The 288,358-nt window shown below is 43.1% G+C and overlaps 2 protein-coding genes and 1 long non-coding RNA gene across 9 annotated transcripts; 1 reads left to right on the top strand and 2 right to left on the bottom strand.

The window, feature by feature from the left end:
- Positions 1-60,821: 60,821 nt before the first annotated feature.
- Positions 60,822-215,184, top strand: raly (RALY heterogeneous nuclear ribonucleoprotein). Of its 3 annotated transcripts, XM_055908357.1 has the most exons (10): positions 60,822-60,926; positions 63,922-64,005; positions 154,454-154,732; positions 176,521-176,568; positions 176,666-176,738; positions 177,170-177,217; positions 182,332-182,489; positions 183,295-183,411; positions 211,938-212,086; positions 212,438-215,184. In XM_055908357.1, exons 3-10 carry the CDS (start codon positions 154,462-154,464, stop codon positions 212,477-212,479), a joined length of 906 nt encoding a protein of 301 aa, XP_055764332.1. In that variant the 5' UTR covers positions 60,822-60,926; positions 63,922-64,005; positions 154,454-154,461; the 3' UTR covers positions 212,480-215,184. The 3 variants fall into 3 exon arrangements, with proteins under 3 accessions (XP_055764332.1, XP_055764344.1, XP_055764336.1); XM_055908369.1 differs by lacking the exon at positions 176,521-176,568; XM_055908361.1 differs by lacking the exon at positions 63,922-64,005.
- A 19,785-nt stretch (positions 215,185-234,969) lies between these two features.
- LOC129840472 (uncharacterized) lies at positions 234,970-251,272 on the bottom strand. 5 transcript variants are annotated; one of them, XR_008757207.1, is made up of 6 exons: positions 250,715-251,240; positions 244,403-244,535; positions 239,346-239,393; positions 238,583-238,642; positions 237,571-237,728; positions 234,976-237,425 (listed from the first exon to the last, which is right to left on the bottom strand). It is a non-coding gene; the product is annotated as an uncharacterized LOC129840472 (long non-coding RNA). The 5 variants fall into 5 exon arrangements; XR_008757206.1 differs by having other exon boundaries at positions 234,971-237,425; positions 238,583-239,393; positions 250,715-251,272; XR_008757205.1 differs by having other exon boundaries at positions 234,974-237,425; positions 237,571-238,642; positions 250,715-251,258.
- Positions 251,273-257,467: 6,195 nt separating this feature from the next.
- On the bottom strand, positions 257,468-263,038 carry LOC129840486 (eukaryotic translation initiation factor 2 subunit 2-like). The gene is made up of 9 exons (XM_055908406.1): positions 262,881-263,038; positions 260,093-260,273; positions 259,868-259,968; positions 259,433-259,565; positions 259,225-259,328; positions 258,810-258,958; positions 258,278-258,334; positions 258,075-258,160; positions 257,468-257,742 (listed from the first exon to the last, which is right to left on the bottom strand). The coding sequence occupies exons 1-9, from the start codon at positions 262,896-262,898 to the stop codon at positions 257,567-257,569; spliced, it is 1,005 nt and encodes a 334-aa protein (XP_055764381.1). The 5' UTR covers positions 262,899-263,038; the 3' UTR covers positions 257,468-257,566.
- Between the last annotated feature and the right edge of the window lie 25,320 nt (positions 263,039-288,358).

The raw sequence follows: 288,358 nt of genomic DNA on the forward strand, positions 1-288,358 counted from the left end.
CCTAAACACACGGGCGCATGAAAAACGAGTCCAAAAATACCGGACTAAACTGTCCAGAGAAAATAATAAAATCCACATAACAATCCAACACCAAATAACAGATAAACAAGCCCGCACAAAAGCCAGCGAGCTACCTGCCCTTAAATAGCCTACTCCCCAAACTAAACTCAAAACAGGTGCATCCAATCAGCCCAAACTAACAGAAACAAAATAAAAAGAATCGATGGCAGCTAGTAGGCCGGTGACGACGACTGCCGAGCGCCGCCCGAACAGGAAGAGGCACCATCTTCGGCGGGATTCGTGACAGTACCCCCCCTCTGACGCGCAGCTCCCGCAGCGCGCCGACCCCGGCCTCGAGGACGACCCGGAGGGCGAGGCGCAGGACAATCCGGGTGGCGACGGTGGATATCAACCAAGAGGGAAGGATCTAAAATTTCTCTCCCCGGTACCCAGCACCTCTCCTCCGGACCGTACCCCTCCCAGTCAACGAGGTACTGCAGGCCCCTCACCCGGCGTCTCGAGTCCAGAATAGCTCCGACTGTGTACGCCGGGGACCCCTCGATATCCAGAGGGGGCGGAGGGACCTCCGGTACCTCACCTTCCTGAAGGGGACCAGCTACCACCGGCCTGAGGAGAGACACATGAAACGAGGGGTTAATGCGATAGTAAGAAGGGAGTTGCAATCTATAACACACCTTGTTTATCCTCCTCAGGACTTTAAATGGCCCCACACACTGCGGCCCCAGCTTCCGGCAGGGCAGGCGGAGGGGAAGGTTTCGGGTCGAGAGCCAGACCCTGTCCCCTGGTGCGAACACAGGGGCCTCACTGCGGTGGCGGTCAGCGCTCCTCTTCTGCCGTTCACTGGCCTGCCTGAGAGAGTCCTGGACTGCCCGCCAGGTCTCCCTAGAGCACTGTACCCACTCCTCCACCGCAGGAGCTTCAGTCTGGCTCTGATGCCACGGAGCCAGGACCGGCTGGTACCCCAATACGCATTCAAATGGCGACATGTTAGTTGAGGAGTGGCGGAGTGAGTTCTGGGCCAACTCCGCCCACGGGACGTACCTCGCCCATTCTCCTGGCCGGTCCTGGCAATACGACTTCAGAAACCTACCCACTTCCTGGTTCACTCTTTCCACCTGCCCATTACTTTCGGGGTGATACCCAGAGGTAAGGCTGACCGAGACCCCCAGATGCTCCATAAACGCCCTCCACACCCGGGACGTGAACTGGGGACCTCGATCAGATACGATGTCCTCCGGCACCCTGTACTGTCGGAAGACGTGGGTAAATAGAGCCTACGCAGTCTGTAGGGCCGCAGGGAGACCAGGCAATGGAAGGAGACGACAGGACTTAGAAAACCGATCCACAACGACCAGAACGGTAGTGTTCCCCTGAGACGGGGGGAAAAATCAGTCAGGAAATCTATCGATAGATGAGACCATGGCCGTTGTGGAACCGGGAGGGGTTGTAACTTCCCTCTCGGCAGGTGCCTAGGAGCCTTACTCTGCGCATACCGAGCAGGAGGAGACATAGAGTCTCACGTCCTTAGCCAAGGTGGGCCACCAGTATTTCCCCCTAAGACCCCGCACTGTCCTCTCAATCCCCGGATGACCCGAAGCAGGTAGTGTATGAGCCCACTGAATCAATCGACCACGAACACCAAGCGGTACGTACCTAAGGCCAGTCGGACAGTGGGACGGCACAGGTTCTACCCTCAACGCCCGCTCGATGTCCGCGTCCACCTCCCATACCACCGAGGCCACCAGACAAGAGGCTGGAAGGATGGGAGTCGGATCGATGGGCCGGTCATCCGTGTCATAGAGACGAGACAGCGCATCGGCCTTAGTGTTGAGGGAACCTGGTCGGTAAGAGATCGTAAATCTAAAACGAGTAAAGAACATGGCCCACCTAGCTTGACGCGGATTCAGTCTCTTCGCCTCTCGGATATACTCCAGATTGCGGTGGTCAGTCCAGATGAGAAAAGGGTATTTAGCCCCCTCAAGCCAGTGTCTCCACACCTTCAGGGCTTTTACCATAGCTAGTAACTCCCAGTCCCCCACATCATAGTTCCGCTCCGCCGGCTCCAGCTTCTTAGAAAAGAAAGCACAGGGACGGAGCCTCGGTGGCGTGCCCGAGCGCTGTGATAGCACGGCTCCAACTCCAGCCTCGGACGCATCCACCTCCACTATGAACACTAATGAAGGGTCCGGATGCGCCAACACGAGAGCCTCAGTAAACCTTGCCTTCAACTGGTTGAAGGCTCCATCTGCCTCGGCCGACCACCGTAGACGCACCGGCCCCCCCTTCAGCAGTGAGGTAATGGGTGCCGCCACTTGGCCAAAACCCCAGATAAACCTAAAAACCGCTGCACCTCCTTTACCGTGGTCGGAGTCGGCCAATTACGCACGGCATTAACACGTCACACTCCATCACCACCCCCGAGGTGGAAATGCGATAACCCAGGAAGGAAACGGCTGGTTTGGAGAACACACATTTCTCAGCCTTGACGTATAGGTCATGCTCCAGCAGTTGCCTAAGCACCCTGCGCACCAGGGAGACATGCGCGGCGCGTGTGGCAGAATAGATCAAGATGTCATCAATATATACTACCACACCCTGCCCCTGCAAGTCCCTGAGAATCTCATCTACAAAGGATTGGAAGACGGCTGGAGCATTCTTCAACCCATACGGCATGACGAGGTACTCATAGTGGCCTGATGTGGTACTAAACGCTGTTTTCCACTAGTCTCCTCCCCGAATACGCACCAGATTATACTGAGGTCCAGTTTTGTGAAAAAACGCGCTCCGTGGAATGATTCCATCGCCGTAGCGATGAGAGGTAGTGGATAACTAAATCCCACTGTGATTGAATTTAGACCTCGATAATCAATGCACGGACGCAGTCCTCCCTCCTTTTTTCTCACAAAAAAGAAACTCGAGGAGGCGGGTGACATGGAGGGCCGAATGAACCCTTGTCCCAGAGCTTCCGTGACATATGTTTCCATAGCCAACGTCTCCTCCTGTGACAATGGGTACACATGACTCCTGGGAAGTGCAGCGTTCTCCTGGAGGTTTATCACGCAATCCCACCGTCGACGAGGTGGTAATTTGGTCGCTTCTTTCTTACTAAAAGCGATAGCCAAATTGGCATATTCTGGGGGAATGCGCACAGTGGAAACCTGGTCTGGACTCTCCACCGACGTGGCACCGATGGAAACTCCCACACACCTACCTGAACACTCATCTGACCACCCCTGAAGAGCTCCCTGTCTCCAGGAAATGAGGGGATTGTGAATGGCTAGCCAGGGAACCCCCAACACCACTGGAAACCCAGGTGAATCAATAAGGTAAAAACTGATCTGCCCCCTATGATCCCCCTGGGTTACCATGTCCAGCGGAATCGTGGCCTCCCTGACCAGCCCTGACCCTAACGGTCGGCTATCTAGGGAGTGCACGGGAAAAGGTGGGTCTATCTGCACCAGCGGAATACCCAACTTACGGGCGAGTCCGCGATCCATAAAACTCCCAGCTGCGCCTGAGTCGACTAGCGCCTTATGCTGAAGAGAGGGGAAAAACGCAGGGGAAAAAATAACCAAAAACATGTGACCAACAGGGACCTCTGGGTGAGTCTTGTGCCTACTCACCTGGGGTGGCCGAGGAGTATTCCGCCTGCCATCCCGACTCCCAGATGGACTCCTCCAGCACCGGTCCGAAGTGTGTCCTCTCCGGCCACAGTAGGTGCAAGAGGAGCCACATCCTCCGGTCCCCCTAGATGCAGCTCCTGGGAGGTGGAATGGACAGGACCCCCTCTGAACGCCCGCGGGCAGCTAGCAGGTTATCTAGTCGGATCGACATGTCTATCAGTTCATCGAGGGAGAGTGTGGTGTCCCGACAAGCTAGCTCCCGGCGGACGTCCTCCCGGAGGCTGCAACGGTAATGGTCTATTAAGGCCCTGTCATTCCACCCCGCACCAGCATCCAAGGTCCGGAACTCTAAAGCGAAATCCTGGGCGCTCCTCGTCTCCTGTCTGAGGTGGAACAGACGCTCACCCGCCGCTCGGCCCTCTGGTGGGTGGTCGAACACCGCTCGGAACCGGCGGGTGAACTCAGAGTAGTGGTCCCGAGCCGAGTCTGGGCTGTTCCAGACTGCGTTGGCCCAGTCCAGGGTCCTACCCGACAAACAGGAGACAAGGAGGCTTACACTCTCCTCACCCGAGGGAGTCGGACGCACGGTAGCCAGGTAGAGCTCAAGCTGGAGCAAAAATCCCTGGCAACCAGCCGCTGCTCCATCGTACTCCCTCGCGGGGGTGAGACGCAATGTGCTGGTCCCAGCCGATGACACTGTAGGAGTGGGTTGTGTCGTCTGCAGGGGAGCTGAAGAGGGCGTCGGGAGACCACTCCTCTCCCATCGTTCCATCCTCTCCATCATCTGGTCCATCGCTGACTCGATACGATGAAGGACAGCTGTATGATGATGTACACGCTCCTCCATAGTTGGGAGAGGGGTGGTCGCTGCTTCTGCTGACTCCATATTTAGGTGCGGGCTTCTGTCAGAGCTGCTAGGAGTACTGGGTGGAGGAGTCAAGCGCAGAGAGCAGGGTTTCAAGAAAGTGGATTTATTCTCCAGTTGACAGGGAAAACGATCATGCCCTAAACACACGGGCGCATGAAAAACGAGTCCAAAAACACCGGACTAAACTGTAAAGAGAAAATAATAAAATCCACATAACAATCCAACACCAAATAACAGATAAACAAGCCCGCACAAAAGCCAGCGGGCTACCTGCCCTTAAATAGCCAACCCCCCAAACTAAACTCAAAACAGGTGCATCCAATCAGCTCAAACTAACAGAAACAAAAGAAAGAGAATCGATGGCAGCTAGTAGGCCGGTGACGACGACCGCCGAGCGCCGCCCGAACAGGAAGAGGCACCATCTTCGGCGGGATTCGTGACAGAACAGGTGAAACCAATTATACAAAAACAAACGAAAAGGGATCGGTGGCAGCTATTAGACCGGCGACGACGACCACCGAGCGTCACCCGAACAGGAAGGGGAGCCACCTTCGGTAATATTCGTGACAATTTGCATTCAATTTGGGCTTTAAACATGTTCCAATGCCCCCAATACGAATCACTGTATATGGAATACATGTTGGCTTAGAGCAAGAACTCTTCTGGGGTTGTGCAGTAAAAGTATTGTAGGGAATACTCAGTAGGGTCTATGGTGTCATTTCATGGGGCTCTGAATAATATGGAGTGTTGCTGGCCTTTTACTCCACCCAGTCCATTGGCGGTCACAATGCGAATCACTGTATATGGAATACATGATCACATGTGCACTTACTGCACTACAGAAACCAAACCAAACATTGCAGTGCATGCTCACAGAATTAAAGGGCAACTACACTCATAAATAAAAGTTCCTTCGATTTTTTCCAGACCTCAAGTCATCCCCTAATGTGATTTAAGCATTGTTGTGAGCACAGAAAAATATTTTTTGGTTTTTCTACAATAAAAAAAATGATTTTCTATGTTCACAAACTGGGAAAACCAGGCAAAAATTGGGGGAATCCAAAACCTGGAAAAACAAAACTGAGAAATGGAATTTGGCAAAATATGTAACTGATTTTAAAAGGCTCTACCAACATTTTTTGCTTGCATGACTGCACTTTAGAGTCATCTTGCAGCACAGTATTTTGGGGAAGGTTGATGTCAGATATTGACTATGCACCCAATAGGGAAAGAGGTTGGGCCGTCCTATAGCTGTTTTAGAGTAATATATACAATTTAGCAGATGCTTTTATCCAAAGCCATTTAGTCATGCGTGAATCCATTTTTTGAATGGGTGGTCCCGGGAATCAAACCCACTGTCCTGGCATTGCAATGCTCTACAAAGATGCATGACAGGGTTATAAATGCTTTGTGAAACCTCAATTTAATATGATTTAAGGCCTTTATTAAAACTTCTTCAAGGATCGGTGGGTCCCCTGCGGGACATTGAGCTAACATAGGCAAATGCGATTAGCATGAGGTTGTAAGTAACAATAACATTTCCCAGGACAAACATATCTGATATTGGCAGAAAGCTTAAATCTTTTAATCTAACTGCGCTGTCCAAATTTACAGTAGCTATTACAGTGAAAGAATACCATGCTATTGTTGGAGGAGAGTGCACAGTTTTGAACATAAAGTTATTAATATGAATGTTGTCCTACTCTTCAATGGCTGTGTGAAGTTGCTGGATCCGGAGCATCCCAAACATGCTCTGGTGAGTATTCAGGCCTGGAAGAACTGGGACATTTTCAGCTTCAAGATATTGTGTACAGATCCGTGCGACATGAGACCGTGCATTAGCATGCTGAAACATGAGTTGACGGCGGCTGATGAATTACACGACAGTGGGCCTCAGGATCTCATCATGGTATCTCTGTGCATTCAAATTGACATAGCTGAAATGCAATTGTGTTTGTTGTCCTTAGCTTATGCCTGCCCATACCATTAACCCAACGCCACCGTGGTGCCACATCAACAAACCGCTCACCCACACGATGCCATACAACGCTGTCTTCCATCTGCCCGGTACTGTTGAAACCAGGATTCATCAGTGAAGAGCACACTTCTCCAGCGTGCCAGTGGCCATCGAAGGTGAGCATTTGCCCACTGAAGTTGGTTATGACATTGAACTGCAGTCCGGTCAAGACCCTGGTGAGGACGTGCAAGCAGATGAGCTTCCGAGACGGTTTCTGACTGTTTGAATAACTTCTTTGGTTGTGCAAACCCAGTTTCATCAGCTGTCCGGGTGGCTGTATGTGGAGGTTCTGGGCTGGCATGGTTATACGTGGTCTTCGGTTGTAAGGCTGGTTGGACATACTGCCAAATTCTCAAATGGTTTATGTGACCAACAGATGCATATCGGTTTTCCCAGTCATGTGAAATCCATAGATTAGGTCCTAATGAATTAATTTAAATGTACTGATTTCTTTATGAACTGTAACTCAGTAATATCTTTGAAATTGTTGCATGTTGCTTTTATATTTTTGTTCAGTATAAAGAGTAAAGTACAGACCCTAAAGATTTTTTTACTGAAGTATTTTACACCACTGGGTACAGCTCACACTCATCAGTAAAGTTTCATGCGCATTCTTCCCTAATGTGACTGTAGGTGTTTGATCAACCCTGAAAGCAGCGCAAAGAGCACGGCACACAGTTGCCTGTGAGGTCCACGGACAGGTTGCGTTTATCAGGAGGGACCCACTTCATAATTGTTACAGAGCCACTTTAACTTCAAACATCCTATGCATCCCCGCTGCCTCTCAGCTGTTAAGGGGGCTTAAAATAGAACTCAAGGTCCCCAAACTATTCAACGCTGAAACTTGAACTGCTATTAAATGTAGTTACACTCCTTTGTTACTGACTTGTGGAGTCACTCCAAGGTGACAGGAACGGGTGTTGATTGTCTGCCCTTTTCTGGGGACATTTCTTCCTGGTGTGGCCTTTTCCAGGGGACAAGGACTTCGCTCAAGAAGTTCTATAATTATCACTGACACACTTCACTCAGACTAGACTTCATACGTATTATGAAGTCTTTCTGAAAAATACTGTATATGGACTACTGTACGTTGCAGAAGTACGTCTGATTTGTATTTTCTTAAATTCAATAGATGATCAATCAAACCAGATCATTGCTGATTGGCATGACAATTCCATAAGGAGTTGGCAAGACCGCAAGAAGACTGGCACTAGGCTAGATTATTGCTAGAGTTGTCCTAGAATTTGGATAATACCGTAGTATGCTCATAATTATCTAGGCCATGGACAGGGGAAGACAGAAGCAATGGGACACTAGGACTAACGCAATGTGCTTGCTTTTGCAGCCTTGCTGTGCTGGAAATGCCATTGTGGCTCATTACATAGGAATGAGCCACTTAGTGTGTATTTCTATGCAAGAGCCCACATTAATCCCCCCAACTCCAGGGAATTTTAAATTAGACCTGGAAGGCTTAGATACAGTCGCTAGTATGCTGATTAATGAAGAGGGTGGTTTGAATTGCCGACCAAATTAATCATGGTTCGAAACGGATGAAACAGCAGTCAGTATTCAGAGTTTACGTCATTGCTAAATGCTACAGAGAGGGACGAGAGAGGAGGAAACTAGAGAAACGGTTTGATGGGGGCGAAACCTGTTGGTGTAAATACTGCATTGGGGAAATAGCAGTCCCATCCATCTCCACTTTCACTAACTATTTGGGGCTCACTCTGGTTCTAATCATGCCTTTGCATTTGGTGACAGCCTGAGGGTAATAGGAATTCACCTTTGACCTTCATTTTAGTCTGACATTCACCTAATGTTTTGACTGATGTCTTGTGTCATGTTTTGCACCACCAGATAAGGTTTTGAAATCTAATGGAGAAAGGTACAGTATAGATTGGTATAGGCAGGCACTTCTATACAGTAGACTGGAGGAGCAATTTTCCATAAAATAATCCAGAAAAGCCAACCAAAGCAAACTGAACACAGATGGACAAGGTTTTCGTGAAACATTCCTGAAAACGAAGCATTGCCATTTCTACTGCGAATAAAACTGCTGTTGTGATTGGTTTGAATTGAACTACTGCAAGACTCTCCTAACAAGTGGCAACCAAATTGCTGATCATGTGTTGTACAGTACATTCAACACACTGAATGGCCCATCTTAATATTTGGTGGGTTCACAGTTTAGAGAACGCGACACTCCAGTTTATGTAAACCTCTCCTTCGATAAAGGATCTTTCTAGGGAGTGTTTAGCACAAGTGCCACCCAAGCTGCTGCTGCTTGCTATTCAGAGATCAAAGAACAGGCTAATTAAAAAGATTCATCTCCCTTTAGGCCATTGGACAACTTCAATCATAACTGTTCCAAAGCGACAAAACCGAGATCCCCAGTGGTTAGTAAAGTACAACAACTATATCAGCAACAATTGCAAAAGTTGCTGATTTTGTCATTCATACAATCCCAGTAAGCATCATTAGGCGTTTGCTCACACATACGGACCTGCATGCACACACACACAGAGACATACAAACAGTATATGTATTGTTATATAGTAGGTAGATATGTGTAACTGAATGAAAGGTTTGGGTAAGGCTTATGGTGATGCCCATCTACTGTGGGACTCCGATTAGAGAGCAGGCGGAGTCAGATGCAGATCAGTTTAAGAGTTTATATATTTTATATATATTATATATTTTTCAGGTAATGGAGATGATACAGATACAGATGGCATGGAATGATTGATACAGTTGACAGCGTAGCCTAGTGGTTAGAGCGTTGAGCGTTGGACTAGTAACCGGAAGGTTGCAAGTTCAAATCCCCAAGCTGACAAGGTACAAATCTGTCGTTCTGCCCCTGAACAGGCAGTTAACCCACTGTTCCTAGGCCGTCATTGAAAATAAGAATTTGTTCTTAACTGACTTGCCTAGTTAAATAAAGGTAAAAAATAAATAATAATAATAATAATAATAAAAAAATAATAAAAAAAATACAGTTGACATGAACATTTCTTGAATCGGATGGACCAGCCGGTGGCTCTGTAGAGTATGTTTGTATGAAGCATGGTTTTTCTACAGAGGAGACCCAAACCAAGCAATAAAAGCAAACATGCATACATAATTGGCTGTTAATTAGTATTACAGATGAGTACCAATCGCAATATCAGTGTGTAAATGCTATAAACATATTAATGGGTATAGCAGCAGTTAACTATTGGCGTGCAGCACGGTAGGCCAAAGCTAGAGCAGACTACATGAACAGTAGCATGGCATGTGGCAACAAACAACATACAGCTAACAGGGTCACAAGCATAACCATAAAGCAGGCAGAATTAACTTCTTCTGGGTAGGGGGCAGCATTTTCAATTTTGGATAAATAGCATGCCCAAATTCAACTGCCTGCTACTCATCCCCAGAATATAAGATATGCTCATTATTGGTAGATTGGATAGAAAACACTCTGAAGTTTCTAAAACTGTTTGAATCATGTCTGTGAGTATAACAGAACTTATGTAGCATGCAAAACCACGAGGACAAACCATTCAGAATTTTTATTTTTTTGAGGTCACTGTCTTTTCAATGAGGTTTCATTGGGACACCAGTTCTCTAAGGGACTTGTTTGCAGTACCTACCGCTTCCACTGGATGTCACCAGTCTTTGGAAATTGGTTGAGGTTATTCCTTTGTGTAATGAAGAAGTGCGGCCATCTTAAATGAGGGTCACTTGAAGTAAATTGTTTGAGAGAGGCACATTACCAAAAAAGTTGCGTCAGTTTGTTTTCTTTTTGTATTGAACACAAGATCATCCCGTCTTCAATTTGATTGATTATTAATTCTTGTCAATAGGGGGGCGCCATTTCGACTTTGTAAAAATTTGTTCCCCAATTAAACTGCCTCGTACTCAATTCTTGCTCGTACAATATGCATATTATTATTAATATTGGATAGAAAACACTCTAGTTTCTAAAACCGTTTGAATTATTTCTCTGAGTGAAACAGAACTCATTCTGCAGCACACTTCCTGTCAAGGAGTGAGATTTCTGAAATCGAGGTCTCTGTTCTGGAGTCAGTTTATAAATTCCCATGTTTACATTTACATTTAAGTCATTTAGCAGACGCTCTTATCCAGAGCGACTTACAAATTGGTGCATTCACCTTATGACATCCAGTGGAACAGCCACTTTACAATAGTGCATCTAGATCTTTTAAGGGGGGGGGGGGGCAGAAGGATTGCTTTATCCTATCCTAGGTATTCCTTGAAGAGGTGGGGTTTCAGGTGTCTCCGGAAGGTGGTGATTGACTCCGCTGTCCTGGCGTCGTGAGGGAGTTTGTTCCACCATTGGGGTGCCAGAGCAGCGAACAGTTTTGACTGGGCTGAGCGGGAACTGTACTTCCTCAGTGGTAGGGAGGCGAGCAGGCCAGAGGTGGATGAACGCAGTGCCCTTGTTTGGGTGTAGGGCCTGATCAGAGCCTGAAGGTACTGAGGTGCCGTTCCCCTCACAGCTCCGTAGGCAAGCACCATGGTCTTGTAGCGGATGCGAGCTTCAACTGGAAGCCAGTGGAGAGAGCGGAGGAGCGGGGTGACGTGAGAGAACTTGGGAAGGTTGAACACCAGACGGGCTGCGGCGTTCTGGATGAGTTGTAGGGGTTTAATGGCACAGGCAGGGGGCCCAGCCAACAGCGAGTTGCAGTAATCCAGACGGGAGATGACAAGTGCCTGGATTAGGACCTGCGCCGCTTCCTGTGTGAGGCAGGGTCGTACTCTGCGGATGTTGTAGAGCATGAACCTACAGGAACGGGCCACCGCCTTGATGTTGGTGGAGAACGACAGGGTGTTGTCCAGGATCACGCCAAGGTTCTTAGCGCTCTGGGAGGAGGACACAATGGAGTTGTCAACCGTGATGTAAAACCATGTAAGCTATGGGGCTACATGCACTGCATACGCCTTTCTCTAGATGTCAGTAAGGGGTGAGAATTTGAATGGAGTGGATTGCACCATCTGGGGCACTATAAAAGCCAGTGGAACGGAAGGTCCGTTCTTTTCAACGGGGCGCCTGGCGCAGGAGGGACATCACAATGGCGTCCTGAAAAGCTGTCGTTTTAGCAGTTCTATATCTCCGGCTCTGATTTAATTTGATTTTTGTCTTAAAAACTTCATAAGGTAGTTAATTTAAACCGACTTATAGCAGTTTATATCAGTTTATTTCTTTGTCACGCGCTATCACGAGTTGGACACCTCTCCGGCACATAGCTAGTGTTAGCTGCTAATTCTACAGGAGAAGAGGACATCTTTCAACCAAAAGACAATTGTTCTGGAGAAAGGACACCTTGCCCAAGATTCTGATGGAAGCTCATCAAATAGTAAGAAGTCTTTATGCTGTTAATTCGTATTTATGTTGACAAATGTTAAACAATAATTCCGCCATGAATTTCGGTGCGGTCTCGCTTTAGCGCACGCTGTATGTGCAGTAACGTTAATTTTAAAAATCTAACACAGCGGTTGCATTAAGAACTAATGTATCTTTTATTTGCTGTCCAACCTGTATTTTTTTAGTCAAGTTTATGAATAGTTATCGATTAGATTAGGTGCCTCTCCAAGATGGCGCCGGACAGATTGCTTGAAGTTTGGCCACTACTCACATTGTTTAACCACGATTTGTGCCTCTACATATGCACATTTTCGAACAAACCCTATATGCATTGTGTAATATGATGTTACAGGACTGTCATCTGAAGAAGTTTATGAAGGTTAGTCAAAAATTATATATCTTTTGCTTGCTTGTTACGATCGCTAACCTTTGCTGCTGGTAAATGGTGTTGTGTTTCTGGCTATTGTGGTAAGCTAATATAATGCTATATTGTTTTTTCGCTGTAAAACACTTAAAAAATCTGAAATGTTGGCTGGATTCACAAGATGTTTGTCTTTCATTTGCTGTACGCTGTGTATTTTTCAAAAATGTTTTATGATGAGTATTTAGGTAATTCACGTTGCTCTCTGTAGTTATTCTAGTCGCTTTGGTGAGAGTTGTGATGGTGGCTGCAATGGTAAACTAGGATTTATACCTGAAATATGCACATTTTTCTAACAAAACATATGCTATACAATAAATATGTTATCATATGTGATCAGCTATACAATAAATATGTTATGACTGTCATCTGATGAAGTTGTTTCTTGGTTAGTGGCAATTTATATCTTTATTTGGTCGAATTTGTGATAGCTACTGATGCAGTAAAAAAATGGTGGAGTAAAAAAATTGGTGTCTTTTGCTAACGTGGTTAGCTAATAGATTTACATATTGTGTCTTCCCTGTAAAACATTTTAGAAATCAGAAATGATGGCTGGATTCACAAGATGTGTATCTTTCATCTGGTGTCTTGGACTTGTGATTTAATGATATTTAGATGCTGGTATTTACTTGTAACGCTATGCTAGGCTATGCTAGTCAGCTTTTTTACTGATGGGGGTGCTCCCGGATCCGGGATTGGGAGGAATCCGGGATTGGGAGGTTAACGTTTAAAAATACCTAACGTTGTATTACAAAAGTAGTTTGAAATGTTTTGGTAAAGTTTACATATAACTTTTGATATATCTTGTAGTGACGTTGCACAAGTTGGAAGCTGTATTTTTCTGGATGAAACGCGCCAAATAAATTGACATTTTGGATATATATCGACGGAATTAATCGAACAAAAGTACCATTTCTGATGTTTATGGGACATATTGGAGTATCAACAAAAGAAGTTCGTCAAAGGTAAGGCATGAATTATATTTTTATTTCTGCGTTTCGTGTCGTGCCTGCAATGTTGAAATATGCTACTCTTTGTTTACTGTTGTGCTATCATCAGATAATAGCATCTTATGCTTTCGCCGAAAAGCCTTTTTGAAATCTGACATGTTGGCTGGATTCACAACGAGTGTAGCTTTAATTTGGTATCTTACATGTTTGATTTTTATATCATTTTATTTGAATATGGCTCTCTGTATTTTCCCTGGCTATTGGCCAGGTGGGAAGAATGCGTCCCACCTACCCCAGAGAGGTTAACATCATAATGCAACTGCATAAAAGGTGTAAACGACAATAAACAAGTCAGTTACCAACTACATGTAACAAAAAACAGATGACTAAATGGCTGCTTGGCCATTAACATCCGAAATCCCACACAAACAAAACAGAAGGGAGGAAGTCGTCTTCTATGCAATAAAATATGTGATCCGTTTCTGGAAACTAGGCGTATGTCGCGGGTCAATACTTCACAGGTGAGCCGTTGTACGTAATTTTTATTTTAAAATCAAAATGTTTTTTTTTCCAAATGCCTTCTCGAACATCTGAACTTTCAAGTGCCTTAAACTTGTGTGCCATCTGTAAGTACAAATACAATTGTTAAATTACGAGCCTAGTTGGTTAAGCCACAGAAAAAGTCAGCAACCTTCCCACTAGCCATGATTGGCTGAGATAATGAGTGGGTTGGACATGCCAAGAGATGAGTTTGGATTGGTCTGCCAAATAGCACGCTCTGTTATTTGAGCTGGTCAGTATGTGTATGTAATCCTGTCTAACGTCGCTTTTTAAAATGTATTGCATAGTAAAACTTAACAAAATAATCCACTATGCAAGTATCCATTTCAATAGAATATCACTGCAACAACTGTTTCAGAGCACTCTCGTCTGAGTGTGCCAGAGCGCAGAATAACTGATGAATTTATGAACGCTCAACAACCGTTGAATATGGCCGGTGTCAGTAAACGTCAGCAAAAAAGCGTAATTAAATTTTTGCCGGGAGCAAAGTCACCATCGCTCTGGATAATATGAAAACAACCTAACCAGATCTGCTAGATTGAGGTAAAATGGTCAGAGTTCGGGTGGGGAGACGACACTGGACGTCTTAATTAATGAAAGGGGTTGCAGTCTGCCGTGAAGTGTTCATCCACGTAAACGGGTAAGAGTCCAGCTACAGTTTAAGAAATTTTATGTTTCTAATTTTGTCAGAAAGGTGTTTTCATTGCAAGTTAAATCTTACTGTTAGCTAGCTGGCTCGCTAGCTAACATTACATTACTACACACAGATCAATAATGTATTTTTTTTGTATTTTTTCTTACATTGTTACCCCAGGAAATCTTAAGTTTTATTACATACAGCCGGGAGGCACTATTAGATATAAGAGCAACGTCAGCTTAGCAACATTACGACCAGGAATACGACTTTCCCGAAGCGGATCCTCTGTTTGGTCCACCACCCAGGACAATGGATCGGATCCCAGCCGGCGACCCAAAACAACGGCGCCGCAGGAGAGGCAGAAGAAGCGGTCTTCTGGTCAGGCTCCGTAGACGGGCACATCGCGCACCGCTCCCGAGTTTACTACTCGCCAATGTCCAGTCTCTTGACAAGAAGGTAGATGAAATCCGAGCAAGTGTTGCCTTCCAGAGAGACATCAGAGATTGTAACGTTCTTTGTTTCACGGAAACATGGCTCACTCGGGATACGTCATCAGAGTCGGTACAGCCACCCAGCTTCTTCACGCATCGCGCCGACAGAAACAAACATCTCTTTGGTAAGTAGGGCGGGGGTGTATGCCTTATGATTAATGAGACGTGGTGTGATCATAACAATATACAGGAACTCAAGTCCTTTTGATCACCTGACCTAGAATTCCTTACAACCAAATGCCGACCAAGAGAATTCTCTCCGATCATAATCACAGTCATGTATATCCCCCCCAGACACATCGACGGCCCTAAAATAACTTCATTTGACTCTATGTAAACTGGGAAACACATATCCTGAGGCTGCATATATTGTAGCTGGGGATTTTACCAAGGCTAATCTGAAAACAAGGCTCCCTAAATTTTATCAGCATATCGAATGCGTGACCCGGGCTGGCGAAACCCTGGATCATTATTATTCTAACTTCCGCGACGCATATAAAGCCCTCCTCCGCCCTCCTTTCAGGAAAATCTGACCACGACTCCATTTTGTTGCTCCCAGCCTATAGACAGAAACTTAAACAGGAAGTGCCTGTGCTCAGGTCTGTTCAGTGCTGGTCCGAACAATCGGATTCCACGTTTCAAGATTGCTTCGATCACGTGGACTGGGATATGATCCACATAGTCGGACAATAATATTGATGAATACGCTGATTAGGTGAGCGAGTTTATTAGGAAGTGGATTTGTGATGTTGTACCCACGGCGTCTATTAAAACATTCCCCAACCAGAAACTGTGGATTGATGGCAGCATTCGCGCAAAACTGAAAGCGTGAACCACTGCTTTTAATCAGGGCAAGGTGACCGAAAACATGACCGAATACAAACAGTGTAGCTATTCCCTTCGCAAGGCAATCAAACAAGCTTAGCGTCAGTATAGAGACAAAGTAGCGTCGCAATTCAACGGCTCAGATACGACAGGTATGTGGCAGGGTCTACAGTCAATCACGGACTACAAAAGGAAAACCAGCCCTGCGGCGGACCACGGTGTCTTGCTCCCAGACAAACTAAACAACTTCTTTGCTCGCTTTGAGGACAACACAGTGCCACTGACACGGCCCGCTACCAAATCCTACAGGCTCTCCTTCACTGCAGCCAACGTGAGTAAAACATTTAAATGTGTTAAGGCTGCCGGCCCAGACGGCATCCCCAGCCGCGTCCTCAGAGCATGCGCAGACCAGCTGGCTGGTGTGTTTACGGACATATTCAATCAATCCTTATCCCAGTCTGCTGTTCCCACATATTTCCAGAGGGCCACCATTGTTCCTGTTCCCAAGAAAGCGAAGGAAACTGAGCTAAATGACTATTGCCCCGTAGCACTCACTTCCGTCATCATGAAGTGCTTTGAGAGACGAGTCAAGGACCATATCACCTCCACCCTAGACCCAATCCAATTTGCTTACCGCCGCGATAGGTCCACAGACGACGCAATCGCAATCACACTGCACACTTCCCTAACCCATCTGGATAAGAGGAATACCTATGTAAGACTGGTGTTGATCGACTACAGCTCAGCATTTAACACCGTAGTACCCTCCAAACTCGTCATTAAGAGTCCCTGTGTCTCAACCCCGCCCTGTGCAACGGGGTCCTGTACTTCCTGATGGGCCGCACCCAGGTGGTGAGGGTAGGTAACATCTCCACCCCTTGTGGGGACCCACAAGGGTGCACTCTCAGCCCTCTCCTGTACTCCCTGTTCACCCATGACTGCATGGCCATGCACGCCTCCAACTCAATCATCAAGTTTGCTGACGACCCTACAGTGGTAGGCTTGATTACCAACAACAACTAGACGGCCTACAGGGAGTAGGCCCTCAGAGTGTGGTGTCAGGAAAATAACCTCACACTCAATGTCAACAAAACAAAGGACATGATCGTGGACTTCAGGAAACAGCAGAGGGAGCAGACTCCTTTCCACATCGATGGCACAGTAGTGGAGAAGGTGGAAAGTTTTAAGTTCCTCAGCGTACACATCACGGACAAACTGAAATGGTCCACGCACACAGACAGCGTGGTGAAGAAGGCTGAAGAAATTCGGCTTGTCACCAAAAACACTCAAACTTTTACAGATGCACAATCGAGAGCATCCTGTCGGGCTGTATCACTGCCTGGTACGGCAACTGCTCCACCAACAACCGCAAGGCTCTCCAGAGAGTAGTGAAGTCTGACAACGCATCATGGGGGCAAACTACCTGCCCTCCAGACGAGGCCGACGAGGCGTGGGAGCCCGACGAGGCGTGGGAGCCCGACGAGGCCGGCTGAGGCGTGGGAGGGATGGGAGGCCGGCTGAGGCGTGGGAGGCCGACGAGGTGTGGCAGGCCAACGGGGCCGACGAGGTGTGGGAGTCCGACGAGGTGTACGAGGCCGGCTGAGGCGTGGGAGGCCGACAAGGCGTGGGAGGCCGGCTGAGGCGTGGGAGGCCGGCTGAGGCGTGGGAGGCCGGCTGAGGCGTGGGAGGCCGGCTGAGGCGTGGGAGGCCAACGAGGTCGGCTGAGGCATGGGAGGCCGACGAGGCGTGGGAGACCGGCCGAGGCGTGGGAGGCCGACGAGGCTGGCTGGGGCGTGGGAGGCCGACGAGGCGTGGGAGGCCGACGAGGTCGGCTGAGGCATGGGAGGCCGATGAGGCGTGGGAGGCCGACGAGGCCGGCTGGGGCGTGGGAGGCGGACGAGGCCGGCTGGGGCGTGGGAGGCGGACGAGGCCGGCTGAGGCGTAGGAGGCCGACGAGGCCGGCTGAGGCGTGGGAGGCCGACGAGGCCGGCTGAGGCGTGGGAGGCCGATGAGGTGTGGGCGGCCGACGAGGCGTGGGAGGCCGGCTGAGGCGTGGGAGGCCGACGAGGCCGGCTGAGGCGTGGGAGCCCGACGAGACCGGCTGAGGCGTGGGAGGCAGGCTGAAGCGTGGGAGGCCGACGAGGCGTGGGAGGCCGGCTGAGGCGTGGGAGGCCGGCTGATGCGTGGGAGGCCGACTAGGCCGGCTGAGGCGTGTGAGGCCGACGAGGCGTGGGAGGCCGACGAGGCGTGTGTGGCCGACAAGGCCGGCTGAGGCGTGTGAGGCCGGCTGAGGCGTGTGAGGCCGGCTGAGGCGTGGGAGGCCGACGAGGCCGGCTGAGGTGTGGGAGGCCGGCTAGGCCGGCTGACGAGGCGTGGGAGGCCGACGAGGCGTGTGTGGCCGACAAGGCCGGCTGAGGCGTGGGAGGCTGGCTGAGGCGAGGGAGGCCGACGAGGCGTGGGAGGCCGACGAGGCGTGCAAGGCCGACGAGGCGTGGGAGGCCAGCTGAGGCGTGGGAGTCCGGCTGAGGCGTGGGAGGCCGGCTGAGGCGTGGGAGGCCGGCTGAGGAGTGGGAGGCCGGCTAGGCCGGCTGACGAGGCGTGGGAGGCCGACGAGGCGTGTGTGGCCGACAAGGCCGGCTGAGGCGTGGGAGGCTGGCTGTGGCGTGGGAGGCCGACGAGGCATGGGAGGCCGACGGGAACGGCTGAGGCGTGGGAGGCCGACGAGGCGTGCAAGGCCGACGAGGCGTGGGAGGCCAGCTGAGGCGTGGGAGGCCGGCTGAGGCGTGGGAGGCCGGCTAGGCCGGCTGACGAGGCGTGGGAGGCCGACGAGGCGTGTGTGGCCGACAAGGCCGGCTGAGGCGTGGGAGGCTGGCTGTGGCGTGGGAGGCCGACGAGGCATGGGAGGCCGACGAGAACGGCTGAGGCGTGGGAGGCCGACGAGGCGTGCAAGGCCGACGAGGCGTGGGAGGCCAGCTGAGGCGTGGGAGGCCGGCTGAGGCGTGGGAGGCCGGCTGAGGCGTGGGAGGCCGACAAGGTGTGGGAGGCCGACTGAGGCGTGGGAGGCCGACGAGCCGTGAGAGCCCGACGAGCCGGCTGAGGCGTGGAATCCCGACGAGCCAGGCTGAGGCATGACGTGGGATGGGAGCCTGCCGAGCCAGCTAAGGCGTGGAAGCCTGACGAGCCAGCGGACCCGGACCCGACGTCAGCAACAAAATCAAAAAACAAATACTCCCTGAAGCTTCAAATTGTGGTGTCAGAATTGTGTAAGCACTGATGGAAGGCTATAAAGACAGTTGTCCATATAGAAGTGCTGCTCCAGAAATAGCAAGACGTCACTCAGACCTTTAAGGACAGACGCTTGGAGATGAGAAGCAAGTACAGGGAGTGAACATCTAATTAATAAACAGACATGAAACAGGACAGGACAACATCTGGACATGAAAAACATAACGACATTAATGCTGACACAGGGATGAAACAGACAGATATAGGGAAGGCAATCAAACCGTGAAGGAGTACAGGTCCATTGAAGCGCTGATGCGCGTAACAAAGGTGACAGGTGTGCTTAATGATGGGCAGCCTGGCGCCCTCGAGTGCCAGGGAGGGGGAGCGGGAGCAGGCATGACACCTTTGGCTGCTCCTCTATCCTCATGTTCCTCCAGATGAACTTCAGTACTGGCTGGTCCTCTGGAAGTAACATGTCTCGGATGTCCCCACAGATGGCAATAGCATGTCGGGAAAAACCGGAGGAATACCCAGGTCTGTGGTGGCTATTAGGCTGGTGTAGTCTGCTCCAATGACAATGGGTGTGCCTTGTCAAAGGCAGGAAGTGGGATGCCTCTTAGATGGCGATAGCACTTTGCAGGGCTTCCACTGGATAGGACTTTTAGGCAAGGGCCAGTTGGTTGGCTGTGAAAGCTCCCTTTATGGTGTACCTCTCTTCCAGCCTGTCCGACGGTGATACCTGAACGTTGACTGATGACCCAGTAAGATGAGCAACGTCATGGCGGCTTGTCCTCCAGGCTAATGACTCCTCTGCGCCTTCGAAGTGTCTAACAGATGCGGGGAGAATGATTGTCTGTTCTGCTCAGTCATCTAAAATGGCATATGTACTCAGGGACTTCTAACCACTCCTGAGCATGACGACCACTAGCTTCAAGGATACTTGTCTGGTCTGAATGGATCAGGCAATGTAGACCGTCTAGATGGTTCACAAGCAGGACACTGGGCTCGACTTGGCTACACAACGAAGGACTTTGAGGTGTACTTCATTACATTCTCCACAGGGCTTCATAAGGATGCATACATCGTGCCCATGGTTAGTGCGGCCACACTTCCTGCAATGCTTGTCGTCCTTGATACTCTTCTTAATCTGCTCTGGCGACTGCTTTGCTATCTTCGGGCATTGAGAAATGTAGTGCTCGACACTGTGGCAGAAGAGGCACAGACGTTTGACGTTGTTTTGTGAGACGGTGGATGTCTGGACTTTCTGACCTGACCGTCTCTGAATCTGGACTTGTCAGGCATGGTACATGCATGGTACATGGTACATGGTGGTGACAGGTTGACATTTTGGCCTTGGAGATGGTGGTTGTTCCCTTAGAGGGCTTTGTGGTCTTTCAGCCTGATGGCGTTGTGCCATCTTGCAGGAGAGCCACTGTGCTTCGGCCTTGGTCTGGTGTCAGTCAGAGAGGTCAATCAGGTTGTACGGGTTGATCCTGTTCGTCTGCAACCTACCCTGTGCCTGTAGGTACTCCACAAAGCTGCCCCTGTAGTGTCTTGGAAGTTTACTCAGCAGGCAGTCTACGTCTCCTGTGCATAACGGCTCCATGCCTTGGGGACCATCAAGGGAATTCCGCATATTAACGAGGAGTTCTACTCCGAGGGCAAAGCTCTGGAAAACCTTTGAATCCCCACCGCTGACATCAGGGGCATTAAGGATTGCAGCGATCTCACTGTGCGAGCTGGTGTAATTGCCTATATTGCATCTGCAAGGCCTGTATAGCTGCAGTGTAGGGCTGCTGGTAGTGTCTACATGCTTGTGCTACAGTGGTTGCTCCACTAAAAGTATTGTGGTTATGCTGCGGGACTTAATGGTCATTTTATGGTTTAGTATGTTACCCTGCGTCACCACTTCATTGCTCCAGACCAGCGCAAGGGGGAGATAAAGCACTGATTATGTTTTTGGGTCCTACTGTGTCTCTAACTGACAATGAATGGGCGACATAAACCTAAATAGAAACTGATAATTGTGCACGACTTCAGTATTACTTACTAAAATTGTTGTTACACGAAGGTTTTTATTTTATTAGGATTATTTTGGTCTTCCTGTAGTACTGTAGGCCACTCCCGACCGATCACATTATACAGTGCCTGAGTGGCGCAATGGTCTGAGACACTGCATAGTTGTGCAAGCTGTGTTGCTACAGATGCTGGTTCAATAACTGTGGTGCCCTTGACTGGGAGGCCCATGAGATGATTGTAGGTTTTTGGTTTCTCTCACTCTAAAAACAGAAATAATTAACAATGTCTCATCCCATGTTACATTCAGAAACGATTATTATTAATGGCCTTTTTCTCACTCATTTTATGTTATTTGAAAAAAAAATAATCTCCAAAATATTGTTATTTTTTAAACAAAGCGATTATTATTAATCGCACAGAAGACTGACATGGCCATAGAGAGCCTTTTTATTCTCTATTTTGGTTAGGTCGGGGTGTAACTAGGTTGGGTAATCTAGGTTGTTTATTTCTATGTTGGCCTGGTATGGTTCCCAATCAGAGGCAGCTGTTTTTCGTTGTCTCTGATTGGGGATCATATTTAGGCAGCCATCCCCCACTGTGTTTTGTGGGATCTTGTTTATGTGTAGTTGCCTGTGAGCACCTTACTTTCACGTTTCGTTCTTTATTGTTTTTTGTACGTTTCATTGATTAAACATGTGGAATCCATATCACGCTGCGCTTTGGTCCGAATGTTATTACGACGATCGTGACAGATCCAGACTGGAGGAGTCTGAACGTAGACACCTTCTGATAGTGTCTGAAGGTCACAACATTCAAAAACACATTTTAACACACACACAGAGGTCTCCTGAAGAGGAGACCTTACATGGTTAATAAATTATGTTATAATAAACTGTATAAGGCCTTGGTTTAACCTTCTTCATTTCCCCCCTTTGAGGCCGCTAGGCCTCAACAAAAGCAAAGCAACTCAAGCGTAGTAATTAAAAGAATCATCCATAAAAGGTGTATTAGATTGCAAGCAATCCTCAGGAGATTGAGGATAAAAATAAGGGTCTGGGGGATGAGGAACATGGCCTTCTGAAGTACACATTTACCAGCTGCACAGAATGCACAAATGCAAATCAGCAGAACAAGCGCAGGGGCCAATAATGGGACTAAAATGGAAAACAACTTAAATCCCAAATTTCCTAGTTTATCTTTCAACCCCCCAAACAGGAACCAGGAGTCTTCTCCTGTTGGGTGTGTAGGTGTCAGCCAACTGTGTTAATTATTTCAAAATCATATTGTCTTATTATCAGAGGAGTCAGGGATAAGCATAACACATTCAGTGGGGGAAATTGAATTTAGGGCCCTGCAATATCCACCCTCCTTAGCCAGGATGTAGTTTAATGCTTTAAGATTCTGAACATCAGTAGAAAGAAGGGCAAGACCAGCAATAGTCAAATTCATATGGGCTTACATGGAGTAAGCGATGTTGTTAATCCAATCACCTACGACAATTGATCCAAACATCTCACTCTGACTCTAAGGGTTTTTCAGAATGACTACTTACGAACCACTAGGTGTGGCTCGTCTACTCAGATTTTGGACCATGTTTACCCATTGATTACTGCTTTTCAATTGGTTCCCCTGGATCTCTATTCTTCCCGAGCAGAGATTGCTGGTGCAGAATAAGACGCACCAAAAACATGTACCTTAAAGGTTTACCCCAAGTTTTGTTTTTAACAATGTGACCATAGTGGTCATGTGTAACACCATCTGGGTCTGGGTGTGCACTCTTATCTGTTATGCTGGTTGGGACGTCTTCTGGCAGTGTGATAGGTGGTGCCACACCTGGCGCTCCTGGACCTTCACTGGTATGGGCCCATCCATCTGGGGTGGTTCCATTTTCGTTTGTGGACCTTCAGCTGGATCCATTCTCCAAGGTCAACAGGCAGGCTGTCTGGGTCATTCTGCTCTGGAACTTCCTGGGCCTTCCTGTATTGGGAATACAAAGACCTAACAGCATGGGTTAGTTCCTTCATATATTTACTCAAGTCATCATCCAGTGCAGTCAGGTCAGTCAATTTTGGAGTCATTGGTCTGTGTAAAGGAATGTTCATTGGACAGCCAGTTAAGAGCTCATGCGGGCTAAGCCCTGTTCCACGGTTTATACTATTGTGCATTTTCATCAAGACTAAGGGAAGACACTCTACCCATGACATCCCTGTGGAGTGGCATTCTATGGCAAGCCTCCCTTTTATGGTTTAATTAGCCTCAGTAATCCTGTTATTTTGTGGGTGGTAGATACAAACAAACTTCTAATCTATCCCCAATTGGGCAGCCGCCATTGTCTGCAGAGAGAACTTCCTCTATACCAAATCTAGGAATAATTTCTCTTACAAAAAGTTTTACTACTGTTTTAGCATCACACTGCATAGTTGGAAATGCTTCAACCCACCCGGTAAAGCGGTCAATTAGCGCTTCAGCCATGTCTATGAAATCCATAGCTAACTGGGTGAACGGGCTGGCCAGCGCTGGAAATTTCCCTGGTTTCAGGGGGGTACCCTTACCAATGTTGTATTGTATGCATGTAGTACATTTATACACATGTGTTTTGCAAATTTCAATCAGATTTGGACAAAACCAGGTGTCAGATATTAGTCTTACCACCATTGATTATTCTACGGTGAGAACCACTCCTGGTTTGTCACAGAAGACTGTTGGGGCCATCCATATTGTCAACCATTCATTGGTTGAGTCTGAGAAAAAACAGGTTGAGGCTGTGTCACGAGAATTTTCAATCCCAATGATGATAACAATCACTATAGCTTTTACCAATTCCCCCTAGGTTGTAAAGCTAGGGTTAATAAGAATTAGGCAAAGACACAGATGTCCTTCCAAGGGAGAAAATATTACTTCAAAACTATTTACTTTTAAAATAACATGGGTCAGTAACACACGGGTAGGTCTATTTCCAGTACAGCAAGGGTGTAAGGTTTATACCCCCACAGGCAACTCTTTGAGCATCAGATCCGAATGTCCACTCAGTTAAATCAAATACACAGGCAGTATACTGTTTATAACTAACTCCTGATTTAATGTCCCACCATCCAGTCTTACCACACAGAATACATGATACATAGAACAATTACAGAACACCTTATCAGAATAATCTCAACAATTGGCGTTCATACTTGGAATTTCGCCCTAAATCTTATCACCAAGTCTCATCACAATAACAACAATCAGCGTTTATACTTGGAATTTCACCCTAAACCTATCACCAAGGTCTCACAATAATAAAAATTGAACCCAGGAATTTCATTTCAACCTAGGTGGTCTGTGCTTCCTACCATGGGTTGTGTAACCAAAATTTCACACTTACATTGAAATAAAGTACATACGGTGTAAGAAAGAACAGATAGGCAAAGTCTCATCTGGGCTAAGTGAATGTAACCTACCTCCATGGATATCACATCCACATGGTGCTGTGGTGAATATACTCAAGTGAAAGTCACCCAGTAAAATCCTACTTGAGTAAAAGTCAAAGTATTTGGTTTTAAATATACTTAAGTATCAAAAATAAATGTAATTGTAAAAGCATGAATCATTTAAAATTCCTTATATTAAGCAAACCAGACAGCACCATTTTCTTGTCTTTTTAAACAAACTAAGCATGTATTTAGTAAGTCCACCAGATCAGAGGCAGTAAGGGTAACCAGGGATGTTCTCTTGAAAAGTGTGAATTACACAATTTTCCTATCCTGCTAAGCATTCAAACGTAAAAGTTGTCAAAAATATAAAAAGTAAAGTAACGTACAGATACCCAAAAAAACTACTTAAGTAGTACTTTCAAGTATTTTTTACTTAAGTACTTTACACCACTGGTAATTTATTGCTAGAAACTAACCATTAACCAACCTCAAATATATAGTAGCTTATATTAAATCTATGGTAAAAATGTAGGAAATTTCTGGGCATAATTAATATATCATTAATCTACTTAACCTTTTGACATGTACGAACACATGGGAGTGATCATTCTACAGTGCAGCGTATACTCAAACCGGTGTGATTAGAAAACGTATTTAGAAAGTCCAGTTACGATTGACGCAGCAGTCAGCGTTTGAGCTGGCCACACAGTTTTTTCACAGAAACATTTTGTACAAACAGTCTATACAATGTTATGTCCTCAATGTGAGCAGTTTATATTTGGATGCAATGTTCTGATATTCACAGAAGTAGTGACAGCTCCCGAGTGGCGCAAGGCACTGCATCTAAGTTCAAGAGGCAACACTGTAACCCCTGGTTCAAATCCAGGGTGCATCACATCATTGGGAGTCCCATAGGGCAGCGTCGTCCAGGTTTGGCCGGGGGTAGGTTGTCATTGTAAATAATACTTTTTTCTTAACTGACTTGTCCAGTTAAGTAAAGGTTAAATAACACAATTCTCATCCAAACTGGAAAATGTAGGCTACATTAGTTTTAGCGAGGAAAGAGTGACCTAACACAAGCGGTCATATTTAGCTAACTCTCGACTGACAGAAACCATGATATAAATTAACTAATACAATTACCATTTACAATTCATCACCAAAATCAAAAGTAATCTGACAATGGGGAGCGTGTGCATGCCACCATGTTTAAAAAAAATTGTCAACCAAAGATAAGAGGTTGAAGATGAGTTGGGTCTGTTTGTAGTATGCGTGTTGAAGGGGGTGTGTTGTCTACCATCATTCACTTCTGGAAGTTTACTCGAAAGACTAGTGAACCATCCTTTCACCTAATTTTGTTATAACATCTTTGGTCTGACAGACGTTTACATGACAACCAGAATGCATTGCATGATGCCAACAAACATGGTGCCACACATAGCCGGTAATTAGCTTAGCTCATCATAATCAGTAAAACCTTCAAAAAAGTATTTTACCCACATCATATGTGTCCATTACAATCTATGCAAGAATCGGAATGCATGATTTGACTTCAGACTTGAAAACATGAATATAACAGTCAATACATTATGCTCCATACAAACGGTGTGCTATTGTAGAAACAACAACACAATTTACAGAAACTATAATGATAACATAATAAGACACTTACTTTGACGCATGCATGTTCAAAGTTATTATTAGTAGTGAAGGCAATGCGTGTGCCAACCGGAAAATGTGCCAGGGAGGAAAGCATTTCGGAGGGCCTGTTGTCCGGACCTCTGGCAGTCTCTATGGGGGTGCCACAGGGTTCAATCCTCGGGCCGACTCTCTTCTCTGTATACATCAATGATGTTGCTCTTGCTGCTGGGGATTCTCTGATACACCTCTACGCAGACGACACCATTCTGTATACTTCTGGCCCCTCTTTGGACACAGTGTTAACCTGTCTAGGAACGGGGTTCCGCTAGCAGAATGAAATTGTAGGGCACCAAATTCAATCAACAGAAATCTCATAATTGAAATTTCTCAAACATACAAGTATTAGACACCATTTTAAAAAAAACGTTCTCGTTAATCCAACCACAATGTCCGATTTCAAAAAGGCTTTTCGGCGAAAGCAGAACATATCCTTATGTTAGGTCAGCAACTAGTCACAAAAAGCATACAGCGATTTTCCAACCAAAGAGAGGAGTCACAAAAAGCTGAAATATTGATCAAATTAATCACTAACCTTTGATATTCTTCATCAGATGACACTCCCGGGACAACATGTTACACAATATGTTTTGTTCGATCAAGTTCATATTTATATCCAAAAACCTGGCTTTGCCTCCAAAATATCCCGTGAATTTGCACAGAGCCACATCAATTTACGGAAATACTCATAATAAACATTGATAAAAGATACAAGTGTCATTCACAGAATTAAAGATATACTTCTCCTTAATTCAACCGCTGTGTCAGATTTTTTTAAAACAGAAAAAGCAAACCATGCAATTGTCACGCCCTGACCATTGTTTGAGTTGTATGTTTCTATGTTTTGTTTGGTCAGGGTGTGATATGAGTGGGCATTCTATGTTGTATGTCTAGTTTGTCTGTTTCTATGTGTTTGGCCTGATATGGTTCTCAATCAGAGGCAGGTGTTTCTCGTTGTCTCTGATTGGGAAGCATATTTAGGTAGCCTTTTTGTATTGTGGGTTGTGGGTGATTGTTCCTCTGTTTTTGTATTTTCACCGTTCAGGACTGTTTCGTTCTCGTGTTTTGTTGTTTTTGTTAGATTATTCGTGTTCATTCAAATGGATAATCATCACACTGCATTTTGGTCCTCCTCTCTTTCTCCTAACGACGAACGTTACAGCAATAATCTGAGTACGGCACTCAGAGACCAACACAACCCAAAAAGATATCCGCCATTTTGGAGTCAACAGAAGTCAGAAATAGCATTATAAATATTAATTTACCTTTGATAATCTTCATCAGAATGCACTCCCAGGAATCCCAGTTCCACAATAAATGTTTGATTTGTTCGATAAAGTTAATCATTTATGTCCAAATACCTCCTTTTTGTTAGCGCGTTTAGCCCAGTATTTCAAATTCATGACGCGCGATCACTAGGATCAGATGAAAAATTCCGTTACAGTCCGTAGAAACATGTCAAACGAAGTATAGAGCCAATCTTTAGGATGTTTTTAACATAAATCTTCAATGATGATCCAACCGGAGAATTCCTTTGTCTTCAGAAATGCAATGGAACTCAAGCTAACTCTCACGTGAATGCGCATGGTCAGCTCGTGGCTCTCTGGGAGAGACCTTACTCAATCCCCTCTCATTCGCCCCCACTTCACAGTAAAAGCATCAAACAAGGTTCTAAAGACTGTTGACATCTAGTGGAAGCCTTAGGAAGTGCAATATGACCCCATAGACACTGTGTATTCGATAGGCCAAGAGTTGAAAAACTACAAACCTCAGATTTCCCACTTCCTGGTTGGATTTTTCTCAGGTTTTCGCCTGCCTTATGAGTTCTGTTATACTCACAGACATCATTCAAACAGTTTTAGAAACTTCAGAGTGTCTATCCAAATCTACTAATAATATGCATATATTAGCAACTGGGACTGAGTAGCAGGCAGTTTACTCTGCGCACGCTTTTCATCCAAACGTGAAAATGCTGCCCCCTAGCCCAAACAGGTTAACTAACCTCCAGACAAGCTTCAATGCCATACAACTCTCCTTCCGTGGCCTCCAACTGCTCTTAAACGCAAGTAAAACTAAATGCATGCTATTCAATCGATCACTGCCTGCACCTGCTCGCCCATCCAGCATCACTACTCTGGACGGCTCTGACTTAGAATACGTGGATAACTACAAATACCTTGGTGTCTGGTTAGACTGTAAACTCTCCTTCCAGACTCACATTAAGCATCTCCAATGAAAATGAAATCTAGAATTGGCTTCCTATATCACAACAAAGCATCCTTCACTCATGCTGCCAAACATACCCTCGTAAAACTGACCATCCTACCGATCCTCGACTTCGGCGATGTCATCTATAAAATAGCCTCCAACACTCTACTCAACAAACTGGATGCAGTCTATCACAGTGCCATCCGTTTTGTCACCAAAGCCGCATACACTACCCACCATTGCGACCTGTATGCTCTCGTTGGTGTGCCCTCGCTTCATACTCGTCGCCAAACCCACTGGCTACAGGTTATCTACAAGTCTCTGCTAGGTAAAGCCCCACCTTATTTCAGCTCACTGGTCAACATAGCAGCATCCACTCATGGCACGCGCTCCAGCAGGTATATCTCACTGGTCACCCCCAAAGCCAATTCCTCCTTTGGTCGTCTTTCCTTCCAGTTTTCTGCTGCCAATGACTGGAACGAACTGCAAAAATCTCTGAAGCTGGAAACACTTATCTCCCTCACTAGCTTTAAGCACCAGCTGTCAGAGCAGCTCACAGATTACTGCACCTGTACATAGCCCATCTATAATTTAACCTAAAAAATGACCTCTTCCCCTACTGTATTTATTTATTTTGCTCCTTTGCACCCCATTATTTCTACTTTGCACATTCTTCCACTGCAAATCTACCATTCCAGGGTTTTACTTGCTATATTGTATTTACCTCGCCACCATGGCCTTTTTTGCCTTTACCTCCCTTATCTCACCTAATTTGCTCACATTGTATATAGACTTATTTTTCTACTGTATTATTGACTGCATGTTTTGTATATTCCATGTGTAATTCTGTGTTGTTGTATGTGTCAAATTGCTATGCTTTATCTTGGCCAGGTCGCAGTTGCAAATGAGAACTTGTTCTCAACTAGCCTACCTGGTTAAATAAAGGTGAAATAAATAAAATAAATAAAATTTTTGCTTAGGCTCTCATCGAAAAGAGAAGTTTATCAAGCTCAGTAATGCCTCAAAAGTAAATTGTCCACAACAGTGAAATGGGCTACTTCTATGTGAATTAATGAGGAGGCAGAACTCCCCTCAATTCAAACTGTTAGAAAATAAAACTTGTTAGAAAATTATTTGAAATTGACAAATTGAAGCCTATAGATAATTAACCTTGTTTGTCCTGTTGCGTAAAAAAATCACATTTTGGAACAGTGAGTGTATTCTGACATCATACGCATAAAAAAACTAATGTTGGGGTGACCATTAGAGATATTTGGAACTCACATGTGAAAAGGTTAAACAGTAAATTATTAGATGTTGGCCTGATGTTGACACGTTTTGTGTCATCAGCAATGATTGTGTGGTTGTACTGTGTTTTTAAATTGGCAAATAAATTCAATCAAATTGAAATCACAACAAATGTAAGGTATTTATAGAAACAACAAAAACAGCCTCTGTCTCAAATATATAGTAGCTTGGAAGGTGGCAGGCCGAATTTGAGATTAGAGAAATTCCTTGCTTTTGTCTTCAAAATTAACTCGTGGCTAAATGGCTTGCCTAAGGCTTATAGCTGTCCTCCGAGCAGATGCTAAACGCCAGAGATGCAAAAGTGGTCTGCTGTGGGCTTGCAACAGATGCAAATCATGTCTAGAATGGCAAACTCTACTCGCCTGCTGGCGGTACAAATGTATAGACTTGGACGCCAGCAGAAAATAGCACATGGGGGACATTTTTGGCTATCTATAGGACCATGCTTGAAAATATGAAGAGGGGTACTCAGTGATGTGTTGTGTTAGATTGCCCCAAACATAACACTTTGTATTCAGGACATAAAGTTAATTTCTTTGCCACATTTTTTTTCAGTTTTACTGTAGTGCAGGATGCATTGTTTAATAATATTTTTATTCTGTACAGGCTTCCTTCTTTACACTCTGTCATTTAAGTTAGTATTGTTGAGTAACTACAATTTTGTTGATCCATCCTTAGTTTTCTCTTATCACTGCCATTAAAGGTAGTCATTCAGAAATCATGTTAAACACTATTATTGCACACAGAGTGAGTCCATGCAACTTGTAACTTGATAAGCAAATGTTTACTCTTGAACTGATTTAGGCTTGCCATAACAAAGGGGTTGAATAATTATTGACTCAAGACATTTAAGTTTTTCATTTCAAATTAATTTAAAAAATGACTATAAACATAATTCCATTTGTACATTATGGGGCATTGTGGGTAGGCCAGTGACACAAAATCTCAATTTAATCAATTTTAAATTCAGGCTGTAACACAATAAAATGTGGAAAAAGTCAAGGGGTGTGTCACATTGTATAAAAGATTGGAGACAGGCGCAGGAATACGTTATGGGAAGTTTTACTACTCTACCAATAAATACAACATGCCATGAAGCCCAAAACAAACACGTATACAAAAAAACAGGGATGTAACCCAAACAAAAGAGCGGGGTTAAACCTCTAATAAATATGCAGGACGAGACCCATAATAACAATACCATGGTACGAGACCCATAAAAACAAGTACACAACAATACACAGGACGAGATCTGTAATATTGAGTACACAAAACACGCAGCACGTCAGCCGAAACCACAAAGCACAGGTACTCACAAGACCAACGGACATGGGAACAATAACCGACCAAACAATGGTGAACAGAGGGCACATACACAGTATGTACAGTCACTGTTGGGATGACGTCATCGATGCACTTATTGATGAAGCCAGTGACTGATGTGGTGTACTCCTCAATGCCGTTGGAAGAATCCCGGAACATATTCCAGTCTGTGCTAGCAAAACAGCCCTGTGGCTTAGCATCTGCTTCATCTGACTACTTTTTTATTAGCCTCCTCACTGGTGCTTCCTGCTTTAGTTTGTGCTTGTAAGCAGGAATCAGGAGGATAGAATTGTGGTCAGATTTGCCAAATGGAGGGTGAGGTAGAGCTTTGTACACGTCTCTGTGTGTGGAGTAAAGGAGATCTTGAGTTTTTTTTCCTCTGGTTGCACATTTAACATGCTGGTAGAAATGAGGTCAAACGGATTTAAGTTTCCTTGCATTCAAGTCCCGGCTACTAGGAGCTGGATTAAATAAAATAAAATAAAAATCTGCAATCTACACACAATACCCCGTAATGACAAAGCGAAAACAGAAATACCTTATCAAATCAAGTTTATTCTATATAGCCCTTCGTACATCAGCTAATATCTTGAAGTGATGTACAGAAACCCAGCCTAAAACCCCAAACAGCAAGCAATGCAGGTGTAGAAGCACGGTGGCTAGGAAAAACTCCCTAGAAAGGCCAAAACCTAGGAAGAAACCTAGAGAGGAACCAGCCTATGAGGGGTGGCCAGTCCTCTTCTGGCTGTGACGGGTGGAGATTATAACAGAACATGGCCAAGATGTTCAAAATGTTCATAAGTGACAAGCATGGTCAAATAATAATCAGGAATAAATGTCAGTTGGCTTTTCATAGCCGATCATTAAAAGTTGAAAACAGCAGGTCTGGGACAGGTAAGGGTTCCATAACCGCAGGCAGAACAGTTGAAACTGGAATAGCAGCAAGGCCAGGTGGACTGGGGACAGCAAGGAGTCATCATGCCCGGTAGTCCTGATGTATGGTCCTAGGGCTCAGGTCCTCCAAGAGAGAGAAAGAAAGAGAGAAGGAGAGATTTAGAGAGAGCCAAGATTTTCAAAATGTTCATAAATGACAAGCATGGTCAAATAATAATCAGGAATAAATGTCAGTAGGCTTTTCATAGCCGATCATTAAGAGTTGAAAACAGCAGGTCTGGGACAGGTAGGGGTTCCATAACCGCAGGCAGAACAGTTGAAACTGGAATAGCAGCAAGGCCAGGTGGACTGGGGACAGCAAGGAGTCATCATGCCCGGTAGTCCTGACATATGGTCCTAGGGCTCAGGTCCTCTGAGAGAGAGAAAGAAAGAGAGAAGGAGAGAATTAGAGAGAGCCAAGATTTTCAAAATGTTCATAAATGACAAGCATGGTCAAATAATAATCAGGACTAAATGTCAGTTGGCTTTTCATAGCCGATCATTAAGAGTTGAAAGCAGCAGGTCTGGGACATGTAGGGGTTATATAACCGCAGGCAGAACAGTTGAAACTGGAACAGCAGCAAGGCCAGGTGGACTGGGGACAGCAAGGAGTCATCATGCCCGGTAGTCCTGACGTATGGTCCTAGGGCTCAGGTTCTCCGTGAGAGAGAAAGAAAGAGAGAAGGAGAGAATTAATTGTCTTATTTACATAAGTATTCAGTCCCTTTGCTATGAGACTCAAAATTGAGCTCAGGTGCATCCTGTTTCCATTGATCATCCTTGAGACATTTCTCAAGTGGTAAATTCCACCAGTGGTAAATTCAATTGATTAGACAAGATTTGAAAATGCACACACCTTTCTATATAAGGTCCCACAGTTGACAGTGCATGTCAGAGCAAAAACCAAGCCATGATGTCGAAGGAATTGTCCGTAGAGCTCCGAGACAGGATTGGGTCGATGCACAGATCTGGGCAAGGGTACCAAAAACTCCATCGTTCTTAAATGGAAGAAGTTTAGAACCACCAAGACTCTTCCTAGAGCTGTCCGCCCGGCCAAACTGACCAATCGGGGGAGAACGGCCTTGGTCAGGGAAGTGACCAAAAACCCAATGGTCACTCTGACAGAGCTCTAAGAGTTCCTCTGTGGAGATGGGAGAACCTTTGCAGAAGGACAACCATCTCTGCCTTTATGGTAGTGGGGCCAGACAGAAGCCACTCCTCTGTAAAAAGCACATGCCAACCCTCTTGGAGTTTGTCAAAAGGCACCTAAAGACTCTAACACCATGAGAAACAAGATGATCTGGTTTGATGAAACCAAGGTTAAACTCTTCGGCTTGAATGCCAAGCATCACGCCTGGAGGAAACCCGGCACCATCCATGCGGTGAAGCACGATAGTGGCAGCATTATGTTGTGGGGATGTTTATCCGCCAGCAGGGGCAGGGCTGCTCTTTGACACCTCCACAAACCAGTCATATATTTTATGCAGCAGAGGACTCTCTGGCTTTCTAGCATTGAAATCGAAATTGCTTTGTCGCCAGAAGACTTGCCAGCCCAAAACTCTAACGTCTAAAAAGTGAAATTTGGAACAACATTTCTAAAATTAGAATGTGGGAAATTGTCAATGAGTTGAGGTAGAAAACTAATGTCATATTGCTTTTCATTTTGATATGTAGCTTAGGAAGGATACCCCTGTTATCTGTCAAGTTTCCATCCAATAGATTGACTATGTGATATGAAAATGGATTAAAACCTTTTGTCAATAGGGGGTGCTGTTAGCACTTTTTTTTTCTTGACGTTGCCAAATTAAACTGCCTAGTACTCAATTCTTGCTCGTACAATATGCATATTATTATTATTATTGGATAGAACACACTCTCTAGTTTCTAAAACCGTTGGAATTATGTCTCTGAGTGAAACAGAACTCATTCTACAGCACTTTTCCTGCCAGGGAGTGAGATTTCAGAAATCTTGGCCCCTGCTCCCAGGTCAGTTTATAAGTCCCTGTGAATGCTGTGGGGCTACAAACACTGCCTACGCCTTCCTCTAGATGTCAGTAAGTGGTGACAATTTGAATGGGGTCGATTGCGCAATCTGGGACTTTATAAAAGACCAAGATACGGAAGTACCTTTCTTTTCAGCCGTGCGCTCGACGCAGAGTGGTCGTCGGACTGGCCTCCTTCCAAGCTTTGGTTTAGCCACTTCTATACCCCCGGTCATATTTTTATTCGTTATTAGGTGTTAAAAACTTCATAAGGTAGTTAATTTAAACCGTTTTATAGCAATTTATATCCGTTTAGTGCGATTTTCTGGCATTTCTTTGTGACGCACTTCCAATAGTTGGACACTTTTCCAGTACATGCCGAACGTTAGTGGCCATTTCGACAGGACAAGAGGACATCTTTCGACCAAAAGACGATTAGACCGGAGAAAGGATACATTGCCCAAGATTCTGATGGAAGTTCAATCACCAATTCGGCTAAACTAAGATATTTATAGCCCCTAACCAAGAAAAAAACTCATCAGATGACAGTCTGATAACATATTTATGGTATAGGATAGGTTGTTAGAAAAATGTGCATATTTCAGGTAGATGGCATAGTTTACAATTGCACCCACCGTCACAAATGAACTAGAATAATTACAATGAGCAACGTGTTTACCTAACTACTAATCATCAAACATTTCGTAAAAATACACAGCATACACTAATCGATAGACACAGATCCTGTGAATACAGACAATATTTCAGATTTTCTAAGTGTCTTACAGCGAAAACACAATAAATCGTTATATTAGCATAGCACATGTGCAAACATTACCCCAGCATTGATTCTAGCCAAAGAGAGCGATAACGTAAACATCGCCAAAATATATTATTTTTTTCACTAACCTTCTCAGAATTCTTCAGATGACACCCCTGTAACATCACATTACAACATACATATACAGTTTGTTCGAAAATGTGCATATTTAGCCACCAAAATCATGGTTAGACAATGGGAAAAGTTGCCCAGCTGGTGAGAAAATGTTGGTGCGCCATATTAGACAGTGATCTACTCGTATACATAAATACTCATAAACGTGACTAAAAAATATAGGGTGGACAGCGATTGATAGACAATTTAATTCTTAATACAATCGAGGAATTACATTTTTTAAATTATCCTTACTTTTCAATACAGTTTGCGCCAAGCGAAGCTACGTCAAAAAAGATGGCGTCCTAAGCCACTAACATTTTTCGACAGAAACACGATTGTTCCTACTTTGAGCTGTTCTTCCATCAGTATCTTGGGCAAAGGATCCTTTCTTGGGTCTAATCGTCTTTTCGTCTAATGGTCTAATCGTCTTTTGGTGGAAAGCTGTCCTCTTGCCATGTGGAAATGCCAACTGCGTTCGGCATGAACTGGAAGCGTGCCCAGAGATTCACAGCGTCTCAGAAATAAATGTCCCAAAATCGCACTAAACGGATATAAATTGCTATAAAACGCTTTAAATTAACTACCTTATGATGTTTTTAACTCCTATAACGAGTAGAAACATGACCAGAGTAATATTACTCCCTACACTAATGCTTGGAACAAGTGCGGGTCGGTGGCCGCCGCGCGCATGACGCAGCAAGAAAAGAGTTCCTAGCTACAGGGTTTTTTTATTTATAGTGCCTGTGATTGCGCAATCGACCCCATTCAAATCGTCATCACGTAAAGGCATCTAGGGGAAGACGTAAGCAGTGTCCGTATACTCATAGGAATAACATTGGCCTTAAAATTGACTCCAGAACAGGGGCCAACATTTCTGAAATCTGACTCCATGTCAGGGAAATTGCTGTAGAATGAGTTCTGTTCCACTTAGAGACAAAATTTCAACTCCTATAGAAACTATAGACTGTTTTCTATCCAATAATAATAATAATATGCATATTGTACGATCAGGAATTTTGTAGGAAGCCGTTTCAAAAATTACACGATTACCATAAATAGTGACAACAGCACCCCCTAGCCTTAAGAAGTTAAACTATTTTTGTTAAGATAGAAATATGATTTTATTAGTAATAAGTGATAACTTCTAATCATATATTTTGCACATTAAGTTGCCATGCACCGAGTAAGGTCAGAAGAGCGTGTCAGATGGACCCTTTGGCCAGAGTCCTTAAAAGGACTGGCTAAAACAGCCCACTGGAGACTGGACAACTACTTCCGGCGCTGACAGAGATGGCCGCCTCGCTTCGCGTTCCTAGGAAACTATGCAGTATTTCGTTTTTTTAAGTGTTATTTCTTACATTGGTACCCCAGGTAATCTTAGGTTTCATTACATACAGTCGGGAGGAACTACTGAATATAAGAGCAAAGTCAACTCACTATCATTACAACCAGGAATATGACTCTCCCGAAGCAGATCCTGTGTTTTGCCTTCCACCCAGTACAATGGATCGGATCCCAGCCGGCGACCCTAAACAACGACGTCGTAAAAGGGGCAAACGAAGTGGTCTTCTGGTCAGGCTTCGGAGACGGGCACATCGCGCTCCACTCCCTAGCATACTACTCGCCAATGTCCAGTCTCTTGACAACAAGGTTGATGAAATCCGAGCAAGAGTAGCATTCCAGAGGGACATCAGAGACTGTAACGTTCTTTGCTTCACGGAAACATGGCTCACTCGAGAGACGCTAACGGAGTCGGTGCAGCCAGCTGGTTTCTTCACGCATCGCGCCGACAGAAACAAACATATTTCTGGTAAGAAGAGGGGTGGGGGAGTATGCCTTATGATTAACGAGACATGGTGTGATCATAACAACATACAGGAACTCAAGTCATTCTGTTCACCTGACTTAGAATTCCTCACAATCAAATGTCGACCGCATTATCTACGAAGGGAATTCTCTTAGATTATAATCAGAGCCGTATATATTCCCCGAAGGCAGACACATCAATGGCCCTGAACAAACTTTATCTGACTCTATGTAAACTGGACACCACACACCCTGAGGCTGCATTCATTGTAGCTGGGGATTTTAACAAGGCTAATCTGAAAATAAAACTCCCTAAATTCTATCAGCATATCGATTGTGCTACCAGGGCTGGTAAAACCCTGGATCATTGTTATTCTAACTTCCGCGACGCATATAAGGCCCTCCCCGCCCTCCTTTCGGAAAAGCTGACCACGACTCCATTTTGTTGCTTTCAGCCTACAAACAGAATCTAAAACAAGAAGCTCCCGCGCTCAGGTCTGTTCAACGCTGGTCCGACCAATCTGATTCCACGCTTCAAGACTGCTTCGATCACGTGGATTGGGATATGTTCCGCATTACGTCCAACAACAACATTGACGAATACGCTGATTCGGTGAGCGAGTTCATTAGAAAGTGCATCGGCGACGTAATACCCACAGCAACGATTAAAACATTCCCAAACCAGAAACCGTGGATTGATGGCAGCGTTCGCGTGAAACTGAAAGCGCGAACCACTGCTTTTAACCAGGGCAAGGTGACCGGAAACATGACCGAATACAAACAGTGTAGCTATTCCCTCTGCAAGGCAATCAAACAAGCTAAGTGCCAGTATAGAGACAAAGTAGAGTCGCAATTCAACAGCTCAGACACAAGAGGTATGTGGCAGGGTCTACAGTCAATCACGGATTACAAAAAGAAAACCATTCCCGTCGCAGACCAGGATGTTTTGCTCCCAGACAGACTAAATAACTTTTTTGCTCGCTTTGAGGACAATACAGTGCCACTGACACCGCCCGCTACCAAAACCTGCGGGCTCTCCTTCACTGCAGCCGAGGTGAGTAAAACATTTAAACGTGTTAACCCTCGCAAGACTGCAGGCCCAGACGGCATTCCCACCGCGTCCTCAGAGCATGCGCAGACCAGCTGGCTAGTGTGTTTACGGACATATTCAATCAATCCTTATCCCAGTCTGCTGTTCCCACATGCTTCAAGATGGCCACCATTGTTCCTGTTCCCAAGAAAGCTAAGGTAACTGAGCTAAACGACTACCGCCCTGTAGCACTTACTTCCGTCATCATGAAGTGCTTTGAGAGACTAGTCAAGGACCATATCACCTCCACCCTACCTGACACCCTAGACCCACTCCATTTTGCTTACCGACCCAATAGGTCCACAGACGACGCAATCGCAACCACACTGCACACTGCCCTAACCCATCTGGACAAGAGGAATACCTATGTGAGGATGCTGTTCATCGACTACAGCTCAGCATTTAACACCATAGTACCCTCCAAACTCGTCATCAAGCTCGAGACCCTGGGTCTCGACCCCGCCCTGTGCAACTGGGTACTGGGCCGTCCCCAGGTGGTGAGGGTAGATAACAACATCTCCACCCCGCTGATCCTCAACACTGGGGCCCCACAAGGGTGCGTTCTGAGCCCTCTCCTGTACTCCCTGTTCACCCATGACTGCGTGCGTGGCCATGCACGCCTCCAACTCAATCATCAAGTTTGCGGACAACACTACAGTGGTAGGCTTGATTACAAACAACGACGAGACGGCCTAAAGAGGAGGTGAGGGCCCTCGGAGTGTGGTGTCAGGAAAATAACCTCACACTCAACGTCAACAAAACAAAGGAGATGATTGTGGACTTCAGAAAAAAGCAGAGGGAGCACCCCCCTACCCACATCGACGGGACAGTAGTGGAGAGTGTAGTAAGTTTTAAGTTCCTCGGCGTACACATCACGGACAAACTGAATTGGTCCACCCACACAGACAGCGTTGTGAAGAAGGCGCAGCAGCGCCTCTTCAACCTCAGGAGGCTGAAGAAATTTGGCTTGTCACCAAAAGCACTCACAAACTTATACAGATGCATAATCGAGAGCATCCTGTCGGGCTGTATCACCGCCTGGTACGGCAACTGCTCCGCCCACAAACGTAAGGCTCTCAAGAGGGCAGTGAGGTCTGCACAACGCATCACCGGGGGCAAACTACCTGCCCTCCAGGACACCTACACCACCCGATGTCACAGGAAGGCCATAAAGATCATCAAGGACAACAACCACCCGAGCCACTGCCTGTTCACCCCGCTATCATCCAGAAGGCGAGGTCAGTACAGGTGCATCAAAGCAGGGACCGAGAGATTGAAAAACAGCTTCTATCTCAAGGCCATCAGACTGGTCTGACTCAGGCGTTCCGTCAGCGGAACTCCTCCCACATTCCACTGAAAAGGCAGCGTGCAAAATTCAAAATATATTTTTTAGAAGTATTTAACTTTCACACATTAACAAGTCCAATACAATGAAAGGTACACATCTTGTGAATCCAGCCATCATGTCCGATTTTGAAAATGTTTTACAGCGAAAACAGCACGTATATTTATGTTAGCTCACCACCAAATACAAAGAAGGACAGACATTTTTCACAGCACAGGTAGCATGCACAAAGCCAACCTAACTAACCAAGAACCAACCAAACTAACCAAGAAACAACTTCATCAGATGATAGTCTTATAACATGTTATACAATAAATCTATGTTTTGTTCGAAAAATGTTCATATTTGAGGTATAAATCAGTTTTACATTGCAGCTACCATCACAGCTACCGTCAAAAATAGCACCGAAGTAGCCAGAGTAATTATAGAGACCAACGTGGAATACCTAAATACTCATTATAAAACATTTCTGAAAAATGCATCGTGTACAGAAAATGTAAGACAAGCATCTTGTGAATCCAGACAATATTTCTGATTTTTTTAAGTGTTTTACAGCGAAAACACAAAATAGCATTATATTAGCTTACTACAATAGCCAAACACACAACCGCATTCATTCATCAAGGCACGTTAGCGATAGCAATAGGCTCGTTAGCGTTAGCGAATAAACCAGCAAAAGATATTAATTTTCACTAACCTTCATAAACCTTCCTCAGATGACAGTCCTATAACATCAGGTTATACATACACTTATGTTTTGTTCGAAAATGTGCATATTTAGAGCAGAAATCAGTGGTTATCCATTATGCTAATGTAGCTTATTTTTCCCAGAATGTGCGGATATTTCTATTAGACTCTCACCTATTCTGACCAAATAGCTATTCATAAACATTACAAAAAAATACATGTTGTATAGGAAATGATAGATCCATTAGTTCTTAATGCAATCGCCGTGTTAGAATTCTAAAAATAACTTCATTACCACATAAGGCTTACGTTATGTCGACCGAGTGCCCAAAACCTGGGCGCAAAACTACTAGTACACAGTTTGACAGATATATGAAATAGCATCATAAAATGTTTCCTACTTTTGGTGATCTTCCATCAGAATGTTGGACAAGGAGTCCTTTGTCCAGAACAGTCGTTGTTTGGATTTAGAACGTCGTTTTTCCCTCTTGAATTAGCAAGCACACTGGCCAAGTGGCCCGAAGCTCTGCTTTCTGAACAAAGGCACACAACGCAACACGCCTAACGTCCCGAATTAATTTCAAAAATCGAATAAAACTATACTGAAAAAACATACTTTACGATGATATGGTCACATGTATCAAATAAAATCAAAGCCGGAGATAGTAGTCGCCTATAGCGACAGCTTTTCAAACGGCAATCCCACTGTCCTCCTCGCGCCTTCCTGAAAACCAGAAATCGGTGACACGTCATTCCAAGAGGACGTATTCCATCTCAGACTAAGATAAACACTCAATTTCTTCTCTCACTGCATCTTGACATCCAGGGAAAGGTGTATGACGTGCATGTATACTAATAGATATCATGCCCATTTATAGGCAGGACCCAGAAGAGAGCATCGATTTCAGATTTTCCACTTCCTGGTCAGGAAGTTTGTGCCAAATGAGTTCTGTTTCACTCACAGATATAATTCAAACAGTTTTAGAAACTAGAGAGTGTTTTCTATCCAATAGTAAGAATAATATGCATATTGTACGAGCAAGAATTGAGTACGAGGCCGTTTAAATTGGGCACGTTTTTCCCCCAAAGTGACAACAGCGCCCCCTGTCCTCATCAGGTTACAGCCACCACTAATATTTAGTGGCCGCTGCCAACATACTGTCTCAACTCCAGCCACTTTAATAATGGGAATTGATGGAAATGTATGTAAAAATGTATCACTAGCCACTTTAAACAATGCCACTCAATATAATGTTTACATACCTTACATTACTCATCTCATATGTATATGTATATACTGTACTCTATATCATCTACTGCATCTTGCCATCTTTATGTAATACATGTATCACTAGCCACTTTAAACTATGCCACTTTATGTTTATATACCCGACTTTACTCATCTCATATGTATATACTGTACTCTATACCATCTACTGCATCTTGCCTATGCCGTTCTGTACCATCACTCATTCATATATCTTTATGTACATATTCTTTTTCCCTTTACACTTGTGTGTATAAGGTCATAGTTGTGGAATTGTTAGGTTAGATTACTCGTTGGTTATTACTGCATTGTCTGCTAACCATGTGTATGTGACAAATACAATTTGATTTGATTTGAACTAAGAAGAAGGACATTGTGACTTCTGGTGGTCAATCAGAGCATGTACAAGTGGCCCACAGGAAAGGCCAACAAATCCCCCTTTCAAGAAGGTTTGGTTTCAACAGAGATATATGACGAACGACGGCATTCAAACACGTAAATACATTCATTTCTTACTCCCAACGGGCGGTGGTTCTTCTGCAAAGTAAATGGTTACTGTGAGCGTAGTTTCCAAATGTATGATAAGTGTCTCTTTCTTTTTTGTCTCTCTCTCTCTCCCCTCTAAAGTTATGTTGTAACAAGCCGTCATACCTCGTCAGTCCACTAGGGACTTTTGTCTCATGTAAGTGTGTATGTGTATTCTGTGTTATTATTTAGTTAGTAATTAAATGTTTAAACCAATTTGTGTAGATCTGAATAATCAGCAAGGCTGGGGTTCTTGCAGATCCAAGAAGGTTACTACCTTTCAGAATGAGACTGATATGAGGTAATGATTAATAAGTGACTGTTTTCGATATATAACTTATATCTTCTAGAGTTTAATTAACTCATTAACTTCTTATGGGGCAGTATTGAGTAGCTTGGATGAATAAGGTGCCCAGAGTAAACTGCCTGCTACTCAGGCCCAGTTGCTAATATATGCACATTATTAGTATATTTGGATAGAAAACACTCTGAAGTTTCTAAAACTGTTTGAATGATGTCTGTGAGTATAATAGAACTCATATGGCAGGGAAAATTCAGAGAAAAATCCAACCAGGAAGTGGGAAATCTGAGGTTTGTAGTTTTTCAACTCATCGCCTATCGAATATACAGTGGGATATTGGTCATATTGCTCTTCCTAAGGCTTCCACTAGATGTCAACAGTCTGTATGACCATGTTTGATGCTTCTACAGTAAAGGAGGGGGGAATGAGGGCTCTTTTAGTCAGGGTCTGGCAGAGTGCCATGAGCTGACCACGCGCGTTCACGTGAGAGTTAGACCTGCGATCCATCGCATTTCTACAGACAAAGGAATTCTCCGGTTGGAACATTATTGAAGATTTATGTTAAAAACATCCTAAAGATCGATTCTATACTTCGTTTTGACATGTTTCTAAGAAATGTAATATGACTTTTCGTCTGAACTTTCGCATGGACTTGCCCGCACATCGTGAGTTTGGATTGTGTACTTAACATTTTGTCAATAGGGGTCGCTATTTTCACTTTGTAAAAAATCGTTCCCAAATTAAATGGCCTTGTACTCTGTTCTAGATCATACGATATGCATATTATTATTACTATTGGATAGAAAACACTCTGAAGTTTCTAAAACTGTTTGAATTATATCTGTGAGTAAAACAGAACTCATTTGGCAGCAAACTTCCAAACAAGAAGTGAAAATTCTGAAAATGGGGCTCTGTGTAAGGCCTTGCCTATTAAATTGCCTTTTATTTATGGATCTGTATGCACTTCATACGACTTCCACTAGATGTCAACAGGTAGTAGAATGTTGAATGGGGTGTCTAGCTTGATGTGAGACCGAATGAGAGCTTTTGGAGTGACAGGTCCGCCCTATTGGCAGTATTCAACTGCGCACCAGGGAACACGACATTGTTTTCTGCAATGCGTTAGGTATACACAATGAAATGCTCCGTCTTCGACGTTATTGGATACATATGAGAAAAACATCATAAAGATGGATTTTCAACTGAGTTTGACCAGTTTATTCGACGTTTATTGTGGCTTTTGGAATTTTTCGTTCCATGCGCCAAGAGTTGATGGACACGTGAGCTCCATTATGCTAGCCAAAGTTGCTAATTCGACGGAAGAAATGGACATTCTAAAACAAAACAACGATTTATTGTGGAACTAGGACTCCTTGCACTACATTCTGATGGAAGATCATCAAAGGTAAGAGAATATTTATGATGTTATTTCGTATTTTTGTGGAATATGTTGGCTCCAACATGGCGGAGAATGGCTGGGCGCTGTCTCAGAATATTGCATGCTGTACTTTGTACTAAAGTTATTTTTTTTAAATCTAACACAGCGGTTGCATTAAGAACCAGTGTATCTTTCATTTGCTGTACAACATGTATTTTTTAGCAAAGTTTATAATGAGTTTTTTGGTTAGATTACGTGACTGTCCAAAATATCTCCGGACAATTTGGTGCATTATGGCGCCGTATTCACAATGTAAAACCACGATTTGTAGCTATAAATATGCACATTTTCGAACAAAACATAAATGTATTGTATAACATGATGTTATAAGACTGTCATCTGATGAAGTTGTTCAAGGTTAGTGATTCATTTTATCTCTATTTGTGGGTTTTGTGAAAGCTATGTTAGCGGTGAAAAAATGGCATTGTGTGTTTGGCTATTGTCGTGAGCTAACATAAATATATATTGTGTTTTCGCTGTAAAACACTTAAAAAATCGGAAATATTGGCTGGATTCACAAGATGTTTATCTTTCATTTGCTGTACAACATGTATTTTTCATAAATGGTGTATGATGAGTATTTATGTATTTCACGTTGCTCTCTGTAATTATTCTGGCTGTTTTGGTGCTATTTGTGACGGTGGCTGCAATGTAAAACTACGATTTATACCTATAAATATGCACATTTTCGAACAAAACATAACTGTATTGTACAACATGATGTTATAAGACTGTCATCTGATGAAGTTGTTCAAAGGTTAGAGATTAATTTTATCTCTATTTGTGGGTTTTGTGAAAGCTGTGTTTGCTGTGAAAACATGGCGTTGTTTGTTTGGCTATTGTGGTGAGCTAACATAAATATATATTGTGTTTTCGCTGTAAAACATTTAAAAAATCGGACATGTTGGTTGGATTCACAAGATGTTTATCTTTCATTTGCTGTATTGGACTTGTTAATGTGTGGAAGTTAAATATTTCAAAAAAATATTTTTGAATTTCGCGGAATGTTGTGGGTGTTCCGCTAGCGGAACCCCGGGGCGAGAAAGGTTAATGCAACCGCTGTGTCAGATTTCAAAAAGCTTTACGGAAAAAGCACACCATGCTATAATCTGAGTACAGCGCTCAGAGCCCAAACAAGCCATAAAGATATCCGCCATGTTGTGGAGTCAACAGATGTCAGAATAGTATTATAAATATTCACTTACCTTTGATCTTCATCAGAATGCACCCCCAGGAATCCCAGTTCCACAATAAATGTTTGATTTGTTCCCTAAAGTCCATCATTTATGTTCAAATACGTCCTTTTTGTTTGCGTGTTAACAAATATTTGTCAGTTCATTTCATATAATGAAACAGTATTGTCTATACTGTCTATTGGGAGGACATATAGCACAGCTGCCAAAGCAATGTCTGATTCATCTTAGCTGTGCTCAATAAAGACACTTAGTGATCCAATGCACCTGCAGATCGAGCCACTCTGAAAGTGTAAAAAGCAATCAAAAACAATTTCAATGGCTTTCAACATTGGATAATAGCATAGCTTTCTACTTACCTCACATTTGAATCGGTTGCCTGCATTCTCTGTCCTTGGTGCTTATGTTCATAATGGCTGTAGTGTGGTTGTCATGGAGGAGGTAATATTGGAACACAACAAAACATTATTGTGTCATAAGTTATATTCTCACTCTTCACAGGAACTGCCACGAGATTGTGTGTTCAGTCATTGAGACCCATAGCTGAGTCCAAAATGACACACTATTCCCTATATAGTACACTACTTTTGACTGGGCCCTGATCAAAAGTAGTACACTATGTAGGGTATAGTGTGTCATTTGGGACATGTGACATAGGGTGCTATTTGGGACATATCCATAGAGAGGCGTATCGCCTGATTTTGAGGCCTGCGTCTGTTGCTTCTCCTAGAGAGGGACACCTCATTTGGAGTCGTCGACTGTGATCAATGTCTCGTATTACTATTCAACACCCGTTGTTGTTCAGCGGGAGGGACAAAGTCCTGTTTATGACTCAGCCCAAGAAATGGTGGGCGACCAGCAAACAGATTTTTACAAGCAAAGGGGACATTCTTGGTAAAATGATCCATTGCTTCAGCATGGTGCAGGTAACAAAAAGCCCTTGAGTGAGTTCCTGGAAAAGAGGCCACTGAGAATCCTCTTAATCAAAAACAACCTTTTTTGGAAGACATCCCTATTATTCTGTTGTTGTAGGAGTAGTATGAAAAAGGATACAGGGTCTCTGCCTCATCTGTGGACTGACAATTATCTCTTCTATCTACAGGAGAAGTTATTATGAACCCTCTGCACTGGTCAATTTCTAGGAATAATAAGAACTATTTTCAACAAAATAAAAAAACGATGATTTTCTTTTAACCGGCAGTACAGTTCTTTCTGAGTCATTAAGTATCTCAGAGAGTTGAATTTAACCCCGTGTCACCTTATGATCAAAGCACAACGTTTTTTAAAGACATCCAGGAGAGCACTCCAATCAAACACCCAAACAGAGCTGCTACACTACGGAGTGTCACGGTCGCATTATTAAAACTCATTGTGGGTATTTAGCTGCTACACTAGCTGCTCTGTTTTCTTCATTTTTTATTTTTTATTTCACATTTGAGAGACTACAGGAAGGTTGAATGAGGCAAACAAAGCCACTAGAATGAACATAGCTTGTCAAAGAACAGATTGGCCATACAAAGTAAAGGGTTACATTAAAATGTCCCTACACATGGGACCTTGCCTGGGTCACAGCTGTCATTGGCTGCCGTGAAGAAGGAGCACATCATTTGACATAACAAGTAGACAGCAGTCAGTGGCATTTGAACAAATACCACCATTTGAGCCTCAAAGTTCAGGAGTGAGTGGCACTTCTCCCTTTGGGGAATGGGAAAACATTTGTCGGATCAAAGGTCCTGCCATGCAGTCACTTGTGGTTAACCTCCAGACCTCCCCAAAGGTATTGACCACTCAGACAGCTATGCTTCAGACAGAGTTATGTTTGAAAAGTGGGCTCAGTTTTGAACTTAGTGTCAGTGTCATTCTCTCTCAGCCGTTAAAATCCATGCCTCGCTGTCTTTTCAATCGAATGACAAGTTTTAGTGTTTGCAAACTTGCCATGTTCTTAGACATGCTCTAAAAATTAAAAGGCAAATAGAAGCTTTGTTAACTCTGGTATATTTCATAAGTGCATTTGCATATACATTATCTGCATATTTTCATGACATTATTATGCAGTTATCTAGGTGTTTTACCCTGAGCCAATATATGGTTGCACAGGTTAAATGCAAAAAAGGACCAATGATTTTCACCATCATGTCAGTAAAATAACAGTTGTTCCGGAAGTTCTCTATTTCATTTTTCAACCAAAGCTAAAATCATTATGTACATTCTTAGAAAAAAAAGGTGCTATCTAGAACCTAAAAGGAAAAAACGTTTTTGGTTACATGTACAGAATCCTTTCACAGATGCTTCTACATGGAAGCCAAAAGGGGTTCTACCTGGAACTAAAAAGGGTTCTCCTATGGGGACAGCCAAAGAACCCTTTTGGAACCTTTTTTTCTTAGACTGTACATAGGGGAAATCCTTGAGGTAGGGATTGACTTGAAGCTAATCATGGGTAAGTATGAAATTATAGTTGACGTCTGGCTTTCTCAATCCAGGTAGGTTTGTAAGGATGGTGTCGGTGAAGGGTGAGTGACAGACTTTCATCCGAGCGAGACAACTCCTTTTGCGTTCCTTCTTTGTGCTCCTCAGCTGCTACATACTCTGTCCATGGTCAAGGACATCATTTTATCTGAAGGTTTGCACATGAAATAGCTCATTGATTGAAAATGGTACCTTGGGATCCTAGATTCTCAGCCTATGGAATGGCATCTGCTGCCAGTCGCACCATATTAGTCTTTAGAGTGTTGTGTCAACTGATGCGTGACGTCCATGGACGATGATTATTGGTTAAAATTTGGTAGGCCCGACCTCTGCTGCCATTCATACCATATTAGTCTTTAGAGTTGTGCCAAATGTTGTAGGCCCGACTTGGTCTTGATTTGACCTAAAAATAGTTCATTAAGACGTCTTTTCCACATTTCATCCATAAAGAAGTCTCTTTGATGTTCATAAAAGATGTTGATTAAACTTTCACCCTGCAACAAATACAGACGTCCTTTGGACGTCAGGCAAAATCGTCTTTTCTACATTCCACACAATTTTGCTGTTGAGAACAAAATATCCCTAGTAAGGTGTAGCCACCCAGCGTAAATCTTTCATGGTCCTTCAATACGCTTTTTTTCACCAAGCTCATGTCCACACTTTGCAGTCTATCCTGCAGTAGTCATATGAAGACATTCTTCAAAATTCAATGAAGGAAATTTAATTTCCAAGATCATGAGGGGACAGACGTTTTTGGGGACAGGTAGCTGGAGGCCGTCTGTCACCAAGCTCACTTAACCCGTCATAAAGTATACTATTGACTGTATCAGAGGTCTTTGAAAAATTAATATATCAGTCATTATGACTGATTATGAAGTCAGTTCTCAAGACTGTGTACGATATAGATAGACATAGAGCTATCTATTATATGATAGAATTTCATATACCAGATGTTATATTGAACATTATACATATTGAGCTCATCAACTTGTAGTTCTAAACCCGTAGTTCTAAATGAGTTACCTCTGGTTCGTTCCGCCATTCCTATTGGGAAAATGAATGCGGAAAGAATAGGGTTTGGGATAAATGCCGAAAATAAGGTTTGAGGTTAACGCAGGCTTAGGAGATCTTATACTATATGTTTTGTTCAATGAGATAATATCAGTCAGTTAACATGACCTTTATTAATTATGAAGCTGTAACGGCAATCTAGCTCTTCCTCCTCCTCGGACGAGGAGAGGAGGGAAGGATCGGAGGACCAATGTGCAGCGTGGTAATTTTCCATGAATTTAATTAACACAAAGACAAGATACTGACAAACTAATACAAAACAACAAACGTGAAGCTACAAACGAAAGTGCAATACACAAGCTACTAATGTTAGACATAGACACTATACAAAATAACAAACTAACCGTCACAGTCCTGTGTGGCACAAACACTGACACAGGAAACAACCACCCACAATCCCCAACACAAAACAAGCCACCTATATATGATTCTCAATCAGAGACAACGATTGACAGCTGTCTCTGATTGAGAAGCATATTAGGCTGAACACAGAAACAGACGAACTAGACACACAACATAGAATTCCCACCCAGCTCACGTCCTGACCAACACTAAACAAGCAAAACACATAAGAACTCTGGTCAGGACGTTACAGAAACCTTTATGTGCCTTGTGCCTATTTACATTTGTTTTACATAAATGCTTTAAAATTCTCAAAAAGTGATGTTAGCTGATGAAGATTAGCTCATAGAACAAAACTTATAAAATCTCCTAAGCCTGTGTTTACCACAGACTTTATTTACGGTGTTTATCCGAAAACCATTAACCTTTCCCACAGGCTTTATCCAACAAACCATGGCGGAGTTAGTGCCTACAAAAACATGCCATTACTATTGCTCTCTATTCTATGGAACTAAAACAATGATTTGTTGCATAGGTTGTCGTTTCAATGAGATGAATGCTTTGAATTGAGGTCTGGGTACCGGCATTGAGACAGCTCAGTATCCAGGCCATTACACACCCACACACACTGAGAGGACCTTGCTGATAAAATAGGGAGATGTCAAATACAAGCTAAAGACTCCATATTTACAGATGTACACACACCATTAATGTACAACATTTGCTTACATTTGCCTCAACAATACGAAGGACAAATGTGTCCCGACTGTGTGGTTGCAAAACCAAATTGTTACTTCCACTCCCTTGTTAGAGTTAATGTTATCATTTACAGTTTAGCGGAGTAGGGAATAAAGGGCATAAAGGATCCTAAGTGGTAAAGATTGGATATCCAGAATTCATCAGCCATCTCCTTTTCTAGAGGGTCACGGTAGAAATGAGTTGGAAATGTTTTGGGTAGTGACACCCAAGTGATTCTATCATTAATACACATATACCAAGTAATTGCCAGCAGCATACCACCCTGCGTACCACTGCTGGCTTGCTTCTGAAGCTAAGCAGGGTTGGTCCTGGTCAGTCCCTGGATGGGAGACCAGATGCTGCTGGAAGTGGTGTTGGAGGGCCAGTAGGAGGCACTCTTTCCTCTGGTCTAAAAAATATCCCAATGCCCCAGGGCAGTGATTGGGGACACTGTCCTGTATAGGGTGCCGTCTTTCGGATGGGACGTTAAACGGGTGTCCTGACTCTCTGAGGTCATTAAAGATCCCATGGCACTTATTGTAAGAGTAGGGGTGTTAACCCCGGTGTCCTGGCTAAATTCCCAATCTGGCCCTCAAACCATCATGGTCACCTAATAATCCCCAGTTTACAATTGGCTCATTCATCCCTCTCCCCTGTAACTATTCCCCAGGTCGTTGCTGCAAATGAGAATGTGTTCTCAGTCAACTTACCTGGTAAAATAAAAAATAATAAATAAATAAAATAAAATAGTGAGTTGAGGAAGACAGTATTTTTATACCACTGCTACAGTACAGTCTCTTTCATGCAGACTCAGGGGAACTTAGCAGCGACATCCCAAGAAGCCCCCTATTTCCTATACACTGCGTGCACAATTATTAGGCAAGTGAGTACTCTGATCTTATCATTATTTCTATGCACATTTTCCAACTTCAAACCACATAGACTTGAATGCTTATTGAATGTAATCATTTTCAGGTGATATGTATTTGTGTAATAAGGGAGGGTGTGGCAAAAGTGATGAACACCTTATATCAAGGTGTGCATAATTATTAGGCAGCTTCATTACCTCAGATAAAATGGGCCAAAAAAAGAGATTTAAAATGAACTGACACGGAAACGTCAAAAATTGTAAAATGCCTTTCAGACGGATGCAACATTCTTGAAATAGCTGAACTATTGAAGTGTGACCACCGGACAATCAAACATTTTGTTGCGAATAGTCAAGTGGGGCGCACATTTTTAAAAATGTTATTAACTTTTTTTTATTTAACCTCTATTTAACTAGGCAAGTCAGTTAATTAAGAACTTCTTAGGGCTAGGCCCCTTTTTTCTCAGTTTCCGCGCTGACTGACGTGCCCAAAGTAAACTGCTTGTTGCTCAGGCCCTGAATACAGGATATGCATATAATTCCTACCATTGGAAAGAAAACACGTAGTTTGTAGAAATATTAAAATAATGTAGGAGAATATAACACAATAGATATGGTAGGAGAAAATCCAAAGAAAAACCAACCTCAATCTTTTTTTTGAGAGCCCATGCTCTTACAATGGAAAGTATAGGGGCATACTGAATTCTAGCTCCCAGGATGCAATTCCTATGGCTTCCACAGTCTATGTTCAAGGTTTCAGGCTTGTAACTTCCAAAACGAATAACAAATAACAGTTTTAGTAGAGGGACAGTCTTGGAAATTCGTGTATGCGTGCGCGATGAAGGCAGAACGCACCTGCTAAAATCGGTTTCCTATTGAACATACTTCTTCCCGTAAAAAAATATTATAATTTGATTACATTTTAGGGTATTTGAGGAGTAAATAGAAACTTATTTTGACTTGTTGAAACAAAGTTTAGGAGTAGAATTTCAAATTCCTTTCTCTGCATGTTAAACGAGTGGATTACTCAAATCGATGGCGCCAACTTAACAGACTGCTATTTGTGAATTTATGCCGGTGGAAAAATATTTTGATGTGGGGCGCCATCCTCAAACAATCGCATGGCATGCTTTCGCTGTAATGGCTACTGTAAATCGGACAGTGCAGTTAGATTAACAAGAATTTAAGCATTCAAACTGATATAAAACACTTGTATGCGACCTAAATGTTTAATATTCATAATTTGTATGATTATTTATTTGAATTGCGCGCCCTCCAGTTTCACCGGAAGTTGTCCCATTAGCGGGACGCCTAGCCCTAAGAAGTTTGAAATTAAGAACACATTCCTATTTACAATGACGGCCTAGGAACAGTGGGTAAACTGCCTTGTTCAGGGGCAGAATGACATATTTTTACCTTGTCAGCTCAGGGATTCGATCTAGCAACCTTTCGGTTACTGGCCCAACACTCTAATCACTAGGCGCAAATTAACTGTAAAAGACTTGAGAAGAATTCAACTTCAAGCTACCAGGAACCCATTATCCTCCAGTGCCACCATATTCCAGAACTGCAACCTACCTGGAGTGTCCAGAAGTACAAGGTGTCAAGTGCTCAAAGACATGGCCAAGGTCAAGAAGGCTGAAACACAACCACCACTGAATAAGATTCACAAGTTGAAGCGTCAAGATTTGGCAAAGAAATACCCGAAGACAGATTTTTCAAAGGTTTTATGGACAGATGAAATGAGAGTGACTCTTGATGGACCAGATGGATGGGCCCGTGGCTGGATCAGTAATTGACACAGGGCAGCACTTCGAGTCAGGCGCCAGCAAGGTGGAAGAGGGGTACTGGTATGGGCTGCTATCATTAAGGATGAGGTAGTTGGACCTTTTCAGATTTAAGATGGACTGAAACTCAACTCTCAAACCTACTGCCAGTTTCTGGAAGATACTTTCTTCAAGCAGTGGTACAGGAAGAAGTCCTCAGCATTAAAGAAGGCCATGATCTTTATGCAGGACAATGCTCCATCACATGTATCCAAGTACTCCACTGCTTGGCTAGCCAGCAAGGGCTTCAAAGATGCCCGAATAATGACCTGGCCCCCTTCCTCACCTGACTTAAATCCTATTGAGAACTTGTGAGCCCTTCTCAAATGTGAGATTTACAGTGAGGGAAGACAATACACCTCTTTGAACAGAATTTGTGAGGCTGTGGTTGCTGCTTCGGATAAAGTTGATCGTAAACAGATCAAGAAACTGACAGACTCCATGGATGGAAGGCTCATGGCAGTTATTGAAAAGAAGGGTGGCTATATTGGTCACTGAATAATTCTGATGTTTTTTTAATTGTCATTTTGTGTTACTTATTTGTTATACTTACTCTAAAAATAAGTGAGTTGGTAGAAATTAATTTTGTAATTTTGTTGCCTAATAATTCTGCACACTAATAGTTGCCTAATAATTCTGCACACTTATATGTTCCCCTGAGAAAGGCAAAACTCACTTTTCCTTTGTTAAACATTCAGGTTTGAGGTTCAATAGCATTTTGGATTGACTGAGAGAATTGTGTTTGTTCAACAAGAAAATTAATCCTGAGGAATACAATTTGCCTAATAATTGTGCACACAGGGTATATTACACTACTTTTGACCAGAGCCCTATGGGCCTTAGTCAAAAGTATTGCACTAAATAAGGAATGAGGTGCCATGTGAGATGCAGCCGGAATGAATCTGTTATTCAATGTGTTTATATGGGATAATAGCCGAATAAGGCCAAATTCAATGTTATATCAATAAAAAATGTTGGATACCTTGGGAGTGTTTATTAATTAAATTAACCCAAACATGTTCTTGCACAAAGGAAAAGGGTTATTTTACTTTAGCTGGGATGTCCTGATACAGATTAAGATTGAATACTGCCCAGCTTGAAGGCCATTATGTAAATCAGACTACGAAAATAAAGCTCACTGAACATTTTGATCACATAGTGTTCCATTATTTATCAAAGGGCAGCGGATACAGTCACTCATCTGATGGAGAGTAAGTGTCTTCTATTGCCAAATTGAATTTTGTAAATAATTGCACCCTGGTATGTTCAGAACAAATTTTCCTAGACAGAAATTTGCCCATGACAAATATACTTAGCTTACCCTTCCGTGAAATGGTCACAAAATAATAGGGTGCATGCTCCCCTCTCTTTCGGTAATAACGGGTCCATGAGCGTTCCGTTGTGAATGGCAGAGGATAATGATTATGACGACACATGGTTCCTTGAGACTGCAATGCATATTTGCCAAGTCCATTATGATACGGCCTGGCACACGGCAAAATGGATAAATGCATAGTTCCTAAGCTGTCTTTTTTTTGTTCCCCTGAGACCATTAAGAACAATTGTGACTGCAGGAACAGCAAGGAACCATACTGGCGAGTGCACTTAATAATGTTGATCCGGGAAACATAAAAGACATGCCATTTAGGTTTATAAAAAGACAGTTACAAAATCCCTGGGGTAGGGAGATGGCATAGTCTCGATGTTCGAATTGGCAGGCTTTTTTTGTGATTGTCAGGTAACTTTGCCTTTCTCTCTGAAATATGTTTGTCCATAGTTTCCATTGTGATAATGGTGTGCACTTATTTTTCTACCATATGGACGGAGGAGTTGTAGAGTTATACTGCTGCAACATACACTGAGTGTACAAAACATTAGGAACATAACAGACTGACCAGGTGAATCCAGGTGATAGCTATGATCCCTTATTGATGTCACTTGCTAAATCCACTTCAATCAGTGTAGCTGAAGGGGAGGAGACATGTTAAAGAAGAATTTTTAAGCCTTGAGACAACTGAGACATTGATTGTGTATGTGTGCCATTCCGAGTGTGGAAGGGCAAGACAACAGATTTGGGTGCCTTTGAACGGGGTGTGGTAGTAGGTGCCAGGCGCACCGGTTTGTGTGTGTCAAGGACTGGAACACTGCTGGGTTTTTCATGCTCAACAGTTTCCTGTGTGTATAAAGAATGGTCTACCACCCAAAGGATATCCAGCCAATTTGACACAAATGTGGGAAGCATTGGAGTCGCAGGAGGTTGGTGGCACCTTAATTGGGGAGAACGGGCTCGTGTTAATGACTGGAGCGGAATTAGTGGAATGGTAAATAAAACACATGGTTTCCAGGTGTTTGACATTCCATTTGCGCCGTTCTGGGGGGGGGGGGGGGGGGGGGAGACGTCTGCAAGGAAAGATATAGATCCTCGTTTAAATATCAATGCGACAGACTGATTTATTACATATCTTTGCTTGAACATGAAACTCATTTTCAATTGTAGTGGGGAAAAAATATTGAAATGCAGATAAAAGGCATAGATTGATAAAGATCAACCACAAATGCATGTCAGTGTCTTTCTCCACCTTTTGCCCTTTTAGGATTCATTTCAGATATGCTCTGTTGTTGGATTGGTGACTAGGCTTCATCTCAATTTCAGGAAGTCAAATGTCCTGTCAAACAGTTGCGCTCGCTTTATGAATTATTTGCCTAATGGAAGGTGAGTAAAGTAAATACAGTAAATCAGTGCATGGAATAAGTACCTCGGGACTTGAAAAATCCCAGTACGGATGTTATCTCTTCGTAAAGGTTAGGCTTTAAGTAGTGGGTGACAATGGGGAAAGGATGAAATAACTATTTATTTGAATACATCAAAATACATATTTTCTAACTTAATGTGATAACTCTGTTGTTGCAGAGAATGTTCCTGCATCGCAGGAAATGCAAACTGTAGTGTATTCAGGGTTTACAGAGGCTCTAAAGTTTGTAATTTCCAATTTAAAATGTCATACTTGACTTGCCCTAACGAAAAAATGTATCAACCCCTACCAAAATGTCAATTTATTATAATTCAAATTTCCTGTTGCTCCAGGATTATTTTCCTGCTGTGAGAATCGGGGTCAAATTAAGATGGCGAATCTGTACCATTGACTATACTGAATAATAAATGGCACCGTTTAGGCCATCGACAAAAGTAGTATAATAAATGAGGAATATTGGGTACTATTTGGACTGCAGCCGGAGAGCGAGGGGGGGGAGAGCTGCTTCACCCTCATGGAGGAGTTGTGGTTGAGGACATGGTTGAGGACTAATTAAAGCCTATCATATTCAACTCAAATAGCAAATGGTTGTAATGTGAAAGGAGTGTAATGTGAGAGAGGAGAGAAAGCTGTAGGGAAGCCAGAGATGGCTTTTATTTTCCGATTTTGCATGAAACGGAAAGCTGTTTTTTTGCTGCTGTATTAATGATGCACAATATTTGATACAGATTTATTCACTGCCCTGAAAAGGAGAGTATCTCGCCAGCTTTTATAATGTGCAGTGGCATAGTCTATGACCAGACAAATGGCTAATACTTGCTTGTTTAATAATTCAATGTATTCTAAAAAATGTCTTTAGACGAAACAGTATTTATGATGGTGGCCTTCAAGTAGACTGGTATCATACAAATGGTTGAGTCCTTGTGTAGCCTATCTATAGCAACTCTCTGATGATGAATTATGGCTTTGAGATACAAACAGGCAAAATTACAATGATGGAATGGATAAGCAGGTTAAAGCTAGAGGGGATACACCCGATGTTTGTAAAAGCCTTTATAGAAATGACTAGTCAATGTTACCCAAGGTTAAGTGTTAGGCATTTCCTCCTACTTCACATTTATGTGTTGTAAGCACATCCCTATGCTAAAGCTTGATGTAATTGTGTTTTACAATAAGGAATTAATTTGGGAATACACAATCTTTGTTTTCACTGAAGTAAACCAATGATCACATTATTTCCCCAACCCACAGTAGCTGCATGCCTTTAAAACCAACACAATGCATGTCCCTTAAAAGGGAAAAAGCTTGAGTCCTGAGCTATTGTTGGTTGTAATTGACTTCTGAACTGTTTGTAGCCCTCAGCTCTCTAAAGTATAATGTACAGTAATCCTGGACCCTTAATTTACCATAGTTGTGCACTGCATGACAATTTCTACAACATAATCCTTTCTTTTTTCCCAATCATTTTTAATAGGATCTCTTCTGTAAAGGTACTCCAAACCTAACAGGATTCAATGAAAAGAAATCAAATCAAATGTAATTTGTCACATGTGTTGAATACAACAGGTGTAGATCTTCCAGTGAAATGCTTACTTACAAGCCCTTAACCAGCCTATAAAAAAATGGTCAGATGAAGCAGATGCTAAAGTACAGGACTGTTTTGCTAGCACAGACTGGAATATGTTCCGGGATTCTTCCAATAGCATTGAAGAGTACATCACATCAGTCACTGGCTTTATCAATAAGTGCATTGAGGACGTCGTCCCAACAGTGACTGTATGTACATACCCCAACCAGAAGCCATGGATTACACATCCACACTGAGCCAAAGGGTAGAGCTGCCGCTTTCAAGCAGCAGGACTCTAACCCGGACGCTTATAAGAAATCCCGCAAAGCCCTGCGACGAACCATCAAACAGGCAAAGCATCAATACAGGACTAAGATTCAATTGTACTACACCGGCTCCGACGCTCGTCGAATGTGGCAGGGCTTGCAAAATATTCCAGACTACAAAGGGAAGCACAGACGCAAGCTGCCCAGTGACACGATCCTAGCATATGAGCTAAATTACTTCTATGCTCACTTCAAGGCAAGCAACACTGAAGTATGCATGAGAGCATCAGCTGTTCTGGACGACTGTGTGATCACGCTCTCCGTAGCCGATGTGAGTAAGACCTTTAAACAGGTCAACATTCACAAGGCCACAGGGCCAGACGGATTACCAGGACTTACATGTACTCCGAGCATGCGCTGACCAACTGGCAAGTGTCTTCACTGACATTTTTCACCTGTCCCTGTCCGAGTCTGTAATACCAACATGTTTCAAGTAGACCACCATAGTCCCTGTGCCAAAGAACACTAAAGTACCCTGCCTAAATGACTACTGGCTGATAGCACTCACGTCTGTAGCCATGAAGTGCTTTGAATGGCTGTCATGGGTCACATCAACACCACTGTCCCAGAAACCCTAGACCCACTCCAATTTGCATACCGCCCCAACAGATCCACAGATGATGCAATCTCTATTGCACTCCACATTGCTCTTTCGCACCTGGACAAAAGGAACACCTACGTGAGAATGCTATTCATTGACTACAGCTCAGCGTTCAATACCATAGTACCCTCAAAGCTAATCAATAAGCTAAGGACCTTGGGACTAAACACCTCCCTCTGCAACTGGATACTGGACTTCCAGACGGGCCGCCCCTAGGTTTTAAGGGTAGGTAACAACACATCTGCCACGCTGATCCTCAACACGGGGGCCGCTCAGGAGTGCGTGCTCAGTCCCCTCCTGTACTCCCTGTTCACTCATGACTGCACTCATGACACCATCATTAAGTTTGTAGACGACACAACAGTGGTAGGCCTGCTCATCGACAACAATGAGACAGCCTATAGGGAAGAGGTCAGAGACCTGGCCGTGTGGTGCAAGGATAACAACCTCTCCCTCAACGTGATCAAGACAAAGGAGATGACTATGGACTACAGGAAAAAGAGGACTGAGCATGCTCCCATTCTTATCCACAGGCTGTAGTGGAGCAGGTTGAGAGCTTCAAGTTCCTTGGTGTCCACATCACCAACAAACTAACATGGTCCAAACATACCCAAGACAGTCATGAAGAGGGCACGACAAAGCGTATTTCCCGCCAGGAGACAGAAAAGATTTGGCATGGGTCCTCAGATCCTCAAAAAGTTCTACAGCTGCACCATCGAGAGCATCCTGACTGGTTGTATCACTGCCTGGTATTGCAACTGCTCGGCCTCCGACCACAAGACACTACAGAGGGTAGTGAGTACCGCCCAGTACATCACTGGGGTCGAGCTTCCTGCCATCCAGGACCTCTATACCGAGGCCCTAAAAATTGTCAAAGACTCTAACCACCCTAGTCATAGACTGCTCTCTCTCCTACTGCACGGCAAGCGGTAGTGGGTACAAGTGGTACGGTCACTCTGGGGATTACATAATCGATGTACTTATTGATGAAGCCAGTGACTGATGTGGTGTACTCCTCAATTCCATCAGAAGAATCCCGGAACATATTCCAGTCTGTGCAAGCAAAACAGTCCCGTAGCTTAGCATCTGCGTCATCTGACCACTTATTTATTGTCCAAGTCACTGGTGCTTCCTGCTTTAGTTTTTGCTTGTACGCAGGAATCAGAAGGATAGAATTATGGTCAGATTTGCCAAATGGAGGGCAAGTGAGAGCTTTGTACTTGTCTCTGTGTGTGGAGTAAAGGTGGTCTAGAGTTTTTTTCCCTCTGGTTGTACATTTAACATTTCCCTGTATTAAAGTCCCCGTCCACTAGGAGCGCCACACCTGGATGAGCGTTTTCCTGTTTGCTTATGGCCATATACAGGTAATATGGTGCGGACTTACTGCCAGCATCGGTTTGTGGTGGTAAATTGAAAGCAATGAAAAATATAGATGAAAACTCTTGGTAAATAGTGTGGTCTACGGCTTATTATGACATACTTTACCTCAGGCGAGCAAAATCTTGAGACTTCCTTAATATTAGATTTTGTGCACCAGCTGTTGTTTATAAATATACACAGACCGCCACCCCTTGTCTTACCAGAGGTAGCTGTTCTATCTTGTATTTTATCCATGTTGTCGTTCAGCCACGACTCGGTGAAACATAAGATTTTACCGTTTTTAATGTCCAGTTGGTAAGATATTCGTGATCGTGCTCGTCTATTTTGTTATTCAATGATTGTACGTTGGCTAATAAGACTGATGTTAGAGGCAGATGACCCATTCGCTGTTGGATCCTGACAAGGCACCCCGACCTACATCCTCGATATCTCCATTTCTTTCTCCCGCGAATGACAGGGATGAGGGCCTTGTCGGGTGTCTGAAGTAAATCCTTTGCGTCCGACTCTTTAAAGAAAAAATCTTTGTCCAGTACGAGGGGAGTAATATTTTGTCCTGATATCCAAAAGCTCTTTTCGGTCATAAGAGACGGTGGCATTGTCCTATGGCACACTATAGTGTCATAGGACAATTTGTGATTGATATAGACTCAGTGGAATCCTTTCGACTTAGTGGAATCCTTTCGACAAACTGCTCCTATATCACTGTGGAAAGTTGTGTGAATGTGTACATCCACCATGCCATACGTCTTATCTTTTCATGTTAGGCCACATTAAGGCATATTTTTTGTTTCAGTCCTAAGACCAGAGGCTTGGCTAACACTGTCACAGTGTACATTTCAACACAAACACCAAGACAAGTAAAGTTAAACAGTTGAGTAAGCCTGTGAGATTTTACATCCACACATGGATAACATGCCCTTAATTCTGGCTGTGCATTTCTCTGACTGGCATGGCCCTTTGCTGACCCTCCCATTCCTGGTATGGGCGGTGCGTGCGTGGCTGATCACACACCCGTGTGCACGTGTGGGTCGATGCGAGAGACGAAGAGGGCACTGTAGAGCTAGACACTGCTGTGAGATGAGAGCATCTTTTGAGGTCTGGAACATTGAGAAAATAAACCCTGGCTAGCCAAACTGCTAACTATAGCCACAGAAAGTAGGAGTGCTGCAGCACACCCTGAAAAAAAATCTACACCCCCCCCCACCCCCAAAATACTTTCCGTGGCTATGCTGCTAACACTACTGTTTTGGGTTAGTGTTAGACACTCCATCAGCAGTGTGCTGCAAAGCCAAGGAGCACTGGCCCTCAGTTCACTCTGCACAAAACCTTAGCAGCATGGAGGACCATGCCAATGGATTTATACTGCACTGAACTCAATTCAAATATCTTGTAATCTCTGTGCAGAGCTGTAGTTGAGTGGTAACACTCCTAGTACAAGTCACATGCAATTATTCCCACTGGTGACCAAGGTTCAATCCCCTGGCTGTTCACCCTTCCCACTGTTTCTCCCACCTAACTGTATCCTCTTCTGATTTTCATACTATCTCAATAAAATGTCAAAAAACATTTAAAAAAAAAATAATTCTCCAATCGATTATAGCCCATAAAATGGACACTTGAGTTGGTGTATTTCAGTTACTGCACCATTTGATTAAAAGTGCCCGAAAACAGCCCACCCAGTACATGATCCTTTACTTAGATTTGTGTGTATTAGGTATTTGTTGTGAAATTGTTAGATATTGCTGCACTGTCGAACTAGAAGCACAAGCATTTCGCTACATCCACAATAACATTGGCTAAACACGTGTATGTGACCAATACAATTTGATTTGATCCTAATGAAAATTGCATATTAGAATAGACTGCAGTCATTCAGTGATGGTCGACCAAGATCAGGATTATAGCTGTATAAAGTTAGGTCCCTCTTAAGTATTCACATGGTAATGGCAGGTACAGTGCAATTACAGTGTATAATTGTTACATTACCTGTTTGTAACAATACAAACTAAATATAAGCATTACATTTGTAAACAAAGTCAAATCAATTCCGTTGAAAAATGAGATTATGCAAGCCACTAACAGATATGATAACAGTGCTAAGCCCAAACAAATTACGACATTACATTGCACCTGACAATATTATTCAGCAGTCAACTGCAGTCACTCGAATTGTGATTTGTGTTACACAATTTCAAATTGGGAAAAAAGTTTAAAATGTTATTTCATATAAATGATTATCAACATTTCACATGGTTTTCATGGGGGTGAATAGCCTTTGCCTTAATCATGCGGTGGGAATGGAACTTCCAGTGCACTGTGCAGAGACAGATCCCTTGTCTCCACCCCTATGGTAAAGAAATGGTTTGCTCCATGCAGATAGTGGCTCTGCTGAATTTCACTACAGTCGGTGCTTGCCTTGCTGCCGTGACAGTACTGTACCTTTTTCTGCGTCTGTTTGATCTCTTATTGCTCTTTTGAACAATTGTACTCTTGAAATTTTCCTCGGTGAGTAATTTCTTCTCCTCTTCCCTTTTATTTTTTCTTTCTTTTTCTCTATTTTTGTTCCTCTCTCTTTTGTTATATTTTTTGCATTTCAGTGCCTCAATTCTCACAGATTTTTTTATTTTTTAAATGCATTTTGACTTTTGGATAGCTCGCTATTGACTTAAAATTACAGTGTCCGAGAAAAGAATGTATGTGCCTTTACTCTCTTACAAAAATGTGTATTACGAATAGGACATATAGCCTATCTATATGTTGGGAGGAATCTATATTTCCAATAATCAGCCATCTGTTTTCATGTTCTCTATTTTACTCCCGAATGACTGTCATTGACTTTGGTGTGCAGGTTTTTCTAAGCCTACAAAAAGTAACCCAATGACACACTGACCAGGTACAACATAGTTTTTGTTGTTATTCTGCTGGCGTATCTCCGTTTGAGGTTATTAACTAATTTTGAAGGTTAATAACCTTTTTGAAATTCCCCACATCTTCAAAAGAAGATGTGGGGAATTTGCAGATTGGAATAATTTTGTGCAACAATATTGAGAATACATTAGTGACTGTTCAGCATGCCCATGCCTACACCATTATCTAAATGTTATGAAATACCTTTTCCCGTTACCAGTTAGAATAATAAAGACTTTTTCAAATTATATATATATATATAATATTTTTTGCGCTATTTTCATTAAAGTAGTTCATGCAGCCAGATATGCGTGTGGCTCAATGTGAAAGTTCAAATGCAAAATTAACATATTATAAGGCATTAACGCCTTCTTATTTAGAACGTTCCATTGTACTTTGACTGATAGCACAGTGAAAAACCAAAAAACTAACCAAGAAACAATTTTCTCAAAACATGATGGCTAGAATTTCATATAGGGTTTCTCTCATAGAACACATTTCACCAACAGTCCAAATAGCTCATGTCAATACAATACTAAGGATCCGACACTGCAGATAGGATATTCATGCAGTTGACTGATGACACAGGGCAATGAGAAAGCTTAGCCCGAAGACAGCCATGGTCTTTGCAGATCTGTCATCATCATTATTTAGTGTTTTACCCTAGTGCATCTATTATTTGTGGATGCTGTGCTGTCAAATGTTTTGTGCTCCACCTCTGTCCTGGTAGAATGGCTTTCCCTTCAACTGACGGCAACCCCATGCTTCTATAGGGTTATCCATCCGCAATACATAATTACAATGTAATGTATGAAGCTATAGGGCAGAGGCGGTCCTATTGAGTTATAGCAGAAGCATTCACTTGTGGAGGTGAGGGAAGGGCAAACATTCTAGGGTCATTTTTACAGAAAATGTATCATTATTTAGCTACCTCTGCATTATCAGTATCTGTCACTATACTGTATTTACAAAGGTGTTGCAACTGCTTAACCCCATCCTGCCCAATTTAGCACAAGTATGAAAAGAACTGACCTGGGTCCAAAAAGTATTTATTTTCTTTCAAATACTTTACCTGCGTTTAATCATGCTTTAGTTGCGTTTTAGTTGTTGAATGGAATAGTCCCAAAAGTGCAAACCCTGTCCATCTGGCACTTCTGGCAGGTTCAATCAAATGCTCAAAGTGCTTGAAAGAAAACAAATACTTTTTGGACCCAGGTCTGAAAAACATGAAACTGTTGAATGACTGTTTCTGAGAGTGGGAGGCCTTCTTGAAGTCCATCTGAGCTAAACTTGTTTAAATATAAATCAAGGTATTTTAATGTAGGGCTTCACTTTGGGCCAGGGAATGCTTCAGCCTATGCATGGCATGCTTTAAAATGACTCAGTGTGTGCGGTACAGACATACTCCCGTAGATATGCATCACGTAGCTTATCATCCCAAGTCTTGTCCTCTTAAGTCTGTTAATTGCTACGGCTCTCGTTGACTGAGGAAGATTCCCATTAAGAGTGAGTAAAGTGCATGCATCCCAAGTCCAATTTTAATCAAAGAAATATAGTCTTACTGAATATGGTATGAACAACCAAAATGGTTCTGAGAAGATAAACCAAACTCTTGAGTTAATTGGCTAGATACATTTAAGCACTCCATGAGATATACATGTGTTTTTCATATAAAACTGAATGACAGATTCCTATAGGTCAGTTTTTGTCTTTTTGACCGTCCTTTTTCCAGCAGTAATGTTCACTGTCACCGGGGGACAGAAGTGTTAAAATCTCTGTGAAAGCATAACAGAAATATAGCTACCGTGTGAAGTGTAAGGGAATTTTAAATGGAAAGCTCAGGTGTATTGCCTTAGGCAAGAGCAGGCTGCCACTTCTTTGCAGGGGTCTTTGCTGAAAATGACAGGGGTTTAATCCTTTGATCTTCGCCAGGTTCTTCCAGGAGCTAACTCCAATTCACGTTGTAGAGAAAGTATGTCTTCTATCGTGTGCAAAATCCAGTGGGTAGTAACTTTTTTTCTTAAGCGCGATGATCGAATATTTTCAACATAGAGCATGTGTTATGATACGGCCATGTCTTGAGGAGCATGGTTGGGTTCTGGACAGACCAGACCTTTGACCTTTGACCTTTGATCAACAGTACTCCTAAGGGTTACCTTCGAGCTTTGGAAAACACGAGTCCCCAGATCACTTGTTTCTAACCAACATACATTGCAGTAGCACTGTACGTTACAAATAAATATGTGTAGCCTATTAGTAAGAAACTACCGTTATGTCTCACAGTGAACTGATTTTTCACCAAAAGATGTTGCCTAACTATCTTTTCCCTGTTGAAAGCCATCAACACATGCAACATATCCTCTTTAAATAGGACAGAATATTGACACATACAGGGGGATCATTCAATATTTGCAATGTAAAGCTCTGTAGGGAATAATATTTTATCATCCAGATGCTGCAGCAGTAATCCTGGACTCCCTAATTGAATCCACAGGGTGTTTTTGGTGATAAGGTCTCAGGTGAGCCTCTGCTGCGACAGGTTAGGTCTCTGTAGTGAAATCACTCTGCTTATCATGCTTCTTTTAAATTGCAGGATTCCATTGTACAGTCCCGGGCTGAGAGCATTGGGACCAAGCATCTAGTATCAGACCTCCTCGTACCTGGTCAGAGTAGACAGGTATGTGCAGTGGCTTTAATAACCAATACAGTATTAGGAAACGAACAATAGTCAGAGCAGTGATATGTTGAACATTTAGGAGAGATGTCATATGTTGGTTGTTATCTGGTCAGGTAAGCAGATTACAACCAGTTGAAGTATTTTTCGGGTTGCTCAAATTGTTTTTACAAAATAGTATACAACTAGTATACAACTGGACCATGTTGCCATACTGACGTCCCGTTTTGGCCGCTAAGATGCTGTCACCAAATGTTCTATGACAATAACACTCACATTTTCATTGTAACTGGAATGAAATTGTCCAACATGGCAGCAATGGAGGAAGTGCATGAAGATGGCTGCCTCCATGCACTTACCACAAATGCCTCGTTTGCCATATTGCTCTACGTTACTCTTTCTTTGTATCGGCATTAGCATGATGCCTATTCTAGCTCCAAGACGGCAGCAATTTAAAAAAGTATATTGTGCTAATTTATTGGTGCATTGAACGATGTCGCGCCTCATAGTTTAAAGACTCAGTGGTAAAACAATGACATCATACAGTATCTGTGCTCTGCCATCTTTATACATGTTCGCTATTGAAATATAACATTTGTTACAATGTAAGGTTATACCAGGTTATACCAAGGTTATACCAATGTAAGGTTATACCAGCTATAAGGGAAAAAGGACTAGCCTTTTGAAGATAATTTGAATGTTCTATATGGTCCTGTCGTATGACTGGTGGCAATACTTACAGACTGCTTATCAAGGGCACCCCCATTTTATGTTAAAACTACACTGGTCATGGTGTTGATATTTTTGGCGTTAAAACAAAACTAAATGGAGTAAATATCCAACCCTCAGAGTTGCTTAAATTTAACTCCAATTGCCATTTTAAACTTTTTTGTTGTGAATTAACAATCAAATACAGCAGAGAACATTTCTCTTTCAGTTTAGTTACTTTGAATTCTAAGGATTTTTCCGGATTCATTTTAATATTTCACGTTAAGGTGATTTGAAATTTCTGGAAATCAACTTGCAGGAAGATATCCAGCTCTTTTATATACACTGCTCAAAAAAATAAAGGGAACACTTAAACAACACAATGTAACTCCAAGTCAATCACACTTCTGTGAAATCAAACTGTCCACTTAGGAAGCAACACTGATTGACAATAAATTTCACATGCTGTTGTGCAAATGGAATAGGCAAAGGTGGAAATTATAGGCAATTAGCAAGACACCCCCAATAAAGGAGTGATTCTGCAGGTGGTGACCACAGACCACTTCTCAGTTCCTATGCTTCCTGGCTGATGTTTTGGTCACTTTTGAATACTGGCGGTGCTCTCACTCTAATGTTAGCATGAGACGGAGTCTACAACCCATACAAGTGGCTCAGGTAGTGCAGCTCATCCAGGATGGCACATCAATGCGAGCTGTGGCAAGAAGGTTTGCTGTGTCTGTCAGCGTAGTGTCCAGAGCATGGAGGTGCTACCAGGAGACAGGCCAGTACATCAGGAGACGTGGAGGAGGCCGTAGGAGGGCAACAACCCAGCAGCAGGACCGCTACCTCCGCCTTTGAGCAGGAGGAGCACTGCTAGAGCCCTGCAAAATGACCTCCAGCAGGCCACAAATGTGCATGTGTCAGCATATGGTCTCACAAGGGGTCTGAGGATCTCATCTCGGTACCTAATGGCAGTCAAGCTACCTCTGGAGAGCACATGGAGGGCTGTGCGGCCCCACAAAGAAATGCCACCCCACACCATGACTGACCCACCGCCAAACCGGTCATGCTGGAGGATGTTGCAGGCAGCAGAACGTTCTCCACGGCTTCTCCAGACTCTGTCACGTCTGTCACATGTGCTCATGTGCTCAGTGTGAACCTGCTTTCATCTGTGAAGAGCACAGGGCGCCAGTGGCGAATTTGCCAATCTTGGTGTTCTCTGGCAAATGCCAAACGTCCTGCACGGTGTTGGGCTGTAAGCACAACCCCCACCTGTGGACGTCGGGCCCTCATACCACCCTCATGGAGTCTGTTTCTGACCGTTTGAGCAGACACATGCACATTTGTGGCCTGCTGGAGGTCATTTTGCAGGGCTCTGGCAGTGCTCCTCCTGCTCAAAGGCGGAGGTAGCGGTCCTGCTGCTGGGTTGTTGCCCTCCTACGGCCTCCTCCACGTCTCCTGATGTACTGGCCTGTCTCCTGGTAGCACCTCCATGCTCTGGACACTACGCTGACAGACACAGCAAACCTTCTTGCCACAGCTCGCATTGATGTGCCATCCTGGATGAGCTGCACTACCTGAGCCACTTGTGTGGGTTGTAGACTCCGTCTCATTCTACCACTAGAGTGAGAGCACCGCCAGCATTCAAAAGTGACCAAAACATAGGCCAGGAAGCATAGGAATGAGAAGTGGTCTGTGGTCACCACCTGCAGAATCACTCCTTTATTGGGGGTGTCTTGCTAATTGCCTATAATTTCCACCTTTTGTCTATTCCATTTGCACAACAGCATGTGAAATTTATTGTCAATCAGTGTTGCTTCCTAAGTGGACAGTTTGATTTCACAGAAGTGTGATTGACTTGGAGTTACATTGTGTTGTTTAAGTGTTCCCTTTATTTTTTTGAGCAGTGTATTTTACAACTTGCAATCAGAATGCCTGTAAAGGAAGGATGAAATGGTGTATATGAAGACTACCTACAGCATGTAAACTGTAACAACAATCTTACTAACGGTTGCTATAAATACAACCACTTACAGATTGGATTAGTTTAGAAAAATGCATGTTTCTTATCTGTGTGTAGCATAAGATCAAAAACAATCAATGTACATGCGAAAACACAGATAATGTAACAAACAATTAAACAAATCAACAGGGCATGCTGGGAAATATGACAATGAGGCCCCTCCCACATTTGTGGATAACTCCATAGATTTAACTCCCTTGCCCAATCCCAAATCAATCCTAGATTCTACACCTTATGCAATTGTGGAGATCTGAGACGATTTGACAGGTGAAACTTTCACCTAGCCTATCAGAGGACAAGGTTATCACTAACACTTGTCAAATCCTCACAGATCTCCACAAGTGCATATGGTGTATGGTCTAGGGGTCGATTTGGGATTGGGCTCCTGTCTCTGGTTACTCTTAATGGAGTAAAAAGTACTCCTTCCAGTTATCAACACTAACTCCAGGGAGCGTATCACTCTCCTGAAGATAATTCCCAATAGAGTCAATTTAACCCACATTTTTTATCACTGTGATTTGTACTATCCTTGATGTACTGTGCATATTGATTGCTCTCGACCAAATAAAACAAGGAATATATTAAATAAATTCTTCTAGCTCAGACACATCCACTCACATTTCTGTAATACTGAATACAGGATTATTTGGTCATTTTGGTTACACATTAAATAAAGTATAATTGTATCATATCGCTGTAATTGTTACATTGACAATATTGTTGTTTCAATTTATTTAAGTAATTGCAATGTGACAACATGTACTATGTGACAACATAATACAATGTTGTTAGTGTAATTACAGAGTTACTACAAAGGCATAAGAGTAATTCATGTAACTGGACACAATAGTTAAGAACGCCATTTAATTTCTTCCTATGGGTCGTTTCCTGTATCAAAGTTTGCCACGTGCAACATACCTCAGGTTGATCATTTGATCCACCTGTCCTATCCAATTACATAATTGAAGAACAAAACATATATAGTGGGGCAAAAAAGTATTTAGTCAGCCACCAATTGTGCAAGTTCTCCCACTTAAAAAGATGAGAGAGGCCTGTAATTTTCATCATAGGTACACTTCAACTATGACAGACAAAATGAGAAAAAAAATCCAGAAAATCACATTGTAGGATTTTTAATCAATTTATTTGCCCCTTATCCCGGCCAGCACCGGGATAAGGGGCAGCACCGGGATAAGGGGCAGCACCGGGATAAGGGGCGGCAGGTCCTGGCTGAGGGACTCTGGCAGGTCCTGGCTGAGGGACTCTGGCAGGTCCTGGCTGAGGGACTCTGGCAGGTCCTGGCTGAGGGACTCTGGCAGGTCCTGGCTGAGGGACTCTGGCAGGTCCTGGCTGAGGGACTCTGGCAGGTCCTGGCTGAGGGACTCTGGCAGGTCCGGGCTGAGGGACTCTGGCAGGTCCGGGCTGAGGGACTCTGGCAGGTCCGGGCTGAGGGACTCTGGCAGGTCCGGGCTGAGGGACTCTGGCAGGTCCGGGCTGAGGGACTCTGGCAGGTCCGGGCTGAGGGACAGCTCATGACTGTGGGGCAGCTCATGACTGTAGGGCAGCTCATGACTGTAGGGCAGCTCATGACTGTAGGGCAGCTCATGACTGTAGGGCAGCTCATGACTGTAGGGCAGCTCATGACTGTAGGGCAGCTCATGACTGTAGGGCAGCTCCTGACTGTAGGGCAGCTCCTGACTGGCTGGCAGCTCCTGACTGGCTGGCGGCTCTGGCAGCTCCTGACTGGCTGGCGGCTCTGGCAGCTCCTGACTGGCTGGCGGCTCTGGCAGCTCCTGACTGGCTGGCGGCTCTGGCAGCTCCTGACTGACGGACGGCTCTAGCGGCTCCTGACTGACGGACGGCTCTAATGGCTCGGGACAGACGGGCGGCTCTAATGGCTCGTGGCAGACGGATGGCTCAGAAGGCGCTGTGCAGACGGATGGCTCAGAAGGCGCTGGGCAGACGGATGGCTCAGAAGGCGCTGGGCAGACGGATGGCTCAGACGGCGCTGGGCAGACGGATGGCTCAGACGGCGCTGGGCAGACAGATGGCTCAGACGGCGCTGGGCAGACAGATGGCTCAGACGGCGCTGGGCAGACAGATGGCTCAGACGGCGCTGGACAGACAGATGGCTCAGACGGCGCTGGACAGACAGATGGCTCAGACGGCGCTGGGCAGACAGGCAGTGCAGAAGGCGTTGGGCAGACGACCGACTCTGCATTGCTGAGGCGCACAGTAGGCCTGGTGCGTGGTGCCGGAACTGGAGGTACCGGGATGACGGCACGCACTTCAAGGCTAGTGCGGGGAGCAGGAACAGGGCACACTGACCTCTCGAAGCACACTATAGGCCTGGTGCGTGGTACCGGAACTGGAGGTACCGGGCTGAGGGCACGCACCTCAGGGCGAGTGCGGGGAGAAGGAACAGTGCGTACAGGGCTCTGGAGACGCACAGATGGCTTAGTGCGTGGTGCCGGAACTGGAGGCACTGGGCTGGAGACACGCACCATAGGGAGAGTGCGTGGAGGAGGAACAGGGCTCTTAAAACGCACTGGAAGCCTGGTGCGTGGTGTAGGCACTGGTGGTACTGGGCTGGGGCGAGGAGGTAGCGCCGGAAATACCGGACCGTGCAGGCGTATTGGCTCCCTTGAGCACTGAGCCTGCCCAACCTTACCTGGTTGCATGCTCCCCGTAGCCCGTCCAGTGCGGGGAGGTGGAATAACCCGCACTGGGCTGTGTTGGCGAACCGGGGACACCATGCGTAAGGCTGGTGCCATGTAAGCCGGCCCAAGGAGACGTACTGGTGGCCAGATATGTAGGGCCGGCCTCATGACATTTGGCTCAATGCCCAATCTAGCCCTACCAGTGCGGGGAGGTGGAATAACCCGCACTGGGCTATGCACCCGTACAGGAGACACCGTGCGCTCTACTGCGTAACACGGCGTCTGCCCGTACTCCCGCTCTCCACGGTTAGCCTGGGAAGTGGGCGCAGGTCTCCTACCTGCCCTCGGCCCACTACCTCTTAGCCCCCCCCCCCCAAGAAATTTTAGGGTAGTACTTGCGGGCTTCCAGCCTTGCTTCCGTGCTGCCTCCTCATAACGTCGCCTCTGCGCTTTCGATGCCTCCAGCTCCGCTTTGGGGCGGCGACACTCCACTGGCTCTGCCCAGGGTCCTTTACCGTCCAGGATCTCTTCCCATGTCCAATCCTCCTTTTCCCACTGCTGCTGTCGTTGCTGTCCGTTAACCCGCTGCTTGATCTGGGTTTGGTGGGTGATTCTGTAACGGCTCTCTTTCGGTGAGTGAGTTGACCAAGGCGCAGCGGGTGATGAATACATAATGTTTTAATGACAAGACGGAAAAACACGAAACGAAATACATTTGAATGATTTACAAAATAACAAAACGAACTAGACAGACCTAAACTATGAACTTACATGAAACGAGGAACACAATAAACAGGAACGACCGAACGAACGAGACGAGACAGTACCGTGTGGTGCAAAATACACAGACACAGCGACAATCACCCACAAACAAACAGTGAGAACCTCCTACCTTAATATGACTCTCAATTAGAGGAAAACGCAAAACACCTGCCTCTAATTAAGAGCCATACCAGGCAACCCAAAACCAACATAGAAACGGAAAACATAGACTGCCCACCCAAAACTCACGCCCTGACCATCACACACATACAAAACAACAGAAAACAGGTCAGGAACGTGACACATTCCTCCATGCAGATCTCCTCTAGAGCAGTGATGTTTTGGGGCTGTTGCCCGGGCGGTGTGTTTGGGATCATTGTCATGCTGAAAGACCCAGCCACGTTTCATCTTCAATGCCCTTGCTGATGGAAGGAGGTTTTCACTCAAAATCTCACGATACATGGCCCCATTCATTCTTTCCTTTACACGGATCAGTCGTCCTGGTCCCTTTGCAGAAAAACAGCCCCAAAGCATGATGTTTCCACCATCATGCTTCACAGTAGGTATGGGGTTCTTTGGATGCAACTCAGCATTCTTTGTCCTCCAAACACAACGAGTTGAGTTTTTACCAAAAAGTTCTATGTTGGTTTCAATTGACCATATGACATTCTCCCAATCTTCTTCTGGATCATCCAAATGCTCTCTAGCAAACTTCAGACGGGCCTGGACATGTACTGGCTTAAGCAGGGGGACACGACTGGCACTGCAGGATTTGAGTCCCTGGCGGCGTAGTGTGTTACTGATGGTAGGCTTTGTAACTTTGGTCCCAGCTCTCTGCAGGTCATTCACTAGGTCCCCCCGTGTGGTTCTGGAATTTTTGCTCAGCGTTCTTGTGATCATTTTGACCCCACCGGGTGAGATCTTGCATGGAGCCCCAGATCGAGGGAGATTATCAGTGGTCTTGTATGGCTTCCATTTCCTAATAATTGCTCCTACAGTTGAGTTCTTCAAACCAAGCTGCTTACCTATTGCAGATTCAGTCTTCCCAGCCTGGTGGAGGTCTACAATTTTGTTTCTGGTGTCCTTTGACAGCTCTTTGGTCTTGGCCATAGTGGAGTTTGGAGTGTGACTGTTTGAGGTTGTGGACAGGTGTCTTTTATACTGATATCAAGTTCAAACAGGTGCCATTAATACAGGTAACGAGTGGAGGACAGAGGAGCCTCTTAAAGAAGCCAGAAATCTTGCTTGTTTGTAGGTGACCAAATACTTATTTTCCACCATAATTTGCAAATAAATTCATTAAAAATCCTACAATGTGATTTTCTGGATTTTCTTCCCTCATTTTGTCTGTCATAGTTGAAGTGTACCTATGATGAAAATTACAGGCCTCTCTCATCTTTTTAAGTGGGAGAACTTGCACAATTGGTGGCTGACTAAATACTTTTTGCCCCACTGTATATACAGTACCAGTCAAAAGTTTTGACACACCTACTCATTGTAGGGTTTTCTTTTAATTTGACTATTTTCTACATTGTAGAATAATAATGAAGACATCAAGACTATGAAATAACACATACTGTATGGAATCAGATAGTAACCAAAAATCTGTTAATCAAATCAAAATGTATTTTATATTTGAGATTCTTCAAAAGAGCCACCCTTTGCCTTGATGACAGCTTTGCACACTCTTGGCATTCTCTCAACCAGCTTCATGGGGTAGTCACCTGGAACCCATTTCAATTAACAGGTGCGCCTTGATAACAGCTAATTTGTGCAGTCGAAAAAAACAGCAAGCGCTACTACCGGAGAGCCATTCTTTGTCTACACCCATTCAGCATCATTCACACCCTCTTAAGCTTTAGCCCCTCCCATCACTTTAAGGGTTGATCTGAGCGGTCTGTAGTAACAACAGCAGTTAAGCACCCCTGTAAAGACTTTTATTATACACATATTCAAAATCGCTACAGTTGAAGTCGGAAGTTTACATGCACCATAGCCAAATACATTTACACTCAGTTTTTCACAATTCCTGACATTCAATCGTAGTAAAAATTCCCTGTCTTAGGTCAGTTAGGATCACCACTTTATTTTAAGAATGTGAAATGTCAGAATAATAGTAGAGGGAATGATTTATTTCATCACATTCCCAGTGGGTCAGAAGTTTACTTGCACTCAATTAGTATTTGGTAGAATTGCCTTTAAATTGTTTATCTTGGGTCAAATATTTCGGGTAGCCTTCCACATTCCTACAATAAGTTGGGTGAATTTTGGCCCATTCCTCCTGACAGAGCTGGTGTAACTGAGTCAGGTTTGTAGGCCTTAGGCTCGCACATGCTTTTTCAGTTCTGCCCACAAATTGTCCATAGGATTGAGGTCAGGGCTTTGTGATGGCCACTCCAATACCTTTGACTTTGTTGTCCTTAAGCCATTTTGCCACAACTTTGGAAGTATGCTTGGGGGTCATTGTCCATTTGGAAGACCCATTTGTGACCAAGCTTTAACTTCCTGACTGATGTCTTGAGATGTTGCTTCAATATATCCACATAATTTTCCTGCCTCATCATGCCATCTATTTTGTAAAATGCACCAGTCCCTCCTGCAGCAAAGCACCCCCACAACATGATGCTGCCACCCCGTGCTTCACGGTTAGGATGGTGTTCTTCAGCTTGCAACTCTCCGCCTTTTTCCTCCAAACATAACGATGGTCATTATGACCAAACAGCTCTATTTTGTTTCATCAGACCAGAGGACATTCCTCCAAAAAGTACAGTCTTTGTCCCCATGTGTAGTTGCAAACCGCAACCTGCGTTAGAAAGGATTACCAACACATACTGACCAGCTCAAATAGACAGAAGCGTGCTAAACTCAGCAAAAAAAGAAACGTCCCTTTTCAGGACCCTATCGTTCAAAGATCATTCGTAAAAATCCAAATAACTTTAAAGATCTTCATTGTAAAGAGTTTGAACACTGTTTCCCATGCTTGTTCAATGAACCATAAACAATTCATGAACATGCACCTGTGGAACGGCCGTTAAGACACTAACAGCTTACAGATGGTAGGCAATTAAGGTCACAGTTATGAAAACTTAGGACACTAAAGAGGCCTTTCTACTGACTCTGAAAAACACCAAATTAAGATGCCCAAGGTCCCTGCTGATCTGCGTGAACATGCTTTAGGCATGCTGCAAGGAGGCATGAGAACTGCAGATGTGGCCAGGGCAATAAATTGCAATGTCCGTACTGTGAGACGCCTAAGACAGCGCTACAGGGAGACAGGACGGACAGCTGATTGTCCTCGCAGTGGCAGACCATGTGTAACAACACCTGCACAGGATCAGTACATCCAAACATCATACCTGCGGGACAGGTACAGGATGGCAACAACAACTGCCCGAGTTACACCAGGAATGCACAATCCCTCCATCAGTGCTCAGACTGTCCACAATAGGCTGAGAGAGGCTGGACTGAGGGCTTGTAGGCCTGTTGTAAGGCAGGTCCTCACCAGACATCACCGGCAACAACTTCGCCTATGGGCACAAGCCCACTGTCACTGGACCTGACATGAATGGCAAAAACTTCTCTTCACTGAAGAGTCACAGTTTTGTCTCACCAGGGAAGATGGTCGGATTCGCGTTTGGACTGAGCTTGTTGTAATTGCAGGTAATTTCAACGCTGTGCGTTACAGGGTGGTAACCTGTGTGGTAACCTTCCTGCAGGCTCATCCTGACATGACCCTCCAGCATGACAATACCACCAGCCATACTGCTCGTTCTGTGCGTGATTTCCTGCAAGACAGGAATGTCAGTGGTCTGCCATGGCCAGCGAAGAGCCCGGATCTCAATCCCATTGAGCACGTCTGTTGGATCTGTTGGATGATCCTCCTCCCACAGGTGCTATTACTACCTCTGAGGGTTTAGAGCTTGATGTAGTCACCTCATACAAGTACTTGGGAGTATGGCTAGACAGTGCACTGTCCTTCTCTCAGCACATATCAAAGCTGCAGGCTAAAGTTAAATCTAGACTTGGTTTCCTCTATCGCAATCAATCTTCTTTCACCCCAGCTGTCAAACTAACCATGATTCAGATGACCATATGTCTTATTTCATAGTTTTGATGTCTTCACTATTATTCTACAATGTAGAAAATAGTAAAAATAAGAAAAACACTTGAATAAGTAGGTGTGTCCAAACTTTTGACTGGTACTGTGTATGTACAGTATATATAATTGATTCTGATGTTGAGAGATGACGGTTGAAATGCATTGTCATGGTTAATTGCATATCGCGTTTCGAATGGCCTACTGGTTTAGAAAATATTGAGCAGCAAAGCTTGGAGGAATACCATGTTCTCTCCCTAAGCAATTGAGATGGCAACGCCTAAGGCATGAGTTATAATTTAAGTTCAGGTCTATCTTCTACATTTCCATGCAGTTATTTTTACTAAGAACACGCTCACCAATCATAGATTTAATTATTCAACCTTGTGGGGGATGGGTTTTCATTTTTGATTGTAGCAGTAGTTTACCATTAAATATAAGATACTCTTAGGCTGCGTTTGGACAGGTAGTCCAATTCGGATCTTGTTTTCATCAAGTCAGCTCTGAAAAAGATCTGATGCGATTGGTCAAAAGACCAATTAGTGGAAACAATATCAGAATTGGGCTGCCAGTGTAAATGCAGCGTTAGATAAGCTACGGAGTGCATTTACATACATTTGCATGTTGATATTGATCCCTTCCTGTCTCTCTCTTCATGATTTTCCCCTCTCTCATTGGAGTCAAGTCACTCATAAGACATCCCCACAACTGTGTGTTTTGCCTACCGCGTTTTCTAAGATAAAGAATAAAGCAGAAAAACAATAAATCCAGAATGAGTAGCATATATACGTTGTATACTTATAATCAACTTCCTGAATAATAGGGATATGTAGACTGTGTCCAAAATGGCACCCTATTGCCTTTCTAGTGGACTATAAAGGGAATCGGGTGCCATATTGGACATTGACATACTGTCTCTGTTGTCTATGAGTTCAATGGACAGGTGTAAAGTGTACTGTGACGTCAACATTGAGTAAACAATTTTAATAAGCTAAGTACATGCTGTGATAGGTGGTACACTAGTGTGTTTGAGCCTTTTCCTTACTTCCCTTTAGTGTTTTACCACTGCATTAGATGACATGCTCCCTTTGGGGACAGCAGTTATGTGTGACTGTAACCCATCTCTGAAAACCTCAAAGGCTTTTTATTCGGCATCTTACCCCAAGTGAACCTTATATTCAAGGTCTTTGTCTGTCGGGCTGGTATCATGTCAGATAACGATAACGCACTACTGTACTGTTGACTGGTGAGCCATACAGGTCAGTAGTACCCAGTACATCCGTGTGATAGTGTATCCTATCCTATATACACAGTGTGTGTGTGTGTGTGTGTGTGTGTGTGTGTGTGTGTGTGTGTGTGTGTGTGTGTGTGTGTGTGTGTGTGTGTGTGTGTGTGTGTGTGTGTGTGTGTGTGTGTGTGTGTGTGTGTGTGTGTGTGTGTGTGTGTATTTAAAGGGCTGGTATAGTGTGCTTGCACATGTGTGATAGTACCTGAGAGAACCCATATCAGCTGTATGTAATCATCACGTCTCCCTTCACTGCCACTTTACTTTATTGCATTTTTTAAAAGGACCTGAAAATGAATGGCATCACATGGGCTCACTCCCAGTTCATAACGAGTATCCTCTGTCTTGTCTCTCTAAGGGCTGGATTCAATCTGCAGCGCTGAAGTTCGGGGTTACAGCATGATTGAAATTTAATGGCAATGTTCCCATGTTAGCAGAGACCGCATTCACGGTAAACGCTGCATATGTCAGCTCAATCAGATATTACCTTGACATTTTGATCGCGCAATCTGCAATACTTCAGCGATACAGATTGAATTAAGCCCTTAGTGTTGCTCTTGCTCGTCCCAGGGCACTTCCCTCATGTCTCTTCCCGCCACTGTCAGCTTGTCCAAAGCGATTTGGAAAAGGAGTGTTACATGCTTTTTGGAGATCAAATGAAAGCCTATTATTTGTGTCCTTGCAATCTCTGTTTTACAGTGTATAATAGTTGACATGCTCTCAGTGTCCCCTGTGGGCGATGTTATTGGCCTAATAAACACAGCTTGGTAAAATGACACGCCACTGAAAACTAAGTCATTACCCAACACTGCTCTTTTTCTGCCACTGCTCGAGTGTTACAAACTCCTGTCCTTTATTAGCACTTCTTTAAAAAAATGAAACACCACTTAATAAAATCAGATCAAACGTATTTGTCTCGTGACGAATACAACAAGTGTAGACTTCACTGTAAAAATCTTACGAGCCCTTTCCCAACAATGCATAGCTGAAAAGTACAAAAAACATTTGCAAAAAAATACATTAAAATAGTTACACACTAAAATGACAATAATGAGGCTATATACAAGGAGTACCGGTACCAAGTCAAGGTGCAGGGGTAAGAGGCAATTGAGGTTATTTAGGTAATATTTACATGTAGGTAGGGGTATAAGTGACAAGGCAATCAGGATAGACAATAAATAGAGTATCAATATGCATGTGTTGGTGTGTTTTGTGTGTGTTGGAGTGTCAGTGTAGTATGTGTGTGGGTCTGGGTAGAGTCCGGTGAGTGTGCATAGAGCCAGTGCAAGATAGTAAGTGCAAAAAAGGGGGTCAATGCAAATACTGTCACGTTCCTGACCTATTTATGTTAGTTTTTGTGTGTTAGTTGGTCAGGACGTGAGGTTGGGTGGGCATTCTATGTTATCTGTTTCTATGTTGGTTTTGGTTTGCCTGGTATGGCTCTTGATTAGAGGCAGGTGGTTTGCGTTTGCCTCTGATTAAGAGTCATATTTAGGTAGGGCATTCTCACTGTTTGTTTGTGGGTGGTTGTCTCCTGTGTCCGTGTCAATGTTTGCACCATACGGGACTGTATACGGTTTGTTCATTTCATGTAGTCTGTTCCTGTTCATTTCGTTCTTCACGTTGTATGTAAGTTCGTCGTTCAGGACTGTCTACTTTCGTTTTGTTATTTTGTTAGTTTATAGTGAAGTTCGTGTTTTCGTCTTGTCTTTAATAAATCAATATGTCTTCACAATCCGCTGCGCCTTGGTTCAATCCCTGCTCCTCCTCTTCTGATGAAGAGGAGGAGGATTATCGTAACAGAACCACCCACCAAATGTCCAGAACCAAGCAGTGTGACTACGAGCAGCGACCAAATAATCAGGACTCGTGGACTTGGGACGATGTTCTGGATGGAAAGGGTGTCTACACATGGGAGGAGATCCTAGCTGGTAGAGATCGCCTCCCATGGGAACAGCTGGAGGCACTGAGGAGAGCGGAGGCTACCGGAGAGAGGAACCGGAGCTATGAGGGAACGCGTCTGGCACGGAAGCCGAAAAAGCCCGTGAGTAACTCCCAAAAATTTCTTGGGGGGGGGCTAAAGGGTAGTGGGCCAAGGGCAGGTAGGAGACCTGCGCCCACTTCCCAGGCTCACCGTGGAGAGCGGGAGTACGGGCAGGCGCCGTGTTACGCAGTAGAGCGCACGGTGTCTCCTGTACGAGTGCATAGCCCGGTGCGGGTTATTCCACCTCCCCGCACTGGGAGGGCTAGATTGGGTATTGAGCCAGGTGTCATGAGGCCGGCTCAACGCATCTGGTCACCAGTGCGTCTCCTCGGGCCGGCATACATGGCACCGGCCTTACGCATGGTTTCTCCGGTTCGCCTACATAGGCCGGTGCGGGTTATTCCACCTCCCCGCACTGGTCGGGCGACCGGGAGCATTCAACCAGGTAAGGTTGGGCAGGCTCAATGCTCAAGAGAGCCAGTACGCCTCCACGGTCCGGTATTTCCGGCACCACCTCCCCGCCCCAGCCTAGTACCTACAGTGTATACACTACGCACTAGGCTACCAGTGCGTATCCTGAGCCCTGTTCCTCCTCCACGCACTCTCCCTGTAGTGCGTGTATCTAGCCCGGTGCCTCCAGTTCCGGTCCCACGCACTAAGCTACCAGTGCGTCTCCAGAGCCCTGAACCCACTGTATCTTCTCCCCCTACTAATCCTGATGTGCTTGTCCTCAGCCCGGTGTCACCAGTGCCGGTACCACGCATCAGGGATAGAGTAGGCTTTGAGAATACAGTGTGCCCTGTCCCTGCTCCCCGCACTAGTAGGAAGGTGCTTATCATTAGCACGGTGCCTCCAGTTCCGGCACCACGCACCAGGTCTACAGTGCGCCATATCCGGCCAGAGCCATCCGTCTCCCCAGCGCCATCTGAGCCATCCGTCTCCCCAGCGCCATCTGAGCCATCTGTCTCCTCAGCGCCATCTGAGCCATCCGTCTCCCCAGCGCCATCTGAGCCATCCGTCTGCCAGGAGCCTGCAAAGCCGCCCGTCTGCCATGAGCCTGCAAAGCCGCCCGTCTGCCATGAGCCTACAGAGCCGTCAGCCAGACAGGAGCCGCTAGAGCCATCAGCCAGACAGGAGCCGCTAGAGCCGTCAGCCAGACAGGATCTGCCAGAGCCGCCAACCAGACAGGATCTGCCAGAGCCGCCAACCAGACAGGATCTGCCAGAGCCGCCAACCAGACAGGATCTGCCAGAGCCGCCAACCAGACAGGATCTGCCAGAGCCGCCAGCGAGCCATGAGCAGCCAGAGCCGTCAGAGCGCCATGAGCAGCCAGAGCCGTCAAAGAGCCATGAGCAGCCAGAGCCGTCAGTGAGCCATGAGCAGCCAGAGCCGTCAGAGAGCCATGAGCAGCCAGAGCCGTCAGAGCGCCATGAGCGTCGTGAGCCGTCAGAGCGCCATGAGCGTCGTGAGCCGTCAGCCTGCCATGAGCGTCGAGAGCCGTCAGCCTGCCATGAGCGTCGAGAGCCGTCAGCCTGCCATGAGCGTCGAGAGCCGTCAGCCTGCCATGAGCGTCGAGAGCCGTCAGCCTGCCATGAGCGTCGAGAGCCGTCAGCCTGCCATGAGCGTCGAGAGCCGTCAGCCTGCCATGAGCGTCGAGAGCCGTCAGCCAGCCATGAGCATCGAGAGTCGTCAGTCAGCCATGAGCTGCCCTTCAGCCTGAAAAGGCTGGATACCCAGAACTGCCCATCAGTCCAGAGCTGTCTCTCTGTCCGGAGCTGCCTTTCAGTCCGGAGTTGCCCCTCTATCCTAATCTCCCTCTCTATCTTCATCTATCTCTATAGTCTTATCTATCCCTCTATCTTGATTTATCTCTCTGTCCTGGTGTTATCCTTATTTAATATATTATTAAGAGAATTGTGTGGGGGAAGAAAGAGGGTGGACATTCTTTGTGGGAGGAAGTTAGGATGGATTATGGTGGGGTGGGAACCGCGCCCGGAGCCTGAGCCACCACCGTGGTTAGATGCCCACCCAGACCCTCCCCTAGACTTTGTGCTGGTGCGTCCGGAGTTCGCACCTTGTGGGGGGGGTACTGTCACGTTCCTGACCTATTTATGTTAGTTTTTGTGTGTTAGTTGGTCAGGACGTGAGGTTGGGTGGGCATTCTATGTTATCTGTTTCTATGTTGGTTTTGGTTTGCCTGGTATGGCTCTTGATTAGAGGCAGGTGGTTTGCGTTTGCCTCTGATTAAGAGTCATATTTAGGTAGGGCATTCTCACTGTTTGTTTGTGGGTGGTTGTCTCCTGTGTCCGTGTCAATGTTTGCACCATATGGGACTGTATACGGTTTGTTCATTTCATGTAGTCTGTTCCTGTTCATTTCGTTCTTCACGTTGTATGTAAGTTCGTCGTTCAGGACTGTCTACTTTCGTTTTGTTATTTTGTTAGTTTATAGTGAAGTTCGTGTTTTCGTCTTGTCTTTAATAAATCATTATGTCTTCACAATCCGCTGCGCCTTGGTTCAATCCCTGCTCCTCCTCTTCTGATGAAGAGGAGGAGGATTATCGTAACAAATACACTATATACCAGTGTTATGGTACTCGAGACCGGTCTATATATACACTCCTGTCTTGAAACATTAATATTACAAGTCTTTATATCTATTATAAACATGTTTGCACAGTGGCGAACCTATAGGCCTTCAATGTGTGACATGTTTGTGATTCTGAAAGGACAGCAACAATAATACCAGTGCACTCATGTAGGAGAGTGCACTTTTTGTATACTCAAAGTGCCAGTGGTGTATTGGAGGGTATATGCAGGTATAAGCTGTATACCCACTTTTTTTCCAGCGGACATTGCTTATACTCACTTCTTAATCCCCACTGATGCTTATATATCAAAGTAGTGTAGTGGAGGTATACAATTGATCAATTATGTAGTACAATAGAGAAATCATGCACAAAGTAGCCTACACAATCGCAAAGCAGGTGAAATACAGTATATTCACATGCGTGAATATAGCTTAGTTTCAGCGGAATATCATCTGCAGGCAGCAAGAGTATGCAGCTCTCAACTGGTTTTTGCGTGGAACAGCTCACAGAAGAATGACATTGGTAACCGGTGGGGAAGGAAAGATGTTTATGATATCTACCAGTAAATGATAACTAAGGCAACAATAGGTATTAAAACCAGGTATTTTAGTTCAAAATGTTGGTTAGTAGGCTATATGTGATACGCAATTGTCATTATGTGCTGTTTGCATCAGGGGCGTAGACATGGATGGGTCTGGGTGGACAGAGGCCCACCCACTGGGGAGGCAGGCCCTAACAGGCCCACCCAATCAGATTGATGTGGTTTAAGCATTATTGTAAACTTAGACCATCAAATGTTTGTATTTTTTCTATTACAAAAGTGTCTGAAAAATCTATAGAAAAAATCATTAAAAAAAACCTAGGAAAACATTGTTTTTTTCACACAGGGTGTCTTTCCTTCGCTGGGCGGGCCATTTGGGAACTTTTAGGCAAAAACAATGTTATTGCAAAAAAACATTTCACGTTTAGCACACAAAGAAACCGGTGACACTAAAGTTTAAAGTGGAGCTGACAGCGTTTTAACTACTTTGCGGATATGAAACAAATAGACAATCATAATATCAGTCGAAAATGTACAACTCCCAGTTTATGCTACAAAAGCAACTTAATAAAAGGTTTTAAAAATATGTTATATTTGACTCAACGTTCCATGACGTACACTAAGGAATTGTTGGCAGAATAGATGGATGCAGTTCAATGCATGATTAATATAATTCACCAATATATATCTTGGTAATCCTCAAAATATTGCTATCAGTTTGTAAATCACAGCTGGCCTGGTATATTGTTTGCTGCCTCCATTTGGGATGCACTGTTTTAGTTTCAATGACTCAAGATTCTGGACAAAACAGACTAATGTAACTAAGGCTGGGAATGTCAATACAATCAAACTAGCAAGGGCAATGATCACAAGTCAGTCATAACGTGGCTAATAAGCTAGTGTATCTACTTATGTAGCAAGCTAAAAACATGGAGCCTAACATTAGCCAGCTAGCTGCAAGGAGGGTGTCATGTCATTGGAGGAGTGGGTGAGTGACAGACTTTTTCCCCTCATTGTTTTTCAGTGGCTATACACAGCTAGAGATGCAGGTGTCATTTGATTAGCTAGCAAGAACTTAAATGACTGCTATATAGTTAGCATATCTCTTGCGTTCGCAAATTCACTCTGGTTATCTACTCCGATTTCAGAGCACTCTTGTCTGAGTGTGCCAGAACAACTGATGAATTTACGAACGCGCAAAACCTGTTGAATATGACTGGTGTCAGTAAATGTAGGCAAAAAAGTAATAGTTAGTCAATGCTCTAGATGTCATTAAACAGCCTAATCAGCTCTGCTACGACGAGTAGAATGGTCAGAGTGAGGTGTTCTCTATCTCTTGTGTCTGGTAGTAGCTAACTAGCATGCTAGCCAACTTTAGGTGGTTAGCTTGGGTGCTTGGTCAGGACAAGCATGCATTGACAACGAGGCTACAATTCCCCATCATTTATCAGTGCAATTTTGACGGCCAACTAGTTGAGAAAGTTTGAGAGGGTTTATCAAATGTTCCTTCATTAGATTTTAGCTTATCTTTATCTCCCTCAGTTATGAGGGAGAAGAGAGCCTACCTTTTCATGGTTGTTTGATCAATAGAACTCTAAAGTTCCCAAAATGTAAGAGGACTCCCATGGTGTTTACATATTTGCAGAAATCCAATCAGACCCCATGGGCCTCCCGGTCGCGGCCGGCTGCGACAGAGCCTGGACTCGAACCCAGAATCTCTAGTGGCACAGCTAGCACAGCTGCGATGCAGTGCCTTAGACCACTGCATCACTTTGGAGGCCCAATTGCATTTTATTGCTGGCAATTTGAGTGCACAGAGATACCGTGATGAGATCCTGAGGCCCATTATCATGCCATTCATCCGCCGCCATCACCTCGTGTTTCAGCATGATAATTCACGGCCCCATCTCACAAGGATCTGTACACAATTCCTGGAAGCTGAGAATGCCTGAGTTCTTCCATGGCCTCCATACTCACCAGACATGTCACCCATTGAGCGCGTTTGGGATGCTCTGGATCAACATGTAAGACAGCGTGTTCCAGTTCCCGCCAATATCCAGCAACTTTGCACAGCCATTGAAGAGGAGTGAGATAAACATTCCACAGGCCACAATCAACAGCCTGATCAACTCTATGCAAAGGAGATGTGTCGCGCTGCATGAGGCAAAGGGTGGTCAACCAGATACTGACTGGTTTTCTGTTTCAAGCCCCTACATTTTTAAGGTGTCTGTGGCCAACAGATGCATATCGGTATTCCCAGTCATGTGAAATCCATAGATTAGGGCCTAATTTATTTATTTAAATTGACAGATTTTCTCATATTAACTGTAACTCTGTAAAATGTTATAAATTGTTGCATGTTGTGTTTATATTTTTGTTCAGTATATAAAGGTCTACTGTTGCTCTGATTGGCTATATCGCATCAGTCTGTGTAGACTGGTCCTGGACAAGACAGATGCTTTTATTCATTGCAGTGTCTATTAATTGTCCAAATGCACGGCAGCTTTCCCACGCTATATTGATATAGAATTTTCACAAATATCTTAGTATGTGTAATTCCAAAACATTATAAGAATTTATGAAAATTTGAAAATTACCATATCTAAATGGTTGCTTGTCAGAAATGTTTTAAGTGGGGGTGTATATGAACACATTTTAATAAGATTTTGTGTTGCTAAAATGTTGTCAGTTCTACTTAAAAATGCAACAATGTTTCACACACAAGTTATTTCCAAAGAGATGGCTAACAACAGCAAGCGTGCTGCAATAAAAAACTGAGTTCCACTCACCAGATGATGATCATTTGAAACGTAACTTCTTGTTGAAAGTTATTCTTGAAAAGGGAGAAGCTAAAAAATTAGAAGCTAACAAAAACTGCACCACTCATTAAGTCAAAATGTGATTGGTTGATTCCACTGTCACTCCAAAATGTTGCCCTAATACAGTTGACAGATGCCTTTATCTAGCCTCTGATGGCCTAGCCAATGGCTGATTTATCTCCCCAGAGACCAGCAAAGACAAATCCTGAAAACTGAAGATATTATATCAGAACATCATTAAAAAATATTATAATGATCTTTATTATTTTATAAACTCTTAGCCCTTCTCTGAAGGCGTAGAAGGACCCATTGTTCCCCACTGTGTTTGGGTTAATAATAAATTATAGAGTAGCTCTATTTTCCCCCTGCATGTATTTTTTCAATATTCTGAATGTCTAAATAATCCATATGTTGTTCTGACATTATCACAGAAATACTGGACATTTTGAACTCTTATCATGGTGTTAATTTGACAAAATAATTCTGGTCTCGGTCTTGACTCAGTCTAGGACACTTTGTTCCCCTCCCGGTCTTGGTCTTGACTTGGACTCGATTTGCTCCGGTCTTGGTCTCGAACACAACACTGTTGGACACCCCTTCAAATGAGTTGATTCGACTCTTTCAACCACAGCCGTTTCTGACAGGTGTATAAAATCGAGTACACAGCCATGCAATCTCCATTGACAGACATTGGCAGTAAGAATGGCCTTACTGAAGAGCTCAGTGACTTTCAACGTGGCACCATCATAGGATGCCAACTTTCCAACAAGTCAGTTCGTCAAATTTCTGCCCTGCTAGAGCTGCCCCAGTCAACTGTAAGTGATGTTATTGTGAAGTGTACATGTCTAAGAGCAATAACAGCTCAAGAGTGAAGTGGTAGGCCACACAAGCTCAAAGAACGGGACCGCTGAGTTCTGAAATGCGAGGCGCGTAAAAATCATCCGTCCTCAGTTGCATCACTCACTACCGTGTTCCAAACTACCTCTGGAAGCAACGTCCTGTTCGTAGGGAGCTTCATGAAATAGGTTTCCATGGCCGAGCAGCCGCACACATGCCTAAGATCACCAATGCCAAGCTTTGGCTGGAGTGGTGTAAAGCTCGCCGCCATTGGAATCTGGAGCAGTGAAAACGCGTTCTCTGAAGTGATGAATCATGCTTCACCATCTGGCAGTCCGACGGATGAATCTGGGTTTGTCGGATGCCAGTAGAACACTACCTGCCCGAATGCATAGTGCCAAATGTAAAGTTTGGTGGAGGAGGAATAATGATCTGGGGCTGTTTTTCATGGTTCGGTCGTAATTCTAGTGAAGGGAAATCTTAACCCGATAGCATACAATGACATTCTAGACAATTCTGTGATTCCCACTTTGTAGCTACAGTTTGGGGAAGGCCCTTTCTTGTTTCAGCATGACAACACCCCCATGCACAAAGTGAGTTCAATAAAGAAATGGTTTGTTGAGATCGGTGTAGAAAACCTTGACTGGCCTGCACAGAACCCTGACCTCCATCGAACACCTTCAGGATGAATTGGAATGCAGACTGCGAGCCAGGCCTAATCATCTGTGCCCAACCTCACTAATGCTCTTGTGGCTGAATGGAAGCAAGTCCCCGCAGCAATGTTCCAACATCTAGTGGAAAGTCTTCCCAGAAGAGTGGAGGCTGTTATAGCAGCAATGGGGGCACCAACTCCATATTAATGCCCATGATTTTGGAATGAGATGTTCGATGAGCACGTGTCCACATACATCCATTTGGTCATGTAGAGTAGTCCGGGTAGCCATTTGATTTACTGTTCAGCAGTCTAATGGCTTGGGTATAGAAGCTGTTCAGGAGCCTCTTGGTCACAGACTTGGAGTTCCGGTAGCACTTGTCATGCGGTAGCAGAGAGAACAGTCTATGACTTAGGTGGCTGGAGCTTTTGACAATTTGTATGGCCTTCCTCTGACACTGCTTGGTATAGAGGTCCTGGATGGCAGGGGTCTCTGCCTCAGTGATGTACTGTGCCGTACGGTTGGATGCCAAGCTGTTGCTATACCAAGCGGTGATGCAGCCAGTCAAGATGCGCTCAATGGTGCAGCTGTGGAACTGTGAGGATCTGAGGGCCCTGCCCAATCTTTTCAGCCTCCTGAGGGGGAAAAGTCGCGCCCTCTTCATGACTGTGTTGGTGTGTTTGGACCATGATAGGTCCTTAGTGATGTGAAAGCTCTTGACCCGTTCCACGTGAATCGGCCCTCCGTTTCCACACTGAAAGTTCTCTGACTTCCTCACTGTAGGCTGTCTCATCGTCATCAGTGATCAGACTTACCACTGTTGTCATCGGCAAACTTAAATCTATATTGTTAACAATAACATACTACTTAGAGCAGGGGTGTTAAATTCATTCTTCACTGGGGGCAGCATAAATAATGTGGTGTTATTTCTTCGCTGTCAAAATTGGAAAAAAATAATCCTCTATCCATTGTTTTAGGAATTGTCAATGCTCCCTGACTGTCTAGCTTAGCTGATTATTAGCGAGCTGGAAACAGTTAAGAAACTGTTGGAATGTAGGTCCATTATAATTTCTACACAGTTCAGATTTGATTTCAGTAAATAAGGTAAATAAATGCTAAAAATGATGCCTATTTTTTTACCCGTGGGCCATATTAGACCCCGCGGACCATATGCTTGACACCCCTGTGTCAGAGTTGTGTGTATAGGTGGCAGGGAAGTCAGGCGCAGGAGAGTCAAACGGAGTGTAAAACGGAGTCTTTTAATGAAAGTCCAAATGCATGCTCCATAACACTAAATAAGAAATGAACAAAAACAAATATGGGTACGAAGACCCGTCGCGCACCTATACACATAAAAACAATACTAACAATAAACAATCTCTGACAAAGACATGAGGGGAAACAGAGGGTTAAACACACAAGAGAATAATGGATGGGATTGAAAACAGGTGTGTGGGAAGACAAGACAAAACCAATGGAAAATGAAAAATGGATCGATGATGGCTAGAAGACCGGTGACGTCGACCGCCGAACACCGCCCGAACAAGGAGAGGCAACGACTTCGGGAGAAGTCGTGACAGTACCCCCCCCCCCCCCCTCCCCCCTGACGCGCGGCTCCAGCAGCGCGTCGACACCGGCCTCGGGGACAACCCGGAGGGCGAGGTGCAGGGCGATCCGGATGGAGGCGGTGGAATTCTTTTAACATGGAAGGATCTAAAACGTCCTCCACCGGAACCCAGCATCTCTCCTCCGGCCCGTACGCCTCCCAGTCCACGAGGTACTGAAGGCCCCTCGCCCGACGTCTCGAATCCAAAATGGATCGAATAGAGTACGCCTGGACCCCCTCGATGTCAAGAGGAGGTGGAGGAACTTCACTCACTTCAGCCTCCTGGAGCGGGCCAGCCACCACCGGCCAGAGGAGAGACACATGGAACGAGGGGTTAATACGGTAATTAGTGGGCAGTTGTAACCTATAACATACCTCGTTCACTCTCCTCAGGACTTTAAATGGCCCCACAAACCGCGGACCCAGCTTCCGGCAGAGCAGGCGGAGTGGCAGGTTTCGGTTCGAGAGCCAGACCCTGTCCCCTGGTGCGAACACCGGGGCCTCACTGCGGCGACGGTCTGCGCCAATTTTCTGGCGCCTTATGGTGCGCTGAAGGTGGACGTGGGCTGCCTCCCAGGTTTCCTCAGCGCGCCGAAACCAATTGTCCACCGCGGGAGCCTCGGTCTTGCTCTGATGCCAAGGAGCCAGAACCGGCTGATACCCTAATACACATTGAAAAGGAGTGAGGTTAGTGGAGGAGTGACGTAGCGAGTTCTGGGCCATCTCTGCCCAGGGCACGAACTTCACCCACTCCCCCGGCCGGTCCTGGCAATAGGACCACAAAAACCTGCCCACATCCTGGTTAACTCTCTCCACCTGCCCATTACTCTCGGTGTGAAAACCTGCGGTAAGACTAACCGAGATCCCCAGACGTTCCATGAACGCCTTCCAGACCCTTGATGTGAACTGGGGACCCCGATCAGACACTATATCCTCAGGCACCCCATAGTGCCGGAAAACGTGTGTAAACAGGGCCTCTGCAGTTTGTAAGGCCGTAGGGAGACCGGGCAAAGGGAGGAGACGACAGGACTTCGAAAACCGATCCACAACGACCAGGATCGGGGTGTGACCCTGTGAAGGTGGAAGATCAGTCAAAAAATCCACCGACAGGTGCAACCACGGCCGTTAAGGAACGGGTAAAGGTTGAAGCTTACCTCTGGGCAGGTGTCTAGGAGCCTTGCACTGGGCGCACACCGAGCAGGAGGAAACATAAATCCTCACGTCCTTGGCTAAAGTGGGCCACCAGTACCTCCCATCAAGACAGCGCATCGTCCGACCTATCCCTGGATGACCAGAGGAGGGTGACGTGTGAGCCCAATAGATCAATCGGTCGCGGACAGCAGACGGAACATACAGACGACCAGCTGGACACTCAGGAGGAGAGGGCTCTGCACGTGACGCCCGCTCAATGTCCGCGTCCAACTCCCACACTACTGGCGCCACCAAACACGAAGCTGGGAGTATGGGAGTCGGATCCATGGACCGCTCCTCTGTGTCATACAGCCGAGACAATGAGTCTGCCTTGACGTTCTGGGAGCCTGGTCTGTAGGATAGGGTGAAAACAAAACGAGTGAAAAACATGGCCCACCTTGCCTGGCGAGGATTCATTCTCTTCGCCTGCCGGATGTACTCCAGATTGCGGTGGTCAGTCCAGATGAGAAAAGGGTGTTTAGCCCCCTCAAGCCAATGCCTCCACGCCTTCAAGGCCTGTACGACAGCTAACAGCTCCCGGTTCCCCACATCATAGTTTCGCTCCGCCGAGCTGAGCTTCTTCGAAAAGAAAGCACAGGGGCGAAGCTTCAGTGGCACACCCGAACGCTGAGAGAGCACTGCTCCTATCCCAGCTTCGGATGCGTCCACCTCCACTATGAATGGCAAAGAGGGATCCGGATGAGACAACACAGGCGCTGAGGTAAACAGAGTCTTCAGGTGTCCAAAAGCCCTGTTCGCCTCAGCCGACCACTGCAAGCGCACCGGGCCCCCCTTTAGCAGTGAGGTAATGGGAGCAGCCACCTCCGGTAGTAATTGGCAAATCCTAAAAAACGCTGCACCTCCTTTACCGTGGTTGGAGTCGGCCAATTACGCACGGCAGTAATGCGGTCGCTCTCCATTTCCACTCCTGAAGTGGAAATCCGATGCCCTAGGAAGGAGATGGATTGTTGGAAGAACAAGCATTTCTCAGCCTTGACATATAGATCATGCTCCAACAGGCGACCAAGCACCCTGCGCACCAGGGACACATGCTCGGCGCGTGTAGCGGAGTATATCAGAATATCATCGATACACACCACTACACCCTGCCCATGCAGGTCCCTGAAGATCTCATCTACAAATGATTGGAAGACTGATGGAGCATTCATCAACCCATATGGCATGACAAGGTACTCATAATGACCTGAGGTGGTGCTAAATGCCGTCTTCCACTCATCACCCTTCCGAATACGCACCAGATTGTACGCACTCCTGAGATCCAATTTTGTGAAGAAGCGTGCCCCGTTCATTGACTCAATAACTGTATTTATCAGAGGTAACGGGTAACTATATTTCACCGTGATTTTATTGAGACATCGATAATCAATGCACGGGCGTAAACCGCCATCCTTCTTCTTCACAAAAAAGAAACTCGAAGAGGCTGGTGAAATGGATGGCTGAATGAACCCCTGACGCAGGGATTCAGAGATAGGGGATACACGTGACTCCTGGGATATGCAGCGTCTACCAGGAGATCTATCGCACAATCCCCCCGTCGATGGGGTGGTAATTGAGTCGCCTTCTTTTTACAGAAGGCGAGAGCCAAATCGGCATATTCGGGGGGAATGCGCACGGTGGAGACCTGGTCTGGACTTTCCACCGTAGTAGCACCAACGGAAACCCCTAAACACCTACCTGAGCACTCTCGCGACCACCCTGTGAGAGCCCTCTGTGGCCAAGAAACAGCGGGGTTATGACAAGTTAACCAGGGTAGGCCTAGCACCACAGAATACGCAGGAGAATCAATAAGGAAAAGACTAATCATCTCCTTGTGACCCTCCTGCGTTATCATACACAAAGGTGCGGTGACCTCCCTGATAAACCCTGAACCTAATGGTCGACTATCTAAGGCATGAATATGAAAAGGCATATCCACAGAAACAATAGGGATCCCTAAACTATGAGCTAGATCTTTATTAATGAAATTCCCAGCTGCGCCTGAATCTACTAGCGCCTTATACTGGGAATGCAGGGAAAAGTCCGGAAAAGTGACAGAGACAAACATAAGTGCGACAGAGGGCTCTGGATGAGAATGGTGCCTACTCACCTGGGGTGATGCCAGAGTGCCCTGCCTGGCCTTCTCTATTCCCAGAGGAACCAACCCGGCACCGACCAGCATTGTGATCTCTGCGACCATAGATGGTGCTCGAGCAGGAACCCCCTCCGGTCTCCCTGCGCACCATCCCTCCCAATTCCATAGGTTCGGGAGAGAGGGTGCGGGAGGATGGAACAACCAGACCCCGATCTAGACGTCCACGAGTAGCCAGCATGTTGTCCAGCTTGATGGACATGTCCACCAGCTGGTCGAAGTTGAGGGTGGTGTCTCTACAGGCCAGCTCCCGACGGACGTCCTCGCGTAGACTACAGCGGTACTGGTCGATCAGGGCCCTGTCGCTCCATCCAGCGCCGGCAGCCAAGGTTCTAAACTCCAAAGCAAACTCCTGTGCACTCCTCGTCTCCTGCCTCAGATGATAGAGACGCTCACCCGCCGCTTTGCCTTCGGATGGGTGGTCAAATACTATCCGGAAATGGCGGATGAACTCCTCAAAATTGTCCAACGCCGCATTCTCCTCTCTACACACAGCGCTGGCCCACTCTCGGGCTTTCCCGGTGAGGCATGAGACGAGGGCCCAACTCTTCTCACGGTCTGATGGTACTGGGGAGACCGTGGCCAGATACAACTTAAGTTTAAGGAGGAAACCCTGGCAGCCGGCAGTATCTCCGTTGTATCCAATGGGTAGGGGTAAATGGATTTTGTTCGGTTCAGGAGGGGGAAAAGTGTTCAAGGAATACCGTGGTTGTGGGAGTGGAGGCGCTCCCTGTCTCTCCCAGCGGTCCATATTCTGGACAATGCGATCCATGACTGCGCTCAAACAATCAATCTCCTCTGTTTGTTCCCGGACGCGTTCCTCCATGAGCGTAGTGTCCTCTCCTGCTGACTTCATATTTGGTCAGAGATTCTGTCAGAGTTGTGTGTATAGGTGGCAGGGAAGTCAGGTGCAGGAGAGTCAAACGGAGTGTAAAATGGAGTCTTTTAATGAAAGTCCAAATGCATGCTCCATAACACTAAATAAGAAACGAACAAAAACAAATATGGGTACGAAGACCCGTCGCGCACCTATACACATAAAAACAATACTAACAATAAACAATCTCTGACAAAGACATGAGGGGAAACAGAGGGTTAAATACACAAGAGCATAATGGATGGGATTGAAAACAGGTGTGTGGGAAGACAAGACAAAACCAATGGAAAATGAAAAATGGATCGATGATGGCTAGAAGACCGGTGACGTCGACCGCCGAACACCGCCCGAACAAGGAGAGGCAACGACTTCGGCAGAAGTCGTGACACCCTGACTTAGAGGATGCTCAAATCAAATCATAACTTGATATTAAAAATGAAATCTGTTGTCTTAATCTCTTTTTTTTGTTGTAACTAAAGGAATCATTAATTGGTCTAGTGAATTGAAACAGTTCTATAAAATCAACTGTTCCTTTATCTGGGTCTAAGGATTTAATGGTTTTAGTCACAGAGTGAAGATTAGACTCTGTCTATCAAGTTAGCTTCTCACACATCTCAGTTGGGGCCCATAAGAAAATGTAACCACAGGCACTAAATGGAGAGATAATTACTCAATTAGCTTTCTAGTAGGAAATGGAGATTATTTTTATGGCTTTAATGGTTATTTCTGAGGTTTCTCTGCTGCCCTCAATGGGCTTTGTCTATACAGTATGCATTCTTATTGAATATAGGGGGATACTTCTCTTTATTTCATTTCGGACTAATGTGCAGTTAGCCTACACATTTATGTAACCTCCCCTTTACAATGCACATTGCTTTTTTTTCAAACCTTAGAGCCAGATAACTCTCGTGAACTTAGTATTAGAACCAGACATGGGCCACTATGTTTTTGTAATGAGGAAGATGCTGTGTTAGTCCTCCTGCCTGCATGCATGATGGGCCTGTCTTACCCAGCATCCACATCAGGGGTGACCAAGGAGAGAGGTTTCTCACCCGGATGCCTGGGAAAATGAGGACAGTTGCATATTATAGAGCACCGTGGCTTCAAAATACGCATTAAGAAAGTTAAGGGACGAGTTATTCGCACGCCATCTATACCTCCATGAAATAGATTTTTCACAGCATTCAATACAGCTTTCGATCCTTATTGATAAAGTATGTTCATTTGACCTATAATGGTAATAATTAAGGATTTGTCGTTGGGTGGAATAAGGACTTTGACCATCCTTTGCCCGTACAGAAAGGTACAGTAAGTAAGAAAATGTGTCTATCAATACTAAGCTGTAATAGTAAACACCCTCAGAGCAGCTTTGGGGGCGACAAACTGCCTGCCTGACTTAGCATGTCTCCACACTCAGCCCAGCCTCCAATATGTTCATGTGGAAAGATCCTGACAGTTCTGATACTGAAATCAATGGGCACAGATACCCTGTGCAGAAAATTATATCCAGGGAGCTAAGCAGCAGCACGCCTCAAACAGCAGTTGTCCTCCAATCTGTCTCAGCCTTCCACAATGTCTGCTGCTTCTTTCAAAATATCCCAACTAGTCGAATGGGAATGAGAAATGGCATTGTTTGCAGCTGTAACTGCTCTTGAGTTTGCTATGACATCCACCACCCTTCCCCTGAACTCGTTAAATGACAGCTTGAGCAGTCAATAATCACTTCTGTATAAATAGCCTCTCAACCTAAAGGGGTAACCTCGGCGAGTGAGTATGATCATTATTATTATTATTTTTGCAGCAGACCAATTTGTGTTATTTTTTCCCCCTCAGTGTTTGACACTGTGACTGTCAAACAGGCCCACCACACAGCTGCATGGCTGTGTGGTGGTGGTGGAGGGAGGGACTGTTCTCTGTTGATTAGGAATATTCAACAACAATTAGGATCAGAGTTGTTGCAGAAGGAGCCGGCCGCCGAGCCTCAGTGCCAAGAACAACAGCACAAATGTCACTAGAACTACAGTCACAACTGGTGCTTACTGGCGAGGATTTTTTTTAGATCAGCAAGATACACTGGGGCCTTCCAGGCTAGCGTTTCCACAGAGATTAAGGGAAAAAGCTCTCGGTTTTGACTGTGAAGATGGTGCAGGTCATTTTCGATTGGAATGTAGAGGCATTGTTAGGGAAGCTACTCTAAAAATATAGTTTACCCAAGCTACCAATTACTTCACACTGGAATAAGTTAAGCTACACTAAAGCTACCCTTAAGAAAAATATAGTTTACAAATTGCAATAACAGATCACTCTGGAGTCCAATGTTAACTGTGTAATTTAGCTTATTAAACACAAAAACTGTTTCAAGTGAAAATTAGGTAAGTTTGATGCCGAAAAGAAAGGACATTCTTGCCTAATACACCCATATTTTATTTTGGCTCAAAAAAAATTGTTCCAGTAGTTGGCTACACGGCAAAAAGGTAGTTAACTACTGAAAACACTACCAAGATTTTAATTTACTAGTTAAACTACCACCAAACTGCTCCACAACGGAGTTAAATTACTAGTTGAACTACATGTAGTTCACTACTTACTTAAACTTATTTAAACAGGTGTGTCTATGTTCTTATTCATGTATTCGTGTGTGTAACGGAATCACTTGGCCCCATTCTTAATCTCTCTTCCCCTTAAGCCATGAAGAGCCATAGTCACAATTGCTTCTCTCAACGCTTGGATAAACACAGTTCGAACACAGTTAAGTATGCAGGCTGTCAAGTCGCTAGTTTATAGGAATTCTGACCACAAACCACTTTTGCAACAGCAGTCAAATATGAATTGCCAAAATGGGCAATTCTTTCCAGTGTAAACACAGATGGAAAAATAACAGCAAAAACAATGTGAACGCTATATGTAGGCACCTCGTTCACAAACTGCGCTGTATGTAGTAGGCCTCTGTGTCGCTGATGTCAACGACGGCTGCAAACATAAAAACTCTACTGAAATGGCTGCATCACAGCTCAACACAACAGGAGTGTCATGCTGAGTCCAAAATGATCCACTTTCTTTTTTTAACTGCTACATTTTAACATAATAGGAGAAAAGACCAACAGAGTTGCATTCAAGAACAACAATAAGAGGATGATATTGGGAGGTCTGTCATATTGGCAGTTATGTTATTGTGTGCCATCCTTCTGTATGAAATACACAACAAAGCAAAGGCTTTTGTCCAGATTTGTTTGTGTCCCTCCTGCTTTTCCTGTCTATTCACCGGCACCCAATGAATCAAAGTGAGTTTGTGCCATTAGACGAGTGTGTGTTCCCTGAATCATTATCTGTGTGCCTAATAATTTTCAGATGTGGGAGGAAGCAAGATGAATAGACTTTGCTGATGCGAGGTGTGTGCCATTTCATGTGTGGGCACCTGGCAAACAGATAAATAACACCAAGTCTTGTTTATGGTACAACAGATTGTAGAGACTGCGGACCAAATGACCAAGATCCATCACATCGTTACGATTAGGGCCTGAATAGTAAAAACAAGATATCTAATGTATGTTTTAACAAGAGGCTCCCTTTATTGTATTGCTCTGTAAATTACACATGGGTGTGAAAGTGACACATTAAACAATTATATTATTTTTGAGTGTGCTGTATGGGTTGTGGGAGGGGTGGGGCCAGGAAAACATTTATTTTCATTAGGCTATTACAAATTGTACGGGTCTTGTTTGAGCTAAGCAGTGTGTGTGGGTGCCTGCGTATGGTGTGCGTGCGTGTGCTTTCTCGTGTCCATGCATTTAATTGCTTTATTAAACCATCTATTCAGAGACCTACTTATGGCAAGCGTGCCACAAGTGATCCTATTTGAACAAGGGACTGTTTGCCCACTAAAATGGCTTTGCCAGGGCTCTGTGTATTTACTAAATTACTCAGAAGCTCAATTACGTCCCCTCCCAAAAATGTGCTCTGCTATCCAAGTGATCTTAATGAAGGCCATTCTGATAAGCCGTGCGTTGCGTCTCTGGAAAGGAAAAGGGCATGGGCAGCAGTGTCGAAGGAAGTGTGCCAATTGGAGAACTGATGGGCTCAGCAGAAGTGTGTGAGACCGAGCGGGGATGAGAGAGATGAGGGGAGTGGGTAAAAGGGGAGAGGGACGTGGGATTCCTTGGCCCAGGCACGTAATGGAGGTATGCGGTGCATGTGTGTGGGCTGTCACTCTGGCAAGCTTAACAGATTGCCCGTCCGTTGAGTGGTGACCTTTGCTGACAGCAGTGCACTGTACAGCCCTGTTGCAGCCTCTAATCGGCTCCCTCTCTCTGGCTTTGGTCAAGTTGAATACAAACTAGGCTAAACCAAGCACACCATGCGGTACCACTAACCTAGCCCTTTGAGGAGAAACGGAGGGCCAGGGGGGATTTGGGGGGAGAGGGGGCGGGTGGGGTGGGGCAGATGTGTGGAAGGGAGGAGTAAGAGGAAGATGGGACATTTTACATTCAGAATTTGGCAGTAAAGATCTAAAGAGAGGCATGCTATTTAGCATTTTATGCAAAATGTTATGTTTGTATTAGGTACAAATATTTAAAAAATACATTCTCGACTAACACAGAAAGCCAGAGATGGAGAGATGGAAAGAAAAATGCTAGGCTGTCCTCTCCATTCAAATGGAAGGTAGTCAATAATTGAAGGCTGTTAAATAGCTTCTACTTCTCAGTTTATTGAGAAGTTATTGAAAAGAAATGCCCTTTTTTCAATGATTGAACTGTAATGTGTTTACTTCCTGAATTGACTGCCTTCATTTCTAATTGAGCCTAAGGGAATGTGGAATGTTTCCCTGAGGGAATGTGTACTGCCTTGGTAGAAGCCTAGCAGTTACTGTTGCAAGCTTACAGTATGGGTTTGATTCAATGGAACCAAAAATGTTTCTGCTGTGTTTCTCTGAGTAAGGAAGTTGCAACCCATGGGTGTCCACCTGTTTTTTTTACAGTACCAACAACAATCCTGATTGTATCCAACTACAGTGGAAAACTACAGTTAACAATTTCACTTAATTAAATTCAGGAAGTGAACAGAAATTCCAATTCCAGTGTCAGTCCTGAATTGAATGAATTGAAATTAAATTGAACCCAACCCTAGTGTTAAGGTTTAACTACCGTGTGTGTTGGAATAAAAACAAGCCTCTGGATGGCTGTATTTCACTCAAACGTGACCACTTTAATGACTAAAGAGGCATAGTTGAGAGACTTATTTTTCTTGGTGGCAGAACTGAACTGTTTTAGCTTTGATTAAGGACACAAAACTTGATAACTGCCTCTGCTCGATAACCATTGCTTCTGCTACATTGGAGAGAAATATTAAGCATTTGATTCGCCAAGAGTTCCCAGGCATGTTAAGCCATTGATTTCTTCACACCCTACTTGATCTAAGGGGCTCCGAGTGTACATTGCAAATAGCAGTGACAACAGCGTGAGCAACATCAAACGTCATTGATGTTGCGCAGACAAACGAAGAGCCAGAGAGAAAAAAATAATGTTTTTCTTTGGTATCAGAAACGCACGTTTTGCTGGATTTAGATAGAGGTTTAGATGGAGGTAAATCTTTTGGTGTTTCACTCAAAATCCGAAGGCCTATGGAAATGAAATAACGAAGGAGCCTTCAATAGGGATGTACTGTCGTAGGACAAAAGGCAATACAGTGGCCTTATAGCCTTCGTGCTGCCTGTAACACGAATCAAACCCACTTGACTTGATACTCTATTGAATGTGTCATGTGTGCTATTCCTTCTCTACCCCGTCACAAAGCACAAAGTTCTCTTGAAAAACCTTGGATGCTTTGATGACTTTGTGTGTGCGCCGACCTAGCGTGCGATTAGGCTAGGACTGGGCTGTCTGCAGCTTCTATTGTCAAAGAACATTCCCATGCTCCACTAGTTTCACATCACTGAAAGGCTACATACTCTGCTCTTCTCTCTCCATTCAGGTGACACACTGTTGGAGGTACACTACATGACCAAAAGTATGTGGACACCTGCATGTCGAACATCTCGTTTCAAAATCATGGGCATTAATATGGAGTTGGTCCCCCCTTTGCTGCCCTAACAGCCTCCACACTTCTGGGAAGTCTTTCCACTAGATGTTGAAACATTGCTGCGGGGACTTGCTTCCATTCAACCACAAGAGCATTAGTGAAATCAGGCACTGATGTTGGGCGATTGGGCCTGGCTCGCACCCAAAGGTGTTCGATGGATTTGAGATCAGGACTCTGTGCAGGCCAGTCAAGTTCTTCCACACCGATCTCGACAAACCATTTCTGTATGGACCTCTCTTTGTGCACGGGGGGATTGTCATGCGGAAAATGGCCTTCCCCCAAACTTTTGCCACAAATTTGGAAGCACAGTATCGTCTAGAATGTCATTGTATGCTGTAGAGTTAAGATTTCCCTTCACTGTAACTAAGGGCCCTAGCCTGAACCATGAAAAACAGCCCCAGACCATTTTTGCTCCTCCACCAAACTTTACAGTTGGCAATATGCATTCGGCCACGTAGCATCCTCCTGGCATCCGCCGAACGCATTTTTTCTGTCGGACTGCCAGATGGTGAAGTGTGTTTCAACACTGCAGAGAACACGTTTCCACTGCTCCAGAGTCCAATGGCGGCGAGCTTTACACCACTCCAACTGATGCTTAGCATTGTACATGGTGATCTTAGGTTTGTGTGCGGCTGATCGGCCATGGAAATACATTTCATGAAACTCCCGACAAACAGTTATTGTGCTGACGTTGCTTCCAGAGGCAGTTTGGAACTCAGCAGTGAGTGTTGCAACCGAGAAAAGACGATTTTTACACGTTGCGAGCTTCAGCACTCGGCGGTCCCATTCTGTGAGCTTGTGTGGCCTACCACTTTGCGGCTCAGCCGTTGTTGCTCCTAGACGTTTCAGTTGACTGTTGACTGTGCTTAATTTTATACACCTGTCAGCAATGGGTGTGGCTGAAATAGCAGAATGCACTAATTTGAATGGGTGTCCACATACTTTTGTATATATAGTGTATGTCTCTTGTACCATCTCTCACCCCACAGCTGTTTTGAGTTGTAATTACAAAAATAAGTCTGTTCAAAAAGGGAATTTAGTAAAGGGAATTTAGTAACTGGAGGAATTTATTATAGAGGGATATGAGTTTAAGAAAGGAGCAACAATCTTGTTATATATTCATGAGAATATTATACACCGGTGTCAACATACTTTTGTATTTAAAGGGTATACAGTGCATTCGGAAAGTAATCAGACCTCTTCACTTTTTCCACATTTTGTTACGTTACAGCTTTTTTCTCAAATGTATTAAATTGTTATTTTTCCTCATCAATCTACACACAATACCCCATAATGACAATGCAAACACAGGTTTTTAGAAAAATCCTAAACTGAAATATCACATTTAGATAAGTATTTAGACCCTCTACTCAGTACTTTGTTGAAGCCCCTTTGGCAGTGATTACATCCTTGAGTCTTCTTGGGTATGACGCTACAAGCTTGGCATACAGGTTGGATGGGGAGCATCGCTGGACAGTTATTTTCAGGTATTTCCACAGATGTTCGATCGGGTTCAAGTCCGGGCTCTGGCTGGGCCACTCAAGGACATTGCGACATGTCCCAAAGCCACTCCTGCATTGTTTGGGCTGTGTACTTAGGGTCGTTGTCCCGTTGGAAGGTGAACCTTCCCCCCAGTTTGAGGTCCTGAGCGCTCTGGAGCAGTTTTTCATCAAGGATCTCTCTGTACTTTGCTCCATTCATCTTCCCCTCGATCCTGACTAGTCTCCCAGTCCATGCCACTGAAAAACATCCTCACAGCATGATGCTGCCTCCACCGTTCTTCACCGTAGGGATTGTATTGGCCAAGTGAGGAGCGGTGCCTTGTTATCTCCGGACGTGACACTTGGCATTCAGGCCAAAGAGTTCAATCTTGTTTTCATCAAACCAGAGAATATTGTTTCTCATGTTCTGAGAGTACTTTAGGTGCCTTTTGGCAAACTCCAAGTGGGCTGTCATGTGCCTTTTACTGAGGAGTGGCTTCCGTCTGGCCACTCTACCATAAAGGCCTTATTGGTGGAGTGCTGCAGAGATGGTTGTCCTTCTGGAAGGTTCTCCCATCTCCACAGAGGACCTCTGGAGCTCTGTCAGAGTGACCATTGGGTTCTTGGTTCCCTCCCTGACCAAGGCCAATCTCCCCCGATTGCTCAATTTGGGCGGGCGACCAGCTCTTGGTGGTTCAAAACTTCTTCCATTTAAAATTGATGGAGGCCACTGTGTTCTTGGGGACCTTCAATGCTGCAGACATTTTTTGGTACCCTTTCCCAGATCTGTGCCTCGACACAATCCTATCTTGGACCGCTACGGACAATTCCTTCGACCTCATGGCTTGGTTTTTGCTCTGACATGCACTGACAACTCTGGGACCTTATATCAACAGGTGTGTGCCTTTCCAAATCATGTCCAATCAATTGAATTTACCACAGGTTGATTCCAATCAAGTTGTAGAAACATCTCAAGGATGAACAATGGAAACAGGATGCACCTGAGCTCAATTTCATGTCTCATAGCAAAGGGTCTGAATACTTATGTAAAAAAGGTATTTCTGTTTTAATTTTTAATACATTTGCTAAAATTGCAAAAAAAAAATGTTTTAGCTTCATTATTATGGGGTATAGTGTGTATATTGATGAGGAAACATTTTATTTATTTTATTTTAGAAAAACGCTGTAAAGTAACAAAATGTGGATAAAGTGAAGGGGTCTGAATACTTTCCGAAAGCACTGTATGTCTGTGAGAGGTTAGTGGGCCTAGCCGGTCAGCTGGTCAGTGACTTGACTGGACTGCGGGTCAGAGGAGTCATGGGCAGCTAAATGGCCAGTCTGGCCTTGAGTTACTGCTTTGGGCTTTAGCATCCATGATCGAGCAGAGCATGGAAGATGTCTAAAAGGAAGAAGAGAGAGTTTAAGGGTGTGTGTGTGTGTGTGTGTGTGTGTGTGTGTGTGTGTGTGTGTGTGTGTGTGTGTGTGTGTGTGTGTGTGTGTGTGTGTGTGTGTGTGTGTGTGTGTGTGTGTGTGTGTGTGTGTGTGTGTGTGTGTGAGAGAGAGAGAGTAGAAGACGGCGAAACATGTGTGTGCATGTGTGTCAAATAGATGGGCCATGGTCTCTGTGTGTGTGTGCGTGAGTGGAAGGAGATGGTGCCAAATTGGAGTGGGTGTGAGAAAGGGAGAAGGTTAGTGTGTGTGTGTGTGTGACAGAGAGAGAGAGAGAGACAGAGAGAGAGCGAGAGAAAGAGACAGCAAGTGTGTCTGTTCTGCACTTGACGGATCATTTGTAGTGTTCCCCTGTGGGTTCCCACTCTCTCTTCCAGTCAGCACACAGAGCATTGAGCACAGAACTCACAGCTTGGAACATGCAACAGCAACGTGCCACATTCAGGCACCAGTACCAGAGGCTCAATTTTGAAAAGAACGGCTGTATATAAGGCTTGTGCAGTTACCTCCATAGCAGCTGTTTTGATTCACCTAGTCACTGTTTTATTCCTAATTTCACCCGTGTTGCTTACTACATCTTCTGGCAATCAGTGGCGTTGGTATTAATGTGTATACGTGTATTTTCACTGTTGCTAAAACTAACCCAGTAACCGAGATCAGCCTATTCGGATGGGATTAGTTTTACTGGGGGAGGTCGTATAATGTCATTTTGTGAACAAGGGCAAAACACCATATCTATCATATTTGTCCTGTGCGAATCTGCCATGTCAGTAATTTTTACATGGCTGGAGCGTAACAATTCCATCCAGAATAACCTACTGTATTTCGGCAAACTCCAAGGTCCTCTGATAATACTAGTCCCGTGCGTATTGGCATCCCTTTGTTTTGTGAGACATTACAGAGTTTGACAGGTGCTTCTTGCTGTTTGAGCAAGAAATAAGAACAGATTTTTGTATTTTATACCTTTATTTAAACTTCACTTAGTCAAAGTATTGGGCAAAGTATTGCTGCAGAGTCAATTAAACATTCTTTAATGAATTCGCCCTCAGCTAATGGCTTGCTATGTTTAGCAATTTTGTGGGACAGTACATAGCTAGCTCTCGCAATTCTGTCATTTGCTGAATGCAGTTTTGTGAAAAGTACTTGCTGCTTTTGCAACTGAGAAAGCAACTCTTTCGATGCACTTGCCATATTCCTATATTTCTCTGCATGCTTCGCCTGGAAGTGTTGGGACAAGTTGTTGTCTTTCAAGACAACGATGGTCTCTTTGCACACTAGGCACGCAGCTTTCCCTGATACCTCAATAAAGAAATATTTCAATGTCCACTCTTCCTGGAGCACCCTACATTCATTGTCTACTTTCCTTTCCTTTGAAATCTTTCAAAAAGTCACTTTTGCGCAATTTCTAACTAGCTACTATTTGTAACTGTGATGTGTGTGTCTGCCTGTCAGTCACTGTCTGTCCTTGTGCAGTTGTTATTTATAAGTGCCTTCAAAATAAATGTCCCACAAGCGGTGGGAGTTAAATCATTACACAAAGGTGAGTATTCATTGGGCTTTTAATATGAATAAAAAATATGTTTTTCAAAACTTTACTATCGCAAATTCTTTGTGATCTGAGCATGATTCCGTAGGCCGTATTGAATCAGGTTGCGAGCCGCAAACGGCGACCTGGCCGGCCTTTGCCCAGGCCTGATCTAGAGGGACAATCCAGGAGGATTAACATTATTGTGGATGGCATACCAGAGTCTCCACATGAGACCTGGATGGAGTCTGAGGAGAAAGTGAGAAAGATGGTTATCGAAAAGGTGCAGATGGATCTTAAGAAGATTGAGGTGGAGCGAGCCCACAGGTCTGGAAAACCTGTCACCAGCCCAGGTGATAGACCCAGGCCAATAGTGGTCAAGTTCCTAAGGTTCATGGACAAGATGGCTGTTCTGGAGAGAGCCAAGAATCTGAAACAAACCAACGAGGTCTTCTATGAAGCTATGCGCCAGAATTGGAAAGAACTTATTGCAGCTATGAAAGCTTCCAGAGAGCGTGGGGACATCACTTACATACGCTACGGCAAGCTCATTGTCCACCCTCCCTCCCAAAAGCCTGGGAGAAGTGAGAGAGCCACGCTTCCGGATCAGTAGCTCCAACACATCGCTCACACACACACACACACACACACACACACACACACACACACACACACACACACACACACACACACACACACACACACACACACACACACACACACACACACACACACACACACACACACACACACTGACACTCACAAGTGCCTGATTGACACATTCTATTAGCCTAACAATGTTTTTGTTTTTATTATATTTTTCTCCATATTATGTTTATCTCTGATAAGCTACCCAAGAAAGGGCTAAGAATAGCCCATGTTAATGTATGTAGCCTTAGAAATACGGCTCATGAAATCAATAATTTGATAACATTGGATAACATTCACATACTGATTATTATTTTGATGATACAGCAGTAGCAATACAAGGATATGACATCAACAGAAAGACAGGAATGCCTATGGGGGAGGTGTTACAGTATAGGTTCAGAGCCATATTCTTGTTAACCCTTAGCCTACCATTTCTGAGCCCCTGCAGAAATCTTTAACATTAAAAAAATCCCCATACAAATTTGTCTGTTTAAGCTAGAGATATCTGTTTTGCATGGGCTGCGTCTCAATCCACCGCATCTGTCGATATCGCCCTTCCACATCTGCGTTGAAAGTTGGCAGAACTAGAGCAGTGCTGTCAGACCATCAGACATTTTCATGAAGACGTCTGTAGCGTCCTAGCGGTTTACAAACTATTATGACCACTCTATTGAAAGACGAGACTCTCACGAACATGATGGTGTTCTCTGTTTTGCTCCAGGACGCCCATAAGCCTCACAATACTTGTCTAAAGGTCCCCAGTACCAGTTGAATTTGTTTTATGGAAGGTTATATGGAGATAATTTAGTTCCTAAAGGGGGAACATTTAAAAAATATATATAAATAGTTTCCTGATCTTTATCATGGAGTACCTTTCAGATATAGGACATACACTATTTGATTTTGTTGAGGGACTATCTGTTGTCCAAGTGTAACGGATGTGAAATGGCTAGCTAGTTAGCGGTGGTGCGCGCTAATAGCCTTTCAATCGGTGACGTCACTTGCTCTGAGACCTAGAAGTAGTGGTTCCCCTTGCTCTGCAAGGGCCGTGGCTTTTGTGGAGCGATGGGTAACGATGCTTCGTGGGTGACTGTTGTTGATGTGTGCAGAGGGTCCCTGGTTCGCGCCCGTGTCGGGGCGAGGGGACTGTCTAAAGTTAAACTGTTACACATGTAGTGAATGTTATTCAATGCGTTTCTATTGGTTAATAGCAGTAATGCCAAATATATATATATTTTTTAAATTGATACCTTAAGGGGTCTTTAAAATTCAAAATCAAATAGCTAAATAATCTTTGGTATGACCATCTTGAATCATTTCCTTATGTTCGCTTAGAAATCCCCCTCTCCCCTCCCCCAGGTTAGACGGGGCTTAGACGCTAGAAGGTTAACCTTAGAGAGGATCTCATGTCAAATGTTGTTGAAGTGTTGTGGTTACAAGTTCCCCTGCCTCATCTAAAGCCCCTTCTTTTGGGGTGCTGCTATAGGCCACCAAGTGCTAAGAGTCAGTATTCGGATAATATGTGTGCAATGCTTGATAATGTGTCTGATATTAACAGATAGGTCTATTTTCTGGGTGACTTAAACATTGGTTAGCAACTAGCTGTCCCCTAAAGAGGAAACTTATAACTGTGACTAATGTCTGTATTATGACCCAGGTTATCACTCAACCAACTAGGGTGCATACCAATAGTGTTGGATTTGTGACATCCACTTGTATTGACTATATCTTCACTTATGCTGCAGAGCATTTCTGCAAAGAAATATCAGTTCCCATTGGCTGTAGTGACCACAAAATTGTGGCAACAACAAGGAAAGCCAAAGTGCCAAAGGTTGGGCCTAAAGTAATTGGTAAGAGATCATGCAAAATGTTGAAGATGTATAAAATGTATGTTTGTCTGACGTGTATGGGGAAGTGAATCCAGATGCAGCACTGGAAGTATTTTTTTAAATTATGCATGCCAATTGTTGACAATCATGCACCTGTTAAGAAACTAACTGATAACTGTTAGAGCCACCCTGGGTTGACCAGGAATTGAAATATTGTATGGTTAAAAAAAAATATGCAGAAGAGGTGGCAAACAAGTCAGGTTGCTCAGCTGATTGGTTGACATACTGCAAATTGAGACATTTTCTGACTAAACTTAACAAACATATTACCAAACCAAGATAAATTACATAAAACCCAATGTAAAAAGACTTTAGAGCACCTTAAATTATATTATGGTCAGAAAACCCAATTAGTCTCCAAACCTTCAGTGGAGTTGATGGGTCATTTATAGCAAAACATTTCGATATTGCTAATCATTCCAATGACTATTTCACGAGTAAAATAGAAAAACTCAGAAGTGAAATGACAACATTGAACAGTGAACCCTCATATTTTTGTATAAAAGATCTAATAATGAAAGAGAAGGATTGCCGTTTTGAATTTGAGGTGGATCAATCAATCAATAATGATAAGCAACCAGGTATAGACAACCTTGATGGGAAACTATTGAGAATGGTAGCAGACTGTATTGCCACCCCTAATTGCTCTATCTTTAACCAAAGTCTAAAAGAGTGTGTGTCCACAGGCATGGAAGGAACCTAAAAGTAATTCCACTACTTAAAAATACTAAAGCACCCTTTGCTGGCTCTAACAGCTGCCCAATCAGTTTGCTGCCTGTACTTAGTAAACTGATGGAGAGAATTGTGTTTGACCAAATATAATGCTATTGCTAATATAATGCTATTGCTAATGCTACTGACTTTCAGCATGCGTATATAGAAGGGCACTCAACTTGTACTGCACTGACTCAGATGACTGATGATTGGTTAAAATAAATGTATAACAAGATGATAGTTGGGGCTGTACTGTTAGAGTTCAGTGCAGCCTTTGATGATATTGATCATAAATTGTTAGTTAAAAAGAACTCACTTACTATGGCATGACATCACCTGCCACCACATGAATGGAGAGTTATTTATTCAATAGAAGCCCGTGAGTGTGGTGTCCGTCAGGGCAGTTGCCTTGGGCCGTTACTCTTCTCTATTTTTACAAATTATTTGCCTCTGGTCTTACTCGAAGCTAGAATGACTGTGTATGCAGATGATTCGACACTACGTGTCAGCACCCAAGCCAGTGAGCTCACTGACATTCTAAATAAGGACTTACAGTCAGTATCAGAATAGGTGATTAACCTTTTACTGCAGTGGGCTAAATCAGGGTCACACAGAGTGATTCTTGGGAGTCTTAAACATATCTACTTTAAAACCAAAGTATACACCTCACACATAGGGTTATGGGGTTGAAAAAAATAAGCCACCTGAACCATGTCAGATATAGAGTTGAAATGTATAATTTATTTTGTTTGTGTCCCAATATTACACTTTATATAAATCACAGAAGACTGAAATATAGAAAAAACATTGACATAGAAACACAGGATTTTTGGCCCCCCAAAATTGTAATCTTTATTAATAATGAAATTATGAAAAATATTGACATTCCACCCATGGGGACAAAGAGCGCGCTTTTGGTGATTGAATGCAGGAAAGGGCTATTAATAAACTGGTCTTAAATACTGTACATATTAAACTAAAAGCATTGTATTTGGTTCAAAACATGCTCTAAGACATCAACCTCAACTGGAGTTGTGCATAAGCGTGTGACCATTTACCAAGTTGAGGAAGCTAAACTCCTAGGTATAACATTGGATGGTCAAATTATCATGGTAAAGTTGTATTGACAAAGTTGTTGTGAAGATGGGGGGGGGTGTATGAAGATGGGCAGGGGTATGTCTGTTATAAAAATATGTTCAGTGTTTTTTTTTACACAAAAATCAACTGTACTAGTTGTTCAGGCTCTGGTCTTGTCCCATCTTGATTACTGTCCGGTAATATGGTCAAGTGCAGCAAAGAAAGACCTAGCAAAGCTGCAGCTGGCTTAAAACAGAGCAGCACACCTTGCCCTTAACTGTACATACAGAACTAACATCAACAACACGCATGCCAGTCTTTCCTGGTTGAGTGTTGACGAGAGGTTAACTGCTTCTCCTAGCTTTTATGAGAAATATTACTGTGATGAAAATTACAGGTTTGTCTGGATAATCGAATAACATACAGCTCAGACACCCATACCTATCACATAAGACATGTCACCAAGGGGTCGCTTCACAGTCCCCAAGTCCAAAATGAATTCAAGGAAATGCACAGTATTATACCGAGCCATGATCCCATGGAACTCCTTCCATCTCCAATTACTCAAGCGAACAGCAACATTTCCTTTATGGCAAAATAGGGACTGTGAAATGACACACACACAAACACACTCTAAACACACATTGTTATTTAGTTTTGTTATTTGTATATCATTGTATTTTATATTTGTGTGACTGTTCATGTCTATCAGTGTATTATTGCTTTGTTACTTGTCGTGTTTTATGGTTTTGTGCGGACCCCAGGAAGAATAGCTGCCGCTTCGGCAAAAACTAAGGGGATCCGAATAAACCAATTCAACTTCAACATCACCAAATATGTCAGTTTAATTAAATGTGCAATAAAAATGAAATGACCCTAGGCCTATTTAATGAAACCTGGCTGTTGATGTAGGCTGTAGATCGCAAAGCAGGGCATTACCAAAACTTTGTGGAATCCATAAACACATCTCAAGTGCGCTGTTCCTCAGCTCATATAAGCAGGATGGAGGGCATTTTCATTAGGAAGGACGTCTACTGTGAATTGATAAAATATTGATTATGATCACACTTCCTCAATTTAATTATTATGGGGACACCTATACATTTGGCAGCCAAGCACGAGTTATCAGTGTAGCTTAGTATCATCTAGACATAATATTGCAATATATTCATGTCTAGAATAAAAATCTCCAGGTTTCCATCATAAGAGTCAATCGATTATTATTATTTAAAATAATTTTGTATTATTATTTAAAAAAGTAAAAAATAAAATTACAGGCGGCAGTACTCTGGAATCACGCACATGCTGGGTTGATAATTACATAACCAACATCTCTAGTCTTGTCCGAATATGTCAGAGGACACCATCTGTTAGGATGGTCCTGAAGAGCTGGAGTCCAGGGTTTTGTTCTAACCTTGCACTAACACGTGCTCTAATCCAGTTCTTACTGATTATAGTATCAGGTATGTTTGTTTTATTGCTATAGATTTATAATTGCTCCCCAGGACGGGGACCACCATTGGCTTACAGAACTGTAAAAGGCCTCATCTACAGTATATTGAGGTCGCAGGTCATAGTGTAACGAAAACCAATAACTAGCCTGCTAATACTGTTGCACTCACTATGTCTAGGGGTCTTAGACCTAGTTAACTGGTTTTTAACCTGATTTTAAGATGTGCATCTTTGTGAGAAATCAGCGACGCAATGGTACACAGTATGTTATCGAACCATTCGGTATGCCCACTACGGTTCAATACGCACACGTGAACCACGGAATTACGGTACACCTGTCATTTTCCTATAATTTCCAAACGTGCTTATTGCGTTGTAGAGTACACGCACGTCATACATTCAGATCCACAGAACCAGACGCGCAGCCTGTGGCCGTTAGGGGGCTCCTGAGGACTGACAAATTTTACTCCACAGCAATGTCTCAAAATGTGACAACCGCAGTGACCGCAACCCCCTCCCCCTTAAACAACCAATGGACGATTTGCAATGACATCTCAGTAGGAAACCTCCCTAAAAGGGCCCCATGAAGAGAGGGGAAACTAAAAAACAATATTCTTTCAGCTCCAACGTGACAATGGCGAGCGCTAGCGAGATAAAGAGGAGCAACATTTTGGATTCAGCGTTCAATATGATGACGAGGGTAAGAAGACCGTAAACAATCAAAGTACAGTCTGCAAGCATTGCTTTTCAACTGTCGGCTACTCGAATGGAAACACTTCTAACATGTGTAATTTACATCGTCATCACCCGGCCGTATCCCTTGCAGGTGGAGCTGTAGCAAAGAGAGTCCACTCGTTAGCGAAAACACAACAATCTCTCGCTGCTGCCTTCCAACAACAATTTGCGACAAATTCAGAAAAACATAAAGAAATACCGAAAGCAGTGGGAGTATTCATATCCAAAGATTTGCAGCTCTATTCTGTGGTTAAAAATGAAAAAAAATGGGGGGGAAATTTAACCGCGTTACAATGTCCCCTCCCGCACACATTTTAGCAGCAAAGTAATTCCCAAACTCCATGAAACATCACGGAGAGAAATTGAAAACGAATTGACACAGACATCCTATCTAGTTCTCTCCACTGACAGTTGGACCTCCAAAGCAACCTCACTGTCACAGTTCACTATGTACTGGATTGAGATATGAAGAGCTACAAGTTGTCAAAGCTAAGAAGCACTTTTCATTTTTATGTTTTTCTCCCCTTGATTTCATACAGTAGAGACAGAAACCAGGCCAAGTTTTATTTGTCTATAGGCAAAATAAAGAGTTCATTGTTTAAAGGGTGAAGTGTTTGTATTTTTTTCTTAAATATGAAGATACCTACACCGTACCATTACCGTGGCCCACAAACCGTGATACATACCGAACTGTGCGCCCACTGTACCGTTGTATCCCTAGTATGCACCTAGGGGTTGAATGTACATGTGACCAAAGAGACAGCAACCTTACCATGGTCCAGGGCCAACTCTGTCTCTTTTGACCTCTTGGTCGGCCAGTCCAAGCGGATTATTATTTGTTCAGATAGTGACGCATTATGAATATGTACAAAAAGGAAAAAATATCACAGGCATGCCCAAACTAAAGACGGAAAAACAAAACACAACTTAATTGTCAGCACCTGTCTTCTTATCAACCAGGCTTTGCAACTGGACAAGATATCTGCTGCCCCCTGGGGGAATGGAGTGTTAAAGTGGTAGTGAGCTGTAGTGTGCTGTCTAAACTATGTGACCTATTACATAACATTATGTGAAAAGTCAGAGTAAACCTGTTTTAAATTGTAGCCCTGGAGGTTAGGCTTTATAGGCCTTAATCTTCCATGCCCTGATGTTTGTCTTTGTGACTCATGCAGCAGATGAGCTTATTTACAGCCATATAAATCTCTGCTATGAAACGACCTGTGGGTTGGCCCTGATGGAATTGTGTGTTTGCCAGTAGTTTGTCAAGACTGATGGATGTCACACTTGGCCTCTCAGGTCAGCTCCATCACATCCTGGATTGAGTTAGCCAACCGAGGCTAGTAAACCCCAGTAACTTAATGAGGCTTGTGCTCTACTCCGCTCTTCTACATGGGTTTTCTTCAACACTCTTAGAAAAAAAATTGCTTTCTGGAACCTAAAAGGGTTCTTCGGCTGTCCTCATAGGAGAACCCTTTGAATAACCTTTTTTGGTTCCAGGTAGAACCCTTTCCACAGAGGGTTCTACCTAGAACCAAAAAGGGTACTCCTACTGGGACAGCCAAAGAACACTTTTGGAACACTTTTTTCTAAGAGTGAAGAACTTGTTGAGATACTGTTGAAAATACCTAAATTGTTTGAATTGGAAAGGTTTTGATCTTTTTGAATGGTTAAAAAAATCAGAAATCAATCTACAAAGAGCTTACTTTACCACATGGGTTGTGGCCTACTACCTGTAAACAGATCAGACAGTGCAGAAGCAACGTCAGATTACCTCAGAAAACATTGTTATTCCGACTGAACATCAGATGGAATTTTTTTATTTGTAAATAATCTGAAAGTATATTTTGGATGCTGCTTTTATAAGCGTAACCATTGTGACTGCGGACATTTGTTTGCTCTGTTTCAGGAATACAGGCATTAGGACGACTTTCTGCACGGTTAAACATCTGTGCTGCTTGTTAGGGCTCTGTCTGTGTGTGTGTGGCATATGGCGTGCGTGCGCGTGTCTTCAAGAGAGCGGGAGAGAGTGTGTGTGTGTGTGTGTGCGTGAGTTTCCCCGGCAGCTCTTTCTAAAAAGAGTAACAATGTGAGAGGTTGAGAAGGGAGAGAGTGAGGGGCCAAAGCAGGTGAAATTGCCCTGGGATAAATGGCTGGTTTCAGCCTGGAAATAATGCAATCAGAGGCTCACTGCAACAAACTGACATTCTCACGTGCCCGGCTGGCAGATTTGAAGGCCGCTCAAAAAATAACCGAGGCTGGAGGTCAAGCTGTATTTTCCTGAATAATAATATTGCTTGTTTACATTTCATTTCAGCGACATTTGGTGAGCTAGAGGGGCATCCGTCAAGGAGTTAAGGGGATATAGGGGGAGAATCTCAATTGCAGATTCCTCGTGTCTTCTCTCCTAGCTGCCTTTTCAAAACCTGTTGGAAGAGAAAGCCAGAGGTTACTGCATGAAGTATGCAATTGAGATTCTCCCAGAGTAACTCCTAGATGATGATGCAGACGGAGATAGCAGCACCGTGTCTAGCTCTTAGGAAACTCTGCAATATTTAGTTTGTTTATGTACTATTTTTTACGTTATTAGCTCAGGAACTGTTTTGTGTCATTACATACAGCCGGGAAAAACTATTTGGATTAGAGAGGCGGTAACTCACCAGAACTTCCAGCGTCACGAAAAGGATTACGACTTCCCTGGAACAGATCCTTTATTTGCTCTCCCCAGAGCAATTGAACTTATTCCAGAAGCTGACCCAAAACAACGAGAGAGGTACTCAGGGCAGTCTTCTGGTCCGACATAGGAAGCGTGCACACCTCCCACCACTTCCGAGTATTTTACTCACTAATGTCCAATCTCTGGATAATAAAGTTAATGAGCTCAAGGCGAGAGATACTTTTCAGAGAGACACCAGGGATTGTAACATACTTCGCTTCACGGAAACATGGCTCTCTCGAGATATACTGTCTGACTCTGTAAAGCCAGTTGGGTTCTCAGTACATCGCGCCGACAGGAACAAACATCTTTCCGGGAAACAGAAGAGTAGAGGTATATGTTTTATGATTAACGACGTATGGTGTAACTGTGATAACATACAGGAACTCAAGTCCTTCTTTTCACCCGACCTAGAATATCTCACAATCAAATGCCGACCGTACTATCTCCCAAGAGAATTTTTGTCAATAATAGGCACGGCGTTCTATATCCCCCCTCAAGCCGATACCACCCCTCAAAGAACTGGTCTGGACTTTATGCAAACTGGAAACCACATATCCTGAGGCTGCATTTATTGTAGATGGGGATTTTAACAAAGCAAATTTGAGGAAAAGACTCCCGAAATTCTATCAACATATTGATTGTTGTACTCGCGCTGCTAAAACTCTTGACTATCGTTATACTTACTACCTTCCAGAATGCAAATAAGGCCCTCCCCTGCCCTCCATTCGGCAAATTGGACCACGATTCAATCTTGCTCCTCCCCTCCTAATAGCAGAAACTCAAACATGAAGCACCCGTGGTAAGGACTATTCAACACTGGTCTGACAAATCGGAATCCATGCTTCAAGAATGGTTTGATCACGTGTACTGGGATATGTTCAGAGTAGAAAATAATATCAACGCATATACCGACACGGTGAATGAGTTTATCAGGAAGTGCATAGGAGATGTTGTACCCACTGTGACTATTAAAACCTACCCCAACCAGAAACCGTGGATAGATGGGAGCATTCGCACAAAACTGAAAGCGCGAACCACTGCATTTAACTAGGGAAAAAAGACTGGGAATATGGAAGAATACGAACAGTGTAGTTATTCCCTCCGCAAAGCAATCAAGCAGGCTCAATGTCGGTATAGGGACAAAGTTGAGTCCCAGTTCAACAGCTCAGACACGAGACATATGTAGCAGCGTCTACAGACTATCACGGATTATATAAGGAAAACCAGCCACGTTGCGGTCACCGACGTCTTGCTTCCGGACAGGCTGAACACCTTCTTCGCTTGCTTTGAGGATAATGCATTGCGACCGACGCGGCCCGCTATCAAGGACTGTGGGCTCTCCTTCTATGTGGCCGATGTGAGTACCACATTCAGAGGCTGGAACTATGACAGCATTGAATGAGCTGTTTTCCGCCATAAGCAAACAAGAAAACGCTCACCCAGAGGCGGCGCTCCTAGTAGCTGGGGACTTTAATGCAGGAAAACTTAAATCCGTTTACCAAATTTCTATCAGCATGTTAAATGTGCAACCAGAGGAAAAACAACTCTGGACCACCTATACTCCACACACAGAGACACATACAAAGCTCTCCCTCGCCCTCCATTTAGCAAATCTGACCATAATTCTATCCTCCTGATTCCCGGCTTACAAGCAAAAATTAAAGCAGAAAGCACCACTGACTAAATCAATAAAAAAGTGGTCAGATGAAGCAGATGCTAAGCTACAGAACTATTTTGCTAGCACAGACTGGAATATGTTCCGGGATTCCGGGAGTACACCAAATCAGTCATTGGCTTCATCAATAAGTGCATCAATGACGTCGTCCCCACAGTGACTGTACGTACATACCCGAACCAGAAGCCATGGATTACAGTCAGCATCTGCACCGAGCTAAAGGATAGAGCTGCTGCTTTCAAGGAACGGGATTCTAACACGGAAGCTTATAAGAAATCGTCAATACAGGACTAAGATCGAATCGTACTACACCGGCTCTGATGCTCATCGGATGTGGCAGGGCTTGCAAACTATTACAGACTACAAAGGGAAGCACAGCCGTGAGCTGCCCAGTGACACGAGCCTACAAGACGAGCTAAACTACTTCTATGCTCGCTTCGAGGTAAATAACACTGAAACATGCATGTGAGCACCAGCTGTTCTGGAAGACTGTGTGATCACGCTCTCCACAGCCGATGTGAGTAAGACCTTTAAACAGGTCAACATTCACAAGGCCACAGGGCCAGACGGATTACCAGGACGTGTACTGTGAGCATGCGCTGACCAACTGGCAAGTGTCTTCACTGACATCTTCAATCTCTCCCTGTCCGAGTCTGTAATACCAACATGTTTTAAGCAGACCACCATAGTGCCTGTGCCCAAAAACACTAAGGTAACCTGTCTAAATGACTACCGACCTGTATAACTCACGTCTGTAGCCATGAAGTGCTTTGAAAGGCTGGTCATGGCTCACATCAACACCATCATACCAGAAACCCTAGGCCCACTCCAATTTGCCTACTGCCCCAACAGATCCACAGATGATTTGCACTCCACACTGCCCTTTCCCAACTGGACTAAAGGAACACCTACGTGAGAATGCTATTCATTGACTACAGCTCAGCATTCAACACCATAGTGTCCTCAAAGCTCATCAATAAGCTAAGAACCCTGGGACTAAACACTTCCCTCTGCAACGGGATCCTGGACTTCCTGATGGGCCGCCCCCAGGTGGTAAGGGTAGGTAACAACACATCCGACACGCTGATACGCAACACAGGGGCCCCTCAGGTGTATGTGCTGAGTCCTGTCCTGTACTCCCTGTTCCCTCATGACTGCATGGCCAGGCATGACTCCAACACTATAATTAAATTTGCCAATGACAGTGGTAGGCCTGATCACCAACAACGATGAGACAGCCTATAGGGAAGAGGTCAAAGACCTGGCCGTGTGGTGCTAGGACAAGAACCTCTCCCTCAACGTGATCAAGACAAAGGACATGATTGTGGACTACAGGAAAAAGAGGACTGAGCACGTCCCCATTCTCATCAATGGGGCTGCAGTGGAGCAGGTTGAGAGCTTCAAGTTCCTTGGTGTCCACATCACTAACAAAGTAACATGATCCAAGCACACCAAGACAGTCATGAAGATGGCATGACAAAACCTATTCCCCCTCAGGAGACTGAAAACATTTGGCATGGGTCCTCAGATCCTCAAAAGGTTCTACAGCTGCACCATTGAGAGCATCCTGACTGGTTGCATCACAGCCTGGTATGGCAGCTGCTCGGCCTCCAACCGCAATACATTACAGAGGGTAGTGCGAATGGCCCAGTACATCACTGGGGCCAAGCTTCCTGCCATCCAGGATCTCTATACCAGGCAGTGTCAGAGAAAGGCCCTAAAAATTGTCAAAGACTCCATCCAGCCACCCTAGTCATAGACTGTTCTCTCTGCTACCACACGGCAAGCGGTACCGGAGCACCAAGTCTAGGTCCAAGAGGCTTCTAAACAGCTTGTACCCCCAAGCCTTAAGACTCCTGAACATCTAGTCAAATGGCTACCGAGACTATTTGCATTACCCCCCCCCCCCCCCTCCCCTTTACACCACTGCTACTCTCTGTTGTAATCTATGCATGGTCACTTTAATAACTCTACCTACATGTACATACTACCTCAACTAACCAGTTCCCCCGCACATTGACTCTGTATTGGTACCCCTCTATATATAGTCTTGCTATTATTTTACTACTGCTCTTTAATTACTTGATTTGATTTGATTTGATTAATACCTTTAAGTGTGTTAACCGTCGCAAGGCTGCCGGCCCAGATGGTATCCCTAGCCGCGTCCTCAGAGCATGCGCAGACCAGCTAGCTGGTGTGTTTACAGATACAGTATATTCAACCTCTCCTTATCCCAGTCTTTTGTCCCCACATGCTTCAAGATGGTCACCATTGTCCTTGTACCTAAGAAAGCAAAGGTAATTGAACTAAATGACTCTCGCCCCGTAGCACTCACCTCTGTCATCATGAAGTGCTTTGAGAGACTAGTTAAAGATCATATCACCTCCTCTTCAATAATCCTCAACACTGGGGCCCCACAAGGGTGCGTGCTCAGCCCCCTCCTGTACTCCTTGTTCACCCATGACTGCGTGGCCAAGCACACCTCCAACTCAATCATCAAGTTTGCAGACGACACAACAATAGTAGGCTTGAAAACCAACAACGATGAAACCGCCTACAGGGAGGAGGTGAGGGCTCTGGGAGTGTGGTGCCAGGAAAATAACCTCTCACTCAATGTCAACAAAACTAAGGAGATGATCGTGGACTTCAGGAAATAGCAGAAGGAGCACCCCCTATCCATATAGATGGGACCACAGTGGAAAAGGTGAAAAGCTTCAAGTTTGCCGGCGTACACATCACAGACAAACTGAAATGGTCCACCCACACAGATAGTGTGGTGAAGAAGACGCAATAGCGCCTCTTCCACCCCAAGAGGCTAAATAAATTTGTCTTAACACCTAAAACCCTCACAAACATTTACAGATGCACAATTGAGAGCATCCTGTCAGGCTGTATCACCACCTGTTCTGGCAACTGCACCACCCACAACCGCAAAGCTCTCCAGAGGGTGGTGCGGTCTGCCCAACGCACTACCGGGGGCAAAATTCCCACCCTCCTGGACACCTACAGCACCCGATGCCATAGGAAGGCCAAAAATATCACCAAGGACATCAACCTCCCAAGCCACTGCCTGTTCACTCTGCTATCATCCAGAATGCGAGGTCAGTACAGGTGCATCAAAGCTGGGACCGAGAGACTGAAAAACAGCTTTTATCTCAAGGCCATCAGACTGCTAAACAGCCATCACTAACACATCAGAGTTGGCTGCCTATAGACATAGATTAGGAATCACTGGCCACTTTTAGAAATGGATCACTTGCCACTTTAATAATGTTTCCGTATCTAGCGTTACTTATCTCATATGTATAAACTGCACTCCACACTATTCTACGGTATCTTAGTCACTTTTAAATGGTTTACATATTGCATCACTCATCTCATATGTATATACTGTATTGTGTTCTATACTACACCACTGACTGTTAAACAGCCATCTCCAGCACATCAGAGGCTATTGCCTATAAACATAGATTAGGAATTACTGGCCACTTTAAGGAAATGAAACACTAGCCACTTAAATAATGTTTCCGTATCTTGCATTACTCATCTCATATGTATAAACTGTACTATATACTATTCTATGGTATCTTAGTCACTTTAATTGTGTATAAATATTGCATCACCCATCTCAAATGTATATGCTGTATTCTATACTAAGCCACTGTATGTTAGTCCAATGCCGCTCTGACATATATGTATATATGTGTCCCGATTCAGGAAACTAGGCGTATGTCGCAAGTCACGACTTCACAGGAGAGCTGTTTGAACGTAAAAAATATTTGTTGTATCAAAATGCGTTTTTGGGTAGAAATGCCTTCTCACACATGTGAACTTTCATGTGCCTTAATATCAAACTTGTACGCCATCTGTAAATACGCATAAAATTATTAAATTACGAGCCTAGTTGGTTTAGCCACAGAAAAAGTGAGAAACCTTCCCACTAGCCATGATTGACTGAGATAATGAGTGGGCTGGACAAGCCGATAGATGAGTTTGAATTGCTCGACCATATAGCACGCGTCTGTCTATTGGAACTGGTCAGTATGTTTAGGTAATCATGTCAAACGCGGCTTAAAAAAATATAGATATACTGAGTAGTAGAACTGCATAAACCTAATGTCAAGTGTACTGTTAGCTAGCTAACGTTGGCTGGCTCGCCAGCTAATGTTATGTGTATGCTCTCCACTTTCTGGAGGACCTTGTTTTGAAATTAGTGGAATTCAAAAATGATAGCGAAGGAGATGGAGAAAACACCAGTCTGGATTACATCGTCAAACTAAGGCAACCATGCATGGCATCAGACAGGAGACGCATCCAACCATGATATATACTGGTAAGATTTTTAGATTTGACATGTTTCTAATTTTGACAGAAAGTGGTTTCATTTCAAGTGTACTGTTAGCTAGCTAACATTGGCTGGCTGGGTTGCTAGCTAACGTTATGTGTATGATCTTATTCTTCATATCTCAGACACATTTGCTTATGGCCATAGAACCTGGTTGGTTAGCTACCTTCAGATTCATACAGGGAAGTAACGTCATGAGTTGGGATTATGGTCCAAAAGACTCCACTCTAATTTTGACAAAGTATTTTTATTTCAAGTTAAAGTGCACTGTTAGCTAGCTAGCTAACATTAGCTGGCTGGCTGGCTCGCTAACTAACGTTATGTCATGCATTGGGATTTATTGTTTATCTTGCTAGCTATCTAGCTACATATCTTAACAAAATACTCTCACCTTAGTGTGCCACAGCGCATAATAACATGCATTTTTGAACGCTTAACACCCATTGAATATGTCCGGTGTCAGTAAACATCGGCAACAAAGCATAATTCAATTGTTGCCAGCAGCACAGTTACAGTCACCAAAGCTCTGTATAACATGAAAAAAGCCTAATCCAGCTGTGCTAGGGCGAGTAAAATGGTCAGAGTGTGGTGTTCTTTCATTGTGTCTGGAAGTAGCTAGCCAACGTTAGCCAGTAACCTTGGGTGCTTGACTGTAGTTGTGAGGTCAGAGCTTTCAGAACAACAATACTTATTCTCTCTGTCTTAGATGTCTGGAAGTAGCTGGCAAGTTAGTACAGAACGGTTGGATCAACCCTTAAAGAGATGGGTGGGGCTAAGGCTTAAGAGGATGTGAACAATGCTGAATGGGTGTAGACAAAGAAGGGCTCTCCAATAGTAGTACTAAAACATTGAAAGACAGTTTTCTCAAAAGTGAATTTACAAGTTGATCAACTTTCAAAGCAGAATTTCTTACCCATTGTTCACTCAAATGCAGAGGATGATATACCATTTTGTAGCTCTGAGTACTTTTATCCAATGTAAAAAAACAGAGAAAAAGGAAATTAAAATGTTCCTACATAAGACTGAATCCAGGTGGTGAGTCACATATTCTTAATCCATTCCTTACTTAGATGTATGTGTATTTTGGGTATATGTTGTGAAACTGTTAGATATAACTTGTTAGATATTAATAACCTGTCGGAGCTAGAAGCACAAGCATTTCGCTACACCTGCAATAACATATGCTAAACACGTGTATGTGACCAATAAATTTGATTTGATCTCCACGTGACCAGGAAGTATGAAGCATAAAGTTTGGGGTGGCAATACAGCGCTTTAGTGTTTTTTATACTTTTTAAAAACACCTAGCTATAGAGTACCAGTCAAAAGTTTTCTGTGCACTCCTAGGCTGCTTTTCCTTCACTCTGCGGGCCAACCCATCCCAAACCATCTCAATTGGGTTGAGGTCGGGTGATTGTGGAGGCCAGGTCAACTGATGCATCACTACATCACTCTCCTTCTTGGTCAAATAGCCCTTACACAGCCTGAAGGTGTGTTGGGTCATTGTCCTGTTGAAAAACAAATGATAGTACCACTAAGCGCACACCAGATGGGATGGCGTATTGCTACAGAATTCTGTGGAAGCCATGCTGGTTAAGTGTGCCTTGAATTTTAAATAAATCACAGACAGTGTCACCATCACACCTCCTCCTCCATGCTTCACGGTGGGAACCACAAATGCGAAGATCATCCGTTCACCTACTTTGCGTCTCACAAAGACACGGCGGTTGGAACCAACAAATGTAAAAAATGGACTCATCAGACCAAAGGACAGATTTCCACCGGTCTAGTGTCCTTTGCTCGTGTTTCTTGGCCCAGGCAAGTCTCTTCTTATTATTGGTGTCCTTTAGTAGGGGTTTCTTTGCAGCAATTTGACCATGAAGGCTTGATTCACGCTGTCTCCCCTGAACAGTTGATGTTGAGATGTCTTTTATTTGAACTCTGTGAAGCATTTATTTGGGCTGCAATCTGAGGTGCAGTTAACTTCTTTGGGGTAGGGGGCAGTATTTTCACGTCCGGATGAAAAGCGTGCCCAGAGTAAATTGCCTGCTACTCAGGCCCAGGTGCTAGGATATGCATATTATTAGTAGATTTGGATAGAAAACACTCTGAAGTTTCTAAAACTGTTTGAATGATGTCTGTGAGTATAACAGAACTCATAAAGCCTGAGAAAACATCCAACAAGGAAGTGGGAAATCTGAGGTTTTTAGTTTTTCAACTCTTTGCTTATCCAAGTATAGTGGAAATGGGGTCATATTGCTCTTCCTAAGGCTTCCACTAGATGGGGGTCGGCTCCAGTATCTGGTGGACTGGGAGGGGTATGGCCTAGAGCAGCGGTGTTGGGTTCCGGAGGTGGACATTCTGGATCCCAACATCAACCGTGATTTCCACCTTCGCCGCCATCCCTCGGGCCGGCGTTTTTTTTTGTGTGTGGGGGGGGGGGGGGGTACTGTCACATCTACTCCCACTCATCCCCTCCGGTGTTTAGTTGGTTTGAAAATTATTAAAACCTGATTTTTCTGGACAAAGCAAAGAGTGTCCCACAGGGATCAATTCCAATGTCTGTTTCTTTTGACTATTCCCTTAAACCAATAATGTTAATCTGTAAAAAAATAAATAAAATAAAAATCACCTGTATGCAGATGACACTCTTGTGTATGCTATTGCCCCCACGGCTGACCAGGCTAGTTCGGAGCTTCAATCTTCCTTTATTGCATTCCAGAAAGCCTTTGTTAAACTGAAACTGGTAGTTAATGCAGGTAAAACCAAGTATATGTTATTTTCCAAATCACGTGAAAATGTTTCTAATTTATTTATACATACATTGGATGGTGCCTTCATCGACCTTGTCCCCGCTTATAAATATCTAGGCAGTTGGATTAAGGATTTCCTTCAAAAAGCATGTTGTTGAGTTTCGTTAGAAGTTAAGAAATAAAATGTGCTATTTTATAGGAATAGGTCATTCCTTTTGTTAAATAGCAGAAAATAAATAATTCAGTCGACATTCCATCTAGTCTACGATTTATAGCGATATCGTCAATATATATATCGTCAATGCAGATGCCACTGTATTGACGCCACTGGACGCAGTTTATCAAAGTGCATTATGCTTTTTGGGGGGGGCTCCCAAGTGGCGCAGCGGTCTAAGGCACTGCATCTCCAGGCTGCATCACATCCGGCCGTGATTGGGAGTCTCATAGGGCGGCGCACAATTGGCCCAGTGTTGTCAGGGGGAGGCTGTCATTGTAAATAAGAATTTGTTCTTAACTGACTTGCATAGTTCATTTTTTAATTTTTTTTAAATAAATGTATTATGGGCGATAGTTTCAGCACACATCGTAGATCAATTGTTAATAAAGTCCTCTTGCATAAACTACCACCGTACCTAACTTCTCTTACCAACACATACTGACCAGCTCATATAGACAAAGGCGTGCTAAACTCAGCAAAAAAAGAAATGTCCCTTTTTCAGGACCCTGTCTTTCAAAGATAATTCGTAAAAATCCAAATAACTTTACAGATCTTCATTGTAAAGGGTTTAAACACTGTTTTCCATTCTTGTTCAATGAACCATAAACAATTAATGAACATGCAGCTGTGGAACGGTCGTTAATACACTAACAGCTTACAGACGGTAGGCAATTAAGGTCACATTTATGAAAACTTAGGACACTAAAGAGGCCTACAGACTCTGAAAAACACCAAAAGATAGATAGCCAGGGTCCTTGCTCATTTGTGTGAACGTGCCTTAGGCATGCTGCAAGGAGGCATGAGGACTGCAGATGTGGCCAGGGCAATAAATTGCAATATCCGTACTGTGAGACGCCTAAGACAGTGCTACAGGGAGACAGGATGGATAGTTGATCGTCCTCGCAGTAGCAGACCATGTGTAACAACATCTGCACAGGATCGGTACATCCGAACATCACACCTGCGGGACAGGTACAGGATGGCAACAACAACTGCCCGAGTTACACCAGGAACGCAGAATCCCTTCATCAGTGCTCAGACTGTCTGCAATAGGCTCAGAGAGGCTGGATTGAGGGCGTGTAGGCCTGTTGTAAGTCAGGTCCTTCCCAGACATCACCGGCACCAACGTCGCCTATGGGCACAAGCCCACCGTCGCTGGACCAGACAGAATTGGCAAAACGTGCTCTTCACTGACGAGTCGCGGTTTTGTCTCACCAGGGGTGATGGTCGGATTCGCGTTTATCATCAAAGGAATGAGCGTTACACCGAGGCCTGTACTCTGGAACGGGATCGATTTGGAGGTGGAGGGTCCGTCATGGTCTGAGGTGGTGTGTCACAGCATCATCGGACTGAGCTTGTTGTCATTGCAGGCAATCTCAAAGCTGGGAGTTACAGGGAAGACATCCTCCTCCCTCATGTGGTACCCTTCCCACAGGCTCATCCTCACATGACCCTCCAGCATGACAATGCCACCAGCCATACTGCTCGTTCTGTGCGTGATTTCCTGCAAGACAGGAATGTCAGTAGTCTGCCATGGCCAGCGAAGAGCCCGGATCTCTATCCCATTGAGCACATCTGGTACCTGTTGGATCGGAGGGTGAGGACTAGGGTCATTCCCCCCAGAAATGTCCGGGAACTTGCAGGTGCCTTGGTGGAAGAGTGGGGTAACATCTCACAGCAAGAAATGGCAAATTTGCAGATGCACTGCAGTACTTAATGCAGCTGGTGGCCACACCAGATACTGACTGTTACTTTTGATTTTGCCCCCCTTTTTTTAGGGACACATTATTCCATTCCTGTTAATCACATGTCTGTGGAACTTGTTCAGTTTATGTCTCAGTTGTTGAATCTTATGTTCATATAAACATGTTAAGTTTGCTGAAAATAAACACAGGTGACAGTGAGAGGATGTTTCTTTTTTACAGTCTATTAGACATTGTCTCAGGGATGGCTACTTCTGGAGATCCCTTTTGATCTCGAAACAGTTCGATAAATCTGCCTTTGGTTATTTTGCACTTTGCTTGTGGAACAGTTTAGGTGCCACATGAAGCCGTTCAGATGGGTGTGTAACGGTACACAGGGATGCAACGGTACACAGTTTGTTATTGAACCTTCGGTACGCCCCCTACAGTTCAATACGCACACGTGAACCGTGAAATTACAGTATACAGTAAGGAAGAATGCGTTTATTTCTGATGATTCTAAGCTTGATCTTATGTTTCTTTATGTTTTCTGCTTGCTTATACATTTTATACGTAGGTTAACTATGTATTTTCACTATATTTTGTAACTTTCCCAAGGTCGTTGCTGTAAATGAGGAAGCATTATCAGTCAACTCAGCTGGTAAAATAAGGAATAAATATAAATAAAGCTACATCTCAATGCCAAAAAACATCCCACATATGGCGCTTATTAGGCTAATACGCTAGCATGCTAATCCCCTCTCAGCCACTTGTGAGGGATGGTAGGTGACACAGGAGCTCAGCAGACCTAATTAATGGATCTGCAGAGCAGGCCAGAGTAAATGATGATCACAGGAGAGCTGTACTCTTGTGCTGGTGTGTTTGTGTTCGTCCAACTGGAATGAGCAGCTCCACATGTTTCCCCAACTGGATTGAAAAGACTTGAAAAGGTGGTTTGATCTTCAATAACAAGTGACTTGTGACTTAAGGGCCATGGACTCTTCGCATTCGAAATTCAATACGATACAGACAGTTGCATTTTCCTCATCCCTTGGGGACAATCCCTTGGGTGTATCAGCAGTGTTTCATTCTACCCTTTCTGAAACCGCACAACTCATTACTGTTAGCCTTTCTCCAACCTTGTAGGGACCCCCATCAGACCATCATAGTTTAATGGATTATGTGAGTGACATTAAAGTAATTTACCATCAGTAGGCTACTGTAGTCCTCCTTTAGCAAGAATATGTATTGTTAACCATTATTTTAACAGGGTGTCATATTGAGACCAAGTCTCTTTTTCAAATGAGCCCTGCACAATGCAAACACATACAGAACCAGTCAAAAGTTGACACACCTACTCAGTTTCTGCAGGTGACCTACAGTACGTTATGCTCTTTGAATAGAGGGTGAAAATTTGTGAAAATCCTGTTTCAAAGATTTAGAAAACAGTGGTTGTGTTTTTCCCGACGGACAAATGTCTCCAGGTGTAGCACATTTATTTGTTCAGACTAAAATGAGTTAAATGGGAACGCTGAAACAGCTATTTTCCCATTAGTTTGCCTGAGTACTGCCTCCCGACAATTAACATCTTGTTAATTATGGCACATGCGCAAAACACCAATCGAAAGACTTCAACCTTAAGCTAATGTTTTCAATTAGGGCTTTTATTCACACCATTAGGTCCTTTTTAAAAGTAGGGGTTCCTCTTACCCAAGAGTTAACTGCTAATAATAGCCTTTCGCTTTAACGCCAAACGATGCTAGCAGTTGCAGTACAGAACAATGCAAATTGAGCTAATTAAGGAGTGATACAGCCTCTTCTTTAGGTTGGTGCATGCAGGCATAGGCATCTGAAGCCAAATTCTTGTCTTATAGTACTGCCACAAATAAAACAGCAAAAACATTTGAACATTGCTAATACACTAGCCTTGGGTTACATTAGTTAACAAAGTTAAATGTAAAACATAACCGTCTAGGTCACAAAATGAACATGAGTGGTAACTTAAACAGAATCAGTAGTCATACTAACTTGATTACATTAAGTAATACTTTTACACAATTCCTCATGTGTCTGTCATCTTGCTTGTTTGGTCATAACAAAATCGTGAGCTACTTAGATATGACAAATAAAGAAGCAATATGCATATACTGAAAATGTTGCACACCTTGCATTTTACTTCTGGAGGATGTCTCAAGATCGGAGGCAAGAGGTCATTCATTTTGAGATCAAACGGAGCTTGACTTATCCTCAGTTCATACTGTACCCTTTCTTCTCTAACTGCCTGATAAAGAAACCCTTTATACGGTTCTTCCTCTTTAGATGAAACATGTTCTAATTTGCTGTTGGTTTTAGTGACTCAGATTATGTTCTTGCTGAGGCAAACACTGTTCATTTCAATGTCATCATACAAAGATTCTAATTTCCTAAGTACTGGACTCAATTTCAAGTTGTTGTCTGAAATCAAACAAATTAATCAGAAATGCAGAAACTCATTTGGATTTGGAGAGAAAGTAATTAGACTATGTCTATGACCATATGATGAGAATGTGGAAGACCCTGTGTTGATATGGCATGGCTCAAACATCAATACATTTTCGGCTACCCTTCCTTGTTGTTTCATTCAACCCCTGACGTCTCTCAATAGTTAGCTCCCTCACCACTTTCAGTGGGGTTAGGATTAACAATTGTTTCAATCTTGTAACGTAGATATAGTGCCTTCAGAAAGTAGTCACACCCTTTGACTTATTCCACATTTTGTTGTTACAGCCTGAATTCAAAATTGATTAAATATGTTTTTTCTCACCCATCTACACACAATACCCTATAATGACTAAGTGAAAAAAAAATTTAATATTTTTTTGCAAATGTATTAAATTCAATACAGAAATAACTACTTTACATACAGTACCATTCAAAAGTTTGGACACACCTACTCAAGTGTTTTTCTTTATTTTGACTATTTTCTACATTGTAGAATAATAGTGAAGACATCAAAACTATGAAATAACACATGGAATCAAGTAGCAACCAAAAAAAGTGTTAAACAAATCTAAATGTATTTTATATTTGAGATTCTTCAAAATAACCACCCTTTGCCTTGATGACAGCTTTGCACACTCTTGTGGCATTCTCTCAACCAGCTTCACCTAGAATGCTTTTCCAACAGTCTTGAAGGAGTTCCTTTCTGTCACTCTGAGGTTGGGTGATTGTGGAGGCCAGGTCATCTGATGCAGCACTCAATCACTCTCCTCCTTGGTCAAATAGCCATTACACAGCCTGGAGGTGTGTTGGGTCATTATCCTGTTGAAAAACAAATGATAGTACCACTAAGCGCAAACCAGATGGGATGGCGTATTGATGCAGAATGCTGTGGTAGCCATGCTGGTTAAGTGTGCCTTAAATTGTAAATAAATCACAGACAGTGTCACCAGCAAAGCACCATCACACCTCCTCCTCCATGCTCACGGTGGCTACCACACATCAAAATCAAATAAAATGTTATTGGTCACATACATGTGTTTAGCTGATGTTATTGCGAATGTAGCAAAATGCTTGTTTTTATAGCTCTAACAGTGCAGTAATATCTAACAAGTAATATCTAATGATTTCACAACTATGCACACAATACACACAAATCTAAAGTAAAGGAATGGAATTAAGAATATATAAATATTTGAACGAGCAATGTCAGAGTGGCATAGACTGAGATACAGTAAAATTGAATAGAATACAGCATATACATATGAGATGGGTAATGCAAAATATGTAAAAATTATTAAAGTGGCTAGTGTTCCATTATTAAAGTGACCAGTGATTTCTAGTGTATGTATATAGGGCAGCAGTCTTTAATGTGCTGGTGATGGCTATTTAACAGTCTGATGGTCTTGAGATGCACCTGTTCTGAGGTCGCCTTCTGGATGATAGCGGGGTGAACAGGCAGTGGCTCGGTGGGTTGTTATCCTTGATGATCTTTCTAGCCTTCCTGTGACATTGGGTGCTGTAGGTGTACTGGAGGGAAGGTAGTGTTGGACAGACCGCACCACCCTCTGGAGAGCCCTGTGGTTGCAGGCAATGCAGTTGCCGTACCAGGCGGTGATACAGCCCGACAGGATGCTCTAAATTGTGCGTCTGTAAAGTTTGTGAGGGTTTTAGGTGCCAAGTCACATTCCTTCAGCCTCCTGAGGTTGAGGCGCTGTTGCGCCTTCTTCACCACACTGTCTGTGTGGGTGGACCATTTCAGTTTGTCAGTGATGTGTACCCGAGGAACTTGAAGCTTTCCACCTTCTCCACTGCAGTCCCGTCGATGTGGATAGGCGGGTGCTCCCTCTGCTATTTCCTGAAATCGGTATTCCTCTTGTCCAGATGGGATAGGGCAGTGTGCAGGGCGATGGCGATTGTATTGTCTGTGGATCTATTGGGGCGGTAAGCAAATTGAAGTTGGTCTAGGGTGTCAGGTAAGGTACAGGTGATATGATCCTTGACTAGTCTCTCAAAGCACTTCATGATGACAGAAGTGAGTGCTACGGGGCAATAGTCATTTAGTTCAGTTACCTTTGCTTTCTTGGGTACAGGAACAATGGTGGCCATCTTGAAGCATGTGGGGACAGCAGACTCGGATAGGGAGCGATTGAATATGTCCGTTAATACTCCAGCCAGCTGGTTTGCGCATGCTCTGAGGACGCGGCTAGGGATGCCGTCTGGGCCGGCAGTCTTGCGAGGATTAACGCACTTAAATGTCTTACGGTGGCCACGGTGGCCATGGAGAAGGAGAGCCCACAGTCCACTGTGTTATCCTCAAAGTGGGCAAAAAAGTGTTTAATTTGTCCGGAAGCAAGACGTCGGTGTCCGCGACGTGACTGGTTTTCCCTTTGTAGTCCATGATTTTCATGAGACCCTGCCACATACATCTCATGTCTGAGCTGTTGAATTGCGACTCCACTTTGTTTCTATACTGACGTTTTGCCTGTTTGATTGTTTAGGGAATAACTACATTTTTTGTATTCGGCCATATTCCCAGTCACCTTGCCATGGTTAAATGCGGTCATTCCCGCTTTCAGTTTTGCGCGAATGCTGCCATCTATCCATGGTTTCTGGTTAGGGTAGGTTTTAATAGTCACAGTGGGTACAACATCTCTTATACACTTCCTGATAAATTGTAGGCATCCCAGAAGTTGGAGTAGCAGTGGTCAAGTGTTTTAGCAGTGCAAGTACTGCAGTCAATGTGTTGATAGAACTTCGGTAGCGTTTTCCGCACATTTACTTTGTTAAAATCCCCAGCTACAATAAATATGGCCTCAAGATATATGGTTTCCAGTTTGCATAAAGTCCAGTTAAGTTCTTTTAGGGCCGTTGTTGTAACGCTCGTTGTTGGAAGGATGGTCGGACAAAGATGCAGCGTGAGGTAGGTTAATCATTTTTATTTATGATAACCGGCACAAAACAAGAAAGAGTAAAACGAAAAGTACAGCTTTGTAGGGCTAAAAAGCAACAATACAAAATCAAGATACCACACCCAACAGGTGGAAAAAGGCTGCCTAAATATGATCCCCAATCAGAGACAACGATAGACAGCTGCCTCTGATTGGGAACCATACCAGGCCAACATAGAAATACACAAACTAGAGTACCCACCCTAGTCACACCCTGACCTAACCAAAATAGAGAATTTAAAGGCTCTCTAAGGTCAGGGCGTGACAGTTGTGGTATCGGCTTGAGGGGGATCATCCGTTCACCTACTCTGCTTCTCACAAAGACACGGCGGTTGGAACCAAAAATCTCTAATTTGGACTCATCAGAACAAAGGACAAATTTACACCGGTCTAATGTCCATTGCTTGTGTTTCTTGGCTCAAGCAAGTCTCTTCTTATTGATGCCCTTTATTAGTGGTTTCTTTGCAGCAATTCGGCCTGATCCGTGCAGTCTCCTCTGAACAGTTGATGTTGAGATGTGTCTGTTACTTGAACTCTGTGAAGCATTTATTTGGGCTGTCATTTCTGAGGCTGGTAACTGTAATGAACTTATCATGTTCTTTTGACTGCACTTGAAGAAACTTTAAAAGTTCTTGAAATGTTGCGCATTGACGTGTCTTCTTGTCTTAAAGTAATGATGGACTGTCGTTTCTCTTTGCTTATTTGAGCAGATCTTACCATAATATGGAATTGGGTCTTTTACCAAATAAGGCTATCTTCTGTATACCACCCCTACCTTGTCACAACACAACTGATTGCCTCAAACACATTAAAACAATTACTTCTCCAAAAGCGAATTGGAGTCAGCTAACCTGGAGTCCAATCAGTGCGACGAGATTGGAGATGTTGGTTAGAGCTGCCTTGCCCCACAAAATTTGAGTTTGCTATTCACAAGAAGAATTGCCTGATGTGAACCATGCCTCGAAGAAAATACATCTCAGTAAACCTAAGATTAAGAATTGTTGACTTGGATAAAGCTGGAAAGGTTTACAAAATTATCTCTTAAAATAACTTCTTATGGCTGCATCCCGCTACCGGGATCGATATGAAAACAGCCAGTGAAAGTGCAGGATGCCAAATTCAAACAACAGAAATCTCATAATTAAAATTCCTCAAACATACATGTGTTTTATATCATTTTAAAGGTAATCTTGTTGTTAATCCCACCAAAGTGTCCGATTTCAAATATGCTTTTCAGCAAAAGCACCACAAACGATTATGTTTGGTCACCATCAAATCACAACAAGCACAGCCATTTTTCCAGCGAAAGATGGCAGTCAGAAAAAGCAGAAATAGAGATAAAATGAATCACTAACCTTTGATTATCTTCATCAGATGACACTCATAGGACTTCATGTTACACAATACATGCATGTTTTGTTTGATAAAGTTCATATTTATAACAAAAAATCTAAGTTTACATTGGCGCGTTACATTCACTAGTTCCAAAAACATCAAGTGATTTTGCATAGCCACATCGTTTCAACAGAAATACTCATCATAAATGTAGATGATAATACAAGTTATACACATGGAATTATAGATATACAGTACCTCTCCTTAATGCAACCGCTGTGTCAGATTTCAAAAAAACTTTACGGAAAAAGCAAATCATGCAATAATCTGAGACGGAGCTCAGAACAATAGCCAAATTAGCCGCCATGTTGGGCTCAACAGAAACCAGAGAATACATGATAAATGTTCCCTTACCTTTGATGAACTTCATCAAAATGCAGCCCTAGGAATCCCAGGTCCACAATAAATGCTTGATTTGTTTGATAATGTCCGTTATTTATGTCCAATTAGCTACTTTGGTTAGCGCGTTTGGTAAACAATTCAAAAGTCACAAAGCACGTCGACTATAACGTGACGAAATGTCCAAAAGTTCCATAACAGTCAGTAGAAACATGTCAAACGATGTACTGAATCAATCTTTAGAATGTTGTTAACATACATCTTGAATAACGTTCCAACCGGAGAATTATATTGACTTCAGATGAGCGGTGGAACGGAGGTCCTCCTCATGTGAATGCGCATGTGACAGCATGGTCAGCTCGTGGCAGTGATTACTCATTCCTGTCTCCTTCGGCCCCCCTTCACATTAGAGTCATCAGACAAAGTTCTATTGACTGTTGACATCTAGTGGAAGCCGTAGGAAGTGAAAACTCATCAACATCTCGCTGTGATTTCAATGAGAGCTCGGTTGAAAATCTGCCACCTCAGAAAAAATTCAAACAGGAAGTGGAACTTCTCAGGTTTTTGTTATATTATACTCACAGACATAATTCAAACAGTTTTATAAACTTCAGAGTGTTTTCTATCCAATATGAGTAATAATATGCATATATTAACAACTGGGACTGAGGAGCAGGCAGTTTACTATGGGCACCTCTGTGCACCTTTCATCCAAGCTACTCAATACTGCCCCTGCAGCCATAAAAAGCCTTGATGTATATCAGTCAGACAAATTGTCTATAAATGGAGAAAGTTCAACACTGTTGCTACTCTCCCTAAGAGTGGCCGTCCTGCAAAGATGCCTGCAAGAGCACAGCGCAGAATGCTCAATGAGCTTAAGAAGAATTCTAGTGACAGCTTAAGACTTACAGAAATCTCTGGAACATGCTAACATCTCTGTTGACGAGTCTACGATACGTAAAACACTAAACAAGAATGGTCCTCACGGGAGTGCACCACGGACAAAGCCACTGCTGTCCAAAAAAAAACATAGCTACATGTCTGAAGTTTGCAGAAGTGCATCTGGATGTTCCACAGTGCTACTGGCAAAGTATTCTGTGGAAAGATGACACTACAGTTGAGTTTTTTGGAAGGAACACACAACACTATGTGTGGAGAAAAAAAGGCACAGCACACAAACATCAAAACCGCATCCCAACTGTAAAGTATGGTGGAGGGAGCATCATGGTTTGGGGCTGCTTTTCTGTCTCAGGGCCTGGACAGCTTGCTATTATCGATGGAAAATGAATTCCCAAGTTTATCAAGATATTTTGCAGGAGAATGTTAGGCTATCTGTCTGCCAATTGAAGCTCAACAGAAGTTGGGTGATGCAACAGGACAACAACCCAAAACACAGAAATAAATCAACAGAATGTCTTCAACAGAAGAAAATACCCCTTCTGGAGTGGCCCAGTCAGAGTCCTGACCTCAACCCGATTGGGATGCTGTGGCATGACATCGAGCAGCTCACACCAGACATCCCAAGAATATTGCTGAACTGAAACAGTTTTGTAAAGAGGAATCGTCCAAAATGCCTCCTGACCATTGTGCAGGTCTGATCCGCAACTACAGAAAACGTTTGGTTGAGGTTATTGGAGCCAAAGGAGGGTCAACCAGTTATTAAATCAAAGGGTTCACATACTTTTCCCACCCTGCACTGTGAATGTTTATACGGTGTGTTCAATAAAGACATGAAAATGTGTAATTGTTTGTGTTATTAGTTTTTAAGCAGACTGTGTTTGTCTATTGTTGTGACATAGATAAAGATCAGATTCAAATTTGATGACCAAGGTATTCCAGTTATTTCCAAAGGGTTCACATACTTTTTCTTGCCACTGTATGTGTTATTTCATAGTGTTGATGCCTTCACTATTATTCTACAATGTAGAAAATAGTAAAATAAATTAAAACCCTTGAATGAGTAGATGTGTCCAAACTTTTGACTGGTACTGTAAGTATTCACACCCCCTTTGCTATGACACTCCAATTTGAGGCCAGGTGCATTCAATTTCCTTTGATCATCCTTGAGTTGTCACCTCATTTTGATTGGAGTCCACCTGTGGCCAATTCAATTGGTTGTACATGATTTAGAAAGAAACACACCTGTCTATAAGGTCCCACAGGCGACAGTGCATGTCAGAGCATAAACTATACCATGAAGTCTAAGGAACTGTCCGTAGATCTCCAATATATAATTGTGATGAGGCATGTATCCGGGGAAGGGTATTAAACAATTTCTAGAGTGTTAAACGTTTTTCAAGAGCACAGTGGTCTCCATCATTGGGAAATGGAAAAAAATATGGAACTACCCAGCCTCTTCATAGAGCTGGTTGTCCGACCAAACTGACCAAAATGAAGGAACTTGGTCAGGGAGGTGACCAAGAACCCGATGACCACTCTGACAGAACTACAGAGTTCCTTGGCTGAGATGGGAGAACCTGCCAGAAGGACAACCGTCTCTGCAGGACATTACCAATCTTGGCTTCATGGGAGAGCTGACAGATGGAAGCACAAGCGAAAAGGCACATGACAGCACACCTGGAGTTTGCAAAAAGGCACATGAAAGACAAATCATAAGGCAAAAGATTATGTGGTCTGATGAGACAAAAATTGAACTCTTTGGTCTTAATGCAAAGTGCTATGTCTGGGGAAAACCAGGCACAGCTTATCACCCATCTAACACCATTCCTACTGTGAAGCAGGGCGGTGGGAGCATCCTGCTTTTCAGTGGCAGAGGCTGGGAGAGGATAGAGGGAACAATGAGTGGAGCCGAATACATACAAATCCTTTGCGAACCTGCTTCAGAGTGCAAACGATCTTAGACTGGGATGAAGATTATACGTTTAAACAGGACAATGACCCCAAGCATCGAAGGAAAATGGCAAGAATCGTACAAGGTAACTGGTGGGCCACAAACAGGCAAATAACGGCATAGTACAACAGTTTGCAGAACGGCATCTCAGAACGCACAAGTCATCGGTCCTTGTCACCTATGGGCTATTGCAGCAGACGACCACACCGGGTATTCACTCCTATCAGCAAAAACAAGAAGCAGCGGCTCCAGTGGGCACGTGATCACCAACCCTGGACAATTGAGGATTGGAAAAACATTGTCTGGTCCGACAAATCCAGGTTCCTGTTGTGTCATGCTGATGGCAGAGTCAGGATTTGGCGTGAGCAGAATGAGTCCATGGCTCCATCCTGCCTGGTGTCAATGGTGCAGGCTGGTGGCGGTGGTTTAATGGAGTGGTGAAGGTTTTCCTGGCACACGTTAGGTCTCTTGATACCAACTGAGCAATTTTTTTCATGACCCAAAGAATTTATTATTTTCTGGAGGCTACATGGGGTCCGACCTGGTACTAGTTGGGTGTACCTAATAAACTGACCACAGTGTATATTTCTATATGTTGTTGCGTAGCTGACTGTTTCAGAGCTAGGAAAGTAGCTGAGAATTTCAGATAGCTATAATTCCAGCGTGATTTGTCAAATGTGTGATTAAATCTCTGACTGAAATGGTGATCAGAATATGAAACGCTGATGACAAGGGTTTTCATCCTCACGATTTAATTTAATTTCCTTACAAGTACATTTCCTGTGAGGTAAAAGGGGGATGTGTGTCAATTAAAATTGAGAACACTAAATCACGGCTTGTATGCCATTATCTGATGAATCACAGTAGCACAATCTGTATTATGTGCATATATAAGCTATACTGGGGATCCAGGGGGTAGTAAACCCAATTATTGAAATGCTTAATAAATTATTTTAGTGTAACAAAGTTAAGAATGTGCTGTAAGCTCATCCAATCGGTACCTAACTTAATGGCGTAAAATAAATGCCTGAAACAATATCCCCTACATACTGCTCTTGACAAGAAGAAGGGGAAAAAAGTACGGGAAGCTCTCTTCTAGACTGTTCAACCAATCCAGTAAATATGGAGGAGGGATTAAGATGGTGTCGCCTTTTTAACGTCTAACCTCCAAAAGCAGACTTTGTGTCATGGGCTGTCTTTCCATTTCCTCTGAAAACCAGAACATCTGGTTGTCGGGACTCAGTAGATGCTCGGGTGGGTCAAACCGTTGCTACGTTGTCAAGGAGGCCAGTCACGTGTGTTGTGAGACAGAGGCTCACTAGTTTCTCTGCCTCACAACACACGTGTATGGGACAGTGGAGTGTGGGACAGTGGAGGAAGCTAATCTGTTAGCAGCACACTGTTACATAAAAAATACTACAGTTTACTATAGAATACTACAGTACTCACTATAGTATACTGTAGAATACTATACTACACACTGAAGTATCCCTCGGTCATGTGTAGACCCCAGTCCTAACCACCTGCAGGTTATGGTAAATGTTTATATTTGTGTATTTGTCCAGTAGGTTTCCTCAAGGAGAAAGCCTCCACTTCTATGTCAAAGATAAGAAAATCACTACAACAAGGTCCTCAAAACCACTACAGTAAATACTACGGTATACTACCGTCTGCAAAAGCACTACAGTAAATACTAAAGTATACTACAATCCGCAAAAACAAATACATGAATTATTATAGTGTACTGTATATAGTACAGTTATTTTACTACAATAGTTATACTATAGTTAACTCTAAATAATACATTATACTAAAGTTAATACTACAGCAAAGTCTGCAAAAACACTACAGTAAATACTGTAGTATTTATACTATAGTATTTTTTAATATGGTTAGCTCAGCAAACATTTGACTAATTTACATAGTATGTAGCTAACATCTCCCTGTTTTTCATCTATGTGTGGATCAGTTTGATGACAATGCACGACAAATATCAATTTACCAGTCAGAAATTAGAGGAAATGGGTGAACTGTTTAAGGGTTTATGCAATACACCTTAAAGCAACTCCTAATTTTCTAACTGGTTTTTAATGACCGCAGTGGAATTTGATTCGAGGGCTGCAGTCTTTGTTAATGAGGGCAGAATTCTGAAGTACTTTGTCTTCTGCTTTCTGGGGCATATGAAAGCAGCAATGGAACTGTCTTTTCCTCCTGCAGCAGATTTTTTAAAGAATCTCAGTACTCCCCGGGTCACAAACTTCAAAGCGCCGAAAAACGGGATCCCTCTCCATACTGTCAACAGCCAGTCAATGCAGAAGACTGCAGCAAATGTCATTCGTGTCACTGGATGATCCAAGAGTCGTGTAGGCGATGGGAAGAAATTATCATAAATTACAATAGAGTAAAGATTAATTTAACAGTCCATTAGCACACCATTAGATTAATCCACACCCATTAAAATTATAAATGATAATTATGAAGATAGTTATCTCTACATTGCAGAGAATAAAGTTCATTATTATTCAAATGAACACATGTAATACAATTCCATGTTAAAATTATGTAATCAACCTCACATGAATGAAAATGGTTGAAGACGCTATCTTCCTCATTGAACACTGTCTAGTTGTTTGGGAGCTCAATTTTATTTTTCAATTATCCTTTTTTTCTCCCTCACTGTAATTGTACAGTGAGAGAGAATGGGAAGTATGGGAAGTATGATAATGGGGAGTTCCTTAATGGGAAGTATGATAATGCCTGGACCACACGCCAGTTCATATGGAGGACAGGAAGACAGGTATTCAAGCAGAGAAAATATTTTTATATCTGTTTACGGTATCGATGCAAGGTGTTGGAAAAGCTTCTTGTGGTTCTGTTTCAGCTCAACTTGTAGTAAATTATGTATTATGGCCTATATACAGATGAAGTCGGAAGTTTACATACACTTAGGTTGGAGTCATTAAAACTTGCTTTTCAACCACTCCACAAATTTCTTGATAACAAACTATAGTTTTGTCAAGGCGGTTAGGACATTTACTTTGGGCATGACAAAGATAATTTTTCCAACAATTGTTGACAGATTAATTCACTGTATCACAATTCCAGTGGGTCAGAAGTTTACATACACTGCGTTGACTGTGCCTTTAAACAGCTTGGACAATTCCCGAAAATTATGTCATGGCTTTAGAAGCTTCTGATAGGTTGATTGACATAATTTGAGTCAATTGGATGTGTACCTGTGGATGTATTTCCAGCCCTACCTTCAAACTCAGTGTTTCTTTGCTTGACATCATGTGAAAATCAAAAGAAATCAGAATGACCTCAGAAGAAAAATTGTAGACCTCCACAAGTCTGGTTCATCCTTGGGAACAATTTCCAAATGCCTGAAGGTACCACGTTCATCTGTACAAACAATAGTATGCAAGTATGGAAGGAGACGCGTTCTGTCTCCTAGAGATGAAGGTACTTTGGTGTGAAAAGTGCAAATCAATTCCAGAAACACAGCAAAGGACCTTGTGAAGATGCTAACGGAAACAGGTACCAAAGTATCTATATCCACAATTAAACAAGTCCTATATTGACATAACCTGAAAGGCCGCTCAGCAAGGAAGAAGCCACTGCTCCAAAACCGCCATAAAAAAGCCAGACTACGGTTTGCAACTGCACATGGGGACAAAGATCGTACTTTTTGGAGAAATGACATCATGAGGCAGGAAAAATATGTGGATATATTGAAGCAACATCTCAAGACAGCCAAGAAGTTAAAACTTGGTCGCAAATGGGTCTTCCAAATGAACAATGACCCCAAGCATACTTCCAAATTTGTGGCAAAATGGCTTAAGGACAACAAAGTCAAGTTATTGGAGTGGCCATCACAAAACCCTGACCTCAATCATATCGAAAATTTGTGGGCAGAACTGAAAAAGCGTGTGCGAGCAAGGAGGCCTACAAACCTGACTCAGTTACACCAGCTCTGTCAGGAGGAATGGGCCAAAATTCACCCAACTTATTGTGGGAAGCTTGTGGAAGGCTACCCAAAACGTTTGAAACAAGTTAAACAATTTAAAGGCAATGCTACCAAATAATAATTGAGTGTATGTAAACGTCTGACCCACTGGGAATGTGATGAAAGAAATAAAAGCTGAAATAAATCATTCTCTCTTTTATTATTCTCTACTTAAAATAAAGTGGTGATCCTAACTGACCTAAACAGGGAATTTTTGTCAAGATTAAATGTCAGGAATTGTGAAAAACTGAGTGTAAATGTATTTGCCTCGGGTGTATGTAATCTTCCGACTTCAACTGTATGTGGCAGGGTCTACAGACAATCACGAATTACAAAGGGAAAACCAGCCACGTTGAGGATACCGACGACTTGCTCCCGGACAAGCTAAACACCCTCTTCACCCACTTTGAGAATAGTGCCAACGACACGGCCCACTCTCAAGGAATGTGGGCTCTCATTCTCTGTGGCCGACGTGAGTAAGATATTTAAGTGCGTTAACCCTCGCAAAGCTGCCGTCCGCAGAGCATGCGAAGACCAGAGCATGGCTGGAGTGTTTACGGACATATTCAATCTCTCCCTATCCCAGTCTGCTCTCCCCACCTGCTTCAAGATGTCCACCATAGTTCCTGTACCCAAGAATGCAAATGTAACTGAACTAAATGACTATCGCCGCGTAGCTCTCACTTCTGTTTTCATGAAGTGCTATGAGAGGCTAGTTAATAAGGATCATATCACCTCCACCTTACCTGACACCCTAGATCCACAGACGATGCAATCGCCATCGCACTGCACACTGCCCTGTCCCATCGGGACAAAGGGAATATGTACGTAAGAATGCTGTGCATTGACTATAGCTCAGCCTTCAACACCATAGTACCCTCCAAGCTCATCATCAAACTTGGTGCCCTGGTTCTGAACTCCACCCCATGCAACTGGGTCCTGGACTTCCTGACGGGCCATCCCCAGTTGCTGAAGGTAGGAAACAACACCTCCACGACGCTGATCCGCAACACAGGGGCCTCACAAGGGTGTGTGCTCAGCTCCCTCTTGTACTCCTTGTTCACCCATGACTGTGTGGCCACGCATGCCTCTAACTCAATCATCAAGTTTGCAGATGACACAACAGTAGTAGGCCTGATTACCAACAATGACGAGACATTCTACAGGGAAGAGGTGAGGTCCCTGGGAGTAATGCCAGGAAAATAACCTCTCCCTCAACGTCAACAAAATGAAGGAGCTGATCATGGACTTCAGGAGACAGCAGAGGGAGATTGCCCCTATCCACATCAATAAAACCGCAGTGGAGAAGGCTGAAAAGCTTCAAGTTCCTCGGAGTACACATCACTGACAATCTGAAATGGTCCACCCACACAGAAAGTGTGGTGAAGAAGGCGCAACACCACCTCTTCAACCTCCGGAAGCTGAAGAAATTTGTCTTGGCCCCTAAGACCATCACAGACTTTTACAGACGCACAATTAAAAGCATCCTATCGGGATATATCACCGACTGGTACGGCAACTGCAATGCCCGCAACGGCAGAGCTCTCCAGAGGGTGGTGCGGTCTGCCCAACGCATCACTGTGGGCACACTGCCTGCCCTCCAGGACATGTACAGCACCCGATGCTACAGGAAGGCCAAAAAGATCATCAAGGACATCAATCACCCGAGCCACAGCCTGTTCACCTCACTATCATCCAGAAGGCGAAGTCAGTACAAGTGCATCAAAGCTACGACCGAGAGACTGAAAACAGCTTATATCTCAAGCCCATCAGTCTGTTAAATAGTCATCACTAGACGGCTACCACCCGGTTACTCAACCCTGCACCTTAGAGGCGGCTGCCCTATGTACATAGACATGGATTCACTGGTCACTTTAATAATGTTTACATACTGCTTTACTCATTTCATTTGTATAAAATGTATTTTACTGTATTTTAGTCAATGCCATTCCGACATTGCTCATCCTAATATTATTATATGTTTTAATTCCATTCATTTACTTTTCGATTTGTGTGTATTGTTAGATATTGCTGCACTTTGAGCTCCATCCACAATAACATCTGCTAAATTCGTGTGTGACCAATAACATGTGATTTGTTTTGCTTTTGACCCTACTCATATTTCCTAGACAATACTGTATATACACACACACTACATTGACTCTCCCAAAGACATTCACATACACTACATATATACACACACACACACGCACACACACACACACACACACACACACACACACACACACACACACACACACACACACACACACACACACACACACACACACACACACACACACACACACACACACACACACACACACTCACACACTTTTACACTCATAATTAGCTGCTGCTACACTGTTCTTTATTTTACTCTTATTATTAACTATCCTGACGCCTAGTTACTTCACGCTGCCTCCAGGTACATATCTACCTCAAATACCTTGTACCTCTGCAGATTGATGTGGTACTGGATATAGCTCCATTCTTGTGTATTTTATCCCTTGTGTTACTATTTATTGGAAATGTTTTAACTCTGCATCGTTGGGAAGGTCTCATAAGCAAGTATTTCAAGGTAAAGTCTAAACCAGATGTATTCGATACAGATGACAAATACAATTTAATTTGATTGATTTGATTTTGTATATAAGCATACAGAATAGAATACATGAATGTCTTGTCTATGGCTGTACCATAGTCTATATTCCAACAGAACCTTAAGGTAGGCACAGATATATCCCAAAACCAGTACTGTATCTAGAACAGTGGCTCCCAAACTGTGGGGCGCGAGGTGTCGGCAGGACTTTAAATGGTTTTAAACTTACTCTTGAAAGTTGTAATAGTAGAATGCACAAGGTGCAATTTCGAAATTGGGTAGTGTATCATCAGTTCCTCTTGTCATGTTAGTCACACCTTAGAGAGCTATTTATAACTTGTCAGAAATGTCTAGATCAACTAGCTCATGTCAGCTGTTTTTTTATTTAGTTTTTTTAGACCACATTTATTGTTGATTTTTTTTTGTCACTCAAATATCACATGAATACACATTAGACATGACAAAATGTATAGAATTGCAAGAAAAGTACCTTTAAAACAAAATCATTTTCTTTGCACCACATGACAAAGTGTGTAGAATTGCAGGAAATAAGATTGAAACCTGCAAAATTCTCTACTCCAACAAGAGGGGTGTGAACAGTTTGTGTCATGAACAGTGCTTATGCCCATAGAAATAGACTTGGCGTGTGCCAATATTGGAAGGGGGACCCTGAGTGAAAACATTTGGGAACCCCTGATCTAGAACACTCTGTCATAAAGCATTAGTACCATTTCAATGGTAATTCATTCCTGAGAAGAATTAAAAGGGCTAATTAAAAAGAGCATAAAATTCAGGGTATGGATTACACTTAGTCTGTATTTAAGAAATGACAAAGTGAATTTCAAACTGTTTAGTGCATCCTCATACTTGACTTTGAGCTGCAGATACTGAAAAACGTCCTCCGCTTAACTATTTAGGGTCTTTGTCTTGTACCTATCAAGCGGAAACACCACAGAGAAGACCTCTGATTCACTGAGAGAGATATTTAAGAGCCCTTAGCCAATGGATGTGCGAGGGGCCGAGCACCCAGCCTTGTGATGCCGCCTTCCCATTCATTATCACCCAGTTCTCCCAGCCGACTCAATCATTTTGCTCTCCTCCTATTGTTTCCTGGTGATGAACGAGCAACAGAGGCTCTAATCTATCTGCAGGGCAGCTCCATTTATCCACGCGGCTGAAAAATAGATGGTATATGAAGTGTAATTTGGTGCCATTGCCCGGCCCTGTCCCTGTGGATGTGTCAGCGCCGGTTTGATTAAATCCCCTTTATAGGAAATCAATACTTTCTTCATTAGGCCTCTCCATTCAACAATCCAGCCTTCTTCATAAACATCAAACCTATGTGGGGAAAAGGGAGCAGAGAAATGAGTGGAATCAGCCACTCCTATTCACTCTGGCTTTCTCCCTCTTCCCCTATTCCCTCAGTCATAACCACCCCCATCCTCATCCCCCTCTCATTGTCCCCACGCTACTGGAGTGGCGTAAGCAGGCTCAGAGAAGATCAATAGCAGAAATGCTAATGCTCACCAGAGAAAAGGGCCTGTAAACCATACACTCTTGGGAAAAAGGGTTCTTTGCCTGTGCCCATAGGTGAACCCTTTTGGGTTCCATGTAGAACCCTCTGTGTAACCAAAAATTATTCTGCAAAGGGTTTTCCTATGTGGACAGCCGAAGAACCCTTTTAGGTTCTCGATAGCACCTTTTTTTTCGAAGAGTGTACTAATGACCAAGGAAGAAGCCTTTGAGAAATATTGCAAACAGCAAATCCCAGGCAAGTGGATAGATCAGACGCAGAGGAACGGATAGCATGTTAGGTAGCATTGACGTTCAATACAGTCAAATGATTCTGTGAACAACTGGTCAGCTAGCCTCTTAATTTTCCTATGTTCTTTGGGTAGGGGACCTGAGTGGAATAATTTTAAAGGCCCTGAGAGGGTATGACATTTTTTATTTATCCTCCCTTGCTGATAAAGAGACGGCTAGCTCTGGCCACGCTTCCGCCAGGGCTATTTTAATGTTTGCAAGTGTCACCTGCTGTCAATTTCAATTTGAGGAGAGAAGCTCCCTGGAGGCTAATTTGCTGTTGCAGTGGTTACGCGCCAGCGATTGGCAGCTACTGAGGATGCTGCATGCTTTGTAAGCACCCATGCCTAGTGCCTCCCCGTCACTCTCTATCTCCCCCACATAATCTCTTCCTTCATTCCTTCATCCCCTTCTGGTGAAATGCTCTACTTTTGCCGATTGCATTGAAACTTCAGCCACCTACTGTATAGCCTGCCCAAAAAATAGTGCCTGGTTACACCAACCCCCAAAGGAGACACAACAAGCTTATTCATCACCCCTTGTTATCCTGAAAGTGGTGTGAAACAGGATTTCACATATCACTGAGGCTCTAATTATTTAAAATCAAATTGTATTGGTCACATACACATATTTAGTAGATGTTCCCTGTAGAATGTCTCGTCATTGTTGGTAATCAGGCCTACTACTGTTGTGTCATCTGCATACTTGATGATTGAGTTGGAGGCGTGCGTGGCCATTACAGTCATGGGTGAACAGGGAATACAGGAGGAGGCTGAGCACGCACCCTTGTGTGGCCCCTGTGTTGAGGATCAGCGAAAAGGAGGTGTTGTTTCCTATCTTCACCACCTGGGGCCAGCCCGTCAGGAAGTCCAGGATCCAGTTGCACAGGGCGGGGTTCTGCCCCAGTGCCCCAAGCTTAATGGTTAGCATGGAGGGTACAATGGTGTTGAATACTGAGCTATAGTCAGTCAATGAAGAGTATTCTTACGTAGGTATTCCGCTAGTCCAGATGGGTTAGGGCAGTGTGCAGTGCAATGGCAATTACACCGTCTGTGGATCTATTGGGGTCGTAAGCAAATTGATGTGGGTCTAGGGCCGGGAGCCTTGCGAGGGTTAACACGCTTAAATGTCGGACTCACGGTCGGCCATGGAGAAGGAGAACCCACAGTCCTTGGTAGCGGTGGCAGTGTGTTATCCTCAAAGCGGGCAAAGAAGGTGTTTAGCTTGTCTGGAAGCAAGACGTCGGTATTCGCGACGTGGCTGGTTTTCCCTTTGTAGTCCGTGATTATCTGTAGACCCTGCCAGAGACGTCTTGTTTCTGAGCCGTTGAATTGCAACTCCACATTGTCTCTGTACTGACGTTTTGCATGTTTGATTGCCTGACGTTTTGCGCGAATGCTGCCATCTATCCACTGTTTCTGGTTTGAGTAGGTTTAATTGTCACAGTGGGTACGACATCTCCTGTACAACTCAGTCACCATATCCGTGTATTTGTCGATATTATTCTCAGAGGCTACCCAGAACATATCCCGGGTAACAAACCCTTGTTGTTGATTGCTTGAATTGATAAGTACTGACCCATTTCACAAGGTGACCTCTTAACACACCTACAGTGAGCTCCAAAAGTTTTAGGACAGTGACACATTTTTTGTTGTTTAGGCACTGTACTCCAGCACTTTGGATTAATAATGAGTGAGAAAGTTAGAAGCTCAAGGTTAGCATTTTGGGGGGAAATTATATTTATGCCTCTAACTTTCTCACAAAATTCATGATTCATTCAGGATTATCGTAATCATGGTAGCATCCACTTTAATGTAGAACTGTTTAGAAACATATTCTATTCTTATTTCGAACAAAAGTGACTCCAACATGACACAATACATTATTTACCATTAATTGGGCACAAAATTATCTGAAACACAACCAAAACAAACACCAAATGCCTCTAACAAATTTGTAGAATCATAAGCTTGATGTAGTCATTGATGTAGTCATCAAATACTTAACTTTTTACTACTTTAATACACATACTGTACAAGTGAATTTGTCCCCCTTCCTTTGGTCACCTGAAATGTACAAAAAGGGCTGTAATTTCTAAACGGTTTACCCAATGTGGATGAAAATACTCTAAAATGTAAAGTTCTGGTGTACAGTAGGAAATCAATAACACTTTTTGAGCTCACTGTATGTTCATTTGAAAATGTAATTTTATAACATGAAGGGTGAAATGACCTGCGCTAACACGTCTTGCTGGCTATTCCTGTGTGGAGTGGGTTGAACCACAGGTAGAGACCCTGGACTATCTAAAGTGCATGCCTGCAATGCCCCTGCAGATGTTGAGTGGGTTACTGTGATTTTTGTAGGTTGCACTAGCAGGCCTCCTCTAGCACACCACACACACCTCCCCTACAGCCTGACAAATCAAATCCAATTTATTTATATAGCCCTTCTTACATCAGCTGATATATCAAAGTGCTGTACAGAAACCCAGTCTAAAACCCCAAACAGCAAGCAATTCAGGTGTAGAAGCACAGTGGCTAGGAAGAACTCCCTAGAATAGCCGAAACCTAGAGAGGAACCAGGCTATGAGGGGTGGCCAGTCCTCTTCTGGCTGTGCCGGGTGGAGATTATAACAGAACATGGCCAAGATGTTCATAAATGACCAGCATGGTCAAATAATAATAATCACAGTAGTTGTCGAGGGTGCAACAAGTCAGCACCTCAGGAGTAAATATCAGTTGGCTTTTCATAGCCAATCATTGAGAGTATCTCTCCTGCTCCTGCTGTCTCTAGAGAGTTGAAAACAGCAGGTCTGGGACAGGTAGCACGTCCGGTGAACAGGTCAGGGTTCCATAGCCGCAGGCAGAACAGTTGAAACTGGAGCAGCTGCACGGCCAGGTGGACTGGGGACAGCAAGGAGTCATCATGCCAGGTAGTCCTGAGGCATGGTCCTAGGGCTCAGGTCCTCCGAGAGAGAGAAAGAGAGAATTAGAGATAGCATACTTAAATTCACTGTCACGTTCCTGACCTGTTTTCCTTTGTTTTGTATTCATTTTAGTTGGTCAGGGCGTGAGTTGGGTGGGTTTGTCTATGTTTTGTATTTCTATGTGGGGTTTTGTGTTCGGCCTGGTATGATTCTCAATTAGAGACAGGTGTGTATTGTTTGTCTCTAATTGAGAGTCATACAAAGGCAGCCAGGGTTTCACTGGTGTTTTGTGGGTGTTTGTTCCTGTGTCAGTGTTTGGGCCACACAGGACGGTTGAAGGTTTGTTAGTTTGTTGTTTTGTAGTTTGTAGTGTCTTGTTTGCTGTTCTTCATTAAAAGATGGCTTATTTCCCTCAATCCGCATCTTGGTCCTATCCATGCTCCTTCTCGTCTAAGGGGGAGAACAACATTGACTGCCTTTACAGAAACACCCACCACAACAGGACCAAGCGGATTGAGGAGAGAGAGAAAGAACTAAAGCAATGGAGAGAAGAGGAATGGAGTTGGGAGCAAATTTTCAATGGAGAAGGACCCTGGGCTAAGGTGGGAGAGAATCGCCGCTCTCGGGAGGAGAAGAAGGCAGCCACAGCCCAGGAGCGCAGGTATGAGGGTACGCGGCTAGCACGGAAGCCCGAGAGGCTCACCCAAAAATTTCTTGGGGGGGGGCTAAAGGGGAGTGTGGCGAAGCCGGGTTGGATACCTGAGCCAACTCCCCGGGCTTGCCGTGGAGTAAGAGGGCGTCGTACTGGTCAGACACCGTGTTATGCGGTAAAGCGCACGGTGTCCCCAGTACGCGTGCTTAGCCCAGTGCGGGCTATTCCACCTTGCCGCACTGGGAGGGCTAGGTTGGGCATCGAGCCGAGTGCCATGAAGCCGGCCCAACGTATCTGGTCTCCAGTACGTCTCCTCGGGCCGGTGTACATGGCACCAGCCTTACAGGTGGTGTCCCCGGTTCGCCTGCATAGCCCAGTGCGGGCTATTCCACCTCGCCGCACTGGCAGGGCTACGGGGTCCATTCAACCTGGTAAGGTTGGGGAGGCTCGGTGCTCAAGAGCACGTGTCCTCCTTCACGGTCCGGTATATCCGGCGCCACCTTCCCACCCCAGCTCAGTACCACCAGTGCCTACACCACGCACCAGGCTTCCAGTGCATCTCCAGAGCCCTGTTCCTCTTCCACGTACTCTCCCTATGGTGCGTGTCTCCAGCCCGGTGCCTCCAGTTCCGGCACCACGCACCAAGCCTCCTGTGCGTCTCCAGAGCCCTGGACGCACTGTTCCTTCTCCCCGCACTCGCCCTGAGGTGCGTGCCCTCAGCCCGGTACCTCCAGTTCCGGTACCACGCACCAGGCCTAGAGTGCGCCACGAGAGTCCAGTGTGCCCTGTTCCTGTTCCCCGCACTCGCCCTGAGGTGCGTGCCCTCAGCCCGGTACCTCCAGTTCCGGTACCACGCACCAGGCCTATAGTGCGTCTCAGCCGGCCAGAGTCTGCCGTCTGCCCAGCGGTGCCTGAACGGCCCGTCTGCCCAGCTCCGTCTGAGCCATCTGTCTGCCCAGCGCCGTCTGAGCCATCTGTCTGCCCAGCGCCGTCTGAGCCATCTGTCTGCCCAGCTCCGTCTGAGCCATCTGTCTGCCCAGCGCCGTCTGAGCCATCTGTCTGCCCAGCGCCGTCTGAGCCGTCTGTCTGCCCAGCGCCGTCTGAGCCATCTGTCTGCCCAGCGCCGTCTGAGCCATCTGTCTGCCCAGCGCCGTCTGAGCCATCTGTCTGCCCAGCGCCGTCTGAGCCATCTGTCTGCCCAGCGCCATCTGAGTCAGCCGTCTGCCACGAGCCATTAGAGCCGCCCGTCTGTCCCGAGCCAGTAGAGCCGTCCGTCAGTCAGGAGCCGCTAGAGCCGTCCGTCAGTCAGGAGCTGCCAGAGACGCCCGCCAGTCAGGAGCTGCCAGAGACGCCCGCCAGTCAGGAGCTGCCAGAGACGCCCGCCAGTCAGGAGCTGCCAGAGACGCCCGCCAGTCAGGAGCTGCCAGAGACGCCCGCCAGTCAGGAGCTGCCCGACAGTCCGGAGCTGCCGTACAGTCCGGAGCTGCCGTACAGTCCGGAGCTGCCCTACAGTCCGGAGCTGCCGTACAGTCCGGAGCTGCCCTACAGTCCGGAGCTGCCCTACAGTCCGGAGCTGCCACTCAGCCCGGACCTGCCGGAGTCCCTCAGCCAGGACCTGCTGGAGTCCCTCAGCCAGGACCTGCTGCCCCTTATCCCGGTGTTGCCCCTTATCCCGGTGTTGCCCCTTGTCCCGGTGCTGCCCCTTGTCCCGGTGCTGCCCCTTGTCCCGGTGCTGCCCCTTGTCCCGGTGCTGCCCCTTGTCCCGGTGCTGCCCCTTGTCCCGGTGCTGCCCCTTGTCCCGGTGCTGCCCCTTGTCCCGGTGCTGCCCCTTGTCCCGGTGCTGCCCCTTGTCCCGGTGCTGCCCCTTGTCCCGGTGCTGCCCCTTGTCCCGGTGCTGCCCCTTGTCCCGGTGCTGCCCCTTGTCCCGGTGCTGCCCCTTGTCCCGGTGCTGCCCCTTGTCCCGGTGCTGCCCCTTATCCCGGTGCTGCCCCTTCATTTAGGTGGGGTTAGTGGGAGGGTGGTCATTGGGAGGGGGATAAAGAAGCGGGGATTGATTATGGTGGGGTGGGGACCTCGTCCACCGCCAGAGCCGCCACCGTGGACAGACGCCCACCCAGACCCTCCCCTAGACTTTGTGCTGGTGCGCCCGGAGTTCGCACCTTAAGGGGGGGGTTCTGTCACGTTCCTGACCTGTTTTCCTTTGTTTTGTATTCATTTTAGTTGGTCAGGGCGTGAGTTGGGTGGGTTTGTCTATGTTTTGTATTTCTATGTGGGGTTTTGTGTTCGGCCTGGTATGATTCTCAATTAGAGACAGGTGTGTATTGTTTGTCTCTAATTGAGAGTCATACAAAGGCAGCCAGGGTTTCACTGGTGTTTTGTGGGTGTTTGTTCCTGTGTCAGTGTTTGGGCCACACAGGACGGTTGAAGGTTTGTTAGTTTGTTGTTTTGTAGTTTGTAGTGTCTTGTTTGCTGTTCTTCATTAAAAGATGGCTTATTTCCCTCAATCCGCATCTTGGTCCTATCCATGCTCCTTCTCGTCTAAGGGGGAGAACAACATTGACTGCCTTTACATTCACACAGGACACCGGATAAGACAGGAGAAATACTCCAGATATAACAGACTGACCTTAGCCCCCCGACACATAAACTACTGCAGCATAAATACTGGAGGCTGAGACAGGAGGGGTCAGGAGACACTGTGGCCCCATCCGATGATACCTCCGGACAGGGCCAAACAGGCAGGATATAACCCCACCCACTTTGCCAAAGCACAGCCCCCACACCACTAGAGGCATATCTTCACACACCACACTACCACCCCTACTGCCTGACACAGAGCACACACACCACCCCTTCTGCCTGTGCTAGTAAAGGCCACGCACCATTAAAGCTGGATGAACACAGATAAGCAGAAGAGAGAGAAACAGGAAAATGGCTGCAGGGACAAACTTGCTGCGAATATCAGAGATTGTGATGGAAATTAATTCTGCCAGCGAGGGAGGGCAGGCGAGGAAAGTGAAGGAAATCAGTGGCAGCGGTTTTTCGGCTGTGGTAGGGGGAGGAAATACAGTGAGGCAGCATAGCCCCTGGGCTAGCTGAAGGGCCATTCGTACTGGAACTCAATTATGCATCAGTCTGGTGATCCATTGAACATGGTCGCAGCTATGCTAATAGTTTATCAAGTTGCCCAGCTGCAGCCCCCGGCCACGGCACTGTGTCTGCGGAAAGGTCCCTCTTCCCAGGCAACATTAGAAATGTATTGGTGGTTTGGAAATGTGCATCTAATTAATGTTTTTGGAGCACGGTGCAAACTTGTGCAGAAAGTTTTCCCAGTGCTGGTGTGAGTGTTGTGTGATGGAAAAGCTGTGATTTGGAATAGAATGCCTGTCAGTTTATATGTGGATAATGGCAGAAATAATTTGAACAGAATGTGTAGGGAAAGAAAGATGAAACAGGAATAAAAAATGCATTTTTAGACCTCTTACTGGAATTTACTTGTGTGTTTTGAAAAGAACAGCAAACAATACTAGATTAATCCCCATGTCAGCGACGTTGCAAACATTGCTGATTTTGTTTTCTAGACAAAATAAAATATTCAGTGCTACCACTGTCCTTGGACAAGACAAAAGATTCATGTTGTGTTGCTCAACAGTGTGTAATGTTGTTTACCTCCCTTGGTATGACCTTTTACACAGTCAACATATAGACCGCCGCTGTTCGATAGAGACATGAAAACATATTAAAAGTACAGCGGTGCTGGGCTGGGCCATAGTGTAAATGGCTGCAGGTATTAGCAATATATTTCCTGCTGGCCTGACAACGGTGGCAATGGGTGTCAGCACTTCCTATTGGCAGAAGAGAGACCCAATAACTCAAAGGAAGAAAACAATCAATACACCCCACCTCTGTTGTTCTGCTGGCGGTTTCACAACAGAATATGATGGACTGTGACCTTCATGCCTGTGCCGTTGCTGCTAGAGCTTGCTAATTATTGTGCAAATGATAGCGGAGAGGCCGGTAATAAGCAAGACATCACATTCTGACAGGGAATTAGGATCTACCAGCCCCACCACCTTAGCTCTATTGCGGAAGAGAGAAGAAGAGTGTGCTATTACACATTTATTAAGCCCTTTGCTGTTATCTCGGGAAGGACATACCTTCTGGGGTGACTTATATTTGTTTTTCTCAGGTGCCAAGACACACTTTGGGATATATGGCGCTGTGCACTAACCTTCTTTAGTGTCATCTAAGGGTATGAACAATGATTTATATATACACTAGATGACATACGGGGGGCTGTTTTGAAGCCACCACGCCTCCATATTGGTACTCCCCCAACGTTGTAAAAAAAAATATTTTGGAAGCTTTATAAATGCATTTATCAATGTCTACATTTGTTTTTGCCATTTCTATTCTATTGCAGATAACGTAATGCATACTTTTAAATTATGTATAGTGAGCTAAAAAGACAAATACAACATGAAAAAAAAAAAACATTTCCTTAAAGTATATATTTTTAAGTATTTAAGAAATACTTAAATACAATTTTAATTGAAATAATGTAGAATTCCATTCATTTTTATGGAGGACTGCTCCTTCCGGGGAGTGCCAATATGGCCGACTGGTGGCTTCAAAGCCTCTCATTGCCAAATACATAGCATCTGCAATCCAGGGTATATATACATCACTGGGTACGACTTGAAAGGAATATGAGCCTCAGATCTTGTTCCCACATTGCTTCTAAGAGCAAATATTATGCATATACAGTTAATTCGGAAAGTATTCAGACCCCTTGACTTTTTCCATATTTTATTACATTACAGCCATATTCTAAAATGGAATTAAAAAATACAAATCCTCTGCAATCTACACACAATACCCCATAATGACAAAGCAAAAACAGGTTTTAATACATTTTTCAAATTTATAAAAAATAAAAAACAGATAGCTTATTTACATAAGTATTCAGACCCTTTGCTATGAGACTCGAAATTGACCTCAGGTGCATCCTGTTTCTATTGATCATCCTTGACATGTTTCTACAAATTGATTGGATATGATTTCGAAAGGCACAAACCTGTCTACAGTATATAAAGTCCCAAAGTTGACAGTGCATGTCAGAACAAAAACCAAGCCATGTGTTCAAAGGAATTGTCCGTAGAGCTCCGAGACAGGATTGTGTCGAGGCACAGATCTGGGGAAGGGTACCAAAACATTTCTGCAGCATTGAAGGTCCCCAAGAAAACAGTGGCCTCCATCATTCTTAAATTGAAAACATTTGGACCCTTTTTAGAGCTGGCCGCCTGGCCAAACTGAGCAATCGGGGGAGAATATCATTGGTCAGGGAGTTGACCAAGAACCCGATGGTCATTCTGACAGAACTCTAGAGTTCCTCTGTGGAGAAGGGAGAATCTTCCAGAAGGACAACCATCTCTGCTGCACTCTACGAGTCAGGCCTTTATGGTAGAGTGGCCAGACGGAAGCCACTCCTCAGTAAAAGCACATGACAGCCCGCTTGGAGTTTGCCGAAATGCACCTAAAGAGTCTCAGACCATGAGAAACAAGATTCTCTGGTCTTATAAAATATTTATAAAGATTTAACTCTTTGCACTGAATGCCAAGCATCACGTCTGGAGGAAACCTCGCACCATTCCTACGGTGAAGCATGGTGGTGGCAGCATCATGCTGTGTTTTTTTTCAGTGGCAGGGACTGGGAGAAGTCAGGATTGAGGCAAACATGAACAGAGCAAAGTATTGCAAAGCTTCCGAGCGCTCAGGACCTCAGACTGGGGCAAAGGTTTACCTTCCAACAGGACAAAGACCCTAAGCATACAGCCAAGACAGTGCAGGAGTGGCGTCGGGACAAGTCTCTGAATGTCCTTGAGTGGCCGAGCCAGAGTCCAGAGTTGAACCCGATCAAACATCTCTGGGGAGACCGGAAAATAGCTGTGCAGCAACGCTCCCCATCCAACCTGATAGAGCTTGAGAAGAATGGGAAAAACTCCCCAAATACAGGTGTGCCAAGCTTGTAGAGTCATACCCAAGAAGACTTGACGCTGTAATTGCTGCCAAAGGTGCTTCAACAAAGTACTGAGTGAATTGATTAAATGACGGCCATAGGTGGCGCACAATTCGGAGAAGGGGAGGGTTTGGCCGGGGTAGGCCGTCATTGTAAAATAAGAATTAGTTCTTAACTTCTTATGGCTGGGAGGCGCTATTACCACGTTCGGATGAAAGGCGTGCCCAGAGTAAACTGCCTGCTACTCAAGCACAGAAGCTAAGATATGCATATTATTAGTAGATATGGATGGAAAACACTCTCAAGTTTCTAAAACTGTTTAGATGATGTCTGTGAGTATAACAGAACTCATATGGCAGGCAAAAACCTGAGAAAAATCCAACCAGAAAGTGGGAAATCTGAGGTTTGTAGTTTTTCAAGTGATTGCCTATCCAATATACAGAGTAAATTTGGTCCGATTGCACTTCCTAAGGCTTCCACTAGATGTCAACAGTCTGTAGAACGTTGTTTCTGGCTTCTACTGTGAAAGGGGAGATAATAAGAGCTGTTTGAACCAGGGGTCTGGTTGAAAGCCTTTTGTTTAGTCACACACGCAGGCGTGAGCACGAGCTCTGATCCTTTTCATTCTAAAGACAAAGGAATTGTCCGGTTGAAACATTATTGAAGATTTATGATAAAAACACCCTAAAGATTGATTCTATACATCGTTTGACATGTTTTTACGAACTGTAATAGAACTTTTTTGACTTTTCGTCTGGACTTAGTGCTCGCGCCTTGTGCATTTGGATTACTGGACTAAACGCGCAAACAAAAAGGAGGTATTTGGACATAAATTATGGACTTTATCGAACAAAACAAACATTTCTTGTGGAACTGGGATTCCTGGGAGTGCATTCCGATGAAGATCATCAAAGGTAAGTTAATATTTATAATGCTATTTCTGACTTTTGTTGACTCCACAACATGGCGGGTATCTGAGAGCTGTACTCAGATTATCGCATGGTGTGCTTTTGCCGTAAAGCTTTTTTGAAATCTGACACAGCGGTTGCATTAAGGAGAAGTTTATCTAAAGTTCAATGTGTAACACTTGTATCTTTTATCAATGTTTATTATGAGTATTCCTTTAAATTGATGTGGCTCTCTGCAAAATCACCGGATGTTTTGGATGCAAAACATTACTGAACATAACGCACCAATGTGAACTGAGATTTTTTTTATATAAATATGAACTTTATCGAACAAAACATACATGTATTGTGTAACATGAAGACCTATGAGTGCCATCTGATGAAGATCATCAAAGGTTAGTGATTAATTGTATCTCTATTTCTTCTTTTTGTGACTGGTCTCTATATAATTTTTTTTAATGGGCCTATTAGTATTTCTTATGGGCCTATTAATAGACGGTATTTAAACGGTAAAAATGAATAACCTTTTAATGTGTCACACATTCTTTTTTCATCTGATTGTCGATCGAACAAATCCCTCCAAAATAATTCCAGCATCCAAACTGCATGAATACTCGCGCCATTTGATTAATGGAAATAGACTTCTGTTTACAAAACACCAAAAAATGTGCCCAATGACATTCAGCGATTGCCATTGATTAGGCCTACATTAATTGATGCATCTTCCTGACAAATGTTTAAAAAAAAATTGGAGCCTGAAAAGTCAGAAAACCTGAAATGTGGCTGAAACTGTCCTGGTAAAAATAGAATGGTCACATGTATACGGGCACAAGGCGAGACCCAAATGCAGACACAGGAGCAGATGGTTGAGCTCCGATATTTGTTAGAACAAAGGGAGTAGGCAAAGGCAGGTCGGGGACAGGCAAGAATTCATAAACCAGGTCAGAGTCCAAACAGTACCAGGCGATAGGAAGTCTCGAGGTCAGGCCAGGCAGGGGTCAGAAACCTGATCCGAGTCCAAACAGTACAAGGGGATAGGCAGGCTGGTAGTCAGAACAGGAGTGTTCAGGCAGGCGGGTTCAGAGTCAGGACAGGCAATGGTCGAAAACCAGGAGGACTAGAAACAAACAGAGACTGGGAAAAATAGGAGCAAGGAAAAACGCTGGTTGACTTGGCAAACAAGACGAACTGGGATAAATACACCGGGGAAAATAAGCGACACCTGGAGGAGGGGGAGACAATCACAAGGACACGTGAACCAGATCACAGTGTGACAAGTTGGTCAACTTATTAGACTAGGCTACAATGTGTATTACCATGAACTTCAAATAGGCCTACCGGTAGCCAGTGATATTGTGGGGGGGAAAAAATGGTTGGTGAACTGATTCCCGGGCGCGGTACAAAAGCAGTCATGCTCCCTATACTTTCAATGCATTTTTCTGAAAAAGCTGGTTAAACAGCATTTACTTGTGTTTATCCTCCACTAGGCCTACACCACTGCCGGTAGCCTACCCTCTTAACCGAGGCAATTTTACACCCATGAACACAGGCAGAACAGGTAGCCTACATTCAATATAATACATGAGTTGAATCAAAACATGTTTTACACATTGGTTCATGAGTTGCCTATAATTCATGAGTTAATGCTTGGAGTCTTCACAGATCGTGTGACATAAAACAATACCTTTCCTTCATTACATTAATGACATTTATGACAGTGTTAATTGTCATTATTAAGCATTTAGCAAATTAATTACGACATTTAACTAAACCCTGTACGAATCATGGATCTTGGAGATCTTGGAAAATGCACTGTAACTACGCCTACGTAACATTTCGTTACGTTTCGCCGTGAAAACAGTTTTTATGGGCACAGAAATCAAAAATAATGTAAGCCTATGTCATTGCAAAATTGAATGCTTCTAACTGAGCGTTAACCTCTTCTAGCTGAAAGAGTCACCTACAGTGCATTCGGATCACTTGACTTTTTCCACATTTCACAGCCTTATTCTAAAATTGATTACACTGTTTTTTGTCCCTTATCAATCGACACACAATACCCCATATAGACAAAGAAAAAACAGGTTTGTAAATGTATAAAAAATCCTAAACTGAAATATCACATTTAAAAAAGTATTCAGACGCTTTACTCAGTACTTTGTTGAAGCACCTTTGGCAGCGATTACAGCCTTGAGTCTTCTTGGGTATGACGCTACAAGCTTGGCACACCTGTATTTGGGGAGTTTCTCCCATTGTTCTCTGCAAATCCTTTCAAGCTCTGTTAGGTTGGATGGGGATCGTCGCTGTACAGCTATTTTCAGTTCTCTCCAGAGATGTTCAATCTGGCTGGCCCACTCAAGGACATTCAGAGACTTGTCCCAAAGCCACTCCTGAGTTGTCTTGGTTGTTTGCTTATGGCCGTTGTCCTGTTGGAAGGTAAACCTACCATAAGGCCTGATTGGTGGAGTGCTGCAGAGGTGGCTGTCCTTCTGGAAAGTTCTCCCATCTCCACAGAGGAACTCTGGAGCTCTGTCTGAGTGACCACCTCCCTGACCAAGGATCTTCTCCCCCGATTGCTCAGTTTGGCCGGGCGGCCAAATGGTTAAATTAGCATTATTTAGAGACCCCCCCCAAAGTTAGACTTTTGTTGTATTTAGGGGAGTTAATGTCTCATTCAGGGATCTGAGTCCCCCCTGGCTCCCCCATAATTCGCACCTTACCTAAAGTAACAGTAAAACTGACAGTATTGGGTGACTCTTGGAAGTTTGTTTTCAAATAACTGTGTCTGCAAACCCACTGTGCACAGATGTCAATTTAACGTCTATTACACGTTGGTTCAACATAATTTCATTGAAATGACGTGGAGACAACGTTGATCAAAACAGTGTGTGCCAAATTGTATTTTTTTATTTTTATTTCACCTTTATTAACCAGGTAGACTAGTTGAGAACAAGTTCTCATTTACAACTGCGACCTGGCCAAGATAAAGCAAAGCAGTGTGACACAAACAACACAGAGTTACACATGGAATAAACATACATACAGTCAATAACACAATAGAGAAAAAAAGTCTATATACAGTGTGTGCAAATGAGGTAAGATAAGGGAGGTAAAGCAATAAATAGGCCATAGTGGCAAAATAATTACAATATAGCAATTAAACACTGGAGTAATAGATGTGTAGAAGATGAATGTGCAAGTAGAGATACTGGGGTGCAAAGAAGCAAAAAAAAAAAATAACAGTATGGGGATGAGGTAGTTGGATGGGCTATTTACAGATGGGCTATGTTCAGGTGCAGTGATCTGTGAGATGCTCTGACATCTGGAGCTTATAGTTAGTGAGGGAGATATGGGTCTCCAGCTTCAGTGATTTTTGCAATTCGTTCCAGTCATTGGCAGCAGAGAACTAGAAGGAAAGGCGGCCAAAGGAGCAATTGGCTTTGAGGGTGACCAGTGAAACATACCTGCTGGAGAGCGTGCTACGAGTGGGTGCTGCTATGGTGACCAGTGAGCTGAGATAAGGTGGGGCTTTACCTAGCAAAAACTTATAGATGACCTGGAGCCAGTGTGTTTGGCAACGAATATGAAGCGAGGGCCAGCCAACGAGAGCGTACAGGTCGCAGTGGTGGGTAGTATATGGGGCTTTGGTGACAAAACGTATGGCACTGTGATAGACTGCATCCAATTTGCTGAGTAGAGTGTTGGAGGCTATTTTTGTAAATGACATCGCCGAAGTAAAGGATCGGCAGGATAGTCAGTTTTACGAGGGTATGTTTGGCAGCATTAATGAAGAATGCTTTGTTGTGAAATAGGAAGCCGATTCTAGATTTAATTGTGGATTGGAGATGCTTAATGTGAGTTTGGAAGGAGAGTTTACAGTCTAACCAGACACTTAGGTATTTGAAGTTGTCCACATATTCCAAGTCAGAACCATCCAGAGTAGGGCGGGCAGATGCGGGCAGCGATCGTTTGAAGAGCATGCATTTAGTTGCAATGGGAAGTGACAAAAGTCTGCAAAGTGATGGCAACCTTGATGTTATTTGGTTTTCTATTGTCCATAATTATCGATTGTTGAAAGGAATTCTGCATATCTTGTCTAGTATTTCTCTATTAATTCATAGCACCTCATTAAACCTCATTGTCCTCGCAGCAAGTAGAATATCTACCACAGCAACACATCCACCAGGGGACTTACAGTATAATTAATTGACTTCCAAAATTAAAAAAAGTTGAAGAGCAACTTATCATCCAAAGAAAAGGAACTTACAATTTTTGTTTATCATCCTTTTTCCCCCTCATCGCAGATATTTTGATGTTCCTAACCAAGATGTCTCTGAAGGTTCAGACCAGCAACGTCACGAACAAGAACGACCCCAAGTCCATCAACTCACGCGTGTTCATCGGTAACCTCAACACAGCGGTGGTGAAGAAGATGGATGTCGAGACCATCTTCTCGAAATATGGCCGCATGCTGGGCTGCTCTGTGCACAAGGGTTACGCCTTTGTCCAGTACGCCAGCGAGAGGCATGCCAGTGGGGCTGTTATTGGGGAAAACGGACGAATGCTGGCGGGACAGACTTTGGGTGAGTCCTGTTTGGGTTCTTCTCTCATTCGTCTGAATAGTGAATACTACCCAGCTAGCACATAACGTTCTAAGAACCATATGTTTCTTAGAGTTTGGTGAGAGCGTGGTTGACCTATGGTTATGTTTGCATACAACCTTCCCACAACTTTCTGGGAATGGTGCAGGATAGTTGCTTGGTTTAGGAACATTCTCAGCCAGTGCTTCATTTGTAAATCGGGAGGTGCCGGAACAAAAAGTGAGCGCGAGAGGGGGGTGGCCTGGGGAGCTCTGAGGTACCGGAATGCATGAAAAAAAACACCTTTATAAAAAAGCATTGCATGCATATCATCTCATTTGCATAGTAGCATAGAGCAGTAGAGTAGAGGCACTTACAGAAGTTGTACACATGGTGAATATTGTTGTGGCCTAGGATCTGGGAAAATTTTGGCTTTTTATAAAGGCATTTCATGCAATTCTACATAATAAAAAATTTGGCATAATATTTTTTTATGCCGCGTTCGAAACAACTGGGAATTCGGAACTGGGAAATCTCCAACTTCCAACTTCAGTGCATTCAAGACAACTGGGAACTCGGAAAAAACTAGCTCCACCTGGGAAAATGTTTGTTTTGAACGGTCAGTCAACTCAGAATTCCAAGTTGGGAACTCCGCCTCTTTCCAGAGCTCCAGCTTTCCCGACCTGAAGTTAACTGACGTCATGAATCGACCTAGTTTTTTTCTGAGTTCCCAGTTATCTTGAAAGCACCTTAATACCGCACAAATGATCAAAATGACAGGCTACTTTGACAATGACTAACTGAGAATCTAAAAATGAACCTTGTCTTGAATCCATCAATAGCCTAGGTGTGTGGAGACATGTAGGCTACAATTTGAGGAGGAAAATATAGTCATAAAAATACTTTCCACTTTCACCGACTGACCCAATGATGTGTAGCTCACTTGCAGGTGATGGCCCATGCACTCATTCTAAAAGCCTCTCTCGTTCTTGTTTTACTTTGTAAAACAATATTTGGAAGTTGTTGAAATATTTCAGTAGCCTACAGCAGACAGATTGGGGTCTTCTCTTTTCAGAAGGAGCCATTTGCTTTCCAACCTGTGTTTTTCCACAATTGTATTTGAAATATTGCAAAAGGCCTGTTTTGTCTGCATGCTGTTTGTTCACTGACAGATTTTTCCTGTGTTCCCGACTGTAGTCTATGCCTTGTTATTGGGCTACACTCCATTTACATTTAAGTCATTTAGCAGACGCTCTTATCCAGAGCGACTTACAAATTGGAAAGTTCATACATATTCATCCTGGTCCCCCCGTGGGGAATGAACCCACAACCCTGGCGTTGCAAGCGCCATGCTCTACCAACTGAGCCACACGGGACACTCCACAGCTAGGCTATTTTTTAAAGAAGCTATTGATCTTCTGTGGTTAAATTATAGGCTTTGTCATGGTGTAGTAGGCTATTCTGAATTATTTAATTTCTTTTTGAACAGTAGGTCTAACTTTGGCAAATTTATTTCAATTATTTAGGGGTGCTGAAGCTCCACCATAACCATTCGGGCGGCTAAGATTTCTATAAGGAAATAAATAATGAAGTGCAAAGCTTGAGTGATGAGAGTTGCAGACTCATGTCAATCAGTGAGAGAGGGAGAGAGATCATAGAAAGTGAATCTCTGAAACAGACTCGCTTCTCACACAGCCATGGCCACGCGTTGGTCTCAAACATAGGTTACAATGTTGCGCAAACAATAAGCCCGGCCCTAGTCTAGGTGATGTGGATAAGGCGGAGTCAGGCGCAGGACACAGAGATGAGTAATAATCGTAACTGTACTCAAAATAAACAATCTTCCATCAAGGAGAACAAAATTCCAGAGCACATAAACGGGACAACTTGACAACAATAAACACGCACAAAACCATGATGGAACCAGAGGGTTAAATAGGGAATAAATTATAATGTAATGGAAACCAGGTGTGTACAATCAAGACCAAACAAAAGGAAAAATAAATGTAGATCGGTGGAGACTAGAAAGCCGGTGACGTCGGCCGCCGAACGCCGCCCAAACAAGGAGAGGCACCAACTTCTTGCGGAAGTCGTGACAGGCCCAACCCAAATCAACTCTTAGAGTATCAGGCCCAGGCTGAAAATTGACTTTTTCACATTTGTTTTTTTTCTTGGGGGCAGAAGGATTAACGAAAAGGCAACTCAAATGAACTTTGATCGCTTTTATTATCATTTTTACTTTGCAAAAAGTTACAATAATTGTTCACGCCATGCGAGGTACTGGATCCGGCCAAATATGTTCCAGAATGAAACAGTCCAAAACGGACAGGTCCCAGATCCTGTTCCAGCAGGATCCAGCTCAAATTAAGCACTGTTCTCAGCACATGGCAACTCTTAATAGAGAGCTTGGAATTTCATTACTTAAAGAAAGTTTCCTAAAGGTGGTGGTTAAACTTTATTTCCATTTTAGTATGTACCCCATGTATAATCCAGCAGCCTTGGCTACAGGTCGGCGCTGTTTATTTTGGTCTTGCATCAACTACCTCTGGGAATGAGAGAGCAGAGTGAGCTTCTGGGCCGCGGCTAAGAGCAGTGGGTATATAAACCACTCTTACAGCATTCCCTGTAGTCCTTATCAGGCCTTTGAAGAGTGGTGCTTGTTATCAGAGTATTGATCTCAATGGAACATGGAGATTAACCTCCTGACTGTGTGGTGAGCCACAGAGGAATACCAGCGCAGACTGCACTGCACTGGGAATCATTTAACACCCTGCTACTGGTTGTCTGGTAAAGCTTCATCCCCCATTACACGCTGGACAGTTTCAGGGAACTAAATGTGAGTGGAGGAAAAGACCAGAAAAGTCACATTGGGCAGTATTTTGATTTGTCGTGAATTTTTATACATTTATTTATATACATTTTTTTCCTCCCAATGAGTGATTTACGGAAAAGAGATGTGTGCACTTGACTCTGAATTGGGCCTAAAGAGATTGTTATCAAATAGATATCAAATTACATATCACTCTTCTTAGCTACACATCATCTCTCATGGTGCACTACTTTTGACCAGAGTCCAATGGGCATAATCCTATATAGGGAATAGGGTGCCATTTGGGAAGCAGTCATACTGTTGCTAGCCACTGCAGTAAATTGCTTGACTTGTCCACTTATGCAGGCTACACAGCTTTACACATATCACCTCTGTATCACATAACGCTCAGGATACCGCTTATTAACTAGCAGCTGGAAACCTCGGTTTTCATTTCAACTTTGTCCTCCAAAATTAGATCTAGGTTAATCAGCTGTGGCATGGGCCGCTGTAACCACTGGTAATGTACCCCGGCAACAGGGCCTTTGCTGCCCTTCATGCAGATAGATGAGAGGCAGGCCGGGGCCAGGTGTTGACTCTGCAGGTGCCCATACCCAGCTAGCACATAACGTTCTGAGAACCATATGTTTCTTAGAACTTGGTGAGAGCGTTGTTGTCCTATGGTTGTTTTGAATACAACCTTCCCACAACTTTCTGGGAATGGTGCAGGATAGTTCTCAGCTCATTTAATGACAAAAAAACTTTACTTTACTTTAACAAAACATTTCCTAAAAGTCCAAAGATGGTTACATTTAATTTAAATGTTGGTAATGTTCTAGGAACGTTCTCTAACTGGTTTGACATTGGGAATGTTCTCAAAAAAACATCTATTGGAATTTCAGTACTTCAGCATAACGTTTCCTACAGGTTTCCTCGTGGTTCTATTTAAAGTCAACTTTAATAAAACTTTCCATAAAAAAACACAAGAAAATGTTAGTAAGTTCAGAGAATGTTATTTAAAAACACATTAGTTCTCAGAACGTTAACAAAACATCCCATAAAAAACAAAAATGTACGTTCCCACAACTTCCAAGGAACCAAATGTCCTAGCTGGGTAGGCTCACGGGGGGAATCAGAGCGGGTTTAAAGTGCTCACTGACTCATGCCAACGCTTTCAAATACCCTGGTCCCGGCAGACCGAAATACTCGGACATGCCAACACAGACACAAACACACATGCACAGACACATAAACAAAGACTTTCAAAGATACACACAACCTGATGCACACACACACACACACACAAACAAACACGCACCTACTCATATACACACACACACCTTCTGAAAAACACAAGCACACACAATCTGCAACATATAGACTGTAGGCTCACACCTACTCTCTCTCGCAAACACACACTCACACTCAAACACACACACACACAGCTCATTCACGTCACAGTCAAGTTAACAGGCTTTCAGTGTGGAGTGAGGCCCCAGCGTACACCTCACAGCCTCATCCTTAATCCCCACACGGTGGGTGTGCCCAGAGAGCACAATCAGGATTGTGTCCACAGGAGCCAGAGAGAGTGACAGCTAGGGATCAGGCCACTGATGCTAGCTTTAGCTACATTCCAGTGGAGGGAGAGGCAGAGAGAGGCGTAGCATGGCTAAACACCTCCCTCTGGTGGAGATGGTAGGGCTGCACAAACATCAAGGTTGTCAGGCATTTATGTTGCCCTTTTATGGCTAGACGTGATCTAGAATCAGCTTCCCCTCCCCAATCCGAATCTTAATCATTAGTAGAGAAAATGCTAAACTGACCCAAGATCATCATGTAGCCTTCTGTCGTGTTCGATCACACATATTTTGATCATTGTTGAGTGGTCCCTGCACACCATGGCAAATATGTGATTGGAACAGTAGCAACAGGGTGTCTACATATGATGCAACAAACGCGTCTCAATAGCATTGTTGTCTGAAAAGCATCGACTAAACAATGTTTTGTACTGATGGAAAATAAAGGACTTCACAACTTTATTGCTCAATTTCACCTTATATTGTAAAAGATAAATGATCAACTTCATCATCCAAGCATTACACGGAACACATTCACAGCCAAACTCATTCCATAAACCAGTTTAAATTTGCGCTGACAGGTTGCGCTGACAGACTTGTTTACAATGCACCACTTCTCTGGTGGGCACATCAGAGAAATGTAATATTGTTTAGAAATGCGATACGTGTCAGCTAAGCTAACAGCGGCTAAATCCTTTATGATAGCAGCCATGTTTGTTTATGTTTGACAAATATTACACATTTTCGATGTGCTTGTTACAGTGTATACAAGAACCGGACCACATGACTTACCATTTTTGACAAATCACAAAGCACACAGGTTATCACCTCACAGATTATCACGTCACATACAGGGAAAGGAAATGGAATAGGGGATACCTAGTCAGTTGTACAATGGAATGCATTCAACTGAAATGTGTCTTTCGTATTTAACCCAACCACTCTGAATCAGAGAGGTGCGGGGGGCTGCCTTTATCAACATCCATGCCATTGGCACCCGGGGAACAGTGGGTTAACTGCCTTGCTCGGGGGCAGAACAACAGATTTTTACCTTGTCAGGTCTGTGATTCGATCCAACAGCCTTTCACAATCTTATTGTGTAGCCTAGCGGTGTTGCGAAAGCTAACCGGGGTTGACAGATTTGGATGAAACCATTTTAGGGGTGTTTGTGGGGATTATAACTATGATGGGGGATTCATCAATAAATGGGGGGGAGGGGGGGCAAGCACAGGAGAAGTTTATAAAATGAATAAGAATAAAACCCCTGGAAAGAAACCATCGTTACAATCTAAGTCAGTCCTGACAGAGAACATAATTGTTGACAGATACTCATAGCCAATTGAGTATAGAGTAATGATATTTTGTAATTCTGATGAAGAATCTGTGTATGAGAGTGAGTCGGATCAATCAGATAGTGACAATTAATATCTGCCCCCCAACCTTCTGGACTGTGAGTGTGAGATGTTTGAGGACAATGGTGCCCACCTCATTACTTTTTTTTGTCAATAAATCTTTTAATTAATTTATCAACATGACATTACATAACACTAATAACAACAAAAACACAACACTCAACAAGACAGTAAACAAGACAGCACCTTTCAACCATATATCAGTGGTTAGAAAATGAAACAGCAAATAAAAATAAAAATAAATAACTATATATTTATTTAAATGCCAAAAAAAACACCCATTACATATATATTTGTTCTAATTTATGCCCTAGCTTCTCCCCCGCATGTCCCTTATATAATTCAATAAGTGTTATCTTACTTACCCATATCTTACTAAATTTCCCTTTCCTCTCCTGTAATTTTGCTATCTTTGATTCATAAGATGCCGTCTCCACCATGAGTTTGAGCCAATCTGTTGATTTCTGACTATCTGCGCTCTTCCAGTTACGTAGTATGAAGCTAGCCGCAGTAAGAAAACCCACTGAGGCAAGACCTAACTCTGCTTTGCTAATACCTGGTCGTAAAATAGATATCCCCTAATAGTGGGGACTCTGGGATAGGCTATCTATGAACAATCTTATAATGTGTAAATTTCCCCCTTGTATCCCTGGCACACCACCATACATTGGAAACAAAATGTTTCCATACATCTTCCTCAATGTCACAATTTAGATCCCTCTGCCAAATCAACCTTCAATTCTCACAGTTTCCATATTGTGCATGTGAGACTCTTTTATAAAACACTGAAACGGAGTGTGATATTCCTGACAACATGAAATGTTGTTCTAACAAGTTTTAATCTCTCTGGGGGTTAATACTCATAAGAGACCCCATGCAGCTCCTTAGTTGTAAGTATTTCCAGAAATCTCCCTTATCTGGCAAATTAAATGTTCCCTTCAGGTCCTGATAAGACTTAAGCACTCCTTTCTCATATATAGCCCCTAGTGCATGCAGGCCTTGTCTAAGCCATACCTCCCAGATAAATGCATGTTTTCCTATGCAAACCGATGGGTTGTGCCATATTTTGGTTTAAACTGGGAAATTCCAAACATCTTTTGAATCTTAACCCATACCTCTCAGGAATGTTGTAGGATTGGGTTATCCTCTTCAGTTGTCTGTCTCTGAATTTTGGGGGGTGATAAGGCCTCAATAGGCTTCAACGAGACTGTGATAGACCTCTCAATCTGAGTCCATCCCAAATGGAAATCATAATTGTCCCAGTGTCTGGCCAATTTGTCTACTTGTGATATGTTGTATAGTTCTACTTTGGGTAATGCTAGTCCTCCTTCATCCCTTGGAAGATATAACTTGTTCACATTTATTCTGGGATTTTTCCCATCCCAAAAATAATCCTTAATCATTTGTTTGTACTGTTTAAATAGTAAGGGAGAAATGGTCACAGGGAGCATCATGGACACATAATAAAACGTTGGGGACACAACAATTTTAACAATATATAGTATGTATGATTAAGTATGATTAAGCAGCCTCCATTTATCAACATTATTTCTTAATTTTTTGTAGTCGTGGCATCATATTAATTTGCATGATATTCAGAAGTTTGTTGCTCAATTTTATACCCAGGTATTTCATCCCTGATGGTGTCCATTTGAACTGTAATGAAGTAATTGCAACAGGAGGACAGAATTTGGATACAGGCATAGTTTCTGACTTCTGTCAATAAATCTTATAGCCAGATATCTGTGAGAAAATGTCAATTGTGTTCAAACCCAAAGCGATTGATGTGGCCGTTTCCCTAATGAGTAACAATATGTCGTCAGCATATAAAAACAGTTTATGTTCTCTGGCACCTCCAATCACTCCTTTGATTCCTGAATCAGCTCTAATTACTGCTGCCAGGGGCTCCAAAAATAGAGTAAAAAGGAGAGGTGAGAGAGGACTACCCTGATGTGTTCCCCTCGACAGATTTAAAAAAAGAAAGAGATCATACCATTTCTGAGGACTGCTGCTCTTGGATTGGAGTATAATACCTTAACCCACTTGATAAATCCAGTGCCAAAGCCAAACTTCTCAAGGGTATTCAGTTGAAGTCGGAAGTTTACATACACCTGAGCCAAATACATTTAAACTCAGTTTCACAGTTTCTGACATTTAATCCCAGTAAAATTCCCTGTCCTAGTTCAGTTAGGATCACTTTATTTTAAGAATGTAACATGTCAGAATAATAGTAGAGAGAATGATTTATTTCAGTTTTTATTTATTTTGTCACATTCCCAGTGGGTCAGAAGTTTACATACACTCAATTAGTATTTGGTAGCATTGCCTTTAAATTGTTTAACTTGGGCCAAACGTTTTGGGTAGCCTTCCACAAGCTTCCCACAATAAATTGGGTGAATTTTGTCCCATTCCTCCTGACAGAGCTGGTGTAACTGAGTCAGGTTTGTAGGCCTCCTTTCTCGCACACGCTTTTTCAGTTTTGCCCACACATTTTCTATAGGATTGAGGTCAGGGCTTTGTGATGGCCACTCCAATACATTGACTTTCTTGTCCTTAAGACATTTTGCCACAACTTTGGATGTATGCTTGGGGTCATTATCCATTTGGATGACCCATTTGCAACCAAGCTTTAACTTCCTGACTGATGTCTTGAGATGTTGCTTCAATATATCCACATAATTTTCCTGCCTCATGATGCCATCTATTTTGTGAAATGCACCAGTCCCTCTTGCAGCAAAGCACCCCTACAACATGATGCTGCCACCCCCCTTTTTCACGGTTGGTATGTTGTTCTTTGGCTTGCAAGCGTCCCCCTTTTTCCTACAAACATAACAATGATCATTATGGCCTATTTTTGTTTCATCAGACCAGAGGAAATTTCTCCAAAAAGTACGATCTTTGTCCCCATGTGCAGTTGCAAATCGTAGTCTGGCTTTATGGCGGTTATGGAGCAGTGGCTTCTTCCTTGCTGAGCGGCCTTTCAGGTTATGTCGATATAGGACTCGTTTTACTGTGGATATTGATACTTTTGTACCTGTTTCCTCCAGCATCTTCACGAGGTCCTTTGCTGTTGTTCTGGGATGGATTTGCACTTTTCGCACCAAAGTACGCTCATCTCTAGGAGACAGAACGCGTTTCCTTCCTGAGCGGTATGATGGCTGCGTGGTCCCATGCTGTTTATGCTAGCGTACTATTGTGTGTACAGATGAACGTGTCTATCAGGCAACCAAAACAAAGGATGATGACCAAGTACATGTGTGTGCCTTGTAACACAATCTTGTGTGCAGTCCCTAACTTTGGCAAGTACCACACCCTCAAACAGTTGAAAGTATGCCTATGCGTCTGACAGGAATATCTAATTGATCTATGAGGTGTATATAATGACTGATAGCAGAAGGAGAAGTAAAATATGTGTGTTTGGAGGGGATATCAAATACATTAAAATAGACTTAGCAAAAAAAAAACGTCCTCTCTGTCAACTGCGTTTATTTTCAGCAAACTTAACATGTGTAAATATTTGTATGAACATAAGATTCAACAACTGACATAAACTGAACAAGTTCCACAGACGTGACTAACAGAAATTGAATAATGTGTCCCTGAACAAAGGAGGGGATCAAAAGTAACAGTCAGTATCTGGTGTGGCCACCAGCTGCATTAAGTACTGCAGTGCATCTCCTCGTCATGGACTGCACCAGATTTTCCAGTTCTTGCTGTGAGATGTTACTCCACTCTTCCACCAAGGCACCTGCAAGTTCCCGGACATTTATGGGGGGAATGGCCCTAGCCCTCACCCTCCGATCCAACAGGTCCCAGACGTGCTCAATGGGATTGAGATCCGGGCTCTTCGCTGGCCATGGCAGAACACTGACATTCCTGTCTTGCAGGAAATCATGCACAGAACGAGCAGTATGGCTGGTGGCATTGTTATGCTGGAGGGTCATGTCAGGATGAGCCTGCAGGAAGGTTACCACATGAGGGAGGAGGATGTCTTCCCTGTAACGCACAGCGTTGAGATTGCCTGCAATGACAACAAGCTCAGTCCGATGATGCTGTGACACATCGCCCTAGACCATGACTGACCCCTCCACCTCCAAATCAATTCCGCTCCAGAGTACAGGCCTCGGTGTAACGCTCATTCCTTCGATGATAAACGCGAATCCGACCATCACCCCTGGTGAGACAAAAATTTGTCAGTGAAGAGCACTATTTGCCAGTCCTGTCTGGTCCAGCAACGGTGGGTTTGTGCCCATAGGCGACGTTGGTGCCGGTGATGTCTGGTGAGGACCTGCCTTACAACCCTCTTACAAGCCCTCAGTCCAGCCTCTCTCAGCCTATTCCACTGATGGAGGGATTGTGCATTCCTGGTGTAACACGGCCAGTTGTTGTTGCCATCTTGTACCTGTCCCGCAGCATCATGAGGTACTCACCTGGAATGCATTTCAATTATCAGGTGTGCCTTGTTAAAAGTAAAGTTGTAGAATTTCTTTCCTTCCGATGTGTTTGAGCCAATCAGCTGTGTTGTGACAAGGTACGTGTGGTATACAGAAGATAGCCCTATTTGGTAAAAGGCCATGTCCATATTATGGCAAGAACAGCTCAAATAAGCAGAGAGAAACGACCGTCCATCATTACTTTAAGACATGTTCAAGTGCAGTTGCAAAAACCATCAAGAGACTGAAAAACATCTATCTCAAGGCCATCAGACTGCTTAACAGCAATCACTAACTGAGGCTGCTGCCTACATTGAGACCCAATCACTGGCCACTTTAAAAATGGATCAGTAGTCACTTTATACAATGCCACTCTAAATAATGCAACTTTAATAATGTTTACATATTTTACATTACGCATATCACATGTATATACTGTATTTAATACCATCGATTGCACCTTGCCTATGCCGCTCGGCCATCGCTCATCCATATACTTACATGTACATATTCTCATTCACCCCTTTAGATTTGTGTGTATTAGGTAGTTGTTGGGGAATTGTTAGATTACTTGTTAGATATTACTGCACTGTCGGAACTAGAAGCACAAGCATTCCGCTACACTCGCACTAACATCTGCTAACCATGTGTATGTGACAAATAACATTTGATTTGATTTGCAAGACCCAGAATTACCTCTGCTACAGAGGATAAGTGTTACCAGCCTCAGAAATTACAGCCCAAATAAATGCTTCACAGAGTTCAAGTAACAACATGTAACAACTGTTCAGAGGAGACTGCGTGAATCAGGCCTTCATGGTTGATTTGCTGCAAATAAACCACCACTAAAGGACACCAATAAGAAGGAGACTTGTGTAAGAATTTTTTGAAGATAAGTACACAACGCAGAGGACGAGAGGTCAAAAGTACTAAAAGTCAATAGAGTACTAACGGTCAATATGGAATTTATCAATGGGAATAGTTGGTTTTCATAACTACGTGTGGCACGTTCTCATTGGTTCAACCTGAAATAGGATATTTGTTATTTGGCCATTGGCACATTTTTATTACGAGGAATTCTAATTGGTCAACCACAGGCTAGGGCTGGGTTATAAAACAACATCCTATCCTTTGTTCTGTGGAGAGAACCACAGGAGAGAATCACTGAGGACAGGGGAGCATGAACATCTACTTCCAAGCATGATTTGTCCGCTTTGAATTAACCTATTTTCCTCCCCCTGATTTGCTTTGGGGTCTGTGTTATTGAAGAGTAACATCAACTGCTAACATTTGGTGCCGGAACCCGGATGACTTGGTCTAAACAGCAACAAGAAAAACTCAACTGTGTGTTGATCCAGAAGAAAGAGAGAAGGCTGAGCACAACCCACTTTGGGGAGTCAACTCTTAATCTCCTGATTGAAGTGCTGGGTGAGTCTAGACCAATATCATTTTAAAAGAACCAATCAGGTAAAAATTTGTGCATGCAATGAGTGATACGTATCTGTGATGTATAAGGGTTCAAGTCCTTTGTTCTATTACAGAGTTTAGTCCTTTGTTTGCTCAGTTAGTGGTTTGTGTCCTCTGTTACAGGTTTGTTCTCTATTATAGGGGTTCAAGTCCTCTATTAAAAGGTTAGAGTCCTTTCTTTTTGTGAAACCTTGTTGCATAGAAGTGAGTTGCTAGTTGAGTAGCAATTTTTACACGTGTGGTTAATGTAAGGCTTCAATGGGCTTTTTGAGGTGAAAATACGTTTTTTATGGGTAGCCAGGCCCAACAGAAACAACGTTTGAGTAATCAAAAGGGGATATATTTTGGGGTAAAATAAATATAGAAACATTGTGTATATCTCTGAGTTCCTCTGTCCAGTGTCTGTGTTCTTTTGCCCATCTTAATCTTTCTGAGATATGAGATATGGCTTTTTCTTTGCAACTCTGCCTAGAAGGCCAGCATCCCGGAGTCGCCTCTTCACTGTTGACGTTGAGACTGGTGTTTTGCGGGTACTATTTAATGAAGCTGCCAGTTGAGGACTTGTGAGGCGTCTGTTTCTCAAACTAGACATTCGAATGTACTTGTCCTCTTGCTCAGTTGTGCACTGGGGCCTCCTACTCCTCTTTCTATTCTGGTTAAAGCCAGTTTGTGCTATTCTGTGAAGGGAGTAGTACACAGCAATGTACGAGATCTTCAGTTTCTTGGCAATTTCTCGCATGGAATAGCCTTCATTTCTCAGAACAAGAATAGACTGACGAGTTTCAGAAGAAAGTCCTTTGTTTCTGGCCATTTTGAGCCTGTAATTGAACCCACAAATGCTGATGTTACAGATACTCAACTAGTCTAAAAAAGGACAGTTTTATTGCTTCTTAATCAGAACAACAGTTTTCAGCTGTGCTAACGTAATTGCAAATGGGTTTTCTAATGATCAATTAGCCTTTTAAAATGATAAATAGATTAGCTAACACAATGTGCCATTGGAACACAGGAGTGATGGTTGCTGATAATGGGCCTCTGTACGCCTATGTAGCAATTCCATAAAAAAATCTGCCGTTTCCAGCTACAATAGTCATTTACAACATTAACAATGTGTACACTGTATTTCTGATTAATTTGATGTCATTTTAATTGACAAAAAATGTGATTTTCTTTCAAAACAAGTACAGTTTTAAGTGACCCCAAACTTTTGGACTGTAGTGTATATTATACCACTGTTGAAGTTAATATAATGTCATTTTTAAGTGAGAAAACCACTCTGGAAAAGGGTGGAACAGCTCCTCCGGATGTGAGCATGAAAGAGATTTTAAATTCACTATCTAGTGATATATAGAACTATTTCAAAGTAAAGAAGTGTAGGCAAGAGATAATAAATAAATATTCTGTCATTATTGACAAAGATGGAATATGGAATCTGTCTGATGTACAAAAAGCTTGGGGAAAAATACAGAGAATATCTAATTCCTTGACAAAGACACGATGGTAAGAAAACGGGATGAGAAATTGTTTCTGGAGAATCATAACAGGACATTGAAGAGAGATGAGGATAATTTGAAAGCTCTTGGTGAACAAATCAAAACCTTGAAAGAAGAAATTCAACAATTACAGGCAAGGGTAGTAAAAACAGACTTGACACCCACCTGTGGACCATTTGCTCCCTCGATCTACCCTCAGGCTGAGTTGCGCAAGGATGATCGGATTTCAAGCATCTGGTCAGTACTCCCTGGCTTTGAGTCAACAGATACTGACAGCGGTGACGAACGATGTCTTAGGCCAACCAGAACACAGGCTGTAAAAGGTAGTAAAGACAAACCTCTTCTGACAGTTATCACGCACAAATCAGTAGTAGTCAAAAACGTTGAAACATCCACGAGAAGTGGGTATGAAAACATGGGACCATTTGAAGTGCTATAAGAAACTCTTCAATCTACATCCTTATGATGGGTTACAGTTATTAGCCTTTGTGTTGAACACCTGTGAACATGGTGTACTTGAAGAAAATAGTTTAGAGCTGTAGGGTGGTGAAGAGCAAGATGTGGCGGATGGATGGAGAACCATACATGTTTTCCTTAAGGGCCTGACCAATGCACCCACTAATTGGGGAGAAATAACCAAATGTGTTCAAAAACCGAAAGAAACGTTTGTTGAATTTGAGGAAAGGTTTAGAGCGGAGGTGGTTCGACACGTGCGTTACCTGACATGGAAGATGAAGATACACTCAATTCCTCCAAAAATGGGGCAATCACTCATCATCTGATGCAATCCATACATGATGATTTGCGAAAAACTTTTGTTTCCACAACTAATGACTGGGAGAGACAAAACTACGGCGACAGCATCAACAGGTTGTCACGACTGGACAGAGACATTAATCAACATAATAAACAGGCTGTTATCAGTTATCAGTTACAACATTATTTGTTCAGCAGAAGAGAAACCTGGTGTGTCATTATTGCGTAATTTCTGTTCACTGGCAACGAGAATGTCGGAAAAGAAAACTAAATCTTGTGATGAATTGCCAGAAGAAATAGGGTCTGTCTAAGGGAAAATGTAAACAGGACAACAGCCCCAATGATACAATGCTGATGCAGAAATTTAAGAAGCTCTCTCTGGCTCAGCAGCAGAGTTTGCTGGATGCTGTGGCGGTAAACTAACAGGCCCCGTCTTACGTCCCATCTCAGCTGGTGTACATATGAATTCAGATGGAATATATGTGAACATGATGATTAACAACTTTGCAGTAGATTTTGTAGTAGATACGGGTGCTGAAGTCACCGTATTGCCCATATCTTATGCAAAACATATATGTCCTCAGTACAGTACACGGGCAAGAAGAGCAACAGGAGTTGGGGGGGAGACTGAGACAGATATGAAACAGACTAAATCATTATCAATTTCTATTGGTCCAATGAAGATTGATGCAGGGGTGTGGATAGGCTCATTTGAACAACCTATTTTAGGTCTTGTTATTATGCAACTTGACTCTACATTGAACATTTCTGAAGGGAAGGTGAAGTGGAAAATTAGACAACTGCAGCGATCTACAGTTCAGAACCATCCTATTTGGACTACGAAGAAAAACGAGTGTGGAACTTTGGATATGGAACCAGTGTGCTAGCAAAGAAGCTATGGCCGCTACTAAAGTAGTGGAGGCTCCTAACATCATCATACAACATGGCACCACATGTAATCCAGCCACTCTGATGTATCTAACAGATACCACATTATTTGAACACGACTGTTGTGAGTTGGTTTTGGATCAGCTCTCTCATAGGGTTAATAAGAGTCATCCATGGGAAAACCCTGAGTTTATCTTATACACAGGCGGTTTAAGCATTGTGGAGGGGGATGTGAGGAAGGCAGGCGGGGCAGTTACTACAATGGACAATGTGATAGTGGCAGGCACGTTAGATTTGAGGAGAGCAGTTGTTCACTTTATGAGTGACACAATGCTTAACTATTGCGTACAACTCATAAATGCAGTATGGGAAGCAGACAGACAAGAGGCGCGGGGAATAAGCCCCGAGGGGGTACATGACGTAGTACCAGGACAGTGGGTGATGGTCAAAAAATATGTAGCAGAGACATTAGGGACAAAATGGGAAGATCCTTATCAAGTTTTGCTCATAATGAGGTCAGCAGTAAATGTCCAAATCCCGACGGATACATGTCACTCATTGCAAGGTTGTCCATTTTGATGACAAAGCGGAGCCTGGAGAATTTAGAACTGATTGATTAACAATAGGGGGCCAATCTTGGGTGAAGAAGCATAGTAAGATGATCAGAACCTGATAAGCTTCTATGTTGTACACCTCAGTCATCATATTAGGGATATCTAGCCAACGTTTTCCTGAAAATCGGAACATGCTTACTTAGGGAAATCTATTTCTCTTGAAACCAGGACATGTTACTTTCACTTTTTTGTTTCCTTCGTTACAGGTTATGAGAATTTACAGTCTGAAGCTGAAGCAATATTCCTTGATCCAAGGACTGTACTTGAAATGATACAAGATCACCGGTGAAGTGTTCATTAAAGAGTCCTTATCAACCAGTGGAACGGAAGAAGAATTCGAAAGGAAGAAGAATTCCTTACTACCGGCAGACTGTCAGAACATAATTTCTAATAGCTATCTATGTGGGACTGATACCAGTGTGGAAGGACTTTTAAAGGACTTGGTGAATGATTACCTTGCCAATAGGACGATAGAATATTGTCTTGTAGAATAAAAAAAAGAGTGTCCTCCTAATACAGGATGTGGTAGGAATTGTAAGGGACATCATCATTACACCTGTTAATACTTGTTTTCTATAACTGTTTGAAATCTATTTCTAATTGTAACAGCAAGTACAATATGCCCTTTGTGTTTTATAGAAATGCAATAATTATGTTATGCTTACTACTAATGTTTTTATACTGTCTATTTTTGATTTTTGTTTTGTATAAATACATTTTAAGTATTTATTTTTTAAATGGCCTAAGGGGGAGTGTAAGAATATTTCGAAGATGAATACACAAAGCAGAAGACGAGAGGTCAAAAGTACTAAATGTCAATAGGGAATTATCAATGGGAATAGTTGGTTTTCAGTTCAACATCTGTTAGGAATGTCAGTCCTGAACTCATAGCTACGTGTGGCATGTTCTCATTGGTCCAACCTGAAATAGGATACTGGTTATTTGGCCATTGGCACAGTTTTATTGCAAGAAATTCTAATTGGTCAACCACAGGCTAGGGCTGGGTTATAAAACTACATCCTGTCTTTTTGTTGTGTGGAGAGAATCACTGAGGACAGGGGAGCATGAACATCTACTTCCAAGCATGATTTGCCCGCTTTGAATAAACCTATTTTCCTCTCCCTGATTTGCTTTGGGGTCTGTGTTATTGAAGAGTAACATCAACACTTGCTTGGGCCAAGAAACACGAGCAATGGACATAAGACCAGTGGGAATCTATCCTTTGGTCTGATGAGTCCAAATTTGAGATTGCTGGTCCCAACCGGCGTGTCTTTGTGGGACGCAGAGTAGGTTAACTGATGACTGATGATCTCCCCATGTATGGTTCCCACCGTGACGCATGGAGGAGGAGGTGTGATGGTGTGGGCGTGCTTTGCTGGTGACACTGTCAGTGATTTACTTAGAATTCAAGGCACACTTAACCAGCATGGCTACCACAGCATTCTGCAGCGATACGCCATCCCATCTGGTTTGCACTCAGTGGGACTATCCAACCCTGATTCAACACACCTCCAGGCTGTGTAAGGGCTATTTGACCAAGAAAGAGAGTGATGGAGTGCTGCATCAGATGAACTGGCCTCCACAATCACCCGACCTCAACCCAATTGAGATGGTTTGGGATGAGTTGGACCGCAGAGTGAAGGAAAAGGAGCCAACAAGTGCTCAGCATTTGTGGGAACTCCTTCAAGACTGTTGGAAAAGCATTCCAGGTGAAGCTGGTTGAGAGAATACCAAGAGTGTGCAAAGCTGTCCTCAAGGCAAAGGGTGGCTACTTTGAAGAATCTCAAATATAAAATATATTTTGATTTGTTTAACACTTTTTCGGTTACTACATGATTCCATATGTGTTATTTCATAGTTTTGATGTCTTCACTATTATTATATAATGTAGAAAATAGTAAAAAATAAAGAAAAATCCTGGAATGAGTAGGTGTGTCCAAACTTTTAACTGGTACTGTATATGTAGAAAAATGTAATATATGTTTGTTAACCTGAAATTTGTTTGACTCCCGGGTTCCATTCCTGAAATAAAACCGAACAAGGAAAAAATGTATGACTTTTGTTATTCCTTGATCTGTAATGCTTCATATTTTATCAATTTCAATCAAACTTTTCAAAATCATATTTTCCCTAGCCAACATCCTTAAGCCAAACAGTTTCATCGGCTGGTTACTACTGTATGTAACGTCTGCTTCCAACTCACACTCTCAAACACATTGATCCCCTGAATGCAGCTCACTCTCCAGATCCCAATCCCCTGAATTCTGATCACCTGTTCACACACCTGTATGTCATTTACACACACTATTTAGTTCAGTTCATTGTATCCCATCATTGTGAGGTATTGTTAGTTTTTGTGCACATTCTATTCGGAGCGCTGTTTATTTCCATATTAGTCCTCCCGTGTATCGTAGTTTTTGGCCATCCTCACTAACAACGTTTTTTGCCTATTCCCTGGCTGTACTTTTGCCTATCAGATCTCCAAACCTCAACCTCTTGCCTGATCTCCCGGACTACGTTATCAGCCTTTTTCCCCACCTGTAATGTTACCTTTTTGAATTCCCCGTGTATGACCTTCTGCTTGTCCCTGGACCCTGCTACCTGCCTCCTCCTGTGGTCCTTTACTAAATAAACACCTGCTGTGCCCTGCGCTTTAAACCAGCACTCTGTCTCCCATCATGCTCATTACACTGTAGACTAAAGAGCACAATTTGAATTGTTACATTACATAGATTTTTCCAAGGAATATATAGTTGGTGTCGTAACGTGACTATCATATTAATGTGATGACTGCAAATAATTACCTACTACGTTTAATTATTACTCAATTAAATTAATCATGTAACAATTAAATCATTGGGAATTTGGGGCACCACGGGAAAAGTCATTTACCGAGTTACTATCTCCCGACATAAACTCTCAAGATGATCTAAATATCTCTTACATCAATAAGTCAACTATTCATTATTTCCTCATATCAGTCTAATTCTGAATGTCGTTGACTTCGTAAACGAACCCTAACCTAAGTGATGAATCAGCGATACACAAATTGGCTTAATTATTTATTTACTAACTAAATAATCACACAGAAATACGTAAAACACACACACACACGGTATAGGTTTTGATTACTAACATAATGCAATGAAAACAGTCCCTAGTGGACTAACAAAAACATGACCGTTTGGTTACACAATGGAAAGGGGAGGGGTATGTAAGGAGAGGGAGAGACAAAGAGTCAACTTCTCGTACATACATTTGGAAACTACGCTCACCGTAGTCAGAATATTTAGCACCCTAACAACTGAAATGCAACATATATTTATGCATAGATGTCTTTCTCTGTCGTCTCTCTTTTGAAACCATTCTATCTGTCTATGGCGAGTAGTTCGATGTAAGTCTCTGGTTGTCCACCAGAGGTCACGATGTCATTTTTAGTTGTATGCTTCTTTGTCTTGGAATGTCCGTTAGAATGGATGCATCAGAGGTACATATGGTGGTGAGAGGGATCTGTTCTTCCCTCTTTGGTCATGTTTCCTAGACTACTTTACATACATAGCTGCAGACTGTGAACGTTTGGTCTAGGCTTCACCTTCTTCCCTCATCGAGAGTTTCAGAGGGTCTTACAATTTCTGGTCTTGTAGTTTCAACCATTTCAACATGTGTACCATGTCCTCGCGTTCTCTGGTCTGTATTTCAATTCTCAGCGAGTCCATTTAAGCACTCTGGCCTGAAAGGCGGTTCCATCATGTTGACATGAACTCTGACCTCATTAGGGGCGTGGCTTAGTTTGTGTGTAACAAACATGAAAACCATTATCTCATTAGAAGACTAAAATCACATTTCTATCTTTTCAAAAATAGTTTCATATTTAATCATATAAGTTTTACAACATTTAGATGAAAATCTGATATATACCATGTGAAAGCTCTTAGTTACAATGTTTCCGTTATGTCTTTCTGATCATTTTAATAGCATCACAAAATAGACATTAATTTCCCATATTCTATCTGTCATCATTCCCAACATTCTTTATGTTAGAAATATTGTTTCAATGTCCATTGTTTGATGTTGAATTTTTGGCGGCACAGTCTCTCTGTGTAACAAAGGATTTTCAGCCTTCCATTTCTGCAGAGTGTGGGAGAGTTTCTGCAAGGTATTTAAGTCATAAAACAGGCCAAACTCCCCCCTCTCCTGCCCTGTGGGAAGAGGAGGGGTCTGGCTGTCCTCAGACATTTGTCTAGCTGATGGGTCCTTTTGATCCTCACCAAAAAGAGAGAGTCATGACATTGGTAATACTTTAAGTTTATTCAAATGTAACCAAGGAGATCAATAACGTGTCCACATAACATTCAGCCCGTAGATGTCGCCAAAGCATAAGCCTTGATAATCCTGTCTGGCTTCAGAGTTTACGATAACCCATTACATCTCACTCATGCCATGGTCTCTACATACAATATATCTAATTACACGCACACACCATTCAATCGGATGATATCTACAACCTCGCCACACTCACGCCACATTCTCTGCATACAGTAGATCTGATTAGACGCACAAACTACCTCACTTTGTTGCTTACATGACTTGATCCACCCTGTTCTCACTCTCCTCCGCCCCAGCAAGGTAAAACCTCTCCAAGCCATAATACTCACCGAAATATCTTCCTCGCTTGGTGATGAGGCAGGAATCTCAACTGGTGATGAAATGTAGCCACCGCTGTAGCCCACTCTTTCCAGGGAAGAATAAATGAAATTAATTTAAAAAATGAACCAAATGTATTTAGATGCCAGCGTTTCCCTTAGCCGTGGTTGGCATATGTACGTACGTGTTAAAAGGCTAGGGGCAGATTCACCCTATTTCTGTGGGCTTGCCTTTGTGTTATGACTAGGTTCCATGCAGAGATCAAAGGGTGGGGTCTAGATATTACTGTTATTTTGAAACGCTTTACATTGTGCCATTTATGTTGATTCACCGTTACCTGACTCCCAAATGTCAGACATAATATTGCAGCACTTACACCTTTAGCAGAAAACATCCTAAATCCATCTAATATTGAGAGATGAAAGGAGTCCTGCTCTTTATTGTATGTCTATGTTTGATGTAATATTAAAGTTCACCCAAATTAGAAAATGACATATTGGTTTCCTTATCCTGTAAACAGTCTATGGACAAGGTAAGACAGCAGTCCATGCTTTGGTTTTGTTTATTTGATCACTGTCTCTGAAACCTAATACCAGGGATATTGACTTGTATTGGATTTGTTCCACAAATGCGGAGACAGTCGGCAGGTAAACAAAACCAAAGCATTGATTGCTCTCTTACCTTGTCCATAAACTGCTTACAGGGTATGGAAACCAATATGTCATTTTTTTGTTTGAGTACACTGTCCATTTAAATGGGCAATCTGCAGTTCAAACAATAACAAAGTGACACCCCGCCACAGATTTAGTAAATAGCTGAGGGATGGGACTGGACAAATGTAACCACTCTCAAATTCAGACAGAGATGTGTATGCAAGGTCTGACCACCCATGAGATAAAAAAAAATGGTTGAAACTATATTTTCTAAGGCTATAAAGTGTTTGTTCACAATTATTTTGTTTACAAACAAAATGATAAAACAAGCTTATTTTGGGTTCTGATGGGGTTCAACAATTGAACTATGTTCATAAAGGATTTCTACGTTATATTCTTCAAGAATCAATAGCTATACACTGAGTGTACAAAACATTAGGAACACCTTATGAATATTGAGTTGTACCCCTTTTGCCCTCAGAACAGCCTCGAGTTGTCGGGGCATCCCTGTCGAAAGCATTCCACAGGGATGCTGGCCAATGTTGACTCCAATGCTTCCCAAAGTTGTGAAACTGTTGAGCATGAAAAACCCAGCAGTGTTGCAGTTCTTGACACACTCACACCGGTGTGCCTGGCACCTACTACCATACCCCATTCAAAGGCACTTCAATATTTTGTCTTGCCCATTCACATACACAATCCGTGTCTCAATTGACTCGGGGCTTAAAAATCCTTCTTTAACCTGTCTCCTCTCCTTCATCTACAATGATTGAATCGGATTTTACCTGTTTAACAGGTGAAATCAATAAGTGATCATAGCTTTTACCTAGATTCACCTGGTCTGACTATATCATGGAAAGAGCATGTTTAGTACACTCAGTGTACTGTATGAATTTAAAAGTCCCAAAGTTGGTGTAACAATCGCAGATTGCCCCTTTAATAACAGATGATAAGGGTGATGTTGATACAATTGATAATTGAGAGACTCATTTTGTCTCGATCCATCTGCTTCTCTGTAACACCCCTTCTCTCCACTCCTCCTCAGACATCAACATGGCGGGGGAGCCAATGCCCAACAGACCCAGAGGGCAAGGTTGATATTGATGATTGAGAGACTCCTGTGACACTTTCCCCTTTTTACTACATTTTTCTAAATTTCTCTGTAACATTCTCCCTCTGTTTTTCCTCAGACATCAACATGGCGGGGGAACCCAAGCCCAACAGACCCAAAGGGCTGAAGAGGTCTGCCGCTGCTCTCTACAGGTACTCCATAGGGAGTAAAGCTTCATGGAAGGGAAGGGGCAAGAATAAGGGTTCAGTCTCAATTGTCTCAATACAGTAATTGCTGATAATTCCTTTACTCATTTCCTACCCTTCAACATCACTGATCTGATAGAACCGGACAGTGGGCTTTTTGCCATACAGCTCTGACCTGTCTTTTTGAGGAAATTAGGAGACTATTGATGCTAATTGTCATTCCAGAACGTTATAATGTTTAATTATATATATACATAAATATACATTACAGTTCAAAAGTTTGGGGTCACTTAGAAATGTCCTTGTTTTTGAAAGAAAAGCACATTTTATGTCCAAAAAATGTGCCTTTATTTAAAAAACAAGGACATTTATAAGTGACTCCAAACTTTTGAACGGCAGTGTATATATATATATATTATTTTTTTTTTATCTTTCAGTGGGTACGACTTTGATTATCACTACTACAGAAATGAATTATATGGCAGGTGAGTGGATAACACCAGAGCATTTCCATCTAAAAATACCCATGAGCACTAACATGTGAAGTTCATAGGAGCACATCAAATTTGGTGTCAAATGAAACTAAGAGAAATGAAGGCATACATTTTTCCACCATTTTCCATCCCCCAAAAATTGAATAAGCAAAGGCTTAGATTTCTGGTCAAACAGATGGAAAAGGGGTCTTAGAAAACATTTAGCAGAAAAGGTCTTAGAAATACATCAAAACCTCTGAAATAATATCAACATTTATATTTAGTTTGCTGAAAAGGTTTGCCTTCTGTAAGTTTAAGAAACATTGCCTAGCATCTTGTCATTCTGTTACCAAAACCCAACATACAGTAAGTATTCACATCCCTGAGTCAATACTTTGTAGAAGCACCTTTGGCAGTGATTACAGCTGTGAGTCTTTCTGGATAAGTTTCCACACTTGGAATGTGCAACATTTGCCCATTATTATTTTCAAAAGTCGTCAAGCTCTGTCAAATTGGTTGTTGATCATTGCGAGACACCCATTTAGGTCTTGCCATAGATTTTCAAGTAGACTTCATTCAAAACTGTAACTCGGCCACTCAGGAACATTCAATGTCTTCTTGGTAAGCAAGTACAGTGTAGATTTGGCCTTGTGTTTTAGGTTATTGTCCTGCTGAAAAGTGAATTCATGTCCCAGTGTCTGGTGGAAAGCAGACTGAAATAGGTTTTCCTCTAGGATTTAGCCTGTGCTTCGCTCCATTGTTTTGGTATATTTGCACAGGCTTCCTTCTTTTCACTATGTCAAATAGGATAATATTGTGGAGTAATTACAATGTTGTTGATCCATCCTCAGATCTCCTATCACCACTATTTAACTGTTTTAAAGTCACCATTGGCCTCATGTTGAAAACTCTGAGCGGTTTCCTTCCTCTCCGGCAACTGAGTTAGGAAGGACACCTGTATCTTTTTAGTGACTGATACATCATCCAAAGTGTAATTAATAACCACCCTGCTCAAAGGCATATTCAATGTATGCTTTTTTAATTTAACCATCTACCGATAGGTGCCCTTCTTTACAAGGGCATTGGAAAACCTCCCTGGTCTTTGTGGTTGAATCTTTGGTTAAAATTCACTACTCGACTGAGGGACCTTACAGATAATTGTATGTGTGGGGTACAGAGATGAGGTAGTCATTCAACAGAGTGAGTCCATGCAACTTATTATGTGACTTGTTAAGCAAAATTCTTCTCTACTCCTGAAATTTAAAAAAAAATGTAACCTTTGTTTAACTAGGCAAGTCAGTTAAGAACAAATTCTTATTTACAATGACGGCCTACCCCGGCCAAACCCTGACGACACTGGGCCAATTGTGCGCCAGCCTACGGGACTCCCAATCACGGCCGGATGTGATACAGCCTGGATTCAAACCAGGGACTGTAGTGACACCTCTTGCACTGAGATGCAGTGCCTTAGACCGCCTCACCACTCGGGAACTTATTTAGGCTTGCCATGACAAAGGGGTTGAATACTTCATTTGTAAAATGTTCGAAAAAAAACATCATTCCACTTTGACAATATGGGGTATTGTGTGTAGGCCTGTGAAAAAAATGAATTTTAAATTCAGGCTGTAACACAACAAAAAATGTTAAAAGTCAAGGGGACTGAATACTTTCTGAAGGCACTGTATTCAAGAGTTTTTGGAAAACGTGGTCATAAAAACAGAGGGAGATTCTGTTAGTCATTCTGTTACCAAACAAAACAGCTGCACTGTTCTTCGAGTAAATGTGTTTTTGTAAAATGTTCTGTGGAAATTGTTAAAAGTAGTCATTGAGCATAGATTTGTATGGTTTGTTTAACTTTGCTTGGCATACTTTTAAAGTGAAGAATCTGTCTCAGCATTCTGTGAATTGCCCCCCTGTTAATACCCTTTCAGTATAACTCTACTTAGCACATCATCAAGCAAATGAGGTAGAAAGAAGAATTTTGCAATGGCGAACATTCACAGTAAATTAAAGAAAGAGATCAATTGTTTTGCAATCTCCCAAAAGCCCAGTCACTAATGACATTATAAAGAAGTCATACAGAGGGTGCAAACCATTAATGTAATTGATCAAAGACTATAAACTTTATATTTACAATCCAGAGACTTTTTTTCCTGAGAAGTGAGAGATGTTTTTGCCTTTTGTTCTCCACTCATCATCACTGGAAGGTCTCCAAACTCGTTCCCATAAAGAAAGCTCAACCAGCTTTTATGTCCAGCTTAAGTTTCACAAGACGGCCTTTGCCAAGCAAACTTTGGCAGTGTCTTTCCCTGTCTCTTGGCCGCCCCTGTTTCAGTGGCTATAGAAGCCCCGCTGGTGCTCTCCGCTGGATGCCCGTGTTTGCAGATGTCTGTACATAATATCCAGATGAGGAACACATTTCAGCCATCCAGGGGAGTTTATTTATACCCTCTCTGTGATGTCCAATTCAGAGTTACGGCTGTCAGAGGCTGCCTTTGACTGGGATCGATATATAACAGACAGATACACCTAATAATTTAATCGCCCTTCTGCTTTCAAGTGATCTCCAAAACCCTCAGTCTTCGGGGAGCCGCTGACGTAACCGGCGAACCTGCTCTCTGTCTGGACTGCAGATATCGCTTTGAAGCAGAGGCGATAGCCTATTACACCAGATAGAAACCTTTTTTCCTCAAAATCCTTGCTTATCCAAATCTTTACAGCGGGAGGTTGATTTTTCACTGCGCAGTGGACTCACATACTCTTAAAGGCAATATACAGGTAACTCCCGAAATAAAGGAAACACTAACATAACGGGTGTTAATAGGGTGTTGGGCCACCACAAGCTGCCAGAACAGCTTCAATGCACCTTAGCATAGATTCTACAAGTGTCTGGAACTCTATTGGAGGGATGCAATCATACAGGGATGCAGTCATAGAAACCATTCATCAAAAAATCTAAAAATTGAATTTCTTTTGGAAGTGTTCAAATTGGGTTGAAGTCTGGTAACTGACACACACACACACACACCCTTTAAACCCCATTCTCCTCCTTTGAGACGTCTCTTTCAAAGTCACTGAAATCTTTTCTTCTAGCCACGGTAGCCAAAATAACGGGCAACTGGGCATTTTTATACATGACTCTAAACATGATTGGACGTTAATTGCTTAATTAACTCAGGAAGCAAATCTGTGTGTGGAAGCACCTTCTTTCACTATACACTAAACAAAAATATAAACGAAACATGCAACCATTTTTAAGATTTTACTGAGTTACAGTTCATATAAGGAAATCAGTCAATTGAAAGAAATTCATTAGGCCCTAATCTCTGGATTTCACATGACTGGTAATACAGATATGCATCTGTAGGTCACAGACACCGTTAAAAAGAAAGGTGGGGGCGTGGATCAGGAAACCAGTCAGTGTCTGGTGTGACCACCATTTGCCTCATGCAGCGCAACACATCTCCTTTGCATCGACTTGATCAGGCTGTTGATTTTGGCCTATGGAATGTTATCCGACTCCTCTTCAATGGCTGTACGAAAGTTATTGAACATTTGTGTGAACTGAAACATGCTGTCGTACACGTTGATCCAGAGCATCCCAAAGTTTCCAGGAATTGTGTATAGATCCTTGCGACATGGTGTCAGGACCCGGTGCGAGAAACAGTCACTAATAATCGTCAGAACCCAGAAGATGAGGCAGACACAGCAGTACTAGAGATGGTGGTTTAATTAAAGAACAAAATCTTCAGGCAATGAATCTAAATCCACAATGTCCAAACATAAAGCCAAGAAGCACAAAATGGATATCCTCCGAAATACAAAGAAACTCCACAAAGTGGTAAAAACAGCAGGGAAAAACAAACCTCAAAAGACTACTCAAAAATACACAAGAACTAAACCAGAGAACCTCTGGAAAATCCAATAAGAGAATCATATGTTCAGAACAAGGCTTGGGCTGGGGCTGGGTGCTAACATACAAACACTGAGCAAGGAACTGAGGAACACACAGGGTTTAAATACTAACAAGGGAACGACACACAGGTGCAAACAATAATTAGAGCAAGGAAAAACAAAAGGTACAAAAAAGGTGCAATGGGGACATCTAGTGACCAAAACCTGAACAGTCCTGGCCAAAACCTGACACATGGGGCAGTGCTTTATCATGCTGAAACATAAGGGGATAGCGGCAAATGAACGGCATGATAATGGGCTTCAGGATCTTGTCATGGTATCACTGTGCATTCAAATTGGCATCGATAAAATGCAATTGTGTTCGCTGTCCATAGCATATGCCGCTCATACCATAACCCCACCGCCACCATGGGGCACTCTGTTCACAACGTTGACATCAGCAAACCGCTTGCCCACACGACACCATACATGTGGTCTGCGGTTGTAAGGCCAGTTGGATGTACTGCCAAATTCTATAAACTGCGTTGGAGGAGGCTTATGGTAGAGAAATTAACATTACATTCTCTGGTAACAGCTCTGGTGGACATTCCTGCAGTCGGCATGCCAATTGCACGCTCTCTCAACACTTCAGACAGCTGTGACAGAGTGGCCTTTTATTGTCCCCCAACACTGTGTAATGATCATGCTGTTTAATGTGCTTCTTGATATGTCACACCTGTCAGGTGGCTGAATTAACTTTGCAAAAGGAGAAATGCTCACTAACAGGGATGTTAATACATTTGTGCCAAAAATTTGAGAAATAAGCTTATTGTGTATGTGGAACATTTCTGGGATCTTTCATTTCAGCTTATGAAACATTGGACCAACACATTACATGCTGCGTTTCATATTTTTGTTCAGTGTATTTTGTATCCCTCGTTTACTTAAGTGTTTCCTTAATTTTGGCAGTTACCTGTAGTTCTCTCAAACTCCATAAAATGTATTCACCACTCTCAGTCCATGGTACTGTACTATAGTATAGCTACAGTATGTACTGTAGTATAGCTACAGTTGACCCTTTCTATGTTTCAGGCATGTCAAGATCTTTTCAAGACCGTTTGCCTCTGAACTGTCATAACTCAATACAGAAAGTACAATATGGATGTATCAATATCCTTCCACCAAATGCTTTGTTAATGATTAATGTCCCCCATCTCGCTTTCCCTCTGTAGGCTGTTTGAGTACAGGGGCAGAGTGTCGCCAGTGCCTCGAGTGGTGCCAGTTAAGCGGCCTCGCATGGCCATGCCCCTGGTGCGCCGGGTCAAGTCTTTGCCCGTCAAGCTGTTGGCACGCGCTTCAGTCCTCCCCGGCAGCACCATCAAGCAGAAGTGTGAGTTTCCGCAGGCGCTCTATACAATTTATCTAATAAAGTTTGAGACGTCTTCGAGAAAAAGCTTTGACCTGAACTGGCTGGGTTGAACATGAACAACTCTAAAGCCAGCTCTTTTCATCTAGAATAATTTTATATCTGCTTTAAAACAGTCAATTCTAAGATTAAATAATGGATTTCATTTTGTCGGGACAAATAATTGTTATTGTCTTGAGTAATAACCTTTTGCAGTGTTGTTACCATATATACAGCAATCTTCAGAGTGAATGTCTCTTAAAGGCCCAGTGCCATCAAAAACTTTTTTCTCCTGTTTTTTTATATATATTTCCACACTATGAGGTTGGAATAACACTATGAAATTGTGATAATGATGATAATGCCCTTTTAGTAAAAGAGCTGTTTGAAAAGGCCGCCTGAAATTTCAGGCTGTTTTGGTGGGATGGAGTTTTGGCATGCCTGGTGACATCCCCATTTGGTAAATTAGTGAATAGATTAATAAGAAAGAGTTCCAAACCTCTGCCAATGACAGCTTGTTTTCAGTGTTCCCCTCCTCACTCAGACCACTCCCAGACAGTCTTAGCAAAAATTCTTGTTTGAGAAATTGTTCTTTACTTGTTTTTGGTTTCTTTTTGACCATTTTCATTGAAAATAATCACAGTAAGGAACTTCATTGTTACCCAGAAATGATTTGATATTGAGATGAAAATGGCTGCATTGGACCTTTAAACTTAAACACTCTTCTCTGCTGTCCCTTGCCCTCTCTCGCTCTGTCTCTCTCTGGTGTTTTCTGTTATGGTGGGCTCAGCGGTGAACTCCAACGAGCTCCAGGATATCAAATCAGAGCTGACTCAGATCAAGTTCAACATTGACGCGCTGCTCGGCCGACTGGAAAGGATCACAGAGGACAAACACAACGCTGCTGGTGAGTTCCATCTCCATCAGGCCACAAGAAAAATACAACTCTACAGCGCACGCCTCTACAGAGTACTCTTTCTCTATCAGGTGTCAACCAGGAGTCAACCAAGGGTCGAAAATGTCTGTGTGAAAACCAGGGGTTGAAACCGGTTCAGGAAACAAAATCAGAACTACAAACGAAAGTGATCTATAATGTTCCAGAACAGAACTGTTATTTTGAAAGCATGAGAACTGGTTAAAAAAAAATTTTTATGTTACCGGCATTTTCCAGTCCCACAAAAAGCCCTCACTCTGTCACTCAGAAACATATGCCAGTGTCTGCCTGCCTGCCTGCCAGAAAATATTTTCCAGTGTGTGTACCAGGGTGAAAAAAATGGCGCCAGACAACGTTACTAGGAAGATGAAAATGTATTGGACATTTGAGAAAATGTACGTACATATGCTTTCAGATCCGACCTTGCACAGCCAGCGCCATCAATAAACAAGGGATATTGGCCAAATGAGCCAAATTTAATTGTCCTTACAGCCTATACATTTTTTTGTAACTTAACTGGGTTTCGATGTGTAGCATATGCTAAACGTTATAGCCATCTGTAGTTATTTTTTACTTTCTCAAAACAATAATTGTCCACCTCACAGTGTAGCTGTCGGAGATTTGATCACTAAATGCCACAGGGCATTGCATGCATAGGCCAATAGGCTTAGGAGTCCACTGTATGATATTAATATAAAAAATATATATTTACAGTGCCTCAGAAAGTATTCACACTCCTTGACTTATTCCACATTTTGTTGTTACAGCCTGAATTCAAAATTGATTAAAAAAAATTCTCATCCATCTACACACAATACCCCATAATGACATAATGAAGACACGTCAATTTGTCGTGAAATTGTTAGGTTATATTACTTGTTAGATATTACTGCATGGTCGGAACTAGAAGCACAAGCATTTCGCTACACTTGCATTAACATCTGTTAACCATGTGTATGTGACAAATAAATGTAATTAGATTTTTAGAAATGTTTACCAATTTATATAAAAATTAAATACAGAAATATCAATACTTTGTAGAGCACATTTGGCAGTGATTACAGCTGTGAGTCTTTCTGGGTAAGTCTAATGGCTTTCTACACCTGGATGCATACTACTGATGTATACTACTGTTTTCTTTTACTACAGTATTTTTACTATAGTTAACTGTAAATACTACATTCCGGGTCTCTGGCAGCGTTTGGAACTGCCGATCTGCAGTCAAGAACGTTCATCTCAACCCATCCTGCCCTTCAGTCCCTGGACTTTTTGGCCCTGATGGAGACATGATCACCCCAGAGAACACTGCTACTCCAGCTGCTCTTTCGTCATCTGACTATGTTTTCTCTCATAGTCCGAGACCATCTGGTCGTCATGGTGGTGGCACGTCTACTAATTTCTCCTAAATTGAGATTTTCTCTTTTCTCCCTCTCACCTGTCCATCTCCTCATTTTAATTCCATGCTGTCACTTGTCCACTCAAGCTTAACATTATTGTCATCTATCGACCACCAGCTGACCTTGGAGAGTTCCTTAATGAGCTTGACACCTTGATAAGTTAATTTCCTAATGATGGCTCCCGCTCTTCATACTTGGCGACTTCAACATCCCAACGTCTGCCTTCGATTCATTTCTTTCAATATGCTTGACCTCATCTTTACTAGAGGCTGCTCGCCACCTAATCTCTCTGCAGCCTCCCTCCAGGTCTCTGGTCACTACTTTGTTTTCTTTTCTGTCTCCCTTTCCTCCAACCCTAACCACTCAACCCCTACACAGATGGTCATGCGCCATCACAATCTTCGCTCTTTCTCCCACTACTCTCTCCTATCATCTCTCCCTTCTTCTAAATCCTTCTCCCTCCTGTCTCCTGATTCTGCCACTTCGACCCTTCTCTCCTCCCTTTCCGCACCCTATGACTCGCACTGTCCCCTTTCCTCCCGGCCAGCTCGACCCTCCCCTCCTGCTCTGTGGCTGAGTGACTCATTGCAAGCTTACAGAAAAGGGCTGCGGACAACTGAGCAAAAATTGAGGAAAACGAACTAACTTCTGGAGGACCTATCATCCTTTAACTCCCACCTCTCTGCCTTCTCTTCCACTGTATATGCTGCGAATGCCACTTTCTACCACTCAAAAATGTCAAGCTTCTACCTCTAGGAAACTCTTTCCTTAATCCTCCACCGATCCCTCTCTGCGGACAACTTTGTCAACCACTTTGAAAAGAAGGTTGACGACATCCACTACTCATTCACTCAGCCTATTGAGTCCAATGGTCTCACTCACACAGAACTACCCTACGCCTTGACCTCTTTCTCACCTCTCTCTTCAATGACATCTTGTGACTAGTGAGGTCTGGCCGCTCGACAACGCTCGACACCATCCCCTCCCCCCTTCTCCAGACTATCTCTGGAGACCTTCTCCCATTCCTCACTTCCCTCAACAACTCATCTCTGACCACTGGCTGCATCACCTCTGACTTCAAAATGGCCCCAGCCGCTCCCCTCAAGAAACTCGACTCAACTGAGGTCAAAAACTATAGACCTATATCGCTTCTTTCTTTTCTTTCCAAAACACTTGAGCGTGTTGTCTCTGGTCAACTTTTTTGTTTTCGCTCTCAGAACGATCTTCTTGACCCTAACCAGTCAGGCTTCAAGACGGGTCACTTAACCGAGACGGCTCTTCTCTGTGTCACCATAGCATTCTCTGTATACTATAGCACTTTTTCATGTGGGGAGAAGACTGGGGGAGAAACGGCCTCAGAGTGCACACAAGCAGACTAGTAAGCCAAGCAATCCACAGCTGTAGTTAGCAAACAGCACAAAGCCTATACAACAACTTATGTGGTTTGTAAGAGTTGGGAAAAGACAAGCCTGCAGGGAAGTTTGTTGTGCAGCCGGGCCCAGGCAGCCTGCCCAATTTGAATATCCAAGTCTATACACGTCTGGCAAATCAGCTGTTTATGTCTGGTGTAGGCCAAACCACTATGTTGTTTCCTAACAGGCCAAGCAGGGGCACAGAGAAAAGCTGTTTATTTAACATCCTTGACTTAAAAGAATGGTTAGGACATCTATTTAATTCATATTGTAATTCATTTGAGGTCATATTTCATAGAAATCTGGAACAGTGGACAGATACTTTAAATCTCATTCAAGTTGTGTTATTATAACATGACTGGTGTGCAGTTCACATAGTTTCCTTCCCTCATGCCCAAACTGTCCAGTAGGTGTCAGAATTACACAATCAGCCATTGGCTATCTTTCTGGTGTGACGAAAGACGATAACTCTCTCTCTCCCACTTCCTGGTCACAGATTGAACTTTATTGCACTAAAAGCCCCCACATACTTTTCCCTATGATGTGATATACCTTATAGGCTTTTTGACCCTCCACAGACACCTAATTCACTGTCTACACAAACACTGTAACGGTGCTGAGTCAGCGAGGTCCTAGCCGCGTCTCAAATGGCACCCGATTCACTAGGTAGCACGTCACTTGACCAGAGCCCTATTGAAATAGGATGCAATTTGAGACGCAGACCTTTTATATGAGCTGGCATTCACACTGGGTTTATGACCCGATTGGCTGGGCCAGCTGTGCTCCTCTCTCTCAAACACACACACACACACGTCATAAATTCAAGCTGAGTTCAGTGCTCCCCTGTCTCTGACCAGGTGTGGCCTTAAACCACAGGTTCAGGATCAGTATTCGCTTTCTATATATTTAAGTCAAACCGTATAGATGTGAAACACAATTAACCATGGATCAGATGTTTAGGGGTCTACTCTGAGGAGCCCTATATGTTCTAACTAACCAAATGTATGTTTGTCAGTTGTTACTCTGCTGCCTTATTAAATGTATGTTTGCCAGTTGTTACTCTGCTGCCTGTAACGTACTTTTCGTTTTCAAGTAGACTTGTCAATGATGTGACTGGACAAATAGTACCTAGTTGAAGTGCTCTATTGAGAGCAGACACTTACCTCTGGAGCCTTTTTGGGACCCATTCAATCATATTGCGAAACGGTGATGAAAGCATACCAAATAAAATGTATGCACAAGTGCTCTGTGTTACTGGTTTCATGACTTTGGCTCATGACATTTTTAAGGTGCAAACTAGAGAATTAGCCCCAAGTGGCAAGGCTTGTGTGGGAACTGAAAAGGCATGTGGTTAACAAAATGTGCAAAGCACCCAGACACTAAATGAGACACAAAAATGGTTACGATTCAGATAAGTCCAAATTCTGATTCCCTCGAATCAACTTGTCTCACACGTATTTGGTTTTGACTGATTTCTGGTCTTCTAGAATGGCTTAACTTTCTCAGGCATGAGGGTTTCTGTAGCTAAGCTTCATAGCTACAGCTCTAGTGTCTATAGTGCTAATAATGTTCTCCTCAGCCAGAGGTTTTATATTTTCTTGTGACCAAATTTGTATTTATTTTCTTTGGTGGAAGGAGGGGGGGTGGGGGGGGTGGGGGGGGTAAATGTATAATACATTTAGTATGTAAAGGAAAGAATCAAAAATAAGTGAGCCTCCAACCCAGCCATCCCATTCCCCCAACCCCACCCATCCAACACGTCTCCATCCAACCACCCCCCTCCCCCCAGAAAACCCTTCCCATACCACCCCTTCCACATCAAATAAAGTAAAACATTTATACATGAATAGATACAAACAAAATGTATATATGTGTAACATTGCTGCTTCCGTCCCTCTCCTCCCCCAACCTGGGCTCGAATCAGGGACCCTCTGCAAACATCAATAACTGCCTCCCACGAAGCATCGTTACCTATCGCTCCACAAAAGCCTTTTTTTGCATCAGTGCAGCATGCCAGCAGTATTTGTCTCTGATTAACTGACAGATTCAAGGCGCTATCATCGCTAATTAACATAGTAGATGCAATGCACTGAATATTTACATTCATGCACTTCTAAATTAATTGTGTAACTTTGTACCAGAAGCAATTAACTGCAGGGCACTCCCACGTCATTTGAAGGAATGTGGATACCTGATTTAGGTATCCACATTTAACCAGTATTTTAAATTTGCAGCCAGAGGGGGGGAAAAATCTAGACCACCTTTACTCCACACACAGTGACACGTACAAAGCTATCCCTCGTCCTCCATTTGGCAAATCTGACCATAATTCTATCCTCCTGATTCCTGCTTACAAGCAAAAAGCACCAGTGACTCGGTCAATAAAAAAGTGGTGAGATGAAGCAGATGTTAAGCTACAGGTCTGTTTTGCTAGCACAGACTGGAATTTTTTCCGGGATCCTTCCGATGGCATTGAGGAGTACACCAAATCAGTCCCTAGCTTCATCAATAAGTGCGTCGATGACGTCATCCCCACAGTGACTGTACGTACATACTCCAGCCATGGATTACAGGCAACATGGATTACAGGCGACATCCACACTGAGCTAAAGGGTAGAGCTAACGCTTTCAAGGAGTGGGACCCTAACCCGGAAGCTCATAAGAAATCCCGCTATGCGCTCCGACGAACCATAAAACGGGTAAAGCGTCAATACAGGACTAAGATTTAATCGTACTACACCGGCTCCGACGCTCGTCGGATGTGGCAGGGCTTGCAAACTATTACAGCCGGGAGTTGCCCAGTGACACCAGCCTACCAGACGAGCTAAATTAATTACATGCTCGCTTCGAGGCAAGAAACACTGAAACATGCATGAAAGCATCAGTTGTTCCGAACGACTGTGTGATCATGCTCTCCGTAGCCGATGTGAGTAAGACCTTTAAACAGGTCAACATTCACAAGGCCAAAGGGCCAGACGGATTAGCAGGACGTAGAAGAGGTAAACGGGGAAAAGTAGAGACCCAGGCAGGCATATCGCAATATTTAAAAATAAATTGTGTAAAAACTGTTTGGAAAGCAAATGGCTATTGCTGTGGAGATTACAATGAAAAGACTCCAATCTGTCTTTAAATTCTCAACTTAATTGAGTGAACAGTAAGTAGCCTATCTTATTGGCACCAGCAGAGAGCATCAGCCATATCCCCGCATTCCTAGTCGATCGCCAAACATTTCAGCAAAAAAAAACAACGATAAAGCCTTAGGTTCCTATTTTTTATTGCGCTGTTGATGGTAGGTGCACCAGATTCAGCTGCCCTGCGTGCCGGATAGGCGGCGTGTTCCCATTTTTTAACCATTTTGTGTGTCTGGCCATAGGATAAACAACATGGATTTGTACATGAGGCAAAAACAATGCAGTGCGACTCGAGTTTCGCCATAAACGGGAAGACGGTGTCCCTTTTTGGTTAGCAGAGGAATAGTAGAGCGGATTGACGTTGAGAGGTGAACCCTCAGTCTGCTGCTTTCTCCCTCCGCTGAGACTGACCATCAGATGCAGGCCCCGCCCCATCAGCCCAGTAAAATCAAAAAGCGATTTATTTAAATGAAGGCTCACTCAGCTGTACATCACAAGTAATTTAACTTACAATATCCATTGCTGGTGTGATCATATAGCAACAATTCTCTCTTTTATGAACAAGTCTAACAAATGGATATTCTTTCTACAGCTTATCAGTGTACACCCAATATGTCCCCCCTGTTGATGATACTTATTATGCATTATGGTTGAACCTAAAATATTACATGTAACAAAAAAATGAAATAGGATTAAATTTATATGTGAAATTGAATTAAACAATAATGTATGTTGATGCTAATATTATGAAGAATATTTAATTATGTTTCCATTTGATAACAATAGCCTAATATATTCAATAAACTATTGTTTTTGAACAGTTTCACTTAATTCATTCTAATTAACTTAATAATTATGACACACCCCACTAATTGCACTGTTAGTCTACATAACCTGGTTCAAACATTCACTGTCACGCACTGATCTGTTTCACCTGTCCTTGTGATTGTCTCCACCCCCGCCAGGTGTCGCTTGTTTTCCCCAGTGTAATTATCCCTGTGTTTCCTGTTTCTGTGCCAGTTTGTCTTGTATTTTTCCAAGTCAACCAGCATTTTTCCCATTCTCCTGCTTTTTGCATTCTCCTTCTCCTAGTCCTCCTGGTTTTGACCCTTGCCTGTTTCTGGACTTTGTACCCACCTGCCTGACGATTCTGCCTGCCTTGACCACGTGCCTGTCTGCCATTCTGTACCTCCTGGACTCTGATCTGGTTTTGTTCTTTTGCCTGTCCACGACCATTCTCTTGCCTACCCCTTTGGATTAATAAACATTGTAAGACTCCAACCATCTGCCTCCTGTGTCTGCATTTGGGTCTCGCCTTGATAGTACGAACTGGCCATGACAGACCCAGCAGACTTGGACCATCTCCGCCAAGCTATCTCCCTACAGTGAACCACCATTAGGAGACATCAGGAGTTGCTACAGGGCCTTTTGGAAGGGCTCAGTTCCTTGACAGAACGCCACGCTCATGGGTTAAAGGCTATTATAGAGCAAATCAGGGAGTTAGCTCAGACTGTCTGCCACCTCTGAAAATTGCCAATCACCAAGTAATTTTTTCCCTCTCTGTGGTGAGTTTGTACAGCCTATCCTGAGTCTCCGTGAACCCCGTTTACCTCTTCCAAAGCGATATTCGGAGAATCCTGGTACCTGCCGGGGTTTTCTTTCTCAGTGCTCGCTTATTGAGCTACAGCCATCTTTGTTTTCTTCAGACCGATCGAAGATAGTGTATATAATTACGCTAATGTCGTGAAGGGTGCTCTCCTGGGCTACGGCAGTTTGGGAACAACAATCTGCCATTTGCGGTCATTTGGAGGAATTCAAGGCAGAGATGAGAAGTTTGAGTCTCCAGTAACCGGGAGAAAGGTGGCCAGTAAACTGCTTGACTTACGTCAAAACTCCCGTAGTGTGGCAGTCTACGCAGTGGACTTTCGCACGTTGGCTGCCGAGAGTGCCTGGAATCCGGAGTCTCTTTTCGATACTTTTCTGCACTGATTATCTGAGGTAAAGGATGCTGCTCGGGAACTGCTGGTGGACCTCAACTCTCTTATCGCCTTAACCATTCAAATTGATGGACGCCTAAGTGAATGCAAGAGTGAGAGGAGGTCTGGTCTCGACCACACTCGTGCACCCGATATGGCGCGTTCACCTCGTATGGAATCCAGAATTTTCCGAATGCTGCTCTTCCGAGGGGAGTCGAAGTCACCCGAGCGCTCTCGTGAATCTACGATGGGTGAGTTGGATACTCCTGAGCCTATGTAGTTGGGAAGAACTAAGCTATCAGTTTGGTAGCGCACACAGAGGATGAATAATAACTGTTGTCTGTACTGTGGAGTGGCATGACATTTTATAGCTACCTGCCCTATTAGGAAACCCTTGTCTCTAGTGGGTACCAGTACTATGGTGAGTCAGACTGGGAGTTCCCTAATTCCCATCACCCGCACACCCCTTTTTGCACTTGTGCTGTGGGTAGACTAATCTAAGTCTTTCGAAGTGCTCATTGATTCTGGGGCTGATGAATGTCTTATGGATGCCACGATATCTTCGGAGCTTGGTATTCCCACTCAGCCTCTCTCTGTGCCCATGGATGCTAGAGCACTGGACGGCCCCTCTATAGGGGAAGTCACCCATAGTACTGTACCCGTTCAATTACGGGTTTCTGGTAACCACAGTGAGACAATACAGTTCCTAATCATTGCATCTCCCCATGTTCTGGTTGTTGGGATTTTCTTGGCTACAAAAGCACAATCCTGTGGATTGACTGGACCACAAGCGCCACCCTGGATTGGAGTCCTTTTGCCATTCCCTACATAAGGGATGCCGATGGCATTTCCCGTATGATTGATGATGATGTCCATATTGCAAATGTACAGTCCCTTACTAGACATCCGCAAATGTTTTTAAAATAGGCCGCCGGCCTCAGGTTGTGCCCCAGAGCCAGATATTCCAGGAAGTCATGAAATAAAGTCTCTCGGAGATTTGGCTTCCATTTTATATTTTACACTTTTGGTCATTTTTCCGCTGTTCTGGAGAATTCCACCAGATGGCGACTGGCTACTTATTGCAAATGGACAAAACATCACCAAAGTGACATGGCCATTTCTCCTAAATGGAAAAGATAAAACTCGGTGAGCGCAGGTTTGGCCAAATGGGCTTTTAGCCCAGAAACAAGATGGCGTCAACACCTGAACGCTTTTTGAGTTAAAGGCCATTTTCTGGGATTAAAGGTCAACGGTAATAGAGCTCTAATTTGACCGCTTCACATCAAAGTACATGAACCTACGGTGTAAGGAAAAAAGAACCAGCCATTTATTTATCGTAATTTACGAGAATGGTTAAAGAAATATTTTTTTTTAGTTACATATCCAGTTGTGGCGTGTTCAGACGAATCCGTTAAGGCGGGTTTCGTAACTCTACGTGATTTCTGTGATTTTCTGAACTCACACACAATGGGGAAAGACACAGTGAGGCTTTCAGACACAAAAAGCCTGCAATAGTTAACCTCTACTTCATCACCATCCCTGATCCGGGATCATCCTCATCAGTAAAAAGCTGACTAGCATAGCATAGCATAGCGCCACAAGTAAATACTAGCATATAAATATCATGAAATCACAAGTCCAATACAGTAAATGAAAGATACACATCTTGTGAATCCACATCTTGCCATCATTTCTGATTTTTTTAATGTTTTACAGTGAAAACACTATGTATTTCTATTAGCTAACCACAATAGCAAAAGACTCAACCGCATATTTTCACATTTTTTTTACCGCATAGGTAGCTATCACAAAACCGACCAAATAGAGATATAATTAGTCACTAACCAAGAAACAACTTCATCGGATGACAGTCTTATAACATGTTATACAATAAATCTGTTTTGTTCGAAAATGTGTATATTTGAGGTATAAATCAGTTTTACATTGCAGCTACAATCACAAATAGCACCGAAGCAGCAAGAATAATTACAGATAGCAACGTGAAATACATAAATACTCATCATAAAACATTTATGAAAAACACATGGTGTACAGCTAATGAAAGATAAACATCTTGTGAATCCAGCCAATATTTCCGATTTTTTAAGTGTTTTACAGCGAAAACACAATATAGCATTATATTAGCTTACCACAATAGTCAAACACACAACCGCATTTATTCACCGCATAGATAGCATTCGCAAAAACCAGCAAAAGATATAAAATTAATCACTAACCTTGACCAACTTCATCAGATGACAGTCTTATAACATCATGTTTCACAATACACTTATGTTTTGTTCGAAAATGTGCATATTTTGAGCTGCAAACTGTGGTTATACGTTGTGAATATGTAGCATCGATTCACCAAATTATCCGGAGTGATTTGGACAGTCACCTAATCTGACCAAATAACTCATCATAAACTCTACTAAAAAAATACATGTTGGACAACAAATGAAAGATACACTAGTTCTTAATGCAATCGCCGTGTTAGATTTTTAAAAATAACTTTACCATAACAAACAGCTTACGTTATAGCGAGACAGCGCCCGCAAAAAGGAAGGAAAATAGGACTAAACATTTTCCACAGAAATACGAAATAACATCATAATTGGTTCTTACTTTTGCTGAGCTTCCATCAGAATCTTGTACAAGGAGTCCTTTGTCCAGAATAAATCGTTGTTTGGTTTTAGAATGTCCTCTTCTCCTGTCAAATTAGCAACCTTAGCTAGCCAAATCTTCACCTAACGCATAAACGTTGAATAATCTGATAAAACTATATTGAAAAAACATACTTTACGATGATATTATCACATGTATCAAATAAAAATCAAAGCCGGAGATATTAGCCATCTATACCGAACGCTTTTCAGAAGCCAATGCTGATGTCCTTCCCCGCCTTGGTAGACAAAGGAAATTGTGGTCACGTCATTCCAAGAGCTCTTGTTCGACCTCAGATCAAGCTAGACACCCCATTCCACCTCCCACTGCCTGTTGACATCTAGTGGAAGGCGTACAAAATGCATGTATATCCATAGATTTCAAGCAATTGAATAGGAATAGCCTCGATTTCAGATTTTTCACTTCCTATCAGGAAGTTTGCTGCAAAATGAGTTCTGTTTTACTCACAGATTTAATTCAAACGGTTTTAGAAACTTGAGTGTTTTCTATCCAATAGTAATAATAATATGCATATTGTACGATCTAGAATAGAGTACGAGGCAGTTTAATTTGGGCACGATTTTTTACAAAGTGGAAACAGCGCCCCCATATTGACAAGAAGTTAACTGCGTTCGAACTATCAAAGAACTGTCAGACCTAGAGCTCTGAAACTTTAAATACGTTCTAGAGCTTAAGTCGATAAATGGCATCACCGTAGTCTCTAAGCCATGTAGAGTTCAAGGAGAGGTCCCACTTGACCGTAGCTCACTCTGTCTGACCGCAGCGAATGTGCAAATAGCAGGCCTGGAATGAAGCCTGACTAGTAGTGATTTAATGATGCTTTAGACATATTGCAGCCTCTGAGTCACACAGAGATTCGTTGTTTTTGATTGGCTCATCGGGGGGAGGTTGGTGGACAAGCCACAGTTATTCTAGCTGTGTGCACCGGTTAATGTAGTCTGTCACATCCAAGTTTCTCCCTAAGGATAACATGGGTTTGCAGGTTATGCTCTAACTCTGCTTCTGTGTAGGCCATTTTCAAAATTCCCTTTGCCACGTGTTCAGGGTCACCTGTACCTCTACAGATATCAACATGAAAAGATTGAATGGTCCCCTTCATATTCTAAAGGGGAAATGGTAATTTTACCACCAAATAGGGCTGAAGTCCCCAAATAGGGAGGCTTAACCTCTCTTGGGTAGGGGGCAGTATTTTGGATGAATGAGGTGCCCAATGTAAACTGCCTGTTACTCAGGCCCAGAAGCTAGGATATGCATGGTAGTATTGGATAGAAAACACTAAGGTTTCCAAAACTGTTAAAATAATGTCTGAGTATAACAGAACTGATATGGCAGGCAAAAACCTGAGGAGGAAGTGGCATTCTTTTGAATTGAGTGGTTTTCCATTGAAAGCCTTTACTATTGAAATACCTAGATTGCAGTTCCTATGGCTTCCACTAGTCTTCCACAGTCTTTAGACATTGTGTCAGGCTTTTATTCTGAAAAATGATTAAGAATGACATTTTCTGAGTGGTCGGTCGAATGAACCAGAGCTTTTTGCATGCACGCCCTCCGTTCTTTTTCCTTTGTATTGAATACACTCACAGACTTCATTCAAACAGTTTTAGAAACCTCAGAGTGTTTTCTATCCAACTCTATTAATAATATACATATATTAGCAACTGGGCATGAGTAGAAGGCAGTTTACTCTGGGCACCTTATTCATCCAAGCTACTCAATACTGCCCCCAGCCATAAGAAGTTACAGAAAGCGCTGTGAATTTTGGGCCTGCTCTGAAATATGTGATAGTTGGCTTCTAAACGAGTTGGAAGTGGGTTTGGTGTCAGAATGATATCTTATTGACTGATGGACACTGATTTGATTGTTGACTTTTGTCCATTTGCAACAAGTTTAAACAGTGATAAACCATCACCAAATTCACATGCTGAAATCACGGTCATCCCGAGTTCAACGGGCCAGTCAATTGGGCATTTCTGTAGTATATTAGAGCATGTCAAATTTGTAATGTAAATGCCCATTGTAAGACACTGCAAATGGACAGCCGTGCACCTGGAGATCGGAACGGGTTACCAGGAGCACATTTAAAATGTTTGTTTTAATGCCTTTAGGGGGGTGCAAGGGGACCGAGGCCGGGTAGGGAGCTCCCCCCACCCGTAACCATCCAATAGGGGTAGTGGCAACGGTAAAGTTTGGTGGAGGAGGAATAATGGTCTGGGGCTGTTTCTGTTTCAGCATGACAATGCCCCTGTGCACAAAGCGAGGTCCATAAAGAAATGGCTTGTCGATCAGTATGGAAGAACTTGACTGGCCTGCACAGAGCCCTGACCTGAACACCTTTGGGATGAATTTGAACACCGACTGCGAGCCTGGTCTAATCACCCCACAATAGTGCCCAACCTCACTAATGCTCGTGGCTGAATGGAAGCAAGTCCACTCAGCAATGTTCCAACATCTAGTAGAAAGCCTTCCCAGAAGAGTGGAGAGTGTTAAAGCAGCAAAGGGGGGACCAATTCCATATTAATTTTGGAATGAGACGTTCAATGAGCAACTGTCCACATACTTTTGGTCATGTTGTGTAGATGCCACCATTCCACAATGGAAGACATTGATCTGCAGCCATTGCATGATACTATTACAAGAGCGCAAAAGCCCTATACACCATAAACCTGTAAAATCCTGGATATTGGTATGAATATAACAAGATTCAACAACTGAGACAAACTGAACAAGTTCTACAAACATGTGACTAACAGAAATGGAATAATGTGTCCCTGAACTCAGGGGGTTAAAATCAAACGTAACAGTCCGTATCTGGTGTGGCCACCAGCTGCATGAAGTCCTCATGTACTGCACCAGATTTGCCAGTTCTGGCTGTGAGATGTTACCCCACTCTTCCATGGCCCTAGCCCTCACCCTCCGATCCAACAGGTCCCAGACGTGCTCAATGGGATTGAGATCCAGGCTCTTTGCTGGCTATGGCAGAACACTGACATTCCTGTCTTGCAGGAAATCACGCACAGAACGAGCAGTATGGCTGGTGGCATTGTCATGCTGGAGGGTCATGTCAGGATGAGCCTGCAGGAAGGGTACTACAGCGTTGAGATTGCCTGCAATGACAACAAGCTCAGTCCAGCGGTGCTCTGACACTGCCCCAGACCATGACTGACCCTCCACCTCCAAATCGACCCCGCTCCAGAGTACAGGCCTCGGTGTAATGCTCATTCCTTTGACGATAAACGAGAATCCGACCATCACCCCTGGTGAGACAAAACCGTGACTCGTCATTGAAGAGCACTTTTTGCCAGTCCTGTCTGGTCCAGCGACAGTGGGTTTGTGCCCATAGGTGACGTTGTTGCCGGTGATGTCTGGTGGTGACCTGCCTTACAACAGGCCTACAAACCCTCAGTCCAGCCTCTCTCAGCCTATTGCGGACAGTCTGAGCACTGATGGAGGGATTGTGCGTTCCTGGTGTAACTCGGGCAGTTGTTGTTGCCATCCTGTACCTGTCCCGCAGGTGTGATGTTCGGATGTACCGATCCTGTGCAGGTGTTGTTACGTGGTCTGCCACTGCGAGGACGATCAGCTGTCCGTCCTGTCTCCCTGTAGTGCTGTCTTAGGCGTCTCACAGTACGGACATTGCAATTTATTACCCTGGCCACATATGCAGTCCTCATGCCTCCTTGCAGCATGCCTAAGGCACGTTCCCGCAGATGAGCAGGGACCCTGGGCATCTTTCTTTGTTTTTCAGAGTCAGTAGAAAGGCCTCTTAAGTGTCCTAAATTTTCATAACTGTGACCTTGTCTTAACTCCTTATGGCTGCAATATCGTTAACGGGATGATATGACAACAGCCAGTGAAAGTGCAGGGTGCCAAATTCAAACAGAAATCTCATAATTAAAATTCCTTAAACATACATGTATTTAATCATGTTGTTAATCCCACCAAAGTGTTCGATTGCAAATAGGCTTTTCAGCGAAAGCACCACAAACGATTATGTTAGGTCACCACCAACTCACAGAAAAATTCAGCCATTTCCAGCCAAAGAGAGGAGTCACAAAAAGCGCAAAGAGATAAAATGAATCACTAACCTTTGATGATCTTCATCAGATGACACTCATAGGACTTCATGTTACACAATACATATGTCTTGTTCGATTAAGTTCATATTTATATCCAAAAACCTCAGTTTACATTGGCGTCATGTTCAGAAATTCCTCCAAACTTTCCGGAGAAATTGCAGAGAGCCACGTCAAATAACAGAAATACTCATCATAAACTTTGATGAAAGATACATGTTTTACATAGAATTAAAGATACACTTGTTCTTAATGCAACCGCTGTGTCAGATTTCAAAAAGCTATACGGCAAAACACAATATTTAATCATCTGAAAACAGCGTTCAGCCACAAAAGCAAGCCATACAGTTACCCGCCAAATTGTGCAGTCAACAAAACTCATAAAAAGCATTAGAAATCTTCACTTACCTTTGCTGATCTTCGTCGGAATGCAATCCCAGGACTCCCACAAGAAATGTTTGTTTTGTTAGGTAATGTTCATCCTTTTTGTCCAGGAAGCGCGTTCACTAAAAGCTGACAATGTCCAAAAGTTCCGTAACAGTCTGTAGAAACATGTCAAACGATGTATTGAATCAATCTTTAAAATGTTTTTAACATAAATCTTGAATAATGTTCCAACCGGAGAATTACATTGACTTCAGATGAGCAATGGAACAGAGCTCCCTCTCATGTGAACGCGCATGGTCAAAGAATGGTCAGGTCTGCAATTCCCCTCTCATTCGGCCCCCCTTCACAGTAGAGGCATCAGACAAGGTTCTACAGACTGTTGACATCTAGTGGAAGCCGTAGGAAGTGCAAACTCATCCATATCTTGCTGTGATTTCAATAGGATCTTGGTTGAAAATCGACCAGCCTCAGAATTTCAACTTCCTGTTTGGATTTTTTCTCTGGTTTTTGCCTGCCATATGAGTTCTGTTATACTCACATACATAATTCAAACAGTTTTAGAAACTTCAGAGTGTTTTCTATCCAATACTAATAATAATATGCATATATTAGCAACTATGACTGAGGAGCAGGCCGTTTACTCTGGGCACCTTTCATCCAAGCTACTCAATACTGCCCCTGTTTTAGATTAACTATCTTCAAAGTAATGACTCGGGACGTTCGGGTTTGATATGAAAGCTTCTTTAAGTAATAATACTTGTTCACGTTACATTTACAAACTTTAGATTCTACAGAACAATGAATAATGAGTTGCTAGCGGAAAGGAGTCAAAATGATCACCTGTCAATTGCACTTAACTAGCGTGTTCACTCTCTACTTCCTGTCGCAATGCATTCTGGAACTTGCAATCAATAGCCTAATTCAATACTAATCAGTACAAAATATGTATGTAGTTCTCTCAATCTCCAACACACAAATTCTAATACAATTACAAATATCTTTAGATAGAGCTCGATGAATTAACTTAAACATTAACTCTGTAACCCATTAAAGTTACAACATCATCCCCCCCGATGACTGTGTATTTTACACACTTTCAGTGGGGTGGACTGTGGTGTATCACAGCGGTGTGCTGACTTTAGATCCAGCAAGTAGTCTCTTCGCCAACTGTTCCAGAAGCTGGTCACAAGTCTCTGCCTGTACTTCCATCTGCGTGTCATTTCCTCCTTGTTTAACGTTGGGCGCTGAGTGTCAGCTGGAAATGGCTTTGGAGGCAAAGAGGTTAGTATTTTACACACCAGGAAGTGTGCTGGGGTCAGGGGTTGTGGTTCATCCACTTCATTGTGCACGAAGGTCAGAAGCCTAACATTTAGAATAGCTTCAACCTCTGTCAGGCCTGTGCACAGCTCTTCAAAGTTCAGTGAAGCTCTCCCAAGAACCTTTTGCAGGCATGTTTTCACTGACCTGACGAGTCTTTCCCAGAATCCAACCCACCAGGCTGCTCGCTCGGCGATGAACCTCCAGGTGATGCCCCTTTCTGAGAAGAAAGCCAAGAGTTGGGGCTCTTCGATTGCCTTCCACAGCTCTTTCAAGTCCTGATCAGCTCTCTTGAACGTTTTTGCATTGTCTGAGTAGATTACCTTGCATAATCCTCTCCTTGAGATGAATCCTTTTAGAGCTAACAGGAATTTCTCTGTTGACTGATCTGAGACCAGTTCCAAATGCACTGCTCTCGTTACAGCACAAGTGAACGGTGCAATGTATGACTTCTTTACAGAACCATTTTCTTTCACATAGAGCGGTCCTGCAAAATCCACACCTGTGACTTCAAATGGTGGCGATTCCGTTATTCTGTCTTTTGGTAAAGGCGCAGTGACCTGCTGTCCGGCCCTTGCCTTGAATCTCTTGCACACTATACATCTTGCCACTGTGCTCTTGACTAGCTGCCTAACACACAAGATCCAGTATCACTCTGATTTGTACTAGTGTCTCTTGCTCCAGAATGCATCACCTTCTCATGGTGGTACTGTATCAGCATTTCTGAGTATCTGTACTTGTTGGGCAGAACCCATGGGTGCTGGACTTGGATGCTGGACATGAGTGCTGTATTTACCTCTTCTGGAACCTTGTTATCATCAGTCTCCTCGGACTGATTGTGTGATGTCAGAATTCTGGGTCTATTCCACCATAGCTCGCTCTGTGTCAAGTTTCGAACAGTTTGTCCTCTTGTAGGGAGGTCAGCTGGATTAGTTTCCCCTTCAATATGTGACCATGACTCTGGATTAGTCAAGGACTGGATCTCCGTCACTCTGTTCGCAACAAACCGTTTCCATTTCTGAGCTGAGCTGCAAATCCAATACCGATCATTGAGTCTGTCCACATTTTGATCTGGTTTTCTTCCATTTTTAGTGTGGTCATCAGGTTGTTTGCTAGTCTCGCTCCAAATCACAGCTCCCATGAGCTCCAGGCGTGGCAGCGTCATTTTCTTGAGTGGGGCTACCCTGGACGCGACTAGACTTGTTGTTTCCCTGTCTTGTGATTCACCTTGCAAGTAAGCTACTGCACTGTAAGCCCTTTCACTTGCATCACAGAACACGTGTAGTTTCAGGGTGTGGCAATTCGGTGGCCGCATGTCTGTTCTGTACCACCTTGGTATGGTGAGCTGGTGTAACTGGGGTAGTTCTGAACACCACTGTTGCCATTCTCGTGTCAGATCAGGTGGTAATTCTTCATCCCAGCTGAGTTCCCTCTCCCACATTTCCTGGAACATGCACTTGATCCTGATGGTGAAGGGGGTCAGGAAATCAAGAGGGTCGAAGAAACGTGCAGACGACTGCAGAACACTTCTCTTTGTGTTTTCCTTTTGCTTTAGAATGCTCAGTAGCGGCCAATCAAACAAAGTCGTCTGTTTCCGGTCTCCATACTAAACCTAAAACATTCAGCACTAATCCTTGTGTTTCTAGCGTCAACGGGTGGTCAGTTGTCGTACTCTCCTCCCATTTTGTTTTCAATTCAGGAGAGTTGGTCATCCACTTGCAGAGGTCCATGCCTGCAATCGACAGCATTCGCTTTGCAGTTGTTGTCACAAGATAAGCCTCTTCAACATTGCGTGAACTTGCAATGAAGTCATCTACATAGAGTGACTCAGTATCTCTACAACTTCTGGTTGTTCTGTTTCATATTGTTTCAGGTGCTTCCTGATTGTAGCTGCCAGCAAGAATGGACTTGGGGAAGCTCCAAATACCAATCTTTTCATCCTCAGCACACGCAGCTCCTCTTCATTTTCTCCCCTTGGTGGGCCTGTGAGCCATAGAAATCTCACGGCGTCTCTGTCTCTCTCTGCTAGGGATATCTGCAGGAAAGCTTTCTTGATGTCTGCCATGAATGCGATCTCATGTAGTCTGAACTTTATCAGAGCGCTGAGCAGATCCGGATTCATGTTTGGTCCTGTGAGTAGACAGTCATTGAGGGATGGACAGCCATCTTCATGGGACGAGGCAAACACCACTCTCAGTTTTGTCGTCACCTTATCTTCTCGGAGTACTGCATGGTGAGGTAAATAGTATTTTACGTTGTCTGCGCTTGATGCGTTGTCCTTGGGCACGTCCTCTGCCATATCCTGTTGTAAGTAGTCCTCTACTACTTCATTGTATCTGCCGTACAACGTCACATCCTTCTTCAGTCTTTTCTTCAGACCTTCAAACCGTTTCTTGGTGATTCTATAGTTGTCTTGGAGTTCTGACATTTCTCGTTTCCATGGCAACTCCACGTGGTATCGCCCATCTTTGAAGGTGGTTGTTTCCTCGAACCTCTGTTGAGCCTTGTTTTCCTCTGGGTTCTGTGTTTTCTCGCTTATAATACCCAGAGACTCAAGCTCCCAGAATGCATGCAGTTATTTGGAGACTAGTGTGTCTTCATCAAGTGGGATGAACATACAGGTTGCCTCAGCGACACTTGACATAAACACGGGTCCCTGCACCGACCATCCAAAGGTGCTCTCTAAAGCAACCAGTGTCTTCGTCAGTCGCTCCACTCTGCCTGATACTATCTGCCAGTAGTAGTCTGCTCCTATCAGGACAGAGAGTTCAGGATCATTGTCATCTCCTGGAAAGTCTGCGAGCTGCAGTCCCTTTCTATTGAGCTCATGTCAAATCTGTTCACCAGGAACCTTCATCACAGCTGTGCACACTTGTGGGGTTTCAATTGCCTCTATCTCTATTCTCTGCTGTTTGTCCCAGACATTCTCCAAGATGACTTTCACTATGTTGCGTTGGGACGTTGCTGGAGCAGAGGGGCCAAACGTGTGAAGACTGAGTGCCTCTTGTCTGATTACTGGTAGCTTCAAGCCCTTTACAATGTTTTCATGTATGAAGCTCCTCTGACTGCCTCCATCTAGTAAGAAACGAGCTATCTTCCTGCCCGATGGGCCTTCTACCCATGTGTTACGAATCCCTTTGGCCCGACAGTCTAGGGGGGATGGTAACGAGACCCGTAACATAACTCATGCAAAGTGTAACAGTGACAAAGTAACGGTGAGAACGAAATAACACAGACAACTTAATTACCGTCAAACACTCAGGGTTTATTTCTAAATACACGGTAAAGGGGGGCAGGAAAAGGGGCTGAGCTGGACCCAAGGAAAGAAATAATAAGTATCCAAAAATACCCTTAAGTTAGACTAGCCTACTATACCAACAGCTAACTAACTAACCAAAAATACAGTGGGTGGTCCGCCCAGGTCTAACTAGTGTATTTAACCACGTTTACCTACGGGTAGTGTATGCCCAAGGGCGACTTGTCTGGTTACCCCCTTTTCCCACCATCAAACAAACACTCAAACACCATAACCAAAACAATACTCACAGGTGGGGACAAAGTGACATGTAGTTGCAAACCAAACAAGAGATCTACAGACATATGGCATGTACAGAGAGATTGAGCTCCAGAGAAAACAACTGACAGGGTTTTTAAACCAAGGGAAAGGGAATGTGATTGGGTAGGAGAAAAGGAGCAGGTGTCTTCTGATTAGCGACTGATTGGGGAATGATGATTGTCACCTGTGAGTAGGGAGAAAAGAAATACACACAGGATACACACAGAATACCACACACGTAACACCATGCCTTTGCCGTTTGTAGCAACACAGTGTTCTGTCCATCTGGTTTCATCTTCACTGAATGGGGAATAACTGAGGAAACAACAGCATCTGCAGAAACAGTTGGGGGTTGCACCTCACTCCTCTTACCGGTACACACAGCAATGTGATGTCTGCTTCCACATGTTGCACATGACACATCTTTGACTTTACAGAATTTTGCTATGTGTTTCTGTCCTAAACATACAAAGCATCTTCCCATTTTCTTTAGTTTCTCTTTGCGTGTAGCAATATTGTGGTCAGGGCAGTTTTCTGATTTGTGGTCTGCACTGTCACAGAATAGACAGTTTTGTTCCTTCTGGCTGGCTGTATGCAGCAGATGGCCTGTTGTCTTTTTGTTTTCATTTCATTGGAGGAGCATGACTTGTTCCATGGTTTGCTCTCTTTCTGTTGGTTGCATGATCTTGTCATTTGTAGTGCTCTCTCCCTGCTCTGAACCTCCTTCTGTAGGAAACTGACGATCTCAGACACTTTCCATTCATCATCTACTCCCCTCTGACGACTATAGTCAAGAGCTATGTCCTCTGGAATCATCTGCAGTAAGATTGGGCATAGAAGTCTTCCATAGGTTTCTGACACTACACCCAGTGATTCCAAGCTCCTAATCTGAATTTCACATTAATCATATAGCTGCCTCAATGCATTTAGATCAGAGGATTTCTTCACAGGAGTGAGATTCAGCAGCTTTGACATGTGAGCACTAATCACAAGATCTTTCCTTCCAAATCTGCTCTTGAGCAGAGCGATTGCATCATCATCATAGTTACTGTCTGTTAACATCAGTCCTGCTACTGCCTTTGCAGCTGGTCCAGTGAGATACGTTTTCAGTTAGGTAAACTTCTCTTTATTACACAGTGAATCATTGTTGTGAATAGCAGTCTCATACTGACTCAAACTCCTGCCACAAACTGACATCTCCATAGAATTTCTCAATAATCAACTTTGGTAGCCTTACTGATTGTCTCTGTGATCTGTTTGAGTTAGCGTCACTCACCGTGCTGGTAGTGGATTGAGATCCTGGTTTTTCTTTATCACTCGTGCACGGCTCTTCAGCATGATAGCGCGCTCTTTGTAATCCTCCGTGCATGCAATCTCTGCCTCCAATCCGTCCAATGGCGTTAACTGTTCAATTCCGCGATCAAGTTCAAACAATCTGTTCTCCTTAGCTGACAGCAATTCCAACAATGTACTCAAGTGATCGGTTTCCGGATTTGACTGGGTTATTTCCACGTCAATCTGATTCAAAATCCGTGTTGTGGCACCTCGAATGGTACCCCGCTTTCGTCTCGTTCTTTCGGTTTCATGCCGACGTTCCTCGTCGCAGCTCATACTTTTCCCAGGTTTCGGCACCAAATTTTAGATTTAACTATCTTTAAAGTAATGACTCGGGACGTCGGGTTTGATATGAAAGCTTCTTTTAGTAATAATACTTGTTCACGTTACATTTACAAACTTTAGATTCTACAGAACAATGAATAATGAGTTGCTAGCGGAAAGGAGTCAAAATAATCACCTGTCAATTGCACTTAACTAGCGTGTTCACCCTCTACTTCCTGTCGCAAGGCATTCTGGAACTTGCAGTCAAAAGCCTAATTCAATAATAACCAGTACAAAATATGTATGTAGTTCTCTCAATCTCCAACACACAAATTCTAATACAATTACAAATATCTTTAGATAGAGCTCGATGAATTAACTTAAACATTAACTCTGTAACCCATTAAAGTTACAACACCCTGCAGCCATAAGAAGTTAACGACTGTTCCACATTTGCATGTTCATTAATTGTTTATGGTTCATTGAACAAGCATGGGAAACAGTATTTAAACCCTTTCCAATAAAGATCTGTGAAGTTATTTAGATTTTTACGAATTATCTTTGAAAGACGTGGTCCTGAAAAAGGGACGTTTCTTCGCTATGGCAGTCTGCCTGTGTGATTGCACAGCATATTATCCAGGGCCCCTGGTTGGATTGGATTTAATATACTCACTCAATCGCATGCTCTCACATCTCTGTAAAATTATCCCAGGCTTTTATAAAGAACTAGCATGTGTCCATGCCCCTATCCCCAGGTGAGTCTGCTGGGCTATAGAACTCTAGAGCAGTGCATCAAAAAACCTGCCACCCTGTTGTCAGCTATCCGCAGACAGTTCCCTGAGGAAGGATGCAACTAACACTTTCAATGGCCCCATTTTGGGGATGACCAATGCAATAAAGTTTTGTGAATAAAGTTTTGTATAAACAAATCATACATTTCTTACAATTTATTTAACTCAAGTGTTAGATTACAAACAATAACTTTTTCATTGCATGTTTGGCACATTAGGCTCTTTTTTTTACTTCTGTGCTAACTTCAACATCAAGACATCACTTAGAGCTTATGATTGAAAAGGTCTAACATCAGTGCCATTCTCATGTCCAGGGTGAATTCCTTTTCATTAATTTACACCAGACACATCACACAGGCGTGTAAACTAAAACATACTGTATATTATTCCAGTCAAGATTTAAGAATGGGTCAAATGGACAAAGTGAATATAAGTCTGGGCTTTTGCCTGTAGTACTTTGTATGAATTTGAGTGGTACATACAATACATGTTGACAGAATGGCTGTGAAAAACTGTTGCTGTGCTCCCAGGTAAGGTCCTTGCTTCTGTTAGCACTGAAGGCCCCAGTATTCAGTCAGGCAGCTTGAAGATGTTTCACCAACCAAGCCCATGTCACGGCATGCTTGGTTGATCGGGGTTAAGGCCTGATAGGGAGATGACAATAAATGCATTATGTACCTTTCATCACCAACGCCGGGTTAGCATTTACTGCACATGTTGCTGAACCATTCAACCTATTTATTAGTGTCTCTAAAACTGTCACGACTCAGAAGATCCAGATGCAGACAGTTTCGAAGTAAAAGTTTATTACAAAACCGGCTGGCAGGCAAATGACAGGTCAAGGGCAGGCAGAGGTCAGTAATCCAGAGCAGAGTCCAAAAGGTACAGAACGGCAGGCAGGCACAGGGTCAGGGCAGGCAGAATGGTCAAAATTAGAAAACAGGAACTAGAGAAAGACAAGAGCACGGGGAAAATGCTGGTAGGCTTGATGAAACAAAACGAACTGGCAACAGCCCGAAAACACAGGTATAAATACACTGGGGGATAATGGGGAAGCTGGGCAACATCTGGAGGGGAGTGGAAACAAGCACAAAGACCGGTGAAACAGATCAGGTTGTGACAAACAGGTTTCCATCCAATCTTTTGTTGCGAGTAAAGTACATGTTGGATAAAAAAAATGTCATGACTGACTGAAAATTTCCAACTGCCAACGAAATAAAATATGCAATGTGGGATCTTTTTGTGTCAGTAAAATGAATTACCTGAAAAATGTCGGTGGAAGCTCTTTTATGCGCAAATATTGATATCATTCAGTTCAGGTGGGGCAGAGCTAATTATTTTGTAAATCATTTTTATAATAAAAAAAAAAATGCCTGTTTTGAGTTAATAAAGCCGCATACAAACAAGGTCTCTTTTTTGCTTTCTTGAGTAAGTCAGATCCAAAATGCAGGTGTTTTAGCCTAGCTCAGTGCTTTCTGTGGAGGTGGGGCAGCCAGCGAAAAATACAGAGCGTAGGGTTTGGTAATATTCTCTAATTGCACCTTGATTGGCTGAGTGTTCTGTCACTCATGGGGACAATACGTCACTGCAAAATCTACGGGGAGAGCTCAAAAATTCAAGCCCCTTGGGTGCTGCAATAGAGTTGCGTTAGAAGTGCCCATCCAAGAAGGCTCAAGGTCATTGGCCACAGATAAAATTGTCAAATAACGTTACATCTACCGTAGCTTTGATTGGACTGATCATGTCAACATCATACTTTCGAAATCTTAGCTAGCAAGCTAGCAGTCATCATCATGAATCAAGTCCACAATATACTGGAAAATCTAGTAGTGAAGAGAAATTATAGATAAAACGTATCGGTGCTCATCGGCCATAAACATTACGTAACAAGTTGCAAATCGCAAATTCAACAATGAGTGGTTTGGAAGGAATCCGTGACAGTGGCAAACTGCAAGCATTGCAAGGCAATCACTAGCCTGATATTCAGTGGAGTGGGTGTGTGGTCCATGTCTAGGTTTAAGGGTCTCTTTTCCAAGTTAAAAGGATAAACATTAAAAATGCCATGGGCCAGAAAAGGTTGAATACATTGGCCATGCTGTGAATCCAGCATGAATTATGCCGTGTTCAAAACAACTGGAAACTCGGAACTGGGAAATCTCAGACTTCAGTGAGTTCAAGACAACTGGGAACTCTGAAAAGAAGCTCAGACTGGGAAAATACGTTTTGAACAGTCATCCAACTCGAAATTCCAAGTCGGGAACTCGGGCCTCTTTCGAGAGCTCCGACCTGAAGGGAAAGGGGGATACCTAGTCAGTTGTACAACTGAATGCCTTCAACTGAAATGTGTCTTCCGCATTTAACCCAACCCCTCTGAATCAGAGGTGCGGGGGGCTGCCTTAAATCGACATCCACGTCTTCGGCACCCGGAGAACAGCGGGTGAACCGCCTTGCTCAGGGGCAGAACAACAGATTTTTACCTTGTCAGCTCGGGGATTCGATCCAGCAACCTTTTGATTACTGGCCCAACACTAACCACTACCTGCCACCGATCACTGACGTCACTTTTTTTTTATCGAGTTCCCAGTTGTCTTAAAAGCACCATAAATCCAGAGAATGCCAGACTTTGATGACAAAGTTTGATAACAAAAATTAACCACGAAAGACTGTTCATGTTCATGTGAGACCTACACAAAAAGGTGAGTCCAAAAATATTTTGTATGCTGCTGAATAAATGCTCTAATCAAGTTTATTTTATATAGCCCTTCGAACATCAGCTAATATCTCGAAGTGCTGTACAGAAACCCAGCCTAAAACCGCAAACAGCAAGCAATGCAGGTGTAGAAGCACGGTGGCTAGGAAAAACTCCCTAGAAAGGCCAAAACCTAGGAAGAAACCTAGAGAGGAACCAGGCTATGAGGGGTGGCCAGTCCTCTTCTGGCTGTGCCGGGTGGAGATTATAACAGAACATGGCCAAGATGTTCAAAATGTTCATAAGTGACAAGCATGTCTGCCAGGGAGATATGTATACTGTAGCTAAGAAAGTAATACTAAGTGTATGTTGTGTAATAAGCTTTTAGCAGCCCATGTGCCTCACACTAATAATTTGGTCCCTTTCCCCCTCATAATTGTTCTGACTTGGTGGTGCACATGTAGCCTATAGCCTGTTTTAGAGAAATGTAATCATCAAATATTGTAACAGCTTTCATTGTCTGCTTATATGCCACCTACAGGGAGAATACTGTAAGAACCACCCATGTTCTGAATTCTGTCGCTGTACATTTCAAAAGTGATGAACAAATATTTAGATTGACTACGTCCGATCTAGCTCGCTCAATAATGTCGCTCGCTCGAAATTACGGATTGCCTCTTATCTGCTCGTTGTCCCAGTATGCTATAGTTTGTACATCTCAATTGTCAGTAAAACCACATTTGTTTAATGGGTACATACATACTCAGCCATATCAGATATGTTTTTTAAAAAGGCAGTAAATTAGTCTGAATGAACTGTTTCGCTGCCAGTCAAGACTCCACTGATAGCCAGATGTAGCAGTGGTCAGGATTCACTCTATGGTGCTGAAAATAAAGCTCTGCTGTTGGGACAGATCTATGTAGGCCCTAACAGTTTGTGGGCACCACTTGTCACCGTTATAGTGAAATGAATTTGTGTTGTGGTTTTGCTGGCATGCATCTAAAGAAAAAATGGGGAGTTTTCCCCACCAAGATTTACATGTACATTTGTTTAGTAGGTATCTGATGCTACCCATAGACTTGAAATCATTGTGCTAACGCCAGTTAGCATTGGCTCGCAAAACTACCCCTAACTTCCTTCATACTGGACACATAGAGACATAGAAATTGTATCCACGAGTTCATCTAACTTTTTTTGCTCACATTGGCCACAGAGAGCGAGATCACACAGTCATCCGGAAAAACATGGGCTTTCACGCAAGGCACAGTGTTATATTCTTCAAAGCGAGAATAAATTGCATTTATCTAATTTCCCTTTGTAATCCATTATTGTCTGCAAGCTCTGTCACATATGATGAGCATCGGAGCCGGTGTAATAGGATTACACCTTCCTCCTATATTGTCCTTTTGCATGTTTGATGTCTCGGAGGGCGTAGTGGGCTTTCTTGTATGCGTCTATGTCCATGTCCCTTTCCGGTAACACTAGCCTTTAACGCAGCGCGGATATATATTGCCTGGAATCCATGTTTTTTGGTTTGGATATGTTCTTAGTCACTGTGGGGATGACATGGTCTATGCACTTATTGATGAAGTCTGTGACTGTTGTAGTAAACGCCTTAATGCTATCGGATGAATCCCGGAACATATCCCAGTTTGTATTAGCAGAACAGTGTTGTAGACTCGCGACTGTTTCATTTGACCACTTCCGTATTGAGCGCATCACTGATGCTTCCTGCTTGAGCTTTTCTTTGTAAACAGGAAGCTGGAGAATGGAGTCATGGCCAAAGGGAGGACAAGGGAAGGCCTTGTATGCATTTCTGTGGGGTAGAATAAAAGTGGTCCAGAGTTTTAGATTAGAAGACGTGTTGGTAGAGGTAGGACAGTTTTAAGTCTATCCGCATTAAAGCGACCTCCCACCAGCAACGCTGCTTCTGGGAGAGTGGTTTCTTGTTTTTTATTCATGGACCCATACAGTTCGTTGAGTGCCAGAGTTGTATTGACTTGTGGCGGGATGTAGACAGCCATGATAATTATGGATGAGAACTCTTGGTAGATAAAAGGGTTTGCAGTTTACCATGAGGTATTCTATATCAGGTGAGCAAAAGCTCGAGATTTCCTTCACACTTCAAGCAGCTGTTATTTATGAAGCAAACACTCCACCTCCTTTCGAAATTCCCAGAAGCCGCCGTTCGATCCTGCCGCTGCATGGAGAATAAACTGAATACTAAGTGCATAGCGTCATCATTCCGTCACATCTGAGTAAGACATAATATTGCAGCTTTTCAAGTCTCTGATGGGAGACTCTCAAACGAAACTCATCCATCATAGTCTTGAGTGCTTGGACATTTGCCAATAAAATGGAGGTGAGCACCGTTCGGTTTTCTCTTCGCCTCAATTTCACCAGGACTCCATCTCATCTCCCACATCTACACAGCGTTTCCGTAGCCCATGGAACTAGGTAATATGGTCCAGTATGAACAGTGGAACAGCGGAGTCGTATTTGAAGTCAAAATCGAGGTTAGAAAACTGTCTGATGTCCAGAACTGCTTGGTCGTCATGTGTGATAATAGTATGAACTTTCTGAACAACAAAAAAAGTAAGGATAAACACGATAAAAGTCACTATGTAGCAAAGTCGGGTTGGAACTCATAATGACGCCCTTCTCTGTCGGCGCCATCTGGGGAAATGGAGTCGCACCTCTGTCGCATTGGCCACATTCTCCAGACTTTCCACTTTAGTTGAATAGGCATCCACTTTAGAAGTGAGCAATGCGAGTGATTAATTTACCGGTTCTAATTGCAAGTTGAGGATAGAGGTAATCTCCTCACGAACAATCTCTTATAGTAGTGGCCAGCGCTTTCTGTTTTCTGGTGTTAAGAGCCGCCAGGTTCCCACAGGTGAATTGTGAATGGACCAGCAGCACCAGTGCGACAGAAAGAAATCTATTCAGTCATGTTTGTTTCCTCATTAGCTAGCTAGCAAAGAACCGGCTAACTTTACCAGTATATTCAAACATTTGGGGGCACAGAAAATAAAAGGGATAGCTTCTTCAGGAGAGCAATAATCATAGCAATGAATGAATGACAGATTTCTAGCGTGTTGTCATCACAAACGTGACACTTAAAGAGACAGTGTACAATTTTCAATGTAATGCATCTCGAAAGGAAAAATTAACTTTTATATAACGTAGAAACCTAATATTCCATAAATGAGGGATTTGTATCAACATTTTAGCTTTTTCTAATAAACAAATGTATTTACATGATTACATATTTGTTTATAGGGCACAACATGTACTGTACTTCAGAAGTAGCTGGAATTCATATAGGCTATATCTCAATCGATTTAAAAAATATATTTTCTTGCGCTTCAAGATGTTGGTGTGCTCTTAACCTTTCAAAGTAAAACAATGGAAATGTAGAGCCCTGTGTGTGTGTGTGTGTGTGTGTGTGTGTGTGTGTGTGTGTGTGTGTGTGTGTGTGTGTAGAGCTACGGAAGTCAGAGGACAACAAGAGTGAGGTGTTTCAGGACGAGTCATGCTCAGACACAGAGGAGCTGGTAGACGAGCCCCATAACAGTGATGTGGAGGATGGGGAGGAGGACGTCACACAGAATGAGTGTGAAGATGACGACATGGTCAGATTGTGTCTGTGTGTGTGTGTGTTTGTGCTTGCGAGAATGTGTGCTTGAAGCCTGTATTGATGTGGGGTGTGTGTGTGCATGTGCAAGCATATTTACAAGGGTGGGGGTTAGTGTGTTTGTGTGGCCGTGCGTATGTACCTTTGTGTGGCCGTGCATGAAGGCAGTATGGATGTGGGCGGCGGTGTGAAGGTATTTGAGGTCACATATGACATTTGTGTGTGTTTTGGCTTTAGCACAGTATTGTACTGGCATCACACGCTGTCTGAACAAATGTTTGCTCAACCATAAGTTCTATTGCATGATATTACATTAAATTCTCTCATTTCTCTTCACGTCATTTCACAGGAAAACAACCACCTATCAGAAATGGACTCCATCCTGCAATAAAAGGCAAGTTGTTCTGAATGTCGAATTACTCAAGTGAAGCAAAGAAACTTTCGATCGTCACTAATTACTTGAAATGTGCATGGCCACCGGGCATTTGTATGAGACAATATGTCAGAACAGAACTACTCTGATGCACATTTGTAGCTGTGCTTTTGAAAGACAGCCTGGTCTAAACAGCATGGCAGCTAGTCAATCATTATATAAATGATGGTAAAGTGCTTTATTGACTTAAATGTAGGAACATTAATAAATGCTAGAGCACTCACATGGATAACGTCTGGGTAGCTTGCTAGCTAAGTAGATCGAGTAAACAATTGAGGTCTTCTTTGAAAAGCCGGGTGAGCAATAATACTTAAAATATGCAGAAAACCAGCCACCACTTATTTATCGACCCCAAAAAATAGGTTGAGTAGATACAGGGACTTGACTTGGATGTCCATCCGAAAGCCTCTTTCTTGGTATATTTCCAAGAGCAACTGTGAGTACAAAAACATGAATATTGTAGCACAATATTCAGTGAAATATAGACTGTTTGCAGATTTCAATCAGTTTAGTTTCTCTGAGAATTCTGTAGATAATGTATGGATACGTACATTATTCACTTGAAAACCTGTTATGCAACAGGACCATCCCAGATTAAATTGACCAAATCACCCATTTACTGTAGTAAATGTTAACAACAAATCTGTCTTACTTGGCTCTAAGCTAAAATGTCAGTTACAGATATCTAGTGGGAAATTACTCACATTGAACTTGAAACAGTTGGTAAAAGTGATCAAAATGAGGGAAACTATCCCGATTGTTTTCTCTAATCTGGTGTTCAAGATTAAATGTCTCAACTTCTCTCGCATTTAGACCTCCTCAGCCACTGCGATATTGCAAGGCTTTCAGAAGACAATCACGCCATAGTGTCAGGAATCTGTTTCTGATTCCACTGTGATCACATTTCCCCATTTCTCCTCTGAGCAAACACAGAGTGAGGCCCAGGAGAATCAAGCCAAATGAACACAGCGCCAGACACCAATTTCCCCGGTTCGTCATGCTGCCTCGGACGGACACATGTTTATTTATTTATAAGTTGACGCTCACAGAGAGGGTTTGCGTTGGAGACTGAATCGGGCTCATGAAGGTTGTTTTCATACAGCAGGCTGCAGATATTCACATCTGAGCCTGCATTGAAATAACATGAGAACATACACTCAGCGGACAGTAAACCCATCTAGTCCTGGGTCAGAACCCCTTTGCCGCCAGAACAGTCTGAATTATTTGGGGCATGGACACATTGCTCAATTGGTATCATGGGACACAACTTGTGCCAGGAAAACATCATCCCTACCAGCCTGTACCGTTGACATCAGCATAACGCAACAGGAACTGTGATTCGTCGAACCAGGCAATGTTTTTCAACTCCTGAATTGTCCAGTGTTTGTGATCACGTTGCCCACTGGAGCCGCTTCTTCTTGTTTTTAGCTTATAGGAGTGGAAACTCGGTGTGGTCATCTGCTGCAATAGCCCATCCGTGACAAGGAATGAAGAGTTGTGCTTTCCGATATCCCGTTATGCACACCACCGTTGTGATGCGCCATTATGTCTTGTTTGTGGCCCGCCTGTTAGCTTGCATGATTCTTGCTACTCTCCGTCGACCTCTCATCAACGAGCTACAACTACACTGCTGCTGTTTCACACCATTCTCGGTAAACCCTAGAACCCTAGAATGGTCGTGTGGTGAAAAGCCCAGGTAGCTGGCCATTTCTGAGATACTGGAATCGGCTCTTGAACTGCACTGTTGGTTAAGGGCTTGTAAATAAGCATTTCACGGTAAGGTTTACACCCGTTGTATTTGAAACCGATGATCATACCACACTCAAAGTTGCTTAGGTCACTTGTTTTGCCCATTCTAACGTTCAGTTGAACAGTAACTGAATGCCTAGATGCCTGTCTGCAAGCCACAGCCACGTGACTCACTGTCTGTAGAAGATAACCATTTTGAACGGGGTTGTGTACCAAATAAACTGGCCACTGAGTGTATATCACCTCACCAAAAGGGTACTTCGACTGTCCCCATAGGATAACCCTTTTGGGTTCCAGGTAGAACCATTTTGGGTTCCAGGTGGAAGTCTCCTTGAAAAGGGTTCTACATAGAACCCAAAAGGATTTTACCTGGAACCAAAAAGGGTTATCTTATGGGGACAGCCGAAGAACCATTTTATGTTCTGGATGGCACCTTTTTTTCTAAGAGTGTATGTGAGCCACAGCACTGTTGATTTTTCATCCTTACCCTCTAATCAGGGACTGAGTGAATGGACTGAAATCAAACTCTTTGAGGCGGAGGGCAACAGAGCATGGCAGGCCTGCTCTACCTACATAATGGTAGGGGGAACACTAGTATTGCGGACCTCAAGGCCTGTGTTTGAATTCTCTTGGAGTGGGCGTTTCCCAAAGCCTACTTTGTTCCATACATACGCATACAGGAAAGGCTAATAAATATTGTTTAAAACCGGCATATATTAATGCCTTAGTGTGTTGCACAGATGAATGCTACAGTTCTTATTATTCAAAACTAAAGCTAATGTACTGTATGAATGGAGTCTAGCTGGATTTTTCACACCGTACTGATGGCATACTGTGTTGAACCACTGTCTTTTCATGTGTGTTCTGTGTGTTCCTTTGCCTCAGTTTTTAACCCTAGAGGTAATTCACCCTTCTTTTTTTTTTTTTTTTTTTTTTTTTTTTTTTTTTTGGGGGGGGGTAATTCACCCTTCTTTGTTGAGACAAATATTGGCCTAAAATCTATTGCTCATAGAATAAAAAAAGGCCCTACCAGACAGTATTCATCACGATGAGACGGGATTCTTAAAAGGAAGATAATCTATGAAAAGCACTATAGAATTGTAATGTATTATTACTGTTATTACTAGAAATAATGGACAACTTTGAGAATGCAGGGAAAACAGGTATAATCTTTGTAGCTTTGACAGCATTTGATACAGTACATCTAGAATCTGTTTATAAGAGCCAGGATATTTTAAATTTAGGAGAATCTCTCATAAGATTGGTAAAATTTGCATACAACACTCCTTTGTGTAAAATAATAAATAATGGTTACTTCTCAGAGAACTTTGAATTGTAAAGAGGCGTAAAACAAGGTTTCCCCATGTCACCATAACCTTTTTATTATGGCTATTGAACTGTTAGCTTTAAAAATCTGATCTAATGTTAACACAAAATGAAGGGATTAGAGACAAAAGTATCAATGTATGCCGATGATTCAAGTTCTCGAGTCCTCAATCTTCAACCTTGAAGAGCCTCATTGAGTACCTGGATAATTTCTCCTGTTTCTCTCAACTAAAACCCAACTATGATAAGTGTACTACTATTTACAGATTGGGTCTCTAAAAGATTCAAACTTTAAATTGCCATGTGATCTCCTGATTAACTGGGCAGATGGGGAAGTCGATGTACTTGGTGAACATATCCCAGAAAAGTTTAGCGATCTTACAAATATGATCTTTTATCGAAAACTTAGCAACATAGTCTTGAAACCTTGGAGAGGGAAACACCTATCCATTTACGGGAAGATGACCCTGATAAATTCTCGAGTGATATCACAGTTTAAATATTTATTCAAGGCTACAGACTCCAGGAGAATCCTTTTTCAAATCATGCGCGAAAAAAATCACTTTATTTGGAATGGAAAACAAGTATATTTATATAACGAACATAAGTTGAGTGTTTGATGAAGGAATTTTTTTCCTAAATGTTCATTAACCAATTTAATTACACAAAGCAAACACTGTCTGTTTCTAAGAATATGTAAGATCCTTATTTGCATAAAATAGACATGGACCCGTGTCCAAATTAATCAAGTGTTTATTCTCGAGAGATCTCTGACGTGCATATACAAAACCATTATTTTTATCCCTTCTATTACTAACACACATACATACACACAAATCTGGATTATCTCCTGAAGCCTTTTACCACAGTTTATTACCACTTAGCTGACAGTTCCAGGCCCCCCCAACCCCCCAGATATGGAAAACCTGGAGGGGGCTCTCCCTGTCTTCTCTTATCTTCACAGAGTTATAGCTGGGTCGGTTCAAACATAGTTTAATGATCCACAGAGTTTTCTTTAGGCACACACACAGACATTCCTTTCTACCCCCTTACATGCTACCTAACAAATAATACTAATGGTTAAGTTTCTGGGTAGAATTATTTAATCATTTATCTTAACCCTTGATAAAATATTCTAACAGTGTTAAAACTATTACATATTAAGGCATTAGACCTCTCTCTTAAAGCCTTCATTGTTTCTAGCAAGCTACTAAGAGAGGCCCATCCACACTTTCTTAGAAAAAAAGGGTTCCAAAAGGGTTCTTTGGCTGTCCCTGTAGTAGAAAACAATTTTGGTTCCATGTAGAAAGAACCCTCTGTGTAAAGGCTTCTACATGGAACCCATAAGGGTTCTACCTGGAACCAAAAGGGGTTCTTCAAAGGGTTCTCCAATGGGACAGCCGAATAACCATTTTAAGTTCTAGATAGTTCTAGATAACGGTAAAAGTATGTCACAAGTGTATATGGGTTAATACACACACCAGTCAAATGTTTGGACACACCTACTCATTCCATGTCATGTTGGTATAAAGGGATCGAGAGACAGGCGCAGGAATGCGTAATAGGGTTTTTTAATTGACTCAAATTACAGCGTGCCATGTTTGTAGATCAAACAAGCACGTATACAACACACAGGGTTGAAACCAAAACAAAAAGAGTGAGGAGTACCTCAAATAAATAACACAAGCGCACAATGATACCACACGGGACGAGACCCGTAATCATCTGCGCAATACACGCGGCACGAAAGCCAAAACACAGCACAGGTACTCACACGATCAACGGACATTGGAACAATAATTGACACCCCAATTGTGAACCAAAGGGCACATTTATACAATTAGGGGAGAATATGGGGACCTGGTGTGCGTAATGACACAGTTCCTAGAGGCCGCGACACCGAAACTGGTGAGCAACATTACCGGAGGGATCCGTGACATTCCAAGGAGCAAAGCTGTCATCAAGGCAAAGATGGGCTACTTTGAAGAATTGTTTAACACTTTTTTGCTTACTACATGGTTCCATGTGTTATTTCATAGTTGATAGTGTTAGCATTTGAGCTAGCCACACGTTTCTTTCACAGAAACATATTGCACAAACACAGTCCTTGCGAAGTTATGCCCTGAATGTAACCAGTTTGATTTTGGATGCAATGTTCAGACATTCACAAAAGTCGCTACAGCATACACAATCATCCAAACCGGAAAATGTAGGCTACATTAGTCCTAGTGCTAACTGAGGAAAGATTGACGCAACACAAGCAGTCATATTTAAATAACTCGGCTGTCAGAAAACCACAAAATAAATTAATCTGAAAGCAATTACTATTTATAATTAATCACATTGCTGGTGAGCTCACTATTGATCAAAATAACTGAGTTAAACACTTCTTAGAAATCAAAAGTAAGCTGACGATTAGTTGTTTATGCGCGCCACCATGTTTTTTATTTTCGTGTCAACCAAAGATAAGAGACAAGATGAGTTTGGTTTGTTTGCTGAATGCATGTTGAAGGGGTTGTGTCGTCTACGATCATTTACTTCCCTTCATTCACTTCCGGAAGTTTACCCTTCACCTCATTATAACATCTTTGGTCTGACAGACGTTTACGTGACAACAAGAATGCAGTGTATAATATCAACAAACATGGTGCCACACATAGCTTAGCATTAGCTCATTATTAACAGTAGAACCTTCAAAAAAGCATTTTTACACACATCATAGTTGTCCATTGTAATCTATGCAATAATTGAAATGCATTACTCGTCACCAGCACTTGAGTGCTACAGTAGAAACGACAACACGATATACAGAAAATAAGGTACAGGAACGACAGGAAGGTACAGGAATGACAGGAAGGCACACATGCCCAAAGTTATTATTTGTAAGGAAAACAACAAGGCAGGCAATGCGAGCGCCAGTTAGAAAAAGTGCCAATTCGTGCAAGACTGCGCAAACATCTGCATACTTGATCTGCTGAAACATTGGTTTAGTGCTTGGGCTCTCCTCGAAGAGAGAAGTTTGTCCGGCTCAGTAAAGCCTCAAATATAAATTGTACGCAACACTGAAATGGGCTACTTCTATGTGAATTAATGAGGCGGAACACACCTAAATTCAAACTGAAAATGAAACTTGTTAGAAAATAATTTGAAATTGACCTGTTGAAACATAGGCTATTGATAATTAGCAGGCAGCGTGTGTTAACTGTCCTGTTGCATAACAATCACATTTTGGAACATTTAGTGCATTCTGACATCCCTTGCATAAAACTCACGCTGGGGCGACCGTTAGAAATATTTGGAATTCACGTGTAAACAGGTTAAGAATGATGGAGGGTCCTCACGAGTGGCGCAGTGGTCTAAGGCACTGCATCGTAGTTGTTAGCTGTGCCACTAGAGATCCTGGTTCAAGTCCAAGCTCTATCGCAGCCGACCACGACTGGGAAACCCATGGGGCAGCGCACGATTGGCCCAGCGTCGTCCGGGTTAGGTGAGTGTTTGGCTGGCAGGAATGTCCTTGTCCCATTGCGCACTAGCGACTCCTGTGTGGGCCGGGCGCATGCACGCTGACAAGGTTGCCAGGTGTACAGTGTTTCCTCTGACACATTGGTGTGGCTGGGTTCTGGGTTAAGCGGGCATTGTGTCAAGAAGCAGTGCTGCTTGGTTGGGTCATGTTTCGGAGGACGCATGGCTCTCGACCTTCGTCTCTCCCGAGTCCGTACGGGAGTTGCAGTGATGAGACAAGACTCAAAAAAATAAAACAATTAATTATTTTTAAAGAATGATGTAATCCATTGTGTTCTTTGGGACCTTCAAGGCTGCAGAAATGTTTTGGTACCCTTTGCCAGATCGGTGCCTCAGCACTGTCAACTGTGGGACCTTATCTGTATTCCTTTCCAAATCATGTCCAATCAATTGAATTTACCACAGTTGGACTCCAATCAAGTTGTAAAAACGTCTCAAGGATGATCAATGGAAACAGGATGCACCTGAGCTCAATTTCGAGTCTCGTAGCAAAGGGTCTTATGTTACTTCTGTTAATAAAGTATTGTTTTTTTATACTGTCATGTTTACTCCCCCTCCCCCCTCGTAATGACGTCGCCAGTTGTCTCATCATTACACACACCTGCCACCATCCTTACGCGCACCTGCGCCTCATGACACTCACCTGAACTCCATCACCTTCCTTATTACCTCCCTGATATCTTGGTTCGATATCTCAGGCGTTATTGACTCCGTTTCATGTCTGTATGCTTTTCGTGTTTCTTGTTTTCTACTATGTTCTATTTACTATTACATTTGCACTCCCTGTACTTGCTTCCCGACTCCCAGCGTACACAGTACATATACACTACAGTTCAAAAGTTTGGGGTCACTTAGAAATGTCCTTGTTTTTGAAAGAAAAGCTAAATTTTTGTCCATTCAAATAACATCAGATTGATCAGAAATTCAGTGGACACATTGTTAATGTTGTTAATGACTATTGTAGCTGGAAACGCCTGATTACTACAAACAATTGAAGTCGGAAGTTTACATACACCTTAGCCAAATACATTTAAACTCAGTTTCACAATTCCTGACATTTAATCCTAGTAAAAATTCCCTGTCTTAGGTCAGTTAGGATCACCACTTTATTTTAAGAATGTGAACATTCAGAATAATAGTAGAGAATTATTTATTTCAGCTTTTATTTCTTTCATCACATTCCCAGTGGGTCAGAAGTTTACATATAATCAATTAGTATTTGGGAGCACAGCCTTTTAAATTATTTAACTTAGGTCAAACGTTTCGGGTAGCCTTCCACAAGCTTCCCACATTTAAGTTGGGTGCATTTTGGCCCATTCCTCCTGACAGAGCTGGTGTAACTGAGTCAGGTTTGTAGGCCTCCTTGCTCACACACGCGTTTTCAAATCTGCCCACAAATGTTCTATAGGATTGAGGTCAGGGCTTTGTTGATGGCCACTCCAATACCTTGACTTTGTTGTCCTTAAGCCATTTTGCCACAACTTTGGAAGTATGCTTGGGGTCATTGTCCATTTGGAAGACCCCCACCGCTGCCACCCCCGTGCTTCACGGTTGGGATGGTGTTCTTCGGCTTGCAAGCCTCCCCCTTTTTCCTCCAAACCTAACAATGGTCATTATGGCCAAACAGTTCTATTTTTGTTTCATCAGACCAGAGGATATTTCTCCAAAAAGTACAATCTTTGTCTCCATGTACAGTTGCAAACCTTAGTCTGGCGTTTTTTGTGGCGGTTTTGGAGCAGTGGTTTCTTCCTTGCTGAGCGACCTTTCAGGTGATGTTGATATAGGACTTGTTTAACTGTGGATATAATTAATGTTGTACCTGTTTCCTCCAGCATCTTCACAAGGTCCTTTGCTGTTGTTCTGGGAATGATTTGCACTTTTTTCACCAAAGTACGTTCATCTCTAGGAGACAGAACGCGTCTCCTTCCTGAGTGGTATGATGGCTGCGTGATCCGATGGTGTTTATACATGCGTTATATTGTTTGTACAGATGAACGTGGTACCTTCAGGCGTTTGGAAATTGCTCCAAAGGATGAACCAGGCTTGTGGCGGTCTACATTTTTTCTGAGGTCTGGGCTGATTTCTTTGGATTTTCCCATGATGTCAAGCAAAGAGGCACTGAGTTTGAAGGTATGCCTTGAAATACATCCACAGCTACACCTCCAATTGACTCAAGTTATGTCAATTAGCCTATCAGAGGCTTCTAAAGCCATGACATTATTTTCTGGAATTTTCCAAGCTGTTTAAAGGCACAGTCAACTTAATTTTTGTAAACTTCGGGTTTGGCCGGTAAACTGACTCTAACCACAATAGAAGGAGTGGGAGGCCCCGGTGCACAATTGAGCAAGAGGGCAAGTACGTTAGAGTGTCTAGTTTGAGAAACAGACACCTCACAAGTCCTCTACTGGCAGCTTCATTAACCTCCAGGCTGTGTAAGGGCTATTTGACCAAGAAGGAGAGTGATGGAGTGCTGCATCAGATGACCTGGCCTCCACAATCACCCGACCTCAACCCAATTGAGATGGTTTGGGATGAGTTGGACCGCAGCGTGAAGGAAGAGCAGCCAACAAGTGCTCAGCATATGTGGGAACTCTTTCAAGACTGTTGGGAAAGCATTCCAGGTGAAGCTGGTTGAGAGAATGCCATGAGTGTGCAAAGATGTCGTCAAGGCAAAGGGTGACTACTTCGAAGGATCTAAAATATATTTTGATTTGTTTAACACTTTTTTGGTTACTACATGATTCCATATGTGTTATTTCATAGTTTTGAAGTCTTCACTATTATTCCTAAATGTAGAAAATAGTAAAAATAAAGAAAAACCCTTGAATGAGTAGGTGTGTCTAAACTTTTGACTGGTACTGTATATACACACATTCACACACAGTGTATGGAGGTGTATGCTCAATACAGAACTGTAACTCATCGCCTCTGTGCCTCAACATTGGAAGATAATTACTTAAAGAAGAAATGTAATAGTTAGTCTGACTGCCACCCATTAAAATCATAAATATTCTATTCTACAATAAAATAAGAGTCCAAGCTGACACAATCCATTATTTAGCATTCATTCCTATTGGGTTGAAAATAATCTGAAACACAACCAAAACAAACAGGAAATGCATCCAACAAATTAGTAGTCACAAGTTTGATGTAGTTTTTGTGTGCTATGACTATGGGACCAAATGCTTAACTTTTACTACTTTAATACAAATAATTTAATTTGTCCCATGGTCCCTTAAAATGTGAGGACTAGGTACACAAAGTGCTATATATTTCAAAATGGTTCACCTGATATGGATGAAAATACCCTCAAATTAAAGCTGATAGGGGCCTCCCGAGTGGCGCAGTGGTCTAGAGCACTGCATCGCAGCGCTAGCTGCGCCACCAGAGTCGGGGTTCGCGCCCAGGCTCTGTCGCAGCCGGCCGCAACCGGGAGGTCCGTGGGGCGACGCACAATTGGCTTAGCGTCGTCCGGGTTAGGGAGGGTTTGGCCGGTAGGGATATCCTTGTCTCATCGCGCTCCAGCGACTCCTGTGGCGGGCCGGGCGCAGTGCACGCTAACCGAGGGGGGCGGGTGCACGGTGTTTCCTCCGACACATTGGTGCGGCTGGCTTCCGGGTTGGAGGCGCGCTGTGTTAAGAAGCAGTGCGGCTTGGTTGGGTTGTGCTTCGGAGGACGCATGGCTTTCGACCTTCGTCTCTCCCGAGCCCGTACGGGAGTTGTAGCGATGAGACAAGATAGTAATTACTAGCGATTGGATACCACGAAAATTGGGGAGAAAAGGGGATAAAATTTAAAAATATATTTTTTTTAAATTAAAAAAATGAAAGCTGATATTCTGCACTTTTACCTCATAGTCATTGTAGCATTTCAAATCCAAAGTGTCCCCCCCAAAAAACAAAAATCCCAATACTTTTGGAGCTAACTATCTGTAGAAGTATTGTTGTCCATTCCTTTACTCCAATTATATATATATATATATATACATATACACACGTTTTTATTAACCCTACAGGCCCCAGAATCAGCAGTGACTGGCCGGTGATGGGCATGCCCCCATAAAGTAAATTCCCAGACCATACCTAAATGATTATTGCACTGTCGGTCAATTCTTGCTGTTCAGTTCCATAAACTGGTGCTGTCTTACCAGGAAGATGCAGACAAAAAAAATCCACTCTTACGTTCCTTATGTGTCCAATATTACTCAAATACTTGTTTGATGGAAACATTAATGTGAAAGTAAAGATGACAATGGATCTCTCTATTCTCGCTTGGCTGTGGGCTGGAATTTTTCCTCCTTTTTGTCTCTGAAGGGGGAAATAGTTCATGTTAGCTATTCAGCTTTAAAAGCAATTGAGGGAAAATAAAACCACATGTGAGGTTTGACAGTAATCCAGCCAAGAGGTTTTTCTTTTTTTGGTTTTAGCATGCTCTGGTGCTCTCCCTGTTCACAGACACATCTTAATACTGCTTTCCTTTTCTTGTCCAGTCAGCGGGGAGAAAAAAAGATTGTCGACTGGAAACTGTTTTAGTACCAGACTCCACAGGAAGACTCTCAAACCATAGGGTGCCGTCAAAACCCGCAACACCGGCCACAGATGAGACGGACAGACTCACAGCTATACTGTTAAGCAGAGAGGGGGAGCCGCTCTCTTCAAACTGAGAACTCACAGAAAGCCACTACACCTCCAGATGACACCACCAGACAATTAATACAGGAATCAAGGACCTGTAAAATTGTTCTATAACTGTCCAAAACTAACAGAACATGTCAAACTGAGGAATGCTACTAGCTAAGGAAAGGAATTACGTTTTTATACTGTATGCTACAGAACTCTCGAATCACTCCTTGTCCAGTCTCCATCCTGTTCTTCCTTCCTCAGTCTTCTGTGTTTTCACAATGTTTCTGTTGTCTTATTTATATGCTGATCTTAAATAGATCCAACCGTTATTTTTAATGACTGTGGATATTCTTCTGCTTGCATTTTAGAGGCTGCAAGAGATCTTTACAGATGTAAATAAACTATGTTAACTTGTGACTTGGACTTATGCTTTCACTGCAGGTGCACATATCCTTTCGAAAATCTATGCAGAACTGCAGAACCTGGCAGGGTTTTCATGAAAATGGGTGACAGAGTAAAGCAAGAAAATAATTAACGTTTCTGGTCTGTGAGCTTACCACTGGGTTAATTCAAGTTAACAGGTCAGTAGTATTACAAGCAGGCAAAACGTGGCACAGAACGTCTTAATGACATCATTTTCTGTTTGTAAACCATTTTTCTGGGATATTATATAACCAGATTACAGCTAACTGGTCTCTGTTACAACCAGGTAAAGATTTTTTATGTTTACGCAAGTCGTTAATAATCTTGCTTGAGAAATATCCAAGTGTCTTGGCTGTGTCTGTTTAATATCAAGATGGAAGTTCTGGCTTTTTCACCTGAACAAGACCATGTGCAAACTCCCCTTGCCTGAACAGGATTGGCAGAACAAAAAGTATTTGGGAAGATGGGGAACAGGTTGACATGCATAAATAACAGATGAAATGCTATTTTGACAGCAAGTAAGTAAGTGAACACTAGTTAGGGCTGCTATTTGACTTATCAAGCTCTATTTTAGGAATGACAAATGCTTTATTAGGGGTTCAGAACAAAGCTGTGAAACATATTGTTATTCTCTGAATTCTTCAGGTTTTTGTTTTTAGCATAGATTGGTAACTTTTTTCTCATTTGGAACACAGAAACTAGATGACATGAGTAACTTGGTTAAGAAGAATGGCACCGATTGGCCTATAAGCTGTTATAAGCAGTCTCACGTAAACCCTCATATCCGTCACCCCATTTGACAGGGAGACGTGAAACTTTGTATGTAGGTGTCTTTCCTCATGTTGAACAAATTTTCCGCAAGGACACAAGGTCCATCAGGATAGATTTTTCTCCATCTTGGAAATGTTTTAAATCCTTTGAAAAACCTATTCTCATTAACCATAACCACATGTAGTATGTAGGCCAATCAATGGCACATGTTTTAACGTAGTTTGAGAAAAGCTAAAGGATAGGTCAAAAGATGGCTGAGTGTTGACAAATCAAAAATCTGATTTTACATGTCCATTTAAACCACTAAATCTACTCCACAGTGGCATATCAATGTGAATACTTGCCATCGCTATCATGGATGCCCCTAAGATGAACCACACTTAATTAGATTTTGATATCTCAATAAACAAGGAAACTAATAACAACTAATTATTTGCATATGTAATGCTAATGCTCAAAATCATCTGCTCTTCATCTTCTCTTTAATGGTTTTGAGAAAAGATTGTTGCTGCATTCATTTATTTTATAATCCCTTAAACGGCACAGTTCTCAATGGTTTACTGGAGCTGGTTTACCCAGCAGCCAAATCAAATTCTCTGCACGGTATTGTGACGTTTTATTGTTAACAACCTATTCTTTTCAGGCACATTAATTTATTTTCTTTTGCGTGTTTCATATGAAACTACAAAGTGCTGGCGCATAGTGTCACGTTCTGACCTCAGTTCCTTTATTATGTCTTTATTTTAGTTTGGTCAGGGCGTGAGTTGGGGTGGGCATTCTATGTTGTTTTTATATGTTTTGTTTTATTTTCCTTTTCTATGTGTTTGGCCTAGTATGGTTCTCAATCAGAGGCAGGTGTCAGTCGTTGTCTCTGATTGGGAGACATATTTAGGTAGCCTGTTTGTCATTGTGTGTTGTGGGTGGTTATATTTTCTGTTCTGTGTTTTTGTTTCACCGTACAGGAGTGTTCGTTTGTCATTTTCTTGTTTTTGTTCAGTGTTCATTATTTTCGTATTAAAACAATATGGACACTTACCACGCTGCGCATTGGTCCTCCTCTTCTTCCAACCACGACAAGCGTTACACATAGGCTTACTGTGATTTGATTGATGAACAGCAAGCTTGACTAGTTATAAATGGTGTCAAAGTTTCTCTTATATCCTTGGCATTCGTAAATCATTAAACGTAGTTATAAGTCCATAGTATCACATCGGGACAAGTAAACTGAAGATCTCGTTTGTATTTTTGATATGAAGACCATCAGAACTTGCCAAACAGCGACGTTAAAGTGAGTGAATCGTTACTAGCCTACCGAATCAAATCAGTAAGAGAGCCGTTCATTTGGCTCCCTAATTTGCATACTAGTAGGCTTTTTGCCGATTTAACTGATGTCGTTTTCTCTCTTCTCTTAACAGGTATGGAACCAGAAGTTAATTAAATAACCATCTGCTCTCTTTATTTTAGAGACATTTTTCCATTTGAGAAAGTGCCCCTCACACAATTGTTTTTATTTTAAATTGAACCTTTAATGATTTTTTTTCTAGATAATTTGGGCTATTTAAGGAAATTCAGTTTTAATAAAATACATAATTTAAATAAAAATATAATTGTGGGAATTCATATCTTGCTGTAAAATACTTTTATCTCAAGAGAAGACAGGTTAAAATGTAAAAAAGGTTGAATGTTCTTTTACTTAGAAAATAGTTCTGGGCCCAGTTTCCCAATAGCGATGGAACTTAGGCTTACGAGTGTTTTAATGATGCATCTTTCCTACATCTAACGATGCACTTAGCTGTTCTACGAGTGGTCTGAGGTAGGCGTTAGATTACGAGCATTTAAATGCAAAGCAAATAACAATGGTTTTGGGAAACGGCTCAGAGATTTAATGATGCTTCTATGAAGGTTCTAACGATTATCTTAGCTCTGAACACCACAGGCTTGAGTCTGGAGATGTGGAAGATGGGATGAACCCTCATGGACCGGGGAAGACGAAGACGATAGGTCACTGGATTAATGCACCGTAGAACCTTCAACTGCCCAACGTACCGGGGTGCCAACTTCCTTGATTCCACGAGCAGAGGCAGATCCCTAGTAGACAATCAGAACATCTGGCCTAGACGCAGGAGAGGACTCGAACAGCGATGACGGTTGACCTGTAGTTGAACCTGAGCTAAGGACTTTACTTTAATCGGGTAACAATAAAACATAGTAGGTTCATTAGATAAATAAGTCTTCAGATTAATGTTAGAAGTCAAGTCACAACATATTGGAGCCCCGTGCGAGAAATCCAAGACTAAATTAGGCCTTGCTTTTGAATTCAGTCTACATTAATTGTGTAGAAAATGACATTATACAGTTGAAGTCGAAGTTTACATACACTTAGGTTGGAGTCATTAAAACTCGTTTTTCAACCACTCCACAAATGTATTGTTAACAAACTACAGTTTTGGCAAGTCGGTTAGGACATCTACTTTGTGCATGAAACACGTCATTTTTCCAAAAATTGTTTAAAGACAAATTATTTCACTTATAATTCACTGGAATCACAATTCCAGTGGGTCAGACATTTACATACACTAAGTTGACTGTGCCTTTAAACAGCTTGGAAAATTCCAGAAAATGATGTAATGGCTTTAGAAGCTTCTGATAGGCTAATTGACATCATTTGAGTCAATTGGAGGTGTAGCTGTGGATGTATTTCAAGGCCTACCTTCAAACTCAGTGCCTCTTTGCTTGACATCATGGGAAAATCCAAAGAAATCAGCCCAGACCTCAGAAAACAATTGTAGACCTCCACAAGTCTGGTTCATCCTTGGGAGCAATTTCCACACGCCTGAAGGTACCACGTTCATCTGTACAAACAATAGTACACAAGTATAAACACCATGGGACAACGCAGCCGTCATACCGCTCAGGAAGGAGATGCGTTCTGTCTCCTAGAGATGAACATACTTTGGTGAAAAAAGTGCAAATCAATCCCAGAACAACAGCAAAGGACCTTGTGAAGATGCTGGAGGAAACAGGTACAAAATTATCTATATCCACAAAAAAACAAGTCCTATATCGACATCTCCTGAAAGGCCACTCAGCAAGGAAGAAGCCACTGCTCCAAAACCGCCATAAAAAAAGCCAGACTACTGTTTGCAACTGCACATGGGGACAAAGATCGTAGTTTTTGGAGAAATGTCCTCTGGTCTGACGAAACAAATATAGAACTGTTTGGCCATAATGGCCATCGTTATGTTTGAGGAAAAAGGGGGAGGCTTGCAAGCCGAATAACACCATCCCAACCGTGAAGCACGGGGTGGCAGCATCATGTTGTGTGGGTGCTTTGCTGCAGGAGGGACTGGTGTACTTCACAAAACAGATGACATCATGAGGCAGGAAAATTATGTGGATATATTGAAGCAGTGTCTCAAGACATCAGTCAGCAATTTAAAGCTTGGTTGAAAATGGGTCTTCCAAATGGACAGTGACCCCAAGCATACTTCCAAAGTTGTGGAAAAATGGCTTAAGGACAACAAAGTCAAGGTATTGGAGTGGCCATCACAAAGCCCTGACCTCAATCTCATAGAAAATGTGTGGTCAGAACTGAAAAAGCATGTGAGAGCAAGGAGGCCTACAAACCTGACCCAGTTACAGCAGCTCTCAGGAGGAATGGGCCAAAATTCACCCAACTTATTGTGGGAAGCTTGTGGAAGGCTACCTGAAACATTTGACCCAAGTTAAACAATTTAAAGGCAATGCTACCAAATACTAATTGAGTGTATGTAAACTTCTGACCCACTGGGAATGTGATGAAAGAAATAAAAACTGAAATCAATCTCTCTATTATTATTCTGAATGTTCACATTCATAAAATAAAGTGGTGATCGTAACTGACCTAAGACAGGGCATTTTTACTAGGATTAAATGTCAGGAATTTAGAAAAACTGAGTTTTTGGCTAAGGTGTATGTAACCCAAAGGGGGTGGAGTTACAATGTACTGCAGAGAAAGTCTGCAGAGTTCTCTCATGCTATCCAGGTCTGTGCCCAAACAGTTTGAGCTTCTACTTTTAAAAATCCAAGTCTCTCACTGTTGCCGCTTATTATAGACCGCCCTCAGCCCCCAGTTGTGCCCTGGACACCATATGTGAATTGATTGCCACCCATTTATCTTCAGAGTTCGTGCTGTTAGGTGACCTAAACTGGGATATGCTTAATACCCCGGCCGTCCTACAATCTAAGCGAGATGCCCTCAATCTCACACAAATTATCAAGGAACCTACCAGGTACAGCCCTGAATCCGTAAACACGGGCACCCTCACAGATAACATCCTGACCAACCTGCCCTCTAAATACACATCTGCTGTCTTCAACCAGGATCTCAGCGATTACTGCCTCATTACCTGTGTCCGTAATGGGTCTGCGGTCAAACAACCACCCCTCATCACTGTCAAAATCTCCCTAAAACACTTCAGCGAGCAAGCCTTTCTAATCAACCTGGCCCGTGTATCTTGGAAGGACATTGACCTTATCCCGTCAGTAGAGGATGCTTGGTTATTCTTTAAAAGTGCTTTCCTCACCATCTTAAATAAGCATGCCCTGTTCAAAAAATGTAGAACTAATAACAGATATTGCCCTTGGTTCACTCCAGACTTGACTGCCCTTAACCAGCACAAAAACATCCTGTGGCGTACCGCATTAGCATTGAATAGCCCCCGCGATATGCAACTTTTCAGGGAAGTCAGTTAGGAAAGCAAAGGCTAGCTTTTTCAAACAGAAATTTGCATCCTGTAGCACAAACTCCAAAAAGGTTCTGGGACACTAAAGTCCATGGAGAATAAGAGCACCTTCTCCCAGCTGCCCACTGCACTGAGGCTAGGAAACACTGTCACTACCGATAAATCTACGATAATCTAGAATTTCAATAAGCATTTTCCTACGGATGGCCATGTTTTCCACCTGGCTACCCCTACCCCGGCATACAGCTCTGCACCCCCCACCGCAACTGGGGGGTGCAGTTGCATGCTCTTCAACCGATCGCTGCCCGCACTCGCCTGCCCGACTAGCATCACTACTCTGGACGGTTCTGACTTAGAATATGTGGACAACTACAAATACCTAGGTGTCTGGTTAGACTGTAAACTCTCCTTCCAGACTCACATCAAGCATCTCCAATCCAAAATTAAATCTAGAATCGGCTTCCTATTTCGCAACAAAGCCTCCCTCACTTATGCTGCCAAACATACCCTCGTAAAAATGCCTATCCTACCGATCCTTGACTTCGGCGATGTCATTTACAAAATAGCCTCCAACACTCTACTCAGCAAATTGGATGCAGTCTATCACAGTGCCATCCGTTTTGTCACCAAAGCCCCATATACTACCCACCACTGTGACCTGTATGCTCTCGTTGGCTGGCCCTTGCTTCATATTCGTCGCCAAACCAACTGGCTCCAGGTCATCTATAAGTCATTGCTATATAAAGCCCTCCTTATCTCAGCTCACTGGTCACCATAGCAACACCCACCTGTAGCACACGCTCCAGCAGGTATATTTCACTGGTCATCCTCAAAGCCAATTCCTGCTTTGGCCGCCTTTCTTTCCAGTTCTCTTCTGCCAATGACTGGAATGAATTGCAAAAATCACTGAAGCTGGAGACTTATATCTCCCTCACTAACTTTAAGCATCAGCTGTCAGAGCAGCTTACCGATCATTGCACCTGTACACAGCCCATCTGTAAATAGCCCACCCAACTACCTCATCCCCATACTGTTATTTATTTTTGCTCTTTTGCACCCAAGTATCTCTACTTGCACATCATCTGCGCATCTATCACTCTAGTGTTAATGCTCAATTGTAATTATTTCGCCACTATGGCCTATTTATTGCCTTACCTCCCTAATCTTACTACATTTGCACACACTGTATATTGATTTTTCTATTGTGTTATTGACTGTACGTTTGTTTATCCCATGTGTAACTCTGTGTTGCTTCAGTCACACTGCTTTGCTTTATCTTGGCCAGGTTGCAGTTGTAAATGAGAACTTGTTCTCAACTGGCCTACCTGTGTAAAGGTGAAATATATATATTTTTTAAACAGGATTATCTATTTTGGATGCAATTTGAATGGAGTTGATAGAGAGAAAGACTGCGAGAGAGCGCTTGCGAGTGCACTGATTTAAAGCAACGTTATTTGAGTGATAGGCTGTTTTAAAACGCTGCTGCTGTAATAAAACATTTACAAATCTTTACAATTAAAAAACAAGGTAACACCTGAAAGCCAGATGGAGATGGGTAATTTAGACCTGCATATTACTGTAGCATAGGCTATGCTGCAACAAATGTGGGCCTACCTGTCACAAGAAAAAAAGTTACCATTATTCGATGATATGTAGGTCTACATGCATTTTGAACTGCGCTCCATACTGAGCGACGATTCATCATGCATAGGCCATAGAAAAGCCATATTTAGACATTGCATATATTGTTGAGTTTATTTATTGTTGAGCTTATTTTATTTTTACAGGGACAGTGCACATTAATCAACGTTTCAGTAAAAGTGCCGGTTTTAGCCAGCCGGCTAATTTTCAACCGCAGTCCCTGGGCAGGTTATTAAAAACAATTACAATATAGACAATAGCAACATAGAACAAGACATAGCATACAGACATAGCAACATAGGACAAGCAAGACGTAGCACACAGACAGAGCAACATAGAACAAAAAGCAGCAAGACAAAATTCATAAAAGCAACGAAGTGTTTCCACACCTGTTTCCACACCTACAGACAACAGACATGGAAAGCGGCAACACACAGCTAGGGACCATGTTCACAAATCTGATTGACCTTTAGCCATGTCTTCAAGCATTTTGTGAAAGTGTGATATGTGGTGCAGTTACGTGTGTCTGATGCAGTGTATTCCAGACATGGGAAGCTCTCACAGAAAAAGCGGATTTACTAAAGGTGCTTTTCCTTAGGGGAACTATACAGTCACCTCTCATGGCAGACCTTGTGGATCTGCTGCCATATGTTTGGGTTTTCTGTTTAACAAAAATACTGAGTGGAGGGGGAGCCAAGCCATTTAGATTCTTGAATACAAGACATGCATCGGTGTATTGCACAAGATTTTCCCAACTCAGGAGCTCATGCTTTCTGAGGATGTGACAGTGATGATGGCTATTGGGCTTCCTATCAAGCACTTTGAGAGCCTGTTTGTAGACAGACTGAATAGGTCTTACTGTTGTACAGCAAGCTTGGGCCCAACTAGTCAAGCAGTATGTTAAGTGGGGGAGTATCATAGATTTGAAGTACAGTTTTGCTACCTCTGTAGTCAAACAATTTCGTATAAATCGGAAATTAGCTAGGTTGAATTTGGTTATTTGAATTACCTTTTTCACATGCTTTTTAAAAGAGAGGTTGGAATCAAGTATGATGCCAAGGTACTTAAAATCAGATACCACCTGGAGCTTCTCCCCTGACACATATAATTCAGCACTATGCTGTTCATATAAATAATTTATTTTAATTTGCCGTTTTCTCACAGTTATTTATTGTGGGAAAAGGGAGTGGTTTTGGGCGGTAAATTCCCGTAAATCTCGGTAACCAGGTTTCCGCCATTCAACCCTAGTGCCAATGTATCATTCCTCATGAAATTCCACCTAAAACAATTACATGAGTTCTACTCGCATCCTTCTCCAAACCCATTGGAGGTCTGAGGGGAGGAACCTTCCCAGCAAACAAATGGCCGGCAGTAGCGGTCCACCGGTGGCAAAGTTAGTTTTGCTCATAGTTTTTCCAGCGGATCACCAGCGGCAGCCACCAATTCTCCGACAGAGGTCCTCTGGGCCGCTGGTTCATTATAAGTATTTGTTGGCGGTCCACTAGTGATGGTTCGTTCGCGAATGAGTCGGCTCTAAGAGCCGGCTCTTGTAGGTGAACGTTGGGAGCCAGCTCGCATATCAGAAGAGCCAAATCTATTTATAAAAATATTTAAGAATTAAGATATGAATAATCAAAAGATTTAAATTAATAGAATTAACTAATTCAAAGAACGAAAAAATAAATAAAATAATATAGGCCTAAATGCTCAAGCGCACACATATTTGTTCTGACTGTCTGCTCAGTCTAACAGCCTCACCTGTTGTTCCTGTCAGACACGCAGTGTCAACCAATGAACCAAAGATGCGTGAGGGTCAAGTAGGCCTACTCCACGACCCACAGCAACGCAGTCTTCTATGGACCAGTTTATGCCAAAGTCTATGTCTGTAGCAAAACAAGGCCAAATTGATATTGCATTGGCTAAAATGATTGCCACCGATTTCCATCCATTTTTGATCATGCAGGACAGAGGTTTTAGAAATTATAGCAATAGTCTAAATCCAATGTACACAATTCCAAGCAGGAAAATCGTTTCAAAATTACTTATTCCACACTTGTACGAGAGCACAGGCTTCAGTGTGGGAAAGATTCCAAAAAGCGAGTGCAGTTTGCCTTACCACTGACTGCTGGACATCAAGGGTAACCACTTCTTACATGTTGGTTACATGTCACTTCATTGAAGATTTTTCAATGTCTAGCTGTCTTCTAGGCTGTTTTGAGTTCAGCGACAAACACGCATCAGAGAACTTAGCAGAGGAACTGTTGAGAGTGGCCAGAGAAATAGATGTTGTGTTAGTGACAATGCAGCTAACATAGCCAAGGCCATGAAAATGTTTAAATGGACACATCATCCATGTCTTGCACACACAATAAACCTGAGTGTAAGAGATGCTCTGAAGCCCACTGTGGACAAAGTGAAAGCAGCTGTGGAATACTTCCACAGGAGCACAGTAGGTGCTGAAAAACTAAAGTCTACGCAACGCCAGATGGGGATGCCTGAGCTGAGGCCTAAACAAGACTGCACTACAAGGTGGAATTCGACATTTTATATGTTGAAGCGGTTTCTTGAGTCAAAGGACGCCATAATCTCTACCCTGGCCATTGTCAATGCACCTGTTGATACTCTGACCCAAGAGGAATGGGAGGTGGTGGAGGAGGTGTGCAGAGTCCTGGAACTCTTTGAGCAGGTCACTGTGGAGATCAGTGGAGAGAGGTACAGTAAGCAGTTGTTACTACATCATTATTCAATCCAGTATTATATGTATATGAGCAGTAGATGAGAATGTAGTATCAGTAGACAAAACATGAACCTGAACTAATAAGTTACTGTTCTCTCTTTTCAGCTATGTGACAGCCTCAAAAATTATACTCCTGTGTAAGGGTCTGCAGCGAATCACAGCCAGCCGCCAGAGAGAAGAAAATGTAACCACAGGACATGTTACAGAGTTGATGGACACCCTATGTTCATCAATGGAAGAAAGTCCCACAGAATGGAATCAGGGGCTATCAGAAACCGCTGCACTTGACCCAAGGTTTAGGAAGTTAGCCTTCAGTGATGCCAGAGTGATTGATGAGACTCTTCAAAGAATAACTTCAGCAACAGGGAGGGACAGCCCCAGGTTCTTCTCGAAAACGGGACAAATAATTACTGAGAGAAGAAACCATATCAGCCCCTCGAAAGTGAGGCAGCTTTAATAAATGCAAATCTCTAATAAATGCAAAAATATGGTCAGCATTGCTGTGTGCTGCTGGTTATAACATGGCAATAAAGAAGAGAGAAAAGAGGAACCGGTTTAATGTTTTAAGTGGGATGCTGCAGTTTTGCAAATTGTTATTTATTTTTCTTTGATATGGTGCAATATTCTATTATGCTGTTCAGATTGTATTCATTTTGAATAGTTAGATTTATATGCACTTTGTTTATATACATTAAAAAGTTATAATTTAAATGCAAATGTTTAATAGCATTCTTTCTCATAACAAACCAATGCATTTTTAAATACATTGTGTTTAAGGTAGAGTATGATTTCATTTAATAAACACCAATCAGTCAAACTTTCGCAAACTGTTTAACTTGAAAAAATACCGAGCCGAATACTGAGGTGAGCTGAGCCGAACAAGCCGGCTCACTGAAAAGAGCCGGAATGCCCTACACTACGGTCCACCGTTCATATTGTCAGTATCTTTCCACACACTAATGCATCCAAAATAATGTACACCACTCTCATTAATCGTTGTGTAATAAGTGTATTGTAGAACATAATACGATATATTACAATATAAAAATATCTACATTGAATACATGGTAATGATGAATTAGCATTTTATATTTAAAAAAATATATATCTAAATATTAAACAATTAGTAATAATAATAAAATAAATATATATACACTACCGGTCAAAAGTTTTCATTTGACTTCATTTGTATTATTTTCTACATTGCAGAATAATAGTGAAGACATCAAAACTATGAAATAACACATATGGAATCATGTAGTAACCAAAAAAGTGTTCAACAAATCAAAAAATATGTTAAATAATAGATTCTTCAAAGTAGCCACCCTTTGCCTTGATGACAGCTTTGCACACACTCAACCAGCTTCATGGGGTAGTCACCTGGAATGCTTTTCCAACAGTCTTGAAGGAGTTCCCACATATGCTGAGCACTTGTTGGCTGCTTTTCTTTCACTCTGTGGTCCAACTCATCCCAAACCATCTCAATTGGGTTGAGGTCGGGTGATTGTGGAGGCCAGGTCATCTGATGCAGCACTCCATCACTCTCCTTCTTGGTCAAATAGCCCTTACACAGCCTGGAGGTTAGTGAAGCTGTCAGTTGAGGACTTGTGAGGCGTTTGTTTCTCAAACTAGACATTCTAATGTACTTGTCCTCTTGCTCAGTTGTGCACCCGGGCCTCCCACTCCTCTTTCTATTCTGGTTAGAGCCAGTTTGCACTGTTCTGTGAAGGGAGTAATACACAGCGTTGTACGAGATCTTCAGTTGCTTGGCAATGTCTCGCATGGAATAGCCTGATGAGTTTCAGAAGAAAGGACTTTGTTTCAGGTCATCTGATGCAGCACTCCATTACTCTCCTTCTTGGTCAAATAGCCCTTACACAGCCTGGAGATGTCTTGGGTCATTGTCCTGTTGAAAAACAAATGACAGTCCCACTAAGCGCAAACCAGATGGGATGGTGTATTGCTGCAGAATGCTGTGTTAGCCATGCTGGTTAAGTGCCTTGAATTCTAAATAAATCAGACAGTGTCACCAGCAAAGTACCCCCACACCATCACACCTCCTCCTCCGTGCTTCACGAAGGAACCACATATGCGGAGATAATCAGTTCACCTTTGCTGCGTCTTACAAAGATACGGCGGTTGAAACCAAAAATCTCAAATTTAGACTCATCAGAACAAAGGACAGATTTCCACCGGTCTAATGTCCATTGCTTGTGTTTCTTGGCCCAAGCAACTCTCTTCTTATTGGTGTCCTATTATTGCAAGAACAGCTCAAATAAGCAAAGAGAAAAGAGTCCATCATTACTTTAAGACATGAAAGTCAGTCAATCTGGAAAATGTCAAGAACTGTAACAGACACATCTCAACATCAACTGTTCAGAGGAGACTGCGGGAGTCAGGCCTTCATGGTCGAATTGCTGCAAAGAAACCACTACTAAAGGACACCAACAAGAAGAGATTTCTTAGGCCAAGAAACACGAGCAATGGACATTAGAACAGTGGAAATTTGTCCTTTGGTCTGTAGTCCAAATTGGATATTTTTGGTTCCAACCGCCATGTCTTTGTGAGACACAGTGTGGGTGAACGGATGATCTCCGCATGTGTCTTTCCCACCATAAAGCATGGAGGAGGTGTTATGGTGTGGGGGTGCTTTGCTGGAGACACTGTGATATATTTAGAATTCAAGGCACACCTAACCAGCATGAGTTGCACAGCATTCTGTAGCGATACACCACACCATCCCATCTTGTTTGGGCTTAGTGGGACTATCATTTGTTTTTCAGCAGGACAATGACCCAAAACACACATCCAGGCTGTGTAAGGGCTATTTTACCAAGAAGGAGAGTGATAGAGTGCTGCATCAGATGAACTGGCCTCCACAATCCCCTCAACCCAATTGAGATGGTTAGGGATGAGTCGGACCGCAAAGCGAAGGAAAAGCAGCCAACAAGTGCTCAGCATATGTGGGAACTCCTTCAAGACTGTTGGAAAAGCATTTAGCTTTGTTTAACACTTTTTTGGTTACTACATGATTCCATATGTGTTATTTCATAGTTTTGATGTCTTCACTATTATTCTACAATGTAGAAAATAGTACAAATAAAGAAAAACCCTTGAATGAGTAGGTGTTCTAAAACTTTTGACCGGCAGTGTATATTTATAGATTTAGGCTTTTTAATTGTTATTACAGAAAATCATGTCCTAGAATAGGAAATAATGAGTATGTACAATACAATATACACAGACAAACAGAAAATTGTTTCTTGAGCCTCTTCAATTGGCCTCTTTCTTTCCTACCCCCTTCGCAGTTCCCTTCAGAAATGTTGCCACCACCTCTTGGAAGTTCCCCTCTGTTGCCTCTTTTGTAGAGGGGTTATTTCATATCGCTCCTGAAGCCACAGAACAATTCTTATCAATATTTGTTCTTCATGAACTATTTAAACACATCATGTTTCAGATTCAAAACTGTCTCCAGGTTTAATCAAAGTTATCTATATTACCAGAAAGTGAATTCATAGACTAATAAAAACTTACTGTGAACAATGCTTTTTAAAGCTAGCTGCCTGAAAGAGATCTATTGTCCCAAACCAGTCCAGTTACAAAGCCTGGACAGGTTGTTGGAGAACATGCAGGTAAACATCCTCCTCACTCAGTCTGACGGACTTGCCCTCTTTAGCAGCCAAAAACCTCACCTGTAAAATAAATTGTCCATATTTAGTGGTCTTTAGAGCAGTGAAACTACAGGTTTAAAGTCCCTCCAAAGAAATGCAGTGGGGAGTTCTTCCGAGTCAGACTTTATAAGCACGCAATTACTTAACATGTACAATACCCCAAGAGTCTGCACTTTATTTAAATCCCATAGACAGAGCTCTAACGATGATAAAAAAGTGTCGCTGTCCAACAACTTCTGGTGTCAACTGTATGTAGTGTGATACCATGTTCTTGACAATTAACAATTTATCCTGAAGCTCCTCATTCCCAGCAAGCCGATGTTCAAGCTCCTCCAGCATTAGCCTGTCCTTCAGAGGAAGCACAATGTCCTCTGGCAGAACCATGTCCCCATGAGACCCATTGGTCAGTTGCATTAAGAGGTTCCTGTTTACTTTGGTCTGGTATTGCAACTCTGACATCCTCTGCCAATTTCCTCAGGTGCTGAGTTATGGGACGCACGGGCCAAACATGCACAACCAATGCTGACACCGTAAGCCAGTGTAAGCTGCTGTCATTTACAGTAAATGTAAAATTATTATAATTTATAACTGTATAACATTCCATTTTATGTAATTATGGAGCCCCTCACACTACAACTAAGAAGCACATATTGCAGTTACCTTCAGACTGACGAGCAGCAGGGCCCAGTGATGAGGAGGATTGAGTTGTTTGAGATGAGAATTTTCAAAATAACTACCTAAGAAAGCAGCTAATAAGACTACTTCTTATTTTTATTTAAATTATATTTACAGAATTGATGCTGGTAGTAGCCAGACTTTGCTTTTCTAATAGACTGTATGCAGTAAAAAGTGTACAGTGGAATACTTTAAATTACTGTGGACTGCTGCCAGAAAATCTTCTGAGGAAGAGGCATGGGAACAGGGTCTTGATGGTTCTGTTGCAAATTGAGCACAATACACAAATGTAGAATTTCAGTTAAAGTAAGTAGCGCCCACATCTCAACTGGGGAAACGTATCCAGATACAGTGACTTGGCTAGATATTCCCAATGGGAAACTATCGCAAGGGCAAAGGGAAGCCCCCTTTACAACAATGTTTCCCACAAACTGCAACTGGCCATATGTAGTAGCATTACTAGCGCTAAAATAGCAATTTGGAAGTTAGCTACTGCTGGAGGAATGAACCACATGCAATCTTAATCAGTTAACTGACATGTTTCACAAGTGAACACATGGAGTGAACAAGACAAGTTTGTTCATGGCTAGCTAACGGTGAACTTTCCCAGTTGGACAGTGTTTTGATTGCAAGGATTCACTTTCACCTACTTGCTAGCAGGTATGAAGGTATAAAAAAAAAACAGGTATAAAACAGGTATATATGAAGGTATAAAAAAAAACACTTTCCATTAACGTTACATTTTCTGTCACATTTCTCCGTTAATTCTATATCCTACTTGTAACATTTTTTTGAATTAAATCTAACAAATGGTTGTGTTGATAGTTGTTGCATGAAAGCAATAATTATAGTGAAACACACCCATGGTAACTTGCTGACAGAAACAGAAGGTTTTTTTAGATAAACATTGTAGAGCATTTCTCCCTTTACACCTCAGATAATATGAATAGCAAGATCAGGTACCTTCAGACTGGTGAGCAGCTAGCCCCTGTGACGAAGAGGACTGAGGACCTGTACAGATCAAAGTTAGGCATAGTTATTTGTCCTATACATCTTGTTCACAGGCAAACTATTTCAGCATTCCTTCAAAAAACGCATTATAACATTACTAGTTCTTCAGCATTATGTTATGTAATATACGTCATTACATGCAGTACATAAGAGGCACTTAACCCCAGCAGAGAGTGACAAAGAGGGTCTAGAACAGACCTGGGCAATTATTTTCCATGGAGGGCCACATTAGAATATATCTTTGCCATCGCGGGACAGAATCATATTACAGGATTATACATCATGTGTATGACTGTGTTGACAGATATATCTACTGTAAATCACATCCAGATGTGCTACTTATTTTACTTTTTTCACATGCACCGAAATAAACAACATCCATGTTCTCCTTTTGGTAGGTGTTCTCATTATTAAACATGCAATGAACTGCATAGAGGGAAAAGTACACTGTGCATTCAACACCACGGACAGAACTCTTGTTAACGAGTACAGTGGTTCTTCCTTTAAAAGTTGCAGCGTACTGCGGCGCAGCTTGCATGGTGCCGCAGAACTCTATGGCGCGTTATTTAAGTGTGAACCACTGGTACCATTGACTGGTACTTGCTTAATTAATTTGATTAATATTATGGTGTTACTATTCCAAGAAAAACAAAAAACCCTCTGGGTTTCCATTAGGATGGAACGGAAAATAGCACACTGTACAACGTGACTGTCAGGAGTACAGTACTGGGCTATTTAGCTAAATAGGGATTAATTCCCCGACGGGAGGAAGGAGTAGGCTGTCCTTGTAATTAAGAATTTGTTCTTAACTGACTTGTCTCGTTAAATAAAGGTTACATTAGGATCATAATATTTCTACATCCTAATTTTCTAATTCTAGTCTAACGAATACCCAAATGGAGATTCACTGAAAAATTTGAAATCTCATTGATTTATCAAGACCAGTCCCCATGCTTGTCTCATAGCAGCGCGAAACGGTGCTAAAATATTTGTAGGCTATTGCTTCTAAATTAATAATAATCATCGCTTTGTTTAAAAAATTAATATTTTGGAGATGATTTCATTTTCAAATAACGTAAAATGAGCGAGAAAAATGACATTCTTGAACATGGGGTGAGCATTGTTACTAATTTGGAAATAAAGTCAGTTTGTTATTTAGAATTATTTATTTCTGCTTTTAGAGGGAGAGAAAACAAAAACCTACAATCTTCTCATGGGTCTCCCAGTAGAGGGTGGCACAGGTATTGAACCAGCATCTGTAGCAACACAGCTTGCACTGCTATGCAGTGTCTTAGACCGTCGTGCCACTCAGGCGGGAGTGGCCTACAGTAAGAGCAAAATAATCCTAACAAAATCAAATAATAAAAACCTTAGTTTTAGTAAGTAATTATTTTTATTTTTTTTACCGTTATTTTACCAGGTAAGTTGACTGAGAACACGTTCTCATTTGCAGCAACGACCTGGGGAATAGTAACAGGGGAGAGGAGGGGGATGAATGAGCCAATTGTAAACTGGGGATTATTAGGTGACCATGATGGTTTTGAGGGCCAGATTGGGAATTTAGCCAGGACACCGGGGTTAACACCCCTACTCTTACGATAAGTGCCATGGGATCTTTAATGACCTCAGAGAGTCAGGACACCCGTTTAACGTCCCATCCGAAAGACAGCACCCTACACAGGGCAGTGTCCCCAATCACTGCCCTGGGGCATTGGGATATATATATATATATATTTTTTTTTTTAGACCAGAGGAAAGAGTGCCTCCTACTGGCCCTCCAACACCACTTCCAGCAGCATCTGGTCTCCCATCCAGGGACTGACCAGGACCAACCCTGCTTAGCTTCAGAAGTAAGCCAGCAGTGGTATGCAGGGTGGTAATACTGAAGTCGTGCACAATTATCAGTTTCTATATAGGTTTATGTAGCCCATTCATTGTCAGTCAGAGACACAGTAGGACGCAAAAGCATAATCAGTATTCTAACTCCCCCTTGCGCTGGTCTGGAACAATGAAGTGGTGACGCAGGGAACCGTACTAAACCACAAATTAAGTCCCGCAGCACAATTGCAAAACTTTTAGTGGAGCAACCACTGTATGCACTAAAACACAAGAAAGACAGAGAGAGCTCAATACTACATTTAAACTACTCAATCAGTGTGAGGTGTGAAGTCTAATGGGCATTGACTAGAGCAGTGAAGTCAGGTATAGTTTCTGATGTTGCTTTGCGCAGGATTGCTGAGAAGTGAGAGTCAGTAAGGGATGATCTGTGCTTTGAAATCCTGAAAACGATGAGAAAACTTCCCGTTCAAAGCATGCAGCAGCGATGTATACTTATCCCGCTGGTCATCTGATAGGGAACAGGCTAGTAGTGTCGGAAGGTGGGTGAGATTGTTAGCTTCTACTATCACAACCGGCCGTGATCAGGAGTACCATAAGGCGGCGCACAATTGGCCCAGCATCGTCCGGGTTAGGGCCGGAGTAGGCCGCCATTGTAAATAAGAATTTGTTCTTAACTGACATGTTTTCATTTAACCTTAATTTAACTAGGCATATTTAAAAAATGATTCATTTCTGTCAAGTTGGCTGTTGATCATTGCTACACAGCCATTTTCAAGTCTTGCCATAGATTTTAAAGCAGATTTAGGTCAAAACTGACTAACTAGGCAACCCAGAAACATTCAATGTCGTCTTGGTAAAAAACTCAAGTGTATATTTGGCTTTGTGTTTCAGGTTGTTGTTATGCTGAAAGGTAAATTTGTCTTCCAGTGTCTGTTGTAAAGCAGACTGAATCATGTTTTCCTCTAGGATTTTGCCTGTTTAGCTCTATTCTGTTTCTTTTCATCCTAAAAAACTCCCTACTCCTTGCCGATGACAAGCATACCCATAACATGAGGCAGCCACCACCATGCTTGAAAAAAGGGAGAGTGGTACTCAGTGATGTGTTGTGTTGGATTTTTGTTGCAGTTTTACTTTAGTGCCTTATGTTTTGGAATATATTTTGTACTGAATTCCTTCTTTTCACTCTGTCATTTAGGTTAATATTGTGGAGGAAATACAATGTTGTTGATCCATCCTCAGTTCTCCTTTCACAGCCATTCAATTCTGTAACTGTTTTAGTCACCTCATGGTGAAATCCCTGAGCAGTTTCCTTCCTCTCCGGCAAATGAGTTAGGAACGACACCTGTATCTTTGTAGCGACCGGATGTATTGAGACAATATCCAAAGTGTTTTTAATAACTTCGCCATGCTCAAATGGATATTCAATGTCTGCTTTGTTTTATTTTTACCCATCTACCAATAGGTGTCCTTCTTTGCGAGGCAATGGAAAACCGCTCCGGTCTTTGTTGTCGAATCTGTATTTGAAATTCACTGCTCAACTGAGAGACCTTAGCATATACTTTTATGTGTGGGGTACAGAGATAAGGTAGTCATTTAAAAATCATGTTATACACTTTTATTGCACACAGAGTGAGTCCATGCAAATTATTATGCGACTGGCTAAGCAAACGTTTACTCTTTCCATAACTAAGGGGTTGAATACTTATTGACAAGTCAATTCAGATGTACATTTTTTGTTAATTTGTAAAAATGTCTAAAAACATAAATCCACTTTGACATGATGGGGTATTGTGTGTAGGACAGTGACAGAAATTCTCAATTTCATTTAAAAAAAAATTGGAACAACAAAATGTGGAAAAAGTCAATGGGTGTGAATACTTTCTGAAGGCACTGTATATGTTCGAACCGTTGGCTTCTAGCGACGAAGAAGATGTGAATTCAGAAAACGATGTTCAACTACCATTGCCCACGACATCTTTGAATGGTATGTAACGTTATGTAGCCTAGCTAAAGTTTTTATAGCTAGTTAACGTTACCTTGTTAAATGTATCTCTAGCAGGCACGACACTGAAAGTTCTGACAAAGCCTGTAAATAAATGTTAGCTGGAAACATTATAAACTGGAGCCTTACTGATTTGTTTATTTACTGGTTCTGAGCATACCTACTACTTGCCTGGCTACCCAGACTCTTTGCTCCAGCCAAAGGCTACGCCACGCCCACAGACATTCGTTGCTTCTCCGCAATGTGTCTGGAACTGATTACCTCCCCGACCCTTCAGCCAGGGCCGGCATTATAGGCGGGCCTTAGGCGGCCTGCCCTGCCGTACCTCTTGCCCGTCTAAATAAAATATTGAAATATTTATAATTTATTTGATCGAGACGCGTGCCAACAAAAATATGCATACATTTCAGTTAAGCATCCAAGCGAATGAAACAGCACCCCTCTGTCTCAGTATGTGTAGACCATGTATCTGATGCTGTCTGGACCAAAAGAGTATGGCATATCATATTCTTTCTAGCCAGACAGCATAAGATACATGGGCTACATATAGAAGGGCTCTGTTTTGCTTGCTCAGATGCTTTTTCCAGTGATACTGTCCTATATAAGCCCAATGTGTTTCTATGCCTTTCCACCTTTGGACAAAGACTCCCATTGTTAGGGTGGAGAAATGAGCATCTCGTCATTATATACAGATCGTTGGTTTCAGCCTCTTGTGAATTAGAAAGGAGAGTTGGTTGGTGCACAGTGCTGTGTTAGAATGCTGCATTGCCCTAAAGTAAATTAATGTTTCGCCAAAATTTGATAAATACTCCTGTCTAAATAAAATCATTGAAAATACTTCACCAGGGAGCATGTCTTATACACAGAGGATCATTAGTTTATTTATTTATTTTCTGTAGATTGTTTCAAAACACAAGTGTGTTTGGGAAGCCCATGATTTGGGTAGTGTGTGTGGCAATAGGTCTCGCTGATTGAGTTGCGGCTGTCACTGAAAAGCGTTAATAAATATGTGTAAAGATAATATGTCTTGAGTATAATTTAAAATGTTGCATCAAGAAGAAGGGGGGGGGGGGGGGTGGCGAAGATATGGTATGTCTCTCTCCACAAGCATGCATATGTAGGAAAGTACCCATTTGGCAATGTCTGATATCTGATTGTCTTTACTCACCAAGTACACCACTCATTTTTTCTTCGCCTCACACAAGTCAACAAAGTCTGTTTTTTAATATCCATTGCGAAAGATAGTTCCTCAGTATTTGAAAAATCTTTCCAACACTTCCGGCCTCGATAATCAACAAGACCTGTGAAAGAGCAAAATATCATGACCTGATGATCCCATAAATCCACTGGAAACTTAATAAAAAAACGACTTTCTGTCCCGAGCTCACTGGCGCAGGAAACTCTGAGGGCCTGGAATAGGCTAGATGATACAATGTTGCCAGTTCGCTAGCAAAAGCTCAAGTCAAGACAGATAGAAAGGGAGGCAGACAGGCAGGGTATATAAAAGAATGTGATTGGTAGAACCAGAATTTTCATCATCAGGACCAGGTGATGATTTTGATACAATGTTGCACTTCACTAGCAATAGCTCAAGTCAAGACAGATAGAAAGATAGGCAGACAGGCGGAGTAGATAAAAGAATGTGATTGGTAGAACCATAATTTTAATCGGAATATTTTCTACTGTTTGTATTTGTTGGCTTTAGGCCTATGTATTTTACTTAGATGACGTTGGAAGTTATAGGCCTACAGCTGGGCCTACTGCTGCATCTTTGAGTTCTATGTTTTAATTTCTTTAGCCGCCAATGCATCAGCCTGTGTCAATGTGTCCATATGGCAGAGGCTAGTGCTCTCAGCATAGTTTAATTTTTACTTTTAGATTTTTAACATTTTACTTCAGATTTTGAGAAATTAAAACTTTATTATTGAAATGAAAGTGTTCAGAGAAAATGTGCATATAAAACCTGCCACGCAGATCAATCTTCTCAGTGTAACAGTTGGGATAATGGTACAATGTATTTCTCATCCCTGGGTTGAGGTACGTTTTCCGAGCCACATCTCTTGCCGGCTCCGTGGTGCCTTAATGCTGTCCGACCCTAGTGCAGCTGTAAGCAAGTGGGTTGGATCTGCTGTCTATAAGTGCAGGAGCATACAGGTCAGGAACTGAATAACTGCAGAAGACAGTCTTCATAGATAATGTACTTAGTAGACAAGAGCAAAGGGGTCGGGGATGACCTGAAACAAAAGCAAATAACTACATAAACATAAAGCCAAAGATTTCGATAACTAACCCTAGTTCTATCTGTGTTCCAAGATGGCTTAGCAGTTCAGACGTCATTTTTTTTTCCTCGTACTGTCTTGTCCTGTATATATATATTTACACCTTCTTCGCATATCTTTTATGTTTTTTTATTATCCAAGAACTCAACTACAAAAGCTTTCCTGCAACCCGCCTCACCAATTACAACAAAAAAAAGTATTATTTACCTCAAATCTGAAAATCCACAGTGGAAGCTAACCAGGGGCTAATCAGAAGTTAGCCAGAAAGCTAACCAGAAGTTAGCCGAAAGCTAGCCGAAAGCTAATCTGAAGCTGCCCAGAAGTTAGCCGGCTTGCTGGCTAGCTTTGGTGTTTCAGCTGCCCACGTTTTGTGGTCATCAGCTATTCCTTTAGCTCGATAATCTACCGGCACTTTTGTGCAACGCGACTCGGACCGGAGCATACCGGGCCTTTTTTTTTTTTTTCTCAGTTTCCCCGGATTTCAGCCGCAGGCTCTGGACATTTGCACCTTGATTTTGCAGCTAGCTAGCTGCAAACCGTGTGACTATTGGCTTACGTCGATCCCGGAGCAAACTTAAACTATTCCGGAGCTAGCCAGCTGAGGAGTTCCATCAGCCATTCCTGGGCTACAGTCACCTATCCGGACCCGTTTTTTTTTTTTTTTGCTGCAGATACGGAGCCCCACCGGGCCTTCACGATTGACTGCCGACGTTATCTGCCCGAGGGAGTTATCCAACTGGCACCTCCGTCGCGACGTTACCTGAACGCTCATCTGGGGCCCGCTAATCGTTAGCTGTCTTATCGGCTGTTATCTTAATACGTATATCGGACATTTATTTTATTTATTTTTTCTTGGGTCACTATATCTATTTTGCCAATTGGATTGATCCCCTCTACAAGACACGGAACCCCACTAATCTACCGACGGAAACGCACGAGGTGTCTAAAAATAGACCTCCATCCTATGCTATCTTGCTACCGATAGCCATCTACCCAGCCAGCTGTCTGGATCGCCGTGACCCCAACCAACCTCTACTCACTGGACCCTTATTGATCACTCGATTAAGCATGCCTCTCCTTAATGTAAATATGCCTTGTCCATTGCTGTTCTGGTTAGTGTTTATTGGCTTATTTCACTGTAGGGCCTCTAGCCCTGCTCACTATACCATATCCAACCATTCAGTTCCACCACCCACATATGCGATGACATCACCTGGTTTCAATGATGTCTCTAGAGACAATATCTCTCTCATCATCACTCAATACCTAGGTTTACCTCCATTGTATTCACATCCTACCATACCTTTGTCTGTACATTATTCCTTGAAGCTATTTTATCGCCCCCAGAAATGTCCTTTTACTCTCTGTCCTAGACGTTCTAGACGACCAATTCTCATAGCTTTTAGCCGTACCCTTATCCTACTCCTCCTCTGTTCCTCTGGTGATGTAGAGGTGAATCCAGGCCCTGCAGTACCTAGCTCCACTCCTATTCCCCAGGCGCTCTCTTTTGATGACTTCTGTAACCGTAATAGCCTTGGTTTCATGCATGTTAACATTAGAAGCCTCCTCCCTAAGTTTGTTTTGTTCACTGCTTTAGCTCACTCTGCCAACCCGGATGCTTTAGCCGTGTCTGAATCCTGGCTTAGAAAGACCACCAAAAATTCTGACATTTTCATCCCCAACTACAAGATTTTCAGACAAGATAGAACGGCCAAAGGGGGCGGTGTTGCAATCTACTGCAAAGATTGCCTGCAGAGTTCTGTTTTACTATCCAGGTCTGTTCCCAAACAATTTGAACTTCTACTTTTAAAAATCCTCTCTAAAAACAAGTCTCTCACCGTTGCCGCCTGCTATAGACCACCCTCTGCCCCCAGCTGTGCTCTGGACACCATATGTGAACTGATTGCCCCCCATCTATCTTCAGAGCTCGTGCTGCTAGGCGAACTAAATTGGAACATGCTTAACACCCCAGCCATCCTACAATCTAAGCTTGATGCCCTCAATCTCACACAAATTATCAATGAACCTACCAGGTACCACCCCAATTCCGTAAACACGGGCACCCTCATAGATATCATCCTAACCAACCTGCCCTCCAAATACACCTCTGCTGTTTTCAACCAAGATCTCAGCGATCACTGCCTCATTGCCTGCATCCGTAATGGGTCAGCGGTCAAACGACCTCCACTCATCACTATCAAACGCTCCCTGAAACACTTCAGCGAGCAGGCCTTTCTGATCGACCTGGCCGATGTATCCTGGAAGGATATTGATCTCATCCCGTCAGTAGAGGATGCCTGGATATTTTTTTTTTAAATGCCTTCCTCACCATCTTGAATAAGCATGCCCCATTCAAGAAATTTAGAACCAGGAACAGATATAGCCCTTGGTTCTCTCCTGACCTGACTGCCCTTAAACAACAGAAAAACATCCTATGGCGTTCTGCATTAGCATCGAACAGCCCCCGTGATATGCAACTTTTCAGGGAAGCTAGAAACCACTATACACAGGCAGTTAGAAAAGCCAAGGCTAGCTTTTTCAAGCGGAAATTTGCTTCCTGCAACACAAATTCAAAAAAGTTCTGGGACACTGTAAAGTCCATGGAGAATAAGAACACCTCCTCCCAGCTTCCAACTGCACTGAAGATAGGAAACACTGTCACCACCGACAAATCCACTATAATTGAGAATTTCAATAAGCATTTTTCTACGGCTGGCCATGCTTTCCACCTGGCTGCCCCTACCCCGGTCAACAGCACTGCCCTCCCCTCTGCTACTCGCCCAAGCCTTCCCCATTTCTCTTTCTCCCAAATACAGTCAGCTGATGTTCTGAAAGAGCTGCAAAATCTGGACCCTTACAAATCAGCCGGGCTAGATAATCTGGACCCTTTCTTTCTAAAACTATCTGCTGAAATTGTTGCCACCCCTATTACTAGCCTTTTCAACCTCTCTTTCGTGTCGTCTGAGATTCCCAAAGATTGGAAAGCAGCTGCGGTTATCCCCCTCTTCAAAGGGGGGGACACTCTTGACCCTAACAGCTACAGACCTATATCTATCCTACCCTGCCTTTCTAAGGTCTTAAGAAAGCCAAGTAAACAAACAGATTACCGACCATTTCGAATCCCACCATACCTTCTCCACTATGCAATCTGGTTTCAGAGCTGGCCATGGGTGCACCTCAGCCACGCTCAAGGTCATAAACGATATCTTAACCGCCATCGATAGGAAACAATACTGTGCAGCCGTATTCATTGACCTGGCCAAGGCTTTTGACTCTGTCAATCACCACATCCTCATCGGCAGACTCGACAGCCTTGGTTTCTCTAATGATTGCCTCGCCTGGTTCACCAACTACTTCTCTGATCGAGTTCAGTGTGTCAAATCGGAGGGTCTGTTGTCCGGGCCTCTAGCAGTCTCTATGGGGGTGCCACAGGGTTCAATTCTTGGACCGACTCTCTTCTCTGTATACATCAATGATGTCGCTCTTGCTGCTGGTGATTCTCTGATCCATCTCTACGCAGACGACACTATTCTGTATACTTCTGGCCCTTCTTTTGACACTGTGTTAACAACCTTCCAGGCGAGCTTCAATGCCATACAACTCTCCTTCCGTGGCCTCCATTTGCTCTTAAATACAAGTAAAACTAAATGCATGCTCTTCAACCGATCGCTGCCTGCACCTGCCCGCCTGTCCAACATCACTACTCTGGACGGCTCTGACTTAGAATATGTGGACAACTACAAATACCTAGGTGTCTGGTTAGACTGTAAACTCTCCTTCCAGACTCACATCAAACATCTCCAATCCAAAGTTAAATCTAGAATTGCCTTCCTATTCCGCAACAAAGCATCCTCCACTCATGCTGCCAAACATACCCTTGTAAAACTGACCATCCTACCAATCCTCGACTTCGGTGATGTCATTTACAAAATAGCCTCCAATACCCTACTCAACAAATTGGATCCAGTCTATCACAGTGCCATCCATTTTGTCACCAAAGACCCATATACTACCCACCACTGCGACCTGTACACTCTCGTTGGCTGGCCCTCGCTTCATACTCGTCGTCAAACCCACTGGCTCCAGGTCATCTACAAGACCCTGCTAGGTAAAGTCCCCCCTTTTCTCAGCTCGCTGGTCACCATAGCAGCACCTACCTGTAGCACGCGCTCCAGCAGGTATATCTCTCTGGTCACCCCCAAAACCAATTCTTCCTTTGGCCGCCTCTCCTTCCAGTTCTCTGCTGCCAATGACTGGAACGAACTACAAAAATCTCTGAAACTGGAAACACTTATCTCCCTCACTAGCTTTAAGCACCAGCTGTCAGAGCAGCTCATAGATTACTGCACCTGTACATAGCCCATCTATAATTTAGCCCAAACAACTACCTCTTTACCTACTGTATTTATTTATTTAGCTCCTTTGCACCCCATTATTTCTATCTCTACTTTTTTTCTTTTTTTATACTTGCTATATTGTATTTACTTCGCCAGCATGGCCTTTTTATATTTTTATTTCTTTATATATATATTTTGTTTGCCTTCACCTCCCTTATCTCACCTCACTTGCTCATATTGTATATAGACTTATTTTTCACTGTATTATTGACTGTATGTTTGTTTTACTCCATGTGTAACTATGTGTTGTTGTATGTGTCGAACTGCTTTGCTTTATCTTGGCCAGGTCGCAATTGTAAATGAGAACGTGTTCTCAATTTGCCTACCTGGTTAAATAAAGGTGAAATAAAAAAATAAAAAAAATAAAAATAAAGCCGAGCTAGTAGGTGCAAGTCTAATACACATCATGTGATCAAGCATCATGATACCACAGGTGAATGGGGTTAGTTAGCATAATCTTTTGACCATACGTTGTAGCTAGTACATGCCAGGTCGTTGTGTGTGTAGCTAGCTAGCTAGCCTATTTGCGAGGCAATGTTCTTTTGCATTGTCACTGAAAGATGGTGGGCAATTATGCAGGAATTTTGCAAACGTGTTCCCATTATCATGCTTTGTTTACAGAATTGACTTTGTTTAGCAAGCAAAGGCAACTACAGCAAAACGTTAGCTTGCTTGGGAAGCTAGCTAGATAACTAACTAGCTAGCAAGCTAAATATTCAAAACAGTTTTTAGATGACCAGGGCAAAACATTTATACCAAGGCAAACACATTACTCATGACAACAGCAAAGGTGAGCTAGCCTACCTTTCTTGACCGTCCTTTTTCGGTGTGGCTGTACTGTGACTTTCTCCAAAACAATACTACTGGATTAACGACAACGGTAGTCAACTCTGCGTCCAGGTAACCTAACCTACAGGAGGGGTGGGGTTACGGCCGGTGACTTAATGCCTTCCAGTTGTGAAACCTCGGTCTGGGGGAGGTCACTTAGAACCCACAGAAATTAACAGACGATTTCTACACACAATACTCTTCAGCACTCAGCGGTCCCGTTCTGTGAGCTTGTGTGGCCTATCACTTCGCAGCTGAGACGTTGTTGCTCCTAGACGTTTCCACTTCACAATAAAAGCACTTACAGTTGACCGGGGCAGCTCTAGCAGTACAGAAATTTGACAAACTGACTTGTTGCAAAGGTAGCATCCTATGATGGTGCCAAGTTGAGAGTCACTGAGCTCTTCAGTAAGGCCATTCTACTGCCAATGTTTGTCTATGAAGATTACATGGCTGTGTGCTCGATTTTATACACCTGCCAGCAACAGGTGTGGCTGAAATAGCTGAATCCACTAATGTGAATGGTTGTCCATATACCTTTGTGTATATATAGTTTAGTTCCTACATGATAGGGCTTGCTTTGTTATCCAACTGATCGTGTGGCCTTTATGTCATCCTGTGAACCCTGTTCATTGCTGCTCGCAGCTATATTTTTGATATTATCTGAGTATTTCCCAGGTAATAAAGAAATTATGTAGTAACCAAATACACAATTGCTAACTTTCTGGTTCCGATTTACACGTAATGGTTATTTGAATGAATCCTGAAGAAAATAACAATTATTGGTAAGCATTGTGTAATTACCATTTTACCATGCAATTTCTCAGTCCCAGGCAATTAGCATACAGTTCATTTGAAAAATATTCTACGGTACTTTTGTATACTTTTTAGCCAGTAGTTCTGAAAGTAGCACCCACGGACCAAAAGTGGTCCCCACACATTGTGTACTGTCATATACAGTATGTGAAGATACAGTGCATTCGGGAAGTGCTCACCCCTTGACTTTTTCCACATTTTGTTACTGTAGAGCCTTATTCTAAAATGGTTCAAATATTTGTTTTCCCTCATCACTCTACACACAATATCCCATAATGACAAAGCAAAAACAGGTTTTTATGTTTGCAATTTGCAATGTTTGCAAATGTTTAAAATGTTCAACTGAAATACCACATTTGCATAAGTATTAAGGACTTTACTCAGTACTTTGTTGAAGCACCTTTGTCAGGGATTACAGCCTTGTGTCTTCTTGGGTATGATGCTACAAGCTTGGCACACCTGTATTTAGGGAGTTTCTCCTATTCTTCTCTGCATATCCTCTCAAGCTGTGTTAGGTTGGATGGGGAGCGTTGCTGCATAGCTATTTTCAGTTCTCTCCAGAGATGTTCGATCGGGTTCAAGTCCGGGCTACTCAAGGACATTCAGAGACTTGTCCTGAATCCACTCCTGCGTTGTCTTGGCTGTGTGCTTAGGGTCGTGGTCCTGTTGGAAGGTGTAGAAAACTAGAAAATAAAGGAGAGCCGCACACTCTAGGAGCTCAGATGCAAAAATATTTAATTACCAACGTTTCGACAGGCAAGCTGTCTTCATCAGGGTACAATCACAGACACTGCGGGATGACTCGTTTATATATAGTGTCAAGACACACAGGTGTCTGTAATCATGGCCAACAGTGGCCTAATATCATTGGTTAATTACTTATATTAAAACGGCATAGAATGAGCAACATACAATTAATACAAATGGATAGCATACGATCCTGTTGGAAGGTGTACCTACGCCCCAGTCAGGTCCTGAGCAGGTTTTCATCAAGGATCTTTCTTTACTTTGCTCCGTTCATCTTTGCCTCGATCCTGACTAGCCTCCCAGTCCCTGCCGCTGAAAAACATCCCCACAGCATGATGCTGCCACCACCATGCTTCACCGTTGGGATGGTGCCAGGTTTCCTCCAGATGTGACACTTGGCATTCAGGCCAAAGAGTTCAATCTTGGTTTCATCAGACCAGAGAATCTTGTTTCTCATGGTCTGAGAGTCCTTTAAGTGCCTTTTGGCAAACTCCAAGTGGGCTGTCATATGCATTATACTAAGGAGTGGCTTCCATCTGGCCACTCTACCATAAAGGCCTTATTGGTGGAGTGCTGCAGAGATGGTTGTCCTTCTGAAAGGTTCTCCACAAAGGAACTCTGGATCTCTGTCAGAGTGACCATCGGGTTCTTGGTCACCTCCCTGACCAAGGCCCTTCTCAGTTTGGCCCGGGAGGCCAGCTCTAGGAAGAATCTTGGTGGTTCCAAACTTCTCCCATTTAAGAATGATGGAGGCCACTGTGTTCTAGGGGACTTTCAATGCTGCAAAAATCTTTTGGTACCCCTCCCCAGACCTATGCCTCGACACAATCCTGTCTCGGAGCTGTACGGACAATTCCTTCGACCTCATGGCTTTGTTTTTGCTATGACATGCACTGTCAACTGTGGGACCTTATATAGACAGGTGTGTGCCTTTCCAAATTATGTCCAATCAATTGAATTTACCACAGGTGGACTCTAATGAAGTTGTTGAAACATCTCAAGGATGATCAATGGAAACAGGATGCACCTGAGCTCAATTTTGAGTCTCATAGCAAAGGGTCTGTATACTTATGTGAATAACGTATTTCTGTTTTCAATTTTTTATACATTTGCAAACATTTCTAAAAACCTGTTTTCGCTTTGTCATTATGGGGTACTGTGTGTAGATTGATGAGGAAATACATTAATTTAATTCATATTAGGATAAGGCTGTAACGTAACAAAATGTGGAAAAAGGAAAAGGGTCTGAATACTTTCCAAATGCACTGTATGTGCCTCAGGTAATTTCTCTCTCCCTTCCTCGTGCTGCAACCGCATTGGAAAACGCTGGGCAGGCCTCGTTCTAGCTGTCACTCAAGTGCGAGGAGCTGAATCTCATTGGGTAGAACTTGAATTACTAGTGGGCTGGCCCATGTGGGGGGAAATTTAGAGAAAATGGAGTGGCCCAGCTTCAAGAAAACAGTTGGTTTCAAACTAGGGATTTCGTGGCTCGTTGAGGTAAAACAGTAACTCTGCTAATAGATTATCCATGTATGAACTACACATCCAGCCCAAAGCGGGAGGTTTAAAAAATAATTTCTTAAGTCGCCAAGTACAGGAGCATGTCTTAAAAGTAAACCATAGCAATTAAGTGTGATTTTCTACACAACCATTACCCTGATTATGTGGTACTACCTTTGAAAAAATATCAACATGTGTTCACTATACAGATCCACCATACTGCTCAACCAGTTACCTCAAACCAACTCCTGGGCAAAGAAGTCTCCTTCCAACTGAAATATAGCCCTATTGAGTAATGGCATACTTTGTTCTTGGTTAATAGCTGAGCAATTTCTCTGACATTTTCATTGGAGCCCAATTACCCATAGGCTTATGGTGTGAGGCTATCACAGTTAGTCAACCCAGGATATTTCTGGAAGTTCATGCTGGCTACACAATCATGCCTGACTGTATTTCACTCTCACCAGTTGAGCAGATCTAGGAATGCATGTGGAAAGGCCCCCTGGAATGAACTCTTACTCAGAGTAATCCATCAGATCATGTCCACAGCACACAGCAGTGCTGTGGGGCTATCTCAGAACTTGTGCAAGTCACTCAATTATCAGTAACTACTTGTAGCTCCATTACTTCTAGCCAAGGCTTGTGACACTAGCAAGATACACTTTAATTTGGAATAGATCAATCTGAGGTAAGTGAAGGGTTTCCAAAATGTTTGGCAAGGGAAACTACATCTTGTGCAATTAGCTACATAAATGATATCCTAATTGATTTGTAGTAATCCTTCTTGTTCTTTCAAGTTACATATGACTTGGATGAGCGAACCTTTGAATGTCCAATGTTTTATAGTATTTACAGATTTTGGAGCTGCCTTCTAAGACATTCCATCCCTTGACTATGTGGAAATATGCACTAGTTTTAAAGAGCCTTCTGCTCAGTCTCAGTAAGGTCAGGCTAGAAAACACGCTCATTATTCATGAATGCCTCACCTCCTCTCGGAGTGTATGGTGATGTTAACCAGGAGGGTCACATTGGAGGACATGCTGCTGCGGAGGCTGTGTGAGAGCAGCACTGGGCCTTTAATCATTGGATTAAGCACATCCTGTGTCACATGAAACCATTTTAACAAGGAGAAAAAGCAGAGCTGTTCGTGAATCGTGTCACAACAGCTGCCAGTGAACATACCCCCTTTTAGTATGAGATGGAGTCGATTAGAGGGAGTAAAACAATTGTTGGCCTTGCTAGCATTTCCTTGCCTCCATATAAAATTAGTTATTTTTTCCCCAGACCTGTGCCTAAACACAATCCTGTCTTGGAGCAGTACGGACAATTCCTTCGACACCAAGACTCTTCCTAGAGCTGGCCGCCTGGCCAAACTGAGCAACCTTGGGAGAAGGGCCTTGCTCAGGGAGGTGACCAAGAACCCGATGGTCACTCTGATAGAGCTCTAGAGTTCCTCTGTGGAGATGGGAGATCAATCAGGCCTTTATGGTAGAGTAGCTAGATGAAAGCCACTCCTCAGTAAAAGGAACGTCAGCCCGCTTAGAGTTTGCCAAAAGGCACCTAAAGGACTCTGACCATGAGAAACAAGATTCTCTGGTCTTATGAAACCAAGATTGAACTCTTTGGCCTGAATGCCAAGCGTCACATCTGGAGGAAACGTGGCAGCTTCCCTAAGGTGAAGCATCATGCTGTGGGGATGTTCAGTGGCAGGGACTGGGAGACTAATCAGGATCGAGGGAAAGATGAAAAGTACAGAGAGATCCTTGATGAAAACTTTCTCCAGAGTGCTCAGGACATCAGACTGGGCCAAAGGTTCACCTTCCAACAGGACCACGACCCTAAACACACAGCCAAGACAACGCAGGAGTGGCTTCGGCACAAGTCTCAATGTCTTTGAGTGGCCCAGCCAGAACCCAGACTTGAACCCGATTGAACATCTCTTGAAAGACCTGAAAATAGCTATGCAGCGATGCTCTCCAACCAACCTGACAGAGCTTGAGAGGTTATGCAGAGAAAAATGGGAGAAACTCCCCAAATCAGGTGCCAAGCTTGTAGCATCATACCCTAGAAGACTCTAGGCTGTAATTGCTGCCAAAGTTGCTTCAACAAAGTACTGAGGAAAGGGTCTGAATACATATGTAAATGTGGTACTTAAGTTTTATATTTGTACGAAATTTGCAAACATTTCTAAAAAAAACAGTTTTTGCTTTGTCTTTATGGGTATTGTGTGTAGATTGAGAGAAAAAATAAATAGAATAAGACTAACGTAAAAATTATGAAAAGGTCAAGGGGTCTAAATACTTTCCGAATGCACTGTCAGCCATCTCTCACACTTGCTTTTCCAACTGTTATTTCCTCAAGTCACAAGGAGAGTAACATGATTCATAGTGGTCATATTCAAACAAATGTATCTGGCTGAGAAACCATGCAGGGGGACAGGTTTTAGGAGTTGGCCTATTACCATCACATCTTCTCTACCGTCTTACCTTCAGCAGGAAAAAAGTAACCTTTTCGGACTTATTCGAGACCCGCCCCGGATATGGAGAACTCTGAAAATGAGCCTTAAATCCTGTTCAGCAAACTTTTAATGGTGCATTCAAACCAAAAAGCATGTCCGATGCAGCGTTAGAGAAATGATCTGTAAAAAATGTAAATTAGCATAGTACAAAAATACTCATAAAAAATCTGTCAGTTTAAGCTGACAGATGTATCTCAATCCACCGATGTCACATTTTATGCATCTGTGCTGAAAGGTGACAGAGCAGTTTGTCAGGCCGAGACATCCCAAAAATTGGCACTCAGTCATCTGTTGCGTCCGGTTAGGCCTACTATTATGACCCCTTTATGTAAAATGTAACTCTCACAGTGGTGTTCGTCCTTTTGCTCTACGGCCCCCACAAGCGTCTTGGGACTCGTCTTCAGTCAATCTGCAAACTTCTGCCTGTTGCATCCAAACAGTTTGGGCTACACACTAGGTGAGACAAACACATCAGCTGTTTTGTTCTAGGTCGCCTATTAGGCTCAAGACTCATCTTAAGGTCCTCCGTAACAATTTAAGAAATTCATGTAAGTATACATGGGTTCTCTAAATAAAAAATAAATGCTTCCTGATCTTATATCTCGCAGATTTTAATTTAACAAGGTAAGTCAGTTAAGAAAAAAAAAAATATTTACCATGACAGCCAAACCCTAACCCAGACGACGCTGGGCCAATTGTGCACCGCTCTATGGGACTCCCAATCACAGCCGGTTGTGATACAGCCTAGAATCAAACCAGGGTCTGTAGGGACACCTCTAGCACTAAGATGCAGTGCTTTAGACTGCTGTGCCACTTGGGAACCACAGATTATAGGACAGATACTTCAGACCAAACCTATATATTTGGGGGGGGGGGGAGTAAACTGTTCCATGTAGTGGATCTGTTAATGAATAATAAAAAATACGCATCAGTTTGTCTGGTTTGAATGCACCCTAATATGGCCCTTTTAACTTTGGCATTCATAACACTGAGCTTTCTTTTGAAAAATGGGAAAACCTGGTGCACACACAGTGAAGGTCTGGACAAAATAATTGATTTCAAAGTAGTATAGAGTAGACAACACATTAAGTTCATCACCTTGGCCCTCCATAGTGATGGGATGATAGTATTGGGAAATATAGACATCGTCTGATCACACAGATGGTATGCGATTTATTAATTTCTTTACAATAGGCAGCGGTAATAAATCCACAGACAGTCCATAAAAGCTTCCAGCCTGGACCATCCTAATTGGCTTTGGCGCGGAGCTGTGCCCTCTTGCCCGTGACGGCCTGGAAACCAGCCTTGATGCTGGCAACGGAGCAGCGGGAGTGGCATGTCTCGCACTGCAGGAAGTAGAGTCGTGTGTCCTTCTGGAGGATGGTGTCGGGGGAGCGGCATGTATGGCACGTCACATACTCCTCTGTGAAGAGGGAAAGAAACACTGGTGTGAGACTGGGAAGTAAAGCTAATTTATCGAATTAATCTTAACAGTAAGTTACTCAATATGCAATAAAAGAGCCTACGCTACGAATTGACATAACATGATCTCTGGAGAAACATCTCCAGCAGGTCTGGTTATGAACATGGCTTGCGAGCGATGTTGCATCCCTATCATATTAAACACATTTTTGTAAGTACAGTAGATAAACACCATCCTCTCATTTGCAATTATATGATTAACTGAAATCTGAATTATATCAATTAAATAGAGATGTGTACAAAGGTAGGACAATTGTCAACACAAACACTTACTAATATATCTTCGTAAGACATTCTCTATCTGTTTCTGCTGGAATCGTCCTTTGATGATGAGCTGATTAGTTCCGTCTATAGAACCACTGTTGCCATAAAAACAGTTTCATCCATGAATCCATAGCCTTCTTACACTCATTCATTTAACAATTATTTTTTAAGCATGATAACTGTTTTTCTTCAATTGCCAACCCAAACCGTACCTTGTTCCAAGCTCAGCCAACAAGAAGGCCAGGAGATGTTTTGGCTGGCGATGCAACCTGTCAAGAAATTAGCAAATGAGGGTAAGGGGGATTAATGAGCAAAATAATGAGATTCAACAAGTGAGAGTGAAAGTCAAAAACTCCACATCTCTAAAAAAAGGCAACAGGGGATCTCAGGGGACTGGCATATACGGTTGGCCGGTACCCAGATTTCCACAGTCATAACGTTTCTGTACCATACTGGGGTATACGGTATTTCCGGAACGGCACACAAGGGGCGCTATAAAAAAAGAAAACTTTAAATAAATTGGAACAGGGATCTTGATCCAGTAGGGATTTAATGTAGCTTGATCTTGACATCTAGTCACTTAGCTAGCAAGTTAGAAAACCAAATGCATTGCTGGAGCCCTGCGCTGGATATTATTTGACATCTTAAAAGTTATAACGTATAGTTATAAGCAGTGGCATAATACTGTCGGTATTTTGAAATACCCCGGTATATCGCCCAAGCCTAGTGGCATATCATTCTCACAGTTTGCAGATGTCTGTGAAGTTAACGAAGGAGGACTTCTTGGTGCCCACTCGGACCACCTGGGGAGGCTTCATGACAAACTTCCTCTTCTCCCCAGCCACCATGTCAGGGTTCTTCTCCCGCATGATGTTGAAGACGCGGTTCAGCAGCTATAAGGGAGGGAGATGAGTCAGCCTGGATTTTAGGATGAAATACTTGGGAAACACCACAAAAAAACATTCACGTCAACAAGACGTGACCAGTTAATTTTCTAAATGAAGATATGACTAACCATTCCTCTCTTTAAGGTCATGATGACCAGGTGTCTTGTCCTACATCTTAGGTCTCTTACGAAAATGTTCAGTTGGTAATAACTTGGGTGTAATATTCCTCTAAAATCTTAAAAAGTCTCTCTTGACCCAGACTTAGACTGTACCTCGTCATATGTGTAGTCTCTCTCTGAGCCCGCCCACGCAGGGCCCGACTGTGTGCTGCTGAACGTGATGTCGTCAGTGTTCTTTCCATCTTCATCTTCCTGGGCTGTAAACCACAAGGTATGACAGACCAAAGGTCAGTTTGCATGCTGGTTGTATTAATTAACCGCATTATAGCTTTTATCCAGCCTGTAAATTTGGTACACTCACCATCATCTTTGATTTCCATGTCGTCATCCATGTCGAAATTCACAGCCTTTGACTTCCTTTTCTTTTTTCCTAGTTCTAACATCAAGTCGTCCTCGTCGTTGGTTTCGGAGGGCTCTGCCTCAATTTTCAGCTCCTGTACATCGACAGTTTTGCAATACAGTCAATTTAATACATACTACAATGCCATGCCACAATAGATACACAGTATAATAGAACCATAACATTTTTACTTTCTACATATGCAAGGATATATCTTATCCCTAAATATGAGACATGAAGTGGACAAACTACAAGGTTGAAAGGAATCCATGTTGTAGATGAGTCAACAAACATCATTTAATAGACGCTCTTGTGAAAACGTGTTAAAAAAGAAGGCAACAACCTACACACTAAGGTCCACTGGCCAGCTCTCTGGACACTTGACCCAAAACGTACCTTCATTCCATCCTCTACGTCATTGTCAAATGTCTTTGCTTTCTTCTTTTTCTTCTTCTTCTGGTTGAAGAAATTTAAGTCGTCCAGGTCATCTGAGATTTCTGGAAAACAAACAAACCAAGATCAAAAAGTTTTACTTACAACAGGTCTTAGAAAATTCTGACTACCGGTACATGCTAACTCACCCTTTAGGTTTATATTATGTTAAGGTCTCGCCTTCCTCACCTTTCCTCCTTCCCTCATCCTCATCAAAGTCCACCTCTCTGTCCTCTCCTCCATCCACCTCCACCTCCTTCGTTTCTGGCTGTGGAGCATCCTCACTGGCACCGTCCCCTCCTTCTTCATCCAACATGAAAGGCTTCTTCTTCTTTTTCTTCTTCTTGGACATGTTGGGGTCAAATATCATCTGCAAAGCACAAAGCCAAAAGAAAAGTGTTACAAATGGCTGACCCCTATGACACTGTCAGTATTACATCTTGCAAATATATCTAGTTTAAAAAGCCTGTTGGAAATGACAAATATTGGCAGATTATGTGTTCCTAGTCAATGTTGCATCATGATAAGGAATTAATGTGTAATGTTAGCTAGCTTGCTGTCAATATGATAAAGAACAGCTGTCAGTAACTAGTTGGTATTTCACTAGTCTGATTGTTCAGGTGAAAATGCACAATTAATTGGTATATTCAGCCTGACGTTAATGCCTCCAAAATCTTGTAAATGTTCCTTACACGCCAGAATATTGAATACAATTACATTTAAACTCTGGCTCCCGAGTGGCACAGCGGTCTAAGGCACTGCATCTCGGTGCTAGAGGTGTCACAACAGACCCTGGTTCGATTCAAATCACAAATTATTGGTCATACACGTGGTTAGCAGATGTTAATGCGAGTGTAGCGAAATGCTTATGCTTCTAGTTCCGACCGTGCAGTAATATCTAACAAGTAATCTAACAATTTCACAACAAAAAAACTAAATACTGCATAGTTTCCGATTCCAGGCTGTATCACAACCGGCTATGATTGGGAGACCCATAGGGTGGTGCACAATTGGCCCAGCGTCATCCGGGTTAGGCTGTCATTGTAAATAAGAATTTGTTCTTAACTGACTTGCCTAACAACTTCTTAAGACTAGGGGGCGCAGTTTTCGCTTTTGGCTAAAAAGGCGTACCCATTTGAAACGGCCTATTTCTCAGCCCCCGAAACTAGAATATGCATATAATAGTCAGATTAGGATAGAAAACACTCTGAAGTTTCCAAAACTGTAAAACTTGTATTGCAGGCTAAAACCCGAGGAAAATCCAACCAGGAAGTGGCCCTGTTTTTGAGACCTCTCTGTTCCCATGCATACCTATTGCCCATTGAAAGGGATATCAACCACCCTTCTTTTGCTATGTCTTCCCTAAGGTGTCAACAGCCTTTAGACATAGTTTCAGGCTTTTATTTTGAAGGATGAGCGTGAACGACCACATTGCTTAAGTGGATAGGTGGGGGCTCTCCGAGTGATTTTGTGAAAGGCAGCCATTGTTTCTCTCGGTCCTAGTGAAAAGCCAACTGTCCCGGTTGATATATTATCGAATAGATATTTGAAAAACATCCTGAAGATGGATTATAAACAACGTTTGACATGTTTCTGTGGACATTATGGATATAATTTGGACTTTTTTCCAGCGTTGTCGCGAACGCTCTTTCCGGTGGATTCATGGGCATAACGCAGCAAACAAACAGAGGTATTTGGATATAAAAAATATCTTTATGGAACAAAAGGAACATTTGCTGTCTAACTGAGAGTCTCGTGAGTGAAACCATCCGAAGATCAAAGGTAAATGATTAATTTGATTGCTTTTCGTGACCAAGTTACCTGACGCTAGGTGTTCTTATTGTTTTGTCGAGCGATCGAAAAATTTACACAAATGCAAGTATTGCTTGCGCTGTAAAGCATAATTTCAAAACCTGAGACGACAGATGGATTAACAAAAGGCCAAGCTGTGTTTTGCAATATTGCACTTGTGATTTCATGAAATTATTTAAATAAATACTTCCTCCACTGGTTGTCTGTGAGGTTTACCTTATAGAGTGCTGGTAAGTATATGGTTAGGCACAGAGGTAGTTAGATTTAAACTGGACATTTTGTTTCTCTCGTCAGTAACTATTGAAACAAGCAATATTGACAAAAATGTCATTGAAAACAGGGGAGGATGGAGAACAAAAACATGTGTATATATTTATTTTAAAATCACAATAAAATTGTGTTCTTTATCCTCCTGATTCAGAAAATACTATTTGTATTGTCATAACATGCTTTGTTCAATAGCTAGTTAACGAGAGAAATCGAATATCCAATGTAAAACTAATTTTACATCCGTACTCTAGATAAACAATCCTTTCTTTGGATATTTTGTCTCACATTTTGAGCAGCTAAAGGACAAACCAAAGAGATAACCGGTAGTTTAAATGTAATTTTATTCAACATTCTGGCTTGTAAGGAACATTTAGATGATTTTGTAGGCATTACCGTCAGGCTGTAACTACTATAAAGTAATTAGTTGTGTTAACTAAACAATGTATCCAATTCCTTAGTGGAGCCGTATATGCTCATATTTAAGATGGCAACAACAATTAGACTGTTGACCATATGGATGGAAACTAGCAACGACGAATCACTTCCATTCGAGCACACATTGACGAAATGTCTGTTCGCTAACTATAGCAGCTAGCTAGCTATTGCATTGTCAACCACGAAACAACCACTAACAGCTGACGACTGCTTGTCAATGTCAGCCAAATTAAATTGAATCAGAGACTTTCACACAATGCCAAATAGTTCGCAAACTACATAGCTAGGATCTGACAATTTTTTTCGAAATGAAGCAGCTACGGGGTGGCTAACGTTAGCCAGTAGTTAGCTAGCTAGCTTACTGCCTCATGTCATGCTCACACATGTGTAGGCCATAATGACGTTTCTCATGAAGACGAATTTACAATGGTAAATCACTATATAAAACGGGATTAGTTACCTCGTCGTCTCCAGACATGTTTCCAGACTATGATAACGATTAAAATCCCGTGCAGTATGTGTTTTAACCAACCAAATCATTCAGTTTCGGGTTTCTTGCATCAGCTACCGGGCACTAGAAGATGCGCAAGCGCAGAAGTTACATCTTTCATGCGCATGTGTAGAACTATCTACTGGGATATGTTGTTTTTTGTGCTCCACCTGAACCTTTAGGTCAATGTCAATATCTACTAAGATGGAACACCTGCACGCAATAGGCTTTAAAGCAAGTACCTTTCACAAATGATACATTACTATTATTTCTAACTTTTTAACTATTTATTTTTTAAGCCACAATAGAAATCTTTTCCATAGTTTTCTTTGCATACTATTTATATTTACTACTGTATTTATATGTACAGAGCCTCCATTGAGATCCAAGGTTCACAACATGTATTTCATGCATGTTATAGCAAACTATGTGTTAGTTGCTGGAGCATTTTACTCAGAAACCCAGATATTTCTCCAACAATTTTATGGTCTCAAAACATAATTATTTTGCACATAAGTTATTCATTGGGGTTCTTATTTTGGGCATGTATTTAGCATTTTATAAGGATCACCATCAGCTGCTACTTTTCCTGTGGTCCAAAAAGGAACAAAAACAACACATCAAAACGAAACAATAGTCTACATCAGGTAGGTAGCCTAGTGGTTAGAGCGTTGGACTAGTAACCGAAAGGTTGCAAGATTGAATTCCCGAACTGACAAGGTAAAAATCTGTCGTTCTGCCCCTGAACAAGGCAGTTAACCCACTGTTCCTAGGTCGTCATTGAAAATAAGAATTTGTTCTTAAAACATCTTAGGGCTGCGATCCCGTTAATGGGATCGATATGACAACAGCCAATGAAAGTGCAGGGTGCCAAATTCAAACAACAGAAATCTCCTAATTAAAATTCCTCAAGTATTTCACACCATTTTAAAGATACACTTCTTGTTAATCCCACCACAGTGTCCGATCTCAAAAAGGCTTTACAGCGAAAGCACCACAAAAGATTATATTAGGTCACCACCAAATCACAGAAAAACACAGCCATTTTTCCAGCCAAAGACAGGAGTCACAAAAAGTAGAAATAGAGATAAAATTAATCACTAACCTTTGATGATCTTCTTCAGATGACAATCATGGGACTTCATGTTACACAATACATATATGTTTTGTTCGATAAAGGTCATATTTATATCCAAAAACCTCAGTTTGGATTGGCGCCATGTTCAGAAATGCCTCCAGAATATCCGGAGAAGTTGCAGAGCCACATCAAATAACAGAAATACTAATCATAAACTTTGATGAAAGATACATGTTTTACATAGAATTGAAGATAAACTTGTTCTTAATGCAACCGCTGTGTCAGATTTCAAAAAAGCTTTACGGCAAAAGCACAATATTCAATCATCTGAGAACAGCGTTCAGCCACAAAAGCAAGCCATACAGTTACCCGCTAAATTGTGGAGTCAACAAAGTCATAAATAGCATTATAAATCTTCACTTTGCTGATCTTCGTCAGAATGCACTCCCAGGACTCCCACTTCAACAAGAAATGTTTGTTTTGTTCGGTAATGTCCATAATTTATGTCCAAATAGCTACTTTTGTTAGTGCGTTTGGTAAACAAATCCAAAGTCACAAAGCGCGTTCACTAAAAGTCAGCTCATGGCAGACCTTACTCATTCTCCTTCGGCCCCACTTCACAGTAGAAGCATCAGACAAGGTTCTAAAGACTGTTGACATCTGGTGGAAGCCGTAGGAAGTTGAAAACCTACAAACCTCAGAAATCCCACTTCCTGGTTGAATTCTTTTCTCAGGTTTGTGCCTGCCATATGAGTTCTGTTATACTCACATACATCATTCAAACAGTTTTAGAAACATCAGAGTGTTTTCTATCCAATACTACTAATAATATGCATATATTAGCAACTGGGACTGAGGAGCAGGCAGTTTACTCTGGGCACGTCTGGGCACCTTTTCATCCAAGCTACGCAATACTGCCCTGCAGCCATAAGAAGTTAAAACTGAATTGCCTAGTTAAATAAAGGTAAGAGAACTTTTTTTTAAACAATACATAACACAAGACATTGTGCACTATACAAACAACAATACAATATCACAATGTGAGTGTGTGTTAGGGGAGGGTTTCCCAAACTCGGTCCTGGCCCCCCGGGTGCACTTTTTGGTTTGTCCCCTAACACTGTACAGCTGATTCAAATAACCAAATCATCATCAAACTTTGTGATTTGAATTACAGAGTATATTACTTCCAAGTATATTACTTGCTAAAGTTCAGTCCCTGGACGATAAAGTAGACGAGCTCAGGGCGAGGATCTCCTTCCTGATTCCTGAGTTCCAAATTAAGCAGCAGCAGCTGAAAAGATGAGCTCCTACAAATATTGAAATTTAAATGTTTTTTTTAGAGTAAAGTACATCGAAAAAAAATCTAAAGAAAACTGCAAACTGAATAGGAGACCAAACAAGCAGCAAACAAAGAAGAAAGGCTTTTGAAAAAGTAACAATTTTTTCATAAAATTATACCGTTTTCTTAGCTAGCTAAGTTGTTTACCTGTTGCTAGGCAGTTGCTAGGGACATTCCTGGAAGAAGCTAGCTAGCTAACAAGGAGTGTCTAGTTGGCAGAAGAGAAGAAGGGACAAAGAGGGGACAAAGTGGGACAAAATAAGGTCAGAAGAAAAGGGAAAGGGGGGAAAGGGGACATTAAGGTGAGGCAGTCCTCTAAAGACACAAAAGACAATAATACAAGAAACAACACTTCTATTGCCTCTCCCTCTACGATACGCACTTCCGGGTTGGAGCGAGTAGTTGCATTCCGCTTTGCTCCACAGGTAGTATTACATTTCATTTCATTACAGTACAACAGTTTGATTTGTTTGATCTTAGCTGGCTACATAGCCGTCTTTGTATCCAAGATAATTGTGTAGTCTAGAGTAATTGTCGAGGTTACCTAGCCAGTTAGAGGTTACCTAGCCAGCTACACTTTCAAACAAAGTCAACAACGCAGCCACTGCTAGCTAGCCTATTTCACCAGCCAGCAGTACTATATCATTTTAGTCAATAAGATTTTTTGCAACGTAAGCTTAACTTTCTGAACATTCGAGACGTGTAGTCCACTTGTCATTCCAATCTCCTTTGCATTAGCGTAGCCTCTTCTGTAGCCTGTCAACTATGTGTCTGTCTATCCCTGTTCTCTCCTCTCTGCACAGACCATACAAACGCTTCACACCGCGTGGCCGCTGCTACTCTAACCTGGTGGTCCCAGCGCGCACGACCCACGTGGAGTTCCAGGTCTCAGGCAGCCTCTGGAACTGCCGATCTGCGGCCAACAAGGCAGAGTTCATCTCAGCCTATGCTTCCCTCCAGTCCCTCGACTTCTTGGCACTGACGGAAACATGGATTACCACTGATAACACTGCTACTCCTACTGCTCTCTCCTCGTCTGCCCACGTGTTCTCGCACACCCCGAGAGCTTCTGGTCAGCGGGGTGGTGGCACTGGGATCCTCATCTCTCCCAAGTGGACATTCTCTCTTTCTCCCCTGACCCATCTGTCTATCGCCTCCTTTGAATTCCATGCTGTCACAGTTACCAGCCCTTTCAAGCTTAACATCCTTATCATTTATCGCCCTCCAGGATCCCTTGGAGAGTTCATCAATGAGCTTGACGCCCTGATAAGTTCCTTTCCTGAGGATGGCTCACCTCTCACAGTTCTGGGTGACTTTAACCTCCCCACGTCTACCTTTGACTCATTCCTCTCTGCCTCCTTCTTTCCACTCCTCTCCTCTTTTGACCTCACCCTCTCACCTTCCCCCCCTACTCACAAGGCAGGCAATACGCTTGACCTCATCTTTACTAGATGCTGTTCTTCCACTAATCTCATTGCAACTCCCCTCCAAGTCTCCGACCACTACCTTGTATCCTTTTCCCTCTCGCTCTCATCCAACACTTCCCACACTGCCCCTACTCGGATGGTATCGCGCCGTCCCAACCTTCGCTCTCTCTCCCCCGCTACTCTCTCCTCTTCCATCCTATCATCTCTTCCCTCTGCTCAAACCTTCTCCAACCTATCTCCTGATTCTGCCTCCTGAACCCTCCTCTCCTCCCTTTCTGCATCCTTTGACTCTCTATGTCCCCTATCCTCCAGGCCGGCTCGGTCCTCCCCTCCTGCTCCGTGGCTCGACGACTCATTGCGAGCTCACAGAACAGGGCTCCGGGCAGCCGAGCGGAAATGGAGGAAAACTCGCCTCCCTGCGGACCTGGCATCCTTTCACTCCCTCCTCTCTACATTCTCCTCTTCTGTCTCTGCTGCTAAAGCCAATTTCTACCACTCTAAATTCCAAGCATCTGCCTCTAACCCTAGGAAGCTCTTTGCCACCTTCTCCTCCCTCCTGAATCCTCCTCCCCCTCCTCCCCCCTCCTCCCTCTCTGCTGATGACTTCGTCAACCATTTTGAAAAGAAGGTCGACGACATCCGATCCTCGTTTGCTAAGTCAAACGACACCGCTGGTTCTGCTCACACTGCCCTACCCTGTGCTTTGACCTCTTTCTCGCCTCTCTCTCCAGATGAAATCTCGCGTCTTGTGACGGCCGGCCGCCCAACAACCTGCCCGCTTGACCCTATCCCCTCCTCTCTTCTCCAGACCATTTCCGGAGACCTTCTCCCTTACCTCACCTCGCTCACCAACTCATCCTTGACCGCTGGCACATCCCTTCCGTCTTCAAGAGAGCGAGAGTTGCACCCCTTCTGAAAAAACCTACACTCGATCCCTCCGATGTCAACAACTACAGACCAGTATCCCTTCTTTCTTTTCTCTCCAAAACTCTTGAACGTGCCGTCCTTGGCCAGCTCTCCTGCTGTCTCTCTCAGAATGACCTTCTTGATCCAAATCAGTCAGGTTTCAAGACTAGTCATTCAACTGAGACTGCTCTTCTCTGTGTCACGGAGGCGCTCCGCACTGCTAAAGCTAACTCTCTCTCCTCTGCTCTCATCCTTCTAGACCTATCGGCTGCCTTTGATACTGTGAACCATCAGATCCTCCTCTCCACCCTCTCCGAGCTGGGCATCTCCGGCGCGGCCCACGCTTGGATTGCGTCCTACCTGACAGGTCGCTCCTACCAGGTGGCGTGGCGAGAATCTGTCTCCGCACCACGTGCTCTCACCACTGGTGTCCCCCAGGGCTCTGTTCTAGGCCCTCTCCTATTCTCGCTATACACCAAGTCACTTGGCTCTGTCATATCCTCACATGGTCTCTCCTATCATTGCTATGCAGACGACACACAATTAATCTTCTCCTTTCCCCCCTCTGATAACCAGGTGGTGAATCGCATCTCTGCATGTCTGGCAGACATATCAGTGTGGATGACGGATCACCACCTCAAGCTGAACCTCGGCAAGACGGAGCTGCTCTTCCTCCCGGGGAAGGACTGCCCGTTCCATGATCTCGCCATCACGGTTGACAACTCCATTGTGTCCTCCTCCCAGAGTGCTAAGAACCTTGGCGTGATCCTGGACAACACCCTGTCGTTCTCAACTAACATCAAGGCGGTGACCCGTTCCTGTAGGTTCATGCTCTACAACATTCGCATAGTACGACCCTGCCTCACGCAGGAAGCGGCGCAGGTCCTAATCCAGGCACTTGTCATCTCCCGTCTGGATTACTGCAACTCGCTGTTGGCTGGGCTCCCTGCCTGTGCCATTAAACCCCTACAACTCATCCAGAACGCCGCAGCCCGTCTGGTGTTCAACTTTCCCAAGTTCTATCACGTCACCCCGCTCCTCCGCTCTCTCCACTGGCTTCCAGTTGAAGCTCGCATCCGCTACAAGACCATGGTGCTTGCCTACGGAGCTGTGAGGGGAACGGCACCTCCGTACCTTCAGGCTCTGATCAGGCCCTACACCCAAACAAGGGCACTGCGTTCATCCACCTCTGGCCTGCTCGCCTCCCTACCTCTGAGGAAGTACAGTTCCCGCTCAGCCCAGTCAAAACTGTTCGCTGCTCTGGCACCCCAATGGTGGAACAAACTCCCTTACGACGCCAGGTCAGCGGAGTCAATCACCACCTTCCGGAGACACCTGAAACCCCACCTCTTTAAGGAATACCTAGGATAGGATAAAGTAATCCTTCTAACCCCCCCCCCCCCTTAAAAGAGTTAGATGCACTATTGTAAAGTGGTTGTTCCACTGGATATCATAAGGTGAATGCACCAATTTGTAAGTCGCTCTGGATAAGAGCGTCTGCTAAATGACTTAAATGTAAATGTAAATGTAATGTAAATGACTATAACATACTCTGCTTTGCAGAATCATAGCTCTCTCCGGATATATTGTTCCAGTCCAGTGGGGTTCTCTCTACTGTGACGATTAGAACTTATCCAAACCAAAAGCCGTGGATAGATGGCAGCATTCACGCAAAACTGAAAGCGTGAACCACCACATTTAACCATGGCAAGGTGACTGGGAACATGGACGTGTACAAACAGACCAGCTATGACATCCGTAAGACAATCAAAGAGGCCAAACGACAGTACAGGGACAAAGTGAAGTCACAATTCAATGGCTCAAACACGAGACGTATGTGGCAGGGACTCCAGACAATCACGGATTATAAAGGGAAAGCCAGTCACGTCGTGGACACCTACGCCTAAGCTCCCGGACAAGCAAAACACCTTCTCAGCCCGCTTAGAGGAAAACACCATCGTGCAATTGGCATACCAGGTGGTGATACAGCCCGACAGAATCCTCTCAATGGTGTATCTGTAGACGTTTGAAATGGTCCACCAACACAGACAGTGTGGTGAAGAAGGCGCAACAGCGCCTCTTCAACCTCAGGAGGCTGAAGAAATTTGGCTTGTCACCCAAAATCCTGACAAACTTTTACAGATGCACAATCGAGACCATCCTGTCGGGCTGTATCACAACCTGGTACGGCAACTGCACCGTCCTCAACCGCAAGGCTCTCCAGAGGGTGGTGTGGTTTGCACAACGCATCATCGGGGGCAAACTACCTGCCCTCCATGACACCTACAGCACCCGATGTCACAGGAAGGCCAAAAAGATCATCAAGGATAACAACCACCCGAGCCACTGCCTGTTCACACCGCTATCATCCAGAAGACGAGGTCAGTACAGGTGCATCAAAGCGGGGACCGAGAGACTGAAAAACAGCTTCTATCTCAAGGCCATCAGACTGTTAAACAGCCATCACTAACGTTGAGTGGCTGCTGCCAACATACTGACTCAACTCCAGCCACTTTAATAATGGAAAAATGTATATAATCAATTTATCACTAGCCACTTTATATTATATAATGTTTACTTACCCTACATTACTCATCTCATATGTATATACTGTACGCTATACCATCTACTGCATCTTGCCATCTTGATGTAATTAAATGTATCACTAGCCACTTTAAACAATGCCACTTTATATAATGTTCTCATACCCTACATTACTCATCTCATATGTATATACTATACGCTATACCATCTACTGCATCTTGCCATCTTGATGTAATGTATCACCAGCCACTTTAAACAATGCCACTTCATATAATGTTTTCATACCCTACATTACTCATCTCATATGTATATACTGTACTCTATACCATCTACTGCATCTTGCCTATGCCGTTCGGCCATCACTCGTTTATATATTTTTATGTACATATTCGTATTCATTCCTTTACACTTGTGTGTATAAGGTAGTTGTTGTGAAATTGTTAGGTTATATTACTTGTTAGATATTACTGCATGGTCGGAACTAGAAGCACAAGCATTTCGCTACACTTGCATTAACACCTGCTACCCATGTGTATTTGACAAATAAATTAGATTTGATTTTGATTTGAATTATATATATTTTAAATGTTCCATCCTCGTATGTCTGATTGAAAATGGGGTAAATCTGGCTCATGAAATGTCCAGCGCCCCAATTATTTGACCTGTTTTGGCATTGAAAATCATCATGCTTCTTCACATGAAGGTGACATATGTGAGCATACATTTGCACCATATTCAGTGGTAGGCTATACAAGGCACGGAAAGGCAAACATTGTCAAATTTAATCAAGTCGCTATTTCTATCACGTTTTAGGGAAGACCCAGATGCAGATAGTGTCAAAGTAACAAAAGTGTATTACTAGAACAGGGGGAGGCACAACGACAGGTCAAGGGCAGGCAAAGGTCAGTAACCAGATCAGAGTCCAAAAGGTACAGAACGGCAGGCAGTCTCGGGGTCAGGGCAGGCAGAGGTCAATAATCCAGTGTGGTGTAACAATTTACAGAATGGAAGGCAGGCTCAGGGCAGGTAGAAATGGTCAAAACTGAAAAAACAAGAAAACAGGAACTAGAAACAGATAGGAGCAAAGGGAAATGGGCTGGTAGGCTTGACGAACAAAACTAACTGGCAACAGATAAACAGAGAACACCGGTATAAATACACTGGGGGGTAATGGGGAAGATGGGTGACACCTAGAGGGGGGTGGAGAAAAGCACAAAGACAGGTGAAACAGATCAATGTGTGACAATTTCCAAAGCACATCTCTGCTATTTCTGTTTAAAAAACGCAGCATAGCAAATCCAGAGCTCCAATCACAACACGTTTTCTGCAAAGATGCAAACGTAGGCCAATCTTTGCAAATAATTCATTTTGTGTTTAACAATTTTGTTTTTTTACACCTTTAATATCCCTGCCTGCCCTGTTTGTTATTATGGATGATGCGATGCGTGCAGATTGGGTCATCAGCGGCGGTCCCTCGCAGTCCAGTCCCAACTTGGTGGTAGAGTGTTGGTGTGTGATCCACTGCAAACTGTCAATGCATAAATCATGAATCAAAATTGTGTCGATACTGCAAGAAAATATTGTCATTTCACATAACCATACCACAAGGTAGCTACTCTTCCTTCTTCATTCATTACGAGAAAACTAACTGGAGCAAGCAAGCTAGCCAAGTTTTTAAGTAGATTGGCTAACTAACCAGTAATACAAAATATGCCTAAACATTTTACAACATTAGCTGTCACCTTGAGGATTGATAGGGGGTAAAAATGTTCTTCCATAATGTGCAATGTGCAAAGTAGAGAGAAATAATGGGGTGCAAAGGAGCAAAATAAATAAATACAGTAGGGGGAGAGGTAGTTATTTGGGCTAAATTATAGATGGGCTATGTACAGGTGCAGTAATCTGTGAGCTGCTCTGACAGCTGGTGCTTAAAGCTAGTGAGGGAGATAAGGGTTTCCAGTTTCAGAGTTTCAGTTTTAGTTCATTCCAGTCATTGGCAGCAGAGAACTGGAAGGAGAGGCGGCCTAAGGAAGAATTGGTTTTGGGGGTGACCAGAGAGATGGAGCGCGTGCTACAGGTGGGTGCTGCTATGGTGACCAGCGAGCTGAGATAAGGGGGGACTTTACCTAGCAGGGTTTTGTAGATGACCTGGAGCCAGTGGGTTTGGCGACGAATATGAAGCGAGGGCCAGCCAACGAGAGCGTACAGGTCACAGTGGTGGGTAGTATATGGGTCTTTGGTGACAAAATGGATGGCACTGTGATAGACTGCATCCAATTTGTTGAGTAGGGTATTGGAGGCTATTTTGTAAATGACATCGCCAAAGTCGAGGATCGGTAGGATGGTCAGTTTTACAAGGGTATGTTTGGCAGCATGAGTGAAGGATGCTTTGTTGCGAAATAGGAAGCCAATTCTAGATTTAACTTTGGATTGGAGATGTTTAATGTGAGTCTGGAAGGAGAGTTTACAGTCTTACCAGACACCTAGGTATTTGTAGTTGTCCACATATTCTAAGTCAGAACCGTCCAGAGTAGTGATGTTGGACGGGCGGGCAGGTGCAGGCAGCGATCGGTTGAAGAGCATGCATTTAGTTTTACTTGTATTTAAGAGCAATTGGAGGCCACGGAAGGAGAGTTGTATGGCATTGAAGCTCGTCTGGAGGGTTGTTAACACAGTGTCCAAAGAAGGGCCAGAAGTTTACAGAATGGTGTCGTCTGCGTAGAGGTGGATCAGAGACTCACCAGCAGCAAGAGCGACATCATTGATGTATACAGAGAAGAGAGTCGGTCCAAGAATTGACGTCCAAGAATTGACGCACCACCATAGAGATTGCCAGAGGCCCGGACAACAGGCCCTCCGATTTGACACACTGAACTCTATCTGAGAAGTAGTTGGTGAACCAGGCAAGGCAATCATTTGAGAAACCAAGGCTATCGAGTCTGCCGATGAGGATGTGGTGATTGACAGAGTCGAAAGCCTTGGCCAGGTCAATGAATACGGCTGCACAGTATTGTTTCTTATCTTAAGATAACAGTTGGTCCCAGTCCAACAAGAGTAAAACATACTCTGGCAACAAAGTAATTTTTGTATTTGTTCAATTTAGTGTTGATATTTAACTTGTGTTTCACTCTGTACAGTATTAATTTAAAATAACTGTCACTTTTTTTAAATCTCTGCAATGTTATTCAGTATTCTAGAGTTAATTGTTGAGAGTAATATTTACTCCTACCAGTGTCATTTGTGAGAGGGAAATTGCAAGATTATGTTATAATACTGTTATTGCATCGAATGGTTGTTTTATGAAAAATAGGGTTCTTAGAACTCTATTCTGCCCTCCCAAGCAAAAAGGCAGTTACTGCTCATGACGTGGAACTGAGAAAAATGGCTTCAAAGTTGTTTAATTGTCCAGCCAAATGAATTCTAGGGAGATCATTGGAGTGATCTGATGCCTACTATGAGTACATTGTTATTCATGTTGACCCTTAAATGGCAGTTACTGCCTTCTTCCTTGGCATGATATGTTATAAATTGCAGGGTCATAACAAAGCCAAGAGCAGTATCTGCCATTTTCATTTGTTAGTTTACTATACTTCTCATTTATGCTATTAATACAAGAGCAGTGTAATTACTGACAGTGCAACAGAGTTGAAGCTGCATCCTTTGTGTGTCTTCCACTAAGATACCAGTTGCATTTACATAGAGATGTAGGTTCTGCTTCAGTCACATTACATACTGTGTTTGACAATGTAGCCCATGTCTTGTTATAAGAATAAATGTGAAAAGCAGCACTGCAATTGTTTGAATTACATGAAACGATTACCTGTCTTGTAATATATAATGATGGAACATGATAGAAGTATGATGTAGGGTAATACTATTTATAAAAAATGACCATGAGATTGCTAATAAAAACATTTTATTTGTATTTTTTTAAATGACACTTTTGAATGAATAAATAAATAACAGCTTTAAGAATACATTTTAAACATATTTACATGTTCATATTCATAAGAGGACACAAATTACATTTAGCTACAATTGATAAAATGCTGAATCGTTAAATTTCATTTTTAAGTAACATTTCATTTTAAGTAAAACGTCAGTGCTCTTCCATATCACTCTTCATCCTCAGCAATGCTGTTCACAGCCAAGGCATTCCAGAACTGCCTTCGATTTGCAGGCATCAGAGGACACAGCTTGGTGAATATGTCCATCTTTTTGGACTCTTCTATCCCTCTATCCTGTGTACGTAGTGTTGAGAGTGTCTCTAGAGTGACTTTCTTCATGATAAAGTCAAGCTCTGTGAAGTCCTTTTCTTCATGGGAGACTGTAGAAGAGGCTCCTGGATCCACGCCTCAACTGGATCTCAGCCATGTCTGCCAGCTTTGGTGCTGCTGCCTTCTTCAGCTTGACGATGGAATGGCCAGCTTTCCATACCAGGATGTTTTCCTTTTTCATTTCGACCACCTCCACCTTGCCTGCGTTAGAAGTGGCGACCACATGGAGGAAGTCCACAAAGTCATACACCACACCTCTTCTTTTGAGACTTCTTTCCAGTGGTTGTGAATGTCTCATGATAGGAAACGGTTCTTCTTATGAACAAAGCTGTTTTCATACCTGGCATGCGAGGGAACATGATTACTTTTTGCATATCAACGCTCCTCACAGACCAGTCCTCAGGCCAATCTTTCTGTGCATCAGCCTGGTAATGGCTTCTGCTCTGCCCTGCAGACTTCTTATGTTCCTCATATTTCCTACATTGCATGCAGTCTGTGTTGGTGATGGTGAATTCAGGTGCTACATGGCTGATGTCTTGGCAGGCTTGGGTTTCCATGGCCTCATTCTCCCTGTGCTCCATCATCAGAAGATGACCCTGCACCAAACAGCTCTCACTCCTCCTCTCCAAGCTTCACTGTTACGTTCCCCAGTTTCTGTGTTGTTGTGGGTTTGTATGTGTGTATTTCAGGATGGCTTCCTGGATTCCAAAGCAGCTGATTGGTCGGCCCATCACTAATTGGAGCTCTGACCCTTCCCTCTCATCAGGGGATACAGCTGTCTGCAATTACAGACTCCTTCTGCAGCTTGAAAAGCCAGTGTTTCTTTGTTAGGAGAGAGATTCTTTGTATGTCCTGTGTTGCTTGTTGGTCTGGTAAATTTGTAAATTATTTTGTAGCCGCTCCTGCAGAGGTATGCTGTAGGACTTAGTGTTTTTTGTATTTATTTAAGTTGTTCACTAAGTTTGGTGAATTCTGTTTCATTTGTTCCCAGGGGGGGAAGGGGAAGGGGAAGGCACCTTGGGAGTATTTAGGCAAGAGGCCTGCGGGCATACATATACCTGTAGTATTTACTCTGTCTATGCACACTAGGTAAGACCTGGGTGGACCACCCCCTGTATTTTGGTTAGCGTGCCAGGTGGTGCTAAGAATAGGTAACCAGTGGCTAGGCAGGTAAGGTAGGAGAGGGGGAACTTTTACTTTCTTTGCTTTGGTTCCGTCCAGCCCCTTTTCCCCACCTTACCGTATGAAGGAAGAATACATCCCCTGTAAATGGTAATATTCTCTGCCTCCGTCATTCTTGCCCACACCTACAATCACACACCTTTTTTCACTCGCTGGGGAGTTGAGTTGTAGCAGGATGTGGAACATGCTCTCATCTGTAGTGGCTGATTTGGGGATGGAAGGATTGGATTCATGTTCAATTTGCTCGTGGAACATTTCTTTCCCCTCTGATCCTTTGGTGGAATCAGTTTGGTGGTGATTGACTTGCCCATCATGACAATCAGCTTGTCATTTTTTGGGGTGGTAGCCCAATGTTGTCAGAAACACTTTGCATACCTGTTGTGCAGAACCACTCTGGTTTGGAAGATGGTACAGACACGACCTGCTGTCACGTTCCTGGCCTATTTCTGTTAGTTTGTTGTATGTGTTAGTTGGTCAGGACGTGAGTTTGGGTGGGCATTCTGTTGTCTGTTTCTATGTTGGTTTAAGGGTTGCCTGGTATGGCTCTCAATTAGAGGCAGGTGTTTGGCGTTCCTCTAATTGAGTCATATTTAGGTAGGTTGTTTCACAGTGTTCGTTGTGGGTGGTTGTCTCCTGTGTCAGTGTTTGTCGCACCATACGGGACTGTTCGGTATGTTTGTACATCGTCATTTTTGTGTAGTCTATTTTTCCCTGTTCGTGCGTTCTTCGTGTTTTATTGTAAGTTCGTATGTCTAGGTTTGTCTACACATTCGTTTTGTTATTTTGTTAGTTAATTCAAGTCTAGTTTGTTTTCTGTCTTAGTTGTTTTGTCGTGTCTTAATTAAATCATGTCATTTCACAACGCTGCGCCTTGGTTCAATCACTACTCCTCCTCTTCGGATGAAGAGGATTACCGTTACACCTGCGTCGACTGTCAGCGCCAACAGTGACATTTTTCTTAGATTGCTGTGCCACCATGTGGAAGATCCATGTCCTCTTCTCCTTGTACTTCATCTCCCAATACTTTTCCCATATTTCCTTTTGCCTACCCTCTGAAATATTCTGAGTACATTGCCTTTTGCATTTGGGACCACATGGCCCATTGGTGGAATCTTGGATTTCTTGTTTGATAGTATGTCTGGAGTTGTGTCCACGGGCTCAGCTGTCACTTGTGCTAGAACATCCAACTCTGAAGGTGGATGATCATCATCATTGGCAATTGATTTCTCATTTGATAGACTGATGTCTAAGTAGTCAGACACCACCCACTGGTTCTCTGGCATGTCAAAGCTTGTTGTACTAATTACATATGCCACCAACAAAGGTGATGGACATCATTTGGGATTTTAACTTTCCTGACTGGGACGGTCACGCAATACTGGAATATAAAATAACCACAAACCCTGAACATGTGAATAGAAATATTATTAATGAGCTAGCAATGCTGTACTCAACCGGAAAATTAGTGTGCATGGCTTTTGACATCAGTATGGGGTGCACGTCCAACTGACTGTCAGCTGGCTAGAGATCGTGTGTGGGGTGTAACGTTACTGATTCAATAACGTTACTGATTTAAATAACCCATGGAATGTCAGAATACAACTATAGGGATTATATTCATTCTAGATATAATAAATTGAAGCTAGGATAAACTGCTGATAGCCTGTTATGTGAGCATGTAGCACAAACCGATTGCTTCATGCTAATGCTAGGTAGGTAGGTTTTGACGTTTTATGGGCACATCAGTTTTAGCTAGGTGGTTGTCACTGGCTAGAAATCAAATGTATGGGTGTACTGATTCAAATAAACCATCAGATGAAATATCAGAATATAATTCATTATATGGCTAATAGATTGAAGTTAGTATCAATTGCAGATCTCTTATGAGAGCAGGTAGCATTGTTAGTCTATGTTCGCTAGCTAAACTCAGCAAAATAAAGAAACGCCCCTTTATCAAGACCCTGTCTTTCAAAGATAATTTGTAAAAATCCAAATATCTTCACAGTGCTACACGGAGACAGGACAGATAGCTGATTGTCTTTGCAGTGGCAGACCACGTGTAACAACATCTGCACAGGATCGGTACATCCGAACATCACACCTGCGGGACAGGTACAACAACTGCCCGAGTTACACCAGGAACGCACAATCCCTCCATCAGTGCTCAGACTGTCCACAATAGGCTGAGAGAGGCTGGACTGAAGCTTGTAGGCCTGTTGTAAGGAAGGTGTTTACCAGACATCACCGGCAACAACGTCACCTATGGGCACAAACCCACCGTCGCCGGACCAGACAGGACTGGCAAAAAGTGCTCTTCACTGATGAATCGCGGTTTTGTCTCACCAATGGTGATGGTCAGATTCGCGTTTAGCGTTCAAAGCAATGAGCGTTACACCGAGGCTTGTACTCTGGAGCGGGATCGAGGTGGAGGGTCCGTCATGGTCAAGGGGCGGTGTGTCACAGAATCATCGGACTGACCTTGTTGTCATTGCAGGCAATATCAATGCTGTGCGTTACAGGGAAGACATCCTCCTCCCTCATGTGGTACCCTTCCTGCAGGCTCATCCTGACATGACCCTCCAATATGACAATGCCACCAGCCATACTGCTCGTTCTGTGCGTGATTTCCTGCAAGACAGGAATGTTAGTGTTCTGCCATGGTAAGCGAAGAGCCCGGATCTCAATCCCATTGAGCACGTCTGGAACCTGTTGGATTGGAGGGTGAGGGCTAGGGCCATTCCCCCCAGAAATGTCCGGGAACTTGCAGGTGCCTTGGTGGAAGAGTGGGGTAAAATCTCTCAGCAAGAACTGGCAAATCTGGTGCAGTCCATGAGGAGGAGATGCACTGCTGTACTTAATGCAGCTTGTGGCCACACCAGATACTGACTGTTACTTTTGATTTTGACCCCCTTTGTTCAAAGACACATTATTCCATTTCTGTTAGTCACATGTCTGTGGAACCTGTTCAGTTTGTCTCAGTTGTTGAAACTTGTTGTGCAAATATTTGTATTAACATATGTTAAGTTTGCTGAAAATAAACGCAGTTGACAGTGAGAGGACATTTCTTTTTTTGCCGAGTTTAATTAGCTTGCTAATTCATTTTGATCTCAGATCTACTTAGCTAGCTAGTTCTTACCAGTGTCTGGATGTCGGCGTTTCAGAGCAATTTCAACAATAATTTCCCCCCGGGATTACTGTTCCATGGTGTTGTATCCCTAGGTTAGCTATGTGTGTGTGTTCAGCTGTCAGTCAGTGTCATACAGGTTTGATTGCATCACTATCAGAATAAAATGATACCAAGGTAAAACTAACTGCAGCCAAGGGCAGGTTGAAATCAAGCTAAAAGGCAGTAAATTCAGTTACTGCCATTTACCTTGGTTTCACAGTAACTTTTTGCAGTTACTGCTATTATGACCCCCATTTTCTCCAAAACACAATACAATAGAGGCAGGATACTTGTCCACATGATTAAGGATGTATTTACTGTAGCAAAAATGACTGACAAATTTTTTACCAAATGAGCAGTTACTGCCTTTTTGCTTGGGAGGGCAGTATTGTGTCTGTGTGAACTGAGAGGAGCTTCTGAGATTTAACTCCAGCAACTGATTTATGATGGTCTTGTCCTCTCTTGGAGCCCGCAATCCATATGAGTTAGAGTTTGTGTGCCGGGAGGTACCAAGGTGGAGATAGCTCGGGTATGGATAATTATGAGAGGAACCTTGTTTTGGGGGCCAGACCCTGGTTTCCACACAATGAGAACGGTCTTTACAGCAGATACTGTCTGCTGTGAATTATTAATTTATTTCATACGAATCCTAACCTTGTCACCCATTCCACACATCTGTTGTTTGTCATGTAGACAAAGGGGGTGTATCTTTACTATAAAAGGTGTTTGTATTCTTTGTCTCAGGGCTCTCAACCCAACAGCCACAATGTTGGGTCGACCAGCCATCGTTATTACTCTATGCTTTTCTTATTGATAAGTTTTGAATAAAGTAATTTCCTGATTGGTGATTGACCTTGTCTCTCCTCATTATTGATCAGAATGACCATGACACATTATAAAGTACTCTGACTCATAATACTAAATAAACAGAATCTGATCAGGCTAGACACAGAGAAGTTATATTACTACCATAAATAAGTCAACACAAAATATTGCATAACATGATTTGTTTATCACACAAGATGGCCAAAACAGCCCTTTGTGTTTCTTTCAATCTTTGAAATAAAACAAAACAATAAGGACAGTACGAATTGAAAGGCACACCCCTGTGTGTAATGATCGTCTTCGGGAGAAAGAGAGGAGGACCAAAGCGCAGCGTGGTAAGTGTTCATGATGATGTTTTTTAATTAAACTCAGAACACTAAACAAAACAATAAACGATGTGAACAAACGAAACAGTACCGTGTGGCGACAAACACTGACACGGAAGACAAACACCCACAAACCAAAAGACAAAACAGGCTACCTAAATATGGTTCCCAATCAGAGACAACGACTAACACCTGCCTCTGATTGAGAACTATATCAGGCCAAACACAGAAACAGACAAACTAGACATACAACATAGAATGCCCACTCAGATCACACCCTGACCAAACAAAACATAGAAACATACAAAGCAAACTATGGTCAGGGCGTGACACTGTGCCTCTGTGGGGGAATTTCTCCCCACAGGTGCATGGCCTTCTGATTTTGTACTCTTTCTACATGACATCTGTATATGTGTGCAAAAATGTACAATTGTTCTGGTACTGTGTACCAGAGTGGAAATGAAATCACATGAAGCAGAACAGGATCACAATCAAACTTGAATCATCTCCATCATACATTTGTATGTCGAATGCTTTGTGATACAAAATATCTTTAACATCAACAACATGGGGTCCCTTTCTTGTCCGTACAACTATAAATGCATGAAAATTTTTATAAAAGGGTGCGTTCGTAAATTCACTCTGGCTATCTGCTCCGATTTCAGAGCGCAGAATAAGGAATGATGAATTTACAAACACGCAACATCTGCTGAATATGACCAGCGTCGGTAAACGTTGGCAAAAAAAGTAATTGTAACTGTGCTGCTGGCAACAATTGAGTAACTAACGCTCTAGATAACATGAAAACCGCCTAACCAGCTTTGCTAGGGCGAGTAAAATGGTCAGAGTGAGGTGTTCTCTCATTTCTGTCTGGAAGTAGCTAGCAAGCTAGCCAACTTTAGCCAGTTAGCTTGGACGCTCGGATAAACCCAACCTCTTGTCCGGAGTGTCCAGTGTGCACTCTGAACACTCCAAGAGTGAAATGGTTTGAATTTACGAATGGACAATCTGACAACACTGAATTTAAGAACAACCCAGAGCGCAATTTATGAATGCAGTCGACACAGTGTGTCTAAAGCAAAAGGTAACCAGCAGTACATTGTTAACTTTTACAATAAAGATTTTGTGAAATATTGGCGACTCACAATGAACTTTAACACAAACAACCAAATCTGAACGTTATACATTCTCTTGATGTTTGGCCCATTTTACACTGAAATCCTTAGTAGAAAAAGGCACCTAGAGTCTGTTTGTGCGAGTGCTATCTCATGAGCTCCTTTTATTACATTCAAGGACAGCATTTTCCCTTTACCAATATCCATTCTATCTATATATACAGTAGGTCAAATGTTTGCCAGTTTTATGCCATATCACTTTGGTATTTCTTGGCCAATGTTTAAATCGTTTTTAAAGCTTTTCACTTGTTTAAAAAAGTGTTTTCCTTGGTAGCGCATAAACCAGCTATGGAGAATTGGCCCAATTATCTGAATACATTGGGGATAATGCACCATAAAATAATGCTTGGGTAACATCTTATTTCAAGGAAATTAATGCATAAACAATATGGGGTGTTCTAAAATCAAGTGCTTCAAATAGACTGTAATACCATCTGATAACACTGGAGAAAATACAATGTTGACTATTTGAAGCAACAGAAGCAGCAAATGCCGGTGCTGATCATTTGGACACACCAAGTCACCAAAGATAAGTAGTAGATTGCGTATTAGACCCCTCAAGTAACTTCACTGCAAGGGGTGTGTTGTTTCTTTCCATGTAACCCATAGTTGAATCTCTGAATTCTCATGTCAATTTCTTTTGAGGTTATGCTCGTTTTGGAAGTGCTGTAGTAGCAATGTCACCTCATATTGCCCAAAACCCTCCAAGATGTCATGTATGATATCTCACTTTTGTGAAAATACTGTAATGAATTTAACAGGCAAGATATTTTAACACCATCACATAGGGCAAAATGGGATTTCTCTCCAATGTTTGGCAGTGTTCCACGTGCATCTGTTTAGTTCGCAATACTATCGTGGGACTGTCTTCACTAAACTCTGTTTGAAAGTCTTCTTTCTCAGCAAGGCAGAAATGGCAGCAATATCTTGCACTAAAAGATTCCACAAAACGAAATAAACCATGAATACCAAGGTTGTCACCTGTTACTTGGACAATAGTTCCATGAATTTGGTGATTGTACAAGGGAACCTTAATTCAATCACTTTCCAAAATGTTTACATCTCGTACAATTGTGTTAAATAATGAGTAAAGCCCATATGTTTTTGTATCTTGAGCATGAAATAGAGTCCAGGTGAATATTGAGCAGAGAGGATTTGCACTTCGGTGAGACGTTTCTTAAAGTAAAATAAATGGCACCCAATTTATGTATGCCACACTTCGATCCAAGAGGATTAGCTGTTTCAAAGTCATCATCTTTTTCTTCGCATTTCTTTTTTATATTTTTTTCTAAACTTCAACTACAAAATACTCCCCTGCAACGCACCTCACCCAATGTGGTGTGCATCTGTTTTTTCTAAAGTATTTTTATTTACCTCGAATCCGGAATCCCCCAACAGAAGCTAGCCAGCTCACTAGCTAGTAGTCAGCTAACCACTGCTAGCGATCATTTTAGCTCGGAAAGCTCTCGCCAGTTTGTACAACGCGACTCAAACCAGAGCATACCGGATCTATTTTCTCTCCATACCCCCGGATTCCTACCGCAAGTTCTGGACCTTTTCACCTGGATCATCGCAGCTAGCTAGCTGCTATCCGAGTGACTACTCCTGGCTAACGTATGTCACGAAGCAAGCACCAATTAGCCTGGAGCTAGCCCATGCTAGGCCCTTTCTCACGGCTAGCTAAGGAGGCCCATCACCCACTACTGGGCTACAATACCCGGACCCCTTCTACTGCTGGTACGGGGCACGGAACCCCTAGATCCTTCACGACTGGCCTACGACGTAATCTGCTCGAGGGGGTACTCAACTGGCCTCTACATCGCGGCCTGATAGCTATTGCCATGGCCCGCTAGCTGTCTAGAGAATATTGAACTGTCAGCTGTATAGATCCATCGGCCAATTTCTTGGGCCACTATACCTTTTTTGCCAATTGGACTTGGACCCCTCTGCTACTCGGAACCCTACTAATCCATCACGACTGGTCTATCGACATCTCCGCACGCGGAGGCTAAAACAGACTTTCCTCCGTTGAGACGTCCCTCTAAGGCCCTTCTGCTAGCTTGCCATTCCCGGCCTGCTAGCTGTCTGAATCTCCAGCCACCCCGGCCACCCTACAATCTAAGCTTGATGCCCTCAATCTCACACAAATTATCAATGAACCCACCAGGTACAACCCCAAATCCGTAAACACGGGCACCCTCATAGATATCATCCTAACCAACTTGCCCTCCAAATACACCTCTGCTCTTTTCGACCAAGATCTCAGCGATCACTGCCTCATTGCCTGCATCCGTAATGGGTCTGCGGTCAAACAACCACCCCTTATCACTGTCAAACGCTCCCTAAAACACTTCAGCGAGCAGGCCTTTCTAATTGACCCGGCATGGGTATCCTGGAAGGATATTGACCTCATCCCGTCAGTAGATGATGCCTGGTTATTCTTTAAAAGTGCCTTCCTCGCCATCTTAAATAAGCATGCCCCATTCAATTTTTTTTTAACCAAAAACATCCTGTGGCGTTCTGCATTAGCATCGAATAGCCCTCGTGACATGCAACTTTTCAGGGAAGTTAGGAACAAATATACACAGGCAGTTAGGAAAGTTAAGGCTAGCTTTTTCAAGCAGAAGTTTGAATCCTGTAGCACAAACTCAAAAAGGTTCTGGGACACTGTAAAGTCCATGGAGAATAAGAGCACCTCCTCCCAGCTGCCCACTGCACTGAGGCTAGGAAACACTGGCACCACCGATAAATCCACTATAATTGAGAATTTCAATAAGCATTTTTCTACGTCTGGCCATGCTTTCCACCTGGCTACCCCTACCCCGATCAACAGCCCTCCACCCCCCATAGCAACTCGCCTATGCCTCCCCCATTTATCCTTCTCCCAAATCCAGATAGCTGATGTTCTGAAAGAGCTGCAAAATGTGGACCACTACAAATCAGCCGGGCTAGACAATCTGGACCCTCTCTTTCTAAAATGATCTGCCGAAATTACTAGCCTATTACTAGCCTGTTCAACCTCTCTTTTGTATCGTCTGAGATTTCCATATATTGGAAAGCTGCCGCGGTCATCCCCCTCTTCAAAGGTGGAGACACTCTAGACCCAAACTGCTACAGACCTATATCTATCCTACCCTGCCTTTCTAAGGTCTTCAAAAGTTAACAAACAAATTACTGACCATTTCGAATCCCACCGTACCTTCTCCGCTATGCAATCTGGTTTCAGAGCTAGTCATGGGTGCACCTCAGCCACGCTCAAGGTCCTAACCGATATCATAACCGCCATCGATAAGAGACATTACTGTGTAGCAGTATTCATTGACCTGGCTAAGGCTTTCGACTCTGTCAATCACAACATTCTCATTGGCAGACTCAACAGCTTTGGTTTCTCAAATGACTGCCTCGCCTGGTTCACCAACTACTTCTCTGATAGAGTTTAGTGCATCAAATCAGAGGGCCTGTTGTCCGGACCTCTGGCAGGCTCTATGGGGGTGCAACAGGGTTCAATTCTCGGGCCGACTTTCTTCTCTGTATACATCAATGATATTGCTCTTGCTGCTGATGATTCTTTGATCCACCTCTACGCAGACGACACCATTCTGTATACCTCTGGCCCTTTTTGGACAAGCTTCAATGCCATACAACTCAACTTCCGTGGCCTCCAACTGCTCTTAAATGCAATAAAACTAAATGCATGCTCTTCAACCAATCGCTGTCCGCACCCGCCCGCACGTCCAGCATCACTACTCTGGACGGTTCTGACTTAGAATATGTGGACAACTACAAATACCTAGGTGTCTGGTTAGACTGTAAACTCTCCTTCCAGACATTAAACATCTCCAATCCAAAATTAAATCTAGAATCGGCTTCCTATTTCGCAACAAAGCATCCTTCCCTCATGCTGCCAAACATGCCCTCGTAAAACTGACCATCCTACCGATCCTCGACTTCGGTGATGTCATTTACAAAATAGCCTCCAACAGTCTACTCAACTAATTGGATGCAGTCTATCACAGTGCCATCTGTTTTGTCACCAAAGCCCCATATACTACCCACCACTGTGACCTGTGTGCTCTCGTTGGCTGGCCCTCGCTTCATATTCGTCGCCAAACCCACTGGCTCCAGGTCATCTACAAGTCTCTGCTAGGTAAAGCACCACCTTATCTCAGCTCACTGGTCACCCTAGCAGCACCCACCCGTAGCACGGTATTTCTCACTGGTCACCCCCAAAGCCAATTCTTCCTTTGGCCGCCTCTGCTGCCAATGACAGGAATGAACTGCAAAAATCACTAAAGCTGGAGACTCTTATCTCCCTCACTAGCTTTAAGCACCAGCTGTCAGATCAGCTAACAGATCACTGCACCTGTACATAGCCCATCTGTAAATAGCCCATTCAACTACCTCATCCCCATACTGTATTTATTTATTTATTTATCTGGCTCCTTTGGACCCCAGTATCTCTACTTGCACATTCATCTTCTGCACATTCTACCATTCCAGTGTTATATTGCTATTTTGTAATTACTTCGCCACCATGGCCTATTTATTGCCTTTACCTCTCTTATCCTACCTCATTTGCACATGCTGTATATAGATTTTTCTACCGTATTATTGATTGTATGTTTGTTTATTCCATGTGTAACTCTATGTTGTAGTATGTGTCTAACTGCTTTGCTTTATCTTGGCCAGGTCGCAGTTGCAAATGAGAACTTGTTCTCAACTGGCCTACCTGATTAAATAAAGGTGAAATAAAAAAATAGAAGAGTTGAATTTGTATCACATGCTTTTCTTTTGAGAATAGAGCATGATTCTTAAAGAAATATCCATCACACAAGTCTTAAAGTACACCTTCTTTGGGACCAGGCTGCAACATTTAGTGTATGTATTTTTGTAAATCGACTAAAGTCTGCAAAATGGATATGTACATGAATTTATCTGAAACAATAACCTGGTCATATGTTCTATTGCATTGCGTGTCAAATCTTGTGCCAAGAACATATTCAACTGAATCTACAGTTCCCCACTTCTATGAGAAATACTTCAACCTTTTGGTTTCAGAATTCAATACACTGAAAGGATTTTCAATTTGCCCAAAACAATTATCTATTTTACACCCAATATCATTGTTGCCAGTTTCCTGTAAAGGCACTCTTCTTTACTGACTCTTTAGCTTGACTGTGGAGATGATCAACTATCTCTTCCATGGAACTGACTAGTGTTCACTGTTATGTCACCAACTCCTGCTGCTTTAAGGTTAGCTGCTGTTGCGGCACAATTATCCACAATATTCTTATTATACAGAGCTGAATCACAATGTGAGCTTGGTGCTGGCACATCACCAAAATTGTTTGCTGCAAAACTTTTAGCAGCGATAGAGGGGGCTGCTTCGGTATGCTCTTCATGTGCCTTGTTCAGATTTCTAAATCCAGAAAAAGTACATGTGAACAACCAGCCTGACCACATTTTAAAACGCAGAGATTTCCATGGACAAAGACCATGAATTAATTTCAGCTGTTTTCAAGGCTATTTGCTTGTGCCTGTCAGCATTTGCAAACAAAACAGAACATTTCTGTGTCTCAAGCAGATCTGTTTAATGCAACATTCTGGCACTCGGCTCTGCTACACTGGGATTTGCCTTAGTTGTATCAACGTCAATGTCGTAGATTGTTGTTTGTAGAGAAGTGTACATGTTTGCCAGACCCTGACTGTATGAGGTACAAAAGACAAAGTGAGCTTTGAAAAAGCTCAACAAAACAGCTCTGTGAGCCAGATACCTTACAAGGTACCGCATGTTTGTCAATCACAATGAAGTAGGCGTGAATGCTCATTCTCTGGGTCCCCACGGCAAGCAGATAGGGCTGTTGACTCCCGATGATGCCATCAAAATGCTGCAGGATGCTGGTACAGCAACACAATTTGATACAGCGACACAATTTGTCTTTAGCAAATGTGTGTTGAATTGTAGCTTGACCTAAATGAACTTCACAAGATGTTCAGCTGCCTGTCTTGCGACATCTTTCCTGGCTTGTTGCGGCATTAAGCGAAGGGAGACAAAAGATGGACAAGGGGAAGAATGGACGATATGTCACTGTCCCAGTCTAGAAACACAAATTAGAATTCTGACATTAGAAAACTTTCAGAACATGCCTGCCCGGACGACGCTGGGCCAATTGTGTGCCACCCCATGGGTCTCCCGGTCACGGCCGGCTGTGAGAGAGCCTGAACTTGAACCCAGAATCTTTAGTGGCACAGTGCCGTAGAACACTGCGCCACTCGGGAGGCTCTAGCAAATATTTTGTATAACTTACCCTCATTGTTCTATCTAGTTTGCAAACATTAGCTACTGTAGCTAAATGGCCAAGCTAGTTAACGCTAGTTATTAGCTAACTAGGTAACATTACCCTGGTAGATAACGGTTAGCTAATGTTAGCTATTTGTTACGGTAACATTACAAAACAGTTAGTGTCCAATTGCCATACGTTTATTTGTTTATTCAACTGTGGTTAATACAATAAAAATAAATTGCCGCTTCAAGTACCTACCTTGGTATGACCATTCTGTCAAACTGAGCTAAAATGATTAGCTAGCTAGCTAATGGTAGCTACGCTTTGATAATGGAGCCAAGACTGGTTTGGTAAAAAAAAAAACAGGATATATCGACTGCTAGGTAATAATGAATATTTGGCTTGGAACTAGCTAATGATAAATTATATGGACACGCCAGTCTATATGGTTGACTTAGGCCAAATATGAATTTCAAAACAATATTATTTACCTGATTGCAAAGACTACTTTTGCCCTGAGTTGAATGCTAGGAAGAAAACATGAAGGGCGGCAAAATCAAAATTAACTGCTAATTTGTGGGCGGATCACATTGACTTTAGCGATAACTAAAAACACTATTCGAATTAGCTCTGTGTTTTACATCCAACTCCAGTCAATCAGTCACTTAATTCCAAAAATAGTTAATGCTGCTCTTTTCATATAAAATAATAGTAACTCTGCTGTAATGACTTTCCATTATTTGCAGTGTACCAGTTAGCTTTTACCCCGCTATCAAGCCTAACATTAGCTAGCTAGCCCTAGTGGCTACTGGCCAAATTAGCTAACGTTCATCATTCTAGTTACTAAAATAAATCAAATATATCTCAAATTAGCTACCCGCTTTAGCTTTAACTTCTTATAGGTATTTTGTTTTTTTTG

Source organism: Salvelinus fontinalis, chromosome 3 (assembly GCF_029448725.1).
Source record: "Salvelinus fontinalis isolate EN_2023a chromosome 3, ASM2944872v1, whole genome shotgun sequence".
NCBI classification, from domain to species: Eukaryota; Metazoa; Chordata; class Actinopteri; order Salmoniformes; family Salmonidae; genus Salvelinus; species Salvelinus fontinalis.

Coding starts and splice junctions, on each gene's coding strand:
- raly (XM_055908357.1), top strand. CDS start 154,462: ATGTTCCTAACCAAGATGTCTCTGAAGGTTCAGACCAGCAACGTCACG. Junction 176,569..176,665: donor CAACAGACCCAGAGGGCAAG/GTTGATATTGAT, acceptor GTTTTTCCTCAG/ACATCAACATGGCGGGGGAA. Junction 176,739..177,169: donor TCTGCCGCTGCTCTCTACAG/GTACTCCATAGG, acceptor TTTATCTTTCAG/TGGGTACGACTTTGATTATC.
- LOC129840486 (XM_055908406.1), bottom strand. Junction 259,969..260,092: donor GGATGAGGGAAGGAGGAAAG/GTGAGGAAGGCG, acceptor TTTGTTTTCCAG/AAATCTCAGATGACCTGGAC. Junction 257,743..258,074: donor TGTCTTACGAAGATATATTA/GTAAGTGTTTGT, acceptor CCCTCTTCACAG/AGGAGTATGTGACGTGCCAT.